This window comes from Sphaeramia orbicularis, chromosome 12 (genome assembly GCF_902148855.1).
Source record: "Sphaeramia orbicularis chromosome 12, fSphaOr1.1, whole genome shotgun sequence".
Lineage (NCBI taxonomy): Eukaryota > Metazoa > Chordata > Actinopteri > Kurtiformes > Apogonidae > Sphaeramia > Sphaeramia orbicularis.
This window is the reverse complement of record NC_043968.1, coordinates 42,275,547-42,516,070: the sequence shown is the minus strand read 5'-3', so window position 1 is coordinate 42,516,070 and position 240,524 is coordinate 42,275,547. Positions and strand designations below refer to the sequence as shown.

Genomic DNA, 240,524 nt, shown 5'->3' with positions numbered 1-240,524 from the left:
GTGTTTCCTGGACTAAATGGATGATGTTTTAATAGTACCACAGAACATCTTTGAAGGCTTTTGTGGCTGCTGTGAGAGAAATTAACAAATTCTGAGGGTAAAGTGGGGTTTGGCAAGAGATGAATAATTGATGCAGGCTTTTTTCTGTGTTTGTTTTGTTGTTTTAGTTGATTGCCAGTGAGTTAACTTAACCCTGTGGCAGTGTTGTGAGAATTACAGCAGGACGTCATGTAGTGTGTGTGTGTGTACAAGAAAAGGACTTACTGTGCAGAGCAGTGTGTGATTGGCCTATCTCTCAGAAGAAAAGAGGATTAGAGGGACCTCTTATGTCTATGCAAGAGGTTGTCTTTGTCTGTGTCACTGCTTGCATTTATACATAGGATATATGTGTGTGTATATGTGTGTATATGTGTGCGCATGTCGGCAGCAGGTGCATCCAAGCATGTCTATTCTTGTGCCTGTGCGCGTGCATGTGGGTATCAGATACTAAGATTGACTAAAGGACGGAAGGGAGCCGCTGTGACTTTAAAAGTATTTTTAGTTCATGGTGTCTCACTGGTCAGAAGAATTTGGTGTTGAGGGTGGAATCAGGCGCGTGCCAGGTTGCTAATAAGGATGAGAAAGGCTCAGTCCTAATATACCAGCAATTAAACGTCACTCGCAAGTGCACGGTCTCTTGGGAGTTGACTCACCTCATCAAACACTGGCTTTGAGGATACTACCTGATGTTCACCACCTGACGTCCACACATACAGTCTACTGAACTCAAGGTATGTAGTTATTGTTTACTTGTTTTACGGAAAGGTAGACCCTTATCTCTGGAGTTGGGGGCAGCAGAGGTTTATTGCGTTAAAACTCTACAGGGAAGCTTTTAGATGAAAAGAAAACCTTATCACAAGGGAAAGAAAGCTGTTGTGGTACATAGCTTTAAAATGTGTAATACCTGCAAGGTTGTATTTGGTAACAGCTCTAACAGTGTCTGTAACTTGTGTTTGGAAAGTTTAGTGTTTTAAACTTGAGGTTTGCGGTTCAGATGATACCAATCCATAGAACAAAAGCAATTCCCTTTGTTAGAGCCACCCCTACTGAGTATTCAAATTTAATGAACACAGTGCAGTGTGTGTTATCTGGTTACCAGACTCAGGTTACAATGCCCTGGCTGCCCAACAAAAGCACATAATGTTCAGGAAATTCATTTTATACATTTGAATAAAAGTGTTTTTTTTTCTGAAGATGTAATACTTTGTTTGCATAATAAAAGTAACATAATGGGTCCTAGCTCAGGTAATTTTATTCATACTGAGTCTGCTAAGGGTATACTGTATACAGGTGTGTGCACAAACTGTGGGGTTGACATATGCCTCAGAGAGCGCTCGTCCTCAGGCTTGTGTTTGATGTGTATTTACACCTGTGTATGTTTGTGCCGATGTCTGTCTGTCTGGTTGGCTGTTTTTATGCTTTGCTTGAGTGAATATCCAGTGTGTTTACGTGAATATGTGGGTGAGATACAGAGAGAGAGAGAGAGAGAGAGAGAGAGAGAGAGAGAGAGAGAGAGAGAGAGAGAGAGAGAGAGAAAGAGAGAGAGAGCAACTGCTTCCATCTCACAGCATAGAGACAATCAGGACATGCTCCAGCAATCAGTGGGGGGAGGTGGGAAGAAGGGGAGGAACGGAGCAAACGCTACACTACCATCGTTTATCACTAAAGACAGAAACCAAACTCACCTCTGCCTACACACACACACGTACTGAGATGAGGAGGAGGAGGAGAGAAAGCAGGGAGGAAAGAAGAGTGAGAGTAGAAAGCAGAAAACCATAAAAGACGAGGCCTGTTTTTGCATAAGAAAACCATGGAGATGTCACAGAATGCATCATTCTAAATACCCATGTATTGAAGAGGGGGGCCATTGGAAAGAAAAAAAAACTGTGAGAGTAAAAGGTGACAGGAAAGAAAGACCGATGGCTGGGATTTGAACCCATCTACTTTAAAAACATTTACCGTATATTACTATTTTCCACTTTAAACACTTACAAAGAATCTTGTTATTTGAGTTATGCTCCTCAGAACATTCTCATATTAATCTCTTGCGTTTATGGTTGTGGAAAAAGAATTGCTCACACCCCCCAACAGCAAAAACATGTAGAAAACAGACTACCGTCAATAGTAACATCCATGGATTGATCTGTGATGTCACTTGACCCTTCATACTTCCATCCAAAACTTCTCCACTTGGCAAAAGAAAGGAAAAGCAGTTATTTCCCTCGGTATATTATAACTAGTCCACTTCTGCCCAGGTACAATGGGGTCTGAGCTTTACACAGTGAGGACACATCTGCCCCAGAGCTTTACAGACACAGCAAACAAGCACTTGCTGTCATATTGCAACACATCTGTTTGATGTACAGCAGAGCCGACGTATTTTAATATCTTGCTTTCTGGATCTGGAGCTTGTTGTGCATATACTCTGTACAGTGCAGTATACTGTAGGTTTGTTTTAGTTATTTTCAGCTTGTGGGCAGACATTAATGCAATTCTGCTGGATTGTTTTTTTCTCTGCGGTTGATATTGGTGTGTGTGTGATGTTGTTATGGTCATCTTATTGCATTATTTAGCTTTTATATTACAACCATTTCATTAGATGGCAATGTACATCTGCAACATGACCATAAGAGATGTATGCAAAATGAGACATCCTCTAACCTCCATCTGGAATAATAAAAATCATGAAATATTATTCATATTATGAGTCATCTTCACATGCAGTCTGTGTTATTGAATATTTCATGGTAACATTTTTTCCTCTTTAAATAGAATCATGCAGCAAAACATGGCAATTTTACTATCATCTGATTCATTTTGCATGTAGCACTATTATGGTACAATCAGCAGTGTCCAGATAAAGCTCAATAGAGAATGACTGATATTTTATGAGACATTTAAAGGTATTAACTAGACTTGTCAAAATTAGTGTTAACGCAGATCAATCCATCATCATGATTAATCTGATTCAAACTTTTAATGCAATTAACCCATCTGCAGTGCAGAATGACTCTGAACACCTCTGCCAACGCATTTGGGTCAGTTTGTCCAAGTAGAGTTAGCGTTGCACATGAACAAATGAGCAGTAGATCCAGTAGTGACAGGCAGCAGAACCAACCCATAAAGATAGAAGACAATAAACAGCACATTGTCCCTCTGGATGGAAATATGAGGACAAAAAAACTCCAAGATGGAACAGTCGACCGATATAAAAGTATTATGCACAGTCTGCAGGAAGGAGTTTTCTTTTCACCGAAACACTTCTAGCCCTAAATACCACGTTAACGTCAAGCATACGTTAGTCAGGGATTCTGCTAACACTTCAGCTAATGCGTTGCCCAGCTTGCAACAAACACATTAAGTGCGTATATATTCGCTTCTTTGTTGAGTCTGTTTGCTCATGCAAAATGAAATGTGATTAATATATATTAAAAATGAATGATATTTAATTGTGATTAATCAAAATTAATCCATAGAAACCCTGTGATTAATCTGATTAAAACTTTTAATTGTTTGACAGCACTAGTTTTAACTCATTATTGTCCACTGGGTCACCGGCGCCACCTCTAAGCACTAGCATAGACCCTCCACAGTGCTTATTATGTCATAAACACATTACTTCAGCCAATGTATAATAAGTCTATTTAACCCATAAAGACCCAGTGCTATTTTTATATCACTTCCCAAATGAAGCTTTCTCTCTATTTAACTTTTCTTAAGTGATTTATCACAATTTATTACAATGTTATCCTCTGTACTTTGCATTTTTCTGTGAAAATCAGGTATTTTCCTATATTTAAATGACTGATCATATAGATGTTCATTAAAGTTGAGGGATATTATATCAGAAACAGAGAAAACTGAAGAAAAAGTGACTTTTTCTATAAAATCTCTCATTAACTGAACATAAACCCAGTGTGTCCATCCACTGTCATTGGTCCAACTCCATGGGTTTTACTGGTGAATCAATATTGTAGAAGATGACAGTGTTTCCACAGTAACTACGGAGCCTCTGAATGTCCAAATGGGTCATATCTGATGACCATGAAAAGACGACAAACTGCATTTTACACCAATTATTTACATGGATTGATAGAATTAGTGAATCAACAGGTATTAAACAGTTTAGATAAGTAGATGCTTTGGGTCGATGGTGGCTGTTTAGGTCTTTATTGGTTAATATATAATATAGATGTGCCGCATGTCATTAGAAATCTTAGATCCTCCGCAATCTCACTATTTGGGTCATTTTATGAAAACCATGATGGCTAAAGTGTAATTCATTTAAATTTATCAGCATAGTGAGGCAAATAGATGATACAAACATCTGCAATCCCTCTTATTTGAAGCATCAGAAAGTCAGATCATGTGTCTGTTTGGGGATCATTCATATTCCTATAGTTCAATATTTTGATTATAACACAATTTCCCATAAAATTGGAATAAGTTTTGTTTTCAGACACATTCCACTTTTCTCTTTTATTTATACACATCGGTAATCACCTTTGACCAAGTGTAATGAATACACACTGAGTCTTACTTACATTTTATCAAGAATGAATCCCATTGTTACAATTATTTAATGAGAAGATGCACAAATATTTTACCCCAACTTTATGAGCAGCAGTGTATGAAAGATATAGAAGATATGAGGTGAGATATGAGGTTGTATAAAACTGGCATAAAGCATATCCTAGGTGCTGTTATTCATATTTGACACATTTTAGGCAAGGACACAATAAAATGCTTTTGAGTCATGCTTTAACTTATATAATGTAGATTCTGTTTTATCCAAATGTCAAATAAACACAGTTGCAGACAGAAGATGTTATACTGCCATTGAGCTGTCATTCTTTTATTTACAGTTGGCCTTACAGTTATAAGCTAATGTACAGTGGCGAAGTGGTCCCTGGAGAAGTGGGTATACTCTCAATTTTTGCCCTCTTTTTTTTTTTTTATTAAGTAGTCCAGAAAACACCATTTTAGAAACAGTGACATGTCAGACTACTCTATTTAGTTTACCCAAAAATCCATCAGTAGTATTTGCTCACTATTATAAAATGATCATGACTTGATCAGTAGCAGTTTGTAGGTATTACTGGTCACACAAGCAGCTGCATGAATGTAAATGTATTCAACATGAGGCAAACATAGGATAACGTTAGTCTTTAATAACATTAGCCTTTCCTACCATTAGCCTGTCGTAACATTAGCCTTTAATAATGTTAGGCTTTCATAACATTAGCCTTTAATAACATTAGCCATTCATAACATTAGCCTTTAATAACATTAGCCTACTCACACAGTTTAACAATTGGTGACAAAATTTCTTCTCCTCTAAATGTGCAGTCATATGACCAGTAGTTTAAAACAGTGACTCATTCTGAAACCACCTTAAAACTTACCTCAGAATTATGTATTCCATGAAAGTAGGTTCTCTCAATACGTGCCACTCACTTGAAAGACATTTATTCTGCCTTTCTCATTCAGATTTCCAATTATCGCGCATCTTTCAACGAGACATGCAGTGACCTGTCAATCAACTGGGGTGGCACTGGCACCTGAGATGTCCAATCAGGTTTCAGAGGTGGTCAGCTCTAAGCAGAGCCCTGGCTCTGGCACTAGTTAGCAATATTTCCTCGGCATCACCCGCCCTACTCTGCCTCTGATTGGCTCATCAGTCCTCATGCCTAAAGGTAACCAATCTAATCAGTCGATCTAATCATCATACCAAGTACTAGCCAATTAGAGGCAGAGTAGGGCGGGTCATGGCTTCACCATACCAGGGGAACATGAATTGAAAAACATGGGCAATTTGGCTCAGCTACTACTGAATGGTGCACATTAGGGGATTTAGAAATGGGTATACGCAATACTAACTGAAAAATAAGTAAGTATACTCCGTATATCGCTGTATACCATGGACTACACCACTGCTTATGTATAGGCAAAAACACAATAATAATAATAATAATAATAATAATAATAATAATAATAATAATAATAATAATAAATTGCATTTATAAAGCACTTTTCATTCGGCAGAATCTCAAAGTGCTACAGAGAAATGGAAGAAGGTAGATGCCAACAGGTTAATGATAGAGTGTGTGTGTGTGTGTGTGTGTGTGTGTGTGTGTGTGTGTGTGTGTGTGTGTGTGTGTGTAGAAATATGTGTGTGTTCACACAGTTCACACCTTTTATTTTTCCAGCCCAGATAGTTGGACATCTGGCACACTGACTCTGTTCTGTCTGTTTAACTTTTATCTACAGGAGGTGTAAGTCAGGCCAAATGACCCAACTTTCATCCTCGTTACACTCATTCATGACTGCTTAAACGATCACACCACATATATTTAGTTGAGTCAGTCCCCTTTAAACCCACTATTTCCTTCCTTGATGTCTTCTGATCACCTGTCAGAGGCGGGACATGCGCGGTGGGCAGGAGACACTGGAGACGGTGGGAGAATCTGCGTCAAGATAACTGGTGTGACACGGATAAAAGCGGAAGTAGTACAAATTGGGCTTCCATATAAAAGCAGAAACACGGTTACATTGGTTGTAAAGTGTTTGGGTGTCGATGTAAACCAGAAATTAGCTCAGAAGGTTTATTTTCATCCTACCATGTAGACCAGGTGAATGATATAGTAGATAATACTCTTTGTAATGTTAAGATGGAGATTATGAATTTTATTTTGGTGCGGGTTGCTCAGAATGCAATTTATTTAGGTTGCCATTTCACCAGTGAAAACTACACGGACGCAAATGTATGTGAATTTTATTTTCTGCACCGGTAGTTGTGTTGTGTGCATGTGAGCAGTACTCAAGCAGAGACCCCCTCAGTGAAAACTGTGGTAACTGGTGTACAGCTGCAGAGATGCACGACACAGAAAAACAAGGAGAAAACGAGGAAATGGAAAGACAGGACAGAAGAGGAAAGTGACAACTGAAATTAATAATCTGAGATGCTTCGACAGACCGAGGAACACCGTGTTTGTTGCGGACTTTGGAGATAAAACGCAGAAAGAGCATCGGGTCCCGGACTGATCCGAATACAGGGGACGGGAGGGGTCGATCATGGGGAACGAAGCGAGCCTGGAAGGAGGCGAAGGGCCGCTGTCTGGGCTACCGGAGGGGCTGGCACCTGACGGGAAAGGCGGCTTCGTCCGGGTCCCCGGTGGGACTCCGGTCGACCTGAGTGAACTCACCGAGGAGCAGAGGAAGCAGCTCACCGCGGCGATGTCAAGGGCGCAAGGCAGGCAGCCCGGAGGCGCAGCAGCTGCACGAAGGCAGGGCTTTATAACAGCATTTTTTTTTTTAAATTCTCTTAAAATATTCACACCGATCAGATCATCACACTAGAGCGAGGAACCAGAGGATGTATTATGTCTGTGAGCATCATCCTTTGGAAAGCGTCTGTAAGGAAGCAGAGAACCCGTTCACGCCCATCTTAAGCCCCCTAACTGCAGGGAAATGATTTCATTATCAGTGCTCATAGTAAGGATTTTAAGTAGCTGACATCTGATGATCTCAATGGTTGATCCAGATTATGTTTCTTCTCTAATGCATAGAACCTTTACATTTGCCTGGCCATGCTCATCTGATAAACTACAGCTTTAAATGTTGTGTTCAAATGAAATCTCTTCCTTTCAACTACTCAGCAAATGCTCCATTTCAAAGACGGAATTCCTGAAATTGCACTAAATTGGTGAATTGTTTGTGTCACTGTGCGCGGCTTGCCTTTATGTGTGAGATCAGAGACACACCTCCAGTATTTGTGCGAAATTTTCGAAATGCCTGCTGGGTAAGAAAATCTGTCGTGCCCAGTGTTTTTTTTTTTTTTTTCCTCATCTGACGACGCCTTAACACCTTACAAAAACAAACAGGCTAACTACTAATATCATCCATGTTCCTGCTTCCTAATTCAGCCCATTAGCCTACTGAATGTCGGTAAATTAGATTGGACGCAGTTGTGTGTGGAAAATGCTGCGTTGTGGAAGAAGAGGTTGAGCGCTGCAAACAAAAACAATACGCTTCCACTTCTAATATACTTATGATTTTACATGCTGTTTCTATAATGATTAGATCTGCTTTAAATCTTTCGATGCCAGATGCCAGGGCATGGTGTGTTTTTCTGTTAATTGGCTTCATTTGGGACATAATTGTTATTTATATCTAAGCCAGAGACAGGGGGGAGGGGTGCATCAATATTAATATGACTATAAATAGAACAGCAGCCGTTAATGTCATCGCTCATGGACTTCCCTTCCACTGCTTTCTGATTTCCCCCCCTTTTTCCATTAAAATTGGATATTGGATAGAATTGGATAGAAGTATCAGCTTTAGAAAGAGTGTGTATGTGATCGCTGTCCATGGTGCTGAAATCATCCGCTGCTGTCCGTGGTGCTGAAATTCACGCTGCAGTGGATTGGCCCACAGCGGGGATTGCAACACCATTACTTGAAATATTCGCTGGCTTCTTACACTATAAAGTCAGAATTTACTTATTGCTAAAAACAAAGATCGAATATCTGTATTCACTATACCATTAAAGTTTATTACATGAGAAGACAAATTATATCAGTGTAAGGACATGGATATGAAACCAACACAGATATTTCATATACCCATCGTCATGGATAAATAAAACAGTATGCAATCAGCCCATTAGTCAATTTATTTGGTTCTGCAAGTATACTCATAGCTTTTATGGTTGTGTCTGGCAGTGTGTGTAGGGTGTGTATGTTGTCTTTCAGTTAGAGCTAATAAAGACGTCTCAGCTTACCCTCATGAAGCTGAGCATTTCCCTCTCTATCTCAGTGATCTGCATGTCATTTGGTGGGATTCACTTTCCTGTCAGCTATACCCTAGGGCTGCTAGCTACACATTATGTGTTCACTGATGTGTTGAAAGAGTGGAAGAGAGACAGTGCTATGGTTTACCTTTTAATTATATACTATATTAGCATTTATGGTGCTGTTGAGGCAGTGGCGTTTACAAACTATAATGAAATGAAAAGTGGCAAAGGGATACCAGAGACTATTGATCGCATTTTATGCATTTTGTCAAATGGAAAAAATAGATTTTCAAAGCATTACCCATGTTTTCTAAATATTTGTTATAATATTGACACAAGTGAAAGAAAAAACAGTTTATTTCACTGTTAGTTGTATATAGTAATAATGACTGTGTGAATGTGTGACATAAACACGATTTTGAAGTTGTGTCAGTCTGTTGATAATCTCAGAAGGGGTGAATGTATTTAACATGAGCCTTGAAAATTCAGGTCATAGTAAAATATTCAGCTGAAAGACCTATTTAAGGCCTGCATGACAGTCACATCTAAAAGTTTGATTCATAGTGGTGGGTCTGTTATTGCTGTTTTGGCATCCATCAGGTCAGCTGGGGATGCTTTGACTCATAAAAGCTTCTCATATTGCCAAAGAAAAGACACATTAACAGTATTGCTTATTCAAACTATGTCTGTTTACCTTCTTCTTCTTCCTCAGACCTTCAGAATCTGATGCCCAGCAGCGACCTCAGCAGGTAGGGGCCTCTAGGGGCCCTACTGGTCTCAGTAAGAGCCGCACTGTTGATGCTTTCAACCAGGGTCCTGTTGGTAAACCCTCTCCAGGCCGCAGTCCTTCATCCCTAAGCCTTTTTGAATCCAGATTTCGACAGGAACCAAAAGATCCTGACACCAAATCCTCCGGCATGTTTGGCTCCAGTTTTCTCAGTGGGGCTAACCCCCTCAGTGCTGTGTCATCTATGACCTCCTCTGTCTCCTCGTCCATATCGTCCATGGGCGATTCTGTCAACATCCCAAAGTTTGGGCTTTTTGGGGATGAGGAGGAGGGAGATGGATCTTCAACACCAGACGCCAAGCAGGGAGGAAAGCCACCAGCCAAGGGGCCTCAACAAGGGCCAGGTCCAAAAGGACCACAACAGGGTGGACCCCAAAAACAGGGACAGGGTCCACCTGGGCAGGGGCCAAAACCAGGTCAAGGTCCCACTGGACAGGGACCAAAACCAGGTCAAGGACCACCTGGGCAGGGACCCAGGCAAGGTCAGGGACCAACAGGTCAGGGACCCAAATCAGGCCAGGGTCCTCCTGGCCAAGGCCCCCCAGGGCAACAGACACCTAGACCAGGGCAAGCACCACCAGGTCAAGGTGCCAAACCGGGTGGCCCTCCCCAGCAAAAGGGTGGACCCCCACCACAAGGACCTGGAAAGCCTGGACCTAAACAGCAGGGACCACAGGGCCCTGGGGCTCAACCTCGTGAACCTGCTAAGGGTGGAGGGCCTGATGCTCAGCAAGGTCCTGGGAAGTCTGGAGGTGCACTTTGTCCACTGTGTAAAACTACCCAGATGAACACAGGGTCGAAGGAACCACCTAATTACAATAACTGCACTGAGTGTAAAAACCAAGTCTGCAGCCTCTGTGGGTTCAGCCCCCCAGACTCAGCGGTAAGAAAAGAATTATGTATTCTGTTGTATTATTATTTAAGAGATCATTGGGCCTTCAGGTGTCAGTGTGGTACAGAGTTATTGTAACAATTCCATCTGGAATATTTTGCTGTCAGCTTAAGCTCAGTCCACTGCAAGGTATACAGCATATAGTTATCATATTTATCTAATAATATACATGGAAGGCTGTGGTACTGATGGCAGAGGGTGGGAAAGGTCACACATTTTATATTCCATGTCAATGAGATATTAAATTATCCTGTCAGGTCCCAAAATCCACATTGCACTGCAAAGATAATATGGTATGTCATTGTATTTGCTCTGGATTTCAGAAACATCTGCCACTTTGATAATAAAATAGAATTCTGATACACATACAGAGGAACTTAAACATTAATCATAAATGCTCAATAAAATACTGACAATTAGTATATTTTATTTTTCCCTATATAATTTTTACTTGCATATTTAGACTAAATGAATACATTTTACATGTGGACAGTAAGTACAGAGTTGTTGTTCTCTTAGCTGGCACAGGGAAGGCCTCTTATAAGAGTGGCACATGATTTGAGGAACAGAGGGACCATATGGACCCAGGGAATGTTGATCAAGGTGACTCATGTCATGGCCACAGGAAGATACTGTGCCAGGCAGTGAGGACACTCAGTCATACATGGATGGTAAATGCTGGTGGCTTATGATTACAGCACAGAGACTGATTGTTTTTGCTCAAGCTTCTTCTGTGTTTTTGTTATAGTGTGTAGTTCAAGGTTTGTGTCACTTTATTAGGAAACTATCAATTTAAGAATTGTTTTTTGCTATGATTGTAAATTGTGTAAGTGTAACAAATGCTCACTCGTTTCTAATATATAAACAGCATTGTGCTGTCCTACTGAACTGGGTTTGGTTTAGATCACATCCAATAGGTTCAATTATAGACACTGTTCTGTCAAAGATAGTGATCAAATTGTCAACACTGGCTCTTTTAAACACAGAGGAAACCAAGGAGACATCCTGTGCACAGAACAAAGAGCACTGTGGTGTAGCCAGGTTGCTTTGGAATAGATGCTGAGATTTACTGTATGGACAGAAAAAAAGACAAAAAAATAAAGCTAATGAAAGCCAATAATTTATTATGACTTAACATACAGTATATAAACCCTATAATAAAGGGAGGAATAAAAGGCATTGTTAACAGTGAAAGATTTTGTGCTAGATTTAGACACTAGTATTTTCATTATAGCTAAGCTAATATGTAGTGGAAGATGTTTTTACTCTAAGATGTGGTTAATCATAAAATGGATAGAAATATCCATTACCATTGTAGTGTAAAAATTATTAGAATTCTTGCAACTGGTGCCCAATATGAAACGCTTCATGCCTGAGCAAAGGAAACAGGATTTTATGTAATCTGAAGCAGACTAATTAACAGACATGTCTGAATTTTTATGTTTTTACTAAACAATAAGAACATGATTATTTTGGGGATTTAATTGGTTATGCTTGCCTGTGCGTATACTGTAATTGCACAGTACATTGATGTTTGTGCTCATAATAGAATGTACATGTGTTGTAGTAAAAACAAACTGACTTTTTGTTCATGTGCAGGGCAAAGAATGGCTGTGTCTGAACTGCCAGATGCAGCGAGCAATGGGAGGTATGGATCCCCCCGGCATGACAAAGCCCAAACAAGGCTCGGCCCCGCCGTCACCACAGAGACAGGCATCTGGTAAACCTGGCAAGCTGCTAATAAAGCAGCAGAGTACCACCGACCAAGGGTTAACACCACCAACCACACCTCGGCAGAAGTCCCCAGGTCCTACATCTCCAGGGCCGCTTTCCCCAAGCTCTTCGATGACAGGATCCCCCAAAATTGACCCTAAGACAGGACGCCCTATTCAGCAGAAGTCTAGTCCCCAGCAGTCTCCTGCTAAACCCAAACAGGAGTCCAGTTTCTTTGGGGGTTTAGGTGGTATCAGTCTCGGAGGCTTGACAGACACTCCCAAATCCCCTGCAGGTGCTTCACAAAATTCCGAGTCTGTTACAGGGAAACTGTTTGGTGGGTTTGGTGGGCTGATGGAATCATCAAAACCTCAAGCACAGAGTACAGCCAAACAGGAGGAGTCTGTGGCTGGGAAGTTGTTTGGAGGTTTTGGAGGTTTGACTGAATCAACAAAATCACCTGCTTCAGCTTCTCAGATGTTCAGTTTTGGATCGTCCCTCTTGAGTTCAGCCACCAACCTCGTCACCGGAGAGGATGACAAAGCAGCAGATACTCCACCCGGCTCGCCGCCAGACTCTGAGGCTGACTCCGGACCAGGTTCCCCTCCTGACTCCCCTTTCTCTGCTCCAGGGTCTCCGCCTGATTCAGAATCTGCTCCTGACACCCCACCAGCCAAAAGCAAGAAGCCCCCCAGGTCTATTTCTGTGGAGCAGGAAGAGAAGGCTGCTGAAGCCAAACCCACTCCTGCTTCAACCTGCACAGTCAAGGAAAGCTGTCCTCTGTGTAAAGTGGAGCTGAACGTGGGATCAGCTGACACACCCAACTACAGCCTCTGCACCGAGTGCAAGAAGACAGTGTGCAATCTGTGTGGATTCAATCCCACTCCCCACTTAGGAGAGGTAAGACACCTGGCAGATTTCTTAAAACCCGCAGCCTCATGTGCTTTCAACACACTGCACCTAATAGTATTTTATACATGCTGTCAAATATAAATAGAACACAGACATCCTCTTCATGTTTCATTGAAGTAGGTCACTGTAAAGATAACATCAGGAGCAGCAGTGTTCAGCTGTGTGTGTTTTCCATCTGCTGAAATGCATTGACAGGAGAACAAGTTATACTAGTACATTATTAAAAACTATAAAAACATCTGCACGCTTGACCGCTGAATGAATGGATGTGGTCAATTAAGATGCAGTTAAAGTGGAAGTCTTGTTACTGTCAAGCTTTCATTGCTGAAGAGGGCAAAGGTAAAGATAGATTAGGTTGTTTAAAGGGATGTGCTATTATCGAAGAGCCCTTCAAACAACTGACACTTGACACTGTCCATATGTGTATATTATGTGCTTACAACAATGTGTGCATGATTATTAAATGAACATCCTTCTTATGGAGTGTATGTTCTATTGTGTGGTCAGATACAAGATTATTAGACGAGCACATGTAAATGTAAGAGTGTGTGTCTTGTGTAAACCAAACACTTTTGACCTGCTTTTCCTCTGGTGTGTGGGGACTGGATTTACTGGTGTAAGTGTGTCGTCGTCTCATATGAAAGTCACAATGCTGTGTATTGAACTCTACAGAACAGATGGTGTGGGAACGGTATATTATGAGAATAGAGGCCAAAAAGGGCTTGTGGTTGAGCGCTTCCTCAGCATGTAACCCAAACATATTCACATATGTTACACCCACATCTTCAAGATTCTATGTAAAATATACCAGTCATAGTAAGTTACTGTACCATGATAAACCACTCAGTCTTGCACATTCATTGAAAACTGTAAGCCATGAATGATTAAATGACCTAAAACCATAGGCCACTCTGGATGCCCCGCAGGTCAAGTCAGACTCACGTGTTTGTAAACTAGGAGATGTATCCTGGTTTCACGTGTTAACGACTTTGTTAGCGAGTGGTTTAAGTGTGCCTTTAGTAATCTGCTGTGTATTTCTGGCTCTGCAAAGAACCTTCTGTAACAGCGGGAGGAATTAAACTGAGAATGAACCTCACCACTCCTGTAAAAATAACAAGTCTAAAATATTTGAATAGTTTTACATTTTAGATCACATTAAACAGTTATTGTTTTTACAGTGGTATGTAATAGGAACTTGTCAAGAGATTGGAGAAAAAAAATCCATTCCCCATGGATAGAATTCCTCCGACAACATGGCCACCTCTTGTTTACAGTAGAGATAACACTACTAAAGACCCAGTTTCTTCTGAAGTTTTCATATTGTACAGCTCTAAATCTCACTCACTTACTGGGATAATGAGGGACTGAACTGCAAATCACTTAACTGAGGCCAAGCATGGGGAAAAATGTAATTATGCAGTACAGATGGACATCCAAGGCACTGATGTTCTAATTGGGTATAGATTTATCCTTTAGACACAGCTACATCTGTAATCCTGAATCAGTTCATTCTTGAGAATCAAGAAGCTAGGTTTAAAATACATATCTGTTATATAGTAGGGGTGAATCACATTTAATATATAACAAATAACATATAGCAACTGGAAATAGTAGGATACTACAGACTGAGAAACAAGACTACATTTTAAAACTGCAGCTGTAGAATAAGATTGTAGAAAACACACACAACACCTTGGTTGAGTCATCTGCCCCCTCCATACTGTGCCTCGCTTCTGTGTCATTTGCTGTCATAATGTCGGCTGTCAGTGAGGGTTCACTTGCTGACGCATGTGAGTGGGTCAGTGAGTGAATGTACGTGTCAGGATGTGTGTTGGAAGACTGAACAGTATGTTTTATTTGCATGCCTGTTTAGATATGTGATTACAGCTACACTGCATATGTAGTGGGTTGTTTTATACATGTATGGGGTGTTCTGGGCTGGGGTCCAGCTAGCTTCAGTTCTACCAATATTGAAACACTTTAAAAATCTGTCAGTCTGAAGGGTGAGTATTTATCTGCTAGCACGTGTAGGTGTGTAGGCCTAATCTGTGTTTCCTAAAAGGATTTAAAGGTCAACAGGATGCTTGTCTTTTCTTTCGAAGCTTGATCTTAGACTCAGGTGCTAATGTTAAATCCCCATCAATATGAGTCATGAAAATAGGCACCCTAGAGTGAAAAGGCGGTTGGTAGTCAAAGGTGGGAATGTTTTTTTTTTTTTTATTTGTAAAGTGCCTCTCTATATCCTTTAGTCTTTTCTTTTCTTTCTAAAGTCTGTTAATGCCTGTGGGTTTTTTTGGTACTTATCCCCTTCTGAAACAGTGTGTCCCAGACTCCTTGGTGGTGCTATCCCTCTGCTTTTCTCACTGTCACAGCCTTTGATGTAGAGAATGTCTGTAAATGTGAGCATGCGTCTGTGTCTAGTGCTACCCTGCAACGTTACTGTAGCTGCAGCTCCATGTCATGTTGCCCTTATCAGTAATGAGTGTGCTTGTCGGAGGAGCCTTACGTAAAATGGGAGAGCCACCACTTTGCTAACAAGCATTAGTCAAAGGATCTAAACAGAAAAGAGGCTGTAGGAGAACCAACCAAGACCCACTTTTGTTGACTGGCTTTGAGAAATACTGAGAGTCACTGCCACTGAATTCTCATATTTTGAAGCATGATAAAAATCAATTGTTGATTTAATTGCCGGTAGCTTAAGTTCCAATCATAGCTCTGTAAGTTCATAAAAAGGCATTGGAGCCTTTAAATCTGACATCAGTATCACCAAAACATCTTAAGTGCACAGTCCATTCTACAACTCTGCAGGAGGGATAGACTTGTGCCCTATGGTTGGGAGAATTGCCATTCTGGAAGAAATAATTCCCATTAGGCCAATGGTTCCCAACCTTTTTTGGCTCATGACACCATTTTAACATCACAAATTTCTAGCAACCCCAGACATTCAAAACGGAGACATTTTTTTGCTAAAATTAATTTGTTTTTGATCATGTAATAGTTTGCTATACTATGTTGCAAATAAACATTAATTTTAAATGACATTTAGTCTATATAATGTATATTATTATGGACGGAGGCAGAAAATCCAGGTGTAGATTACTGCACAAAGTGAGAATTTGATTTTCCTTGGTCAGGATATGTACAGTCAGTCCAGCTTGGATTTACAAGGCTGACAATTTATACTGAACAAACAATAACTCAAACTATGAATTATGAAAGAGCTGCAGCATCTGAAACTGACCACAATGAACATTTGACAGATAAACAGTACCACAGTGCTTCAGTTTCAGCTTCACCATACATTTTTTATTAGTAAGTTCTTACTTTTATCAATTACTAGAAATTTTAGGCGACCCCATTTGAATTCCAGGCGACCCCATGTGGGGTCCTGACCCCAAGGTTGAAAAACACTGCATTAGGCTGTCCCTTTAATTGTCATTATACATTTGTGCTCCAGGTAATATTGCTATTTGATATAAAGTGGAAATTTTACTTCACAGGTTTAACAGCTGTAATTATCAGTCAATCAATTAAATTGTATTTATATAGCACCAAATCATAACAGAAGTTATCTCATCACACTTCACATTTAGAGCTGGTAAAATAAACTATGTCATGTGATAACATCTTAACAGTAAGTAAGTCCTTCATTTCAGTCGTTTTTACTAATCTTTGCTCACCAAATGTCTAATGCAAGCCATAAAAATCATAATAGCACAGAATTGTATTTTCAAGAAAAATTCTTATCTGCAGTAAAATTCCGCAGACAGATAAGAAGATGTCTGCAGATGTCTCATGTCTGCATATTTTTCACATTTGTTGGAGCTAGAGTCACTGTTTTGTCCTTGCTAAGCCAGGCCAAACACCTCTGTGACACCTTCCCAGTTGTAGTTTTGATCTTCTCATCTGACTCTCTGTGAGATCGGAATCAAACGTGTATTTTCAGCTGTTAGATCGCTCCTTTACCTTTTCATCGTTAGAGGGATTAGTGTCTGAATGTGTGTGCTAGTGTGTGCATATCTGTTTGAGCTGGCCCACTTTCTGCACATCCACTCATCTGTGAGCCATCATATGCACTGTCACATACACACTCACTGCCTGGTGTTTCCTGTGTCCTCCTTTCTCATTGTTATTCTTTAGTCGTACCGACGCCTCCGCCCACAGTCTGAACCCTTCTGAGCGTGCGCTGATAGATGTGCTTGAACACATATCCATGGTCATACATGCACACATGAACTGTACATGAAAAGTATCCTAACTTTCGAAGGGCAACTAAAATTTCCATCATATTTTCCATGTATAAACCAGCTGATATATACATACATATATATCACACACATGCTTTCTGTGTATACCTAAGGGCTTTATACAGTCTAGCTGCCTCACAGGTCTCCCATCACTTGCCCGGAAGCTAGGAGAATATAAAAATAGTCACAGCCACAAAAGAGCCACAAAGAGGAGAACACAAACTACTGCAGGGCAGCTCTCTGTCCCCCACACATACACATACACTTGCTTTTCACTCCCCTTTGTGCTCTTTTGTGTACCCGCTTTCATATTTTTCCTTTTAAAAGGGTCTTTCTGCTCGACCAAGCTACCCACAGAGCCCGCTGCATGGCCAATCCTTGAAACAGATGGTATTTTTAGGCATGAAGGTGTGATCTATGTCTCTCTGGGCATATGATAAATTTGGCAACTTGTGTGCTGTGTCACATGTATGAGAATATAGTCATCAGTGCTGTTTTGTCAAGACTTTTTAGATGCTTTTTACTTACCGTCCATCAGTCAGTCTTCTTTTCGGTCTGCCTGTCCATCAATCGCCATTATTTTTCAAATCAGCTATTCTTTGTCAGACCAATCTGGAACTTGTTAGGCAGGTTGTTATAACTGAGATGCTGCTGATACAAATGTAAACACATCATTGGACTTAACGGTTCTTCTTTTATCTGGGTCAGTGTTCAAGCTATGATAAGTGGTTTACCGTTATCTTACAAATTGTAATTATTGAAACAAACAATCCCCTGCAAACAGTCTTTTTTTTCCTTTTTATACAACTCCTCCTCCAGCTCTACTCCAGAATGATTTCCAATTATCCCCTTTCTAATTTACTGGTGCTTGCATGCCTAGCAAGGGCCACGTTTTAGCCACTGAGGCCTTTGGTGCCAAGAAGAGGGGGGAAAAAGCCAAGGCATCATGTTTGCCAGCACTGAGCCATGGTGAGACAGAGAGGCAGGCAACGATAGGCCGGAGAGACACACAGACACTTGAACACACACATTTTCTGGCACTGGCTGCATCTTGTTAGCACAGGCTGTTGTATTTACATCCTGACTGTTCCTGCCCTCTCTCCTCCTCACTTTACTACAGTGACAGGATAGTCTGCTTCACAACAGCACGTCTGTTTGGTGTGTCTAACTGCTATTTCCTCCCTTAAATTAATATTACATGCAAAGAAAAAAGTTGAGCATGAATGAGGAAATAGTTAATCTTCCAAATCATTTTAGTACATAGTTTAAAAAACGAAAACCTTTAGCTGGAAGGAACTCAAAGACTGTGAGAAATATCCTACTTAAATCCACATTAAAATATCTGAAATTAAGCTTGTTTTATCAATTTTATTGATTTTTGTAATTACATTATGTCAAATGTTTCTGTAAACATTAAAATTCTGAGAAATCTTAAGTTGTTTTTTTTTTTTTTTTTTTTTAATATAATGACCTATTTCATAGTTCATTAGTTGCGTCTGTGTGATTTCCTCTTTGCGAATATTAATCTTTAACATGACATGCATCTGTGTCCTTAGAATGAAGTGACATACATTAAATACATGTCACTCTACATTATGTAAATACAACTTTAATACCTCCTTTATTACCTCCTCTGTGAATATGATATCTCCCTGAGATATGTTAACATTTTGACCGGCAGTTGTGGGAAAACCAACAACTCCCACAAGCTCATGCTAGTTTATTGTGTCATTTACTAGTATTGTTATCATTATCCTTTTAATTAAAAGACCCACAGTGGCAGAAATTAAATAATGTGCATCTAAGCAGTTTATAAGTGTAACATAAGCAAAGAAAACAGGCTGGAAGTTGCACATCATCTACACCACAGGTGTCAAACATGCAGCCCGGGGGCCAAATCCGACCCACCAAAGAGTCCAATCTGGCCCGCGGGATGAATCTGTGAAAAACTGCAAAAATGACACTTAAGATATTAACTATCAATGGTGTCAAAATCATTTTAATTCAGGTTCCACATACAGACACATACAGTCCATTAAGATTTCAAGTGGATCAGACTAGTAAAATATTATCATAATAACCCATAAATAATGACAACCCCAAATTTTCTCTTTGTTTTTTGGTGTAAAAAAGTAAAACTACATGAAAATGTTTACGTTACCAAACTATACATTCACAAAAGATGTGAATAACCTGAACAAATATGAACAAATGGAAATCTCTTAAGGAAAGTAAATGCAATTTTACTAATATTCTGCTTGTTACTAAATGCTTTGTGCGATTATAATGCACATGCGTAAATGATAAACTGATAAACCGAGGCATAATATTGTTAAAACTGCACTTGTTTTTCTTAAGACAATTCAAGTTGTTCATGTTATTCAGATTTTTAAGGAAACTCTGTAGACGTAAACCTGATCATAATAGAATTTTACTTTTTTTTTTACTGTAATTATTTTACTGGTCCGGGCCACCTGAGATCAAATCAGGCTGAATGTGGCCCCTGAACTAAAATGAGTTTGACACCCCTGATCTACACCATCATACAGTGTATAGAAATATATGTGAATTTATATGTGAATTGACTGACAGCGCACAGGCGTGTAACATAAGCGTAAAAATGGAGTGTAGGAGGACAGTTTCAAGAGGACATGGCTGAGATGATTGTGATAGGAAGAGAAGTTCAGCAGGGGAGATGAGATGAGAGGAAGAGAAGTGTCACAAACGATACGGGTTCTGACCTTAGGAGCCTTAAGCAGTGCAAAGCATGACAACCTGACCAGTGTGGTTTGTTTTAGCACTTGTGACTCACACTTCTGAGTCACATTAATGACACCTGTAGACAGACTTCACTGTCAAACAAGAGTATTTGATAAAACTAGAAAAAACAACGTTGTAAAAGTTTTTGAAGATCATAAAGGTACAGGAACATCTCAACATAGTAGCAGCTGCAGTTTTTGTGGTTATGTGTTTTATATGTGAAGCTGAATTGGATCTTTTTGCATTATATAATTTGATTTGTTTTAAGTTTAAAATGAATATTGATTTGTGATTTTTGTTTCAAAATTAACAGTAAAGTGACTCCATTTATTTTCCCAGTGTGGCTATAAAGTCTAAATGTGTGTACTTGAAACTGTATGGCTTTTTATTATATATTATGTGTGAGTGTGTGACTTATAAAATATTATATTTAGGATGACTAAAGGACTGGAAGTGGGTTTCAAGAATTTTTAATACCTAAGATGCAGTTCCTCATTGACAGAAGAAAGGAAACCAAATCAAAACAAACCTACTGTTGGGAATGTCACACATGCAGACAGATTATGCAGTTGAATGTGGATACAGATGCAGACAGAAAATGCCCTTAAACAAAATGTCTCTCTCTCCTTAATCCCTGGGCTCAGAGTATATATAGACTCTGTCTCACACTTCTGCTTTTGTGTCAAATCATTTTAAAGGCACACGTGAATGCACATTTTTGCTGATCTCTCTCCTCTGGCAGTTTTCTTTCACCTGACAGGGGAATATCGGTCCACAAAAGACTAATCCTGACACTTTCAACAGAAACACTTAGGTCGCTGTTTGTCATTTGTCAATTTTTTGTTGTGTAAAAGATTTATTTATAGAGCTGAATTATTCATTGTTCCTTTCTCCTTTATTTATCCCCTTAATGTTTGCTCTAGAAGCGTTTCATCTTACATAAAGTGACAGTCTCGTAGCATTGTTTGAGGGTTAAAAGTACTTCTCTCACAACAGCGTCACCCTTATTTAGCCTCGCCTCCCACATTTCCTTGCTTATTTTGGAATTAAAGCCAAAAATCTTCTGGTCTCAAGCCTATTTGTCCAAGCTTAAGGCTATCACCACTCACACAACATTTTGTTTCATGACTCAGATGAGAATTACATCAACACATGTGCATGGACCCCAGGGATGGTGCACACAGCACAGTGAACCTTAGTGGTGAACATCTTTATCGGTGAGACTTTTATTAGGACAAAAATCTTTCTTGGCTTGCAAAGGAGCTGATGCTGTGATGTTCTGCTTACAGTCTAGTGCATTGTAATTAAGTTGGCCACTCAGCAACACTCATCAATGAGAAAGGGCAGGGACGCCAGACTTTAATTTTACCAAAAGCTTTTGCACTGAAAGGTGACTTGAAAAAGGACAGCCTTATTAAAATCTTGTTTTACATGACTTATATGGTATTTGATGCATATAAAATTGTTATTCCATTGCAACCACCTACCATCAGACATATTATCAAGAACCTTTTGACAAGATGCTTAGTCTCATCTGCATACAATAATAGGCAAAAATGCCTATTGTTCTATAGGGTGTCCCAAAAAAAATGTACATCATTTGAGATGTCCATATCGATGGCCAAAAAACAAAACCTCCTATCTGCAAATTTTTAGATTTTGAGTTTTCACATTAAATGGTGAGAACACGGATGACTCCACATTTTCAGTCTATTTGCAAGATAATCCCGCCCTTTCTTATGACATGAAGGTCACCTGACAACAACAACAAAGACCATACTATAATAAAACTAAACCATCAATCAATCAATCAAATTTTATTTATATAGCGCCAAATCATAACAAAAGTTATCTCATGACACTTTACATATAGAGTTGGTCAAAACCAGATTCTAAGCCAATTTACAAAAACCCAACAGAATCCTCCAGGATCCACGTTTTTTTTGTTTCCTGAAAAAAGGGATTTTTTCAGATAAGAGGTTTTGTATAGTGGCCATCGATATTGGAGTGACTACATGGTCAGGAGAAATGATACTTAATAGGATTTAGGGTAAACCTAACCCTAACCCTAACCTAAATCTGCTTTCCTGTTGGTGCTTGTTTACTTCAATACACAGAACACCTTTTCTGTCGGAGTAAACAGCATGTCTATTCCTGAAAGCAGAACACTAAAAATAATTACACTTTGTTGAGAAAATAGAGCAAACTAATTTTAAACAAATTATTAGGTAATGAAATGATGTCAATTTTTTTTTTTTTTTTTTTTTTTTTTGGGACACCCTGTATATATATTTATATGGTGTTCATGTAAAATTCTGTAAAATCAGTTTGTTTTATTAGCAGTGAAACACACAGTAACCCATTAATTGGAGCAGCAGAGGTTTTGACAAAGCTGATAAAGTAACAGATTATTTATTACCTACTTTCCAGTTTAGCTCAATCAATCGTTTGTTAGACTGATCACACCAGTATTATATTTCAACGTCTCTGGATGATGGGGCAGTAAATGATAAAAAAAAATAAATTACACAAAGTAATAAAAGAGGGTGGAACGGACGCTAACCTTGAAGAAGGGCAGGCTTTGCCTCACTATATTTAGTGACACTAGCCAAGTTCTCTATCTGTACTATAACATTTTTAGATCTTTCTTGGCAATCATTGTGAGTGCAGCTTGTCCTAGGTTTCCAGCCATTGATTTGCAGATTTACAGGGTGATAATGTTAAGCTTGTTGGCAGTAGCTGGTGTTGAGTCACCTCCAGTGACCATCAAGCTTCTTCAATTCTGCTTCTTTACCCTTTCTCTCACTACATCCCACATCTTCCTGTCCATTATTCCTCATCTTTTATCCATCTTCTCTCTCCGTTTCCTAACCTCTGTCCCTGTACTGTACATCCTTCCATCCTTTCTCCTTATTCTATATGTCATGCCCTACTATATGTCCTCTGCCTCTCCTCCTTTCTATGCTGGGCTTAGTCTAAATTTAGGTGGTTAAAACCCTCATAGGATCCTTTCTCTTAATCAAAGATCTGCTCTGACCTTTCAAACTCCCTGAGCCCTAGAAAAAAATCAGTTATATGACCAGTCTTATCTCAATATCTATTTGCTATTTGAAGTTTTCAGTGTGTCTTTTTTCAAGGTTTTTTTTTTTTTTTTTTATGTAGTTTGCTGAATTTGCTGAATCTGAGCTTATTCAGTCATGTATCAACTTGTATATGTTAGAGAGTGTCAGATAGGAAGAGAGACCAAGTTGTCATTTTCTGTCTCAGGCATCCCATGACTTTTATCTGAATATATGATTTTCATCACAGTGTTACCTCTGTGGGTGCTGGTGTGTCAGCTCTGCAGTATCTAAACACAGCATGTCCTTGTAAGATGGTTATGTGAGCAAGTGACTTTGCTGCTTTTATGAATCATCTGTACACAGGCATGCCACATTTATTTGAGGGCTGCAGTCGGAAAGATTGTTATGTAAAAATACACTTATCTTATTAGTGTTAATTATGAGGTAGGACTGCAACGATATAATGCACTGTCCTCATTGACTCAGTAGGCGGGTTTTCATTTGAATGAATAATGTGCCTTTTGAAATTTGACACTGAAATGGAAGTGGCAAAACATGAGTAAAATTTCCAGATTTCACAAAGAAGTGTTTTTTGCTCACTTGAGTCAGTTTTTGGCCTTATTTGTGGAAGTGTAAATGTGCATAGAGGGAATGGAAAACCTATTTGGAATACATTTTGACGTAGTGAATATTTAACTCCCATGACTGATCAGATGGCTGCTCAGCTTTTTGCTACGTCTTTTCAGATATTACAATTAAGTGTAAAACATGTCTAGTACAGTAGGTTATGTGGACTGATGAGGACACTGAATTATTCCTTTTGTCTCATCTGTGAAAATGAAATTAGCTTTTTGTCATGATCCAGCTCAGAGGAAAGACAAAACATGGAGACCACACAGCAGTCTTTAAAGTAAAAAATAAACTTAAAAATGGAATCAATATGGAAGGTAGTTCATCCGTAATGTGTGGATGTTTGAAAGTGTGTATGTATGATGGCGATGTAGAGCAAAAGTTAATTAAGTGGTGCCAGGCACAACAAACCCTGCCCCTCGAACAAATTGTAGCTTATTTTAGTATCGATTCAGCTGATGTCATGATGTCTATGCATGTCGTGATGTCAGCATATCAACCGCCTCTTTATATGTGCCAATTTTAAAGTACTTTTTTTTTTAAATTACGTTTTTTATAGATATTTGAAATTTTGCCCATTATAAGTAATGGGAGAAAAAAAAAAGATTTAAAAAATTCGTAAAAAATTTGAACTTTGACCTACTTTTCCCAAAATGTTATGACATCTATTGTGGGTGACTGGCAATCTATAAGGCCAATTTGGTATGAATTCAACCAAAAGTTTTGCTGCTACAAACATTTGAAATGTTGCCCATTATAGGTAAATGGGAAAAAAAAAGATCTAAAAAAAATTCGTAAGAAATTTGAACTTTGACCTACTTTTCCCAAAATGTAATCAGATCTATTCTGGATCACTGGCAATCTATAAACTTATTATGGTATGAAGTCAACCAATAGTTTTGCTGCTGGAGTGTTTCTTTTTTTGTTAACAAACAAACTGAACCAAAGACAGTACCCCTTGCCTCCCCTTCAGGGGGCAGGGTAACCAGCCAAAGTCTAACCAAACCAAACCAAACTAACCAGGGAGGTGGGGAGGGTAGGGGAGGAGAAAGTGACTTACAGCCCAGATACCTCTATATATAGAAAAGAGCTCACAGGATTCCATTTGTCAGCCATTCCTGTCAATAGGCCACTAACCAGATCCCAGGAAACTACAAACCCAAACTGGAGCTGAGGCCTGGTACTATCACACAATTTAGATGGAAAACAACAACAGACTCCTGCACCTCCACCTGCTTGCAAATACAGAGCTGCCCATTTTATTCCCTCTAAACCAGTTTATAGAAATGCACATTATTTGCATATGAATTTTTAGAGTTTTTCAAAAGTGACTTCAAATTCACTTCAGATTTTAAGAAAAAGCTGTGTCCGTTTTTTTGTGAAATCAGGTGCAGCTATTATCTGAATGACTCTTTTTGGTGCTCGGAGCTAGACTTGAGATGTCCATGTATCAACATTAAGTTATATTAAAATCCCTTTAAAATCCCAGGATGGGTTTTTCCAATGCCATGTGAAGAGGTGATTGAGTTGTGCACAGTACTGTAGCCATGGGAAACACACTGCCCCAGTGTGTTTGGGACAAATAAAAGCTTTAAGTGGGCCTTCTGCGATGTGTCGATAATGTCAGTGATGATTGGGTTCTGAAGTGGCTGCGGCTGACCGACTGTCTGACTGAGTGGGTTTTCAGCATTTCCTATCAGCGGCCATCTCTTAAGCTCTCTGTGTCTGCTCTCTCTGGTCTAACTGATAGAGCCATCAAGCTGGAGAAACTCCCATCTCACATCCTCCCCACTGGGGCTATAGGGAGGGGTCATGGTGATAACACCTGTTTGTACACACACATGCACATATAGTCACATCTGTGCCCTGTCCATCATCATGTCGGAGGGTTAACTGGATTTCTGTCAAGCTGAGTAACGTAACTCACTAATGTCAGCACTCTTGGGGTGGAAGGCGCATAGCCCTGTATGTTTTGTTTTTCTTTTGCTTTCATCCTTGTGTTTTCTCTTGTATCTCACCCTGGAACAGTTTGACTTTTCAATTGTCTCTCTCACCATCATTTTTCCACACAGTCTAAAACATTCATCCAATCCAGACATCTTATCTGCATTTTTAGGGTTGTCTTACTTTTATTTTAGTCTAAACTTCCTACTGTTTAAACGCAACATGACACATTGTCTCATGCCTTATTTACTCTGGTGTTGTTGCTGCGACATTCTGTCCTCCTTCTCCCCACTTGCATTCTTCCCTCCCCTCTTATTTTCTCTGTCTCTGCTTGGAGAGCAGTGGCTTGTCTGCTGCATGGCTTAACATGCATGCTGCGATCTTCTCTGAAGCCTGAATTTAGCATAAACCCTGCTGTTAAGCCAGGCGAAGGCATTCATGAGGAGGGCATTTCAGAGGAATGCTAGAGCATGGGATTTCTTGGTCAAATGTGAAATGAGGTGTTTACCTCACAGAGGATGCTCTAAAAAAATGCTGACTCTTACCTCTTCACAGAATGTGTGCATGTGTGTGTCCGACTGTATGTGTGCTCCCATTATTCCATCATGTTCTAGTGCTGCAGTTGCAATTTTTTTCAGCTATATTGTGTGTTTCTTTTTATCACGACATGTTGATTCTTTATCATTGCTTTTATTTCTGAGTTTTGTACGTGTAATATCATGACCCACAGAAATACCAAAATTGTTGCGGATTACCAATTTCGTCTCTAATGTTTTTTGCTTTTTTTCTCTGTTTTTATGAAACAGTATGTATCCAAATGCTATTGATATTACACAGATACATACCCCTCAACCCTGTGTCCTTTCAAGCACAGTTTCTCTGTTATATCTGCTATGTGCATGTAGTGTTTGCACAACTCACCCAGCCCTCTCTGACATGCTTTGGTAAACCCCTGTCCCATTACCATGCATTATGCATAGACCTATCTCGTAAGTCCCATAAATGTAAAAGCACCCCTTGAAATAGAAGAAGTTACACTGTTCCCATGTCATCCTAGCATTTTAACTATATTTTAAAACACACTTTTTCACATTTTTAACTTTGATCTTAATTCTCTTTGTTGTGAAGTCATTTCATGCAATTTAGTCCTGGTTCAGAATTTAATTCTTCAGACAGATGTATAACATGCCTGTCAATTAATATGCAAAGCCAGACATATTATAGTGGTAGAAAACATGTTGCTGGAAAGATGTTTAAATAATTAACATTCATTACTCTGCCAGGGTATTGTTTTCATTCATGTCTGTGTGTGAGATATCTATAACTCATGAATGGATGCATAAATCTTCACTTTGAAGGATTAAGTTAATATCTAGAATATCTAGAAGTAATTATACTTTGGTCCATTTAGCTGAAGAAATGTTGCCACACACAGTCTACAGAGTTTGGATCACTAATTTGTTTCTGTCTTTGTCTTACAGAAAGAATGGCTTTGCCTCAACTGTCAGACCCAAAGAGCCATGTCGGGTCAGCTGGGAGAGACATCACCTCCAGCCATGGCTTCCCCAAAGAAACAGCCACCTGCTCCTGTTCCCCCTACAACCCCTACCCCTGCCTCTGTAGATAGCAAACCTGTAGTAGAAGCACCAGCACCTGACACCAAGGTAGTACCCACAACCCCTCCCACATCTGAGAATGCCAGTGTTAAATCCCCACCTCCTATTATTAGTCCTCAGGAAACACAGCCAAACGAACAAAAACAGACACTGCAGCAAGAATCTCCAGTTTCAGAAAGTGTAGTTGAGAGTACCCCTGAAATATCAGCAGCTCAGCAACAGCAGAGCAGCTCAGAGAAAGTAGAAGACTGTCCAAACCCAGAGACAGAGCCAGCTAATTCTGAGCAGCAAATGCAGAGTGTCAGTGCCAGTGAAATCCCAGCAGTTGAACAAGAGCAGAAGAGCTCAGGGGACGTAGAAGACCACCCTAACCTTGAGACAGAGCCGTCTAACACTGACCAACAAATGAAGATTGCCACTGTCAGTGAAATTCCAGAGGTTCAGGAACAGCAGAACCTCTCAGAAAAAGTAAAGGACAGTCATAATCCAGAGATAGAGGAGTCATCTAATGCTGATCAACAAACACAGAATGTCACCATCAGTGCAGATGTTCAGGGACAGCAGAACAGCTCAGAGAAAGCCACAGAGGACCATCCTATCCCCATGCAAAGTGAGACGCAAAATCTATTGAATACAGCTTTAGACAATACAGCCCTCACAGAGACAGAGCCAAATCCCAAGATTAGTCAGGTTGAAGCAGCAGCTCCCTCCAAAGATAATGAGAAAGTGGGGGCCACTCCAGAAAATCTTTTAGAAGTGACAGCAGTTTCAGATGAGCCAAAGCCTGCCTCAGTTCCTGAAGTTGCCACACAGGAAATTAATATTCAGCCTTGTCCAGTGCTTGACCATATATCTACAAATGTAAAGGAGGACAAAGTAATAGAAGGGGAATTTATTCAGACAAATGACAAACCTCAAGTTAATCCACCAGAGCAAACTCAAGCAGATACAGCTGTTAATGTTGACAATGCAATGTCATCAAAATGTGAAACTGAAACCTTAGCATCTGACATCAAGAATGAAATTAATGCAGAAATGAAGACACTGTTAGAACCAACAACAGAGAAGGGACAAACAGCAGAAAATGCTCCCCATCCTCCAACTCAGGCTGCCGAGAGTTTAACTCCTGTAGTGCCTGTTGACAAAGATGAGGTCCTGAAAAGTGATGAAAAAGTTAGCGATAACGTTATTGTTGAAGGTGAAACAGCTAAACAGGAAATACTTCAAAATAGTACAGTGGAAACAACAGTTGAAGTAAAACCAGTAGGGGACATTACTGAGGGGGAAGCTTGTGGAAAGGAAACTACTGACAAGAGTGCGATTGAGAAGACCGGAGCTGAGGATAAATCATGTGATGGAAAAGGTTTTGAACAGGATGGAGCTCCGATGAATGCAGGTACAGAGAAGGTTACTGAGGTGACAGCTGTAGAGAGAGGAGCTTTTAAGGAAGAGGAAACTAAACAGATAACAGTTGAAGAAAATAACCAGGCACTTCCTGGAGAGGAAGTTAATAAAATACAATCAAGTCCAGCACCCTCATTAACTAAAACAGAAGACATTAGTCCTGTAATAGAGAAAATAGATGCTAAAGTATTGGGAGAGGAAGTTCCGACTATAAAAACTGATGAGCTATCATCAGTTGAGAAAAAACACTTTGAGACAGCCTCACGGCCAGATGAGTCAGAGGCCAATGAAAAACCTGTGCGTGAAGCAGACATTTCAGCACTCAATGTGGAAAAGCAGACACCTACATGTGTAGTGTTAAAAGCAGAAGGTGAACCTGAGAAAGCAGAGGTTGGAGGTGTTCCGAGTTCTCCTGATTCTAATAGGCAAGAAAAGGTGAATGTCAAAGAACCAATTCAAAGTTTACCACCCTCAGCTGTCAGCTCTGAAACACAAGTCACGCATGAAGCCTGCGAGGAGAAACTCATACATGGCGAGGCAGACTCTGGCTCAGGAAATGCAAATAGTACTGCTGAAAGTCAACATGAAGTAAAGAAAGATCTGTCAACTCCAACAGGCTGTGATGCAAAACAGCTCGAGAATGTCACTGAGCAAAAAGTGTCACTCACAGAAAACGATGAAACTTTTGACAAAAAAGCGGTTGAGTCTCAGCCTGTTGCCGGCAACATCGAGGAACCTAATTCAGCATCAGAGCCTAACGTAGTCTGTGATAAAAACAGCAGCGCAGATTTTGATGCAGGAGACAACACAATAACAAAGAATGTGGAAATACCAAAGACAGTTACTGAAAATGGAGGTTTGTCTGTATTAGATGCTTCTGCCCCTGTAGCAAAACCTGATTCCCCTGTCTCTGAGCAGAACAGTGGCTCAAAGGAGGAAAATACTAACATGGAGGAGAAAGTGGAAGATAAGCCTCTGGTAAAGCTTAGATGAAGATGCAGTAACGTGACCATAGCACAGTTTTTGGTTTTTTGGTTTTTTGACATTCTGTTGTATTTGATACATGAGTCAATGCACATAAGAAATCACTGATAGAGGAAAATAGAGGATAAACTGGCTCTATACACCATATAACAGCTGAACCTTTGTAGTAATTTTTAGTGCATTTAGTTTTCATTTTCAAATATTATGGTTTCTGTAGGTACTAAGTGTTAAATTGAACCATTTAAATGTAACTAAATTAAATTAAATGTTACCTTTTCCACATAAATTAAAGTGATGCAGCCCAGTCGAGTAGCTTTTAGCTAGGTGATTTACAGAACCTTAGTATGCAGTATATTCATGGTTTGCATTATTATATGTATTTGTGAAATATCCCATTTTTGGTCACATTTCCACGATGTATGTGCACACACATATGATGCATATTTGTCTCAAACAACCAATATATTTGCAGTGTTTTATTGTAGTCTCAGGAAAGAGTATAATGGTGTTCTTTTTCAATCTACAGGTAAAAACGATGGAGACATTGAAGGAGCCCGGAGAGACAGAGATGGTTGCCAAGGTGGGCAGTCCCACCAGCCCCTCAGATTTGGCAAAACTAGAGAGCACAGTTCTTCCCATTCTTGAAGCACAGGCAAGCACACAGCCTAAGCAGGAAGAGGCAAAGTCCGTTGACACTCCGAAGACAAGGCGTAAATTAGAGGTACTTCCTCTCTCACCGGACTCGCCTAGCTCAGAAGATGACAAGGAACTGTCAGACAAGAATACCAAAGGAACAACAAAGAAAAAGCTCCTTATGCCCACAGATGTCAGGGCTGATTCACTAGATGATAGCAGTGAAAGCTTTGGAAAAGAGAGTCCTATGTCAGGGGAGGATGAGGAATTTATACGAAAACAGATCATTGAAATGAGTGAGAATGAGGACGCTTCTCCCTCTGATGAGGAAAACCTTATGCGGAAAAAGATCAGAGAAGATAAGAAGAAACAAACTGAAGAGAAGGAAACAGAATCTGTTGAGAAGAGTGTGTCAGGAAAAGCCAGGCGTCTTACTAAGAAAACCACTATAAGCCCAGATAATGAAGAAGATGTGAAAATCCATGGCTCATTAGATAAACCTGATATAGATATGGAGGAAGGAAAAGAACCAAAACAAGAAGATAGTCAAAGTGGCACTGCAGTTCGTAAATTCCAAACTATGGAGCTGAATGCAACCAGCAGTCCGATGCGGATACCTACTGCCGATGGAGAACCAGAGATGGAAAGCCTTACAGACTCGCCAGATGATCGGTCTAGAGGTGAGGGATCATCCAGCCTACACGCATCCAGCTTCACTCCAGGTACATCTCCAACATCCCTTTCCTCACTGGATGAAGACAGTGACAGTAGTAGTCCTGGCCATATTCGCTCTGGTGAGGGTAAACAACAGAGGAAAGCCAAACACAGACAACCTGGCCAGGTGCTGCCAACTATTGAAGACTCTTCTGAGGAAGAGGAGTTACGTGAAGAGGAAGAGCTGCTCAGGGAGCAAGAGAAACAGAAGGGCTCAGGGAAAAAATCAAAGAAAGACAAAGACGATATTCGATCCCAGAGGAGAAGGGAGCGTCCAAAGACACCTCCAAGTAACCTTTCTCCAATTGAGGATGCTTCACCCACTGAAGAACTGAGGCAAGAAGCTGAAATGGAGGAAATTAGACGATCATCATGCTCTGATTTCTCCCCAAGTATTGAATCAGATCCTGAGGGTTTTGAAATCCATGCCTCAAAGATTGCAGCAGTCCAAAAGACCTACCAACTGCCTACATCTGTATCTCTTCACTCCCCAACTGATGATCAAAGCATAAATAAAACAGAGAAAAAACCTCTCAGATCTGCCGACGAAGCTTATGAGGAAATACTGCTGAGGGCCAAGTCTCCAACAACTGACAAAGGTGAAATCCAATCAGAAAAGGAGTCCCTTTATGGAGGCATGCTCATCGAAGACTATGCCTATGCATCTCTTATTGACAATTCTGCTTCTGATCAGGGAGTGCAAGGGAAGATTGTTGTTCCAGCTCAACCAAAAAAGCTGAGGTCACCAGATGAAGTCTATGAGGACATGATAAAGAAGAGGAAGGAATTCATGCAGCTGGAGCAAGAATACCAAAATATGCAGCCAAAACAAGTAACCACTAATCCTGAAATTGTTTTACAAGCTGCTGAGAATATCCCCAACAACAGTAGCACAGTAACATTAGGTAAAGATGGGAAGCCATTGTTGGATGCTGAAACTGCCTATGAAGAGCTTATGAAAAGAGTGTTGACTCCTGGAACCAGTCCAACTCAGCAGGAGCCAGATGCGGAAACAGTTGCACCTAGAAGGGCACTCCACCCAATTCCAGACTTAAAAGTTACACAGTGTTCATCAGGAGAGCTGTCCTCTGATGATGAGAGTATGTTAAAAAAAGAAGAGGAGCCTTCTGCAACATCAGACCAGGGACCAGCCATAAGTGATCCTGTTACAGCCAATTATGTGTCTGCTCCATCATCTGACTATGATCAGCAGCCTCAGACCGCCATCACTTCATCTTACACTGATGTTGTGGACTTATCTGGTGTGCTCCCACGAACATCAGCTCCTGTGATGACTAACGTATCACCCTTGCCCACAGTTCCCCAGTACACACCCAGTATTCCCAGTGTGGTGTCCACTGCCCCACCTGTTCCCCCCAAGCCAAGTGTCTTGCGCAGGGCTAATTCTCAGGAAAAAGCAGATGTACCTGTTGCACCTCCACTGCCTCCCCCTACTGCACCAAAACCTACCGTTTTCCCCAGAAAAGCTCCAGTTCCACTTCCATCTCAGGCTACAGCATCTCCAGGAAGGCCGGAGACAGTGGCTATGACTATGGCCCAAGGTTCACCAACAAGACAACCAGTTACACCAACATACAAACCTCATGTTCCACCTCCTGTTCCCCCAAAACCATCTATTCATGTAGGGGTTGGAGAGGGCCACAGACCAGCACATGGGGTGAAACCACCAATTGCACCAAAACCTGGCTCACAGCCACCTTCACCAGCCCATGCTCCACATCCACCAAGACCTACTATGCTTCCTACTGGCCCTGCCGACACAGTCCTAAATCTGAGCCCCTCTTCTGAAAGTAAGCCATTTCAACCATCACCAAAGTCTCCTACTTCTCCAAGATATGCCAGTAATCTTCGTGACACATATGTGGTCATCACACTGCCATCTCAACCAAGCTCTCCAGTAGATAGTATTTCAACCCAAGCTCCATCCAGTCCCGGTCCAGCATCTCCTTCACGCCAACCTCAGCCTGCAAGTTATCACCAACCACCACCTCAGTCATATCCACAGCAGCATCCACAGCAAAACATCCCTCAAACAACCAGGGTTCCTCTGGCTTACACACGAGTGACAGAATCCATAGAAAGCCAAGAGATCTGTGGCCCAGAAAAACACGTGTCTAGTTCTTGTCATATAATTGAGGCTATATCTGCATCAGCACAGCCACCAGTGGTTATGCCTAGCCTTATCTCTCAAGTTGTCACCACTGAAGTCCAAAGAACTACTGTCTCTGTTGTTCATGAAAGGACACCACCCCCAGTGCCAGCCCCAAGGGCAAATGGTGTCCCTGTCTCAATGGAGAAACCGAAGCCCCAGTTACCACCACAAAATGGACAGGCCTTCCAACCTTGTGAAGTGGTAGATCTCAGGACTATGAAGGTGGACCTAGAATCAGACATGAATGGTGTAGATCTGTCTGCTGGCCCAGACTCAAGACGCCAGTCCTTTGCACCTGATGTTAATCGTCACACCAGTGCAGTGCAGTCCCCTGTGGTTAACCTCAGCGCTGAATCTTCCACTGTTTCTGTAGTGACTGACAGCATTACCATTGTAACCTGTGCTGCCACAATTCAGCGATGTGATAATGGAATCACCTCTCAGGTGTCTACAGTGCCCCTGCAGCTGACAAAAAATAAAGCTTTTGAACCTATTTCTCAAATAATATATCGTCCAATTGATTCACAGCCATCTACTCATACTAGCACAGAAATCCCTGTAAATCTTTCAATTGGATCAAGCACAGGTGGAGGACTCTTCCAGACTGCTCCTGTCACTATTGCACCAACATCTGTTGCAACATGTGTGGCTAATGGATTAGCTACAGGTACATCTACAGTAGCAGGAGCCGTTGACCTTACTACAACAAAACCATTCAACACTGTGGTCTCTGTTGATGCTGTCTCTACAGAAGTAGTCACATCTGTAATCACAGATGATGATGGCAAACCAGTGGATCTGACTGCAGGAAAACGAGCAGTCTGCTGTGATGTGGTGTACAAGCTACCATTTGCAGGAAGCTGCACAACTCAGCAACCCACCACACCCCTTCCTGAAGATCGTTTTGGTTATCGTGATGACCATTACCAGTATGATCGGACACCTTATGGCATGAGAGGGTTTGGTGGAATTAAACCATCAATGTCGGACACAAACCTGGCAGAAGCTGGGCTATTCATTTATAAGAGTAAGAACAGCTACAATTTCAATGGTACCACAGAAGGTGCAGTAGATCTTACCTCAACCAAGATTTCTGATGCAGGTCAGTGGAGTGATATTGCAGATCTCTCTCTTAAATGTCACTTTGAGCTGCCTCCACTCATTCATGGCTAATGTGGCAGTTTTGGCTTTTTTTGTTTTGTTTTGCATGGACAATTCTTTTTTTTTCTTTGTTCTGTGATAACATTTTTGCATGTGCCTGCATGCTGTTACCGTCCATATTTTTTTTTTGCTTGTTGCATTTCTCAGCATTGTTTTTCTCACCCTTTCCATTTTTTAAAAATATGGATACAGCATGGTTGTCTTCATCATTAAATCAGCCTGCATTATTTCAACTCAACTGATATTTTTGACTTTTAACAGGTGAAGCTGTTGACTACTCTAAGAAAGGAGCATATGCAGGATTGACAATACCACCTTATTCCCAAGCCAGAGTCACAAGTGCTGTTGGTACTCTTTTTGGTACAAGCAATGTCTTGAGGTCATCAAATGGGGTGGTCTATTCCTCTGTTGCAGCTCCAATCCCATCTACATACGCCATTACCACCCAACCTGGGTCAATCTTCAGCACTACATACAACACCCTCTCAGGTATGCATACCAGTGACACAATGCCTTCACTCTCCAACCTTCAGAACTTGCCACTCACTCGGTCGCATAGTTTCCTTTCCACTATTTCCACTATGGAAACAGAAGAACACGGAGATGCCCCATTAAATCTAGAAATCTCTAGAGGCGGTACTGTGACTACTGCTGATGGTGTCACCACTGGAACAACCTCACTGTCCTTGGACACTTACACTGATGCATCCCTGGAGGCCATAGCTGCCTCACTGGAGGCTCTGTCCTCACCCATGGTTCCTGGGGATGGCCAGTATCAAGCAGAACGTGAAAGACTAGAAATGGAGAAACTCAAACAACAGCGTCTGGCTGAAGAATTAGAATGGGAGCGTCAGGAGATTCAGCGGTTCCGTGAACATGAACAGCTCCTGGTGCAGAAGGAGCTTGAGGAGCTGCAGGCCATGAAACAGCAGATCCTAGCTCAACAAGAAGAGGAAAGACAGGCTCACCTTATGATGCAGAAAGAAACTTATGCCCAACAACAACAGCAACTTGAGCAGATTCAGAGACTCCAAGAGCAGCTTCGTTTGCAACTAGAGGAGCAAAAGTTCCGTCAGATGTATCCAGGTGGAGACGTACCAGGGCATGGTGTGCAGGAGGCACTTGTCTTAGGACCTGATGGGACAGTGCTGGCTAGAAAGATTACAGATAGTGGGTGTCAAACAGATGAAGAGGATGAGACAGTCAGCAAAGCTTACACAGCTGGGAGAAAGAAGAGAAGTGCTAAAAAGAGTGTTGACAGTTGTGTGCAGACTGATGATGAAGACCAAGACGAATGGGAAGCTCAGACCAGAAGCAGACAAAGTCGGCCACGCACTGCCAGGGGTGACAGGGGTGGGCAGTCAGACATGGCTCTTCAAGCCCACACAGAAATCTCAATACAAACTGACACAGAGGGGAATATTATAATGGAATCCAGAATGGAGCTCTCTGACTCTGAAAGGACCTCACCAAAGAAACGACCCACTCCTTTAGAAATAGGCCAGTCTCCTAACCTTAAAGCTGAGTCCTCCACACTTCAAGCTCACCCAAAATCTCCCAAAGTGCTCTATTCTCCTATATCCCCTTGTATATCCCCTAGCAAATCCCTTGAGTTTGTTTCCTATGAAAAATCACTTGGTGATACAAGTCCACAAAAGCTAAGAGGAAGTACAGAACCATCAAAAGCCACTCCTTCAAGTCCAAGGGGAAAAGCCATGCAGAGATCCATGTCTGATCCAAAGCCCATGAGTCCAACAGGAGAAGAGAGGGCAACATCTGGCACGCAGTATGGTGAAGGTTATACAGTGAGTATTACTTGTATCACATAAACTGACATACAGTATACGTACAAAAATAACACTGGCTAACAAAAACACAATTTTTTTTTTTTACCTTTAGAGGAAGCCCTGATAAATGTTTTGAATTACCCTTTAAAAAATGTGTTTCTGAGGTGTTGTGACAAAATAATGCCATTTTAGCTTTATTATTTCAGCTTTCCATAAAACAATCTATGTTTGTCATTGCTGTTACTTCAAAATACGACTGATCTGCTGACATACAACAAAATATACATTCAGAGCAGAAAATACATTATAAATTATACGCAATATTCGTTTAATTCTGAGTGATTATTCTGTTAATCTTATGTTATTTAGGTATTACTATTCCCTATAAAACTAAACCACATTTTACAGCGCAAACAAGGCCTTTACCTGTTACATTTACTCATGAAACATGAGCAGTATGATGGCTCAGTGGTTAACACTTCTACTCTACAGCAAGAGTTTATATTTTTTTTTATGTTTGCGTGAGAATGCGCGCACATCTTATAACATGCATGTCAGGTATTAAGAGTACAGATGTCATCTTCATTCATGGGGCTTGCTTTGGAGCAGATTTCCCATGGTTCAGAGTGTATGGTTCAGATTATACATTTGACAAAATAATTACTTATGAAATTCAGTAACATGGACATGTAATATGAGCCTAAGTTGTGTAGTCAGAATACTTTCCTGAGGGTGGAATATAATCAGATGTAGTTGTGCAGTTCTCAAGTCAGTTCAGTGCTTGAGATAGCAGTTGTATTAAATTTATTTGACAACCCTCTCTTCTTTTTCATCTATGTTCATACGAATAAGCACCAGAAAATCTTGAATTCTGCCCAGTTACTTTAAAAACTATGCACTTCGTATATACTGGGAAGTGTGTTACATACATACATGATGAAGTCTAGATTTAAATTCTAATTAAATGCTGGAAACAACAAACTGAAACAATTACATCAGCAAAAGATAAAAATTATATAGATTATAAATATAGATATTGATGATCTATTTTGGTATGTACTGAGACTTCTGCACATCATGAAGTGGTTCTGTCTGCACAGTTAAGTCTTGGCACCCATGTACATAAAAAAGGAGAAAATAAAGCTTGTAGGAAATATTGACCTCATAGTATGTCAAGAACTTCAGCAGCACTTGTAGTATGTAACTGCAAAGTGTGTGTGTTTGAGTGACACACTTTGACGTGTGACCTTTAACTTGGTCGCTTTTATCACTCTGATGAAGGCTACAAGCCTAACTTCATTGAGTTAGCTTTGATAACGACTTCATATACTACAAGGGCTACCAGACTTCTCTTGACTTCAAGTTTTTTCTCCTCCATGCATCTTGGAAGGAGGTGAAGTGGCAGAATCTTCCACTTTGTGTCTAAATCAGAAAATATTGACCCCTAAGAGAACTGTAGTGAATCTGTTGATGCATAAAAATGTTTTGGATGTGGCCACACATGTATGTCAAGTTTGTCTGTCCATTGATCCCCATCATGTTGAGAAAATTATATCACCAGAATAGCTTGACAGAATGCCTTAAAATTTGGACTCAAGGTTGCACTGAATACATATTGGTCACTAAAAGCCTAGGTTGGTATGACCACACAAATCATGTGTTTAATCATACATCAAGATTATGATGACAACATAGCTGGCATATCTGATTGAATATAGGGTACTTGTTTGGCCACGTTTACAAAGGCAAATGAGAAACATTTGAGGACAGGAATACATGCTGTATCTTACTGGAGACAAAAGATTTTCTATTTGAGGTTTTTGTTCCGAACTGTTTTACACAATGGTTAATACACTCATTTTCATTATTGTCTTCATTTGTAGTCATGACTGTAAATTTGCCATACAAAACTAAAATTAATCTTTTTTTCCCTTTTAACATTATAGAGTTATATAACTGAAAACATTGAAAATGCAGCATTTAAACAATTTATAGATTTTTTTTTTTTTTTTTTTTCTGCGTAATTAAGTCCAGAGAAAGTTATTTTTAAATTTGTATACAACACTACGCACATACTCACCAGACTCATTTACTTTGGAGATTAGGCCAAAACTTTTAAATTATTTTTTTTTTGTTTGATTTCCAGCAGGGCAAAGGCTCAGGTGGCACACCAACAGGCACTCAGAAGAAGGTGAAGAGGACCCTCCCCAATCCACCGTCTGAGGATGAGTCCACTACCAGTGGCCAGACTGCATACAATACTGGTTCTGCTCGCCGAAGAATGTGCCGCAATTCCAACATGGCACGTGCCAAGATACTACAAGACATTGATCGTGAATTAGATCTGGTAGAGCGTGAGTCCTCTAAACTCCGTAAAAGACAAGCAGAGCTAGATGAAGAGGAGAAAGAGATTGATGCAAAACTTAGGTACTTAGAAATGGGCATTAATCGAAGAAAAGATGCTCTGCTAAAGGAGAGGGAGAAAAGAGAAAGGGCTTATCTACAAAGTGTTGCAGAGGACAGAGACTACATGTCAGACAGTGAGGTTAGTAACATACGGGAGACAAGAGGTGTGCATGGAGATGGAGAAGATGAGGAGATTGAAGGTCATGGTCTTGAACGCCCCAGGACAGCACCGCAGTCAGAGCTAGATGACTTTGTCCCACCTCAAACCAAGCACGAGTATGGGAAATATTCACAGTACCAATATTCACAAAGCCAGTACCAGCAATCTCTGTACCAGACTCCCCAATCCTACCAGTCACACTCTATCTACTCTTCTGTCCCCTCACTCACTAGCTCTCAGCAGCAGAGTTACCACCAGATGCTGCTACTGCAGCAGAAGGCTGCTAGACAAGCAGCTCTTCTCTCAGAACTGGATGCAACTAAATATGATGTCATCAGCCGCCAGCCTGATCCCACTTCATCAGCTTACCTAGGTGTCAAGTATGACAAATATGGTAACCACCTTGACCTCAGAGCCTTGGAGGTAGGAAGTATCGCGGGTACACCTATGTCAACTGTCTCTGATTCATATTACACAGATGTAGATCACCACACACCTAGGAGTTACATGCTACTGGAGGATGCTGCAGAGCTGGCTAAGGGCTCCACAGGTCTTTCATCATCGTATAGTTTGGCAGAGAGGGAGCTGGCTAAAGCAGAGAAGTTGCTACGAAGGAGTGCTGCAGATCTGGGGTCTACTGACTACTTAGGATCCACTTCTAGACTACATACCTTCGGAAAGACCCCTGATGAGGAGGATTCAATGGAGGAGCCCTATGAACTAAAACTCCTCAAGCAACAGCTCAAGCAAGAATTTAGGAGAAGCACAGGTGGTACTGAAAACTTGGAACAACTGTCAGGCCTGTCCCAACACTACTATACTCCCACCACTGGCATCTCTAGTTATTCCCAAAGACACTATCCAAAATCAGAAAAGTACAGTATCAGTCGACTTACATTGGAAAAGCAGGCAGCTAAACAACTTCCAGCATCCATGTTGTATCAAAAACATAAGACGCCAATTTTGGATCCTAAGATATCCTCAAAGTATTCTTCTATAACAGACGGCAGGGGCCTAGACACAGACTATACCAGCTATCTGGGGTCTACCAGTGGATCCCCCAGATCCAGTCGTCTCATGCAAGATGAAATTACCTTTGGCCTTCGTAAGAATATTGCAGAACAGCAGAAATACCTGGGGTCCACCTTGGGTGCTAACTTGGCTGGATCCTTAAACTTAGGTCAGAGCTTGGGTTTGGACTCTGCCTATCCAAGTGGTAGTCGCTCAAGACCATCATCCAGGCCTACATCTTGCTATGGTCTAGATTTATCTATCAAAAGAGACCCTTCTAGCTCATCTCTCAGGCTCAAAGGGGATGGTGAAGCATCCGGAGACGTACCAAGTTATCAAACTCCCTCTGGTCGCACCAAACCTACCAGTCTCCCTATTGTACAAAGTGGACGTGGTAGAATACCCATAGTGGCTCAGAACTCTGAGGAAGAGAGTCCACTGAGTCCTGTAGGACAGCCAATGGGCATGGCCCGTGCATCAGCAGGACCTCTTCCACCCATCTCCGCTGATTCAAGAGACCAGTTTGGTTCCTGCCTGTCCTTACAGGACTCTCAACAGCAGCAAAATATCAGGGAGGAGCCAACCAGGGGTAGGGGTTATGTGCTGCTGGATGATCTTCAGGGTACCATGTCAGATAGTGAAGGTAAAAAACAGACTTTTCACATTGCTGCATTTCTTATTGAATGCTTCATTTCTGGGAAGTCTGATTTTGGTTTATCTTGCATGCATTTAGTACTAATATACAAATTAATTAGTATTTGTCAAAAATTTGAAAAGTGCATGTGTTTCTCAGTTTTCATATGTTTAAGTTCCTTATCTTTGATGAATGTATCTTTAATTAATTTTCTTGTGTCACATACATTTGTTCAGTCTGTTGTGCATGCATGCCTATCTACTTCTTGTATGTCTTTTAGGTTTTGGTTGAATATATCTTGCATGCATTGTGTTTCTGTTTTGTTTGTAAAATAGTTGACATTTGTCCGTAATAGTTTATTGCATGACATTGAAGAGTATAACTTTATGTTACGTATCAAGTTCCATGTATAAAGTAAGAATTTATACAGTCTGCAAACCCTGCATGTTAAGAATATAAGGCTGCAATACCAGAATTACCCTTTAAAAGTCTAAAAGGGATTGATTTCTCCACACATACATTAAGAAAGTGCCTCCACCACTGGCAAAATCTATACAATCAGTCAGTTTAAATATTACCTTCGGCTAAATATTATTATTTATTGGGTTTTTTTTTTTTTTTTTGTCTGTGATGTGACTAGACAATGTGTCAACATGTTCCAAAGTCATATTTAAGTCTGATAATGTATTTTCTAAATGTGGTAATAATAGCAGAGTACACATCAAGAATTATTTTATGAAAATCTCTAAATAGCAGCATTTAAAGTAGGTTACTGTCCATTCAGAATTTAGCAGTAGAGGAGTTGTGTTTATTTTTGTATGGGATATTTGGTTGCAACACTAATATGTGCAAAATAAATATAATTTTTCACTTGCATGTTGTGTTTTGAATATTTGCCTGTACTGTTTGCATTATGAGAAGTCAGTGATGTCTTTTGTTGCATGTTATAACCTGTTTGTCCTTCTATCCACTATTTCATAAAGGTATTACTGCCTTAATCAAAAGTACATGTTCCTTCTTTCTCTGTTATAAACAGGTCAAAATCCAATTTTTTGAAAACTCAGTAATTCACCAATAGCACTAAAATTCACGTTAAGTTAAGATAGGGCAAGCCAACATTCTGTTTCACTGTTTATTCTTTTAATTAGTGTGAGGGTGTTATTCTTGTAGCTTACTTGGATTTTCTCTCCTTTTCACTCTACTTTTCTATTTGTTGAAAACACACTGAGCTGTCATCACTAGAGGAGAAAATTACATTTTATACGAATGTGTAAGTTAGCACAAAATCTGGCTCAATATCAGTTTAATTGAATTTAAATGTGGAATTTAGTTCAAATTCTAAAACCTTCAATTTTGGGCAGATAGTTTTTTTCACATACCAATATCAATGGGTTATTTAACTTTAGAAACCTTAACTAATGAGGTATGGTCCTTTTCCATTTACACAATAAGTTTACACAATCGGGATGCAAAATGGGCCAGTTTTAGTGGTGATTCTCAGACTCAGAGGCAAGTTATGTGATGTGTTTCAATATAACTAAAGTTTAATGATCCTAGCCCCGAGCTGTCTTCAATGCACTATAGTTGTTTGTTAGTGGATGAATATGGATCCCATCATTTTGCATTATAAACCCATTTGCCTTGATTCCAGCCCTAAGTGATTCCCTGATGGCTTTGAACAGAGACGATGCGACCAATGGTAGAGTATTAGTTCAGTTTTTTAGTTTTCCAGTTCCTAACATATTAACCTGCACTATAAGTCAAATGCATACCTTACTAAAATAAAAATGTTGGGGTCTTCAATGCCAATTTATTGGAAAATAAACAGCTATCCTTAATTATATTACTTTGTATAAATGTCATCTGAGGCATACATACTATCAATTTTGGAAGAAACATGCACATCTTCCTTCCAATTGGCATATGATGATAAATAATGCACATTCACCCAACATTTATATTCACAAAAATGTGCAACACTATAGATTTAGATCATGCAGCTATAGTCTGTACTAATACTATTTGTTCACTTTCAGTCCATATCTCTGCTTCTAATTTTACAGTGCTTGTGAAAATATTGATTTGCTTTCCATTCTTTTGTCTTTAGGAAGGTCTTTTTACTATTTTACTCCTATCTCTGTCTCAACCTCAAATTAACACATATTGGCACATTTAGAGTTTTGCTTAACGGCATGTAATCACCTTTGAATGAGATGAAAATGCATTCCCTGTCACCGAATGACAATGCAACCATTTTAGACTGGGTCTGAAGTAGTGCCTGTTTCTATTCCTGAAGCCTATCACCTCAGACGAGAAGAGACAGACTGGTTTGATAAACCTAGAGATGGACGGACAGAAAATGGACAGGAGAAGAGACAGGTGAAGCACACACATACTATAGAAACAGACACTGAAACTGTTACATTTACAGTGTAACCTATATACTTGCATGGTTCAACACATGGATATCAGTCAGTTATTGTGAATGTGTCTGAACATTTAATCTATCACAATCATGACCTGTCACTATTGTGTGTGGACCACAGGGAAAAGGCCCTTATTACCCCTTCCCTCACCTCAGGGTCAAACTGCAGAGGGACCCCAAAGACCGCAGTGTCTCAGGTAAAGCATAATAATTCATTCAGTTTCATTCAGTAACATCAACAGCGACACTGGTCCAAAAATAGAAACTGCATTTTAAGTAACATGGACAGTATTGCAAACGAACATGCTTCTGACTGTGATGCATGCATTATGTTTTATTGACCCCATTGCTTACTGATCTAATATGTGCTATTTACACCAACAGCATTTGTTTTATTTTACAGAGTATACTCATTATTGAGTTGAAATATGTGTTTAACCCATGAAGACCCAATGCTACTTTGATGGCAGTTCTCAATTTTTTCTCTCTATTTAACCTTTCTTAAGTGTTGTATCAACATTTATTATAATATCATCATTTGTATTTTGTGTTTTTTCAGTATGAATTAGGTTTTTTCCTGTATTTAATTTGCTGGTCATGTTCATTAAAGCTCAGAGTAAATTCAAAGGTTATTAAACCAGAAACAAAACTGAAAAAAAATTGACATTTTCCACAAACATATCAATAACTGAACATAAACAAAGTGTGTCCATCCACTGTCAGTGATCTAACTCCATGGGTTTTAGTGGTGAATAAATGCTGTAGAAGATAACTGTTTCCACGTTCACTACGGAGCCTCTGAACATCCAAATGGATCATATCTGATGACCATGAAAAGATGACAAACTGCATTTCACACCCATTATTTACATGTATTGGTAGGATTAGTGGATCAACAGGTGTTAAACATTTGACATCAGTAGATGCTTTTGGTCATCAGTGGCTGTTTGGGTCTTTATGGGTTAAAAGTACAGTAGACTGTATGTATACTGTAATGGAACATACCATCGCCTGAGACTTCCAGAGCGTGACTAGTAAGGTTTATGTATTTATTTGTGTCAAATCTCAACATAGTGGCAAGTCAGTTCCCCTGCCATTATGTTCCATCACACCATTCCTCCAGGCTCAAATCAGGCAGACATTTCATTTCCTGGCTTCCCCTTTGATTTGGCTCTTCTCCACGCTCATCAGTCATTGCCATGCTCAAAATGGCGTATCCCTCACACTCAGGATTATCTTGTGCAATTAACAAACAGCCCACAAAGGAAGCATTTTGTTTACAAGTGCTGGGTACGGAACTGACTCATTTTGCCTCAGTTGTTTGTTTTTACTTTTGTAACCACACTGAAGTATTTCATATTTTAACATTTCATATGAGGGAGGTCCTGTATCTGTGCAGGTGAAGGCCTTTCATCTGTGATTTGTAGGTAGGAAGTATATTTTACATCCATGTGAAGTTGTCTATGGACTAGAGAGGTTCTCCTATGTGGATCCTTTTATTTTTATCACAGAATAGTTGACATTGCTAGTTCCAATTACTACTCATTTATTATCTTTTTTTTTTTTTTTTTTATCTTAACCAGGAAATGGTCTGGGTATCCGTGTAGTTGGCGGTAAAGAAGTTCCTGGCAGTAATGGAGACATTGGAGCCTATGTTGCTAAAGTCTTACCTGGTGGAGCTGCAGAGCAAACAGGAAAAATTCTTGAGGGTAAGGTCAAAGTCATCCTTTCTGGGTTTAAACAAAAAAACAACACAAAACTATGAAGATGATGCATTTTTGTGTTTCGTATAATTTTATTCACTTCAAGGCGATGAGAGTCTTTGAGATGTGTAATTCACATGAATCTGTCACAAGTCTGTCACGGATTACACGCTGTCAGAACTGAACGTGCTGTAAGAGTGATAGAAACAGAGCAGTGATAGAAATAGGCCGTTGATAGCATGATGTTTTACCATCTCCCAGTAGAATGTGCCATGACTCATATTTAACCATGAAAAGACTTGCAAAGTGATTCTAAGGCAGTAGCGGTTTATCAGTTATACTATAAGAGCCATGAGGTACTTCCTTGGGGTGAACAGGTTCACCACGAGGGTGGCACTGGAGGGAGGTATGGGCTGGGATCCCTGTGTGGTGAAGCAAAAGACAGGAGTGATTAGACTCTGGAACCGTCTCGTCTGCTTTCCAGAAGACAGACTCACTCAGAAAATCTTTACTTGGGATAAAGCTCACAAATACCCTTGGTCAAATGAGGTTTTTGAAACATTCTCTACAGCAGATGTACAGGACTTATTTATGAATAATTTACAGGGTAAAATAATTCAGCTCAGACAGACACTGTTTGATTTTTATAAAGAGTTGTGGAAATGGCAGGTGTTAGATAAGATAAGATAAGATAAGATAAGATAAGATAAGATAAGATAAGATAAGATAAGATAAGATAAGATAAGATAAGATAAGATAAGATACTTTATTGTAAATATAAGATACTTTATTGTAAATATATATTGTATATTTATATACAGAATGTACAATGAAATTTAGGTGCACTATCAGGATGCGGACTCATAAATAGTAATAGTAATAAATAGTGATAATAACTAAAAAATATATATAATAACCCTCTCATGCATAGTGGTCACTACAGTGGACAGTTATTCTACATCTATTCTCTTGTATATTCATGTGTTTTGTTGTTTTAGTTCCATATCAGCCAACACACTGGAGGCTTATGCACCGTTCCATACACTGACATTCATACTATTACTGTAATTTTGCTGTTCTTGATAAACCTGATCTGCACTAACGTGTTTGAGTGTAAATCATTTGCTAGTTGTCATTAGAATGTAATTAACAGTTTTCTTAAATAAAAATGTTTTTATGGCATATTATCTCCATGAAGTAAGTAATAACTTGTATTAGGTTATGCTAAAATGTGAGAAAACATCAGATTAGGTGCATTAAAAATGTTTTTATTTCATAGTTTATCGCTTTCTGTTATTGCACTTTAACCCTTTCATGCATGAATTATGAGAACCTTAATCATGATTTTTTTTCCTGAGTGTTTTTAATCCCTCTTTAGGCATAAAAATAATAATTCTATTGATTTTTGTTAGCCTATTTTTATGGAGTTACAAAAATGTCCACTCAGCTGGACACCATGCACTTAGTTTTAGAACCAAAGAAACATGTATTTACTGATAAACTGTGTGAAAACTATGAAATAAAAACATTTTTAATGCTGCTAATCTGATGTTTTCTCACATTTTAACATACCTGCATGGAGATAATATGCAAAAAAAAAAAACCTGTTAATTACAGTCTAATAACAATTAGCAGTTTTTTTACTCTCAAACATGTTACTGCAGATCAGGTTTATCTAGACCAGCAAAGTTACAGTAATGTATGAATTGCAGTGTATGGGATGATGCATAAGCGTCCACTGTGTTGGCTGATATGGAACTAAAACAACAAAATCCATGAATATACAAAAGAACACTTTTGAACATCTGTCCACTGTAGTGACCAGTGTGCATGAAAGGGTTAAATGCTGTCCATACATGCTGTCCAGGTAGGTGGACATTTTTGTACCTCCATAAAAAATAGGTTCATTGAAAAAATTTCAATCACATTGTTTTTTTCATGCATAAGAGGAATAAAGACAGTCAGGGAACAAATCTTGACTAAGGCTCTCATAATTCATGCATGAAAGGGATTAAAACAAAATATGCATCACTCACATATCAACATCCATTCATTCATTCCCTCACACATCATCCTCCTTCTTTATCACACAGCAATATGTCACACACACATCACCTAAGCCTAAACTAAGAAGCTATATTCACTATAAATATGATTTCTCCACAGAACCCTATGTTACATGTAATCTATAAAGAGCCCAGAGGTCTGTATGTGTGCCCAGGTCAGAGCAGGGGTACTGCCTCTGCAGGTGGAGCTGGGGTGCTTTGAAGGCATCCTAGAGGAGGACAGGTTATGTGTTTTGTGTGATTTAAGAGGTGTTGAGGATGAACGGCATTTTCTGTTTTATTGTCCTTTATATCATGATATCAGAACTGTTATGTCTGAAAAAATTCAGTGTAAAAAACCTGATGTGTTTTGGATGCCTGATGAGTTGGTTATTTGAAAATGAAATATATAGTTTGGCAAGATTTTTAGAGAAGGCATGGAAACTCAGATGAAGAACTATGTATCCCGAACTAAAATGACCTTGTTTGATGTGACTGTTATTGGGATGAATATATGCTTCATATGTTGGTCATCTTCCTGTTCTGAAGTCAGTAGTGTCTTATAAGCCTATATGGGCAGGGCACGTAAAATATTCATTCATTCAGTCATTCATAAACATTAAATAAAACACCAGATGAAATATACAACACTTATGATTAAACTTATATATACAATGCGTACATTTCAAATAGAAAGAAACTGCAGCAGCTACAAGTAGCTATTCACCAAGTCACCCAGTGATCGTTGTGCAATAACCCATGGATATATGACCTGTGAATTCACCCTTACACACCTCTCACTGACATTACCTCAGGATAAATGGCTGTGTGGTATATTAACAGGACCACATTTCATGAGGTGTTATTGATTTCACATGGTAGTCTGGGATCGGTTAACCCTCTCCCATTCCCAGGCCATCTGTCTTCTCATAGTCTCCTTTAATCTCTGTGTTGATCCACATTGAGGGTGTTTGAAAGTTGGTAAAGCTGTGGCCCGAGCCTTTTTTAAGGCTGCCACGTTGGTGATCTATGGATGTTAAGATGGGGAGATAAAATATCCTGCCTTGCTTGGACCTGTAGTGTGTGTGATTCATCTGCCTTTGCTCTGTGGATGTGTATTTGCTTGAGTGTGGGCAGTTCTTTTCACACTGTGTGTTCCTGTTGTTCTCATTCTACTTCTGTTTTTCATATTTCATCCACTTCGAGCGCTGTATCTCCTTTGTGTTTCTCTCTTTGCTTCTTTTACAAGTCATTGTAAGAGATTACCGCATAACCTGCATTTTGAATAATAAAAATACAAATATTAAATATTAAATTATAGCCTATTGTAGATTTTTCTTGAATAGATTTTTCTCTGTGCAAATGTTCAAAAGTAGGTCATTGCAAGTTATAAATATTTTAAATTCAGATAAGTATGTGCACTTACTTTCTGTTGATCAATTTTAAAACAAAGCCACTGGGGTTTTTGCTGCTGACTTGCATACCTCAGTCTAACGTTAGAACATTATACTTACTTCCTCTGCATATTTAATCTGTGCCTTCCATTGCTGCCCTGCCTTTGCTGGGCTCATGTATTTGATTATACTTTACAATAAATCAATAGTATAGACGAATGCTGTTGGTGATTGTGTCATTCCAATGACCAGGATGCCGCTGTGGTGTTTTGAGCTGTGAGGACAAGTCAACAAGCATAACCCTGTCATCGGCGCTGAGCAGAACGGCTGCAAAATCCTTTGGTTCTGCCAGTGGGAACATAGCGTCTCACTCTCCGTGGTGTGAATATGGAAAAATGTCGACAGATTCAACAGGCATAGAGGCTTAGTGTCACAGAGGGGCAGACACACTCTTTGTATGAGTGCATGCTTGTTTGTTTGATCTCTGAAACCTAAAATTCTCTAAATGTGGGCAAACTGTAACACACATGGCATATAGTTCAAGTGCGACCAATTTCCTCAGTAATATTTGAGTGAAACAACCGACGCTTCCCTGTCACTCACACATGCAGCTCGAGACTATCGTCGCAAACAGAAGACCCTCCTGATGAGCTGTTTCAATCTGTGTAAGTCCTGCCACTGGGCAGGGTGTGCCTTAAAGGATGCAGTGACTTTGCTGTGTTAGTGTGACTTTAATAAGCTTTTACTGCTGAATTGAATGCAAAAAACTGGTCCGTACAGTGAGCAGTGCTGGAATTGAGGAAATGCTATATTCCTTGCCAGCCATAATGCATCATGCTGTCTTGCAAATTATATTTTTATAGCTGAAATAACATGAGGCCATTTTCAAGTTCATTTTCCCCAGTTTTGTGCCTGAGTGCTCTACAAGCAGCTTTGTCACAGAGCTTCTGTTTCGGCTGTCACCAGCATTTATCTCTGCACTTTTGGGCCACAGTTTGATGCACATTTTATTTGAGTGAAAGAATCAAAGCTTGTTTTCTTGCATTGGAAAGCTCTGTGACAGTTTAGAAGTTTTATAATAGAGGCTTTGGTTTTCTATATGCTTTGTGTAAAGTGTTGTTTACTATTTAGACATTTCTAATCATGCTGTTTTTGTGGACTGCTTCTCTGTGAATGCTTATTTAGTGTTGTGTGTAATTGCATACAGGAATGCAAGTCCTGGAGTGGAATGGTGTTCTTCTGACAGGGAAAACCTATGAAGAGGTACAAGGGCTTGTTGGACAGCCATGTAATGAGGCAGAAGTCTGTGTTAGACTGTGAGTATTCATCATTTGCTACTTTTTGATGTTCTCACACTTGTTGCCTTTCTCCTAAATATATTTTTTTCTTTGTATTTCTTTCCTCTCAAACTCAATCTAATTGATGTTAGATTCCACTGCTCTTTAATTGATGTTTATACCTCCAACTGGTCAGGTCCATGAAAATTGTACAATAGCCTATGAAATATACAATGTGAAAGAATAGACTGAGTTATCATTTTAAATGTCTAAAAGAAAGTGGTTATAGCTAGTTTACTCTCTTCTCTATTTTGCATTTTATTGTCACTTTTTCACTTTAGGTTAATCATTAAAAATTGTTGTCTGCCTTTCAGGGATCTCAACATGCTAGCTGAGTCTGAGGGTTCCCAGCACTTGGATTTCCAGGAGCACAGTAAAGGTGAGCTCAAACATCTATGAACTACTGCTGCTTCTTACCTCCTCTTTAAACTCCATCATTGCCCACTCAAGGTTTTCTAATTAGCTTTTGCTTTTTACATTTTGTTTCAGCCTCATCTCATATTACATTAATCTCAGATTTTCTTGATTTTTTCTTTACTTCTGGCTGTTGTCCTCTGTCTGTGTACACCAGGAACATTAAAGGGGTCTCTTATCACATTTAAACAAGATGTGTGTTTCTATCTTAGATGAAAATCTTCATATATGTTATAAAACTGCACTAAAAATTACACTGGTACTTACCATTCTTCGATAATCAAACCCTACATAAAATGTGCTTTGCATATGTTAGTGGTTAGTTGCACCCTTCTGTATGGACAAGTTAGTGTCAGTGCCCTTGCATGATGCTCCCATGGTGTGTCTGGTGGTATTTTTGTAGGTGACAGACCTCCCAGGTCTCCAGGTGTTGACCCCAAGCAGCTGGCAGCTGAGCTGCAGAAGGTGTCCCAGCAGCAGGCCCCAACTGCCTCGTCCACATCCTCTGGCTTTCCCGCCACCACATCTGCGACCTCCAGCCCCGGTCAGCCAGGTTCACCTTCCATCAGCAAGAAACGCCACAGCAGTAAGGTAATGTATATTTGCACTGGTTTGAATAATTTATTTTATTTTTTTATTCCTAAAGTTTCAATATCATCTCAAACAACTCAGAATATTTAGTTGGCATACAAATGCTTTTTGCTGTTTCCTAAATCTTCAGCAGACCAGTGGAGACCATATCTTGAAATGTACGTTTTGCAAAAGCTGTGGTTTTATAATGGTGGTCTTCTACAGTAGCATATTCAAATGTGCCACAGTGGGATTGTTTTCGGTGACAATGTAACAACTATGATGAAAACCAATAAGAGAAAAAACTAACAACTAAAAACTCAACTTCAACATCAATATTGACACATGAACAGATGCATCAGTTTCAAAGATGCATCTCAGTAGTTTATCCTCCAAGTCCACTGAGCACAGTGCTGGAACAGTTAACACCCACCAGTAAACACTGTTTGCTTACACCTTTCATCTTTCATCTCTTACAGACTGCAGAGGGAACGAAGACCCAGTCCCACCCAGTCTCTGGAGAGATTCAGGTCTGCGAAAGGAAAGGATGGATGTATACTGAACATCCATAACCACATTTACATTTCTATATGTGGTTATTTGAACTCTTTGAGTACAGAAGATGAGTACTATAGCATTAGCCTAGCTTTATAAAATAATAAATCATGTTAAATAAGATAATGATAACAAAGTAATTCTTTTCCTTAGACTTTGTGTCCCAGCAAAAGTGAATCCATTGTGATTCAGTGTGTTCTTTTTGCAGCTTCAAATCCACTACGACAAGCAGCTTGGAAACTTGATCGTTCATGTCCTGCAGGCCAGAAACCTTGCCCCACGGGACAACAATGGCTACTCTGACCCATTTGTTAAAGTGTATCTGCTACCAGGGAGAGGGTGAGTCAAGAATGTGGAAACTCTAAGCCCTCCTGATATATTGTATTTTAAAGGAGGAAAAATAGTCTTTAAGGAGACAGCATATTAACTACATAGAATGTTGGTATTTTAACATGAATTTAGTAAATTTGGTGTGATAGACACTGTAGTTTTTACAATTTACTTTCTTTTTCAGCTATTTTTGGAGAAGGAATTTGAGTGCTTCACTTGCCTAAACATTCACATTGACTTGCAGGATTCACCGGCAGCCTCTTTGTTAAGCTTAAATGTGATTTCCATTCATCTTAAATTGATTTACAATTGATTTTGTCTTACCATGACATTTTCTGATGTGATCTCTAGTTTCAGTGCCATAGCACCTGTACATTAGACCTGACACAAGTTATGCTTTACAATCTAGTTCCACTGACTTTCCTATACAAATTCAGCGTTACATCACTCATTAGATACCTATAGTGACGGAACAACATTCACATTATGTACACGGTATGTGGTTGATATTTCTATTTGTGGTGATGTTGTACTGATAGATGTTCTACTGCAGGTGTGAGTGCAGTCAAAATCAATAGTGCTTATATTTGCAAGCAATCTGATCCACACTCACTCATACGTCCAGGTCTCCCCCTCTCACTGTGATTGCTCTGTAATGTAATTGACTCCCGCCTTCTCCGCTGTATGAAGTCCCTTGAGAAAGGGATTTCTTTCTGGGATTATTCTGATTAAAGCAATAATATAGGGCTATGAGTTCGCCACTGCAGAAGACTCGGGACAAGTACAGATGCTTGCAACAGTGTTGGTTGGTTAAGGTTATAAGACAGGTACCTGAAACTTGTAGGTATCTTATAGAAGATGGTTTTGGAAACATGCACTGAAGTGCATGTGGGCACATGGTTCGTGTATATGCTACATGTGTGTATACATGGACAGTTTCACAGCTATCAGTTTACCAACTGCAATCCATTCAGAGGCTTTTCAGCTGCATCACAGATCTTCTGGCAACCACATGGAGCTCCTGCAAAAATACAGGTGCATATGGACATAATTGCAAATACTGGCTATGTATGCTGGGGCAGAAAGGATGAAACATGCTTGTAATGGATACACATAGAGCAGGAGCGTCAAACTCATTTTCTTCCAGGGGCCACATTCAGCCCAATTTAATCTGAAGTGGGCCGGACCAGTAAAATAATAGCATGATAGCCAATAAATAATGACAACTCCAAATTGTTGTAGTGCAAAAAATAACATTCAATTATGCAAATATTTACATTTACAAACTATCCAAACAAAAAGGATGTGAATAACCTGAAAAAAAAGAAATTTGTTGAGAAATATAAGTACAATTTTATCAGTATTATGCCTCAACTTATCATTTATACATATGCATTACAGATCAGATCTACAAAGGCACAAAACATTTAATAACAAGGCAGAATATTGTTAAAATTGTACTTAATTTTCTTTAGACATTTCAGGTTGTTCATATTTGTTCAGATTATTCACATTTTATTGTTAAAGGATAGTTTGTTAATGTAAACATTTTCATAATTTAATGTTTTTTGCACTAAATCAAAGAGAAAAAATTGGTGTTGTCATTATTTATAGGTTATTATGATATTATTTTTGAGTTTGATGCCCTAACTTGCATTTTGCAAATTCATCCCGCAGGCCGGATTGGAACCTTTGGCGGGCTGGTTTTGGCCCCCGGGCTGCATGTTTGACACCTGTGACATAGAGGGTCAAATGTTAATCAGGTTTTGATCAGGTTTTTTGATCCTACTAAATTTGGATGACTGTTCTGCCCAGTGTACACCTAGAAGCCCATTCCCTTTGTACACTAAACTCTATAAATGTGAGTAGCTGTTCACTTTTACCCACATGCCTGTGATCTCCACTACGGTTGCTGAATGATGCGCTATGACCTGAAAGCTCTCTTCACACACATGCACTTCATGACTTACAAGTTCCCAAACACAAATTCAGTCCACCTACTAAAGCACTCCACAGTTCCCACCTCTGACCCCCGTTTCTTACAAAAAAATCACACACCAAATCTAAATTTTACATACTCTCCCCTTCCCAAATATGCAATCACAGTCCACAGGCACTCTTTCGACCCCCCCACTCTCCCTCTGACTATTGTTTCTGTATGTTGTTCTCTATATTTAATGCATGCTGGACCCCCTCAGTCAGGTCATGGTTGTCCAGAACGCAAGGTATGTGATTTGCCCACTTTGATTATAACACTTTGGTCCTTTGGTTCTGTTTTGGTTAAAATTTGATTCTTTAAGGTAACAAAGCAACTCAGTTATTCTGTAACAGATTTAAGGCTTGTTGATATAAGTCAGTGAGTTTAGTTTCACTCTCCTCACCTTGGATTAACTGCCTTTCCCTTGGGCCCCTTGCTGTCATAATATTCCCTTGACCTTCAGTGTGTTTGTATTGCATTTTAGAGAAAGAACTCCCCAGATATGTCATTTACCCATTTTATATAATGCAGTTACCCAGTCCCCCATGCTGACAATTGACATTTTCCCAACTAACTGTGTGTTTCCCCATTAGATGGTGTTTTGTTTATAACCATTGAAATTTTAAACCCTAACATTGCACCGACACCCTTTAATTTCCCCTTGTTGTGATTAAAATCCTTCAGTAATGTCCTACATTATGACCCAACATCATACTGTACCTTCAATGCCCTGCTACATTCAGTACACACTCCCATCAATTTGCTCTGCAGTCCTTATTCATTCCATTGTTTTTTATAATATAATCCTTTCTTGTCTTTATTGGACTAACTTTGACTGTGACACATGCCTACAGTTGTTTATCAGATCCTACATTCTGCAAAAAACATCCATTTTTGTGAGTCATTTGTCCTAAACCTATCAGTATACTGTTTTGGCAAATATTTTCTATTACGCCAAAGAAGCAGAAAAGAGTGTCAGAGGAGCTTTATTTATTTTTTTATTTTTTTATTTTGAATGCCAATAAAGATTTATAGCCATATTAGCACTTACTACAAATGAAAAGGTCTTTGGAATCAGAAAAAAGACACTGTCAAAAATTGCAACAATCTAAGGACGAGATGGACATCAAAATGGACTTTTTTGCAGCACACCCTGACATTGTTCCCTACTGTCCATGCACGTAGGTTCATACATTTTTACCGTCACATTGTGATCTCTCCTGAACAATGTGCGTCACAGTCATTTTCTCCCCTCTACTGTCACATTTAACCCTGCTCTGACTATAGTGTTGTCTCGACATTGTGGTGGTCCGCTGAACTGCAGAGATTTTGCTTGTGTCTGACCTAGTATATGGTGTTATGATGTGTTCCCCCAGTGCTGAAAACAAGAGGAGGTCCAAACATGCAGGCAAGAGTCTCAACCCCGAATGGAACCAGACTGTCATCTATAAGAATATTCATCTGGAGCAGGTATTTTATGTGACCAAACAAACACTTGGGTTTACTACATGTAACATATGAACCGTTTTTAAGCTATTAAAGGTATACACAAACGTAGCAGCATGTGAGCCATCATCTTAATACACTGGTTCCCAACCTTTTTTGGCTCGTGACCCCATTTTAACATCACAAATTTCTGACAACCCTGGACATTATTTTTGCTAAAATTAATTTGCTTTTGACCATGTAATAGTTTACTATACTATGTTGCAAAAAAACATTAATTTTAGTTGACATTTAGTCTATATAATGTATATTATTATGGACGGAGGCAGAAAAGCCAGGTGTAGATTACTGCACAAAGTGAGAATTTTATTTTCCTTGGTCAGGGTATGTACAGTCAGTCCAGCTTGGATTTACAAGGCTGACAATTAAAACTGAACAAACAATAACTCAAACTATAAATTATGAAAGAGCTGCAGCATCTGAAACCAACCACAATGAACATTTGAAAGATAAACAGTACCACAGTGCTTCAGTTTCAGCTTCAGTTTGTCATGTCTTTTATGGATTGGGATTGTCTCTATCAACTCACCATATATTTTTTAATAGTAAGTTTTTATTTTTATCTTTATCAATTACTAGAAATTTCAGGTGACCCCATATGAATTCCAGTGGTGTCCCGACCCCAAGGTTGAAAAACACTGTCTTAATGGTTGTAATACATGTAAAGAAATAGATCTACATTACTTCAGCTTAAGTCTTTAGGAAATAGTGACTGTACTGAAGTACAAAGAGAACCGATTCTCCAGGGAGACCAGAGAAAATACACAGTTACACAACAATACACACATATCTGCTGGCACCGTGGCCAGAAATGTACCCATAAGTTTTAGCTGAGCAGATGGATATGCCACTGGGATTTAATTATATCATTTTAGACCCAATTTTACCTTCACTGGGCCCATATCAGTCAAAACTATTTTGTGGATTTCTGGTCTTTTCATTTGTCTGTGATGTCTTAATGACTGCTTTCAGTGAAACCCAAGTTGAAAGTAGTTTCTCTATATTAAGCCTTGTATTGGAACATGTGTCCTTTATTTACTAAGTTAATATGTGCCAATACCACACTGTGGAAATACTCAACTATTGAACAAGTAAAAGTTCTGCATTCAGAACCCTTTTTATGTAAAAATAGGTACAGTAAAATGCTCCCTGTCAGTGTTGTGTATTTTATTCCGTATTATACAATTAGATTATTATTAATTGTGAATTACTTAAAAGCAGAATGTTATGCAGTTTAGTTTTTTAGTTGTATTTGGTTGGGGTGGATCTCCTTTCAAACAATTGTATGGAACTAAAACTAACAATATAGTGAGAATAGTGAGAATTCCAGTTATCTGGTATTTATTTTATCTAGCTACAAGTCCAAACTATAGAATATTTGCAAAATCCATCAAATGTATTAAAATAATTAGAAATAAAAGCTGCATCCTCAGATTTGATAGGTTGGAACCATAGAATGTTATTATGTGAAAAATGACAATTAAAAGAGATGCAGAATCAATTTGTCAACTAACTTATTTATTAATTGATTCAACTGTATTTTATGATTTATTTTGCAGCTAAACATATTTTATGTACACTTTACATCATTTGTGTAAAATTCTTAATCTGAAATGTAAGAAGTAACCAACTCTCTCTGACAAATGTAGTGGAATAATAGAATATTTGCTTCTCAAATGTGTTGGAGTGGTCTGAAACGGAAATGCACAATTAAAATATGTAAGTACATTCCACCAATAATTAAGCCACTGGAGGATTAACTCTGTATCTGTGTTTCAGTTGAGGAAGAAGACCCTGGAGGTCAGTGTGTGGGACTACGACAAGTGCTCCTCCAATGATTTCTTAGGAGAGGTAAAACCCAGTGACTGCGTCTGTACAACCATGAACCGTACATGTAGGTGCATTAGCACCGTCATTAAATTGTGTTTGCTCCCAGGTCCTTATTGACCTGTCCAACACCGCCCAGCTGGACAATGTGCCACGGTGGCTCCCTCTAAAGGAGCAGAGTGAGGGAGACCACCACAGGCGCTCCCACTCAGGCCAGAGCCGACACAGTTCCTCTAAACCCTCCTCACAGCATTCCTCCCCTAAAACCACCGGCTCCACCCACGATAATCAGGATTCCCCCAAATCATCTGTCATCAAGAGCCGAAGTCACGGGATCTTTCCAGATCCGGCTAAGGGTAGGACGCAATGAAATTCCCTCACCTGCTCGACTTTATCACCATCACCCCCTAACAACCCTCTGTATTCCACTTTTCTGCTGTATCCCCTTTTCTCTGTGCTCTGTGTTCTTACTCTTTCTTTATTTAGACTTTTCTGACTTTTTTCTTCCACTCTCCTCAGTGCTCCTTCTGTCCACTGGTTTCTCTCTTTTCAGTCGTGTCTTACCAGCTCCCTCTCAGCTACCTCTACTCATTTTTGCACACCCATTGTAGCTTCAGCTTCATGCTTTTTGCTTTCCCATGGTCTGTTTCCTTGGTTGTCATGATGTCACACAGCTCACAGGCCTAGCCTTAGCTTCCCTCTATCTTTCCTCTAACACAGAGGGCAACATGGCCGTGGAAGGCTTTGAATGCTCCCCTAATTTAAGGGAAAAAAATAAAAATCTGTCAAATTGTATGCAGGATGTCACAAAAATCATTGACTTACAAATTCAGTTACCATGCTGGCTAAATGGAGTAACTCAAAAGCTGGCTGCTCATTAACCATAGGTGGTGCCTTAAAGTTTACTAAACTAAAAGATAGATTTTTTTTGGTAATTTGGTGAATCTGATTGTTTTAGACACACAGGTGCCCACTATCGAGAAATCTCACAGTAGCCCTGGCACATCGAAGCCTTCCCCGTCCGAGGGCCAGAGCCAAAGCCACGGACACAGCCAACACTCTCGTTCACATGGCGCTTCTCGCTCCAGCAAAAGCGCCGCACGGCAACACCATCAGGACAGCGGCACTGGAAGTGGCGGAGGCGTTGCCATAGCAACGGGCGATGCCCCACAGCAGTCACAGCAGCAGCCACCGCAACGCCTCCAACCAAGTAAACCAAGACGCAAATAAAGCCTACGCAGCATGGCTTCCTCGCATTCATCTGTTCAACCTTCTGTTGAGTTATTTTTTTCTTTTCCTTTAGTTTCCTTTTCTATTCTCAGTTTCCCTCACATTACACCCCCTGGTTCTCCCTTTTGTACTCACAGTGTTTCAACCTCTCACCGCTTCTCTTCTGTATGTAATCACGTGTCTAAAGCACCTCACCTGCTCTGTAGCACAATGTCTTTGACTTTTCTAAGTTTCTCAAAGATCCCAAAGAGGCTTATTGGTTGCATATGAAGGCCATAATTAACTTCTTAAAAACCTTTAACCTTTAAAAAATGTAAACACTCTATAAATCCCCATTCCTAAAACTCTTTTAATGTGAGGTTAAAATGATAATATGTAAATAAATTAGATTAGTTTTGTGTTTTTAGGCTTTAAATAATGAGTTGATTGACTTAAACTAATGTGAGTAGATAAACAACAGTAATAAAAAGAATAAACCACTATTACGTAAATTAGCAGGACATTTTCTTTAAAATCTAATCAAAATACAGAGTAACTTCACAAGCTCCTCTCAAATGAAAGGAAATTTTTTACTCTACTCCTTCATCTGATGGAGTTCTCCAGGAAAACAGTTCTGGTTCCAAAAGACATTTCTGCCACCAAACAGTTAAATATTTTTTAACTGGTGAAAGCAGAGAAACAGAAGAAAGTTGCACTCACACTCCCTCCCCAAGATATCATTGACCCTTTTTGGTATTTATTTATTTATTTGTTTCACTTATTTTTTTGAGTTTGTTTTTACTTTGCATTTTGTCAACAAACAATGACCAGCTTTTCTGAAGCTCCTCCACTGGGATGGCTGTGCATGCAGTCCGTTACCCCTTTTTTTGTTTGACCAACTACCGGACACACTATGCACCTCAGTAGATGCTGCACACCCCACCTCTTAGTGACATGCGGGAGGGGAGAATGTGCACTGCACACTGTGGCTGCATGACATTTGACAGTCAAGCTGGTTGCCATGGTGAAGATAAACCGCTCTCTGAATCTCCATCTTGCTCCTCCCTCCTTCCATCTTGAACTTCGACCCATGACCTTTGTTACCTGGTGTTGACCCCTCACATCTGACCTGCGTCGACAAAAACAAACCAACCCAGGCCAAAGAGGCCGCCTTTCTCTGAGGCACCAAAGACACAGCGTAGTAGGTGTGCTCACCATTCAGAGAACCCAGTCTGATTGGCTGCCTGCCCTGCCATCGGTTGTATCAGCCAAAAGGAACACAGCAGACGGCAGACACCTGACCCTAAGGAAGGCCTTGTCTGAAGAGAGGCCACAGAGCATCGGAGGTGAGAGTTTGCCCAAGAGTCTCCTCTCTGTCGTATGACTGAAGCACAGATGGAGCAAGGAAAGAGAGAGAGATTGAGAGAAAGAGAGGATGCTATTCTACTAACGCACACCTGCAGAAAGAGAGAGGGGAGTCTTACAAGCTAATGAAAGAGACAGGAAGACAGGGAGAAAGTTGTACTTAGCCACATCACCAGAGATTCATGCAGAGAAACACACTTCCTTAACGGCCACCAACACAGTTCACTAATACCAGGAAATGAATGTTTCAAACTGTGATATGATTCATTGAGATTTAACACTGTGCCATTGCCACATCTGCTGCATCATGACTCCATTTGCTTCATTGAGCTGGTATTAGAGAGCTTTTGCGATCTCTGTTACATTGTGTTGAGTGGCCCAAGAGAAAAATGTGTTGGCATGGATCCTGTTCCGCACCACATTCACGCATCTCACCTCATTCATACTCTTCTCACACTGCCTGAGCAGCTGTTTGAGAGCACAGTGTTGAAAGGTTAAAGCATTTTGCCATAAACATGTATTTCTATATGATTCATAACTGAAATATGCCACATATAAACAGCTTTTTAAACACTTATACACATCCTTTAACCTTCTCCAGATAAAACTCTATTGTAATTTCACTAATTAAACAAAACAAATTTTGATATGAGATGTTAGATGTTGATTAATATTTCATATAGATGACTAACAATGCCAGTAGGGTCTAAGTGCCTCTTGTTTGGTTCTATGTATAAACATATATACATATTTGTAATATTTCTCTGGAATTGTTTATGTCTCATTTTAGTGCTTTATATGTGAGTTTTTCTGTCTTGTCTTTGTCTGAGAAAGGACACTGTCCACATGCTTCCTGCTAGTCCTCAGTGTTTGTGTGCTTTTCATTACAATTCAGTCTTGTGTGCTTCAAGTACGCTTCCCTTTATACTTTGACAAGAGCTAATAAATTATTTATTAACGATGATTATGAATGATCTTAGTTCCTGCTTCTTAATGAATAGTTCCTGGCTCTACTTTGCACATTCTTGGAGCCAGTAAAAGGTGCAATTTTTCTTCCTGTCTCTGTCTTGTAATGGGTGTGGTCGTATCTCTGCACAGCTCGGTCAAGCTACAGATCTGGTGACGCCCCAGTCACAGCCGCCTCATTGGACAGCGGTCTGAGCGGCAGTGCTTACAGCCTGTTGGACGAGGAAGGAGAGACAAATGAGGTGGACAGTGCCATCTTCCAAGTGCCCCGATTGTGAGTCATCTTATGCAGTGTTTTCATCTGGCAGGCTTGGTTATATTGGAAATGTCTCCTTGCGCTAAACTGCACCCACACCGTCAGATTAAACACAGAAAAAACTGCACATATTCCAAGTATTTGTTTTGAAGTTTTGTGACTTGCATTCCTTTGTTTCTCCTTTCTTTAGTGGAAAGATCCCAAATGGCACAGATGTGATGAAATCGATGGGACACGGTGACACTGACGGTCAGTACATCTGTGTGTTACCTTAAAAAATAACAACACATTAACTGATTCATTTGGTTTGGTGATTTGTAGGTTGGTTGATTTATCTGCTTTGTTATCTTTGTTATAATCTCACTGTTTCCTTCCTCACTGTGACAATCTGTGAAAGCAAGTCTATAAAACTGTTTGATGAGTCATTCGCATCATAGATTTTCACAGATGAATTGTTCACGAACAATTCTTTTCGGTTAGTATTTGCTGATTTTCATTTTCGCCTGAAGCTGTGAGTCATGTTGCGATGATTAATAAGGTGCAAAGATGACCTTAAAAGATAGATTTGTCAGCTCACTGCCACATTTAAAGCAGAGTGTGAGACTGAAGTTTAATACACACAGATTTCTAGTCTACCACAGTCTTTCTACATCTCATTTGGTCTGCTCTCTGTGTCTTTGTGTCACTCTCCCCTTTTCTATCTCGGTTTGTAAGGGTCTTGTTGACCCAGCTTTCAAATTTGTCATTTCCATTCAGTTACCAAGGCAACTACAGAACAGGCAGAGCTCATCATAACTTCTCCTCGCCCTTGTTAAACAAATAAATGTGATCGCTTTTGGGACATGTTTGATGCTACTCATGATGAGAGTATACATGGTGTCCAATAGAGGGCAGTCACAGCAACAGAGCAGATCCCTCTCTTCAGTATGTGCACTTGCACCTCAGTGTGTCAGTTTGAGTGTGTATTTATGTGTGTTTTTAGGTAAGTCCCAGGTAATGGGGGAGATAAAGATCGCTCTGAAGAAGGAGATGAAGACGGAGGGTGAGCACCTGGTCCTTGAGATTCTTCAATGTCGCAACATCACCTACAAATTCAAGAGCCCAGACCACCTGCCTGGTAATACTTGATCTACAGTCATGGACAGCACACACAGACATGTTTATGTATGTTCACTGCACATTGACAAAACATAAAAACATAAAAATATCACTTTGATAGAGGCCTGACATAAATATATACACACAGTGGTGGCCAATATTATAGAACACTCAGCATATGGGCCTGGCCAAGTGAGTAATGGAGTGAGAAAGCACTGTGCAGCAATACTAATCATTCCATATCTGTTTTTAAAAAATAATTTAGCAGCAACCATAATAGCTCAAATTGTAGGTCTAAGCAAGTACTTTAACATGCTATTAAGGAATAATAACCAAATATTTTATAAAAATATGAATTTATCATCATTGACAAAGTAACGGAATGAGGAAAAATATACAGCAGTTATTCAAGGTTTGGAAAAAATACCAAAAAGTGCAAATATTTAGCATGCAACACTTTTCTTAATATATGAGAGTACATTATATCCAAAAATGAAACTAATGTCATTTTTATTTTAGTTTTAAAAGACATTAATTCATAGTAATGGAGTGAGAATCCAAAAAAGTAACAGAGTGAGGTGTTTGTTCAGTGTGATGCACCAGAATAATAATAATCAACAATTTGATTAAGATACTGATAAAATTATCGGTCTTTGGCCACATATGTTTCATTTATATATTTAATACACATCTTTCTGCTGTTTTTTATAATAAATAACATTCAAAATCATTATAGTAATTGATTATTATGAAATATGAGATTAGACACAGGCATATATTTTGAGCATATTTATTTACACATTGCTGTTTACATTCTGAATTTAAGCTGTATACATTTATTTACAACCTTCACTGTTCTTCATTTACACTATATTCTAATATATTCTCTTGTATATCCAGTTGTACTTCAGCTACAAATTAAATAAACACTGTTTAAGAAAGTAGAGATATATGTCTTTCATGTTGAGTAATCAAAAATATTGTTTTAGAGAAAAAAGAAACTGACCCTGATGTTCACTTTTGCTTGGCCAGGCCCATATTTAAGAAATTTAATTACAAGGGCTATCCTGCTTATTAAACTGATATTAAGTTAAAAGAGGATAAAAACAGTAGGACACACTTCATCTGATATTTACTGTGTTCAGAGCTACTGTCTACATGTTTCATGAAAATTATGAAATGAAATCAGGTTTTGGAGGCAAAAAAAAGGTAAATATATTCAGGTATCAGGTGTTCTAATAATTTTGGCCACCACTGTAAATCATAATCATAAATAAAAGATTACATTCACACAGGCATTATAAGTGAATTCAAAGCTTCAAGTGCTGTTTTTCATAGATGCAGGTTTATAGTTTTCTTCAGCATACATTCCCTAGTACAGCAATGAGAATATTTATACACTCATGCAGATAGTTAAAACGGCATAAAACTGAGAAGCTCTCACCAAAATATGTACAAATACACACAAACACACACATTTATCCCCAGAAGGACTGTGTTTACTTTAACAGTCTACAGTGTTTAAAACTACATCTCCTTGGGCGATCGGACTGAAGTCAGCAGTAATAGTGTCCAGCATACAGTAAAAGGATGCATAGGAACTTGGCATCATAAACCCTGGACAAATCAGACTTGTCTTTTCCTCAGTAAAATGCAGATTGCCACCCACCTCACCTCCTCCTCCAGTATTTGCATTTTAATACCCACATGCCTGCCTGCCACTTGTGTGATATTTGCTTCCAGATGGGATCAGGACTTAAGTTTTTTTTCCATTGACAGTATGTAGGAGCTTTGCAGTACTGAATCTGAGACTCACTGCATCGGCACTTCAACATTTGCAATGTATATTTAAGACAAAGTCAATATTGTCACTTCACACTGAAATCTTGGTAGCAATTGCTCTTTTATTGCCCTCTAGTGGCTGGTTCTAGAAAAAATAAGAAAAACTACTCTGATGTTAATGATCAAATTACAGTTGAGAAAATTTGGAATAAGTCATATTTTTCCCTTTTTAACCACTGTACAGGAACAACTCTAAATAACGCCACTGCTGTGAATTATTTATTGTATGTTGCAAAGTTCTCTTCACATATTTGTAAAGGTTTAGACAAAACGTGCTTGAGATTTTGGGTCGGTTTACACAGTAGTGGGACACATCAGATTCTAGTGTTTCATTACCAAGAGGTTCTGGGCTACAAAACTATAGTGACAAATCTCATGCATAATTTTCCTATTCTGGTAAATATAATTTCAATATGTTTTTATTTCATCTTTAGGGGTTTCTTTTTACATTATCATCCATGTAGACAAAATGCCTTACAGTTTGCTTTTTTTAGTCGCTATAATTGTTATGTGAGTATATATCATGTTCAGACCATTAATGATCATTTTTAGCTACAAGTAAGCTCTCACTCAGGAAGAAAACTCAGCTTTTAAACCTAAAAGAAATATTGATTTGACATTAATTGTGATAATTATTGACAAGTGGCATGAACATTTCTATTATAACAATAATTCACATCAACAGAAATGGGAAGTCCTGTGATTTGTCCCAGTATTTTGGCCATATAGTGTATATTCAAAGTGCCAAACAGAGAGAAAACCATAATATGTTTATAGAACAGGATGTTAAATAATGAAAATCTTAGCTGGGTCAATATATAATTGAGGGACTTTTGAAGTCTGTGGGATATGTCTTGCATACATCTTTATTAAATGTAAAAAAAAAAAAAAAAAAAAAAACTTAATGTTTTTATGTTCATTATGATCATGAATTTAAAAATTCCATAATTATTTAATTACAGAAACAATCACTTATTAATAAATGATTATTGAATGACTAAATATACTAAAATGTCAACTAAATAACAACCACCTTCTTATTAGCTAAACAATAATAAAATGAGCTTATTCAAAACTTGTTTTGATTGTGTTCTTTTTATTAAGTTGATATAATCATGACAGATATGTCTTTTTTTTGTCAATATATCAAATTTTAGATGGAAAATAACAAATTATATCTGTGTCCGAGAAATCACTTTCATCTAAGTTACCTATTACAAAAACAACTCAAGGAAGTGTGTTAATTCCAAATCACATGACCTGCTCCACATGATGTCATTTCCTCCTGACGAAAACACTGGCAAGACTCAAAAATCTGTTCTTTCTCCTCTTTCTTAGTTATTTAATTTAATATAAAGTAGTGTGTGAGCCAAGTGTGTATTTATTGCACTCTCATGTCAACAGTATTACTACAATATCTTCATAAATAACTTTCAATTTCAATTTTACTCAATTGTATATATGATATTTAGAAGAATCTTTCTGTAAAAATGCCATGTGGTATTATGGTTATGTTGATTTTAGGCCTGAAAACAGCAAAAATGTCAACGATACCTGTCAACTATGTTACCCTGTAAAGGGAACCCAAAAAGTCCCTCAATTATATTTTGACCCAGCTTACACTCATAGCTAATGAAATATTAAATTGCACAGCATTTATCAGATTTACCTTCACGCCCACAGACCTTTATGTGAAGCTCTATGTGGTGAACATTGCCACTCAGAAAAGGATTATCAAGAAGAAGACCAGAGTGTGTCGTCATGACCGTGAGCCATCTTTCAACGAAACCTTCCGCTTCTGTATGAACCCTACTGGGCATTCTCTACAGGTGATGACTCCACACAGAGCCATAAACATACAACACTAGTTTATATCAAACCCTAAACTATCATAATCTTTCCTTCTACAACAGCTGTTTCTTGTATCCAATGGGGGCAAGTTTGTAAAGAAGACTCTGATTGGCGAGGCCTACGTGTGGCTGGACAAAGTTGACCTTCGTAAGCGAGTGGTGAGCTGGCACAAGCTGCTCGCCAGCACTGCCCAGATCCACTCATAGAAGGAGAAGAAACCAGCTCGGGGCAAAAAGAAGAGAAAGAACATTTTGGGACGTTTAGGTTCAACATGTGTATCACTGATCTAATCTTCTGGGGTCGGGGAAAAGGAACATTTGGTCAGGGTGGGTGAAATATCTCTTTCTTCAGTCTTTATTTGTACAAGTTGAGTTTTTTTCTGAGATTAGGAGAAACAAACAAAAAAAAAAGATCTGATATGATTTTTATAATACAGAAAGACTGGAGGAAGTAGTTAATGTGTTTACAGGAAATGAACACATGTTTACAGGATGTGCAGTGTAGTGTAGCCAGGATCGAATTCAGAGAGTTCAAACGTGGAATCAACCAGGTATTTCACACTTCAACACTAATACGCAAACACACACACATACACACACACATACACATATATGATCATTTACAACACCTTTGCATGCATTCATTCACTCAACTCAACTCAGACAACTCAATTTTAATAGATACAGGGAATGGACACACTTGTAGATTCTAATTTATTTACTTAGATGTTTTATCCATAAAAAAAAGATTCTTCTAAAGGAATCACCGCATCACTTTATTATGATCTGCAGAGTTTTATTGATTTACAAAACATTTTGGGAATGAAATATTGAAGACTCTATTACGGAGACCTCTTATTTATTTTTCTATTACAATGTTAGCAGGAATATTATTTGTCTTCTCAATTATTTAAGTACTTATATGTATCGTGGGAAGCATAGTATATTTTGTAACACACTACCTAGCATTCCGGTTCAAGAGAAAAGAAAATCTCTGAAGGCATGTTTTTGAATTTATCAACAAAAACATCCCCTTGTTCACATTGGACCCCATCTTTTCTCTCCCTGAGTGTCATTTGCGTTCTATCAAATAATGATTATTATTTGATATAGGATTAACACTGATATATATATATATCTCAAATTGGGTACTATATATTGTGCGCATGAGTCTATCTATTTGGTATGGAGTGCCACATGTTCTGCACAAAAAACACCTCTAAGGTTCACTTTGTATATAGTGAAATAAAATGTTATAGCTGGAGATGAAAACATATATGGATAGATATATATATATAGATATCTTTATCACAGACAATCGAGTGTTCATGATTGTGACATAGAGATTTTATTTATCCATGACCCCCCTTAGAATGTGAGGCATTTATTAGACATATGAGATTTAAACATTTTTCTGTTTTTTATGTTATGAGATCCAAGCACATGACCAGTCTTACTTCAGTCCTGCTTTTTGGAGCAGACAGCAACATGCTTTTGTGGTATTTTGCACTTTTCTGCTCAGAATGTAAAACCTGCGTTGTCATCCTGCTTTTAATGAGATAGCCAGAGATGTCTTTTATCCAAGGTGAGGAATTAGAGTGAAGCAGTGACAATATCAGGAGATACTGCAGCGAACAAATATGCCAGAAACTGTTCTCATGTTGTGATCTGAAAACAAACTTTCCACAGAGAAGCGCTATAATCTTTCTAAGAAAATATAGTGCCGTTAAAGTAACAGGTTTATGTTATATACAAGCTTTCTTTGTTTTCAGCATCATATTTGTGATGTCTTGTGTTTTACCAGTCACATCCTGAATCCTAAATGTTAAGTGTTTTGAAATCAATGATTCCCATTAGATTTTGGAAAAGTTCATTTTCTGTGAATGCATGGAGGTCAAGAGGCAGGACAGTGGGTTCATTATTATCACTAATGTCAAATTTTGCAGTGAAACTATATGTAATATCTAACTGATTTCTATGCAACATCTACAAAGAGAATAACTCCATCTTGACTTGCCAGAAACGTGACACTTTGTGGGAGAGGAACATTTCCATCTGTCAAATTTATATACATATTTCTTGCACTGCTGCATTTTTTTTTCTTTTTGGTATGGTTATTGCTTTAATTATTTATTGTATATTTTATCTATTATTTTGTATTTCTGTATGATCCTTTATTTATTTATTGCCTGTGAGACAATTTCTTATGTTATTTTATATTTGTTTACAGTACATATCAAGTGTACATAAAAAAAATTGAGAAATTTTGTTTTTATACACAAAGTAGTGCTTGTTTACAATGTTTAGAGGGCCTGAAACTCAGAGAACCAACTATATTTCCTTCATGCACGACTACACTCACATAAGAATATTAACAAATATTTAATTCCTCATAGCTTTGACTTAAGATAAAATTACACATAAGATTATCATCTTTTTAATGCACTTACCCTTTGGATAGTTTCATTTTTCCAATATGTCTATAAGAAACATCCAAGAAAAAATATATAAAAAGATTAATGAGAATTCTACATGAAATACTGAAAGTTTAAAGGTCAGTCTTTTTTTTCTGTTTTTGTTATTTTTGTACCCATGTGCTTGTTTGTGTAGCATACTCATATCAAGTCCATGCATGTCATTGGCTTTTATGCATATCTCTTCTTTTAAGTGTTGTCTGTCTAAAAATATCAGTCTGAAATTTCTCATGACACTTAACACAAAAAATAACACATAGTCACACACAAATGCCATCTCTCTATTTCAAACCTTGTAAATACATAGCTTTTTTATACTGGGGTTTGGGAGCAATAGGTCTTACAGCGGACAGAAGAGGTGTGTGATCATAGAACTAACAGGACTTTGTTTTTCTCTTGATCATTGTACAGTGGATAGGCTGAGAAACGACCTATGTCTGTCTTAACGGACCCCGATTTACCCAACCCTTCACCAAACACTAAAGGTTTACCAGAGTCTAACCACAAAGAAGTCTATCTTAACAACTCAAAGTAGTTGCAGGAGAAATTAAATGTGCTCACACTGGATGTTGCATGTTTTGTTGGTGGTTCATACTATTTTTGTGTCCAGATATTATTAAAGAAAAAAAGAATGAGGTAGAGACAGATATAGAACAAAATGTTATAGAGGGGGAAATTTATTGAAATTATTGATGATATTGTATGCTGAGTGTACAAAGATTATGCTTGTAAAACCTGTCTGGTTTTCACTTGTAAGTAAACAGAAAAAATATACTGTCATGGTTTTGTGATTGTATACAGGAGGTATTGATAAATTATGCAAATTGTGCTGTAAAAATGGCTGTTGCCCCATGTCTAACTATTAAATATCAGTACAAATGATGCTTGACTTGACTCCAATTCACACTGCATGAGCAAAAAAAAAAAAAAAAAAAAACTCCTTTATTTTTGAAAACTAGGGGTTTACCATGAGCTCTAGCTGACTTCCTGTTGGCAGTAGCAGAATGTAACCAAAAGATGGTGCTCTTTCTCTTTATTTTGAGCACCCTGACAGCACAGTGGGCCCTCCTGCCACAGTCAGCTACACTTCCACAGGTGTTTCCACTTATTGAAGTTAAAGTGTTCTTCTTGTAACCGTGGGTGTGTGAACTTTTGACTTGTCACCGCAGGAAAAGCACAGGTGTAACCAATAACGTGGCTCTGTTTGTTCGTCAGCTAAGATGAATCAGCAGTTCATTAACATTCAGATGTTTCATTTTATCTACATCAGTTCTTTGACCAAACAAAATACCTCAAACTGTCTTCACTTAAGAGACGTATTTGTCATTTACTCTGTGGATAACTATCATCTGTTAACGCATATGAAGTATGTTGAACAGCATTACCGGGCGGAATAGCAAAATAGCAGATAGCAAAATCATTATGGCAAAAATCTGGCCCAAAACTGACATGCCATTTTGGCAAAGTTCTGGGTGGATGTATGGGCCCTAAATGGCCCAAAATAGGCAAGCCAAAGTCAAACCAGAAGGAAGCCAAAATTCATCCAAAAGTAATTGCGAACTTCCAAAATATAGCCATAACTGTCCCAGAAAAGCCCCAAATCCCCATAATCCAGCCATAAAGTAGCCAAAACTGACTCGAAGAGAGGCCAAAATTCACCCTAAATTTATGCTGATCATGCTTTAAAATGAAGTGGGGTTTTCTTCTGGGTAGAAATTCCCGCTCTTTGCGCAGTGTTTTGGCTTTACAGAAATATGCCAAAACACAACCAAAAAACATCCATACATGGAATAAGATGTTGCCGCTCTTTAGTCAATCTTCTGGCATGCCATAAACATGCCATACCATCCTTATACTTGATCCCGCTCTTTGCCCAGTCTTTTGGTTAACCACACATATGCCGTAACTCAGCCATATATTGCTGGTGCCTCCATATCTATTATGGAAAACCTTAATCATACCACAGTTAAGCCTAAAGGTTTTCATAATGCCAAAAGAAAGCCAAAAATGTCAAATGTATGCCATAATACTGCCAAAATATTTGCTATCTGGGTACTGTGGTCAGACACACCAGGATTAATCAGTGTGTCCAATAATGAAAGACAGGAAATAAAGGAGCGGCCTTAAGTTCAGGAAGTAGTGGAGCTATGCAAAGAGCCCGTTAAAAAAACGGATGTTGACGGACGTTACAACAAGCGAAGAAGAAGAAACATGTCACAGTATGTGTGGACACACCAGGAAACCCAATCATTTTTTAATTTAGTACAAGATAGAGGGGTAAAATATAATTATAATGAATATATCTGTAAATAAACACCACATTTACGTTTGTCGCCATGTTTATGGAATGACTTCTCATGTCATCTCGCGATAATAAACAAATCATCTCATTTGTGATTTAATGGAAAAACCGACATGACGCACTTCTTTTTTTTTTTGACATTTAGTAAATATCAGTAAAGTTTCGCACAGATGTCCAATGGACAAGTAATTACAACATTGTATAGTAACGAAGTACTAATACTAAACTATTGTACTCAAGTATGTTTTGGGAGAATTTGTACTTTACTGAGTACTTTTTTTGTTTACTTTCACTATTAATTCACTACATTTCCTAACTCAATTGCATACTTCTACTCTGATATATTTTTTTAATTCACAGTATCGTTTCTCATTACAAAAATAAGTGAAAAGGTCCTCCACACACACATACACACACCCCTTTATTGAAATGGACTCTATGCACAGCCCCACTACTTCCTGAACTACAGGTGGCTCCTTTATTTCCTGTCTTTCATTATTGGACACACTGATTAATCCAGGTGTGTCTGCTACTTCTTGTTGTAACTACTGATTAATTAGACACACCTGAATTAATCAGTGTGTCCAATAATGAAAGACAGGAAATAAAGGACCCACCTGAAGTTCAGGAAGTAGTGGGGCTGTGCATAGAGTCCATTAAAGGAAATTTGGTGTTTTCAACAAAGTCAGGAAGCTGATTTGTCATTGAGCCTAATCGCGTAATGTGCACGTGCAAACGATGGTCCACACTCAACCTGTCTGTGATCTGTTGATGTGGGGGAGAGCTGAATGAAGCTATGCTAAAAACAGGTTGGTATTATATCAATGGTTTAGACTTTGGATTCCTTGTTTACGAAGTGTAATGTAGGCTCCATGTTTTGAGGTGCCACATAAGCTTTCATAGATGTTGTTTTTTTGTTTGTTTGTTTGTTTTCTTCAAAATTCTGACATTTCTAATTCCCGCAGTACTCCTGTTTAAGTTTTTGAAACCTTCAATATTTTGACCTCTTGTCTTTTACTTTACTATGTTTTAAAATCCTAGGTAAACTTTATAATATTCAAAATTCTGACTGCCTTTGGTTGTTATTAACATTTACTTGTACTTTTGCATTCATTACTTGAGTACATTTAATTGTAGACTATTTGATATACTTAAGTACAGTAAATACTAGATACTTACAGACTTTAACTTGAGTAGCATTTCAGTTGGTCACTTGAACTTCTACCGGAGTAATTTTTTGGTAGGATATCTGTACTTCTACTTAAGTGTGACTTTCCTGTACTTTATACAACAGTGGTTATTCATACACATCATTACCTGCCTGCACATAGAGTGAAAACCATCACTGAACAGTTGACATGTAAGGCTCAATCTGTAACAGCAGGTTAGAATGATCCTGCAGGGGGCGTGGTTCACCCTTTTAAGTTTATCCAGAGCCATAGAGCGAGAGATTGTGACAACTTTGATGTCACCGCTACTGTGATCACATGGTTCATGTAAGCCTCAATAGTTCCAAAACAAACTTCAGCTTTCATGTTCGTCTATGGGACAGACAGCAGTGAGTGCGTTATTGCATGGTAGTATCAAAATAAACCACACACACGTATATTTCCAACCATTGTTGCATTACTGTATGTATGTTTGTGTCAGTTATGCTTTTAAGTATGGGATTGACCACTGAAAGTACTGCATTTAGCAAACATTGGGCTAGTTGCTATGGTACCTCTCTTGTTTGTGAGCAGCTTGACATGCTCTAATCATGATCTTAAATCCAACACTGAAACCCTTGACATGCCCTGATCACGGGCTCACTGCTTCTTGACAGAGTTAGCCATCTAGTTTCAGAACTACAGTAAGTAGGTTTACAAAATGAGCGCAGGACAAATGAAACTATTTACAGGCATCACATGCCATTATGAATCTTTAAAAGATTACAAATAGAATAAATTAACTGGCAAAGTGGACCCATATTTCTACCTGCCGTAAATGACACTAATTAGCACATTATCTCAGCTGACAAATTTAACCAAACACCACCAGGTTCAGCAAAACGACTAAACTAAAACCTGCTGATAACCAAATCTGTACTAATGTTACTTTACCTTAGAAACTCCATAATGTTTAGTTATAGTGGTTAAATCTCAACAGCTAGCGAAGTCAGGCTAGCTAACTATTAGGCTACAGCTGAAAGTCAAACATAACGTTTGTATAAGATAATAGATTTATAGAAACGCTAACACATACCAAAGAAAACAGAATGTACAACATAAATGTCCGCTTATTCAGGAAGTACACTTGATAATTTGAAAGATGACAATATCTTATTAACTTACCACTGGAGTTGGTTGATCAGCTGCAATAGAAATGAATGTGTTCCAACACCGCGACACTCAAAGTTTGGAACTAGTTTGGAACTATTTCGTCGGCTTTGGAGTATATGAGGTAAGAGTTAATATGCGGTTATCGTAGACAGTGGAAAGTTCTTGCACCTTTTGAGACAAAATGTATTTGCGAAGAAAAATAACCCACCTCGGCACTGGCACCAAGACCACTTTATGAAGCTTCCAATTTTTTTTTTTTTTTTTTTTTTGCCTAGGCTAATCTGCAATTATTTCGGCTGAATACCAATTAGCCAAAATATTCTAAATACTTTTGAGTGTTAGCTGCTGATCTTTTCACAAAAAATTATATATATATACATATATATATATATATATATATATATATATATATATATATATATATATATGTGTGTGTGTGTGTGTGTGTGTGTGTGTGTGTACATACAGGGTGGGGAAGCAAAATTTACAATATTTTGAGGCAGGGATTGAAAGACAGTGTGTGACCAATTAGTTTATTGAAAGTCATAAGAATTTATTTGCCACAAGAAAATTTACACAATAGAAAATGTTTTTATTCTATGTGTCCTCCTTCTTTCTCAATAACTGCCTTCACACGCTTCCTGAAACTTGCGCAAGTGTTCCTCAAATATTTGGGTGACAACTTCTCCCATTCTTCTTTAATAGTATCTTCCAGACTTTCTCGTAATAGTTTTGCTCATAGTCATTCTCTTCTTTCCATTATAAACAGTCTTTATGGACACTCCAACTATTTTTGAAATCTCCTTTGGTGTGACGAGTGCATTCAGCAAATCACACACTCTTTGACGTTTGCTTTCCTGATTACTCACATGGGCAAAAGTTTCTGAAAAGGTATGGATAATAGTGTTAGGTATGATTATGACATCAATATATGTTTGGTTTCAAAACAATTGACGTTGTGCCTGCTGAGAAAAAAACAACTAAATGTTCATTGTAAATTTTGCTTCCCCACCCTGTATGCATACATACATACATGTTTGTACATTAGAGATTTGCTCGATCACTTTTGCAAGTGTACATTTTGGTGTTTTTTATACCTTATCTTATATCTGTATTGGTCTGAGCAAGTGTATTGTAATCTATTCTATTCAGAATCATTGTTAGTTAACATGCAAAAAAAAAAAAAAAAAGGAAAGAAGAGTAATATACAGGGGGAATAAAAGAGAAATTCTAAATATATATAAAATCTATACACATAAAGACACAGATATTAACTTATATACAATAACGGGGCTTTTTTTTAAAAAATCAAATGTTATAATAATATTTAAACAAACCTATGCCTATAGATGTGGAGCCTTCTCACCTTCTAAAACAAACATGTCATTAAAGATAATAAACATTCCAAATGAGGTAAAAGCCATTTAACTAATTTCATCTCTTTGACAGAAACGCTGATAGTTTGGACACTGATGTGATAAAAGTGTGTGTGAAGTCCAATAGCTAATGATGGGACTGTTCATCACAGCTGATGATGTGGTTTCATTTATAATCTATGACTGGACACCTGTTGGAGACACCATAAATGGCTGGAGTGGCTGTCCAGGGCTCAACAGTGGGCTGCTTTTAAATAGAGAAAACATTTTAAATATAGACAACCACTGAGGACTTTCCACAAGCTATATTTAAAGTGTTTGAATATGTGGCCATACTGAGATATTTAGTCACAGAGGAGGACATTTATGAAAGTAAGTTAGTTTATAATGTTATTTTTGAACTACTTTAGAATTGTGTGAATTATAGGAAGGTCATTTGCCTTAACTTAGGCCTTTCTTCCATGTTCTTTTGGTTTGCATAGAACAGATAACCTTAGTGTTTGTCTTAAGTGCATATTTGAAAACCAGACAGTGGATGATGTTTATGTCTTCTATTTTGTGATGATGGCATATGTTGTACTGTCTGTCAAAATATCAATGAAAAAAAAAAATTAAAAAAAAAAAAATAAAAAAGAACAGATAACCTTAACGTGTGTTTCTGCAGCTCCCCATATTATTTATTCTGGAGGAATATCTGAGTTAGACCTTTGGAGAATGAGGAGAATTTGAAGTGTTGAAGGACATTTCTTGGTTGACTTCTCATGTGCTTCTCACTGAAAATGCTGACGGTTTGATCAAAGCATGCCAGGCTGTCCCTGCCAGATCAGGCTCTGTTGTCTACATTATATCCTTCAGTCTACCTCTCTCTTTTTATGTTCCCTGTGTTGTCTCATATTCACCCTCTCTCTCTCTTCTCAATAACTCGGCTTCTGCTCTCTCCCTCTCTCTTCCTGATGGATCCCTCAGATCCTTTCACTTCTAAAGATCTGTTTGTTCCTCTGTTTTGCCTTTAAAGATGTGACCTGCATCAGACAGGAGCCTGGAAACGCATGGCTGTTGCTGTGTGTCTGTGATTCACAGAGCAGTGAGGGTGATCAAAATGACAAGCATTTGGCTAGCCCACATCAGACCACAACGGCGGCTGCTTCCACCTCTTTATGGTTAGAGGGGTCACACATCCATTGAATGTTTCTTGATCTCAAAAGACGTGTTGTTAATATTCAACTCAGGGGTCAAATATGTATTTTTAAGGCTTTGTTTCTTATTGTTTAAAATGTACGTGAATACAACCAAAAGTATAGGTAGCCAAGGCCAGAAGAGATTAGCTATTAAACCTAGATTAATAATATTAAACTCAGTGTATTGTAAAACTACAAGAGCGATTACAGAAATTTTGATTTATTTATTAAATACTCGTCTGAAGGGTTTTTGTCCTCTCCGTTGATAAACTACACGTACCGAACCATCTGACATCCTAACACAATTACCACAATTGGAGACCTGCTGGATACAAAGCAGGACAGTAGAAACCATCTGGACGTAATGACCAGAGCCTTTTCCTGAGATTTTAAATTTGTTCTCTTGTTCCAAAATGGACATCTAAAAAAGTCCAGATGTTCACATGAGGGATGTACTGTCACTAAACAGTGACTGTCAGTGGCATTATATTAAATAAAGCCAATTTCTTGGAAGATAAATGTAAGACATCCTGGCAAATGTCAAAAGATAAAACAGGACACGATTAAGTTTGGATTTGACAGGAAGTGGTTACATTTTAGACAGAAAGAACATTTAGTAACATAAACATTCCTATTATTCATTCATCTGTGCTTCCTGGTAATATGCCTAGCACATGCACCAACACGTGTTGAAATGGCAGTGATAAGTAGAAATGCAAAAACTCAATACTGCAAGACGGAAACAAGATTTGTATGTTTAAAATAAATGAACAGGACAGCTATGACCCTTCATGTCTGATCACCTCCGATCCCCCCTGAGGCCAAGTTCTTGTCACTGGATGCCTGTTTCACCCTACGGCACTCCTTCACTGGGCCATAACTTCTCCTCCTGACAGAATAGTTTTCCCTAATAGTAATGTGATCAGTCAGTGCACAGAGGGGACTAAGGCTGCCCCTGTCCTGAGTAAGACATCATATCACACACACTCGCCATCACTTTTCTTTCAGCGAGTCAGCATGGCACCGCTGTGCTGACTGTCGCCAAGGAGAAGACTGTGGTGCAAGAAAACACGTGTTTATTTTCACTTGTTGACCTACAAAAGCCTTACATGTATCAAAGATCAATGTGTTTTTAAATTGTGACTGAACATATGAGGAATCCATATATGAAATCCGCCTAATGACTACAATATCTCCAAAATGCTAGCTAAACTCTGTCAAACTGAATCTGTTTCAAATTGCCTGTCATATGGTTTTTCCATTCTCCATCATGTTCCATCTTTCTTCCATAACAGTTAGATGTGACAATGAAGAATGCATCAGTGTCAGCTTATGTGGAGATAAAACACATGTCCCATCATCTTTGCCAAGAAGAAACTGTGCGGAGGAGATGCCGATTAAACTTTAAACTTGGAAATCATTTGTTGCCAGGGTAACATACTTGCCCAGCAGATTTAATAAATGAATTGTGCATGGCAGCCTGTAGGGGAGGGAGAGAGGGAGAAATATAATGCCATATTCTTTATTTATTTCTTGCTTGAACGCAGTTTCTTGATTTTATTTTTTTTCCTCCCTCAAGCATAGCATTATATGCATACATCAATTTGTTTGTCTTGTGACACTGACAAAAATGACACAAAATGATAGTGACATTTCAACTTTCTGAACTGACAGACGCTTCATCATATTGTATCATGTTATATGACTTACTGCTCTTTAAAAGCCTTCAATCTGCATTTTTAAAGTAAAGTCAGCATTTTAAAAAATGAGCCATTTATAAAAAAAAAAAAAAAAAAGAAAATAAATATGGCAGATAACAGTAAATAGTCAGTGATTCTCTGTTTGACTGTAAAATGTAATTTGATGGGAAAATGACCCCAAGAACAATTTGGATGCACAAGCGTATGCCCTGTAAATGTGCTTTAATTAGATACTACATAGTTAAACAGTCAAACCTTATTAGGCAAGAGACTTTAGGGGAGCTAGTTTAAGCATATAAATAATACACTGGTTATTTGTTTTTGCTGTATCTGCTTATAGATGGAAAGGAAAAGGAATACATTCAGTCATTTTGAATGAAAGTCATAACTCTTCGATATGAAATGTGTCTCCATCGAGTGCCAACTCGATGGAGACACAGAAGAGACAATATTTGTCTCTTCTGTGTTAGCCTCTGTCTGCTGCTCCCAGCGAGAACACACATGTAAGTTGTGCACTCACTGGTTGGGAAAACAACAGCCTTGTGGCTCAGTTGTGAGGAGTTGGTGTTGAGGCAGCGAATGGTTGCTAGGCAACGGCAGCCGGGCGATTCCCTGGACAGGTGGGTGGGGTTGGGAGCTGGTGATAGAGGCCACACCTGCTGCCTGGCAGACACGCACCCGCACATGCACGCGTGAACACAACCACACACATGCCTAATTCTCTTAGAAACACATTAGCCCCCAGCTCCCGTCCTGTTGTGTTCTCTTCTGCTGCCGTTTTCTGGACATGAAGCAAAATGTAATTAATGGTAAACAGACTGAAATAAAAGTGTAGTTCAGTGTTTAAAACAAGAGTCAAACAACCTTTATATTGTTCGTATATCAAACTGAAAAGTACTTTTGCTGTTTTTCTTTTACAGAGGTCTGTTTCAGTCTGTTAGCCTGTTCTGTGATTTATTTGGACTTGTTGGCTATGCCAGCTTGCACAGGCATCATTAGTGGGCATGATAACAAACCAACAAAGCCTAAGTGTACTGTTATATACTGTTGCCTTTTTTATGGATAAACTGCATGAAAATGAAACTGTGTATTAGGCATCTGATCATTTATGAGAAAATGATGTATTTATTAAAATGCATCTGCTGTTTTGACAGGCTTTTGTGAAACACACTAATCCCTACAAAAATCCCATATAATCCTATTCAAGCAACTTTTGTATTTGCATGCCTGCTTCAAAAACAGAAGCAGCATGAAGGATTGGTGTTGGATTTTTGTACTTGTGGCAAGCAATGGAGTTTTTGTCTCCTTGGAACCGATTTTCATCCTGTTCTTGGAATTGACCATTTTAAAGCTTTGGCTGATGATTCCAGACTGATTTGTGTGCATCTGTTTGCTCACATGTACACCTGTACCTGTGATGCTAAAGGTGCTGAGAATATTACTAACAAAACAGCAAACTTACTATATAAGCTTTACTACTCTTTTTTCTGTGTTATGCTGTCTTTTATACAGTCTGTGAGTAGTTTGTATTCTTCAAACTAACTTTCCCCTTTCTGTGCAGCTGACATTATCCCCTCACCTGCCTTGCCTCTTCACTGTTGCTCTGTAAATACACTTTGCAGCTCAAAGCCCTGCCTGGCAAGAGGTCCCATAGGAGCAGCTTTTATATGGGTAATAGTGAAACCTGAGCAGGGGAGCGTGGACAGCTATTTGCGCTGTAAATCTATTTCTATGATTCATATAATAGCAAGTGAGCAACACTTAGTCTTGTTTGTCTTCTGTGGGCCTCTATGGCAAACATAGTTAACTTCCCAACTTTCACACATCCACGTACAAAGAAGTTGACTGAAGTTTAACTAAGAAATAATAACTCCCATAATAAGTGAGAAGCTCTGAGGAAATAAGTAAAAGATTAGTTTTGAATATGACAAGGGGCTTTAGAGAGAAACTCATTAGAAAGAAGTGTATTCTTTGAGTATTTACCTTGCTGATTGTCCTTGCTAAGGGAAATGTCACTTCATATTAACTTTACCCCAACCCTTCCAGCAACTGGAATTTATTAACACATTTCTGCATAAGAAGATGCTGCATGTTGTTTAAAAGTAAATGAAAGCTCATAATCACATATAATAAAACATTTATATTGCATTGAGCATTTTGTTGTACTGTTGTGTTTTTTTCTTCTCCTGAATATGGTATAAGCCGTAATATCCTAGAGCACAGGTGTCAAACACGCGGCCCAGGGGCCAAATCTGGCCCGCCAAAGGGTCCAGTCCAGCCCTTGGGATGAATTTGTGAAATCCAAAAATTCCACTTAAGATATTAACAATCCTTTTAGTTCAGGCTCCACATTCAGACCAATTCAATCTCCAGTGGGTCAGAACCAGTAAAATTCTATCATAATGACATAAAAATAATGACAATTCCAAATCTTTCTCTTTGTAAATGTAAATATTTTCATATATTTACACTAAAACAAAGTATAATTTTGCAAAAAATGCAAATAACCTGAAATGTCTTAAGAGAAGTACATACAATTTTAACAATATTCTGCCTGTTACTAAATGTTTTGTGTATTTGTAGATCCGCTGGGATCTGTAAATTATAATGCACATGTGGAAATGATAAACTGAGGCAGAATATTGTTAAAATTACACTTATTTTCTCATGTTATTCACATCTTTTGAAAGGATAGTTTGTAGATGTAAACATTTTCATAATGTAAATTTACTTTTTCACTCTAAAACATAGAGAAAAGTTTGGAGTTGACATTATTTATATATTATTACGTTATTATTTTACTGGTTCGGCCCACTGCAGATCAAATTTAGCTGAACCTGGCCCCTGAACTAAAATCAGTTTGACACCCCTGTCTTAGAGGGCTTAAAGCAATGCTCATGATCAGATGGAAGTAAACTAGTACCTCTGAGTACTCAAAAACCTTACCATAGATGGTAGTGTTAACAAGAATGGGGGGTAATAGTTATAACAACAAACTGATTCTTTGCGGGTTTTTACAGAGTAGATAACGGATCAACTGGTTTAAAAAGGAAACTTTTGTATCCTGCAAGAAAAAAAGTGAGGACAAAAGTGCATCCTTTAATGACAAACCACAACAGTAACCGTTTTAATTTATTTAGGATGAATTAAAACTGGAATGTAAAGCCACCCAATGTTGTTAGATGCTGAGGCAGTGTTTGTGTCAAGTGTCCACTATTTGATAAGACTCACACGGCGAGAAAGTCGTGCGTAATTCGTGCGGCATGTGGTGGGAAGACAGGGCGCCCGGAAACTCATTTGTGCGTCAGGAAACCACACGCTGTAAAAAATGTCAGTAACTGCCGGTCAAAAAAAAAAAAAAAAAAAAAAAAAAAAGTCACATTCAACAGCTGTCACTTTATTAATCAAACTGTACCAAAACGCTACCTTGCTTGTTTGTTTGTTTTTTTTACACTAAGTATATTAACACAATGACTTTACTGATATTTTTACCAAAGGAAATTACAGTATAATGTTACTTTAACACAAATAAGATAATCTGACAAAAAGAAGAGACAAGAAAACATTGAAAAGGAAGCATGGGGCATGGAAAAAAATCACCCTCTGTATCTCTGTACCAGTTGTTTTACGATGGGAACCCCACAGCTTCAGAAAATGACGCTTCAGATGGACATGTTTTTTACAGTGTGCGGAGTGGCACCGCTCTGCCGGCCGAGCTCCCATCTAAATGCGCCCTCCCCTTTTCTCCTTTTATATTTTGACACACGCTGGACATCTACGCTAATAACATATCGAAGTTTCAGACACATGCGTAACAGTCATACACACACAGAGACGCTGAACCAAAAAAGCCCACTCCTCAGTTCCACCAGTGGGGAGGGACTTCCAGACCAGATGAGATTTGTTTCCAAACGCGCACCGATGGCGGTGTAAGGCGTTTGGCTGAGAAGTACGCACGGCGCTGTGGATTTGTGGATGTTTTGTGTATCTTCTCCCCGAGTGGATCCAGTTTGAGGGGAAATAAACAAAACTATGGATTACTCTGTCGGCCTACTTTTACTTCTGTCGACCATTTCATCTGTGTCGGCCGGACAATTCCCATCAGCGCAAATGTAAGTAGAGCTTCAAACCAGCCTGTTGGATTATGAAAGTCTGGAATAGTATTCTTTGTAGCTGAAAATACATCCCTGATTCCATCCAGACCTTGATATAGTTTAGTCAGTTTTACGCACGATTTATATCTAAGGCTCTAGAGATGTAAAAACACTGAGACTACTACCGACTACTGACACAGGCATGTACAATCTTGTAAACAACCCGCCTTCAGATATTTCTATACTATTCCAACTTTGGAAATTGAGCAACCTTATTGTAAAGTATTCATGCAGAATTGTAAAGCGTGTCTTTCTTTCCAAGTGATGACGCTTGCACATTAGTTTGGCCATAAGTTTGCCTTGTGAAACGTTATATTTAAAGCCACTGTCTATTTGTTGCCAGCAAGCAGCAGAGTGACATGTGACAGGCTGTCAAATGAATCATCCTGGGAACTCAGATTGGTCTCATTTTGGCTCAGGGGTTCCCAAACTTTGCCGAAAGCACCTCCACAATTAAGCTTGTTAGACAGTTTGTCTACATTTTTAAAATAGATTGGCTGATTCTGACTGTTAATGTTTTTACTGTAAAAGGCAGTTGAGTGAGACCTTTTGTTGGTTTTACTGATGGGACACTTGAACTTCTGAAAATATCTTTGAATATTTTAAATTTGCAGACTATGTGGAATCCTTCAGATGTATAGTATCTGAAATAAAGGCTGTGTGTATTAATAATTCTGTTTTCAGCTGCTCACACATTTGTAATATGTGTACTATTGAATATTTACACTTTTTTCATCATGCAGGCAGTTTTTTTTAATTATTCATTGCTGAAGTCCCAATAGTTTTCCCTTGAACTACTCTATAAACTCAGATGTTTCAGTTTGATATGCATGTTTGTAACTTGAGTTAAAGACTTATGTAATAAAGTGTCAGTGTTACTGGCACAGTTGAGGTATCACAAGGTTTGTCTAAATTTGATTCCCGGTGTCTATATTTGCAGTGCAACATTAATAGATTCAGCAAATGATATGTATATGGTCACAGGAATATGTTTTCTAAATTAAATAAATGTGTAGGTGTGCAAGCCTGTGCAGATCCTGTGCTGCACATCACACTTCATCAACAGGTCTAAGATATTCCAGATGGTTCTAATGTGTGCAGGACTATACAGTGTTTGGTTTTAAACGAAGCCCAAGTATGGTCCCCGACACAGATGAGCCATGATGGCACTCAGCCTAATGGCCAAGTACAATGATGTCAGACTAGCAGAGTGGCCTGCCCACTCCCTATATTTCATGGGCACTAAGTGGATTGATCTGTGGGTTGTGTACATAATATTCACACAGGCTTGGTGAGCTGTAGACCCACTTTCACTGACACAGTTGCCTTCCTGTGGGAGTGGGATTGGTTGTCTAGTGAGAAAAAAACAAATATTATTAACCTTTACATCAGAATGGTAGGAACTTTTCATGTGAATTAACAAAACTTAATGTAGCGCTTAAGAAAAATGGCAATAAGCAATTTGTGGTGCAAATCCTTTAAGAAATAACTGTGTGACAAAACGTATCTCATACTTACCATGTACACTGTTTTAGCTATAGCTGGTCTTAGTGGACTCTTGTCTTGATGGTGATTTTGAGTGACAAGCTTCGCATTGACTCCTCAAGGTGAAAGTCACAGAGAGAAGCAGAAAGGAAACTAGAAGGGCAGGGATCGAGAGAGTGAACCACTGTGTTTCCCTACAGGAAATTTAGACATGTGGATAACCAAGGTCTTTAGTAGCTCAGTTAGGACTAAAATCAGACATTTTTAAGAGCATTTTTATGCTACTTCTGCTGCCTTCATTACATTTTTCTTTCTTGCACCTCTCTGTCTAGCACAGTGTATGACTGTTTATCTGGACATGTCAACATCTGTCTGGTCATCCCTCCATGCCCTCTCCTCCTCTTCAACACACTTCCTTTCCATCTTGTTCAGACCATGTCCATCTTCTTTGCATCCAGCTCCCTATATCTAAGTCCTTCCTCTATCTTTTTTGTGCTGCCTGAAGGCAGATGATTAACATCATCGAATCTGAAATGCAAAGCCTGATGTCATAGACTATGCCCTAGAGATCTTGGCGCCAGCCAGCACAATAAGAGATCAGGAGAGATGAATAGGAAAGATAGAGATGGAAAGAAAGGAGACAAAAAAATCCAGACTGCTTAGCCTTTTTGATGCCATAAGTCTGTGTATGTTTGCTGCTATATGGATTCTGAAAGTACCATTTATTGTTGCCGGCTTAAGAGCCAAAAGAGGGGTTTCCTAATCATCATGACCTGTGTTTAATCTGGCAATAAGACTAGATCTTATTTTCCCTCTGGCTTTGTCCTTAGTCATTGACAGACATATTTTACTCCCATCTTTTTTCTCACACTTCCCTTTCCCTCTGTCACCCTCCACTCTGTTTTCTCCCACTCTAATGCTTTTTAAGGCTAACTAGATTTCATGCTCAACCAGCTAAAGAGCTATGTTTCTCATGTTTGCCTCCTTTCTGGTGATCAGTGGGCATAATATGAGGAGGCACTTGAGAGCAGGAAGCCAGTTAAGACACAGTATATAGAGCAGCAGGTTCAGTGGGAATGATGTCTGAGATAACCCAGCCTTTTTAGTAGGACCACGCATCTGGGCCAGACTGAGTCTGAACCCCAAAAGACGGGTTAATTTTACAAAACAGTACAAGGAAAAATTGTAATGTCTTGCAGGGATATTAACTCTACATGGCTTTAGTAAGTGATACAGTGATCACACAACAGCCAGTCTTGCCATTTGGAGAAGTAGTAAGAGTAGTGGTCATGCTTTTATATTGGTTTTAAACAAAAGTATATAATTCAAAGATTTGAGCCAAAAAAATACCCATATCTGTGGAAAATCACCCTGGCTCCTTGCTCTTTTATTTATTTACTTGAAATATGGTTTTTGTCAATGGAAACAGCTTCAGTCCTTTTTTGTCTTGATTGGATCTTAAAGCCTTTTAACTTTTGTTTTATTTTTGAGAGAGAGAGGATGATTATGTCTCATCCAATATAACTGAGGAAGGATGAATGCCAATAATGAATTACAATAATGAATTACATTTTCCATTAACTTTTATTCTAGTTTCACATCTCACTTGTCATTGATATTATGCAGGGTTTGCAGCGGATGAATCAAATGAAATAAGCTGATGGAAATGATTAGCTCAGGGCTTTCTAGGGTTTCCTTGGCTGTGATTTGCACCTCCTAGCCACTAGGGAGTTGATGCCAGCAGGTATATTTCAGGAGGCATGCTCTTGCTCAGAGTCAAACAGCTGGTCGGTTATATCTGTTACACACACCACTTTCAAAGCAGTAAAATCTCTGCCTCTTGCTAACGTTGCCCTCCACTCCACTTATTGTTCTTCTCTTGTGTTTTCCTCCTTTCCCCCTACTGCTCACTCTTTTTTTCTTCGCTATCCCCTTACCACTTTGCCCCTTTCTATATTTAGAAAAGTGTCTGTCTTAAGTCAGACGTGGGAAAAGATACAGGACACAGGGGTGCAAAGTCACAAGGGAACTTCCCATAAATATCAAGATGCTTTTCTAGTGACAGTTTGTGGACAACCTTGGTTATGGGTGGCCTCTTGACTGTTGTTTTAGTCTCTGGTTTAAGTTTCTCATGCTTTGGAAGTTCCCTGGAAGAGACAAAAAAAGGGCCCTCTGTGCATGTTAAGAGAAAATTGGAGGTGCTAAAGAACACTCTTGGTGCTGTAGTTAACAATCCAATGCCACATATAAAATTCTCAAGAATTTTCCATTGCAGAGGTTCCTGGAAAAACCTTGAGAATAGCTAACAGCTGTTTGGATGGGAGCCCTGTCCAGTACAGGAAACACATCTGTATCCTGTAATATATGACTTGGGGAGTGTAGTTTTAGGGGTTTAGTGTAAAATGCAACATGTGTCAGTTCTCTCTTGTATTAAAGTTTATTTATGAACTATCCTTTATTTTATCAAATTTGTGTCACAGGAAGAAAGAAACTAACAATCTAGTAATATTATATTGTATATGTCACAAAAATAGCAAGTAGCAAAAAATAATACTGTTAAATATTGTGGGCAAAGCTGCAAACCTTTTGTTTAAGAAAGCTCTCAGTATGTTTACATGTGCACTAATATTCCACTATTATTCTGAATTTGACAATAATTGGAAGCTGAGTTTTCATGTAAACACTGTACTTATTCTGTTTTGATATTCTGAATTAAACCTTTTTCCAAATCCATCATGTGGACATGTGGAATATATCGATATGAGGATTCTTTGGACGTGTAGACAGTGCATTTGGAAAATAAATCTAATTTGCCTGTTATGCTGCAGGTTGTGACACACAGCCTTTGTTTATGGTCAGCTGGAGCTGGAAGAAGAAGGAGAAACACACTAACTGTTAAGCATTATAACAGATGATTTCAACAGGTTCATAGATATGAGCAAATACCAAAAGCTGCAAGGTTGAAATCACACAGTGGATCGTCTACCACTTTGTGGAAAAATTTGACAGACATTATTTTTAATGGGGTATACATGGCTACATGTGAAGAGGGGTCTTTTTGGAATTAGGGAAAAACAGAAAATTAGTTTGCATTTAAATGCAGTCAATGAAGCTAAGATCAGAATATCTGTGAGATATTAGAACATAGATGTGTAGTACAGCTAACTGATAAATTATGTTCTTTAATACCATCAGAATATGAACATATGTAATAAACTAAATCAAAGACTGAACCATGGTGATTTAGAAGAATTGTTTTATTTTCATGTGCCATACAGGCACCCTCAGCATGCAAATAGTTGGCCAATCAGTTAAAAATTCCAGTTTGCAATATTACACTCTCAAATTAATTGAGGGTGTCAGTTTGGTTGCATGCAAATTTATTGTCAAAAGTAATATTTTTACCACAATATTGAACTATGGTCACCACATGGTTTTCCTCATCGTGCAAACCTTGTGTGTATCTAATGAAGCGTTTTGAAAACAGTCAATGTTGATCAGTGAATGTAAGCATGGCTTCATTTGTGTGCCCGAGAGGAGAAAGCATGATGAAAATTTTTGATCTCCTGGGTGTAATTTTATTCTTAACATGAATTTATGTGTAATGATCATAAACTGTGCATAATTAGTGGAATGAGGAACTGTGACATCACCCACTGGTTTCTGAGCTGCCATTTTACCACGTTGGCTTCATGGAGCCAAACTACAAAGTCATTTTACAAAACTAATCTTACCAAAACTACAGCTGAAAAATCAAATCACATATTAGAGGTTCCAAATAAAAAGGATAAGACCAGAACAGGTCCTGGAAAAAAATTCATTGACTTAGTATTTATTTGTTGCTCCATCCAGGGGTTTTTTAGCAGTATTATAACTTTAAGATTCTTCAGCATTGGCTTCATTTCTGAGCCGAGGTCTTTGCCTCTTGGTGATGATCATCTTTGCATCTCAAAGCCAATGTGATTTCTGCACATGCTAGTCACCTTACATGACATTTGTGTTTGAGCCTCTTTTATGTTGGGGACCAGGTTTTCTAACAGTTATCTGTTACGCCCCGGCCTAGGGGTTTACCAGGGCGAACATAATAGGCTCAACCTTTGTCCCCTCCCAGCTCCCAAGCACACACGTCAGTCAAAACTAAAAATTCACAGTATTTATTATTAGTATTTTTTTTCTCAACAACTAAGGAAGGGTTAGGGGAGGGTGCAGCTAAAACAACAAACAAAATATCTTCTGTAAAGTTTAGACTAAATTACCTACTCCAAAATAAATGCAAGAAATAAAATACAGAAAACTTACCTAACTACCTAACCAAAAAACAGGAGAAAACGTGAAAACAAAGGAGCCGACCTCCCCTACCAGAAAAAGGATCAATTTACAAAAAAAACAACTATTTACAACTAGAAACAATCGAAGTGTCACAGGAACACACGAAGACTGACAGTCACACACACGAACACAGGGTTGGAAGCTGGCAGGAGGCAAGAGAGAGCGAGGACGGAAACTGCAGGGCCATTTTTAAAGGGCCGGGCAATCATGCTCCACCAATCAGCAACCTGCAACAAACAGACACAAAAGGGCACAGCACACCTACAGGACGGGGGAGAACACACACACTAAACAGAAAACACATACATATACATATAAATAGACAAATTATGACCCAGGGTCATAACATATCTAATGAACATCTGTCTATAACACCCACAACATGCTGACTGTATGTCATACTGAGACAGGCCGTAAAGGTCTCAGGTTGACTTTACCATGAAAATCCTTAGGCTCACTCCCAAGTTTGTATTCCATTTCTGCTTCTCTATGTACAAATGGAGTCAGCTGAAGTCAGAATATGATCAGGTACGAGATCAAAACTGATTTCAACTTGAACTTCACACAATCCGTACGTTTACATGACAACTTTTATTCCTGGTTTAATCTGATTAAAAGTTAGATCCTATTTAAGATGCCCATGTAAACACCTTATTCCAGTTGAAAAAGTAAAGTTCGGATTAAATTACTTTAGTCCGGTGGGGTCAATATGATCTCAAATTAAGGCTCAAATCATGGCGATGTGACTTACTGCACTAATAAAATCTGGGCAAATAAAAACTAATGTAAAGCTAAAACGGTAAAGCAAAGCTAATTTAGCGCATGCATCCCTTCCAACAAAAACATTTTCCAACTTTCGTCAACACAACAGTCCCAAGATTGTATGAGTGCAGTAAGTCGCGGATCTAAAGAAATAATTAAGGAGAATCGGATTTCAGAAAATCACTTACAAAAGACAACAAATCACCTTTAAAAAACTGGCTACGTGTGACCATGGAAATGCAGTAACTATGCTAAGCTAAGCTAACAGAAGGGCTGCGACAACAAGGCAACGCGAGCACTACAATGCAAACCCTTTTGTTCACTTATCTACCTCATTAATACCTCATGTAAACCTTTATTCAGGTTTAGCATTCCTATGTAAATAGAAGAGAAAATACTTTAGTTCCGAATTAATTTCTTCTGGAAAAATAAATTGGATTTAAAAAACATCATGTAACCGTACCCACTGAATAAGTACACACAGACATACTTATTACATACTGAACCTGCTGAATTCTTACACTAGTTTTGGCCATTTATCTGTAGTGATTTATTTCTAGAGAGGCCAATGTATAATTTTAAACTGAAATTTTCTTATAGATGTTTGTAAATGTGGCATATGCCTAGTTACCCTGATTGCACAATAGTGGCATTAAATGCTTAAAATATCCCTGGTGAGACACCACAAGCCCATCAGATGTGTAGTATTTCAAAAGAGACACAGAGAAAAGTGGACCCACGATGGTCTGTGATGGCCTCTCTTGAGCCTCTTAATGGAGTCGTATATTGCCACATAAGGGCTGTTAATGCCAGTGTCCAGACTACACTGGCTGGACAGTGTGTGTAGCTATCAGGGAGACTAGTGCTCAGTACAACACTAACAGTAGTCTGCTTGTGTAGGCGTCTAGATTGACGTTAATTGGACATTTTGGCCAGAGGGTTCTCTAATCTCTCTATTTATGCACATTGTCCAAGAGTCTGGGTGTGTGTCTAGTGAGGCAGAAGGTTAAGAGTTGATGTATGGATGGATGGGTGGGTAGGGGCTTTGCTCAAGAAGTGTGAAGGTGACAGGGATGTGGAAGTTTAGTCATTTGAGGAGAGTTCAAAATGACAAATAGCAGAGAAAGACTGCTGGGGGGATGAGGATGAGCAAGACGAAGAAGACGTGAAAGAATACAAGCGAATAATGTATTATCACCGGCTGGACCATATCAAATGGATATACACTTTCTGAATATTATATTTGCATTAATACCATATGAGAAAGACCTACTTTTGTACTGTAAAAAATGTCTTGCTTTCTGTACACACATTCTTTTTTTTGTTTGTTTGTTTTAATTTTAGTAATTGCAGTATATTAGTAATCAGTACTACTTGTGCAGTATGAATCATTATCCTTTTGGACCTAATCGGACCCCTGTTTGTCATATTAGCTATGGTAGAGCAGTATCTTAGGCTGTCTGGTAAGAGGTGAACAGGAGAAGCCTTGTACTGATATAGTTGCAGTCACCATCATTTAACATAGTTGTGATGGAATCTCACCAGCAGGTGCGATTGCTCTACAGCGGGAGCAAACACTTCCAGGTGTCACAACAATTCTGTTTCTTCTGATTTAATACGTCCAGACACCTGCAGGGAGAGGTGATACAATGGGAGCTGTTAGTTCTGTCAGGACGTGTATGCCGTTTGACATGGAGGGTGTGGACAAGGCAGACTAGGTGCTAGGGGGACAAGGAGTCAGTCCTGGCTAGTTGTGGTCCAGTGTGTGAGGTCAAACATGGTCAAGGGTAGAAGGGGAGTCTGGCCCCCAGGGGTGATGTTGCCAATTGACAGACTTCAGGGTGTTTGACTTTGCTCACATTTGAGAATATCACGGAGGAAGGAAGTCCTCATATACAGCTGAATTATATACCTAATGTAATTCTGTTTCATCTGACCACTTTCACTGTGATTTTTTTTGTTTTTGGAGATCTTGTTCACAATTTTTTCTCCTTTGCTCAGTGCAAAAGAAAAAATAAGTAACAAATCAGGGGGACTTTTGTTATATATAATATGTATGTGCCAAAGACGTTCACTTTTAGAATTACATAAAACTTACATGTGAAGCTGAGCCTGGTGGGCATTTGATGTTTTTTAGTTAATAGAGTACATGATCTGGTAAAAAAAGGTATTGAGAATGATATTTTCAACACACTCCATACCGTATATCATCCTGCCATCTAAAGTTAAAAAGCATAGTACAGTGTAAGTAGCAGAATAGAATGGAATAGAATAGAATAGAATAGAATAGCGCTTTGTTGTCTTCTTTACAATATAATGACAAACAATTTAGCAGCATCTTTCTCAGCAGTCACAAATAGTAATGAAATGTGCAAATCCAATAAAATATAGTGCAAATCCGACATGATAAATAGACATGACAGAATCAAATACTGTATACAGTAAGAATACATACAGAATCAAATACTACATACAGTAAGAAAAAAAAGGGACTATATGCTCAAACTATAAACTGCAAGATGCACGAAGAATGAAAATATTATGTTTTGCTATCACCTTAGAGATTCTTCAATTAAAACCAGAGTAGAAAAAGGTGAACTCATTGGTTTATCTGATTAGGACTCATTACAAACTATCAGTATTGGCAGAAGTCAGCACAAATTAACAACCAAACAGAAAAAAAATACTCCCATCCATATTTTCTACATTTTCAGTTCGACTTTTTGTGATTAATTATTTTGAATTAGACGTTCGGTTCAACTGTTATTCAGTTTCTTAAGTGGAAGTTTCAGACGTGCATAAGACATTTTCACTGATAATCAGTTTTGTGCTTTTCCCTGCTCCAAACTAGTGTTAAAATATCAGCCTTTAAACTTCCACTATCAGTCAACCTCTGATGCAGATCTCACGGTATGAAGGTAAACCTAAACAGAGCAAGAGACTTTATCTTTGGCTATAATTTCCCCTTTTAAAATCAGCCTCATTGGAAACCAGCCTCCTGTAACTTACACCTGCTCATGGTGCATATTTCCCCACCAGTGCTACCCCATCATTAGATAATGATCTCAAACCATGTCTAGTCAGCTCTTCTGTAATACACTCCAACATAAGTGCTTAATAGAGCATAGAAGATACTGTTGTTAAGGCTTCACTTAAACACAACTCTTCAGATCTAGGCAGGGGTCTGTGGTGAAATGCTCCAACCGATTTACTAAAAGGAAAATAGCAGAAGGGAGGCAGAAACATCAATAATGTCTTTCCATAGAAGATAATGAGGCTGTGAGACATTTACAAAGCCTGCAATTATGGTGTTATTGACCTCAATAAAGGAGACCACATCATCGCTTGTCTCGTTTGTGCTCTGTGAGACATGTGAGGCGAGGGCAGGATGAAAAGTAAATAATTAAAAGAAAATTTAGCATTATTATTACAAGCTTATGTGACATAAAATGCATGTCACTTCATGCTGATGTAACAACGGCTGCAAATGAGACCGTTAAGGACATGTAATTGTAGATACCAGCAATACGAAAGACAACAGAATGACTCAGATGCACAATAGGGCTGCGTGATTTTGGAAAAAACTGACATTACGATTTTTTTAACCCTGCGATATATATTGCGATCAGTGGCGGCTACTCGTCTTTCAGAGAGGGGAATCTCATTGTTGGGCTTACATCAAAAAAAAAAAAAAAGTCAAGTTATTTAAACATAAATTCGGCCCTCCGTTCCTTTTTAGGAAAATGGTCGTATTGTACCAAGTAAACAAGAAAACGTTGAAATTATGTTAAATTGAAACAAGGAAGTACAATAAGTGTGTTTTATTTACAGTGCAAGAAATAAACAAGTAATTTCGTAGTGGTTTCTCTCTTGATTTCACAGCAGAATGCGCAACTGTATTAAACTGAACTCTGTCAAGTGAAGGAGTAGATCTCAAAATAGCTGTCAATCAAACAGGATTCAGCCTTTCGACTGATCCTCCAATCAGCATATGAAATCCCGGTGTCCAGCCCGGCCGAGCTCCGCCTACAGCTCCATTCACCCCCAGAGATGCCGAGTGTCCGGGGGCGGGACAACATCGTGGCATTTATCCAATTACCGTCCAGTTTTGAGGCAATGAAAAAAACTGTTCCACTCAGTCCCATTGAAGTGCATGGATGCCAGGCGTCTATGGGCAAATGCATTTACCATAGATCGTATGAGAAAACAGCGCAATGGGAATGTATGAGATGTGAACAACATCGAGTCCGCTGATTTGTGATAAAGCTGATTCTAAACGAACTTGTCCTTGAGTTGAATGTGTTCTAACACATTTGTAGTCAATGAAATGTCAACACAACCGCACATATTTAACCATTTAATTTTCGTAATTTTAGGGGAAGCTGAGCTTCCCTTGCAGTCTATGAGAAATCACCACTGATTGCGATATGAAAAACTACCCAGGGGGATATAATAGCTGTGTGGTGCCGACGTAAATGTTCAAACAAATTAGTTGTGTTTCCTCTCGTTGTGGTGACAGGTGTAAGGTACTGTCAACACAGAACACGTTTCAATATCATCCTTCTTGTAGCATGTAAACAATTCCAGATAACTGATGCTACTTTTCTTTTTGGCACCAAGTCTTCATTTTCGGTGATTTTCTCTTGTTCGTTGCTCATTTTTCAATGTTGTTACCAGTGACTCACTCCATGTGCAATGGGCGTGGTCTGCTTCAGCAAACTGATTAAGAACGATTGTGATTGGTGGGTTGCTGCACGCAGTGTGTGTCAGGTACCCGGGGTGAAATTAGATGAGAACACGTCAAGTTAATTTGCCTGCTACATTGCAGGACCTGCGATGTGACTATTGTGCACACATACATTGCGATGACGATGCTGAAATGATATGTTGTGCAGCTCTAATGCACAATCATGAGAATAAATGGTTTGCTGAGGGAGGGAAGATGAAATACAAAAGAAAGGAAGAGCAGTGGCAAAGATGATAGAGGTCAAAGAAATGAAAGATTAAAAAGCTAAAGAGAAAGGGAAAAATTTACACAAAGAGGGAAAAGCAAAGAAAGATGAGAAGAGGGGAAGAAAGTTGCACAGTGCTCTGACAGGCTTGTTGCTTAATAGATGCCTGCTTCATCGTCAGAGTTCTTATTAGTGATCCCCCTGTGGCTCAATTACAACTAAGCTGCCATCTTCAAACATCCCTATCTTTTTGTGCATCTCCTCTACTTCCCGTAATGGTGTCATCCTTGTCTCTCTCTAAGAACAAATTAGAAGCCTAAATTACTACTATTAGAGAAGGAGTTAAGGTTTCAAGCTGCCTCCCAGAGCTGGAATAATGATGAACAAGAAGAAAGAAAAAAAAGAGTAAAGAATCCTTGCTGTCGGTTGCTTCCTCTGTGATGGTTTCAGTGGTATTAAGAGATCAAATGTGGATCTGTCAACTTGGTTCTGAGTATAAAAACATGAGGATGTTTACAAAGTGAGAGGGTGCTGAAGTGGAAACTCCAAGATTGGATATTGAGCTGCAGATTCATGTGGATGCTTGCACACAGACGTGTCAGGTCTGTGAACTGGCACGAAGCAGACTTTTGCAGTTATTTGGCTTGAATGATGGAGCGTCCAACATTGCAGCGAGGGTCAATATTCAGGACTTTAACTTAGGGTGTGTATTTTTATCTGTAGCTACAGAAGGAAACGGAAAATAAACATGCTTCTTTCAAGGCTGTATAAATAACAAGCATAGTTAAAATCTGATACTGAATGGCAATGGAAGGTCATCGTAGTGGAAGAATATATTTGCTTTTTTCTACTCCCTAGCTGATAAAGAGAATATGGTAAATACAGTATGAAATTAGACTATTAATGAGATGAGTATCTGTTGGGATGAAACTGTGGTAGTTGTCAAAAAAAAGAAAAGTTTTATCAGTGACAAACTTCCAATACATTGATGGCCTAAAGCATACCTTGCAAGTCTGCTAGGTATTTATTTTGTGCTCCCTCACTTCTTTCATTTTACAAAGGCCTCAGGAGCACTGGTTTAAAAGAAGAGACAGAAGACAGAAAAAGATAAATCTTCCAACACTTCTTTCCATGAACTCCATCTGGGAAATTCCTTTAAAAGTTGGATAACAAACTCTTGCAAAGTGTGAACTTTTTATTTAAACCTTGAACTAGTTTTAGAATATTAAAACATAAGTCAAGGACAGTTTTAGGCAGGTTTATACTGGTTTATTACGCTGTTTTATTTTCATAGTTTTTTAATTTCTATTTCTTATCAGTGTCATCAAAAATATTTTAAACCTGCCTCTAATTTCTTTAAACCATTCTAATTTTACAGTTAAGACACTTTGTATATTAGCTGTCCTTCATTGTAGAGGTAGACCAATATATTAGGCCGATTTATTGTTTTTTGTTTTTTTTTTCAATACTGGCCATCGGCCTTAAGTGTTTTTTGAAAGCCGATATTTGATCAGTAGTAAAAATGTTCAAAGATATTTGATCAGGCACCTGTGTGGGCAGCACTTGAAGTTCAATATAGGGTGGGGAAGCAAAATCTACAATATTTTGAGGCAGGGATTGAAAGACAGTGTATGACCAATTAGTTTATTGAAAGTAATGAGAATTTATTTGCCACAAGGAAATTTACATAATAGAAAATGTTTTTATTCTATGTGTCCTCCTTCTTTCTCAATAACTGCCTTCACACGCTTCCTGAAACTTGCACAAATGTTCCTCAAATATTCGGGTGACAACTTCTCCCATTCTTCTTTAATAGTATCTTCCAGACTTTCTCGTAATAGTTTTGCTCATAGTCATTCTCTTCTTTACATTATAAACAGTCTTTATGGACACTCCAACTATTTTTGAAATCTCCTTTGGTGTGACGAGTGCATTCAGCAAATCACACACTCTTTGACATTTGCTTCCTGATTACTCATATGGGCAAAAGTTTCTGAAAAGGTATGGATAATAGTGTTAGGTATGATTATGACATCAATATATGTTTGGTTTCAAAACAATTGACGTAGTGCCTGCTGAGAAAAAACAACTAAATGTTCATTGTAAATTTTGCTTCCCCACCCTGTAAATGGTAAAAGAGTACTATGTGTACGTGTTTAATAATTTCATTTGTATTGGTGCATAAAAATCTTAATTATCTGAGTGTTTCAATTGTATTTTATGGTCAATGTGCTTTTAAAAAAAAAAACTGCCTTAAATATGGGCCTCAAAAAAACAGCTGTCCAAATTTTAAAAATCCGCATTGGCATCGGCCTTAGAAAACCCATATCAATCAACCTCTATTTCATTGCACATGAAAAGTGAATGAACAATAATTAAGTTTAATATAGTAGTAGTTTGTGTGTTCATTTAACTGTTTATCCATTGAGTCCTTTTTGATGAGGAGATTAATTCTCATTTTATTTCCTGGAATATGGCAATTAATTTCCCTTAGATGAAGTTGTTAACAGATGACTAGCAGTATGGAAATAAGACAAATGAGACATTCAGAACTGTTTTTGTGGTGAATTTCACTTGAGAGATTATGTTGAGTGTTACCAGAGCTTATAAACGAGGCAGAAAATGTAAAAAAAAAAAACAAAAAAAAGAAAAGCAAAAAAAAAAGCACAACAGCTAATAGCCTGAGGCAGTGGTTTAGGAGAACATAGCAGGCCTCCTCTGTAGTCACACATAGCCCGGCCAGAGGGGTTAATGTGGTCAGAAGTAAGACAGCAGTGCTCTCATGCTGAGTCATGCTCTCTATTCTGGGATTATGTCCACTTTCCTGTGTTCACCCCTCGCATTGGACAGTCTGCTCCCATTTGGCACAGCAAGACTATTTTGTTTGAAGGTTCTAATGGTGAGTCAGGTTGCTCCTTGGAAATTAGAAAATATGTTGGGTTTCTTTTTATTTATCCCTCCAGCATAACAAATAAAGGGTTGAGTCTTTTGTAAACACACAGCTGTTCTCACATTAGTGTCTTGTTCTCTTTGTATTTCAACCTTTTAATTTTTAATTCTGAAATAATAGCAGATCATGTTTTGTTTATGCTGCCTTATCACTACTTCACAAATGATATGACCAAAAGCACAATTTCCTGCAGATCTTCCCTTCACATTTGGGAGAGTCTGTTTGCTGTATGCTGCCAAATATTTAATGAATTTAGCTTTTAGGGTTAGTTTCTTCTAATCTATCACAGTCCAGCAGTGCTTTGTCATGCATTGTCCCATCACTCAAATAGGGGTTAGAGAACACCTCTTACGCACAGAAACAAACGGGTCACACTCATTTCATTACATTAAGTGCCTGTACAGAAGAGGCGCACCTGTCCTCATGACCTTTGACCTCATACAACCCCCTACTGCCCTTTGAAAGACCCAGTGCTCTGGTTACATGCACACACACAAACACATAAACCTGACAGCTGCCTGATGAATGCAGCTTCCAGAGGAGGCTGAACGGAAGCTAAAAAAGGGATTTAGTAGGTGCTTTGTCTCACAATTAGCTACTGTACTCATGACCACATAGGTCAAGTACAAATTTAAGTCTGTGTGAGTGAGTATAAGCGCTACATTAGAAGACGCACGCTCATATGTAGTCTAGATTTCTCTATGGTGTATGTGCTTTTCTGAAGTCCTCTGACTGTAGAGCAGAGATGTTTTGTGGTACTATCTGCTATAATATTTACACTGTGCACCAGCACCTCATCTAATTTCACACCGTTTAACCCAGTGGCACATTTGTGTTTGTCACTGAGGACATGGAAAGAACTTGATGAAATTTTAATGTCATCTTTTCAGCATTGGAGCCCTTGTATCTGACCTGATCAGATCTGTTTGTCTAAACTCCAACCAAGTGTGTCTCCAGCTCTCTAAAGTCAGTGAACCTGTGGTGATCTGTACAACATGCACCTTGAATCACATTTCACTATCATAAACAATATGTCGAGTCAGACAGGTATCTGAGCGTCTCATCTCATCTCTAACAAGCATGAAACCAGTCCAAAGTACATGTGTGTTTAAGACCATGACTCATGGCTAATGTTGGGAGCAACAGTTACAATGAAACGACAAAGGTGAAATAATGAAAAACAATAACAAATGTGTTTCTCACAGTTTGGACATTTTCTTTCAATATACAGTCATGAAAAAATTATTAGACCATCAAAAGTCATCAAAAACAATGGTTATGCAATCAAGTACTAACTCCTGTGTGTATCATGTGACTAAAACATACAGAAAAAAAAAACATGGAATGCCTAAAAGCACTGTTTTTGTCAGTACAATGTAGGGCTGAAAGATATATCGTTATCGTATCTATATCTAGATATGAACATTCAAGATATTAATATCGAAAAAGTAATGATATAAACGATATGGATTTCCCCGCGCTCTGGAAGTCACAACAAATTTCATTTTTATTTATTTATTTATTCATACTTTATGTTAATGTTGATGACTGGCAGTGAGTTCTTATAAATAAAACTGCACTTTCCACATTCTTTGGTATTATGATGTTTGTATTTTTCTGAAAAATGCTTGGTTTTCACTGAACCCGTTGTCATATCGTATCAATATCGAGATATCTGGCATGAATATCGAGATACGAAATTTTGTCCATATCGTTCAGTCCTAGTACAATGCCATAGCTACTGATGTAAGAACTGAAGTGATTTTGGTTATTATCGAGAAAACATGGAAAATGGATAGATATCAGCTCTTAAATTAAACTCTTACGAGCTATTTTTGTTGTTATCATTATATTTGTCCAAACAAATGTATCTTAACTTGTAACAGGCATTAAAATAAAAAAAAAAAAAATGAAGAAAATAAGGGTGGTCTAATAATTTTTTTTCGCAACTGCATAATCCCGCAATTAGAACCACTGCTTTATCTTGATGATGCAAAATTTCAAGACCAGAATTTGCAATATTGCCCTCAACTAATGTGAAGTGAGGTGCATAATAGTTCAGTCAATCTGTTGTAAAATTACAAATAAAGATATTTTAAAAGCCTAAAGAGGTCAGGGCTTTATTGTCATTATACAGAATGTACAATGAAATTCAGGTGCACTATCAGGATACGGACTCATAAAAATAGCAATAGTATTAAATAGTATTAATAACTATAAAATATAAATATATAATAAAAACAAAATATAAAAACAAAATATGCATCACTCACATATGGACATCCCTACATTCATTCCCTCACACATCCACCTCCTTCTTTATCACACAGCAGTACGTCACACACACATTCCGTCAGTGCCAGCTGTGCATACATTGATGGCTGAATCCTTAGTGGAAATAACTGTATAGAAATTAGCTAATCTATCTAAAAACAATTTACCTACATCTAGAATACATTTTATTTAGAAATACTGGTGAGAGTAAGTAAATAGCATTTTTAAGGTTAAAGTTAACTCGTGTTACTGTCTCCATAGGGAAATTTTGTCTGTGTTTTACCCAAACACTAATACACACACAGTGTCTAGCATTAGCATTAGCACATAGCTAATGCTAATGCTAATGCTAGACATCAGCAACATTGGGCTGCTATTGAAGGCACTTGGGGTCCAACACCAGATCTTCAACATTATGGTGAGGCTGGAAAGTGTGGAGTAAGGATGTGAAGAGCAAATCAGGTTTCCAGCACATCTCAGGTAGTTATTATTTTGGCCCATTTTTAACTCCTTTTGTCTTCTGTTACTTTTCATTTGTTTGTTGGTGATAATATTCTTGTGTAACATCCTGTAATTGGTCTAAATGTCTGAACTATCCATAAAGTGTTTTGGAACTGTAGAGCAGACGAAGACACTGTATGGTCATTCCACAGGCTGTTAGGTCTGTATCATGGCTCAGCAGGAGTGTCCCACCTGGCAATGGGCTCTATGCACAGCCCCACTACTTCCTGAACTTAAAGTAGCTCCTTTATTTCCTGTCTTTCATTATTGGACACACTGATTAATCCAGGTGTGCCTGACCACAGTAGTCACAACTAGGGCTGTAAGAAAATATTGGTTCAGCAATATATCGTGATATTTTATTTCACAATACTGTATCGATATTTAAAAGTACTGTATCAATATTTTTAGGTATTTACTCAAATGCAGATATTGTGGAGGTTCATTTTTGTTTTTTTGTCTATATTTTATTTATTAGTTAACACTCTTTTATTAAATAATGTTAGTTCCTTTGTTGGGATTGAACTAAAGTATTGTTATGATATTAGTTATGAACTAATAGAATATGAACATTTGAACAGGATGTTAATCTGTAATGTCTGTAAAACACAATTTAAGTTTTAACATAGGAAAATTTTGTGATATAGCATTAAATCCTGTTGTGATCAAATAAAAATGTGTTTAGTATTTGTGCAGATTTCTGGTGTAATTCAATTCTTCAAGGAAATAATCATTTAAAAAAAGAAACAAACAAAAAAATTACCTGTTTAACAGTATTATGATATATCATATCGTGATTCTAGTATTGTGATTTGTATCATATCGCCAGATTCTTGCCAATATACAGCCCTAGTCACAACAAGAAGTAGCAGACACACCTGGATTAATCAGTGTGTCCAATAATGAAAGACCGGTAATACAGGAGCTACGAGTTCAGGAAGTAGTGGGGCTGTGCATAGAGCCCATTTGGTGTGAGGTAGGTGTGCAGGCACCCTTATTCAAGGTTCTTCATCTAAATTTATATAGGCTAAGTGAGCACATAATGAAGACAGTGATAGTAATCGCGACAGCTGTGAAGAAAAGGGGGGCTTCTTGCATGCCACAAAAATCTGCATTTCCTGCTAAATAACTTTCATTAATGAAGCAGTGTGACAAACAAAGCTTACAATGCCAGCAGGTCAGACTTTCACACAACTCTTCTCATCTCAGAGTGACTGGCTCACCAGCCAGTTTGGAGGTCTGCTTCCTTTCCACATTGCCCCCCTCTCCAGTTTCCTGAAGGAGAGAGGGAGCGTGAGAAGGCAGAATAGGAGCCAAGGGAGTGGATAATGATGCCATCTAATTTTTCCATGTCCTCCTCCAAGTTTCCGTCCTCTCCTTAAATGTTTTCTTTCTGTTTTCATGTGTTTCTTTGTCAAAGCGGTTGGACTATTTCTGCCTCTCTTTTCTTAAATAAACATACCTACTCTGGCTGCATTAAGAGGAAGCTACACTCCCTAGTATTTTGTAAAGAATGTATGCTTTTTACTGATAAGAAGAAGGTGGCTATTTGTTGTTATTCAGCTTTGTCAACCAAGATCAGAGAGATTTCAGAATTATTGTAGATATAGTAGAATAATTTGCATTGAGCTTGATTGCAATCTGACCTCCTGCAGGATGTCCAAGCCATCGTAGACCAGTAAGAGAGCTACAAAACACTTTTAACCACACGTAATTGGGAACTTTTCCTGGGTCATGTTTTATAGTTTCTGTGCTCTGCTCAATTGTCTGCCTTCAGTAGAGTTAGCCAGTTCATGACTTGCTGTCTGCAGTTTGTCTCCATAACACAATGTACTAGCAACCTCAAATTAGATTGATCTGAAAGAGTTTATTTCAAGAATATCGTTGAATAGAGTAGGAAAGAAGAGAAAAGTAGCGACTGGTGTTTGAGCAAAGTATAATGGAGCTTTTTGTGATGGAATATAACTGTACATCCACATAATGAGTGTTTTTCCATTTGACACCTGCTGTAATACCCCACCACAAATAAGTTCTGATGAAAAATTGGCATACAACAACCCCAATACACACCTGTTTGCTACAGGTATGAGCAGTAGACCTTATCCTGACACTGTGTGTAATTATATTAAATTAGCAGACAGAGCAACTGTGAATCTGACACATGAATCCACTTGAAATATGTCTGAGATTATGTCTTCTTATCTTTCCATCTTCTCACATGTAGTTCTTACGTATATGTGTGCATATGATTTACCGAAAAATCAGACATAGCTCCCATAGTATGTCTGCCCTTAGCCACAAGCAACAGTCTCTGGAAAGGCTAAATATACTATGTGACTGTTATGCCACACATTCTCAGTGTGAACTCATCCTGCTCACATAACACTGTATTTTTTTAAATAAGATAACACAGACACGGCTCATATGTCAGAGTTCCTCTCAGCAGTGTGGGAGGTGAAGGGGTTAATTCACACAGTCTGGGTGAAAGGATCTCTTTCTTTATGGATTATGTCATGTATATTTTATTGACCGTTGTAAAGGAGCAGGGTGAAGGGTTGAAGGTGTACTTACAGAGTATTAGTTTGGAGGGTTTAGAGTAAGGCTGCAGCTAATGGTTACTGTCTTGATTAACTGTTTACTGTAAATCTATTTTTTATTTTTTTTTAATAAAACAGTTTATAGTATCCTGTAGCTCAAAACCTAAAAATTTGCATTACATTTTCTCTTATGCAAGATAAAATGAGGCAGAAATTGGTGAAATAATCACATTTAAGAATGAAATGTTTTATGTAGAAAATCTCTCAAATTTATGTTTAAATATCAATCACCAATTATTTTTTTAATCTTCTTATCAATCTATTGATTATTAGTGGTCATTTTTGAAGTGACCTTAGATAACTTGATGCAGCACATACAGCCATGCCACGTCTTACCTATCATGTACAGATTAATTTCATGTTTTGACAGTGAGGAGAAGGGTGGGTATGGTTTCACATAGACTCCATGTACACTTAATGCACTTGCATACATAACCTGAGCTGAACTGTGAGAATTCCATTTAAAGATCCTGTGTCCTTAAAGCCATCTTTGCTAAGTTCAGGATCATAAATTATATTTACAACAGTTCATTCCAGAAATTACTGTTTATATATTTTAGTGGACACACATTTATGCAGACATAATAAAACTTATTTAACTGTAAGTTCTGATCTTAATGATTTCTATATTGTCATCTTAAAAAAATAAATGTAAAGTGCTCTCACACTTTTATAAATGAACACTTATTTCTTGTTCCTTTCTGTCTCTATTTCCTCGTCTGTCCTCTTTTTATTCAGAAGAATACATTAACCAGCATCTCACCCCCAAGGATGTGACACTCTCATGCTGACAACTATGAATAGCTCTCGCCTTAATGCACAGCTCATAAGGAGCAGAGCAATGTGTTCACTTGGCTAAACATTATTATTTCATGCTTCCCCTTAATCTGCACAGCTTTTTTAGCATATTGGGATAGTAAGCAATAATGCTCAGTTCAAGTCAGTAATATGGAGTGAATAAGATTAGAGGAGCTCAATAAATTTGATTAGCCATGCAAGACATTTGGCAGCTCTCCGTTAGCTGGGCAAAGATTGGGTAATTGATTGTTTTTTTTTGTGTTCTCAGGATAAAGGAATGGGTGGACCAGATGCAGAAGGACTTAATCACTTTAACAGACACAGCCAGTGGCAGGCAGAAACTAATAGAGGTAAGTATGACTATCTGTCACTCAGATTGATGCGAAAATACTGCCTGCAACTGTTGCATCAGAGAAAAAATCCAGTTGATAAGTGTGTGTTTTTAAAATATAAAATCAATTAAGCACTTAAGGTTCTGACAATAATAATTTTTTTTTTCTAAAACTCTCATTAACCTTCTTTGCATGACCTCAGCTGTCACAACACATCACCAGGCTATACATAGTAACTTCTCATTAGACAGCACTGCATCATTTCATTCTGCCAATGTACATGCTCAGATAAGATCAGCGTCACCACTGTACTCTGATGACTATAACACACTCACGCACGCACGCACACGCACGCACACACACATACACACACGCACACACGCACACACACGCACAAATCCTCACATCTGACAAGGAGAAGAAGCTTTTTGAATCCACATTGATTGACATAATGCGTCTGGCACTTTGGCTCCCCGCTCCTCTTGTGGATAAAATCAGTCAGCCTTAAAGTACCACCAGAATCATTACAAAACATGTTTTCATTTGATATGATAGTACAGTTTCAGTGATATGTGTACCTTAAGTCTGGTGCTATTTTTATCACTGAATTCAACTGTAACAGAATTTGATGTTTGTTTAACTCTGGGTTAAACCGAGTGTACTGTAAACAACATGCAGAACTGAAAAGGGTATGTTATGTAGCTTGCAAGTAAATAATAAATGTGAAGACATGATCTAGCTGCCTTGTACAGTACACTCTGTAAGCACCTCCGTAGCCCCTCCTTCTAGGTCAGATTTGGACCTAACATCCTAAATCAGTAGTGTTTCACGAACGTATCATAATCTCATCAGACAGTAACCAGAATAACTTTACACTAGCCTTTAAAAAGGTTTCACCACATAAATAACATGTACACTACAAATATGTTCTCATCTGTTGTAAATCTAACAAAAATAATGAACATGAACATCAAACATCACTTGGAACTTTCTGAACCATTAGTCTAGGCTGTAAGAATATCACAATCCAAATCCAAAAATGACTAGCTAGGTTTCCGCCAGCAATACCGCTATTACACTAAAATGATATCCATCAGATGCCAGGAGGATGAAGAGAAATACATCCACGCGCCTCAGTTCTGTGGTTTGAATGTCGGACAATGAAATCCCTCCAGGCTGCTAAATAATTGGCTGTTTGGCATTTGTGTTTCTTATTTCTTTAGCTGAACCATATTCCATTGCACAGTAAATGGTCCTGTTACATAACCTGACAGTGCAATTTAATCAGTGAACGAGTAGCTTTCTTTTTTTTAATCACTGTGGTTTGGGCAGTGGATAAAGAATACAAGATGACCACCGACACAGTGTAACCTTTAGAGTCAGTAAGAGTGTCTTTGAACTAAAAAAAAGGATATTGTAAAATTGTAACTTAAAATGCATCTCAAAACCTATGCTGTTGTACTGAAGGTCAAAATCACCTGTAAATAGTTTGTATGTAAAACATTTAATGACATAATGAACAGTTGGCTGTGAAGTCTGGATTTCAGCATCTCAAATCTGTGATGCATGGATGATCATAATACTTTAACTTTATGTTTGTGTTATGTGGTCAAATGTTGGGGACTTCCATTGTGCTGCTACCTCTGACCTCGTCTCCTCTTTTATAGATATATCACACTCACAAAAGTCACTTCAGTGTGGAGTCCAATAACCCACGGGAGTTGGTAAAGACTGCTGCAGCAGACATAGAGAGACTGCTGGCAAAACGCTCTGAGGCTCTAAGGGTGAGTGATATCATCACACAAAATTATCTTCTGCTATGTCTGCTATTTGTAGAAGTATCGTCTTAACACTTGACAATCAACATGACCATTAGAAGCTGTTGGAGTTTAAGACAGAAACAGAAAAAATTCTGGTGTATTTTTGAGATCATAGTGCAGTGTCTCCGTTAGCACAGAGCCCAGGGAAACACACAGAAACAATCTGCTTCTTCTCATTTCATGTCAGAAACGACACTGGAACACTGCCATCGCTTTAGGCATCATAGTGATCCAATGTAAGCAGACGTCCTCCAGCTAGATGACTTAATTCAAATGTACCAGTCTGGGTTGCTTCATGACAAAATGCAAAAACAAAAGGAAATGTTTTTATTATAGTATTTTTCGCTGTTAAAAAAGTAGCGGATTGTTTATCGACTCATCTTTTAGGAATCCTTTGACTTTCCTTTAACCACTTTAACCAAGTCCATACTGGCTGCTTTCATTGGACATTTGTTTTAACTGAACAAACAAAATAATATGATGGAAATAACAGAAAAATTATCTCAGTTTTGCACTTAATTGTTTCTGGCTTGCATTCAGGAACAATGACATATGTAGCTGAATAGTAATGAAGAATTGTGAAAACACAATTTATGCTCATTAAAAAAAATCTGGGAGTTTGTGGATCCTTCCTTAGTCTTGAACCTCAAAGACTTAAACAGCTGCGGGCAAACAAAATCAACTGATCCATACTGTTTATTAACCTATTAACCACTAAGGCTATCAATACACACGAATAATTCAGGTAAAAGGCAGTTTCTCAGCTTTTCTAGTGGCATCAGAGATGTCTTTTGTCATCATCTGCAACATTAATTCACCAATAAAATCCATGTCGTTTGACAACTGACAGTGATTAAATGCTTGTTTATATGTTCTGTTAGTGAAATACTCTGCTGAAAAAGTCACTTTTTCTTCTTCACGTTCTCTGTTTTGATAAAAACACCTTTGAATTAGCTTTGAGGTTCAATGAACATCTACATAAGTATATTTGCCATGGGAAAATACCTGATCTTCACTAAAAAAAGTAAAATGCTTGAGATGTCACAATAAATGGTGATGAATTGTATGGGAGTGGTTAAATGCAGGGGAAAATTCATTTAGACGTTGCCATAAAAATAGTTCTATGATTAACTACATGCAACACGCATTATTGAACCATGATTATATGATACAATTCTCCAATGAAGTACATACTCCCTGCCAGTTGCACCATGTTTTTTTTCTTCAGCCTGTTATGCAGTATATCATTACATATGGCATGTTGTCAAGCATTTATTGAAACACAGCAGTACCTGTGTAACTAAATTAAGATCTTCAAGCACTGCTGGTCTCAATCAATCTGGCCAGAAGAGACAGAAACCCCCAATTAAAGCCTGACAGTGTGTTGCCATAGTTACATTCTCATTGATTGCTCCATCAACTCACCCAAACTGTTTTATTTATTTATTTATTTTTTTACACATTTGTAATCATCTGTTTTTAGGAATGTTGGTGTTGTTGCTCAGTGAATTAATAGCAGTGCTCTTATATTTTACCAACACCATCTGCTGTGCATTTCACCTGTACAAGTTAAAGGCAGTTGTTGTGAAAACAGTGAAAGGGGAGGGATGTTAACTTTTTTCTTTTTTTTTCCATCTGAACACCATGTTAATTGTTCCCCTCAAAGTACATTTACTTGTCCCTGCTTTAGCATTGAAGCAGCATGGCCGGTGGTGGGTACTGTAAATGGTGTTCAGTATAATAAAGTGGAACCAAGCCAGCTTTATGACCAATTTATTGATCAGTTTATGGAGGGGACCATAAATAGTCATTCGTCCACTTAACAGAACCATGAATCGAAATGAAGGAAGGGCAAGGATGACCGCAGCATATGTAATATTCTTGACCTGCCCTAGACTAATCTAATGTTCCCCTACCTAGATTGAATCTTTGACTTTGCCTGTCTCAGTATCATCATTCCTGTCTCTAGTTCTGTCACATTTCCATCTGTGTATCTTTTGTTTCTTTTGTGATCACGCACAACACGCTCACGTAAGAGAGTGATCATGTGGAGGGTTATAGAGAAAGAAAAAGTGGGGTAGAACAAAACTGCATGATAATATGTATGAGAGAATAATGATGATGAGTGTAAAAGAGAAGAAGAGTGATGAGTGCAGCACACCACCACACCTCCCGTGAGGCTGCATACAAAAGAGGCGAGGCCTGTTCCAGACCCCTCGTCCATTAGCATCCTGGCCTCTTAGTCCACAATTCAACATCAGGACCTTTTTCATGCCTGAACCTCTTAAGTCATTTAGCAGCAGGAGACACACATAGAAATATAAAAAGCTTGCATATGCACATTTATTTCCACCCAAAGATATTTAAGGCGTTTCATGATGAGCTGCAGCTAATTGCACTTTTGGCATATGTGTTATCTTTTCTAATTCTCACTGTAATAAATGGGATGACTCTAAAAGCATACTGTAATTTGTATCCTAATTTAGGGTTATCGTTATTATCAGACTTTGAGGTTTATGTTCAGAAAATCCAGAAGTACAAACTCCAGCTGCATTCAACATTGCAGCATATTTCGGAATCATAAAGAACAATTGTGGACTGTCAAACAGAAATACTGACCGACTACATTTCCTTTTCTGCTGGGTGAATACTTTAAGACACCACTTTAAACACATGGAAGCTGTTTTTATTTCCATTCCTTGCAGCTGTACAGTTCGGCCTGTGTTGTACTTGAAATAAACAGGAAATCGTTGCCTCTCAGACTGGTGGCATTTCTCTTTACACTAGGGTAACTTGTCTCCGCTGGCGATGGTGTGCAAGTGTTTATTCGTTTGTGTGCATGTCTGGGTGTATGTGTGTGCTTGCGTTCGTCAATGAATAGAATCCAATTAGAGTGATGGCTGCTGTCATTAACTTAATCAGGGGCCCTCTTGGATTTGCTGTCTATCAATCTGACATCTGCCCATATTGTCACCTTAATTCAATCGCTATATTTGACAATGGGGCTCCCTTGATGTGCCGTCTCTCAAGTATGTGCATTTTTTTTTTTTTTTTTATCACTGCAGAAGAACACAATTAACATTGCTCCAACCAAATGCTCTATACCACTGGCAACTGTAAAATGTTTCAAGTATTTCTTGTCATTCAGAATCACGTAGTTAACTCAAGGTAGTATAGGTATTAATAATTTTGACCCCTATGAGTAGATCGTAGACTGCAAGTTGTTGTATGAACAACTGTCTGGAATATACGGTATGTCCATGAAGGCCCAATCCCAATTCACCCCTTAGCCCTCCAACTTACCCCTACCCCTTGGCCCTTGCACTTGACACTGCCCCATGAAACAGAGCTGCAAGGGGTAGGGGTTGAAACAGTCCCCTATGAAATGGGGCAACCCTTTGCGACCTGTTACGTCATCAGCAGTCATTGGTGCCACTATTAACAGATGCAATAACTTTGTTTCTGAAAGTATTCACCATGCCATCAGTAGCTGTAACCACCTCTGTTGCATGGGCTTTGATCATCTTTTTGCAGCTATCAACTATAAACCGCAGAAATGTGATCTATAACACATTGAAATGGCATTAAACGGTCGATCAAATGATTAAGTTGTTTATGAAGAAAATACATACATTTGTGTATTTTTTTTTCATCACACTGCTGCACTTTTTGGCTGTGTTTACCTTCATCTTGCTGATGATTTGAACAAAACTATGGGAAATTTCTCCTACCCCTCCGTTCGTCGTGTGGTCCTGGAAAATCTCCAGGATATGAGGCTATACAGCCCTCTGCCTTAGCCCTTCCCTTCTGTCTAATTGAGAATCGGGACTACACTACCCCTTTACGTGTATGCGCAAAACAGAGGGGTGGGGGTAAGGGGGAGGGCCAAGCAGTGAATTGGAATTCAGCCAAAGTCTCTTTACAATTTAACAAATTTTTTCAGAAGCAAATTTATAATTAAATCTGTTGAAATTATTACAAAAACAAAAGGAGATTGAAGTTTTTTGCCTCATATGATACACCTCTATATGGGCACCATTAGTTGCACAAAGCACATCATGATGGTACTTAATTTCTTGCCATGTTTGCTATACCATAGCCTCATCAATGGCATCAGTGATATTTTGGTGGATGTGACGGTACATGTCTTCCATACTTAATCTTGAGTCTGCGTTAGGGATGGGAATCGTTAAGAATTTAACGATTCCGATTCCATTATCGATTTTGCTTATCAATCCGATTCCTTATCGATTCTCATTAGGTGAAGAAATAAAAGAGTACAAACAGGTGTGTTTGCATTAACTGTCTTTTATATTTCATCTCTCTCAAATACAACATATACAGTATGTCCAAATAATAATAACAGATGATGCCGCGCCTGGTTTTGGGGGGGGGGGGCATACAGTGAACATGAAACTAAAGACACTTTACTAATTCCTCTATTGCCCCATTTGCACTACGTGGAACCGGTTCGACTCTGCTCATCTCCCGTTGTTGTGCACCTCATTTCCTTTCCCCTACCCTCAGAAACTTGTATTTGAGGGAGTACGACGTTTGTTGCCTGCACCGGAACCGGAACTGGGCCCAGATGACGGCCTGGTGTTCACTCTGACACTAGAGTCACAAGCGCCGCTAAGTAGTGTATCAAATTAATCACATGCTCTGGACAAATGTTTGAACATATTGGAGGCATTCCACCCTTTTGAAGAAATGGAAGCTTAGCAAGTGGACCTGGTGTCGTCTTTTTAGACCAGTTCTGCCTCAACGCTATGTTGGCTACAGTCTGACCAAAACAATGCAGCGTACATGTGACGTCATCCCGCATGCGCAACGAAGACAGAATTGATAAGCAGAATTGTTAAGCAGGCAGGCAAATGATTCCAAGGAATCAAGCTACTGGGATCTGGTTCTCAAAAAGAACCGGTTCTCGATTCCCATCTCTAGTCTGCGTATTCGATTTTGTTTCAATAAACCACAATACGCATTATGCTTTTTCTTGAGGAGTAGCCATTTTTTAGGAGTTTATTTAAACTGTTGCATCAACAGGGTACCTGAAATACACAAATGGGGGTGGCCATGGCCCAGGTGATAGAGTGGGTCGTCCAATAACCGAAGGGTTGACGGTTCGAATCCTGCTCTGTCCAAGTGCTGATGTGTTCTTGGGCAAGACACTTCACCCTCCTTGCCTCCAGTGCCACTCACACTGGTGTATGAATGCGTATGAATGTTTGGTGGTGGTCAGAGGGGCTGTAGGTGCGAATTGGCAGCCACGCTTCTGTCAGTCTGCCCCAGGGCAGCTGTGGCTACAGATGTAGTTTACCACCACCAGAGGGAGAATGTGAGAGCGAATGAATAATGGATCAATAATGTAAAGCACTTTGGGTGTCTAGAAAAGCGCTATATAAAATCCAATCCATTATTATTATTATTATTATTATTATTATTATTATTATTATTATTATTATCATTATTATTGTTGTTATTATTATTATTATTATTATTATTATTATTAAATGTAATACCTAATTTTCACTGGAAAATCCAGAGGGTTTAATAATAAAAAGGGACCTCTCTTGGTAAAGGTTAGATGTGTAGATTCATTTGGAGGTTGCCACTAATAATAGGTCTGTAAGGGTTAACCAGGTAAAATACTCACTGAGATGAACATTTCTTTTCCAAGGGTGACCTGGTTGACAGAGTGACATTAACATAGTTAGAATAATAACTAAAGACGGAGCAGACAAAGAACTTTCATGCATTACAAATGACTAAAGACAAAACTTGACATTAATTGTTCAATAGCTCAACAATGATTTCAGTGCAAACCTAGAAACAGTCACAATGAAGAAGTGTATTGTTTTCTCGATCCTTTGACAGAGACTTAAATCCCCCCGAAGTAGTATGTTGTGACAGTTTCCGGTCCCTCCTGTAAATCATTCCGTGAGGAGAGAACAGAGCAAACTCTGTTCTGCTAACACGCTTTTGGAGGCACTACCATCCTGTATGCATACTACATAATCAGACGGTGACAGGTATAAGTGTAACAGAACAAGTTTTCAAATATTGCCAGTCCTCTGTCTTTTATTCTGTACTTGAATCATCACTCTTGACATACTGTTTCAACCATTTCAAGTTAATGTTCCTAAAGCGCTGGTGATTTGACTTGGGAAATAATTCTGTTTCCAAACCACTCATGGGCGATCAAAGAGTGTGCTGCTTTCATGTGATGCCACAACATTCTGTATTCAGTCTGCGCTGTCTTTAAAAAGGATGTCAAGTGAAACTGGAATTCCCAAAAGGAAATAATCCACAGTAGTGCTGGAAGAACTGCAAAACTTTTTTTTTTTTTTTTTTTTTTACCTCACACTAGAATCCTTTATCATCTGCAGTCTAGTGGAGCTGATTATTTTAAAATGTGAGAGAAGGCCTTCAGTGTGTGTAGTTGTGTGTCAGACAGAGTTATTGCCTAAATCTAATACTGCAGAGAATGAGTCACTTTTTTTTTTTTTGGTGGCTTCTGTGATGCAGCTCTGATGCTCAAATGCCACAAGCACACACAGTTTACACTTGCATTCAAGACTAAATACACATGCAACCACATCCACAGCCTGTTTTAGCTTTGCTCTACTGGTGCTCATTTCCTTTCATTTCTTCTTGCTTTGATTCTCCATTCTTGCCACCTATATTAATATATTTCACATTTTCTGCTTCTTTTTCCCTTTATTCCTCCCTCAAATTCTGCCCTTTCTTCTTCAATGCTCCCAACTGCCTCTTTCCTTCCTTTCCCATAACTTCACCAAAATTCTCTGTCACTCCTCATTCCTATTCTCCCATTTTTGCTTTGCCCTGTGTTCCTCTTTTCTCCCTTTCTGTCCTTTCCTGTTTCTTCTCTTTTGGATACAGCATGTGTGCCTGTGTAAATATGTGTGTGTGTGTGTGTGTGTGTGTGTCAGAGTTTGAATATGGATGATAAATTCTTCTGAAAGTAGGGACATGTTTTACTTTAAAATTTGATCCCCCTTTTACTGCTCAGCCTGTCTTTTCAATCTCCAGCGATTCTTCTGCAATGTGTGTTAAAAATAAACAGAGTAGCAGGTATTGACCATGTCACGAACTAACCTATTTTATGTCACTCAAGTAGTGACTGACAGTCATCATTTTATTCTATTGCCAGTTGCTTGAAGATGGTATTTGACTGATACTTCCCTGAGCACTTATTTTTCATTAACAGGAATTTGAGCATATGTCACAATCCAGCAGGTGACTAAGTTAATATCAGTCCTTTGCTTTGTTAATAGTTCTACCATCATATATTGTATCCCTTCTACTAAGACTGTAATCTTCCTCTTGCCTTTTTATTTTATACCATGCCTCTTTGTGGTTGTGTTTACACCTCTGCACACTTAATTGAATCCCAGTCATAACTGCAATATCAGCTCATGCAATTATATGATCACCAAAAGCTTGAAATTAAAGGTCTTGATTAAGGAGGATTTATCGAAATTTAACTGCAGAGGCTGAAAAAATAAATGCAATTTTATGATCATACTTTGGATTGAATGACACTGAGAAGAAGAAGTCACTGTGGAAAAAGAATATTACAACATATTTTTGTAACATAAAATTGTAATTGTTACTTTTTTGTGCTTTTAAAGCTCAAGTAATGACAGTGATCATTTCATTCTATTACCAGTGGCTGGATATATCTTTTTCCCCCCTTTCTTTTCCTTCTTTTTGCAAAGTTGTGCTTAGGAGCTCTTGTGTAGATATATTTGTATCTTTGGTTATTGTTTTGTTTTAGATGGTTAGAAGGATAGATGGATTGATAGGTGGATAGATAGATGGATGGATGGATGGATGTAATCAAAATTGCCACAATAATCACTACATGGCTTGATTGCATATATTGTACCAGAGCCTGACCGATATGGGATTTTTGGGGCCAATGCCGATACCGATATTGGGGGCTAAAAAAAAGCCGATATCCAATATATCGGCCGATATATGAAATAAGAACACTGATCTACACAGGATATAATAATCTTATATTAGATAATTGTGGACAGGTGGATAAACAGTTGCATAAATCTTTGTTTATCTCACAAATATAATTTACACAACTTTCAAATACAAACTATGCAATCACAAAAATAATTAGAGCAAAAAACATGACTTACCACACAATTATGTTTTCACTCACAAATTTTTGATGTGTCTGCCTCATGGCACTACAACTTCTTATGTCGACTAAGGACTAAACTGAGCATGTGCAGAGTGAATTAGGTGAGTCCTAATGTTGTTCCTGATTGGAGCAATTGCAAGACTTACAACTGACCCGTGTTACAACTGTCCCCAGTCTCCCCTACACTATTAACACCCAGGCCTGCTGGCAGAATGAAACTGTGAGGTAGACAGGAAGTGCACAGACATGGGTGTGTGTGGGGGGTGAATACTTCATAAGACGGCGCATGGGGGGGGGGGGGGGGGGGGGGGGCGTAATTTTTGGAGTCGGGGGGTTAGCGGTCCATCCTTGTCAGAGCGTGTGGTAGTAGTCCATGATTTTTGCGCGGGGGGGATAAGCAGTCCATCCTTGTCAGAGTGCGGGGGGGGGGGGGGGGGTTTGCTCTGTGATTGTGTGTGTGTGGGGGGGTGATGGTGTCATTGTCCGAGCAGGAGTGAAAGTGAAACTAACTCGCTTTAAAGTTCCTCTTATTCTCCAGGCAGCACACACGCACAGGAGCAGAGAGCGACAGAATCTCCGCGCAGCAAAAAAAGTTGATATATCAGCTACATCAGCTACATATTGGCCGATGTTGATTAATTGGTGATACGCTATAATCAGCCCGATTAATCGGTCGGCTGATCAATCGGTCGGGCTCTATATTGTACTATATTTAAACTAATAAAAAAAGTACAAAAAAAATTTTAAGAAGTGTTTCAATGCATTTAAACATGTATGTTACGATGACTGATATTTCTGGATCTCTTCTGCTCTGCTACATATATGAATCCAGATTTTTGTGATATGTATAAAGTTGATTTCACTTAATTTAACTAGACCTGTCTAGACCTTGCTAATATTTTTTTTTCTTACTAGTGCAAAGTAATGGCAGACTGATGCAAATTTGAGAGCCCTTTTTTACACTGATGTTTTAGGGACAATTTAATTTACATACCTGATTGGTAGGTCTAGCTGACTGATTTAATCAAAGAAAACTGGTTAAACAATAAACAGCTTCAGCACTCTACTGCTGCCCTGCATTCTTTAAGTCCTCTGTCTCAGTGTGTCTGTGAGTCAAATCCTGCTGCTGCTGCGGCTATGGTCTGATTGCCCCCATCATTAGATTGAATGTTCTAGGCCACCTTTGACTCCTCTGACTCTGTTCTCATTAAATATTGAAGCTTTCCTTTTAACGACAGGGCCGTTGGTTAACTTCCCCCAGCGGAACAGGTCATTTCTCATTCCACAAATGTACATTTATCATAGACAGGATGAATATTTTGTGTTGCTACAAAGCATCATGGAATATTCACTGATACTGACACCATCTATGACAGAGGCATAAGTAATCAATTCTACATAAAAGTAATTAAAATAGAGGCTTTTAAGTCATTATAATGCAGATAATTTTGTAATTTAATGAGCATTGAGAAATTTCTCTGAGCTCCATAGTTTGAACTAATTGAAATTTAATTCTCTTTTTAAAGCACATCTGAAATATTCAGTTTGTGTGCAGTCTGAAGTATAAAAATCTTACTTTTGACATTAGCTGAAAGCATGTCTCAAGCCTGGCTAAAACTGGAGAAAGAGAGCACTCAGACTTGCTGGGAGTGGGGGAAGGTTACACTCTGTGCATGCCTTTAAGGGACTTCTGAAGCTTTGCCACCTACCTTGAGGGATTCTTGTTGACAAAGGCACCTGCTTAGGGGGACAGGGCAGCCTGCCAAGATCTCCCCCAGACAGAACAGCCAGCTCAGAGGACACTGGACTGACCTGCAGAGAAGATGATGTCATGAAATTCATATTTAAAAAGAAAGAAAGAAAGAAAGAAAGAAAGAAAGATTAAAGCTGCAAGCAGCATTGGGCGGGACCTCGCATTCTGGCACAGTTCCGCCTCCCGTCACCATGAGGGACTAACTGGTATAGATAACCAAGCAAAATCTCACATACCCACAATGCAATGCAGCAAGCCCCCTTTAGAAAATGTGCAGACAAAAAGTCGACTTCACCCAGGAGTCGAACCTCAGTCTATTGCATGGCAGTCTGATGCACTACCCACTATACTACACACCCACTGTATGTGTAATTTGAAACATGGCTCCTTATGGAGCAGACATGTGTGTCTGTGCTAAATTCAGTGAGAAAAAAACTGCAATTAATCCATAACCATGCATTGTATCTGAAAAATCTTTTGGATCTGAGACTTGTGATAAGTTGTGTGACATATTATGTGGGGAAAAAAGTCCGAAGTGAATTATCAGTTTCAGACTTCACAACTTTCAGGGCTTATAAAAAAAAAAAAAATACTTAGCCAGTTATTACAAAAGTGCATGATCAGTTTTTTGAGAAGGGTTTAGGCTGAGTTTCAATTCACCCCTTGGCCCTTACCTCCACACCTCTGTTTTGCGCATATACGTGAAGGGATAGTTTGTCCTGATTCTCAATTAGACGGAGGGGAAGGGCTAAGGCAGACCCTCAAAACGGAGATTTTTAGGACCACACTACAAACGGAGGGGTAGGAGAACTCTCCCATAATTCTGTTCGAATCATTGGCAAGATGGAGGTAAACACAGCCAAAAAGTGCAGCAGTGTGATGAAAGAAACACACAAATGTATGTATTTTCTTCGTAAACAACTTAATCATTTGATCGACTGTTTAATGCCATTTCAGTGTGTTATAGATTGCGTTTCTGCGGTTTATAGTTGATAGCTGCAAAAAGATGATCAAAGCCCATGCAACAGAGGTGGTTACAGCTGCCGACGACATGGTGAATACTTTCAGAAACAAAGCTTTCACATCTGTTAATAGCAGCATCAATGACTGCTGATGATGTAACAGGCTGTGAAGGGTTGTCCCATTTCATAGGGAAATGTTTCAACCCCTACCCCTTGCAGCTCCGTTTCAAGGGGTAATGCCAAGTGCAAGGGCCAAGGGGTAGGGCTAAGGGATGAATTGGGATTGGGCCTTACTCTATCATCTGCTGCTATTTAGAAGCCAGTACGACAAATTGCCTCAGACAAGATAGTTTTTGACATTTTAGTCTGAAAGGCAAATTGTGAACTTCCTGTTGGCATTAGCTCATAAGTGTCAATGTATGATGTGTAGGGCTGGATTAGACCAAAATTTTGCCATTGGTTTCATGTCTCTACGACATTCCTATTGGAAGTTTGTGTGTGAGCATTTTTTTAATTGAAAGGCAAATTGCTAACTTCCTGTTGGAATTAGCTCATGGGTGTCAGTGGATGATTTGTCAGGTTCGATGAGACAAAAATGTCAGCATTCGTTTCATGTCACTATGACATTCGTACTGGCTGCTAGGGCTGTTTTGTGTATCTAGGTGTCACTACAGAGCGCATTTCGGCACTTCAGGGGTTAGTTTTTATATTTTATAACATTTTTCGCCAGGTACGACATGCGTGCCAAATTTGGTGGGGTTTTTTTATTATGTTGAGGGGGTCAAATTCCAGTTGAAAGTGGAGGCAGAATAATATAAAAATGAACGAAATACAGTAGACCACTTCAGAGTCAACTTCACAGTCTACGTCACCGCAGTTGTGCACGCAGTTTGGTGGCAGAACAACACTGTATATCAACGGATGTAAATGGAGAGAACAGAGGGAAAAGAGGAGGAAAAATGTCTGCTGTGCTGTAGCTTGTCAAAATCAAAATGCTAAAACAAGCAACCTTCACTTTTACCAAATACCATCATTAAATACGCCATTTGAGGTAAACCGTAGTTGCTTACATTTGCAAGCCATTAAACAGACTGGACTGGACTGATGAAACTGACTGAATCAGCAGGGATTTACATTGTTTTAATGTACATTAAACAACACTTGCCCAGCCATGCAAATGCACTTGGTCTGTCAGTATAGAGTTGGTCAACTTGTCCATGATCACCCACATCTTGTAAAACTGTGTTTTATGTCCTTTTCGCTGACTAGGCAGCACATTGGTCCTCAACACACAAAAACCATCAGACAAATCTTGATGGTCTGTGTTCAACCTGTTCTGTGTTCTTCATGCTTTTAAACTGCAGGGTTAAAAAGGATAATAATAATAATAATAATAATAATAATAATAATAATACATTTTATTTGTATAGCGCTTTTCATAGAACTCCAAGACACTTTACATGGAGTAGATAAAAACAGAAACCAGGTATATTAAAAACAGATCAAAAGCAGGTGCAAAGGCAGGTATATGAATATAAAACAGTTAAACATTAAACATTAGGATTAAACGTTAAAAGCAATCTTAAATAAGTGAGTTTTTAAAAGGGATTTAAAGGTGTTGGGGTCAGAGCAGTGTCAGAGAGGAGGTGGGAGGGAGTTCCAGAGGGTTGGAGCTGTGATGGAGAAAGCTCTGTCACCCAAGGTTCGGTGCTTGGCTTTTAATGGTGGGGCCAGGAGGTGAGCAGAGGAAGATCAGAGGGTGCAGGAAGGGGCGTAGGGCTCAAGTAGATCGATGAGGTGGGGGGGATCTGGTGATGGAGGGCTTTGTGGGTGAGGAGGAGGATCTTGAATGTTATTCTGTGTTTGACTGGGAGCCAGTGGAGGTGTTGGAGGATGGGGGTGATGTGTTCACGTGATTAGGTGTGGGTGAGGAGACAAGCGGTGGAGTTCTGAATGAGCTGGAGTTTATTGAGGAGTTTTGAGGGTAAACCATAAAGGAGGCTATTGCAATAGTCGAGTCTGGAGGTGATAAACGTGTGAATTAGTGTTTCAGCTGCAGGGAGGGAGAGAGATGGACAGAGACAGGCTATGTTTTTAAGGTGAAAGAAGGAAGTTTTTGTGACCTGTTTGATGTGCTGTTCAAAAGTGAGGTTGGTGTCGAAGATGATTCTGAGGTTACGTGTTTGGGAAGAGGGAGTCAGGGATGAATTGTCAACGGTGAGATGTAAGTGGTGAACGGACAGGGTAAGGGATCTGGGGCCGATGATTAGGAGGTCAGATTTATCACAGTTGAGTTTGAGGTAGTTGGCATGCATCCAGGTTTTTATTTCAGAGAGGCAGTTTGAGAGGGTGGAGAGGGTGGAGGGAGTGATGGGTTCGGACGAGATGTAGAATTGAACGTCATCAGTATAGCATTGAAATTTAAGACCGTGACGACGGATGATGTTGCCAAGGGGGAGGATGTAGAGGATGAAAAGCAGGGGGCCAAGCACTGAACCTTGGGGGACACCCTGTGACAGGGGAGCAGTGGAGGAGGAGTGGTTATTTATGTGGATGAATTGTTGTCCGTTTGAGAGGTGGGATTTGAGCCAGGTGATTGCTGAACCAGTGATGTGAAGTGTGTTTTCCAGACGTGAGAGCAGGATGGAGTGGTGGATGGTGTCAAAGGCAGCAGTGAGGTCCAGGAGGATAAGAATGGTTATATGGCCAGAGTCTGCGGAGAGGAGAAGGTCGTTTGATATTTTGAGGAGGGCTGTTTCGGTGCTGTGTTTGGAACGAAAACTGGACTGAAATGTTTCAAAGAGATTATTGGAGGTGAGGTGGGTTTGGAGCTGGGAAGAGGCGGCACGCTCGAGTAGTTTGGAGAGAAAGGGGAGGTTGGAGATGGGGCGGAAGTTGGAGGGGTTGTCAGGGTCGAGTCCAGGTTTCTTCAGAATGGGAGTGACAGTGGCTAATTTGAGGGTGCCAAGGACTGATCTGGAGGAGAGGGAGGAGTTAATAATGGAAGTGATGAGTGGGGAAAGAACAGGGAGGCAGGTTTTAACAAGCTTGGATGGGATGGGGTCCAGGGTGCAGGTTAGTGTTTTCATGCCAGTTATAAACTGGGAGACTTGAGCATGAGAGATCGGAGTGAACTGAGATAGTGGCTGAGCAGTGGGGGGGTGGGAGGGTGGGGCAGGGGGCATGGGTGTGGAGGCTGGTGTAGATGGTGTCAATTTTAGATTGAAAAAATGACAGGAAAGTCTTGCATTTGTGGGGTGTAAATGTTGAAGTAATATTGTCATGGGGATTCAGCAGAGAGTTGATGGTGGAGAACAGTACCTTGGGGTTGTTGGAGCCAGAGTGGATGATGTGTGAGTAGTAATTTGACCGGGCAGAATTAAGTGCATTTCTGTAGTTTTGGATGTGGTCTTTGTAGATTTGTAGATGAATTGTGAGTCCGGTTTTCCTGTAGAGTCATTCAAGTTGACGTTTCTGTGTTTTCATCTGGTGAAGTGCAGGGGTGTGCCAAGGGGCAGAGTGGGTGAATATGACTGTTTTGGTTTTGTTGGGGGCAAGTAGGTCTGGACAGGAGGAGAGGGTGTTGTTGTAGTGAGTGACAAGATCAGAGGGATTGTCAGATGGTGGTGGGGGGGATGCGGCTAGTCTATGGCAGAGTGCAGTGGTGAGAGCTGAGGGAGTGATGGATTTTGTGTTATGGAAGGTTATGGTACATTTGAGTTTGGGGGGGGGGGCAGGGCAGTGGGAATGCTTATGTCCATTTTGATTAACAGGTGATCAGAAATGTGAAGGTTATGGCATGATGGTGGTGATATCTGTATACCAGTGGAGCAGACCAAGTCCAGAGTGTGGCCACGGTTGTGAGTAGGGCAGTGAATGTGTTGAGTGAAGTTGAGGCGCTGCAAGATATCGTGAAAGTCGTGGCCTGTGTGCAGCTGGGATTGTTGATATGGATGTTAAAGTCACCAAGAAGGTGGACGGATGTAGAGATGGCACAGAGCTGGGTAAGAACATTAGAGAGGTCAGTGAGGAAATCTGGGTTTGGTTTGGGTGGGCGGTAAATGACAGCAGTAATCAGAGGGGTGGGGCCAGGGAGTTTGAATGTTACATGTTCAAATGAGGAGACTGCTGGGGTGGAGACCATGGTGATTTTAATGTCCTTTCTATGGATTGTGGCAATACCGCCACCACGTGTTTCTGGGCGGGGTTTATCAGTGTATATGTATCCTGTGGGTGTTGCCTGGTTGAGTGAAAAATAGTCCAGTGGTTTGTGCCATGTTTCAGTTAAACAGAGGAAGTCCAGGTTATTATCCAGAATGAAATCATGAGGGATGAGGCTTTTGGTGGTGAGAGAGCGGGTGTTAAACAGGGCCAGGTGCAGATGATGTGTGTCAGAGGGTGTGTGTGTATTCCTGGGAAAAGAGCGCAGATTGGACGGATTCACGTGTTGCTGTTTGATGTGATGACGTAATCCACTCTCAGAAGTGCGATGCAACCAGATGGATGGGATGGAGTGTAGGGTGGATACTGGAGGCGGACAGCAGGGGGCGGTGTTTTCAATGGATGGCTCAGTGGCAGGCAGCGGCGAGACGGTGAAGGAGGTGTGTGAGGTGAACACCGCTAGTCAGTCACATGGCGTTGTGTGTACAGAGTACTGGATGTTGGCCGCTAGTGTGGAGCTGCCGAGCCTGTTGGGATGGATTCCATCATTGCGGAAGAGTGGTGGCCTATTCCAAAAAAGATATTCTCTAATAAGTGTCACGGGTTCAGCATTTCTGATGGCTGTGTATGTGATTTTTCTCCTGTGAATTGTGCGAGTTACCACGGTATTCCTACCCTTAAAATGTCCGATGCAACACTTGGTATTCAATATCCTGGACATGACTGCAAAGCGCACAGTTATAGGCATGGAGGGGTGTGTCTGCCCTGAGCTTTTCTTTAGTGTAAATGCTGGGTTTTTCAACAGGATATAAACAGATGTCCGACCTCTGTAGCTCCGGTCATTTCGTCGGCTCCATGACCCACTGAGTCTACGGTGAGTCTGGATCAGGGAGGCACTTCACCTCGCTGCTAATGCTCAGCTCATCTTTACACACTTGTCTCTCAATGACAGACTACACTGGTCTACAATTTTTTAGAAATGATTTGCTTCAGAGATTAAATGTGCTAAATGTTACGTACTTTAATAAGATTAATTGGAAAATAAATGACAAAAGTGCCGGTTTGCTGATGTTTTCAAGGTATATGATTAAGTGTTATTACACATATATATTGGTTTATGTACATTTATGTAATAGTTTTATAAATGTTCCACTAAATAGAACCTGTAAAGTGAATGTATTCTAATGTGCAGACAGTGTTTTGAAGTAGATCTTGTAGCTCTGAGACAAATATTCCTTTTGAGTCAAACCCATTCTCTCGTTAATTCTTGAATTTCACATTTTGACCCAAGGCTGTATCTTGGAAAGTTCAGCCAACCAGCATTTTTCACTTGATTTTTCTTTATCAGTGACTCTCATGTGGTAAAATTTCATTACTTTTATTCTGGAAGCATTTTCCTTGTAGACCAGTGCTATTAAAGTGATCGGAGAAGGCCTCTGTATCTTCCATTACTCTGTTTCTGTCCTGATTTTCACGTTCTTGACACTGGCTTCCATATACTGTTGATACCACAACTGTCACTTTCTGGCATCAATTAGGCCCCGCCCACAAACTACATCATCACTGTTTACCAACATCAAAATGGTCTACAGGGCCTTTCCTTTCAGGTGGAAGTCCTCTCACTCTGTTAGCGAGAGGACTCACCCTTCGGGCTCGGTCCCTAATAAGCACGCATGTTTCTTGAGAGACATTAAAAGGAAAAAGAAAGAATGTTCCTGCACACAACAGAAAGGAAGCACATTAGGATAAAAGATGAACAACCACTGAATGGTCAGCTGAGGACTGTGCTATTTGAATATTGATTGGTTAGGGTTATTTCAGTATTTGGATTGCATTAGCATTCTGGCAGTAGATCTGAAAGGCTTTGGCCGCCCACCAGAGTTTAAGCCACAAATGGTGGCCATTTTGGAAACAAAAATAACACTTGTTTTCCAAGCCTGGCCTCCTGCATCCCTTTAAATCTCAACGGAGGTTGACTCTCCATTGATAGAACACATTTTTTTAAAAATTGTGAGTGGGTAGTTTTTGTCGGAAGAAACAGTTTGGAGTTGAGTCTTAATTGCTGAGGAGAAAGATGTCCTAAACTACAATGGGAAGATAATGAACAAAATGCTTTGGGTCTCTTGTGTAACTATCGCATGGGAGCTTTTGCTCTTAACAGTGCATAGTCCACAGATGCAGCAGGTTACCATGACATCCTGGTTGCTAAGGAACGTGGGCATCATAAACAGAGTCCTTACTCGCAAAATGAATCACTTCTCATTCTCTCTTTCTACACTATCTCTACATTCAACACAGGACAAACAAAATGGGAAAACTTAGTCTTGTTCACAATAACCTATCACACACATACATTAAAAACAAAGTTACATCATCAGTAGCATTTATATTCATTTAACTGCCTAAGAAGGATGAGAGCAAAAGTGTGAGCACTTAAACAGAGCACTTTTAAGCATTGTGTTATGTAGTGGTGCGTAATTACAGAGGAGTCACTGATCTCTAATGTCTGGAAGTGCGTTATTAAACCGACACTTGATGACATGCTGTGAGTCATTAGACTCTGCTGTTAAAGCCCTAATCACACACTAGACACACACACAAATACACTCACACACTCATTAAGTCCCTGCTCACATGCCTTATTTTATTTAGCTGGACTAAAAAGTTAGGACTACAGTTTCCTTGACAATTGGTACCTATTCACTTTTGCACAAAGATTCTTTCCAGTACTCAGTTATATTCATGTCGAGTTTGTAGTTATGTTAAGTGCACTTAAGATAATTTTCTCATTTTAGTGACATTTTCTCCATATTTGATTTACCTCAGAATTGTTGAAGAAACAGCATATTTTTTTTCTCTTCATATTGAGTGAGTTATAATTGAGTGAGTTATAATAGCAGGTAATTTATACTGATGTCGTATCATGGTACAGTTGGCCTTTGAAAGCAACTGGATAGGATTCGTCTTACGACCATAAAATACTACTGCGTTCACAGATGTACTAAAACCAATAACCTAGTCAGTAGGATTGGGAAATGTTTAGGTGACATAAGTCCAAACTGAGAGAATGTACCAAATGTTAGGTATCTATATGAACATAGAGATGTCAAACATTTCTGTGTCACTCATACTTCAGATTCTTGATCGTGATTTCTATATCTGTGGCTGAGCTCAGTTCACTTTCCCATGAACCAAAATAGCAGCTTTCCGGCACTATGTTTTTGTGCCAAGGGAGTATGAGACATATTTTAAATAGGAAACCTTAGCCAACAATGTATGGGGAGTTAGAATTTAGAAGGAGGCGGTACACACAAGCTTCAAACAGATGGTTTTGCAAATCCCTGTAAAGAATCTAATTTCACCATCAAAACTTTTTTGTAGACAAAATAGAGAGAATGATTTTGTCTAATTTAATGCATATTGAGATGTACAAATATTAATGAAGAATGAAAAAAACATTATGATTGCTGAACATTTCATAGAGAATAACACCTTATGTGTTTGTGCGCCCATGTATGACTAAGTCAACTCTTGATATGTGTATTCATATGTATGTATGTATTTGTTCATGTATGTCTCCACTGCTCTAGACTTGTGTTTGATCATCGCTGTTTTCTAACATGAATGTTATTAGATGTACAGTATGTATACAGAGAGGGAGTATATTTGATGACTCTCTTATTAAGCCATCTTTCTCTGTCTCCTTTTTCTGTCATGTGCATTCTCATTCACACCTAGACAGCAGCAGCTGTGCTACAGAATAAATGTGTCTATGTACACTGTGCAAAATGAGAGCTGACATTGTTTTATTTCTTCTTTTTTTTTTTTTGAAAAGAATCTGGAAATTAATTTTATTCTTGTCGACTTGATATATCAACAACAGCTCGGCGTGATGAGCACTGAAACTGAAACAAATTGAAGTGTGAAATGATTGCTGACAATAAATCCACTCTTGGAGCTTTCAGATATTGTTGCCAAAACATTGTCTCAGCTCTGTCAAAGTGAAAGTGCGAGCAAACGGAAGCATTATTAAGAAAACTGTTCTTCTGGTGAACTGATATAAAAGGTCAGTAAGGTATTTCTTTAAGACATGGTCCATAGACATGTACTTTTATGGGTCTCTAGGTGCATGCATGTGTAGACCCACCATTCCAGCCAGGTACAGCTGTAATTGGGAGTTTGCAGCCAGCTGGCTCATGGATCGCGTGCTTGGCTGCAAGAATTTGCTACAGGAGAGATGAGCTGTCAGACTAGCGCACAGCAGTGGGTAGCAAGACTTGCGCTTGTCTTTAACAAGTCACATTCTGGGAAATACTGTGTGTTGGCGAACATTATTCATGTCTGAAAAATCAGACTCTTAGTAAAACAGGTTAACTTCTCAACTGTACTAACTGTGCAGTTGTTTTCTTTGTTGTGTCAGTGTGTATGTGTGTGTGTGAAATCATATGGATCTCTTTTTCTCTTTCGTCTCTCTTCTTTCTCACCACTCTCCTCGTGGCTCCCTACAGGCTGAGCAGGAGAGATCTGACTAAAGTGCTGCCAGTCACAACAGCAGATGCTCATGTTTCCTCTGCTCTCTTGTGCCTCCCCACACATCAGTGAGATGGCAGGTGTGCGTGTGTTTGTGTATGTGTGTGTGTGTGTCCTGTCCTGGAAGGACTAGATGCTCTAATCAGACTGCCAGGAATGTGTGTCAGAAAAGCAACCATGCAAGTTTGCACAGTACATCTCTTCATGCCGCTTACAATGTTCAGAATCAGAGTAGTCGCAGCAGAAGAGCGTAGTTGCCTCTATATTCATGTTTTCAGTAAATGATCCAGCGTTCTTAGATTACGTAAAGGCTGTTTTGGTGCAGCGGTGGGTGAGTTCTCTATGTAGATGTACGGGAGACTGAATCGATCTTCTTCTTTATCAGTATTTTACCCTCTAGAATCTCTCTCTCCATCTTTCGAACACCAATGCACTAGGACTAAGAGATTAAGATATTTCTTCCTCCATTATGACTTAATGAGAGCTGGGATTGATTGCTAAAAAGCCAGCACTCAAACAATTATCTTCTAACAAGTCACTAAGGGAGAATAAAGCAGAGGGAAATTTAACACTATAAATCTACACCACAAAAAAAAAAATCAAGGTGGAGTAATTCTTTGAGAGTTTACACTGAGTCAATAAGTTTGTACTTTATGACTAATGAATATACATAGGAATCATATATTCTAATATAGTTTGTAATACAAAGGTCAAAACCATTACCATTTAAAAAAAAAAAAAAAAAAAAAAAAAAAAAAACAAGCAAAAAAAACACTTAGATAATTATTTATATCTTTATGGGTTTGGCTTGATTTCATATATAAGTAAATTCTAATATTTTTAGTTTCTCTCTATAAGCACATTTTATGCAAGATCTTCAGAACTTAGCTTGAGTCATTCCATTTGGAGCATGATGTAGTGATAATAGCAGGGAATGCAACCTATTTATGTGGACAGAAGACAATCATACACAGTCATTTTGTGGATGTGTATAAACAGGATTTATGTGGATTATGAAGCTATGAAGTTGTCATTTGCAGCTCATTACTGGTCCTAACTGTCTCACTTCTTATTTATACAACTGCCCTTTCGCTGTAGCTTCTGTCTCTAATAGTGTAGCAGTTGTATTAGGGCTAGTTTTAATGCATGAGCCATTAAACTACACCTAGCAGTTTTTTTTTTTTTTAATCAGAATGTACTTGCTGCTAGAGGTTGACTAATTGAGTTTTTTAATTGACCAAACTCATTATTCAGGTTATTCCTACTTAATACTGAAAATTCTGAAATAAAGGTCCTGTCTCACCAGAAATTAGAAGCAACGGGGATAAAACAAAATTGAAAAGTGCCCCTGTTGAGACATTAGAAACAGGCTGATTCATTGTTCTTGTACTTCAAGCTGTGCAACATGAACTGAGCATAGATCATCTTCATTATCTGTTCTGTAACTCAGCAATATGCTCTCATTAGTCATTCTATAGCAGCTTGCTGATATTATAAAATCTTTTGCCAGCTCGTTAGCAACTCCATATTTTTGCCATGCTTATTCTCATTACTTGCCACACTTTCAAGTGATAGGTTGTGTTTTTTCAAGTTAGTGATTTGTTATGTTTTGGTAAGTTGCTGCTGCATCTTAGTGACCCTGACTTGAGTGTGTAGGTGTGTGTGTGTGTGTTTATGGACAAGTGTGTAAAACCATTAAATCTCACACCACTTAAAAGTAACATGAGAAGACAGAATCAACATAAAAGAAGAAATACAAAGTGAGACAAACTGCAACAGATGCCGACCTTTGACTTTTGGCCTCTTAGTCAGTTGCAAAGATCCCTGTAAATGAGTCCCAGTGTGTGACAGCACAGGCAGGTGTGTGTGTGTGTGTGTGTGTGTGTGCATGTGCAGCTGCTAGATATCAGTCATGACAACTGTTGACTGAGATGAGTCAAAGACGTGGTCAGCTGGACTCCTTTAACAGTCCACCTGCAAAGAATCACATTAACTTTAATACATTTGGGGTCAATGGTACAATCATTGTTTTTTATCTGGTACTTATCTATTGTAACTTTATTTATTGAAATGTTTATTCTACATAAATAGGATGTATTGATCTCTGATGATTGAAACTGCTTGTGTTGACAAACTTTCAAACTCTTTGGTCATGGTCTTATGATCTTCCTGATGCAACAAGGAAAAACTTTAACTCATGACATTATTTCTTGGCAATGTGTAAACTCCCAGCAATAAAAAACACCTTTGTTCATAATAATGCCCTGTTAAGTGTCAACAATTTGTCTACACTGGCATCAGTTCTTTTTATTGTATGGACAGCTATCAGAATCAGAATCAGCTTTATTGGTCAAGTATGTGAACACATACAAGGAGTTTAGCCTTGGTTTTTCTTTGCTCACGACGTACAAATTCAACATATACCCAAATACACTTAAACATACACTATATTGCCAAAAGTATTCGCTCACCCATCCAAATAATCAGAATCAGATGTTCCAATCACTTCCATGGCCACAGGTGTATAAAATCAAGCACCTAGGCATGCAGACTGCTTTTACAAACATTTGTGAAAGAATGGGTCGCTCTCAGGAGCTCAGTGAATTCCAGCATGGAACTGTGATAGGATGCCACCTGTGCAACAAATCCAGTCGTGAAATTTCCTCGCTCCTAAATATTCCACAGTCAACTGTCAGCTGTATTATAAGAAAGTGGAAGTGTTTGGGAACGACAGTAACTCAGCCACGAAGTGGTAGGCCTCGTAAACTGACAGAGCGGGGTCAGCGGATGCTGAGGCGCATAGTGCGAAGAGGTCGCCAACTTTCTGCAGAGTCGATCGCTACAGACCTCCAAACTTCATGTGGCCTTCAGATTAGCTCCAGAACAGTGTGCAGAGAGCTTCATGGAATGGGTTTCCATGGCCGAGCAGCTGCATCCAAGCCATACATCACCAAGTGCAATGCAAAGCGCCGGATGCAGTGGTGTAAAGCACGCCGCCACTGGACTCTAGAGCAGTGGAGGTGCCTTCTTTGGAGTGACCAATCGCGCTTCTCCATCTGGCAATCTGATGGATGGGTCTGGGTTTGGCGGTTGCCAGGAGAACGATACTTGTTGGACCGCATTGTGCCAAGTGTAAAGTTTGGTGGAGGGGGGATTATGGTGTGGGGTTGTTTTTCAGGAGCTGGGTTTGGCCCCTTAGTTCCAGTGAAAGGAACCGTGAATGCTTCAGCTGACCAAGACATTTTGGACAATTCCATGCTCCCAACTTTGTGGGAACAGTTTGGAGCTGGCCCCTTCCTCTTCCAGCATGACTGTGCACCAGTGCACAAAGCAAGGTCCATAAAGACATGGATGACAGAGTCTGGTGTGGATGAACTGGACTGGCCTGCACAGAGTCCTGACCTCAACCCCATAGAACACCTTTGGGATGAATTAGAGCGGAGACTGAGAGCCAGGCCTTCTGTCCAACATCAGTGTGTGACCTCACAAATGCGCTTCTGGAAGAATGGTCAAAAATTCCCATGAACACACTCCTAAACCTTTTGGACAGCCTTCCCAGAAGAGTTGAAGCTGTTATAGTTGCAAAGGGTGGACCCACGTCATATTGAACCCCATAGACTAGGAATGGGATGGCACTGAAATTCATATGCGAGTCAAGGCAGGTGAGCAAATACTTTTGGCAATATAGTGTAGACCTAATTTAAACAAACATTCAACTAGAGACAAGGATAACAATGGGTTGAGAATAGTTAAGATAAATATGAATAACTGGCTGGTTATCACAGCCGCATACAAGTAATGCAATGTGGCTTTAAGTTTATGGTGCATCCAGATAGTCTTCATCAGTTGTCTGGTCTGTGTAGACATACTCACTGAAACTGAATGTGTGTTCTGTGTAAGTGAGATGGCTTAAAAGTCAGTGGACTTCAATCTGATGTAAACTGATTTCAAATTGGTTTTGTTTGTGTAGGAGTGTAGGAAATGACTGTTATTAAATTAGATTTTCTTAGAATTTTACGTGCTTAAATATAATTGCTTCTGTTGTTCACCACTTAAGATTTTGCAACCATAGAATTTGACAGTTTGTTTAAGACTGCAACACACTCACATCTTTTGGACTGGTAAGGAGTCAAGGCATGATAACAGTAACTGGCACGGTCAAACTAAATTTGCATGTTCTTCATCATATATGAGTCCTTATTGTCAGTCTGGTTGTTATAGGATTTACCTTGGTTCTCTGCTGATTGGAATGTAATTTCAATGTGGTGTAATTTTTCCCTTATGTGATGCACCAGCAGTAGCACAGTAATAAACACAAGCAAAGATGTTATTTGTGCAAAATGAACTATTGCTTTTATTTACTGCCATAACCACACAGAGACATTAATAGATCCATATCACCTTTGCTCCTTTGCTAGCCACAGGGCACCACTGCTTCTGACAACCACGGCTAAATTCTGACCTCGAATAAGATACAGCTAAAAGGCTGTCAAACGAATTGTGTTTCAGACCACAAGAGTGTCAGCCCCTGGCATACATTTTAGGATGGCGCAGTATGCAGGCATAACAAGTGATCTTAAGCCAGATCTGCAGCAGGGGTTTCATTTTCAAAATGGTACCTCAGTGCATGTATTGAGTCTGCAGTACAAGAGGCCCTCTTCAGAAGAAAGAATGAGAAACAAATGGCAAAAGATGTTTTCCTTTATGGGCTTTTAGTGAAATTAGCTAAATGGTATGAGTTGTAAAATTGTTAGAGAAATGGATAATGAATGATGGTGAGTGAATCCAAAATGTTTTCATGTTTAAGGTTTGACTTTTCACCCAAATGCTGTGATTAATATTACAGGACTGATTCACAATCAGTTTCTGTTCTGCCTCTTTGATTTCTTGTTTAATTTCATGGCAGAATTAATTCAGTACTTCATTGTGTGAAACCCTTCCTCCTCCCATTTTGTAAATTAATCTACTCTTTTTGCCGCTATCAAATCTCTGTTGTTTTTTTTACATTGTGGCTTGGAACCTTTAGTGTCACACCCGTAAGAAGTAACAGCTGGATTTGATATTTCCCAAGGGAAATTAATAGTACAATGTGTTTTTGGATCAGGTACAGATTAAAAGCTGGGCCCATTATAAACCCATTAACCTAGTCATTAGGACTAGATCTGGGAAAAGATGGAATAGGAGGGTGTCTAATTTTAGTGTAACATTGTGTCACACCAAGTCCTATTTCAAGCGTGCAAGCACTGAAAGGAAATTAGGTATTTTCCCTCGAACTCACTGTGTGTTAGCAGCACCCTTTTTGAGTTGTATGTAATGAAACCACATGTACAGTAACTTTGCAATTTCACTGTCCACTCTTTATGGTGGTCAACATTAATATGTTCAGTGATGTCTAATGTGTATGTATCTCCCCGTTCTCTCTCTTTTCTTGCAGAGACTGGCAGCAGAAGCAGAAACTCTTCAAGTGCAGCATTCGTGGATGTACGACACTAATGTGAGTGAGTGGCTGAAGCCTGAGCTGATACGTTCATTAACACTGGCGACATTACATGCAGATCAAGTGGTGCCAGGAACTTCATAAGCCAAACCAAGGGAGAGACATGTTATTTATGATCCAATATGACTGTAATAATTGGATGGGAAATCTCATTACAATGACAATAGAGCTGTAATGACTTTATACAAGATTGAATTTCATTGTTTCATATAATAGTCAAAAACAACAAGAAATGCTATTACAAATGGAAGCGTACAAAGACCCTTACACACACACACACACACACACACACACACACTTGTTACATACATCACAAGAGAAGATCCAAATACAGTGAGTCCATACTGCTATTTTACTCATTCAGTTACTTTGCTTGATTGCCGGTCCAATGATGCCCCATTCACCAATGCCAGTTTCTATAGAAATGACTGTATAATGTAGCTCTTGGCATCTCACTTCTCATGATGCTGTGTTTTAGTCTCAGCCTTTTCATAATAAATGTAAATTCCCTTCCACCACTTTGCAATAACAACAATCTTAGTCTTGGCAGACATTTAATAAATGACAAATGACATGCACGTTCTGTGGTAGAGCATCTAAGGAGAAATTTAGCTTCTCCATTTAGCTGATTAACTTATATTGAAAAAGAAAAACTTCATTGCTGTTTGCCAAGGCTTAATGATTCTCTTCCATTAAAAGTTTTCCATTATTTAACTTCTTGCAGATTGTCATGTGCTGAGAAATAGGAAAGGGAATGCAGGGGTAAACTCTAGGGATGAATTAATTTATCATATAAATAAATTGTTATTCACTGAGTTTGATTTCATTGGTTTGCTCTGCATGGTTAGCTAATGTAATTGGTTTTGGGTAATTTTATGGGGATATCTGTATTACCTAAATGAATTAAATCTCCATAGCACTGTAAATAGGCATAGTAGGCACAGGAGAGTGATATAAGGATTAAATACTTAACATTAATGTTCCTGTCTGTGTCTTAGATTTCCTCCAGATTTATATTCAGCATCAACAGAAATCCATTTCATTCTTTACAGCATTTGTTAAATTTTTTTTTTTTCTTTTCTTATTGGTCATGAGATGGTATAACCTTTATACAGCTGCAGCCAATACTGAAGTAACTGTGGATGGCAGATTTCATAGATTTTTTTAGATTTGTTTAAGTTTCCTTATGTGCTTAAATCCTGACAAATTGCATAAAATAATACAACCACCTGGCACAATATTCTAAATGCACATTTGTATGATAAACAGGAATAAATACTGTATATAAGCATATTGTGTGCATTATTAATCATTGTTAATTTTGACCATTTAAAATGCCAAGAATAGTGTGTGTACCAGGATCTGCATCTGTACTCTGTCACCTCTGTTAACTGGGTCAGTACTACAGTGCTCCTCTCCCTACAGACTTTAAATACGTAAAAGCTGTGACTGCTGCAATCGAGCCAAGCATGTCTAGGGATCGACCGATACGAATTTTTTAGGGCCGATACCTATTTTTTTCATCAGCCTTAGCTGATGACCAATATTAGCTGCTGAATTCTTGGAGCTGATACTACTTTTGCTCCCGCAATTTACATCATAAAAATGACACAACGATAACAAATGTTACGAGTCTCAATTAAAAAAAAAAAAAAAAAAAGGAACATTTTTTGAACTTAAAACAATGTTTAATAAGAAAAGCACTTGGAGAGCGCAGACTTCTGCCAAGACAGATCTGTGCCCCCCCCGATCACCACCAAAATTTAATCATTTCTTCCTTGTGCTACTATCAACATTTTTTCGAAAAATTTCCTGAAAATCCATCCATAACTTTTTGAGTTATCCTGCTAACACACAAACACTCAAACACACAAAGCAAAGCGATCACAATACCTCCCGGAGGAGGCAACAAATAGTAAAAAGAGGTAGAAAGGTGAGGTAGAACAAGTCATGTTGCATACAGTAGCATTAACATCTTAATCTTTGTTTGAACTTCATCAAACATACATTCAAATAAAAATGAAACAAAAAGAATTCATTGCTCTTAATTCTTCAAGTAATTTCTTTGAAAATAAATATTTAAGCATAAATAACATAATTACAGTATTGCACACAGTAGCAACAAGCAAGTGGCATAATATAGTGCACACTGTACCATATTTAATTTTAAAAGTAACCATTTATTCCCACCTCGTCATTTAATACTAAGGCTTAAGTTTTAATGCACTTAACTTACATAATCTCTTATAGTGCAAATGGCTTTCCCAAGATAAGGAAAGTGTAAACAGCAATACAAAACAAAAAACAACTTAAAAAGAATTGTGCGTAATATGTGCATTGCCCCACTTCCAATACCCTTTACTTTCTTTAATTTATTTGATCTGCTCATTTTTCTTAGTAAGGAATTCCTATTAAACTAGAAGCACTCGGAGAGCGCAGACCTCCGCCAAGGCTGATCAGTGGCCCCCCCCGTGGGCCCCCCCACCCCCGATCACCACCAAAATTTAATCATTTCTTCCTTATCCCATTTCCAACAAACCCTGAAAATTTCATCAAAATCTGTCCATAACTTTTTGAGTTATGTTGCACACTAACGGACAGACAAACAAACAAACAAACAAACAAACAGACAAACAAACCCTGGCAAAAACATAACCTCCTTGGCGGAGGTAATCACATGAATAACAAGAATGAGGTGAAAAGTAGCCACTGTAGTTTGTGCGTTTTGAACACCACCGATGAGTGAACAGCCACTGTTCCACAGCAACAACGTTAAATAGTGGTAATGAGAAAGTGACACACAAAGAGAAGCTATTTATTTCACTAATAACACACTTTTCCACTGATAAACAACCCCCCTCAAATTAAAGTTTCTGAAAGTAGGGAAAAGGAAAATGAGCTGCACAACAGCAGGAGGCTTAGAGGAATTAATAAAGTGTCTTAAGTTTCACTTTCACTCTGTACGGTCATATGGTCTGCACATACTCATTGTGAGGTACGTACGGCACAGAACACACACACACGGTCAGCGGCATGTGCCTCCTCACATTCCTGCCAGTGGACACCTGTCTGTAAATCAAAATATATCGGCGAACGCGCCCATGCATCGGCCGTAAAAACCACAAAGATCAGCCCAATATATTGGCCGGCTGATGTATCGGTCTATCATTAAACATGTCTGATCGTAGTAAAATGATGACTTTGCCAATGTTTACACTCCAAATAGAACCAGTACACATCAATTGGATGACATCTACCAAATCAGATGTATGCATTCCGATTTGATGTATTTTTATGTACCAACAGATCTGACAGGCGCTAACAAAAGCAAACACTGAGGATTATGTAAATTGAAATTTTACAGCATTTTTCAGATTTTGTTAGGAAAAGTATGTGTATTTTACTCATATAGAATGGAATGATATATATAGATATATATATATATATATATATATATATATATAATGATCATTTTCCCCACATTTTTAGCAGCTAAAATGTGGGGAAAATGATCATAATTTATCAAGCAGTTGGATCATGTTGTAAATGCCACACTGAGTGAGTCATTAGATTTGTACAGATGTAGATATGGATTGGAACCTGACAGTGATCACTTTGGACATCACACGTTTGTCTGAACTATTTATCAATATGAGATCAATATGTATTGATCTATTATAAATCTATGTGGAAATGAATGCACACACATACAATCTTAGTTTCCATCACTTGTAGCCATGTAAGCCGTCAATGCATTTTTAACCATATCTGTTACATTAGAAACGGTTGGATGGGTGGAAATTGGATAAAATCTTATTCCCAACAATAAAACTGAAGGGGTTGAAATTTTTAAAGGAGCATAAAATGCATTAATATTAGTTTTAACTGTAGTAAACATTTAACTCACATGACGGATCTGCTGACCACTGGAGACTATGCACTGTAACAGCTTATGTGTAAGGATGTGCTTCATGCTGTATAACTTTTAAACTATTTTAAAAATCAGTATCATAAGTTTATCTTGCTTTGTCACATTTTTTCGGTTTGTTTTCTGAAGAAGTATATGAATAAATTTACTATTAATTATTATTTTTACTTCAGCTATGTGTAATGTAGCTCATACCACCACCTTCTGATGACACTACAAAATCTAGTGTATTTGCTCTAAGCCAGCTAACTGGAAATGGCTTAATTCATATTTTCTTCTTTTTGTTTAACTCAAAAGTCCATATAAGATTTGCTTGACAGTTATTTGGAAGTATAGCTTTAGACATTAATTATCTTTAGACTTATACCTACTACTTGTATTCAGTGGTGTAGTGTTCCCTGGAGAAGTGGATATGCTTTCAAATTTTGCCTTTTTTTTAAGTAGTCCAGAAAAAATGCCCTGTTTTAGAAACAGTGACAGACTACTCTATTTAATTTACCCCAAAATCTGTCAGTAGTGTTTGCTCACAATATAAAATTATCATGACTTGATCAGGAGCAATTTGTAGGTATTACTGGTCACACAAGCAGCTGCATGAATGTAAATGTATTCAACATGAGGCAAACACAGGATAATGTTAGCTTTTCATAACGTTAGCCTTTCATAACGTTAGCCTACTCACACAGTTTAACTATTGTTGACAAAATCTCTTCTCCTCTAAATGCGCAGTCATATAGCCAGTAGTTAAACAGGGACTCATTCTGAAACCACCTTAAAACTTACCTCAGAATTATGTATTTCATGAAAATAGATTCTCTCGACGTGTCACTCACTTGAAAGACGTTTATTCTGCCTTTCTCATTTGCATTTCCAATAATCACGCCTCTTTCAACAAGATGTACAGTGACCTGTCAATCAGCTGGGGTGGAACTGGCACCTGAGATGTCCAATCAGGTTCCAGAGGTGGTCAGCGCTAGTTAGCAATATTTTCTTTGGCATGACCCGCCCTACTCTGCCTCTGATTGGCTCATCAGTCCTCATGCCTTAAGTTAACCAATCTGATCAGTGAAGGCAGCGAGTACCAGCTAATAGAGGCAGAGTAGGGCGGGTTATGGCTTCACCATCCTAGGGGAAAAAAATCAGCAATTTGGCTCAGATACTACTGAATGGTGCACATCAGGGGGATTTACAAGTGGGTATATGCAATGCTGATTGAAAAATAAGTAGGTATTTGCCGTATACCCTGGACTACACCACTGCTTGTATCACCATAATGATAACAACAACCCTAACCCTTTTCTAAACCCGTTGAAAAAAATTTCAAAATAAAGTTTTCACCCTACCGTCTAAGAATTGACATCATGGTGTCGTCGAATGGTCCCACACATTTTTGGACTCTACTCTGGGTGTGGGCCCCAGGTTTTGTGATCCCCAAATTATAGAAAACATAACCACACCTACAGATGTTATGGTACAAACTACAGCTATCATGATACATTGACATGATTTATGTCTTTTCACTATCACTTTTTCTGTCTCGTAGACATAGCACATAAAGCAGTGTTACAGTAGGATTGTGTTGGTGTGACCTTAGTGTGGTCATCTCCTTCAAAGGTGTATATTGCATGCTGGATCAGGACCTGACAGAGAGCATCATGGGGCGTTTTCCTCATATAAATTCTTGAATGCATTTGTCATATATTCTATTCACCTACTTTTTGCTCATACACTTGAGCTTCTACTGATACATAGTAATGCACAATCAGTTATAACAGCAAAGGAGACAGCAGATGGTACAGTTTGGCACAGTTTACTCAGCTTAATCACTTGTTGTGAATTAACTGCAGTCTGTTTAAGCTAAGTGTAACAGTAGCAGTGGCAGCAAGGTCTCTTTGAGTTGCTGTCCTGTTGGTTTGCTGCTCCAGAGGTAGTAGGCAGGTGGTGGAGTCAGTGAACCATCGCTGTAGCTCCAGGGCTTCCTTATGTCATCAGCTAGGCTAGCTCGTTAGCGCCCTGCTAGCCTGTGTAGTGACAGGAAGCTCAGCAGTGTGAGAGCAAAACAACACTATTTACCTCACTGATCCTCTGACAAATATAAACATGTCGCTGCAGGGGAAACACTGTACAGCATGACTGAACATACACAAGCATTTCCATTACTGATATATGGAAGCTTTATGTTATTCATGTCTCTGGATTAAGTTTGTAATCATCACTGATTGTCATCATTAGTCTTTCACTGGGGAATTATTTCACGTTTTAATCTTTTCTATGACCAAGATCTATTTAAAATGTTAATCATTTTACATTTTGAATTTTTTTTTCAGGTCAGTGAAATTGCTTACTACAACGCCAAAGATGATGTAAGTAAAACTGAAATTTCAATGTTTGATATTTTCTAATTCAATATTTTTATTTAATTAAAATTGTACATTCACAATTGACCAGTAGGCATCCTGTTCTAGATAGGGTTCCTATATTTTTTGTGATAGTCTGTTAGAAACCATCATATATTTTAGTTGGGCTTCCAATTTTATTTCTGCATTTTATATTAAAAGACACTACTACGTGTGTACGATTGTTGATGTATTCATATGTTTGCATTCTTTTGTTTTTTTTTTTATTACTATTATTATTTACATTTTTTTTTTTTACAAAATCTGTGCAAAGCATATGTAAAGGTCTGTCTGTTTTGGGACCCAAAGCACCCAAACATATACCTGAGATATTGAATGCATCCCCTGGCCTCAGACGTCATCTGTCTAGTCTGATAAACAGGGATCAGCATCGAATTCCTCTTCACTGTCCCAGTGGGAAAGAACTACATACCCACAGCACACTAATGTCACTCTGCATTTAACTGACAGCCCTCTCCTCTATTTTCCGTTTCACTCTAGATGTCAAGGTTTATGTTTCACTGCTTGAAATTTCTGCTCTCAAAATGTATTTGTTCTCTGCCTGTCTGTTAGTAGTGACAGTTGTGTAAATAATCTGACGTCTTGTCATTTGTTGTAATGTAGAAGCGTATGTATATCAGTCTGATATTGTATACATGTACAGATCGTGATTAAAACCTGCCTCACACAATGTTGTTTTTTTTTCTTTGTACAGCTGAATCAAACCAACCAGAATGGGCGCTATATTCCAGATGACTTCCACATAGACCCTGACTTCAAACGACTAGTTTCTTACAATACCACAGCTGTCCACATCCCCACAGACATATATGAAGGCTGTAAGTTAAAAGGCACACATGCACTTCAACACAGTCATACACACGGGTCAGCAACCCCTATCTTGCCTGTCTTTATGTAACCCTGTCATCACTATGTCCAGTATCTACAGTACATTCACATGATGTGGAGCTCAGCCTCCCAGCTCTGTCTGCATGGAAGACAGATCCACCAAGGCCATTCTCGACTATATTTAGCCCAAATGCCAACAAGCCAATGGCCAGCACACTCTAGCCCCCCTCTTTACCCTAGTCACCAGCTGCTACTTTCCCTCCCATTCATCTCTGGCCCCACTGACCTCGCTGGACAGAACTGCATAGAATGTCACTGCCAAAGACAGTAATAGTCTGCTGTCTACTGTGGATGTGCTGTACTCAAGTTAATTCTTCACATAAACATAAATACATTTTCTTACTACTTTGATAGTGACTCCCACAAGAACATATAGTGAAAAACATTTTGTAATGTTGCCTCTGGACACCACCACAGTGGATTTGAAATGAAGTAATAAAGATGTAATTGAAATTCAGTTCAAGTTCAAGGGGTTTAGCAAAAAAACTGCATTGACCATTTAGAAATCACAACTTACAAAGATATAATTACAGAATGTGTGTGATTGTCCAAATATTGATGGAATTGCTGCTATGGAAACGATAGAGGATGCTGCTATGTTGTTTCTGTGATGAGCTACAAAGCTGTTCTCATTTCTGAATTTGTCACCTCATTGACTCCTTGATGTTCGATCTTGAAAGATGTCTCATTTACTGTAAAAAAAAAAAAAAAAAAAAATCTGTCCACACCACTTTCATTTTACAAAATATCTCTGTCCTCATGGCAACAACCTGTTGTTCTTTTCAAAGTTAATAATATGAACACTATGAATTATACTGGACGCAACTATACAGAGGCTTTAATCTGCCATGAAAGTGAGTTCATTTAAGTTAAGTCAAGTTAAAAAGTTAAATTACCTAAGGTGTTGGTTAGGGTTATAAAAAAATATTCTTTAGATTTTGTGGATTTGGCCATAACGCCTGTGTGGTTCATCTAAAAATATCCATGCTGACATTGATCTGCTGCAGGACATACACTAATTTATACATCTAGTTCTAATGGACATGTGCAAAGCGGGGGTCCAACAGCATCGTTTTCCAAACTCTCCATTCGTCCACACAGATACACACAAACCAAACTGTTTAAAAATCTTGACATTGGAAAATATTTTTGAAAATCTCAGTTTTTGCAACCTTAAATGCTGTTTAGAGGTGCAAATGTAAAAAAAGATATCCATTGTAATGTGGGCGGAGAATCAACTCATGAAAATACCACCAAAGACCCAGTATTAAGGACTGAGGAGGCTGGCTGGAGTAGCTATGACCACAAGATTGCAGATGTCTTCTCGTGATCTGTAAAAGAGGCATGGCCTGGATTATGCAAATCCCAACAGGAACAGGACTTTAATAATGAAAATTTCCCTCAATCTTAAGTTGTGTAGTTTTTTAGAATTATCAAATGCACAAATTTATGTTAAATAAAACATTCCCTTCATCAACCACTGACATGTTTACACCACACTGTGAACTGAATTGAAAGTTAATCATAAGTTTATGTCTGTCAGAGATCATAAAATACAGTGGTATAGATGTAGCTCATTCTCACGTCATATTTAACTAACTTCCATTTAAAGTGATGGCTCTGAGGAGAGGAAGTCATAATTTATTAAATTCCAGTTTCCTCTGCTCCTCTCTCGTCAGGTCCTCAACTTGACTTAGGTCTTCACAGTAGTGATGGGTCAATGCAGCTGTCAATCATCTGTATTTTTGTCTGTGTAGGTTCTCATTTGCCCAGGTCATTATTCTTCTTGGTTGTTACTAATAGAAGAACTACCAGGAAGAAAAAAACAATTTGTATTTTTTCTCCCTCCCTCTGAAAAGACCTGTGATAGGTCAACGTCTGCCATGACTGGTTGTTTTTTCTACATCCTCTAAACAGAGCCAAGCAGAGGTGCAGAAATATAGTTTTCTGTTAGACCACTTGAAATATAACATGAATATGATGAAAGGTTATTTTGGAATTTGAAACAAAAATATTGCCCACCATAGCTTTAAATGTGATGTTTTAATACCACAACTTATTATCATTGGTTGTATGTGAAAGGCTGCCACATAGCGTATGAAACAATTCCTGAAAGAGATAGTTGCTAAACCAGAGAGAAGTTTTGTACATCTGCACATATTAGGCCCACTTAAAGCCTTGAATTGTGCCTTAAGTACACTTTGGCTAAATTTAAAGAGTTCTCATAAAGAAACCTGAATAACTATTTACAGCAAGCTGTTTTGTTTTAGGGGATTGTTTAATTTTTTCTTTGCATGCTGTCCTTCCTTCCCCTTATTCACCTGCCAACCATTTATATGAATAAACTTCTTCTGCATCACACTGATCCAAAGTTAATCTCATACAGGGCTCTAATTTCACAGGGATAAATGTCCCTCCCTATGTCCTGGACATAAAGCAGAAAAGTACACTGGAAAGGCCAGCAGTCAGACTACACTGGGTAACAGTAATTAGATCTGGTACAATAAAGGATGCTGTGTACAAAAAAGGACTAGGCTTAAAATCCTTTTAGACAGTATGAGTTTTATGCATTTTATCCATGACCTTCCAGTGTAAAATGTTAAGTGGCATTACCATAAACTGAATTTTATCATCACAGTGATGAATTTGTTGTGTATCTATCTATCTCTGGAGTCGGCAGATTCTTGAATTGAATTAATACCAACACAAATTTAAATGCAATATCATTGTTTATTTTGACTCTGATGCCTGTTAAACAAGTTTTTCTTGGCACAGTCTAATACAATGGCGTAAGGATGGAAGCTCAAATACAGGAAGAGCACTGCATACATTTGCATTGACGCACTTGACATACCTTCTGGATTATCACTCTGTTATTCAAGCACAAAGGAGAGAGAAGACTATGGAGCAGACATTTCCCAGGACAAACATGTTACATACACTATATACCATGTCCTTGTAGACAAACATTCATTCACATGGACAAAAACTGTATGACAATAGGACACTGTGAAATGAACAGAAAAACATTTGAGAACACTTGTGATGAAAGAAAAACTTAAATATTTAGTTACAGTTGATGTAAATTCACTGGAGTGATTTTAATGAAGTATAATTATATTCAAAGGGATACAATGACAGGAATTTTAGAAACATTTAGAAAAGTGAGTATAGCAGCAATGCATGGTTTACATTAGCCTCTTAAAACTACACCTTCAACAAAAAACACTTGAAATATTTCATATAACTGTCAGGAGGCATTAAAATAACTGAATTAATTCTCTGTAGTGCACACTATGAACTCATGCCGTCCTTGGCATTGATTGAGCGTTCAATTTCAATTTCTCTAACACTCATCACAGTGGGTCTGCTAAATGCACTGGTCACATGGTTTCTGTGCACTTATAGAGCAAGTCACTCCACATAAGTTGGACTATGAATGTGCAGAATGACAGACATGGCTCTGAGGGGTTTGACTGTGCAGACTTTTTTGTCATTGCCAAATGCACTCAGTTATTTTTACAAGCAGCAGTTATAATGATGAAAGAGTGGAAGAGGGGCTGAGGTGTTGGAGTAGGGGTTGTTCCCAGTATGATTCATTAATCTGTTATTTGTTCGGTTTCTGTAACTATATATGGCTTTGGTCTGGTTCTTTCTTGTGGAATTCTTTGTGTCACTCTGACACAGTTTGTTACATTTGTTGTGGCTGTGGTCAGCAAAAACACATGCTGTACCCACAAGTATGTAGCCATCCAGTTCTCACTGAAATGAGTTGGAATGGTCAAGAAAAACAGTTACAATATATAATGTCACAATGTTTGTTCTAGAAGGCTGTGCTCTTGCAAGTGTAACTCAATAATGTACAGCATTTCAGGTGTAATTAGGGGATGGTCAGTAACGGACACATGGTCTGCTTTCCCCATGGAGTAAATGGCTGCATGGGGTATTCCATGCTAGATTCAAAGATCATCAGTCTTTATTACCTCCGCTAAGGAGGTTATGTTTTTGCCAGCGTTGGTTTGTCTGTCTGTCTGTCTGTCCGTGTGCAAGATAACTCAAAAAGTTATGGATGGATTTGGATGAAAACTTCAGGAAATGTTGATACTGGCACAAGGAACAAATGATTAAATTTTGGTGGTGATCTGGGGGGGGGGACGACACACACACTGATCTGCCTTGGTGGAGGTCCGCGCTCTCCGAGTGCTTTTCGAGTTACCTCCGCCAAGGAGGTTATGTTTTTGTCGGCGCTGGTTTGTCTGTCTGTTTGTGTGCAAGATAACTCAAAAAGTTAAGGACAGATTTGGATGAAAATCTCAGGAAATGTTGATACTGGCACAAGTAACAAATGATTAAATTTTGGGGGTGATCGGGGGTGGGGGGGCACGGGGGCCCACTGATCTGCCTTGGCGGAGGTTTGCGTTGTCTTTTCTAGAAAAGCACTCGTAGAGCGCAGACCTCCACCAAGGCAGATCAGTGCCCCAGATTTGGATGAAAATTTCAGGAAATGTTGATACTGGCGCAAGGAACAAATGATTAAATTTTGGTGGTGATTAAGGGTGGGAGGGCCACGGGGGCCCACTGATTTGCCTTGGTGGAGGTTTGCGTTGTCTTTTCTAGAAAAGCACTCGTAGAGCGCAGACCTCCGCCAAGGCAGATCAGTGGGCCCCCGTGGCCCTCCCACCCTTAATCACCACCAAAATGTAATCATTTGTTCCTTTCGCCAGTATCAACATTTCCTGAAATTTTCATCCAAATCTGGGGCACTGATCTGCCTTGGTGGAGGTCTGCGCTCTACGAGTGCTTTTCTAGTTATTTCAGTGCTGTGAGGTAAATTTCACTCATGTTCTGTAGAAAATTGCACTTCAAACCTTGGACGCACTTTCAAATGAGTTGTCATTACATATTGATATTATTCTTATTTCTGTAAATTTAATGCCATCATTCCTGACCTCAAACTATGCATTATACTAGTACAAAGGCCTGAAGATAGTCCTCTCAGAAAACTGGCATTTTCATGTCATTTTTACACCTTCACTGTTTTGAAGAGGAGGCAGAAATGTTGATGTGAAAGATTCTTAAGCCTGGGTAAATCTGATGTTCAGTAAGGTAAAAACAGTTTTGTTTTGTGACTGAAATAAACTTTTAAATCTGTTCTCTTCTATGAGAGTCACGTTTATGAGGTATCTGCTTTATTTCTTGGGTAAGGGGCAGTGGGTGTGGTCTGGGTGGGGTCTGGGTGGAGCCCTACGTATTGCAGCAGCCTTGCCTTGCTGGTGATGGTGATGGTGTTTACCCTGTTTCCTACTCCATCTCCTTCTCTCTCTCCAAGGACTGGCTGCTACATTGATGGCACTCCGGCTGGCCTGTCAGAGTTGCCATAGCAATGTGTATCTGAGTGTGTATGTGTGTGTGCAGAAGGAGACACACAATTAGACACCACGCCCTGGTGTTCTATCTTCTTGTGTGGAGGGAGGACTGGTAACTTGATTAGGGGACTTTGTCTAGACAAGGCTGGCGTCCTTGTGGCTTTTACTGATGTTCAAGGAGAGCTGTGTCATCCACCTCTTCTTTAATTGCAGCAGACTTTATCACAACACGATGCCATTGTCCCCTTCACTTGCATTTTTCCTTCCCTTTGTATCTGTCTTTTCTTTTTTTTGCAGTTCCACTTTTTCATCTCACCTTCAATCCCTCCATCATCCCTTTCCTTTACTTTATTAAGCGTATTAATAGTAGGGTGTGTGGAGACAAATGTGGTACTGTCTTTCTCCCCCGCATTAGTCCTGCTGATTGTCCTGCTATCCTCCCTGCTCATCCAGTGTGGGTGGTCAGACTGGGATTTATTATGTGTGTGCGTGCATGCTCATAAGAGATGATTCAGAGTTTGTCTGTGTGTGTGAATGTGTTTTAGACAGAAAGGAAGAAACACTTTGGGTGTGAGAGTTGGCGTGTGTGTGTGTGTGTGTGTGTGTGTGTGTCACATCACATGCACCTACTGTATTGAATATGGATTTCATGGCAGTGTATGCGTGTCTTCTCGCTCATTAGGCAGATTGGCGTGGATGCAATGAGAGGAGATGAGAGGAGAGCGTGGCGGCCTTGGCAGAAGATCCGAGGCTTGTCTGATGCCCGTTTGCATCAACGCTGTGTGGCACCTGTCAGCATGATGCATGCACACTCCATGATGTGCTGAGATACTGTGACACCTTGTGTGAGTGTGTTTGTGTTGAAGTCACGGTCCCTGTGGCAAAGCTTTCAGCGTATAAATTGATTTTTTTTTTCCTTTTTGGACTCTTGTGCCACTTGATACGTGTCCTCATTCATTTGCAGCGCTGGCTGCCAAAGTCTGAGGTATCTTCATCTCCTTTTCTCTCCTTCCAAATCCCTACTTCTTCGTGCTATCCTCCTCTCCCCCCTCTTAGTGTCTGTGTGTCTGCGACCTGTGTCCTTGCGACAAGTTGGATGCCTTCCCAGGATGTTCTAATCAGCTGATTGGGATTCACATTAGGATTCCCATCCATGCCAGCAGCTTCCCCGTCTGAGAGCCTTCAATAAAAATGAAGTTTCTTTCTTTCCATAAAACTTAGCATCTGAAAGAACAATAAAACTTTTAATCTCCATCATCTAGATGAGGTCATCTCTTACGTGTGTTTTGTAAGTAATTAATTTATTTTAAGAAAAACAACAACACACAAGCCCCTGTAAGGCCTCACTTTCACAATCTTTGTCACTTTTCTCAGGCTTGACAATTATGGTCAGCATGGTGTGTGGGGAGGGTCTAAACCCTTATCAGATGAACCAGGTTATAGCTGCATTTAGTATTTTTAGTATTATGCTTTCATGCTTTTGTGAAGGTTCAGCCAGTATCACAGTTGTTAGGCTTGTTACAAAAACTAAATGTTATATTCCTGATGTTGGGTCCTGTTGGACACATTCTCCTACAGGGTTTGGAGTTAATTGTACTGGTGTTACTTCAAATCACTCTCTTAAAATATTAAAATATATTTGAAGACCCTGGTGCTAAAAGTACTGAAGTCAGAAAAAAAAGTCATATTTATAGGGTGGGCTTAGCTAAACAAATACAACATGTTTATATGCTCAACTTGAATTGTCCAAAAATGTGACTTAAGTACTTTTAGCACCAAGGTCTTCATTTGTTTTTAGGACCTGGTCATATTAAGGCTAATTGTTGTACTTTTCTTAAATGATTTAGTTTAATATGACCATGTCATGACAAAAGATGTTTTAGTAGGAGTTTCAAATTTTTTTTAATGTCTGCAAAGGGAGAGCAAACTGTAAAACATTACGGCTTGCTTTAAGTGGTTTTGTTTTACAAACCAGACACAACACATTAGTTTTCCTTCATAAGTATTTAAAGGGTACCTGTAGTGAATTTTCATTGCTGGCTGTCTCACAAGATCATGTATCATGCTAGTGGTTCCGTAAGGTAACTTGCGTCATAGCCCCTTGACAAGTATGTGTTAGTACTAAGCCGCTCTGTCAGTCAGGTATGGTCAGTGACATGTTGCCTCCTTCACAGGCTGTTTCAGCACTGATAGTGACCTTGAAGTATTGTCCGATTACTTGGGCTGAGATGAACTGGTCACTGGCTGGTGTGCAGCAGAAACCGGGCGAAGATGACACATTGTTGGCCAGTGCTGGGCTGCGGAAACAACAATCGCGAATGCCTACTTTCCACTCATTGACTACTACTTGTTTACTAGTACTCAGTCACCTGGAAACAATGATGGCTGCTCCCCATGGGATTTCCCCAATCGCATAATTTACGAATTAAAAAGGTCCTGTGTGGTGCATTTTTGGTGATTTTTTTTTTTTTTTTTTTTACTGAATTTGTGTCTCCCTTGCTTATCATAAGTGATGCACAAAGCACAGTTAAAGCTCTAAACATGACCAGCATTTAAAGAAAACCACTTTTTTCATGGGAGTTTGTGTAAGATGTTTCAGTTTTAGTGGAAGTCGTTCCTGTGTAGAACATGTAAAAAGGTCACGCTCAGGTTACAAGTATGATCAGCTATTGGGCCTTGTATGATTTCTGGTTCTTGCAAACATGTCCAAACACATCCAAAAAAAAAACTTCCATTAAAAAAAAACAACAACTTCCAAATGCACAGTTAGTTTCAGCCACCAGTTCAGAGATGACAGGGAACTCCACAGGGCACTGCTTGGCATGGCACAGTCCAATTTTTTTCCCCTCTTCTCCACCTCCTTCACCCACCATCTTGCTTACCAGTCTCTGTCAGAGTCCTGTGTGATGTGTTTTTGTAAGCATCTACAAGCTTCACAGGGAATATTAAGCATCATGTCTTTTTTTCTGTTTGTATTTTACTCTCATGCATTTACTTTTAAGTTGTCAGTCTTGTTGTCTTATGTGTTTGAAAGTATATTTGACACAGAAACCTTAGGGTTTTGACCTGCCTTTTACTCACCACTGTCTATCGATCAGTTCTGGGCCTAAATTGGTCATATAGAACCCCCATCTCACTCCAAACTGGTAATTCACTAGTTTTGGGGGACTTTACTGTTTACGTGACTCATTCACCAACTAAAGTATCCCTTCAGGCCAAATGGTTGTTAACCCTTAGGAGTCCACGGTCATGGCCCTGTGACTGAATCACATGACAATTTTAACACATCGTAGCGTCAGAAGTCAGTCATGTACACCAGTGTGGACAATTGCATTTGAAAGTGCAGACTTCCAACAATCTCCCACTTTTTATTTGATGTTGATAGAGCAAATACAACCAGAGATATGATGGATTGAACCCAGAGCAAACAAATGTGAGTTAAAGTATGAAAATTAGGTGGGCGGGCTTTGTATTTCTGACCATATCTTCGTCATTTTTTGTGCTTTTTCAAAATGGAAAAAACTGGCCGAATCTTCAGATTCTAACCCACAGACTGCATTAGCATTACAGGTAATGGTGAGAATGACCTCCACCTAAACCGGATGTGGAAACTAGGAGGACTAGGGGGTGAGAAACCTGGAGAAAACACCTATGTGCTTTTATGTCAAATATTTGACTATAGTTTTAATTTTTTACAATTTTGATTTCATATACCTAATATTTAGAATCAATATTCACTTTTAAAGTCTTTGAAAAGGTTCGTTAAGCATCTTTGTGTTATTTATGCAATAAATTATATACATTTTTTAAATCAGATTTTATATTTTTTGTGTTTTTTGGCCTTTTGTGTTGATATAGTAGGTTAAAGTGAAAAAATAATAGGCTGATGAGATAGACAAAGTTGTGCTGGAAAAAAAAAGATACCAAACATAGGTATAGTAAACATTTCTTTATATAGTATATAAAGGCAAAATCTAAAATACTCAAAAACGGCCAAAATAGGCTCAGACCCCTAAGGGTTAATGGCACAATTGCAATGGATCAAGCACAAAAAAATAAAACATACAAAATTACAGTTCATAAATCCTGATACTAATTGTTAAGTGGCTGCTAAACATTTAATTATGTGTTAGAAGAAAGATAAACTCTTCTGTGGCATGACTGTAGAGCTTGCATCACTACCTCTCATTTCTTGCTCTCTTCATGGTGACCTCCAGCCAGCAACAGACAGATGGATTTGTTTACACTGAGACTGTAATTTGTTCCAGTATTTGAGATTAGAGGACACTACCTTGCCAAGCCTGTCATATTATTGAAAAGCACTCATCAGTGGTGTCTAAACCGTCCATTTGGAGGGGGGTGTTCAATTGTGTGACGTGAGTCTGCAGTGAGGATACACATCTGAGAGGATGTAATGGGTTTGTCAATTTTACACAAAGGATTGACATAAAAACACACACATCAGCTCAGTAACTAAGCACACACTATCAGCCGCAGTCATTTATTTTGTCTCTCCTCTTCATGTTGTCTGAAATGTCTTCATACGCACATAAATCACCTAATGGGCTGGTCGCTTTATTGACTTCCTGCATTGGCAAGTGTGGGGTAAATGAAATCCTGAAAGCACTCCTTCTTCTCTATTCATTGGAGACGCAAGCAAGGCTAAAATATCAACAATTCCTGTATGAGGGCTTGTTACCCTGTGACTTCTTGTTACTGATGTCACTGAAACCAGCAGGACTAATCCATTAAGGACCATCCTCAGGGAGCAAAGAGATCAGGCCTGAGCAAATTGTCACCACTTATCATTGAGACACGCTGTGCTCGACAATACCGGAGGGATCCATTTAAAACCTGGCCTAAACTCTCCTTTTATCCTACAAAGCATGGAAATATATTCTGGAAAATGAGGGGGGTCATGAAAGCCACAGAAGAAATGAAGTGAGATGTGAAAGGATCAGGCAGAAAAAAGGGTATTTTCATGAAGAGTTTATGGCTGAGTTTTGCTTATTTAATTCGTTCAAGGTACATTGAATTTTTCTTCGGTAAAAGTTGGATTCTGTAAGAAAGGTTAGAAAATATTTACACTGTAGACTGTTTTTACTGGCATTGTCCAAGCCAGTTTCCAAAAAGTTGCTGCATCAAAGGTGCAATATTTCATTCTTAAAATTATACATTTTCTGAGATTTAACATGTGATGTGTATGTAAGATTTGCATATATTTCATTCTGGTTTTAATTGTATTTTACACAGTACCTCTTTTTTTTTAATTAGGTGGTACATGACACAAAACATAAAGTGTATTACCTTTACCTTTACATTCCTATAAAACTTCACCTCTTACCACGGATGTAGAGTTGAAGTTTTATGCAGTTGCCGTTTATTTAAAGGAGTGATATTTTGCTATTTTAAATGGAATTTTGCATTTTTCAACATTTCCCTGTGGTCTACATAAACTGTAAATGCTATGCTTGGGTCTGAATTCTTCATTAATTCAACTCCAAAGGTTCATCTTCAACCCTATTTCTGAGTAATGACACCAGAAAGGTAGTTTTGAGCGCTGGCCCTTTAAATGCAAATGAGCCACTTCATGCCCCACCCCCTCAAGGTTGTTGGCTGTGCTGCTCTGTCCAGTTCAATCACCAACTGAACATTTTAGGTAATCAGCTCAAAGTTTGGATATATTTTCAGTTTTTACTACAACCGCTGCTGCTGACAAACAGTTATGTCGTACTCGGAGAAATGTTCGTCGGAAGTCTTGACCTTATTTGTGCAAATGGTGTGACGTAACAGGTTATAGACTTAACAAATTAAGAAGGAATTTAAATGGGTTGTAGAAATTGACTCGATTTTTGCCGGAATGAATATAGAGATAGCTTTACAGCACCTGGAGGGTTCAAATTCAAACTTCATGAACTATTAGGGTCATTCAACTCCACAGGTCCATCTTCAACCCTATTTCTAAGGTCATTTTGAGCGCTGGCCCTTTAAATACAAATGAACCACTTCACTCCCCGCCCCTTCCAGGTTGTTGGCTGTGCTTTCTGTCCTGTTCAGCCACTTGCACTTCAAAAATCAAAGTCTTACCGTGTATGTTTCTCATTTCTAGTCAAAATATCTCATCACACTTAAAATAAGACAAAATCACCTAAAAACTAACTTTTCAGTGAGATATAAGAACTTGTATTTAGACAATAGATCTTAAAAATCTTATTTCAAGAAATCTTACCAAGATAATTTTCACTTATTCCGTTGGCAGATTTTTTTGCTTAACTCAGTATTTTTTTTGCTTAATTCAAGCAAAAAAAAAAAAACAAAATTGCCAGTGGAACAAGTGAAGATACACTTGGGAAGATTTAGATTTTTGCAGTGTGGGTTTGTTAATACAAACAACTGAACATTTTAGGTAATCGGCTCAAAGTTTGGACAGATTTTCAGTATGGACTACAACCAATGCTGCTGACAAACAATTACGGTGTATTCGGAGAAATGTTCGTCGGAAGTCTTGACCTTATTTGTGCAAATGTTGTGACGTTTGCCGGAAATAATATAAAGATAGTTTTGCAGCACTTGGAGGGTTCAGATTCAAACTTTATGAACTATTAGGGTCCAAATACACAAATAAATGTACTAAAGACTAATATAAGTTGGTTTAGCAAAATATGACCCCTTTAAAGTTCAGATAAGTGATAAGTTTGTAATTTAAAAAGCTTATATTTTAAATAATTTAAAAAAAAATTGTAATTTATATTTTGTTTCCAGGCAAATGTCTCTGAGGATTTAAACTCATCTATGTTTTATTGACTCTAACTACCATAACTACACACAAAAAAACCTCACATAACTAAAAATGGAATACAATATTTTTACATCCTCATGAAATGATTGTGACAATGTGATTTATTTTTGACAGATAAAGAGTAAATGGGACTGAGTGTATAATCATTACATCAGGTCAAAGGTGATTACTGATGTGTATAAACAGGAATAAAAAGAAGAATGTGTCTGAAACAAAAAATCCAACTTTCAAAGGTGTACATGACAACAAGGAACAGGTGCAACATGTGCTTTTGACATAGTACAGCTTCATGCTATCAGTCACGTATCATCCTGCTTCAGTCCTGCATCATCCTACTGTCTCTCCCAATGCCCTGATGTTTCATTCTTTTATTTTTGTTTCTTTAATCAAGTTGCTCTCACAAAAGCACACACACACACTGATGGGGGGAATGTAAAAGCACACACACATTCAAATATGAGTCATGCACAACATCAGTCTGACATGCAGCCTACTCTCTCAGGCAGAGTGCTGCCTTTTTGGATCGAACTAGATTGGTGGGGCATTAAGCCAGTAAGAGCTCCAGCAGACAAACAGGTAAACAAAATGTTTACTGTATGTCTGCCCCCTGAGTACCCAGACAATGATTTTGTCTTATTCCAGAAATATCAAATTGAATCATTTTGTTTTTACCATCCTCTATCTTTTCTGCTTTGCTCACTTTCTGCTGCTGTAAACTTTAGTGTGCCCTGTAAAGGAGAAAGTTCTCATCATACCAAATCGACATCAGTTTCAATATCTGTGATAGGGGTTGCTCACCGTCAGTGTTTGCAGCCTGATATAACCAGTTCTTTTTGTGTGTATGTTCAAGAGTGTCTATGTAATGTTCACAGTTTTTTATTTACCGTTGCTGTGATTTTTTTATGATTTTGTATTTCTTTACAAATGTATGTATTTGTTACAGCCACCATCATTTTGAATGAGTTAAACTGGACAACAGGGTTGGACGCAGTTTTCCGGAAAAACAAAGAGGAAGATCCCACTCTCCTTTGGCAGGTGTTTGGCTCTGCAACTGGACTGACTCGGTACTTTCCAGGTGAGCATCACAACTGCCAGTGGGATTTCCTCCGACAACCTGCTGACCTTCCTGCAGTCGTTGATAGTGACAAAATAAAGGAGCATTTCATCACGTAGATACATACATGCTGGGTGCAATCTGTCAAAAATACAGAGGGGGGGATGTTTTGTTTTTTTAACCCTTTCATGCATAAATTGTGAGAACCTTAGTCAAGATTTTTTTCTTCAGTGTTTTTATTCCTCCTTAGGCATGAAAAAAACAATGCGATCAAGTTTTTTTTTTTTCTATGGAGTTACAAAACTATCCATACATTTAATTTTTGAAGTAAAGAAATGTGTTTAAAACCCAATATCAGAAAGTAATATGAAAACAATGAAATAAAAACATTTTTAATGCTGCTAATCTGATGTCTTCTCACATTTTAACATATTCTAATGCTAGTAATTACTCACTTCATGGAGATAATATGCAAAAAAACCTTCTTGTCTAACAAATAACAATTGATTTACACTTAAACATGTTAGTGCAGATCAGGTTTATCAAGAACAGCAAAGTTACAGTAATGGTATGAATGTCAGTGTATGGGATGGTGCATAAGTGTCCACTGTGTTGGCTGATATGGAACTAAAACATCAAAACCCATGAATATACAAGAGAACAGCTGGAGAATAACTGTCCACTGTTGTGACCTATGCATGAAAGGGTTAATCATGAAAAAACAAGTAATCAACAGGCCTAATTCTTTTTTAAGATAACGGTAAGCGCTATTACATGTCGAACAGTGGACCATTCATCCATTCAGAGACAGAGGTGGACGTTGCGGTACTTACGGAACCCCCCACACACACACACACACACACTTTTATATATTATTCCCCCCAACCATTTCAGTCATCTCCCCCCAGCCCCCCTGTCTTACAATTTATTGATCCCCTTGCCTTACAAGCGGCCTATGGTCTGCGTGTACTTGTTGTGAGGTTACGGCATGGACTGCACCCCCCCCACACTCCCGTCTGTGAATCCTCTGAATTCAGGTCTGCAGGCGCGCCTGACTGATATATACAGAAAGAGATAGATAAGGTGTACAAAGTATTTATGTGCATGGGGACGTTCGTGAATCCAAGACTGATGACGGTTCGGTTCAGGTGAAAGTTAGTGCCAGTAATGTAGGCTATAGGTGACGGGGTTTTCCCCTGCCGAGGATGAAATTCATTCAGCAGAAGTAGGGATGTAAAACCAGAGGGAGGGGTTGATCCCCCCTATCCCCCCCAACTAGTTGCACCCTGCATACATGTATGTTGTTGCTGGCTCATATTATTATGGTTTTTTGTGATTTTCATAAAAGAGTAAAAATGTTTTTTTCTTTGTTTTTTTGTTTTGTTTTACAAGACACAGACTACATTTTGGCATGAGCATTCAGACAATCATAATATTGATCATATGATCTGTGGTAAATCTACTCCAGTTTAAAAATGTACACTGTTTTCATCATCACAAAAGACTGCATTACGAATACAGATATATAGTACTAAAAATGTGGATACTGAAATTCTTTACCTTTTCCAAACCTTCTTTCCATATTAACCTCTGAAACCCAGCATCTCCTTGGATCGACTTAAGCAATTCAGCCCATAAGATTGACCTTTACGATGTGCGCAGACGACCGTGGTGAGTACAGCTCTGCATTATTGGGTTATTTTATTCAAGTACGTCTGTTTTGCTTTTTCTATCATTCAGTCTAACTCTGATATCAAATATTAATTTGAAAAAACTGTATTTGCATATTGCATTAATAGGATATACTTAAGGACATAAACATTGTGTAAAACAATTAAATCTAAATCTTAGACCAAAGCAAAACACTCAAACCAACATCAGAGCATGACTATGATTAAACCAGTGCAGATCAAAGGGCACCAATACAAAAGCTTCATTAGTTTCCTAAAATTGATTAAAATCTGGCTGGAAGCCAGGGTTACTCTTTTAACTATGTTATTAAATTTCATTAGCCTCAAAACCCCTGCTGGCTACAAAGCACTTGAACCCTGAACAAAGATACACAGCTGTTTGTTTATTAAAGAAACTGGGAAAAAGCGGTAATTAAAAATACAAAAGCTTTATTGCCTCAAATTCAAATAATAGAAAAAGACAGAGAAGAGTGATGAGGCTGCAAAGTAATAAGTTTTATGTGTGCTTCAGTTTGTGAGGGTTGGGCTTTGTTGATTCTTCAAATAATTGTTAAAAAAAACATCCTGAATGTCTTTGTGTCTCTATGTTACTGTGTTTTTGTGTGTGTTTATTGTATAGGATTTAATTAAAGTCAAGAAGTTTTTGAGCATGTAAAGCGATGATTAGGAATAAAGGAATACATACATTTTGTAGTTGAAAATCAAATTTTCCAGGCCATTGCATCATAGATTAAAGTTTGTGTATATGTCCCTCCTATACGCTCAATGTCCACATCCTGTGTGTGTCTGCTGTTACTCATCAGGTACATTCAAGGGGCAGCCTCACCGAAGGACATGCTGATCCTGGTGGATGCGTGAGTGATGACCTTATGATTCATCTATTACAGTCAGATTTTGTTTTCCTTTATACGCCAGGAGCTCCTGATGTTAACTGTCTGACTGCATCCTCCAAACTGTGCTCATTTTTGCCTCAGCATTTGTTTGACACTGATAAACAAAAAATGCCAGTGTTTTGCACTGTTTCATAATTTACAGTTCTCTGTTCTAATGACTTTAAAAATGCAGGGTTTAAAGGTGTACAGCTATTTAGAAGAGCAGCGTCTATTAAAAAAACAAAAAAGATTATGAACTAACAACCTATCTGTTTTATGATTTCTCTCTGTCTATTGTTCGTAACTAAAAGTATTTAGTCTGAAGGTTTAGTATATTCTGAGTATAGGTGTGATTGTTGTTTCTATACTGCAGAAGTGGCAGTGTATCAGGACTCACTCTCAAACTCATCCGAACGTCAGTCAGCACAATGCTGGAGACCCTCTCTGATGACGACTACGTCAACGTGGTCTATGTGAGTGTTCAGAGCTGTCTATTTTTATGTACAAAAACAATTTAACTTGTATAAAAACTAACAGGAGTGGGACAAAGTATGTTTCCTTTTTCTGCTCATAATACCATATTTATAAAGTTGTGATTCTGTGTATAGGGTGACTTTCTAGTGCAATGTTTTCTAAACGTTAATGTGGATAGAAATGTGGCTCCGCTGCTCAGTTCTTGTGGTTTGAGTGTTTGTTTTAAATATGGAAGTGACCTTTTGAGTAAGTTAATGTACCACACACTGATGGATCTTTATTGTTACTGCATATGTGTATGGACTCATGCATGCTTCTGTGCTCATTTCACCTCACTATCTGCATGTAAATACACATGTGCATGTATGCAGGCATGTCATGTATTAGATAAATGTCTCCAGTCTGTCAAGTTGTATCTAATAGAATGATCACATGACACAGCATGCGCAAACCATGAAATGCCACAAGATAAGTTTGACAAGTTAATAGATGCTGAATTTATAACCCACACTTTAAATCAGTGGCATGTAATGGAATAACTCCTGCTTGGCCAGTTAAAATTGTGTATGGTAGTCTCAGGCATGGAAGGATTTACTGACATTGGGATTGAGGAAATATTCATCCATCATCATTTAAAGCTCCATGGCCTGGGCAGCTGAGGCAGAATCATGCATCTTTGTAATATTGGTTGTGGAAGAAAATGTCTTAAATAGTCGTAAGATTTGTTTCCCTCTATTGGATGAATTTGTGAACAGTCTCAAGAGCATATTGGAGGAATTACACAGGAATTGCAGACTTGTATACAGAGCGGACCACTCAAATGTGGTTTTGAGCCAACATAGATGGGGCTGAAAAACATGTCTTCATGATGTCACTAGACCAGGCAACCAACCAAACGCAGCTGCTGTCACTCACTTATACAGCATAGCTAATGTAAGTAAACTAATCTTATTAGCTTTATACATATATATATGTATCACAAATAAAAGTCTTGTTCACATTTTCCTTCATATAAAAGGTGTATAATCACTGCCAAAATGTCCTCGTTTGTAACATAACAAAAACATAACGTTCCTGCACTTGAAAACCCTCAGCCTTCAGTCCATGCCAAAGTTTTTGCACATACAGACAGATGGACAGACAGACAGATTGATGAAGAACTGATGACAATGCCCTGTGGCGATGCCCAAGGGTAAAAAGTGCTTGGAATGTAGACTGCTGTGAAGAGACCCATCACCGTCCTAGGATGCATAAATAACCCTTAAAATAATTCAGAGACATTAGAAGTAATGACGAAGAGGTGACTTGAAAAACATTTTCAAAATAGTTTCTCTCCTTTACTCAGTCACTTGTCCTTGCTCCACAAAATTAGCAGCTGAAAGGAAGTGTCGAAAGTTTGCTCATTAGAACTTTTGGATGTAGATCTTTGAAATGACGTCCAGTTTAACAAAGGTGTGATGGTTTCTCCCACCTCACAGAGCTGAGCCAGTCTTGTTGTTCTGTCTTATTTTTTCCATTCTTTTGTACTCTGTGTAATTTATTGCATAATGAATCCTGCACATAAAAGCCCTCTTCTTTTAACTAAATGTCACTTTACAAAGTCACTTTTCAGGTGCAAAGTAGGCATGAATCACTGTTGCTTTTTGTTCTTTTCAATAATTTTGGCAGATGCTATTTGCACGCATATGTCAGTAGCGATCAGTGCTATTTCCACCCACAGAGGAATGGCCCATGTGGCTACTTACACCCACCTGGGTGTCAGCAGATCCACTTTCTACCATTGTGTCCATATCTGACCATACTATTAACACCTAGGTGTTTAATAAGCTACCAATGTATCGTATAGTACTAAAAACAGAAGTCCCCACCTGGTTTTAACTCAGCAAATAGGTAAGAGCCTTCCACTGGATAATCACTGCAGTGAATAAGATGTTTCAGCTGCAACAAGTTCTTTAACCTTAACTAATTGCAGTGAGTAGCTTCTCATCAGAAATCTAAGGATTGGACTATGTTTGAATGGAAATAGGTCATGTGGTCTGATGAGTCCAAACTGATCCTGTTCCAGAGTGATGTGTGCAGCAGGGTGAGAAGAAAGGTGGATTAAGTGATTACCCATCATGCCTAGGGCTTACAGTACAAGCTGTGGGGGCAGTGTTATTATCTGGGGTTGCTTCAGTTGGTCAGCTCAATGTTCAGCAATGCTATATGTCCAAAAAAAAAAAAAAAATCTCATTGAAATAATGCCATAGTGAATAATTACCATAATCAGATCTAAAGGCTAAATAAGCCCAAGGCTAAATATTAGCATGTGGAAGTTTTTTGCCTAGGTTATGCATTTGCAACAAGGATTTCTAACGTGTTGTTAACATTGTGAAGGACTTTTTATTTTCTATACCAAACCTAACTGATGTAGTTTTGGAGCCATTAAACCCAACACTGAAAACTGAAAGTAATTATTTTAAAAATAAATCGTCACAGTCTTGTGCAACAATTCAGCCCCAGAATCCTGAGTGAAAATTCTACAACTGACTGTCACACTCCATGTTACTGTCCACAAACAGACACATTAAATGTCATATTAAAGTTTTTTGTCTGCAGTATAATTATTTTCCCTTATATGCAACATAACTTTCTTTTCTTTTCTTTTCTTTTCTTTTCTTTTCTTGCATTTTTGGCACAATACCTTTGGTGTTCAGGTGGCTCCTGTGCTCTGTCTGAAATATCCTGTTATTCTTTGTTTCCTTCTCATTTTTCAGCTCTTTCTCCTCCGTTCTAATGGACTTGAACATAAATTACTTTTTCAGTTTGCTTTCCAAATGAACCATTTATTACATTTTCTTCTACTTCCCTTAATAAAGACGTGGTTTATGTTTTTGTTCGGAGCTTTCAAATCAGCTAAGTGAAAGGGCTTTTGAAGTTAATGAAATATGGCACTGGTGTAATAAGTATATTGATGGCACGTAGCTTGGTTTGTAGACCTTTCAGAAGTATTTTGAAGGCTGTGTTCACCTTTCAAAACAAATGCTAAAGCCTGTTCCCAGCCCTGTGGTGTGCGTATAGCAGTTATTGGATTATTTATGGTCAATCGAAATAACAAATTTGATACTTTTGTGTTATTTTTGTGATTGATGCACTGCAACTACAACAGAATATGAGCTGTTTAGAGGTCTTTTACTCTCTGTCTCTTACACTAACTACAGATTGGATAACTAACTTAAACATGGCGAGTATTAGAAAATCAGAAAATCACTTCAGCCGGATACCTTCTATGGTGCAGCCCTTGTCATTGTACTGTAGAAACCAACACCTTGCCAAGTTTAGTTTCCACCTTGAAGATTCCACATGGACTTTTAGATGGATAAGGATGACCCCAAACAGAAGATGAAATTAACTCATATTACCAACCGTACAAATCTGACCAAATGTTAATGAAGTGTTTTAGATTATTAGTGTGTCTATGTAGGGAAAATTTGTAGGTAGTGAAATGCATGTTTGAGAGTGTTTGAGTTTTTGGAAGTGTGTTTGAAGGCTGGAGGGATGCAGTCTAAGCCAAAACAGATGTTGAGTATTAATGAGCCATGTCCCAGCCCTTCATAGATTGTGTGTGTGTGTATATATGTTTATACTGTATTTGTGTGTGTGCTTGAAGTGATTGGGCTCCATCTGTCATCCACATTAGTTATTCACCAATATTTGTCTGAAGACACTTAAACATAGAACCGTGTCAATGTAATTTAATTAGCTACACTGTCTCAATGGCATAATGTATAATCAAGGTTTTTTTTTTTGTTTTGTTTTTTTCCTTTTTTGCCTCTGTACGCCACTTTTTACACCCTACCTCTTCTCCTACCAATCGTTCCTTCTGTTTTTAAAGCTCCCTTCGGTCTGTGCAGATTTGGTGTTATTATGTGTTATTGAAGTAACTTTGTTATTTTAACTTTTAAAATGACATTTATTTACATGTCGTTCAACTGGTGTCAGTATATCTTTTGTCATATTTAAATGACATTGCATGATGCTGCAACGAAGGGAAATTACCCACATATTTAATACAAAATATGTGCAAGTGCCTCCCCTGCGCTTCCCGTTATCCCTCCTTCCCTCTTCCCTCCAGTTCAATGAAGATGCCACGAATGCAGCATGCTTCCAAAACCTGGTACAGGCCAATGTCCGCAACAAGAGGATTCTGAAAGAGGCAGTGCAGGGCATCACCGCTAAGGGTACCACCAACTACAAAGGGGGATTTAACCTGGCTTTCAAGCAGCTTGCACAGGTAAAGTAATGCATAAATGAACATTAGTGCAGTATTTGTGTTTACGTAATTTAACAGTGTAGGAGTTTTTGTGTATTTTGATGGACGGGAGGGTTGGTAACAGAGAATGTCACTGTCAATCTGTTGGATCTGCTTTTATTAAATACCAATGTTTTTGATATATACCACCCCTAGAAGCTTGATGAGATGTTTGTGAGCAGTTTTGAGTAATTTATCTTCAATATTCATTCATTGAAAGCAATTTTAGAGCATAAGGCACAGTGATAACTCAAACCCCTTGGAGTTAATAAAACTGGGCATATATTGACCTCTTCTGGCCGACTTGGATATTACACCGAAGTATTGTGTTGCAACTGTTAACGTTTGTGTGATGCAGAATTATTTACTTTGCTATACAAATGATTAAAATATCATGTTATTTATATCCTCTAGGTGAATGTGTCAAGAGCCAATTGTAACAAGATAATCATGCTTTTTACTGATGGAGGAGAGGAAAGGGCAGAAGAGATCTTTGAAACATATAATCCCAAACAAGCGGTAGGAATGGAAACACACTGTTTGTGGTAGAATATAGAAGTCTGTTTTCTGATGGATTAAGTGATTAAACTTTGTTCACTTCACAGGTACGCATCTTTACATTTTCAGTAGGTCAACACAATTATGACAAAGGACCAATACAGTGGATGGCCTGTGCTAATAAAGGTATTAGTGCATATCATTTTAATAAGATGAAAGATTGTCAAAATGTATTTTGAAATGTTTATTATTATTATTATTATTATTATTATTATTATTATTATTATTATTATTATTATTACTTTTATCACAATTACCAAACCCTTTATATCAAAACACCTTGGGGTCAGGACCCCACGTGGGGTTACCTGGAATTCAAATGGGGTCACCTGAATTTTCTAGTAATTGATAAAAAAAAAAGTACTAATAGAATTTATATGGTGAGTTGACAGACGATCACAATACATAAAAGACATGACAAACTGTGAAGCTGAAACTGAAGCACTGTGGTACTGTTTATCTTTCAATTGTTCATTGTGGTTGGTTTAAGATGCTGCAGCTCTTTCATAATTTATAGTTTGAGTTATTTTTTTATTAATTATTATTATTATTATTAATTGTCAACCTTGTGAATACATGCTGGACTGACTGTACATATCCTGACCAAGGAAATAAAAATTCTGACTTTGTGCAGTAATCTACACCTGGCTTTTCTACCTCCGTCTGTAATAATATATATTATATAGACTAAATGTTGTCTAAAATTAACGTTGATTTGCAACATAGTATAGCAAACTATGACATGATCAAAAACAAATTAATTTTAGCAAAAATAAATGTCTCTGTTTTGAATGTCTGAGGTCACCAGAAATTGATGTTAAAATGGGGTCATGAGCCAAAAAAGGTTGGGAACCACTGCTTTATATACTTATTCCATTACTTGTTATATTACTGTTACAATGAATACATACCATTGTACAGTATCACATGCATTAAAGGTCCTATTTAAGGAGGTTATCATTACCAGATAAAGATTTTCAAAGTTTTAATATTATTAATCAACTTATAAAAGGATAATACATCCACTTGAAACGGTTTTCTATGCTACTTTACTTTTATCTGGCAGTGCCAATATGTGTAACTGTTCACAAGGATCACTGGGTACTGTGACATCACTTTTTTTCTCTGTCTAAGGGTACTACTATGAGATCCCATCTATAGGTGCCATTAGACTCAACACTCAGGTATACACACATTTGTATTTTCTGCACAAATGTCAGTACCTGGCTTTCATTTTTACCCTCCCCTCAAATCGCGGGACTATTTATGAATTGTGCCCTCTTGTGGTTGGGTTGTCAACATGCATGCTGCAAAAATGAATGTGAATTCTTTTTCTTCCAGGAATATCTGGATGTTTTAGGCAGGCCTATGGTCAAGGCGGACAAAAAGGCCAAGCAGGTTCAGTGGACCAACGTCTACCTGGATGCACTGGTATGTTACTGCCACATCTGAAACAAAACAAAATTCATTATGTACTTGCATGCGTATTTTTTAAAGAAAGAAGACACTTATAAATAGGCGCTTCTCAGCAATAGTACTGTGTAGATCTATACATGTGCAAGCCATATTTAGAGATTGCTCTGTTTGCTGTCAAATCAACAATCTCAGACTTGTGAAACTGTGCTTCACATTTGCTGTTTATCATCTTCATAATGTCACCTTTAACTTCTGTCATGTTTGCAATTTTACTGATAAACATAATTTTAGAAATGATTTATGAAGTTAATATGTGTCATGTTTTGGCTTGTGTCAACATTTAGGCGACTGTGTAGATAAGGAAGCTGTCTGGTATACTGAGCCAAGTTGTTGCTGATAAGACACTGTCATCATTTGTGGCTGTTTTGACTTGATCAGCACCAGAAATGCTTCTGCCTTTTGTTAGTGGAAACTTCTATGAAGCTGTGGGTGTATAGCATCCAGTGACACAAGACTTTTATGTTATCAGGATGTTCCAGTATTTAAAATTTTAGTTGTTGAAGAGCTGAATCATTGTGTGAACTTATTTTATTGAATATCACATGAACTGTGAATGTTTTGTGCTTGATCTTCCAGGAGCTTGGCCTGGTGATCACTGGAACTCTGCCTGTCTTTAACAAGACCAAAGTCACAGGCTCCAAGGTATGATTGGTTTGGATTTTTACATCACGTCATTGAACTTCAGTTACTAGTTTTGCAATGTTAAAATCCTGTTTTTCATCATTGTTTCTTGCTACTCATTCATGTGTGCATCTTTCGTGTATATCTTCTTTTCTAGTTGCTGGTTGACTAAATTTACTGTATGTCTGACACTTTGACCACATGGGAGATTTTAAGTCAGCACTTTTGTGACACGCCATAATCTTTACCAGACCGAAAAATAAACATACAACATGAATACTCCCAATTATCATCCCATCCTTTACTTTAAACCCCTGCTTTGTTGTGGCGATTTGTTATATCCTTTGTTGACGCTGAGGTCCCTTGCAAACCTCCCATGTGCTTCCACAGGAAGAGAATCTAGGATGTCAAAGCAAAAATCAAAAAAGAGATCAAACCTACAAATCAGAAAGACAAATGATCCAGTAGCTAAGTGGTTCAAGATGAGTTTTCATGTCTACCTCGGAGGACTTGGGGTTACCTCCACTATGACTGAAACTAGACTGGAAATGCCTTGTCAGTGAGTCATGGCGGCACGTAAAGCTTTGGGGAATGAGACTGTCCAGATTTCAAACGTACCCCATTTCCTTGAAATCATTCAGAATGCACAGTGGGACTTGACTCATCCAGAAAGAACAACAAGACTCATAAGTGGGTATAGACGAGAAGAGGGTGATCTTACAGTAACCCTGACCTGGCTTCTGCTTTCCTGTGTTTTTTTTTTTTTTTTTAGAAATCTCAAAACCAGCTCATCTTGGGTGTTATGGCTGTTGATGTCTCCCTGGAAGATATCAAGAGACTGACCCCACGGTTTACTGTAAGTACACTCATTTACATGACACATATACACAACAGATCATGCATATTTATATATGTCTCATGCTTGTCTGTTTGTCTTTGCCTGTAGTTTGGACCAAATGGCTACTACTTTGCCATTGATCCCAATGGATATGTGCTGCTCCACCCAAACCTCCAGCCACTGGTATGCAAACTCCACTTCTTTTTCACTGACAATGGTGTCATCTGGTGTCATCTTTTAAAAGTGATACCACTTCAAAGATCCACTGAATTTGTTAGAAAACAGTAGTTTCCCCATGAATATTCCTGAATTAAATTTGACCTAATAATACATGTATAAACCATATCCTAATGTGTGTATTGACCGCCTATTGATGTCTTAAAGGAGCTACATGTAGTATGTCTCCTTTAAAACATTAAATATATCCTAAATGTATCATTAGACTTGACAATCAAGAGCTCTGAAGTTATATCAAAGATGCAGATGTATTGGATGGTAGACATCTGTCTAATGCCATGAAGCCTTTGACTAAAGCATCAGGTGGTGAGATTGGAGGAGAATCACTAAGAAACAACTTTTAAAGGGGTCATATTTTGCTAAACCTACTTTTATTAGTCTTTGGTACATTTATTTGTGTATTTGGGGACACTAATAGTTCAAAAAGTTTGAATTTGAACCCTCCAGGTGCTGCAAAGCTATCTTTATATTCATTCCGGGAAAAATGGAGTGGATTTCTACAACCTGTTTTAATTCCTGCTTAATTTGTTATGTTTTATAACTAGTTACATCACAGCATTTGCACATATAAGGTCAAGACTTCTGATGAACATTTCTCCAGATACGCTGTAGTTGTTTGTCAGCAGCAGCGGTTGTAGTCCATACTGAAAATATGTCCAAACTTCGATTACCTAAAATGTTCAGTTGTTGGTTGTATTAATGAACACACACTGCAAAAATCTAAATTTTGCCAAGTGTATTTTCTCTTGTTCCATTGGCAGATTTTGTTTTTTTTTTTTTTGCTTGAATTAAGCAAAAAAAATATTGAGTTAAGCAAAAAAAAAATCTGCCAATGGAACAAGTGAAAATTATCTTGGTAAGATTTCTTGAAATAAGATTTTCAAGATCTGTTGTCTAAAAATAAGTTCTTATATCTCACTGAAAAGTTGCTTTTTAGGTGATTTTGTCTTATTTTAAGTGTGATGAGATATTTTGTCTAGAAATGAGAAAAATACACAGTAAGATTTAGATTTTGGCAGCACAAGTGGCTGAACAGGACAGAAAGCACAGTCAACAACCTGGAAGGGGCGGGGAGTGAAGTGGCTCATTTGCATTTAAAGGGCCAGCGCTCAAAATGACCTTTCTGGAGTCATTACTCAGAAACAGGGTTGAAGATGGACCTGTGGAGTTGAATTAATGAAGAATTCAGACCCAAGCATAGCATTTACAGTTTATGTGAACCACAGGGAAATGTTTTAAAATGCATAATTCCATTAAAAAAAAAAAAGCTAAATAACACTCCTTTAAAGTCAAAGAAAGTGACAAAGAGATAAAGGCTAGAAGTACTGTTGTTTTCACCACTGGCTTTAAATTAAGAATGGAGTAGATGCTGAAATTTTTCTTCATTGATGAGTTTGATTATGACGCTTACAAAGAGATAAAGTTTCTAGCAGTTATGTTACTATGTTGGCTAAATTTGCCATCTTTTGATCCACAGTTCAGATTAAACTGCGACAGTTTAACTCAAAATGGGTCTTTAGTGCAGCTATTGATGACTTAAACCATATGGAAAACTGATGTGATTTGTGGTTTTACTGTGACTGCTTCCTGTCTAAAAATGGAGCTAAGTTAAAAGAGGTAGAATGTAAACTATCAGCAAACACAGTCACCATGAAGATTTTAAGAAAGTGTTATTTTGATGGACTGTCAAAATAAATGGCTGTGAGTTTCTGAAGGAGAAAACTTGATAATACCATTGTGCAGATGTGTGCTGCGTTAAACAATGAGCTTTATACTTTATTCTGTTAAATTCAAAAAGCTTTATTTTTGCCCGGGGGCAATTTAAAATGAGTGATACCGTCTGTGGAGACATAACATTAATGCACTGGCGGTTGTAGTAGCTATGAGTGTGTTCTGACACGTGACTTACCCCTGCTGCATAATATAAATACTACATACAACTCCTTTAAAGTGTCTCTTTTTTCTTATCAAATTTACATACATTGATTAGTCATGGATGACAATAATAAAATGATAAATTAATCTACAGGGTGTCCCATAAGTCTCCGTACATAGGAAAAATAAACATTTCTTGACATAAACCATTTTTATTTATATAATATGCTCTGTATGACTGCCATTTTGTCGGGAACACATTTCAATGCGTGTCCTCCACTGCTGAAGAGCTATAAAGAAGAAATATAAAGAAATATATGTTAGAACCATATGTATTATGTCTCCTATGTATGGAGACTTATGGGACACCCTGTATAATCATTGCCTTGTGTAAAGCTTTAAAATTATGAAAGTATGAAGTTTTGGAAACAGAAAATTAATTACTTCTGTTTCTGTTTACTGCTCAGTTATTCCTTCATTCTGATCAAAGACTTAGAATTAGAAATAATTGTATGGATTACAGACTAATTGATTGCATTTCCATGCAGACTGCCAAGTTTCATGAACCTGTAACATTGGATTTCCTTGATGCCGAGATAGATAATGACATCAAAGTCGAGGTTTGGAAAATAAATTACTCCATCTCCTATGATTTTATGAGTCAAAACAGACTTGATAACCCTGTAATTTGTAACAATATATAATAATAATAATAAGATTGATCTCTCTATTTATGATTACTTGGTTAACAGATGAGAAGAAAAATGATTGATGGTCTAACGGGGAATTACACAATACCTACACTGGTGAAATCTCAAGATGAGGTAACTTCATATTTTAAAGGAATGTGATGTTGATAAGAGGTAACATGTTTTTTGACTAATTACTTGTCTTTAAAGCGCTACATTGATGTAAGTGAGAGGTCCTATACATATGCACCAGTGAAGTCGACAGATTACAGGTAAATATCTTCTGTATTCTGTATATTGTTTTTTTTTTTTTTGGTGGTTTGACAAGACTGAACTGGAAACGGACCAGACATAATCCAGATACATTTAGAGTTAAGTCAATAAGGACCAATGACCACGGAAATATGTCCTGAAGAATATAATTAATCAAATGCATGTTTTTTAAGTATTGGGTTGAGCAAGATCTTGTGCAAAAAAAGTTACAATAATTAACTAGAAAAGCACACAGAGAACGCAGATCTCCACCAAGGCAGATCAGCACCCCCCCCAATCACTACTAAAATGTAATCATATGTTCCTTGTGCCAGTATCAACATTTCCTGAAAATTTCATTGAAATCCATGCATAACTTTTTGAGTTATCTTGTTAACAGACAAACAGACAGACACACAAACCCAGATGAAAACATAACCTCTTGTGTAGATTTCTACTATTTTTGTGATTTTTTTCAGTGCTATAAATGCAGAATTTGATGTGATATTCTACATGTGTGTTCTGTCAGCCTAGCTCTGGTCCTACCTGAGTACAGCATGCATTACATCCGGGCCACAATCGGCGACACAATCACCCAGGCGAAATGTAAGTGCTCTCCTAAATCACCTCATTCTCCTGTGCCATTCTAAGTTTTCCCACTCAATAACATCTACCTTCCATTTACACAGACAGTAGACAAATAATGCCGGGTGGAAAATGACTGTTAATGCTCTCCATGTACGGTTCAGAAAAGCTCGTGCCTCAGCTTATGGTTCATATCCATCATTTACAGCACCCCCACTTATATACATACACACTCTACACAATCTACACCACCCTTGCGTACCCTCACCGCTTCTGTCGCTAGGGCAACATCCACCCTCAGTTGTGGTGTTGTTCAAAGCGTGTCTGGCCAGACAGCGGGACGAGTGGCTCCAGTGTCCCCTTTCACACATACAATACTCATCAATTCATATACAGTTTAGTACTTTACTTTGCAAGTGTGTGCATGTGTGTTTCTGTACGTGGCTCTATGAGATATTATACACTGGATCAGAGGTTCCATATGTGTGGCATTGTCGTCTCATGTCTCTTTTGAGCCCTGTCTGTTCCCACTAGTAAAAGATGTCATTGACTCATAGTGTTACTCAAAGGGCAGTTTTATAGTGTGTTCACTGCAGTTAAGATGGAGCCGTCCTTGATTAGAGTCTGTCCCTGTGTCTGTCTATAGCTGCCTGCCTGGCTGCACTCGGTAGTCGACACCAGGCTTTTAAAGACATTTGTGGATTTTGTGAATGCAGAACAAATCAGCTTAAATGATGCATGTAATTACTGAATGTATTAAATAAACGGAAAATTATTACCAGGCATTTTTCCAAGTATATCATACATTTAAGAGTAGATTTCTACCTTTGAGGCACCGATTAGCTATTCTTTCTTGTTTTTTTTTTTTTTTCCAATATGCTTTTAGAATCTACTGGCAGAGACTTGAGGCATGCTTGACTTTGGTAATCCATCACACTGAGCATTTCATCACCTTTATTACATACAGTTCAGTTGTGAGCAGAGAACATTTTGAAACTCTCCTTAGTGGTGTTTTTGAGTGTGTTCCAGCATCCAAGACGGTGAAAGGCGCTGCAACGTTGTGAGGGATTAAAAAAAAAAAAAAAAGAAAAGAACGAATTTGAAATTTTCAATCCACCTTGAGTTTATCAAAAAGAAAAGAAAATAACTTTGACGGTAAATAAATGCAACCGAATTCAGTTTTCTCAATACTATGGTTACTTTGACATCAGACATCATATCATTATTTCATTGTCTTTTTTCTTTTAATGAAAACCTTAACTGTATCAACATCAACATTAGATTAAACCTTAACTGAAATCAACTCGTGATGGTTATTTCACACACGCTGATACATAAAACTCACCCTGAATTACATGAAAACCCCTTGTATCTCCTTTAAGTGTTTCATATTTTTCTGTACAATATTCTTATTCAGTGTTTGAATAAAATATTGTGTAACCCTGTTGGCTTTTTTTTCCTTTCCCTCCTCTTTTGTTCTATTCCTGTTTCCCTCCTCTTATCTTTTTATCCTCCTACCTCCTCCTGTTCTCTTGCCCTCCTCAACTCTTGCTCATTCCTGGTGTGTTGGACCCCTGCAGCGTATTTGGGCAAGTATTCACCTCTTGTGGTTTACCTTCTAACCCTTTGTCTCCAACACCAAACTTTAGATGTAGCTCCACTAACCCATAGTTCATTAAGTGTATTCAAGAAAACTCAAGCATTTTTTTTTTATTATCTGTTTTATTTTTCTTCAGTGGCTTCTGATTATTAATGACACTTCTTTTATGGTGAATGCAGCCAACATCTGCACTCACAAGCAGCACTCTGCATGCTACATGCGCCCACACAACATGCTGTCGATGTGTGTATGTCTGCGTGTGCATGTATGTATTTAACCCCCACCTGTTCCAGTGGCCCTCAGATGTGGTTTTGGCACTATTGCCGTGTAGCAGGAAGAACACAGGACAGGATGTTTGGATTATTTTAAGGTGAAACCATAAAGGAGAAAGATGTGACTCTGCACCTAAAACATGAGTTGGTGCTTTTCTTTGTTTTCTTTAGTTTTTGACTCAGTTTGAGTTTTACAACCTTGTTAAATAACGCATAATGAAAGACAGTATCCCTTCTTACACACTCAGCTTCATCTCTATTTGTCCTTCTGTGTGGTTTTGTTATTTTCCATCTGCAATATTTTAAGAACTGCGGTTTAATTGAAACTCAATGCAGGCTGTTTTTTAAAGGCAAGTATAACTAACAACTTTAACACTATTTGTCACATATACAGGGTGGGGAAGCAAAATTTACAATATTTTGAGGCAGGGATTGAAAGACAGTGTATGACCAATTAGTTTATTGAAAGTCATGAGAATTTATTTGCCACAAGAAAATTTACATTATAGAAAATGTTTTTATTCTATGTGTCCTCCTTCTTTCTCAATAACTGCCTTCACACGCTTCCTGAAACTTGCGCAAGTGTTCCTCAAATATTCGGGTGACAACTTCTCCCATTCTTCTTTAATAGTATCTTCCAGACTTTCTCATAATAGTTTTGCTCATAGTCATTCTCTTCTTTACATTATAAACAGTCTTTATGGACACTCCAACTATTTTTGAAATCTCCTTTGGGGTGACGAGTGCATTCAGCAAATCACACACTCTTTGACGTTTGCTTTCCTGATTACTCATATGGGCAAAAGTTTCTGAAAAGGTATGGATAATAGTGTTAGGTATGATTATGACATCAATATATGTTTGGTTTCAAAACAATTGACGTAGTGCCTGCTGAGAAAAAACAACTAAATGTTCATTGTAAATTTTTCTTCCCCACCCTGTATGTTACATTAATGCAGGTTTTTCACCCTGTCTTTTGCTTCATGATCCATGTTGAAGTACATTCATGTTTTTGTTGAACTCTGCAGCTGCATATCATAGATATTGTAACGAATCTCAATGTAATTGCAAGAATTTCATCGGTGCAAAAAGGCGAGTGAAAGTGCAGAAATATATATGCAGCTCTCCCTGTTATCCATCATTATCAGATACTTTGTTGGATTAGTAAGCAGTGACCCCGTATCAAAGGAAAAGCACATGGGTGTAATTATTTTCCAATCATGGCCACCAAAGAGGACAAGGAGTAGCCCATGTCGTCATGAGAATTTTGGCTGTACAGAATAATCAACTGTCAACATGACGTGTCTTGTTGAATCTCAGAGCAGTGCTAAGTTTATTCAAAACTGGGCTGTGGTTAATATTTCAGAGCTCATTCAGATGTATAGTACTGTAATGCAAATCCATCATTGAAGCACAGTAACTCCACGGATTTAGAGTATCACCAAAAGAATTTTAATACCAAAGCTAAAAACACACATCTAAATTATTACTGTAAAATCTCCTGACCACATTTTAAGCCTCTCTTTGTGTTCTCCATCAACACTGTCCCCATTTACATCCAAAGGCCTAAAACCTTTTGATTGGAATACAATATTTCTATTCAGGACTCGCTCTGTGAATAAAATATTGTGTCACCTTAGACCCCTGTGGTTTTACCCTGTCTTTTTTCCCTTTCTTTTCCCTGTCGTCTTTTCCTCCCCGGGGATGATTCTCTCGTTCACTCATTCTCTCTCTGCTGGGATTTTTTTTCCACTCCAGGGAAAGATGGCAAGTATTTTTTTCTTTACTTTCATCTCTTTCCTCTTGTTCTTGAGCCTTGTCAGACCTTTACCCAGCTTGTTTGGCCAACTCTTTACCACAATATTTGTTATTCTCTTTTATACTTAATTGATTTTCAGTTGTTTGTGCAAAACTGTGCTGTTACAGATGTAGTGTACAACAGTTTACATGTTTTTGAAATGGTCTGTCAGTTAATCTACTTTCATGTTTCATGTGTTAAATGTGGTAAAAGCTTTTGCTTTGTATTTTTCCAATGTTCTCTCGCCTTTATTTGTCATTTCAGTCACAGTTTAACTAAATAGCTTAACCTGAGGATGTTATTCAAAATGGAAAAAATCATTTGCTGAAAGGAAGGATGTGGCAATGTTCAATATGTGGATCTTTGCCACTAATGTTTTTTCAGCTAAGAGAATAAGCCTCATGTTAGTTTTGGTCTGTGTTGGAGTTCTGTCTTACTATTACTCCATGAAATATTCAGCAGGTGTTTTACTCCGACCAGTGGAGCACCATCTCATCTACATATAATGATTATTTCAGCCTGCACTGTGACTCTTTAATTTAACCTTAGTGAATGGAAAACTCATGACAATTTTATTTCTTCAACCAGTTTCGGAAAGCCTAATGGCCGACAAGTTTGATGAATATGGTTATACATTCATTGCACCAAGGTAAGGTATCATTAGATGACCTACATTTTCCCAGTAATAATTGTTAAACGACTTTAGTGTCTTCGTTGTGGATCACTAAATTATTTTTTGTTTCTACACTCATTCACTGTAGACTTTGTTTGTGTCCAACAGGATGTACTGCAAGGACTTGAAACCACCTGACAAGAACAAAAACAACACTGAATTCCTCATGGAGTTTAACTATTACATCGATACAAAGACTCCAAACAACCCCATGTGTGAGTGTTAAACACAAATAGTCTGAATTCCTCTTTTCTCCTTCCACTTCTGTTTCTCTGACCCACTTAATATAACACTGTCCCTGGGACAATCAAAACTGGATCTTGTAGATGCAGAACACTTGGACCAGCCTCCAATTTACATCTCAAAGAGCTGCAAAGCTTTGCAGTATTAACAATAGCATGTACATGTGAATGAATCTCAACCATATGGCTTAACATTTAGGTGTGCATTGAACATTTAATGGATGACGGCCAACCGAAAACCTATTCCCAGAGGTGTCTCTCTCCAGTGAAATACAGGTCTGGCTGGATGGTTTGGTGTGCATGACCAGGCAAAGCTTTGTAATATGGAACCCCTGTGTTCGTGTTACCCATTTGATGCTAACTCTAAAAGTCTGACCATCACACGCCCGACTGCACATGTGTGAGCTTAGATGTGACACACACACTTGCACACACACACAATATTCACCAGTAATATGCCTTCCACACCCCACCTATAGCTGCTCGACCTCATCCAATTACTGTGTGTTTGTGAGAAAGAGCAGGACACGTCAAGCCAAGAGCGCGAGCGGAGCAATAAAACACAAATCAGGGACCAGTGGACCTTCTCCCCAACATCTAACCAAAGCATTAATATCCTTTCCATGTCTTGCATACGCTCATTTATGTGCATCATTCACTTTTTTGCCATTAAACATAATGTCCCTGAATACTTATAAAAGAGATCCATTATTATATGTTGTCCTAAGGTGCAGTGTGGTGGTTTCAGTTGAAGAACTCACTTTATTTCAATATGATCAATCCAATAAAAGTTGTCACCCAATTGAACTATTATTTTCACCATTATTAGCTGCTAGTTTAATGGACTCCATAGGGAGTTTTAGAGGGAAGAGAAGTATGGCCCATGTGGACTATTGGCGGCTTGAGTATTGTTACACGCTTTACTTGGTTAAGCCACTGCAGTGGCGAAGAAGTTGAAGTACATTAGGAATTCGTGGGCTGCCTTCAATAAAGAGATCCCCTAATGAAAACCACGGCAAGAAGAGGGAAGGTGGAGTGGGGGGGATAAAGTGTTACACCAGCTGTTTCTCTGATGTGTGTGGTGTGTCATAAAGGTTGGAGGAGGTGGTGGGGCTATATCGACGGGCCTCGATGTTAATGGACTGAAACAAGTTTTCGGAGAGTTCAAAGTGACTGGCATAGCTAAAAAATGGCAGAGTGGCTTTTATCACTTGTTATGTTTGTCATGTGGTCTTGTCGGATGTCTCGGAAAATAATTTTTTACACCTATAGCAACCTACCGCCTACACCTTGATCTATTTATTCATGGTTTTTAGGAAGTCAACTGTATTTCATTGCTTCAGTTTCACTATTAATGTTCTATCTATGTATAAATACTTATCGTTGGATGAGTTTTGACTCATTTTTAATTTTTTTATTATATCAAGGTCATTGCAAATTCAGTTCTTTGTGCATCCTTCTTTCATCTTTCTCACAGTATTAAATCCATGATGTTTTTTCCCCAGGTATGCTACATATTCAAGAACTTTCATTTCATTCAGACCCATAACTTTCAAACTAAAGTCTACAATAACAAAAATGAAGTCAATATCTTAAAGCGGTGGCTTGTTCTAACACCTACTGCCTATCAAATGATACACTGGATATTCCAGTCCCTTTATCTGATGCCACAGCAGATTTACAGTATTTAAAGATAACATAGTCATTTAAGGGGTACTGTTTTCCTGTTTAGGTAATGTTGAGCTGGTGAATCGGCTGCTCTTAGACGCTGGCATCACTGCAGATCTCATAAAGACTTGGAAAACAACGGAGATGCCGTAAGTAAATCACCAAACCTTTGCATGCATTACCATCAATCCTGACCCAGTAATTGCAAATGGAATATAGAGTGAATTATTTGACACTTAGTATATGGCAATAAGTAATGAAGTTGAAAAATTGAACACAGATGCTTGAAAACTCACCAGAAACTGTTATACAGACATAAAGCATTGTGCAAATGTTTGTACTACTGTGTTTAATAGTTGTATCTCTCTGTCAGGCATGGAGTCTCAGCCAGATTTGTTGCCACTGATGGAGGGATCACTCGAGTCTACCCCAAAAGGTACCATCTTCATGGGGGGAGGGGGCTTAACTTAGAGGCACACAGAGGAGTAGATGATATGTTCAGCTTTATCTGATACTTCATGATGTTGTTTGGTGAGACCTGTCTGGTATTTTATACATATTGGGCTGAATCTACTAAGATCCCAATTTGCGTGTACTAATTTGCGTGCGCAATCTACAATTTTGCATGTGGGGTTGAACCACGGTTTGCGGGTGGTTAACTAAGATTGCTTGCACAAAGTACAACAGGTGCAAAGTCTTGGAGACCGTCCTATTTAAATGAGGATTTTGCGTGCACTAGTATCGTCATGGAGACAATACGCTGGAAAAACTGCTCTGGGATATGGGAGCAGGTCTTTTCAGACCCTGGCCTGGGTGCAAATATCTGGCAATCTGGGATACACCAGCACTAATGGCAACAGTACGCTGGAATGATCCAGAGGCAAGGGCAGCAGTGCCGGATTCATTTTAAAGGTGGTGGTGGTGGTGGGGGGTGGGTAGATGGATTGAATGACTGTCAAGCGCACATAATTTTGTAGCACTGTAGCCGAATGTAAGTGTGTATTTTTAATTACAGTCATCAGATCAAGTGGAAAAGTTGCATTTGGCATAAGACTCCCATAAAGTGTGTGTGTGTGTGTGTGGGGGGGGGGGGGGGGGGGGGGTGCATACGTCTCAATTATTTTTTCTTTCATCATTCTAAAAATGTTCACACAAAGGTGAAAAATGTGTTTTCTGCATCTTGTTTCATCATTTTGATGTCTCCTTCTTGCGACAATAACCACTTCCATGTGTGCACAATTACACATCCAAACCGTTTGCACCTCCCTTTGAGATGTGTTAAATATAAAAAAATTGGCCAGTTTCTATCAGCAAAATTGCTTTCGGGTTTGATAAACCACTTTGCGTGTGCTAAATTAAAATATTTACATTTTCTCCGCCCAGCACACGCACAATTGTGTGTAAACGGTCCATATTGCAAATTCATTGCAGCAAACGTACTAACTGGATGCAGACGCACTATTTTGCACCTTTGAAAGGCGCAACCCTTAGTGCACATTGTTAGTAAATCAATTTGTAAATTTTTTTGTGTGTGCAATAAGTTTACACACTTTTTTATACACGCAAACCTTTAGTAGATCCGGCCCATTATATCTACAAATTTTCTCATTCTGTCCAGCAGTGGTAGTGACCTGAGACCTTATCTTTTTTGTAATCATTCATAAATAGATGCTCAAACCACCTGAAGACATAAACAAAACTCATAAAAGTATCACCTTGAGAGACTTCCCTGTTAATGGGTATTGTTCGCATAAATACTTAGGATAAAATTCATAATTCATAAAGATGAAAAAAAAAGGATAAAATTCACATATTGTTATCTTCATAGCATAATTTCCTAAGTCATATTTTTGGCCAAATTGTGATATCTGCGTAACTTTACTCTCCTAGCACTGCTGATTGATGGGTATAGTGATGTGGTCAGTGTTTGTGAAGAGAGGATTACTTTTTGTTTTATTTGTGTCTGTGTATGTGACAGTGCTGGTCTTAACTGGAAAGAAGAAGCTGAGACGTACGAGTCAAGTTTCTATAAACGCAGTTTGGACAATGATTTATACATCTTTACTCCAACACCCTACCTCGCCAAAGAGAACGGTAAAATGAAGTCAGTTATAAAAAAGTTCTTCATCTCTCTGTACATGTACATAGGTTTTGACATATTATTTATGCTATATTCTTGCAGTAAGTGATGACTCAATACTTGTGAGCAGAGCAGTAGACTTCATCAATGATGACATTACACTCAAACCAGCTGGTAAGGAAGAAAAGAGAGTTGTATTTCCACATTAGTCTCCTGACTTGTCTCTCTCATTCTGCCACCTGTACATAAACATACTTACACTTGCAGTTATTTGTCTTATGTACACACTAAAAATTTGCAACCCCAGGGTTGTAACCCTATTCATTCTTCTGAGACACACACAGGCTCTTATGTACAGACCACTACTCGTCATTTGTCAGTTTCTCGCTCTCCCTCTGACATATGCACACAAACACACACATACAAACCACATATCAAGTTGTCTAGTCTCCTGTGATCCTTGGCCAAGTTTGCATTTTGAGTTCAGAGTGTAAAGTTGACACAGAGGTCCAACATGATCTAGGATGTCTGGCTTTTGTGTTTGATCCCAGTGGTCGGCATAAAGTTGGACATCAGTGCCTGGATGGCGAGTTTCATTAACACCACGCAGAGAATGAATGTGAGTACATTTGCATGACTCATACATACAATGACATGTTTGATCCAGACTGTGACCTCTCGTTACATTTTATATTCTACTGTATTTTCAGTGTAATGATGAGATCTGTGGCTGTCAGCGGAACAATGAGGTAAGACCTTTAATCATTCTTTAAAGTGTTCATTATTGATAAGAGTTGTTTGTGAGCACCGTTTTACTCATGTCTGTGTGATTCCAGTTTGTAGACTGCGTCATTCTTGATGATGGGGGCTTCCTGGTGATGGCGAATAGAGATGAATATATCGATCAGGTGAATATACTGAATTCACTGTCATTCAGATATAATACCTGTAAAAACCTAAACTGTAATTTTGCAATTTTATGTCATCATTGGTGATTTCTGGAAAGATCAAAATAATTTGGAAGCTTAATTTGTGTTCTTTCTGTATTTTGAAATCCATTACCTCATAATCTGGATAATTTTTCTGCAATTACATTCAAAATATATTTATGTCATGCAATTAAATCTAAGATAATGATTTATTCATGCTGTATCCTTAGGTTTACATATCAGATATGTTTTATTGGTCTCTAATCACCAATCTTCTGTAAGAACTCTTTTTTCTGACATACAGTAAGTGTGCATAGTTCTCCCTGTTGCCCTATGTTAAACGCTGCGAGAGGGCCCCTGCTGCTGTCTGAGTAAATGTTTTTTCATGCAGCCGCGGCTCCTTCCTAATCAGGGCTGGGTGTGCGCTGGATAAATCAGTCCCCCTCTGAAGTTTGGCAGCAGCACTAAAATCCAGGGACCTGAGGCCTTGTTTGGAGAAGGCTGTTTGCCCTCAATCATATTTCCTACAGGAGCAAAGTTTCTCCCTTTCTATAAGCTTCTCGTTTTCTCTACTTCTTTATGTCTTTCTCTCTCCAGTTCATTCTTTTCTCTCTCTGAAACCCTTGGGGAGTCTGCAGCCAACAGGGCTGTGACTGTTAATTCATTATTTTTGTTATTGCACAGGGAAAGGAGAGAAGGCTTGCTTTACCTTATAGATTGGAAGATTTATATATCCTTTGGCTGTTGGACTAAAGCGGAATGGATATGTGGAGGACCGGTTGTTAACAGTGACCTTACAAAGTGGAAGGAAAGGGATAGTTTGCATTTCCTCATGCACACACAGACGTTCATTCCAGCACATGCACATCTTTCAGCACACACACATAGATGAATGCTACTTACTGTACACACTCCCTCCTGGATACACAAGTACTTAAACACTCCCATGCACGCGGTCATGTCACACCTTCAAGATGCTGAGACAAACTACTTCCTCTTTGTCAGGATTTATGACTGCCTGGTGGACTGTGTTAATCACATTATACCAAAGTCCATCATCCTGGACTGGAGTGTGATTTACCAAGTGTGTGTCTGTATGTGCAGTGTTCTCAGTTTTAAACTTTCTCTACACATGCATACTCATATTTGATGTGTGAGCTTTTGCACATGTGTTTTACATAGATTTTACTTTCATATAAGATAAAGAGAAGTGAATGATAACTTTTTTTTTCTTTGCTCTTCAACATTTCTCAGTAGAGACAGAAATTCTTTTCTCTATGAACCTGGACAGTCAAACCTATGTTGGTAGATGGGAATATCAATAGATATAAAGGTGTGTCTGTAAGGTTTTTAAGTTTGATTTGTTCGACAATCATAGCTGATAATACTTGACTGTGCGGTGTATGTATTATACTACAGTTGTTTGTGTTTGAGTTTAGAGTACCAGAGTCAGCCACCTATTAGAGTTCTTCAAACAAGGAACTTAAGGGAATTTTGATGCTTATTTGTTGCTTACAGATTTCTTTGTACTTGTAAAAAAAAAAAAAATTACTATAAGGGCAGAACGGGCAACTTTGCTCAGGGCTCCAGAATACCAGAGCCCCATTTGCACCACAGTGACACATAACAACAGCACAAGTCCTTTGATGTTAAAATGCCTGATTCTGATTCTCTTATTCCTACTTGAGTTTTTCCTCTCTTTCTTTAATGTTGCTTCTATATCATAAATGTTCTCCTAATCCTGTGGTAAAGAAAAGCATCTTCTTTTCCGTCATCCTGTTTCTTAGATTGGGCGTTTCTTCGGTGTTATTGACCCCATCCTGATGATAAACCTTGTGAACTCCTCCCTGTTCACCTTTAAGAAGACCTTCGACTACCAGTCACTTTGTGACCCCAAGAAAGAAAGCAAGGCAGCTGCAGGCCTGCGATCTGTCTATGTGGTGAGTTACATAAGCCAGAGACCCATACATGCATAACCTACCACACTTACACATTTAAACACACACACATACAACCACCCACATGCACACTCACACATACATGTTCACACATTTTGATGTCCATGCATATCCATTCGCTAATTCCCCTGAATGAACACACACATGCTAATCCACTTGGACAAACGCATGAGTGCATGCAGCCATTTGTGCATGTACCTGTTTGCTCACACACTTCCAAAGGGTCATACATGCACACACAAGCGGTCACTCACTGGGGAGCCATAAATCTGGATACAACAGATGAGAAGGGAAGCAGAGGGTATGGTGAAAGCGTTAGAGTGGGAGTTGCAGTAACAGTAACAGGATTAGGTGGTCTAGTGTGCTTGGCTAACACACCAAGTGATGTAGAAACATGCACTGTTTTTCATCACTTACAAAACTTACAACTTACTGTGAAATGATAAAAATTGACTGCAGACATACAGACATAATGATGCTGGAGAGTGTGCGTAACTACCAGTGGGCAGAGGTAATAAGCTGATACCCTGGAAAGAAAGAAAAAGCATTTGCTGTAATTTACAGATGCAGAAATTCCTGTTACTAATTGACAGCTGAAACCACGTAATTTACAGCTTGTACCGCAAATGTGTACAACACGCTCGAGTGACCAAGGTGAGATGAAAGATGAAGATATTTGTGATCAAAGACATTGTCAACAGGCAGTGATGCCTCTAACACGGTTAGTTAGGACTCCTTGATGACTCAAAACGGCACCAGCTAAAGAGAGGATACAGCACTGATTCACCAAAACAAGGCCCTCGCATGCTAACCATAATCAAAGCAACATGTTGGGACTTATTCAAACCGTGTGCTACTTTGTTTTTTCACTGACTCTTTGTTTACATATTTATGCTTGCATCTGTTGAGAAGGATTGTTTTCTAATTTCCTCTGACAGGGACAAAATAAAACCTTTGGCTAGACCTGTGGTCTGGCCGGTGCTGGGCAAGACTGGACAGTTGTCTGCAGTAAACACTTGTGTAAACACAAGCAGAATGCTCAGAGTGGTTCCACCAGTTTTAAATGATTTGTTAGAGGATTTATTCTAAGTTTGACTTTGACTTTTGCTGTTATTAACTCTCGTTTTCTTTTTCCCCTCTCAGCCCACAATAGCAGATATCCTGAATGTAGGATGGTGGGCGACAGCTGCAGCATGGTGAGTTACTTTTTTAAGAACACTTTCGACACGCTCTAGCATCTATGCCTTTTTTTTTTTTTTTTTTTTTTTTTTTTGCAGATGATTAATAACGAAATATATAGTATCAAAGATCACATTGTAAATCCTTTAACTCAGATCCTTAATGGAAAGCAGGCTAGAATTTGTTCTTTCAAAATTGACATACCGCATCTGTTTAATAGCTGAATTGTTCCCAGGACAGTCAACATTCCACAAAATCCTCCTTTGATTTATGCTCTATCTTTCTGTCTTGATGTCATTAACAGCTTGTTTTACAGTATGTCAAATAAAGAATCGATTTGGATGTTGATACAGTCTGTGTATGTTTTGGTCATTGGAATTTCTTGTCTGAAATTGATATTATAAATAAAAATGAGTGCTCAAGTGACCTGCATTTAAAAAAAAAAAAAGAAAAAAAAATCTATCTATCTATCTATCTATCTATCTATCTATCTATCTATCTATCTATCTATCTATCTATCTATCTATCTATCTATCTATCTATCTATCTATCTATCTATATTAAAAATTAATTTATTTTTTAAAGGATCAACAAAAGTTAAAAAAAAAAGTTTGATTTTTATTTTCTACTCTATAGAACAAATAATACTAAGAAAAAGATGTATTTTTTCATATTTTGAGTCTGAATGTGGTCTCTTATAAGACAAGAATGCCAATATGGATCGAGAAGTGCAGAAAAAAGAAGGAAAAAACTATAGCATTGTATAATCAACCATGACATATGGACGTGGAGTAATACGTCATTTTCCAAAATAATAATAGTGTGTGTCTCAGTGAAGAAGCCTCGACTGCAGAAAGACAGCCACATATATTTACTGTGGTTAAACCAGCTGCCTTTGGGATTCAAGTGTACAATTAATCTAATATTTATGGTAGTCACAATGAATGAGGATCTGTTAGACCTGGGACTCTGCTGCTCGTGTCCTGTAAATACCCATATCAAGTCTCAGATTATGAAAACAGGATTTGTTATTTTTGTTTCTGATTTGTAGGGATTTCCTTGTTGCCTATGAAAAGAAATAACTAATTTTTAATGCTGTTTCTGATTAAAAAAAAAAAGAAAAAAAAGAAAAAAATAAGTTGAGCATACACAGACCTGTTGCAACAGCATTTACACAGATGGCATATTGTACATCATATTCCAGAAATGTATCATCTGTGGCATTTATTTTTCCTCTTAGGTCAATCCTGCAACAATTACTGGTCAGCATCACATTCCCTAACTACCTGAATGCAGGTGAGTTTACACCATCGTCACTTTTTCCTGGGTTAAACTATACATAAAAAAACAGACTTTAATTACATTAAATACTTTAACTTGTGCGTGTTTTCAAGACTGATTTGGCTGATGGCAAATCTGTTGATGATCTTTAATTGTGGAAATAGAAATGCAATAAATGAATCCATAAAGACCCAAACAGCCACTGCTGACCAAAACCATCTACTGTTATAAAATATTTAACTCCTGTTGATCCACTAATCCTATCAATACATGTAAATAATTGGTGTAAAATGCAGTTTGTCATCTTCTCATGGTTATCAGATTTGACCTATGTTGACATTCAGAGGCTCCATAGTGAACATGGAAACATCGTCATCTTCTACAACAGTGATTCACCAGTAAAACCCATGGAGTTTGATCAGTGACAGTGGATGGAAACACTTATTTTATATTTAGTTAATGGTAGATTTGGCTGAAAAAGTCACCTTTCTTCAGTTTTTTTCTGTTTTTGATATAATAACCCTCAACTTTAATCTGAGTTCTAGTGAACATCTACATGATTAGTAAATTAAATATAGGAAAATACATGATTTTTACTGACAAACCACCAAATAAAGAAGATAATATTACAATAAATGGTGATTAATCACTTAAGAAATGTTAAATATGGAGAAAAGTCCATTTGGGAACTGACACAAATGTAGCACTGGGTTAAGCATAATGTCATTTCATTCAGATCACTGAAGTTTTCCACAGCTGCTGTGGTCTTACTTTTGTATATTTTAAAATTTCTTATTTGATGTCGTTGATAATAACTACTGAAATTCACACACAGTATTTGTTTTGTTATAGGGTACAGATAGATCTCTGAGCAGAATCCTCTTTGCTTTTTAGATTCTCAGAGTATACCTTTAAACAGCAGAGCCTTTAATTACTTCAATAAGGCTTTAAACATCATTAAGCACGCTATTACCAAACAGTTTTCCTTAATTTTGACATTCTGGCGTAATGATCATCAGTAGAATATGCACTGAATAACAACATTCTTCATTGAACAGTCATTTGTCTTCGGAAGATTTCATGTTCGCAAGATGTTGACCACATGAGCCTGACCGCGCGAACGTGCAGTTCTGTTTGTATGTGGTATTTACAATACAATTTAATACAATACAAGTAATCAACAACAATTCTGTGAGGTCTGTTGATTGTTCAGAATAATCAGACCATTGTTTTTACAAAAATGTTGCTGTTTTATTATTGTAACTTGTTCAAGTAATGCTGGGACAACTACACGGTTCCAATCTCTATTGCAATATCAGACTAGTCTGCCTACATAATACTAGGTAGGTCAAGCTATTCTACTGCTTTTTTGCATGGTCAGTGATCAGTTTATTTTCATCAGGGTGTTTTACACATCAGAGTCCAGAGGGCTTACAAAAGGGTAATGTGGACCATTAAACCAGTAGAATCAGTAGGGCCGGAGTCCTAGGATCATTAAAATATCAAACATAAAAAAAAAAGAAATCCATTAGCTGCCACATATATCATCCCCTTGTGCAAAAGTAATGAATTATCTGTTATCAACAAAGGCTCTGGCTAATTTTACTGTGTACGTACCTGTACTTCTCTGTTTATGTTGAATGGGCCTAGAAAGTTTGACATACATTCCATGGTTCATGATCCAGAGCTCTGTGACCCACATGTACAGTCAGAGTCATAAACCCAGGTCTAGTTTAGAGTGTTCTCTACTTTGTTGATGACATGTTCACTGTTCACCAGCATCAAAAGTGACTGGATGAGTTTAATATCTGAAGCAGATAGATTGTAAATAGTATTTCACATGTATACACATGAATGTGCTTGTTTGTGTTTCTGCAGCTGAAATGGATGATGAAGTGTCAGATGCTATGCGCAAAGAGGTCTGCATCACACAGCAAACCCAGTACTACTTTGAGTCGAGTGACCTGTCCTTCAGAGGCACAGTCGACTGTGAAAACTGCTCCAGGTACAAATTATACACAAATTAGTGCAAACCAGGTGCATATATTTGTTGTAGAACAGGTCTGATGTCCAGTGCCCTCTGAGCTGGTGTGATGCAAATGTGAGACATTCATGAGACACAAATGAAGTCCCCAGAGGTGGCACTCAGAGAGAGTTGTAAAAATTCACATGCCATGAAGGTGAAGTCAATTCACTTGTATGGACCACCGTCCTGGTATGTTTGTGTGTGAAATTACGCACATGTGTGCTTACGTACGCTGTTTTAAGGTCCCCTCGTGCCGGCTAATGGAGTGCCTGCCTGCATGCCGTACGGCATTCCTGCACATTAGCTGCACATATGTTTCTTTTTAATGACCACCATAAAAAACAGAGAAAATCATTTGTGCACCAGCGACATGTGGGTTTCAGTAAAGGTCTTGGAGGACAGTGGGGTGGCACAGCAGGTTTGTGTCCCCTGAAGAAGAAAAGTAGTTAGGAGCTAAAATTAAGTGATCCACAGTGTGCTTTTCATTGTGTTTGGGGTTAGGAAGTGTGTTAAAGATTAAAAGGTTTCTGGAGTCATGCATGAGGGGTAATTAGTACCCACTGAAATGGACATTATAAACAACAAACTAAAATCAGTATCCTCCTTTCCTTGCTTTCTGGTAAAATATTCAACTTTCTGCATCTCTTGTAGGCAAGTTTCAATGAAATTTTATCTCTGTCTTTCCTGGATTCCATCCTGTGTGTCAACAACTGTTCTTGTCTGTGCTTCCCTCTAGGCTTTACCATGCTGAAAAACTGCCTAATACAAACCTGGTCTTCATCATCGCTGATGCAAAACTCACCTGCACGTCCTGTGATACCAAGCCATTAATACAGGATGAACAGCAGTGTATCCTTTGACCTAATGCAACTATCAACTGGCAGACTACAATTTGATTAAATAAGCAGATGTTAAAAAGTTCTTTTTTTTCTTTTTTTTTTTACAAGACGGCCATAAATGCACGCTCATCATGACATGAAGCTATTAGCAGAGTTGTTACCACTGACTCTTAAACAGCAAACTAGCAGTAAAGAACAGAATGAGCGTAAACAAAGCTTCTGTGAAAATAATGTTTTCCTTCATTCTGCTATTCACTGTTTCCCTTATTTGTATCTCCTAAATCCCACAGAGGGAATGATTGAGCATCTCTGCAGAAATTTACATTCAACATTTGGCCCAGAATTGAGCTGCCTGCGCTGTGTGTCTGTATGGCAGATGCTAGTGTGGGGTAACTCTGCTGAATAGTTTACAAACAAAGCTATGATGTTCTCTCAAACACTCAGGGCTGAGGTCAATTATGGAGTAAGTTCTCTTTGAAAAGACAATGCTGGAAAATGGATGCCACGTCATCGTAGGTATTGAGAAATATGTGTTCAGAGAAGACAGTTTCCTATTGTGTGGGCTTGTTTAAAGGATATGTATTACGATATTGATACAAATTGAATTCTAGTACCATGTACCTGCTGAAATAGGACTATATGTTGCTGAAAATCACTCAGACTATGTCATGTTCCTGACCGTTCATCCAGCTAATGGTCCAAATCCCTGTAAACTGGCACAAGATCCCAGATACAGGAAAGGCCCTTCAGTCTGTTTTGATAACAATGAAAGTGTAAGTAGCTTGCATCCATACTATTCTACCTGTGGTTAGGAGCAATTTCAATTTCAATTGCACACTTTGTTAGGGTGCTCTGCGTAGGATTTGATGCATAACATCACCAGGTTGTTGAACTGTGAGACTCTTTATTAGTCTCATTAGAATAAAAGAAGTTGGAAGCAAATCGAATTTCCTATATCAGGAAAAAAAACAAAAAACTGTGTGCCTCGAGGCTACTGTTACATTCTTATATTTCCATGGAAAGTTTACAGATGAACAGATGTTTTTAGTGAGTTATTACTTTGATTTTAACACAAAGGAACCTGAGAATGATTAGAGTGGACAATAAAATCAAAATAATCAGTTTGCCAATGTTATAAATCTAAATTTAGATGTTTTGATTTACAATAAAGAAAACAATATGTATATTTAAACTAATATACTCAACGGTCACATCGTATTTCATCAGTTTCACAGTCAGATCGTCCAGCAGTTTCATCTATCTGGTCAGACTGTATATAATCAGGACCAACAAATCAGAAGTACACCAACACAAGTAGGGATACTCAGGAATGCACTGATTTACAGTAAAAAAAAAAAAAAAGAAAAAAAAGCACCATTTCTTGGGAGAATTTCTCACAATCTTCTCTCACTTCTTCCATGCATTTAAACTTTAGATAAAACATTTTCTCTTTTGACTTTTCATGTGGAAAATTGGAAGTAGCATCAGTAGCATATTAGGGACCAATAAAAAAAATTGCAGAAGTTCAGTCAGGAAGTCGGTCGGGCGATGAATGAAGCTTTTATCTTCACTTCCAGGGTTTCTTCATACGGAAACTTCATATCAGTGTTGTAATTCTGCCCATTGCACCCTTACGTCACTAAAATCTTTACATGGTGCATGTCATTTCTTTTCTGTTTTTTTTTTGCAGTCCCTCAAAAGCTGGATGTGCAGAGTTTTCCCACGCAAAGACAAACATTCAGCTGTTAGGAATAACTAAACTAAACAAACATTTTCATAAGCAGCACAAAGTCTCTGCGTGTGAAACCTCTGTGCTTGAATGCTCTGTTTGTTTTTACTCTTTAGACTTTTTCCAGAGTCAGTTTGATGGTCTTATGAATTAACTCTTATGCTTGCACTGTCTTGCTTACTCACACACTCTCTCATGTACACACAAACACTTCCCACCCACCTCACACTAACTCTTCTTACAATCTTGTCTTGCAAGTGAATGCATCTGTCCTGAAGTGCTGCTCGTCATTCTACTGAATCAAATGTTCTCATGTTTTTTGCTCATACTTACTTTCTTACTTCTTGCTAACCATGTGGACCTTTTGCTGCATGACTCTCTTTCTCTCTGTTTTCTCCGTTTCCTGCTCTGTGATTGGCTGTTGATGGTTAGGATGAGGCCATGTGCCGAAGGAGCGCAGGCTCCCCATTGGCTTCTTCTCTGCTCATGTTACTGCTGCCACTGTTCATGTGCTGTCTCGGGTTAGTCCCATAACACTAGCCCCCTCTCTGTCATTATCATAACCTCAATCTCACACCTTTTGGCTCTTTCCTTTGCTGTTCTGAATTTATGTTTTGTGTTTGTCCCCTGACTTCACCTCCATTCCTCTTACTGAATCTGACGTTTTCAGTTTTCTTCCAGCACCTCGTGTCTTTTTCCATTCTTCTTCTAGCTAATCTGTCTCACTTGTCATCCTCTCTCATGTTTTACCACCATCTGTCCTCACCTCCCTCTGACTTCCCTCCATGTCTGTTTCAGTCTCTCGCCAACATTTTCTCCATCCCACCTGACTTTGAACTTCAGGCCATGTTTTATGTATCTTTGCCCATCTATCATGATCTGTCTCAGGCAATAGATTCCTGTGTCTATCTCTACTGACATCTGATTAGAAGTGTAGCCAGACACCAGCTAAAACAGACCACTCACTTCTCATTTGCATCCAAACCTTTCTACATCTCTGTAATGATTCTCAACATTTTGTTCCTATCCAAAAAGATCAAGGCAACACATTCTTTCCCTTGTACCTCCCCAGATGTTAGGCATTCAGGGTATTAGTTTTGTTCTGACATAATTTTTCAATAAAGTTTTAAAAAGACAGTTGTTTGAGCGCTGCATAGCTGCAGTTCAGAAGTGTTTATTGTTTTGCTTTAAACAATCAGTAACTTCCCTTCCCTTGCTTTCCTCGTTGCTTGGCTCCCAGGAGGAGGACCCTGACTGTGGCGGGGTGTCCAGCCTGAGTCCATCGTTGTGGCTTATGGTAGCCCTCCAGCTGGTACTTCTGTGGGCTCTGACTGGCTCCAGACACTACACTGTCCCATCATGACCCTCCTGAGCATCCTTATTACGACTTCACTCTCCTTCTTCTACATGGCAACCAGCATGCAACGCTGCCACACAGAAATGATGAACACCAGATGAGAAGTGCTTTTAACAAACACTCACCCTGCCACTACCTTCTTTTGATACCCTTATTTTTCAGGGGGGTGGGGTCAGGTTTTATTTATTTATTTATTTATTTTCTCGGCCAGAAGTGAGGGTACAAATGAGAAATGCATATCGGAAGATTTGACGAGCAAGAACTTGACCTACAGCTATCCTTCATCCTTGGTACCTGCCAGCTGAGATTAGAAGAATCGAGCGATTAATTTTTGTTCGGCCACCTCAGAACTTCCTCAGACTTGATGGGACTGCCTTACAGTATAAATAGGATGTTTCAATCACACTTGTGGGACATGCTGTTTATTGAAGATGTTGAGCTATTTCATTCAACACTGCCAGAAACAGCGTTGCCCTTTGCAAGCGTACACTTTATATTGAGTCGATTTGCAGTGGCTAGTCATTAGGTATTTATTGTTTTGTGGTTAAGACTTCAGCTTAGATTACAGTAAGGGATGCCAAATTGTTACATCACAAGCTCTTACCCTTCATTTGCCTCTGTTGGGTAGCTGGAAATATTGTCTCTGATTTTTAGATAGTAGCGCTTCCTTGAACGTTTTATCTAGTGTCTTGGAAAGTTTGCCAGATTCGTCCTCTATATTTTAATCCCAGTGTTTATGTACATACTCTATTTGCAGTGTGGAAATCAAGTTCAACTGCCACAGGGCGCTTGTTTTTAATGTCTGGATTTTAAAGTCAAGCTGATCCTCTGCCCTGGTCTGGATTGGTACATGTGTCTGGATTTTCTGTCTTGGTATTGGATCACTCCGATTTCAACTTTGTTGCCATAGCAAGCGTTAACCAAACGGGATGATCCTGGCTCTGGTCTGATGCGTTGTTCAGTGGACAAAATCTCTAGTGCCATGTAGACTGTGCGACTGAGTGGAAATTTTTAACTTTCTAGACTGTAGCTACTGACTGGAAAGGGGTGTAGTATGTAGTAGTATTTAAATGAAGCATTAGAGCATCATGATACTGTTTGTCTTACTGCCATTATTAATGAAAAGGTATGTGGGGATATTTAATTTCTATCCAACATATTTGGCAACAAAAAAGAAAAACAGTACATGTGTATTCCCTGCTGTCGCTATTGAATTAAATTACTACTGTCTGAACTACAACTGTAGTTCAAAGTACAAACATTTGACATTAGTTCTGCTGTTTTGTTATGTTTAAAGCTTGATAATCAAACTCAGCCTCAATTGTTCTGTTTAAAGAGGTTTTTTTTTTTTCTTGCAGGTCATTAAATTTTTACCAATGAGGATAAATCACTTTATGATATTATCAAAATGATTTCTTCTTTGTTACTGGTTTTCATTTTCTTTTAATGTGTTCAGCTTGTTTCATTTCATGTGCCTTCTTTTGCATTAGTTAGTTTTATTCATATAGAAAAACTTAAAAACCTACTGAAGCATACTAAAATGGTTTCATGTTGTTTCCCAGACTGCGGTAAAGATTTTTAAAAATGCACTAGTCAGCCAAACTACTGCTGCAGAAAAGAAAAAATCTGCCAAAATAACATATTTCACAGGACCAAACCTGGACTCTTGAAGCAGCTAAATGTCAATGTAGTACTTGACTCAGCAAGGATTAAATTTCAGGAAAAAAAGAAAAGAATCTGTGTAGGAGATGCAATATGGACAATGTGGACATGGTGTACTTCTTGTTTATTTATGTATTTACATAATATTAAGGATTAGAAGAGGATAATTAAATTACACAGATAATCCTATAAACCTAGCTTTATAAAACACTATGTTTAAAAAAAAAAAACAGGGTTGGATTTCTAAAATGTCATTTTACTGAAAAACAGCTGCACATGTTTTGTTTGGCACTGCCACCTATGAGAATCAGTGTCATACAGTTTGATCAGTACGGAGGTATATTTTGGTTGCAGATAAAATGACAATCATCATTCATATGGAAGTCATGTGTGATACCTCATTAGTTCCTGGAAAAGTAGAATATACTGATATTCAGAGTTTATTCTTATTGATTTATTGTTAACCGCTCTACAAATTTCAAGCCCATTGTTGAATTAAATTGCTATGCAGTATATCAAGTCTTACATAACACATATTTGAAAGGGAATACGTAGTTAAAAACCACATGATTAAGTGGTGTAATATTTATTTATTACTATGACATTCACAACATTACAATGACATTCACACTCAATAAATCAGTTTGTAACTTTCTTCAAAGTCAGATAATTGAATACCTCTTCATCCAAATGGTTTTGTCACATTTTGTAGCGAAACTTACTAAGTTGTCTGAGGTGCACTTTTTCCTCTGTCTTTAACTATAATCGTCTAACAGAAACAATGTGGTGAAACTAACAATGGTATTTACTGTATGCTCTTCACTCACTAATACACAAAAATATCAAGTGCCATATAGGACTCTCTTATACTCTTGTGGAGAAACCTATTATTATAATATAACATTTATGCAATGTTAAGGCAACATGTAAGTCATATAAATTGTTTTCCCTGTGCTGCATGGTAGTGGCTGACAGTTTGAAAAAAACAAACAAAAAAAAAAAAAAAACATGTATCTGATATGCTCCTGCTTTAGTGTGTAATGCTGGGAGGCATAATATTCTGGGTGTCTGGCATTTGTTCATGATATAAGGTATGATCAGCTATTACTGCCTTTCTCTTGGGGAGACAGCATTTGGCTCCACCCTGGTCTGAGTCTGCTGGAAAATGAACCTGACTGAGCATCGTGATGTTGCACTAGTGTTACATCTGTCTGATTGGTTCAAACCATATACGATACTGTTTCGCAAAAAAAAAAAAAATTTTTATCAAAAGATCATACCAGTGATTTGCATGCGTTAACCCATTTACTTAAAAATAACTATTATTTTTGTGCAAACAATGTGATGTAAACACTTAAACATCATACAGTGTAAGATGGAATGGGACTGAAACTGTCACAAACTGTATTTACACACCCAGCCGATTTCAAGAAACACAAGAATTATTTACAAGTTGTGTTTTTGTGTTTAGTACTTATCACCACGATATCTTATATCCTGCGTTTAACTCAGTTTTTCTATGTTGTTGTGTACATCAGATTGGTCACTTTTTTTCTAAAAATAGCTGCCAAACAATGAATGATAACAGGACGCATGAAAACTTTACCCGAAAAACAGTCAACTAAACAATTGTAAAAGCCGTAAGTCAGGTGGTGTTTATTCTAGCTGTGTACTGTTCTAAAATGACTCATAATCAAAACCTCAAAATTCATTGAGAAATCAGAAACGTGTCTTTTGAAGAGGTTAAACTTGCAACAAAACTGGTATGGTCCTTTACTCCACATGGACATAGATGCACAGTGGTTGAACAGATGTTAGGTGTATGTCCTCACTACCTAAATGGTTACTCTTGAACCTTTTGGAAATGCAGACAAAACCACAGAAGATGAACCCGTGCTCCATAGTCGTCCAGATGTTTCATTCTGATCTTAAGTGCTGCAATCAGATGCTGTCACCTCAGGAATAATATACTTTAGATGTGATATGAAGTGTTTTTGATTCTGTTGGTGCTCTTTGTATGAATCGTGTGGGTTTGCCTTTTTATTTCTGAAATCTTGAAGACTGCTTAATGTGTGTTTATTTTGTGTCTGTTACCTTGTTGCCACTGTCGGCAGACGATTGGCAGACGTGTCAGTCAATCTGTCTCTGCCTTTGGGTTGGAGGACGGCTCCTGATGAAAGTGTCCATCGAGACAACTGGACTTCTCTGTGGGCCTCTTTGTCAGTCTCCCTTGATTGTGCTTTAATATGTTCAAACTTTATTGGAATTTGATTCTCCAGAATCAGTCATGTAAAAATTTGTACAAAAACTGATGTGGTTCTTCACGAAAAGAGGAAAAGAACAATATTTATGATCCTGGGGAGGAATAATGTGTTGTGAAAATAAGGTATATTCAGAATAAAAGTTTATGATTACTATCTGTTGCATTGCGTGTAGAGTTCTGGCTAACGTGCTTCTCTCAAAAAATATTTCTATTTTTTTCTACACTGGATCAGATTGCGGTTACTAACTTCTGTCACATTGCCAACACGAATTTCCCATCCAAACGTGTGTGAGAATGAGAAGGAAGCACCCTGAGTCTGCTCTCCCAGTGTCTAGCCAACATCAGAAACTGACATGTGGCCAAAATCAACAATGTCCTGGAAAAGAAATGAGGGAGGCGTAGGTCCAGCCACATCGCTCTACAACATTGAATTTGGCTCAAGGACACATCCATTAACAATGACCCAAACAGTGCCTCTGGTCATAAATTTACAATAATTTCTGTTTTCCCTATTGCATGTTGATCAAATGGTAAGTGACTTTCTCATTAGTGCAGACCACTTTACACTTGAACCTGAAACCAGCTGCGCTCAAGTCCAGATTCTTAGAGCCACTATTCGTCACTGCCCCCCAAAGACAAACTACAGGCTCATTTTACTCTTTATTATGGACATTAAAAACTAACCCTAGTTCTGTACGGTACCTTACTAGCCCACGAAGAAAAAACTACAATCCCTCAGGTGCTTAGGGACATTTTAAATGAGGCCAATTACAATGTCTTAAGTATTTATTTTAAATAAAAGTGGCTTTTATTGTTAGTAGCACATCTGGAGAATGACTATATAGAGACCAATAATGTGAAATTAGAGCCAGTGACAGAAATTGATTACATCAACCAAAATTTTATGAAACTGCTCTTACGGGTGAATGACTTCTGATCAACATTGTAACCAATGAAGAACTTTAATAGTTAGTGAGGAAACATTTTTTAATCTTGGTTTTAATCTTATTTTGCAGACACAGTTGTTATGTAATGCATCCTTTTCATATTTTTTCACAATGTGCTTTTTAATTTATAAGCTGTCCTTGAATGAATATTGTATGAAAGATTAATCATGCTAAAAACTATGTTTTCCAGTGACAACTCCCTGTCTTTCAGTTTCTTGGATTCCTGTTTCTCCAAACTTTTCCTCTCCAAAAGTGTTATTCCTTGTCTGTCACGGATGAGTTGCGATGTCAACAGCTCACTGTGGACTTCCTGCCAGGGCCTCTGGATTTCATGTCTGGCAACAAGATGACCAGACAGTTTACACTGACAGGTCACTCCTGTTGTGTTTTTGATTATTGTCCTAAATCTCTAGGCTTGTGTCTCTCTGTTACTGAATGATATCTGGCTAGAAGTCCTGTAAGTAAACAGTATATAGTGTAAATATGAAAAGGTTGTTACGTAAGTAATTACATTTCTAAGTATTAACAGTCCTCTCATTACACCAGCGGATTTGTTTTTCCAAAATGTGCTTTCCAACTTCTGGGGAGATGGAGTCACATGTAGTTTGTGAAGTGAAGTTTGAAGAGCCTTGGAAAATGTGATTCCATTCACAGGAAGAGGAATGGCCACATACTGTAGCTTACCACTTTATTTACATGCATGTCCTGCATGTGCTGCTCCTAGAACCCCCCCCCCCCCCCCCCCCCCCCCTCCCCCTCTCTTCGAAGTCAATGCTTACTCAGGCATTCTTCACTGTATGAGTTGAAGAAGATACTGTGTCGAAATTCTCTCCTCTTATTCTGTGGAAATGTTACATTTTGGCTCATTGTGGATTTCCGTCGAGTGTACTGTCCCCACACAAAACCTGGTGTTACCCAAAGATAAAATTCAGTTCACTACCACTAAAAAAGTTTGTGTTTGTACAGACTCCAAATTATGCTATAGGCATATGCCTTTTGGGAAGAAAGTCAACTTTGTGGGCTGTGGCTGGACAAAAACAGTATTTAGAATCTGCAACCAACAACAAAGAGCAAGAATAAGACCACCAAGGCATTGTTGCGGTTTGGTTTATTTCCACATCTCCTGTCTTTCAGATCTTCTGTGTAATTTTCAAGGTTGTCACTATGACTTTGTGTTCAGGAGGGACATCTGTAACCACCCCAAACCCAAATGAGGTCCGTGCCCCTTCATTTAAACATTTCAAACACCTCATAAAAACAATTGTTTGGCCCAGATTCAAAACCCAGTCACAAGTGCTGTAATAAATATCTTGTGATACTTATTAGACACAAAGGGATCTCATTTCAGGGAACCTGAGATTGATATGTTTAGCATATCTTTAGCTCCCACACAGAATTTCTTCTTTTACTGTGCCTCTCTTATTCATAAAGTCTGTACCCTGAGGGTCAACAGTCCATTGCATGCAACTTCTTTTTTTTTTTTTTTTTTTTAGATATTAGATTACGATGAAGGAGATTACAGTAAAAGTATGGCATTCTTTCATCATGCATATAAGCTAAGCAGCTCCAGGTAGCCTGCAGGATTCAGAAAACACACAAGTGAGCAGGAAAATTGCAGATTCAGCATCCAAAAACTAAATATCTTCCCTGTTCTGAGTTGAGTTGCTGATATGAAATAAAGTTTGCTTTTATCAATGCAAATCTGATAACATAATGAAATTCATTTTGTCAGCTGTAAGGCTGAGATGTGAGCTGAAAAGAGTGCTTGAAATCTGTAGTGAATAAAGTGAATTTACAACCCCAAATCAGAAAAAAGTTCATTGTAAGTTAATGATTAAATACGCATTAATTCCTTCCATTCAGGTCTGCAGCTTATTCCAAAAATGTTGGACCAGGGTCAAGAAATGCATGAAAAATTATTGTTATGTATGAAATGTTTAAAAACTATGTTCCTCAAATGAAGTTGGAAAGGATTTTGATAATTCACCTTCTACAGTGCATGAAGCCTTAGCTGAACATTTGTGATCTCTGGTCCCTCAGATGACACTGCATAGTGGTTAGAACCATATCTGATCAGATTCACTATGACAAACCTTTTTTAAGATAGATGATAAGTTACATCAGCACAAATGTTACTGTCATCTTGAAGCCATTTGGGATGGGATACACCAGGGTCCATCATAGTCTTAGGTTGTGTCATTGTCCTTTATAACAGGTCTTTTGTACATCTGTAATGACACCTTTAATGCTGTAAAGGCCTGTGAGATTTTGGAGCAAGACATACTGCCTTTACAAAGCAACATTTGGAGGAATGTCTATGCATATTTTAACCAGATAATTCAAAACCACAATCTGCACACATAATAAATGCATGGCTGAGGAAGAAGAGACTATGGATGCTGGACAGGCTCAGTGCAGTCCCTACTTGCCCCCAATAGAAAATGTGTGGAGCATCTTGAAATGCAAAATGCAACATCAAAAACTTAATCTTGAGTAACATCAATCAACTTTTCAGAAATGTGTTTCAAGAATCAAAGTTGAAATAAAGGTCAAATGATGTTCTGAGCTATCTTCTGTGAGATACAAGTCAAAGACAGTTTACTAATCACTGTTTTAAGTCCGGTGACACAGTGGTGGTGGTGGTGCAGTGGTTAGTTTTATCCCCTCACAGTAAGAAGGTCCTGGGTTTGTTTCCAGTGCCCACCGGGGTGGAGTTTGCATGTTCTCCTCATGTCTGTGTGGGTTCTCCCATGGTACTCCTCCCTCTCACCTGTCCAAACACATGCCCTTAACTGGTTGAAATCACCCATAGGTGGAAATGTGAGAGTGCAATGAACTGGTAACACACCCAGGGTGGACCCTACCTTTACCTGTAGGTAGGTGGGAATAGCTCTGGCAAGGAGTAAGCAGTTCAGAAAAGAGATGGATGTTTTAAGTTTTCATTACAATTTAACATGTCGTTCCCACTTTTCCTGATTTTGGCTGGCAATGTATCAAATATTTATAACATAAGAACTAATATAGTCCTAACTCTTCTACATTTTAACCCTTTCATGCATGAATTATGAGACCCTTAATCAAGATCTTTTTTCCTGTGTTGTTATTCCTCTTTAGGCATGAAAAAAACATCCCTAAAGAAAATTTTCTTATGAACCTATTTTTCATGGAGTTGCAAAAATGTCTGCTCAGCTGGACACCACGCGTTTAATTTTTAAAGCAAGGAAACATGTATTTACTGATATTTTGTGTGAAAACTATGAAATAAAAACATTTTTAATGCTTATTTTAGGTCATTCATTTATCAGACAGAGGTAGTTGTTTACTCTCTTTACTAGTTTGTCTGATAAATGAATTACCGACAATAATTATATGTGGAAGACAGTATGAACCTTTACCTGACATTTATTTTTAATGCTGCTACTCTGATGTTTTCTCAAATTTTAACACTCTAATACCAGTCATTCACTCACTTCATGGAGATAATATGCAAAAAAAAAAAAAAAGAACACAAATTTTTACAAAAAGTGTTAATTATAGACTAATAACAACAATTGATTTACACTTAAACATGTTACTCTAGATCAGGTTTATCAAGAACAGCAAAGTTACAGTAGTGGTATAAATTGCAGTGTATGGGATGGTGCATAAGTGTCCACTGTGTTGGCTGATACGGAACTAAAACAACAAAACCCATGAATATGCAAGAGAACAGCTGGAGAATAGCTGTCCACTGGAGTGACCAGTATGCATGAAAGGGTTAATTGATAAACTTACTCTGTATCATGAGCAAAGGCTAAAGCTGTGTTCTGAGGGACTCCTGTAGCTGTAAGTGCTTTTGAAAATGTGATTCAACATGTAAAAGACAAAAGTCACTGTAGTTTACTCCTGTATTTATTTCTTTATTTGTAGCTTACTACCTACATGCATGCTCTTATAACATTTTCTCTCTCTCTTTTCAGTCGGTGCTTACTCTGGTGTTTCTCTGTAGCAGATGAAGACAAGAGGATTTCTGCATTCTCTCCTCCCATTTCATGGAAATGCTCTTACAGTATGGCTGGTATGGGGTTTCTGAAAAGTGCACTGTAACCACACAAAACCTGTGGTCGCCCACAGACAACAGGCTTTATATGAGGACAAAACCTGTTGTCCTCCTGATGTATGGAGCCATATATGGAGTTCCTTAGACAATTACATGGTCTCAGAGAAAAAAAACATAAAAACCGGAGGTTTACACAATTGCTTTGGCAAGTCAAAGCTATTCCTTAGTCTTTCCGAAAGAGCTTGACTTCCAAATATCCTCCACCTGCTCTGATGTCTGCACACCACTTGGGATCACTGTTACTTTGTGACTCATCTGCAGGTCATTTATATGCTTTCTTTGTTGTAATTGCTGCAGTCTGGTAGCATTGACTTTTCATGTACCTTTCATGTTTTTTTGGCCGCAGAGAAAGTGAGACTAAAGTGCCAGCCCCAGCTGTATCGGGAAAACAGAAAAACGCCCTGGGCAGATGTAAGACGGCCTCTTTCACTGGGCCATGCAGTGACCAGCACTGGAGGTTTGATGTGGTTTTCGAATCACCAGCATCACCCACGGTTTTGTATCAGCTGTCCTTGACTGGAAATATGAGTGGTCCTTATCTCAGGGGAGAGGAGAGCAGAGCAGAGGAGAAGAGAAACACACACGCACTTTCCCAAGTTTGCAGACAGACTTCAGCTGAAAAAGACACAGAGTGTTGAAACTTTAGCTAACGGTGCCTGGACAAAGCATGGAAAAATGCAAACACTCTTGAAGACTTACTACTACTGTGTTCATTCAGTCTTGCAGAGGAGTACTATAAAAGGGATCCCTCATCAAAGTTAAAAAGAATGGTTTTAATTAATGGATGTTTAATGTTCAAACAAAACCTCATTCACTTCACGGTTAAATATTATTATTATTACTAAAAGGATCTACATGGTGGTATTCAGAACAGCTAAATCAAAAAAATATGACTTTCCTTGTAATTTAAGTAAGATGGCTATTAAAAGTGATTGCTGTTTTGTTGATAGGAGTCATTTGTGACAAAGCAAAGAAGGAGCATGAATCAGTCACGCAAACTGAGTAAATAAAGGGTCTGTTTAATTGTCATGGGTTTGTCAGCATCGGGCCCATGCTGAGTATTGTTTCTTCTCCAATGGCTGACAAACTAACTGACCAACAGACCAAATGCCTGACTTCCATACTGTCTGCAGACAAAACAGACAGATTCACACTCAGACTCCCAAGTAATGACTAACACTGTCTGACAAACAGTTGCAATGAGTCGTTAAGAGATGCAGACACACACACACATACACACAGATAAATCAGATAGAAATCAGTTACATAACAAAGACATGATGTCAGGCAGACATCTTTTATACTGGTAGAGTGTGAGTTATTTCCTCTGCTGCGCCGCCCCAGGTGTCTGATCAGGAGACCAAGTCAGCATTTTGTCGGCATGTAATAACACCATGTGTGATTATACGCCAAGCTCTGGCACAAGCAGAAAATTACTCTTTTAAAGATCCTCTGACACGTTAAGCCCTGTTTACTGTGGCCAAACCTTTAGCTGCATCTCACAGTTGGAGCAATAAGTAGATGCACACATTCCTACAAGGCCACACACACACACACACACACACACACACACACACACAGACATATGGTATATAAGCATACAAACAAAAACTATGGACTTCTACTCCACTTCCCCAAGCAACAGTGCCTCTTCTGACTCATTTACTTACCCTTGTCTCATGTAAACATGTACTACCCACCCACAAACACACTCACACACACATAAGGAGTGGGAGAAATTACAAGCATCCAACAGGCCACTGCAGCACCTCTCCCATAACTATCAAAGGGTTGCGTGCACTGAGCCAATGTGTGTGGTACAAGGACTGTGAGGTGCTGAGTAAGTGCAAATGTGTGTTAATGCATAATTAGTGCAGTGTAAGTCTATGAGGAACAGTTTATCGTTTCAGGACTTGTGGTTGTTTATACTGTCTGGTGAGATACTTTTGCGTCTTTAAGATAAAAAGGCAATAAGCATTTTAAAGAAGTTTTTAGGCCAATAGTCCATGAGCTGTTATGAAAGTTGTGTCTGTGTTGTCGTCGCCATCTTTGTTTCTTCGCAGTTTCATCAGACATCTTCTCCAGTGACTCTTATTGATTGGATTCATTTTAAATTTTATATGTAGCTTCCTTGGGAGAATGTCTAATAAGTTTGTTCCAAGTTTTGAGAAGTTTAGAGTTTTTTTTTTTTAATTATTATTTTTAATGAATTTTTGCAATATTAGAAATTTGCCTTTACTCATAATGGGCCATATTTGAGTGGCTAATAAAGAGATAATATTAGAGATATCATTATAGTTACTATTGAGCACTGATAGGAAGTCAAATATGGACTTTCATTTAATTAGTTGAGTTATCCCCACATGAAAGTACCACCCACTGCTATTGGGAGATTGACCTCCAGCATTAAGACCACAGGACTCAAACATAGTGGCAGAACCTGACAATCTTGCAACAGCTAAAGGGCCATTAGTCCTACTTTTAACTTAACTTGGCTGTCCGTTGTCTCCATATATTACAGATATAACTCAGTCTATTATGCATAAAAGATACTTCACAGAAATTAAATACATCAAATTGTTGTGATGTTTTCCTTAAAATATCTGTTGGTGCTTTTTTTCTTACATTTAATTGAGGGTAGCCTGGGTGGGCAGTTATGTTGGACGAGCACAAGTTTGAGATGGTTTGATGTTGAAGAGTTGTTTAAAACCACTAAACATCCAAGTCAAATGAAAAAAGTTAAGCAAAAATGCATGTTTGGTTGGTTTTAAATGTATTTGCTGCATTGCAGCTGTGACCATGTTGATACATGATTGACTCTCCACCTTGGTTTTGATTTAAATGTGTCTACAGCTATTAAAGTGATTGCCATATGACTTTGTACACAATGCGGGCATGCTTATAGCTTAAAGCATTGCGGTGCCTTAGAACATCCTCATTGAGCTGCCAGAGCGGCTACAGAGCCACTCCATGTGTTTTTCTGCCTCCAGTGTTTATGCAAAGCTAGGATAAACATCCTTCAGTTACTTTTTCGTATCAATCTCCTCATCCCAAATGTCGAACCTAAGAGGAGTTCGGGTACATAAATGTGAGTTTGTTAAGGTTTTTCACCTGTGATGATGTAAGTTAGCTCCTTGCAGGCACAACTCTGGGTGGGTGCGCACAAATGTCTGTCCCACTTGTTAAGTGTGTCGCAGGCGTGTGTCTGGGGTTTGTGTTGAAGGGAGGTCAAACCTCGGTCCGGGTAATTTGCCACAGATGAAACCTAACTCCATTCCAGGGGACCAGCACAAGCACACGTTTCAAAGCTGCAGGAAATCTATTAGCACCTGGTGGGACTCCCTCCGCCTACCCCCACCCATTCTGTCCTCTCTGTCCCCCTCCCTCCATCGGTCTATCCTTGGCTTTACCATCTCACCTCTGTTCTCCCCACCCCGGTTAATAAAGCCACACAAGACCACTGTGCTCCTGCTGTGCCACTAAAGCCAGGAGATTAGTGAATGTGTGTGTGAGCACGTGTGTCTGTCTGTGGCGTGTGGCGAAGTGTACTTTCATTCCTGTAAGTGGACCTCAGTGTGTGTTACAATTCATATCCAAGTGTGTGTGTGTGTGTGTGTGTGTGTGTGTGTGTGTGTGTGTGTGTGTGTGTGTGTGTGTGTGTGTGTGTGTGTGTGTGTCTGTGTGTGTGTGTGTGTGTGTGAAGTGTGTAGAAAGTACAAGTAATGTATCTGGAGCTGTCTTTTTACACACGTGGAGCCAGTTAGCAGCGAATGAGGTGCCAGACAAGCATGCAGCAGCTGCCACACTAGAAACAATAGCTCATGATCCAGACACAGTAGGCTCCTCACCGCTGACTCTGGGTCAGATTGTGTGTACTGTTGTAATGGCAGAAATTTTGTAAGTGCCTGTGTCATATAAGCCATGACCATTATCTTTTTCTATTTCCTAGATGGTTGTCTGAATGTGACCTTAGGCATCCTGAGGAGAATGTATGATGAAGTAAGAGGCAAATTTAGCCAACAGACAAATCAAGGGGTTTCCAGTTACAGTTGCCCTGTGTAGATGGATAGGTACCCTGTGAAAATGAGAAGACTGTTTTCTAAGATTCTGTGTCCAAAGCTCACAAATGCTTCACAAGTTTCAGTATTTTATTCGACACACAACAAAATCTAGTCCCTTCTGCTAAGGATGTTATGCATGTTCTGTTTTGTTCATCCTTCTCTCTTTCTCTGTTTGCACTTATTGTGATGAAACTTGCTGAACAGATAGGGTATCAGCCAATCACAAATTCCATGCCTTTTATAGCTAATACACCAAAAAAAAAGGTGGAGAATGGAAGAGCCTCCAGCTAACTTTGAACTTCCAGTTTTCAATATTAGATTCTGTTTTGGAAAAATTAATTGATTAATATTTGAACCTTGTGGGCCAGAGGAAACCTCAGAGCTTCACAGGAGATTTTAAAAAATAGACTATTTAAAACATGATTTTGCAGCTGCATAATGTTTCCCCATCTGACTGATTAAGAAAATGGAAACAGGTGCATCATTTAAAGGATGTTTCATGCATTAGATGAGCCTTTGTGTATCCTGCGTAAATTATTACAATATATTTGTATAATCATGTCATATTTATAACTTGCATGATTTCAGCACAGAGCTGAACACTAAAGCTTTGATGAAATACACCTCATTCAATAAAATGAAATCCTTATTGAACTCACAGAAAGAAGCCAAAGGTCATTTGGCTACCAGTGTCTTGTCCAAACAAGACTTTGTTCTCTCAGAAACACAAAGCTGATATTGGGAGGGTGAAGTTTTCTGGCTTATTGGTCTCTGGTTTAATGGCTCCCTCAGGAAAGATGTTCAAGAGCTTCAAGCAATATTAGCTTTGCACAGAGTTACTCTGCATTATCTGATCCCACTGCAGGTGATCTGGACAGATGGAGTAAGTCCAACTGATGATACATCTTTGGCCTGACATAAACTCCACTTCTCTCCAGTTCTGCCTCCAAAACACTTGTTATTAAGGAACAGTCTGTGACATGTTCCCATGGATTTTTTTCCCTGTACAGTACTGTCTAGCAGTGATTTTTAGACCACCTAAATAAGGACAACCCTGACCTGTCACAGCTCCTGACCTACCACAATGTCAAAACCAGACAAACCCAAATAGCCAAAATCCCAAATTAGAACATATGTTTACATAAGCTTATCAAGTCTTTAACCATTACTTAGTATACACCTTCCACTACCTGCTGTGAGAAATTTAATTATTTAAGTCAGCTGTGTCTACGGAGCATTTGGGCGGTCATGAACGCGCTAGCCAACTCACTAGCTAACTCGTGTGCAGGGTTCAACCTAATTGGATTTATGTGCGGGAATGTTTTCCAAAGCCACACTTGTGAAATACCTCCACATCTGCTGGCCATTAGCAGTGGACATAACATACAACAGAGAGAGGAAAGCCCCCAACGCCTTGATTCATTGGACTGCAGCTCTGCTTTTATTGCAGCAGAGGAAAAGGGCTCGCTGCAGAGTTTTAGCTCAGCGAGCACTGCCTTATCTCTCCCTGTCTTTTTCCATCCCATGTTCTCTATTTCATTTGTTTTTCCACATGTCATTCAATCTCTCAATTCACTCACTATCTCTTTGTCAAACCTCTTACTTTTCACTTCACAATTTTGGAGTCCTCCAGTGGAGATCTTTTCTTCTCAGATGCTGCCTTATCTTCTTCACATATTTTTACTTTTGCCAACTAATTTAATTTTTCAATGCATGATTTACCAACATTTCTCCCTTAGTATTTTTTTTCTCCATCCTCCATCTTATAAGTTTTACTTTCCATCCCCTCCCAATCCAGATTTTTCTACTGTTTGTGTTTCTTGACTTTCTTAAAAATGCCTAGTCATTTATCTATGTCAATATGACTTCCAGCGCTCAACCTTTTCCTTGTCACTCCCGAAGGCAAGGACGTCCTCCTGTTTCATCCCTCAGTGGGCACGAGAAGAAACTAGCAAGGGGGTCTGACAACCCCCTGACCCCTCATCTGTCATCTGCAAGGGAAAAAGCACCTTCCTAATTGGAGGGAAAGCGTCGAGGGGTTGGGGGGCTGGTAAGGAGGTTGTTATTCTAGTGTCGTTGGGGTCAGAGGTGAAAAAGGGGAGATCACACTGGTGATTAGCCTCCTTCATGTGCTGGAATGGAGAGAAGCGGGAAGGAGGGTGTGTTTGTTGGGTAACTAGGGTGTAAATTAATTAGAGGGAACGCGGAAATTGTGCATCGTGGATGGTTGGAACCGGTAATGATAATGCCCCAAGTCAATGCAGGGGCAGATGCACTTTTTTAAATGTCTGCATGACATACAAACCACATGCTGCCAACTATAGTACAGCCAGTGTAGATAAGCAAAGACTTGAAACTGTTACCACATGTGATGTGTGTAAAACGTTTATATTCGACTCAGCCTTGTGTTGCTACTGGCATGGTGCTGCAAAGAGGAAGTCTGAAGAAGAGTCAATGAGGCTGGATTTTGTGAGTGCTGACAGGTTCTAGCCCTGGGAGTTGACAGTCTTAAAAACCCACCTCTCCTTCCTCTAATGATGAATATTACCCATCTCACTACTACCTCCTCCTCACTTTGACTTCCCCTGTCCACACTTCTTTACATGGCTCAGCAGGCTATGAATTAGGTGTGTATTTATGTAGGCATGAAGAGAGCATGAGTGAAGAAGGAACGGAAGGAGGTTTAGACAGAAGTGTGCACAGATGAATAACCAAATCAATCAAAATAGAGCATCTTAACATTTTTATAAAATCCAAGCATCTGCAGATATTCTGATATTGTAATGTTCAGTTGTAGAAACAATAACCAGTCCCTGTGAAAACAGTCAGTCTATGCGTTGATTTAAGGACTTGATCCCACTTCAGTTTTTGTCTGCATGAAGTTTCGTTAATGACTATTGATAGTGTCCACTGAAACCAGTCAAATTAGAATTTTACTTCGTTTTATTCTTCCCTGTCTTGACAACACAACTCTAGTGCTGCCAGTTAGTCTCACCTCTGACTACACTCAAAAATGTAGAAATGGTGGGAGTAATCAGCAGAAACAAAGAAAGGTTATAATCATGAATGTTTCTTGATGACAGTTGACTGCTGGAATTTATTAAGATTGATCACAAATTAGCAGGATACCACATGGGAATTAGTTTGCTATCTGATTAGAGGTAGTTTTTGATTATACCTTTCAGAAACTGGACAATATTGTGGCAGGTCTAGGTGAAATACATGTCAGTTACACTGATTGCATCTTATTTAAATAAAGTTGCCCATTAGTCTTGTACATCATTCCACTACCAAACTTCCCATACTCTAATTAACAGTTCTATGGAATGAGTGACACTTTGGAATCCCCAACTTCTTTAGGCTTGGGGGTTTGAGAGAAAAAAATAAATCATGGAAGTTAATACTCCCATTGCTTTGGTCTGTTATGAAAGAGCACTCCCATTTCCAACATCTTCTCCCTCGATGCATAATCAGCTGTCAAACCTAACTTATTTACCTGAGGCTTGTGAAGCACATGGGACTGGGCTAGCTGTAGTTCAAAAGGCACCAATCTACAAAAATTTCTCCAAGACAGATTTTCTGAGCGTCTGGATTTCTTCTTTGCGCTGACACTGATTGACATTGTGGGTGTGATGCGTGTATGGTGCACAGTGCACCTCCTTGCCTTCTGCCTGGGCCTAAAAACGGCCGTTTGCAGCCCTCTGAGCATGCACACACCTCTACACCTGCTGGACCTTTTCTGTGCACACACACACACACACATGGAGACCAAAGGGAGGAAAAGGGACCAAAGCAAATTGAAATGACCTGCACGCGTCTTAATGAGCACGGCTGAAAGTCTGGCATTTACCTCAAACCACTTTTTTCCTCTGCTGCTCTCTCTGGAGGGTTTTAAGTCCGCCGCCCGTTAACGGCTGAAGTGTGGATTTCCTGTCAAATGAGGGTTAGGGCCCAACAAAAGTCCTGTACACTGGTACCTAAATAGGATCACTTCCAGCTGCTCCACATACACACAAATACACAGGCACCCTTTTAATATCTTATAATGCCCCAACAGGGAATTATACTTTGTCTGTGGTGCTCGATGTTGGCTTTAGTGACCTTATTGTATCTTTATGGCACTTTTAAACTCTTATAATCACTGTAATATTCCTGTGACAAAGATATTGGCTCTTATACAGTCACATGCTTTAGTTTAGTGTTTACTCTTGGTATCTTTGAGGTACAAACAGTGCGGTTCTTTATAGGGGCTTTACTGGGTCAGTCTCAGATGTGCAAATGGGATCTGCCATTAATAGATTCTTGGCACTGCATTTCCCCCCATACTTCTTTCTCCATTGGGGATTATTTTAACAGCAGGACAAATATTCCCTCAGTCCCCAATAGACATTTTTCATCTTTGTCATGAGTTGACTTTTATGAGAACAGCTGACATGTGTCAAATAATGTAGTATATTGGTGTATCATTGCATTCATTGGTCTTAGTCCACCTTGTGCATTGCAGTTTCAGCTCTGGGACTATACAGAGCACATTAATCAATGCTTTACCCTAATATTGTACTTCACAAAATCAATATGACTAATTGGATATAATGGGTGCACAGTCAGGGACTTCTCAGTCTGGTTGGCCAGAGTTTATTCTCAGCAAGACTTACAATGTCTAAAGTATCTGCCTCTTTAATGTCATGGTCACAGACATGTCAGTAGTCTTGTTTCTGTGTTTTTTATATATGCATGAGGCCCGTGCTCTCTGTCTCATACTGTATGAGGTGTTTTGCAACTGGCTAATCCTCTGAGGATGCAATCATTACTTTGCGCCAAGCGCTCTTTGGCACACTGTATAAAGAATCCCATCTGCCTTTGCAGCTCAGCCAAAGTAAGGCGGGTGAGGAGAGACTGAAAAAAGATCTTATAGAAAACATCCTGCCTGGAAACCCTAGCATGATCCATCAATTATTTTACCCATCAGTTATTTCTGAGGGCTGTGTTTGGTTTAGTCTGCTGTGCACCTGCCATAAAAGGGTAATCATGTGACCATCAAGAAATCATGGTAGGTTTAGAATTTTTCTACATCCCCATCTATATTAAAGTTAAGTTTATACTTCTTCCTACTCCTTTTCAATCATGCAAATTCAGACAGGTACTTAAAGATAGATTCTGTTCTTTTAAATGTTATTTTGTTTTTGTCTTATTTTGCTTTGTTTTGTTTTATTTTGTTTTGTTTCTTTGCATGTACAAAATAAATAAATAGATAAATAATTTTACTGTTAGTTAATAGTTAATAGTTTTACTGTCCTTGAGTGCCAAGAAAGGCGCCTATAAATAAAATGTATTATTATTATTATTATTATTATTATTATTATTATTATTATTAATAATAATAATAATAATAATAATAATAATAATAATAATAATAATAATTGTGAAAGATTTAAAGGGATATAGGGAGATCTCTGTGCAGAACTGATTGGACTTTTTGTATTCATCATATTTTAAACTGTTTTTAATGGTATTTTATTGTGTTCTATGGGTATTCTAACTGTATTTTATTTGTACTGTTTTATTCCTTTTTCACAATGTAAAGTTGCTACTTTACAGTGTTACATATACTCCATGTGTCTCCCCCTACCTCCCCCCTCTCCCCCTCTCCCCCTCTCTCCCAGTCTCTCTCTATCTCTATCGCGCTCTCTTTTCTCCTCCTTTACTCTCTCTCTTTAACCCCAACTGGTCAAGGCAGACGGCCATCCTTCAGGAGTCTGGGTCTGCTCCAGGTTTCTGTTGTTAAAGGGAAGTTTTTCCTCGCCACTGTCACCAGTCACAAGTGTTTGCTCCTGGAGGATTCTGTTGAGTTTCTGTAAATTTGATTTGATTTGATAAAGCACTTTGTGACTCTGTCTGTGAAAAGTGCTCTATAAATAAAATTTACTTACTTACTTACTTATAGAAATTAAATATACCAATAATATTAAGAAATAACATAAATACATAACTGTTTTCATTGGTCTAGAATCTTTTTTTTTATGTTTAATTTAATTTCTTTCATTCATGGTTGTGCATTTCATCAGCAGACATTCAGTAATCATCAAGTGAACAAACATACACACACCCATGTTCGAAAAGGAGCAAAAAATGTTATATTTCCTGCCCCCTTCTAAATAATAATAGCCTTAATCGTGAGCCATACACAATAAAATCATACTGTATAAAGTCAGACAAACCAAACAAAATACATCCAAAGATAATACAAAATGAATACAAAACCAAGTGTAAAACTACCTGTCCAGGAAGTACAAAACATAGGTAAATATATACCTGACGAAATGATGCAAAACTATATGATACCAGACCAAAATAAGGAAATAAATATGTGACAAGATGCAAAACAAATACGAAGCAAAATGTAAAAACTTATAACTGTTCATATAATCTGATCGTTCCGTCTTTATACACTTTTTCCAGTTGGAATTGGACTGTTTTTACAGTCCTTCAGCTGATTATAAAGAGAATTCCAGAGTCTGACACCCACCACTGATATACACATCTGCTCAGATCTCATACATATCATCTTCCCTGTCTTCCCCTTGAAGGATTTCTTTGTATCTTCAGAGGGAGAAAGTCCAGTTTATGGAAGAACAGAGCTTTTATGGCTAACATGGTCAAATGTTAGTTAGGATTTTTTTTTCCAATTTTTTTTTTTCCCTGAAGCCTAAAAATACAGACTATTTAGTACACAATGCTTTCGATGAAAGTGTTTTATTTTGGAAATAATATCCGGAAGTTGCACTAGTTACACCACAGGACTTGACATAAATGAGGAGAGACGCTGTTAGGAAAGAGAACAAACTCAAGTAAAAGGGGGTTGAACCGAGGACGTGTGGTTTCTTGGAAAAGTAGCATCTGTATGAGGAAGGCAAGACTTCTTCTGATCATCAGCCACTCTTCAAAAAACCACCGAGACTATCGCACAGTCAATTTTAAGTCACACGCTCCGGATTGTAACCTGCTCCTAAATTCCCAACCATGAGGATAAACGTATGGATTTACCCAGCCCTGGTGTGTGTGGTGGTCAGTGTTTTGGACACAGGTAAGACATGAAGAACTGTGCTTCTGCAAAATACTGCATCTCTCAATCAACAATATCTGCTGCGATTTAAATACCAGTAAATCTCTAAACTTATTTTAATTTTTTTATATATATATATATATTAAATGTAATCAGGGTGTGGGGTTTTGGCGTTTTTTTTTGTTTGTTTTTTGTTTGTTTTTGTTTTTGTTTTTTTTTTTTAATTTATCCTCCAAATGTGAGAAACAGAACACACAGGTGTCAAAATGATTACACTCCAAATTCAAGGAAATAAAATGACAGACTATGCCTAAACATATTAGTGTCTGAATTGACAAGAACAGATATTTATATGCTATTATCAGTCAGGACACAGACAAAGAGAGTATGACTGTGTTATTTGTATTTTACTACCTTCACTTGCATAATTGAATGAACTTGATCAAGCCTCGTCTTGCACTGTTGGCTTAATGTTTGACAGTTACTTGAGGCTCATCAGAAGGAAGCAGTAAATATTCTACACAGAGTGATTTCCAAATATTTAACAGGTCTTTTGCATTTAGAATTACATTTTATATTCAAATTAGAATTCAGTAATTGCAGTTTTTACTTGAGGATCCATTTTATTGAACTTAACGCGTTTTGTTTTGTTTTGTTTTTCAGTTTACTATTTTATTGTGAATGCCACTGCCAAATAGTCCAGTCTAATCTATGTACCTGAACTGTATTGAGCAATAATATGTGATGATCAACTCTCCAACTTGAGAATGACACGCGCTGTTTCTGTGCCATTCAATCGCCTTAAGGCAGTAACCCGTGCCAAAGTGCTTAAGTTTGAGCACATCTGCTGGTGTTACTGCCCTGTCATTTAACTTTTTATATAGGCCATCATCATTTAACTGATAGATACTGATAGATACTCCTGCACCGGTTCATCTGATGCCAGTTAACACCGCGCATCTGTGTGCGTAATGGTGCGGTCCAACCCGTGGCGCACAAACCACCATTCATTTGGATGCATCCCAGTGAGATCCGTGTGTGTGTGTGTGTGTGTGTGAGTGTCTGTGTGTAGGGAGATCGTCTGATGGTCACGGTGACATGACACTAAATAAATCCCTGAATCCAAAGTTACCACCTCCACGGGTGGAAACTCTGACCTTTGACCGCTTTGTAGTTGGGGAAAGTAAAACGCGCGCCCGGGACTGTGGTATTCGTGCGTATGTCCCGGTAGAGAGGTAGAAAAGGGGTGTGTGTGTATGGGGAGGGGGGGTAACATCTGGCTGTTGAGCCCAGTTCCACATTTTGCGCTCTCTGAAGCAGATGTAATGTCTGCTTAATTCCCAGACAGATAGGCACACCTCTAACCTGCTACTTTCCTATTTTTCCTCATTTCAATAGTTTCTTCCCTGGACTGTGTTAATTACATCCATTTTATTTACTTGTTTTACCCAGAGGGCTGAAATACAAATCCACCTGACATTTAAGTGTTTTTGCTCAAGGATACCCAACTGAATGTTTCTGAGGAAGCATGTGGGTCACTCACTTATGACATCTATACTTTTTTTTTTTTTTAGCCAGACTGGGGCCTTAAACCTGTTCCCTTAAGCTATGGCTGCCTCTTCTCATTAAATCTCATTGGTCTTATGCTTACCCATTGAGCACCTTTTATTATAATCTTCAGCTTCAGCAAACGTTTGGGATTTGGAGATAGCAAAAGTCTGACTGCAAGGAGAGGAAGAGACTAAGTGAAATCTAATTGAGCAGCCTGGCCAGACATCAGGGCTGGAACAACACTGTGATGAGTGCCAGATGTGGTCCAGTGGAGCCTAAACATTAATAACACGTCCTCCCCAAAAACCATTTTCAACCACGAGGAGCCTCTAAATGCTCCACAGTTTATAATATCCTAAGTACACACACAACGTCTTGTGTCGGATCTTGGCACAAGAGCGTGTAGTTGTAACTCGGTAGCATGAGATTTTCCTGTGAGATTTATATCACACTTGCCTTTAATTATAAACGGAAAACTATCGGAACTAAACACATAATGCATTTAAGTTGGTACTGTGGCCCTCATGAGCCTTTAAAGCAGCACTGCAAAAAGTTGAAGGACATGCTCTTAACTGTGTCCAGTAGGTAAAAATGAAGGATTTGTATCACAGAGGATTTGAGCTTAAAATATAGTTGTGTCCTGCTTGTGAACCCAGTCGGAGCTCCTATACTGCAAATACATTATGCTATGTCTTTTCAATGCAAGAATTTTCTTTTGAAGTACTTCTTACAAAGAAATGGTTTTCAACAAAAGGCCCATAAATAAAACAAGAATGAATTATAACACTCCTTCTGCACCTTTGACAGTTTTCCGTTTTCCGTACTCTGTATTTTCTCAAATGGGTCGGATACCCATAGGAGCAAGACTGGAGATAAAACTTTAGTAGAAATGATGAGTGACATTAAAGCTTGTCCAGGAGTGAACAAGCATCCCCCCAAAAAGATTAATAATAATAATAATAATAATAATAATAATAATAATAATAATAATTCATTTCACTGTAGTTAAAAAGCAGGAATTTAATAAGACTTTCATGGCTGTTTAAAACGTCCTGACTTTAAGGCTTATAAATGTAACTTATGGAAAAAGGTTGTTGAAAGAATCCCAGATATCTATTAAAAGTATCTATAATAACATAAAACATAACAAAAACCACAATGCAGTAAAAAACTACAAGTGAAAAACTTGTTTTGGCCAGTGGTTCAGGTAGTAAAACATGAGATACACTTTCATGACCACAGGATGTCCAACTGAGGCACTGCAGCACGTCAGTGTTTGGATGGACATCATTCTATTTTCTTGGCTATCTTCACAGTTCAGCACCTACTCTGCATTGCTCAGGCAGCTATCATCATCCGAAGCACTAGTACTGGGGGGCATTTGGATCTGGGCTTTGATCCTGGACACACTCTGTACTAGCTTTTCTGACACATAAAGTAGTCTTTTTCATCAGTATGGCCACAGCTGAAGCAGGATCTAAAGAGCTGCAGACCTACAAAGCTGTGAGGCCTTCAGTGTGTGTTGCACACTGATAATTAGAATCTTTCCAACAGGGTGGATGATAACATACTGGCAAACACTAGACTTGATGCAATGTGGAACTGGATAAATTCAACTTTATTTAACAGGTGGCCACTCATTTCAGATAGTAAAATCAATTCATCTTCCCTCAATTTCCTCCGTGCCAAACTCCCTGAGACACTACTCCACATCAATAATAAAACCAGCAGTTAGCATTTACTTCATCATTTCCTCCTTCTCCACCGAAGCAGTGAAACCTTTTGCACATCTCCTGAAATGTTTTATGATTTGTCACTTGGATGATACAAAAAAACAAACAAACTCAGAAGACATTTTTACATACACTAATTTGACTAAATAATGCAAATTAGAACTGAGTGCGATATTAATCAATTCCTACTCCTAGTTTTGTTGTTGGCTTTTTCTTAATATTGGGTGACAAACAATATATGAAATCCAGTGGAGATAAGTATGTACTGTAAAGCTGTTTAATGCTGTGTTTCTGAATCAGTGTTGCAGGAGCGAAACATCAGAATTTGACAATACACACCTAATTTGGCAGCTGTCTCCTCTCAACCCAAATCAAAAGCCTAAATAAAAATATATATGACCCAGTGTGGTTTCATACTGTTGTGGAAAAGTGAAATTATGTTTCAAAGCGTCTGTGTCAAGACCCAAAGCTGAGCAGTCACATTATGTCAGACTGAATCTTAACACTGATCAGTAATTGCAGTTGTTATTCATGTATTTAACCCATAGATTGTTTGCCGTTTGTGGACACATGAACAATGATGTCGCCCATTGGTCTGTTCTTTGTGATTTGGCCATTGCCATTTAAAATCAGACATGACTATATTGGGACAAACAGGGCAGAAAATGGAATCAGTGGTGATTAAATTCTAAGTACTAGCTTACTGACATGGGGAAATGCTAAAACATCATCATGCATTGCGAAAAAAAAAAAAAAAAGGTAATTTCACACTGGAACATATCAACCTCAAGTACAGTCAAGCAGTCTGAAAAGGTTCATTTTATTAAATAAACAGGGACATAAAGTCCGACTGAGCAGGCAACCCAGCTGTCATACAGACCTGTCAATCAAAGCCCGACGTGGCAAACATCATAGCCTTGTACTTCCCATGAGATCTACTTAATGGAACAAACAGTTTGTGATGGACCACCAGTTCACTTACAGGTTCCAAATAAAATCACTGAGACTGAAATGAATCTTGGGAAACAATGACTGATTGAATGTTTTAAGAGTGAAGTTCAGTGTAAGTCTATGGGAGTCTGAGAGTTTTGGAGCCAATCCCAGGGGCTGTCAGTGGTATTACAACTTTACAGTACTTCCACATTGGTTTCATTGTCCATGGTCCTTGAACCTTGATTTTATCATCTAACCTCTATGACAACACTTAAGATTATTGGGCAAAACATCTTGCCACTGGATAGATTCCACAGAAGGAGATAGAATTCTTGTTTTTATCTCAGACCACTTGAATTACAATATGCTGAAAGATAATCATGCTTTTTTTTGCCAAGTGACGCTACAAAATATTTTTTTAATGCAGTTTTAATTTTTAATTAGTAAATTAAATGTATTAAAACTGAATCATTGCAAAATTGACAGCCCATGGAATTAATTGTAAATACCATTAATAGTCCTGTATTCAGTAAATGAGAGGAATAACAGCATATGTTGGCTAACTTAAGCATCCATATTTCTTTAGTTTTTCCATTGTTGGGACATTAGTGTTTAGAAGTAAAAAAAAAACTGACAAACTGTCAAATGAACAGAGCTTAAGCAGGCCTGCATCATACTGTGCTAACTGGACTGTTTGACCGTCATCCTTGACTTTTTGGTCGTACATATCGTTCCAACAGGTGTTCTCACTTTGTGTTCCTATGTTCTTGCAGGTTGCTGTAGAAGAACTCATCAGTCATTACAGAAGTATGAGAAGACAGAGAACCACATGCTGGTTTGCACGGACTGTCCTCAGCCCCCCATGGTACGAAACAGTAAATCACAGGAAAACTGTGCCCGGAAGTGCAAAAAAGTCAAGAAAAACTTCAGCTGCAGGTGAGTTATAAGTTTTGTTTTCTTTCTTGTCCTAGTTCATGGTTGCTACATGATCATATTCCCATCACAACTCCCCTCCTGAAGTGCAGACGCACAGTATTTACATATTTTTGTTGTTTATCATTAGTTCATCTCTGAACTACTTCCCTTGTGTTTTCATAGGGCTTTCAACTTTCAAAAGCACAACAGGAAATGCCACTTGCTTCCCTTCGACCGTTTCACCCACGGTGTGCAGAAGCAGGCCAACGTTAACTTTACTTTGTATGAGAAAAAAGGTAAATGTTAAATTGGTCAGATGTCTTTCAGATGTTTCACTTGACTTTATGTGATTTTTTTTTTTTTTCTCATGAGAACATTCAGGTGCAGAGGGATTAACTCAGGCAAATTGTTTGTGATAGTAGGTTGTGCTCTGTAGTATCCTCAGCCACTTTTTAAGGTCTTTGGTTTTACTGTTGACAAAACAACTCACACCGCTTACCCCCTTGCTGTGTAATGGCTCATTTGTGGAGAGTCACACACATAAACATGTAGCAGACGGAGTGAAGTGTAAACACAAAAAGTCATTGTTTACAGTCAAAGTGCAGGGTTTTCACCAGTGCAAGCTATGGAATCTAGCACTTTATAATTTACTGCAAAATTTAGAGAAACTCCCCCAAGTGACATTTAATGAACTTCAGGGAGTTGTCTGTTTTCAGGATAACACACAAGCTGGGACATACTGAAACACTTGCAGTTAAAAAACATTTCATTGACCATACATGGCAAAAGCCAAAATATATTCCAGGTGGTCAAGCCTGTATACGCAAATAACCTTTTAATTAACTACACACTGTATAAACTGGAACAGAAACAGTTTATAGGGACAGTTTGGATCAAAATGAAAACATGAATGGATGTTATCAAATGCTTTTAATTTTTGTGCTTTTCTCAGATTATATAAGGGAGTGTATGGTGGGCACCAAGGACAACTACAGAGGGAGGAGGTCTTGGACAAAGTCAAACATCACTTGTCAAGCATGGTCTGATAATAACATCAATGAGCACACGTAAGTCTCCTTTTCAACCATAAAAGTACCAAAAAGATTCTGCTTAAAAGGCACAGCAGTATGGGCTGTTCATAAGAGGAGGAAAGATTACAAAAATACATGTAACATCGAGGCACTCCTGCAGTTGTTTTTAAGTGTGTTTGCATGTGTGGGGGTGTTAATAATTCGTTTTCTCATCCAGATTCATGCAGATTTGAAGCAGCTGCCTTTGAAACTTATCTCTGTAATATTTAGACTTCCACCACCTTCCTGGATGCCCCTTTCTTATTTCTCTGTGTCTGATATTGAACAGGCCCTAGCAGCTGATTTATTGATGTTCAGATCATCCCCTTGCACCTCTGGGGGTTAAGGGAAGATGGAGGCCTCCGAGATGTTTAAACGTTTATCCAGAGTTAAGTCAGATTTCTTTCAACACATGCAGGGATATCCTCCCAAATGAGGTTGTTTTTTGTGCTGCACTGCAGGCCATCAGGTGTATCCCCAAAATGTTTTCTCCTGGTAACAAGAAAGTCAGGATCAGTGAATTTGTAAAGATGGATTTGTGCCAATATCTCATTAGCTGTGCTCATTAGTTATAAGTTTATATAACTGCAACAGGGAGGGGTGTCGAGGGGCAGAGCAATAACAGTTTGAGGAAGTGCAGATTGAAAAAGAGACAAAGGGGAGGTAAAATAAAAGAAAGAAAGTGCACAGATTTATAGACTGAAGTCATGTTTTGTCTGGTCTCCAGCTGATCTCACAAAAAGACACAGACCTACTTAGAGAAAGTACAAATTCACTGACTCCCCAATCAAAACTCATTGTAGAGCGGATCCTCTGCTAGGCACCTGAACATCCCATCCTCTTTACTGGTCTCTTTTCCTCCCCTCTTTTGTCATTATTTATTTGACACGCTGCTAGAGTCTCCCTCCCAGACGGCAAATGTAAGGTCCGGCAACATCACCCTGGCTTGTCAGCAACTTTTAACTTTCAAAGGGTCAGAGGGAGCTTTACATAAGGGAGATTTAGTGTCACTGTGGGGTTGCCTAACATGGGACTGTCCCGCTGTGTGAGAGTTACCACCATAATGAACCACGCACCATTTGAGTCTCAGGTAACTATTATTTTCATGCTTGACCGATCACTGAGGGGCCAGGGTGATTTCTCAGGAGGTTCCCTTCCAAGAATGGGACTTCCACCTGTTGTCTGTGTTTAGTGTTTGAACCGGGTCCCTAGAAAAAAAAAAAATGTGTGTTGATAACCAGCAGGTCACAGAGAAAGGAATGAATGGAAAAATGTCAGTTTGTATTAAAAATAATAAAAACAGTGCAGTAAGTTATTTATTCCCACATGATTCTTTTTTTCTTGCCCATTTCCCCTGGGAGGTCGGAAATCAAATTCAGCTACAGAAACACACCCGTACATTATGGATTGAATGTCTTCACTTCACAAATGTTCTGACAGCAGATGTGAGCTTGCCTGCTTCTAAAATCGTTATTTATTTTTATGTGTGCCTACTTAAATCTGTGAATACCTTTTGATGCTATAGAACTGATACATGACCATTATCTCCAGGTGCATGATGCAAGACATTTTGCAGCAGTTACTCTAAAGTCTAGATTTCATCTTTAGTGATATTCAAAATCTAACCGGTATGTTATCCTAAAATCGAAGCATGTGTGCGTTGTGTCTGCCTCCTTTCCATGGGGAACGGACTTTGGCAAGGAGATGAATAACTGGCCAACATCTGTTAGCACAACATCATTATGGCAAACTTGCTTCCATGCCTTGGCCTTTTACGGACTCTTGCCAGATGCAGCCTTTTTGTAAAGTGTGGACCCCTTGTAAATGCATTTATTAATTAAAGATACCATAATGTGATTAATATATTGGGGTTGTGACTCACACTCAACAGATGTGAGTTTTCGTGGGTGGCAGGCAGCTCATCAGGAAAAACAAGTGTATTGTCTGTAGCACATCCACCTGTAAGTGAGATTCTGCAGTTCATCCAAACTTACGATATTGCAGGTAAAAGTATCTTTTCAGTCCGATTCTTTTTCCTTTACAGCGTCTTTGTTCTTGGTTAAGTTGCGTGGAGGAGATTTCCTCTACTTCTGGCTTGAATGATGTTGTGCATTAGTGTAGAAGCCTTGCGTAAGCCCCTGGGCGCAGAGGAGAGAGTAGAGTAGACTCCCCCAAGAAAAGAGTCATTGCCTGGGGTAGAGTGTTCAGACAAGCTGCTGAAGGGAGGGTGAACTTTTTTCCTTGTTTTTTCTTCTCCTGCGTGTTGTTTCTTTTTACATCATCGATTTCACACTGGGATCAGTCTGTTTTGCTCACTCCATTATGTTCAGATTTCTTTTGAGACTTAAGTCACTTTACTTTTGGTTCAGACTTCTGTGCTGTACCTTATTCTCCTGCCTGCCTTCCTTTTTTTCACTCCCTGGGTGGGAGGGAGAACGCAGTCGGCATGGATCGGGGGGGGGGTGCTGACACTCCAGTTTTTCATCATTCTGCACTGACAGAAGATGAATTTCACGCACTGTCCATTTAGTGTAGTGATCCCATGTCTCTCACCATTGTTACATTCCATATGTTTGGACTACCCAGGTTCTTTTTCTCTGTAAGCTGCGCCCTACAGTCCCTTGTTCAAGTTGACATGATGTAGCTGATGACAGAGAGGGATTAGGTTTAAACGTGTTTAAAGGCTGCCAGCAAAAGACCTGCATGGGTTATTCCAAGTGGCTCGTAGCACTGTTCTGTGCTGTTGGTGGTTACTGTGCTGTGACAGAGTCTGGCTGCTTCACACATGAGGGATCTAGGGTATGGTAGGAATCAGTAAGGCGATCATGCAAAAGGTGCAAACCTGGAGAGGAGAAATGTATTGATGTCTTACTTTGCATAGTGTGGCTATGACTGATCGTTCTAGGTTTTTAAAGTCAGACTCATTTCTCAGAAGGAGGTGAAATGCTTACATCTCAATGTAAATGCCTGTTAGATTTATTTAGCTTGTTACTGAGAGCACTAGCAGGCAGGTACAGGATTCTATACACTACTGGAGCAGCCGACTGTACAAGTACTCCCTAAAATATATTTATACAGCTTAAAGTATCAGTTAACACTTTCAATAATGTCTGTCTACTCCCTTGTAGGTTTTATCCTGATAGGTACCCAGTGCAAGACCTGAGGGAAAACTTCTGTCGAAATCCCAACAACGATCCTGGTGGTCCATGGTGCTACACCACAGACCCTAATGTACGTGCCGAGGAGTGTGGCATACCACAGTGTTCAGAAGGTAAGACCCTCCCAAATGCCACCACTAGACAGATTTGGCAAAAATAACCCAGATTCACAGTAGAAAAGACACACTGGCATGCACTTTATCCTTATGGAGGTGATGGCACATTTAATCGGTGTTTGTGTCAGTATTTTCAAGCTGTTTGCAACTATAGCGGTGATTTCTGAATAAAGTGCGAAAGCCTTCATTAAGGGTCTTTTTCCTTTGACAGAAGTCTGCATGACGTGTAATGGGGAGGATTATCGAGGCAAAATGGACCAAACAGAGAGTGGCAAGGAGTGTCAGAGATGGGACTCAGCAAGGCCTCACAAACACCGCTTCCATCCCAAAAAGTAAGCTACAAAGCTGATAATCACATATTAACCTTTCTCACGGGCAACTCAGGTGCACACACCCATTGATGATGCATCAATAAATTACACTAATTCTTAGGAAGACAGACCAGCTGCTCTGACGTCTTTCTCTGATATGTTTATCTTTCCTCCCTCTTCTGTTGTCAGGTACCGGGACAAAGATTTAAGGGATAACTATTGCCGTAACCCAGATAACCGTCTCCGTCCCTGGTGCTACACCATGGATCCCAAAACTCTATGGGAGTACTGCAACATCACTGTGTGTGGTAAGGATATATTTCAGACTGTACATAGTGTAGATCCACATAAATCCAACAGATGAAACAGACTTTGTCAACAAAGCACCTCTTAGACAAGCTGAGTAAAGAAATAGAGTCATATGCTGATTTATGACTCTATTGCTAGTTTTCCTCAGCATCCACTGCTCTTACAAACCTATAATGGTAAATGCGGTGGCATTCTAGTTGGAATCTATCAACAAATAAGAAAGCGGACAATATAATCCATCATTAAGTGGTTCTGATTTGTTTTTTGGACAGACTGAGGTTAGAAACTACCAGCTAGTGGTTTGAGGGCGCCAGGAGGTTTGTTACAAACAGGACTTTGGTGGTTTAAGGGTAGTTGCGGTGAGCTAAGTAAAAAGCCCAGCCACCCCTGCAGAGTCTCATAAGACATTGTTTTGCCAGCTAAGTGTTTCATGTGGTGCTTGGCTTCACATCCCTCTACCTCAACAAGAAAGGATAAATAGGTTGTTTGTAATGAGGGCTGTCTAACTTCAGAAGATCAGCTGTTTTTTACTGAAACCACTCACAGATGACAAGGGACAGTACAGTGGAGTGTTATAAAATAGGCTACTATGCGGAGATGCCTCACACAGTGGCCAGAGGTTCTAATAGCTGTTAGTGGTATTACGGTACAGACAATTAGTGATATGTTTAAAGTAAAGGTTCAGTGTAAGAAAGGATAACAAACTTAAAAATTGCACATTTTCACAAAGATTTGGAGCCACATCTGCTGAAGTCTCTGGGGTGTTTTCTTTTCTGAGGAGCTCAAATATTCCATCAAATCAATGTCCCTTTGACACTATGCAAAGGCATTGTCCCTGCATCCTTGGCTTAGATAACTGTGATAAGCATTAACACAGCACTAAAACCAAAGTTTGGAGATGAAAAATTTAAGCTTCATAAGAACTTTTCTGTTGTTTTTTCTGTTGTACATATTCTACCTGTAAGCTCATAATTGATTGATTAATCACATTTGTACAAACTTAAAGTTATTTCTAAGTTATGCCTGACATACTGAAGGTGTATGTTAAGTAGATGATATGATCTTTCATCCAATGTAAAAAAAAAAAAAAACACAACAAAAAAACAAAAAGATAAATAAAGTAGAGAATGGCTTCCAAAAGAAGGTAATGCCATTGATCATGTCTTCTTTGAAAGCACATTGGCATATTCCCACATGTGACCCACAAACACACCGAGCATCTCTCTTTGTTTCTGTAAGACTCATACACACATGTACTTTACAGTACATGTAATGATTTACAGCAAGGGTGGGGGATCTGCATTTGTCCAGATGTGTGTATCCCTCAATGCCTGCCCTCAGAAAGATAAAAACCACTGACCTGTACATCGTAGTGCACAGACACTGGCATGCATTACATCAAGCCAAAGAATCCCTCTATTCCGCCCGCCTTCTCTTTTCTGCCTCAAAAACATTCCCTTTCCTCCTCCATCTTCTCTCATCCCATTTGTCAAAGGCTAAAGAAACAGAGACAGAAATCCAGAGGGGAGAAGTTGCTATGGACCGCTGTCCCTGCTCTGCTGAAAAGCAGAATTCCATCTGAAGATGTTTGGAATAGTTTTCCGGTGGATAAAGTTGCCCCAGCCCATCAGGGTTGGAAGTAATATTTTTTGGTCTGACTGCAATAAACAAATTTACAAAAAGCAGTTTTGTAATGTTTAAAGTGAGCCCAAAGTTTATTCACAAACATAAATTGACTTTTTTTTTTGTTACAACAAGCTGTCAGCAAATTATTAATTTCTTTTTACTGTCGATGTTGCTATAGTACGTGCAAGAATGTGGGGCACCACTGTTATGAATACACAGAAAGTTTGCTATCTCAGTCGAGAGGAGGGGGTTATGCTACTGTTTTTGATCATTTGTCTCTAGGTTAAACATGACACATTCTTTTGGGGATTAATTTCTCCCTCCTTCTCTGCCCCTCTTGTGGAGAAGCAGAGAAAGAAGGAGAACAAGTTTTTCCTTCTCTTTCATTTTTATGGTTACACTAATACAAATTACTTTTATTTCCCTTTTTCTTTTTGCTAGACTCAGACTTCAGTGAGGACACACATGGCAATGTAACAACATCCTGTTTCCAGGGAAAGGGTACAGATTACAGAGGCACAATGAATGTCACTCCAGAGGGCGTGTCTTGTCAGCGCTGGGACTCCCAGTTCCCTCATAACCACTCCTTTCTTCCTCAGAACTTCAAATGCAAGTGAGTAATGTTTGTTTCAGGGCCTCTGACAGATTGGATTCAGTTCTCTCTGGTGTGTCAAGAAGGTGATTTGTTCATTTTGTGTGCTTGACTGTTGAAATGCCAAAAAGAAAAGTGATGGAAGACAGACTGAAAAGTGATACTGTAGCTACGCTGTAAAAATACAGTCATCAGCACCATCATTTAAATTGTAGTCTGTGTGTGTGTTATAGAGACCTCAGAGAGAACTACTGCCGTAACCCTGATGGGGCAGATTACCCATGGTGCTTCACTACAGACCCTAACCAGAGGATAGCCAACTGCACTCATATCCCCAGGTGTGATGCTGAAGAGACACAAAAAATAGGTAAATTACTTGTAACTTCAGTTTAAGATCTATCAAAGCATTTTCTCTTTTCTAAATTGCTGAAAAGTACCGGCGGTCTCGTAAATTCCTCTCTAATTTCCATGTTTTTTCTTCAATAATGTGATTGAAACCCTGAAGACAGATGCTTCAAAAGACATGTCATGTTTTTACAAAGTGGAATTACACAGGCGCTTTCCATATTGCCCCCGAAGGACTGGGCCACTTGGCAGCATATTGCCCAATGAATTCCATTTCATGGAAGAACAAAAACACCACACTCTGGCAAGAGTGTGCATCGTTTCCCATGTTTCTCTGCTTTACATTTCAGAAGACCAAACATGTCAAATTTCAGCCAGCCAGTAAGTTATTGCAGGCCATCTTCTGATTCTGTTTAAGAACAGACGTAGTAAGGTTTAAATTTTCTGATACATTTGAGAACCACCACTTACAGAGAGGCCCATGACATTGCCTTGATCCCAATCACAAAGTGAAAATTTCGAATGTGCTTTTTTTAGACGATTGTATCAATGAAAAAGGAAGCAACTTATTAAATCAGTACTTGGTTTGTGGAGAAACATAAATGCATGAGTGGGCATACTCACACAAGTACATTTATGAAAATCTGCTGGACTGGAACTGCTCAGTACTCCTGATAATTCTGAACACTGACGTGGTCTGAAATAACTTTACCTTTCTCTTCCACAGAGTGTTACGAAGACAACGGAGAGACATATAGGGGCACTTTATCCATAACTCGATCAGGGATTCCCTGTGCAGACTGGTCACATCATATAAACAGGTACCAAACTACTATATTCTGGACTTGTATTTGTTTTATTTCCCTGTCAGCTAACTTCTAGTGAAGCTTAAGCTGTGGTGGAAAACCCTGGAAATTTTTTCCTAGAAAGGATGAGATTCTTTTGAGCTGAAGTGAGTGTTTGTTGACAACCTAACTTCTACTGCGTTGTGAAAACCCGTAGCGAAAACAAACAGTGAGAGGCAATCAGGCGTTCCTCAGGGGTCAATACCAGGCCCAATTATTATTCATCAAACTGACGAGAAGAAACTCTCTTGTGCTCTCCAAGTGACCTATCTTGACAGAGAGGTTGGCCACTCCAGGGCTGTTTCTTCATGCTTAAGTCAGACCGTTGGAATTACTTAATTTACAGGAATTTTAAAAGCCAAAATGGCACAGACAGACGGACATGTTCCAGAGCCGACCCCTGACCCCAGGAAGTGCTTTCTGAGGAAAGCAGATCAAAGCCAATCAGCTCCCTCGCATAGACCGCAGCCAGCAAGTCTACCCCGCTCAAGGTCGAGGGTCACCCCAGGAAAAACTGCTGAGAGCTACAGCTTGTTTAACGTTCTCTTGGGAAGTGAAATTATCTTCACCCACTGACAAATTGTTGTCCATCGCTTAGCATTACTTTTGTGTGTGTGTGTGTCTGTGTCTGGACTCCCACCTTGTAATTGCTTTTCAGGGATATTTTGGATATCTGAGAAGATTACAATTTAATTCTGGTAGAGCCAAGTGGAACGCTGTAAGACACATGATTAGATGTGAATTCCTAAAAATCGGGAGCACAACCAAATCGTTCCACAGAGGATGTGGCTCCTGCTGGTCTGAGCCCTGTTGAATGCTTAGAGTGCATACTTTTGAACTCCCATGAGCACTCTTCGCAAAACTCTGCGTTTTCCTTCTACGGATTCTGTGCAGCAAATGCAGAGGATTCATTGCACTATAGGAAAGCCAGAGTCAGACTTTCCAGGCAGACCGTAGTTACTTAAGGTGTGTATGTATCCTATGTGCGTGACAGCATATGCACGCCACCATGTATGCATATGTTTGAGTGTTTTTACAGTGCAAGGGTGTGTATGACTCTTTATGAGACGTGGGCCAGTGTTAGTTCTGATACACTGTGTTCAAAATAACAAATGGAAAATGAGAATCTGCATTTGTGTGTTTTACAGTGGGGATTCTCACTCTACAGTATCCCATGTAGGGCTGGAGAGGAACTACTGTCGGAATCCAGACAGGGACAAGCACGGCCCCTGGTGTTACACAAACCCAAATAACCGCCTGGCTTGGGACTACTGCAAACTGAAGCGCTGTGAGTTAATGAAATAATTTTACCTCTGTGACAGTGAATGTGCTTGTGTTTGGTTTTAAATGTTTTTTGGTTGTAAATATGGGATGTAAATATTGCTCATGTTTTGAGCATTTTCTTCCTTAAAATACAAAGTGGAATTAGCAAAAGAAAGAATTTCCAAGGAGTGGATAAAGCGATAAATTTGCAAATAAGACACATATTTGAAGTTTGATTTTGGTTTTGATTGCTCCTCTGATGCTGCTGACATAGATTCAGTTGGAGCATTGTACAAGCAGTTGTGAAAATAAGAATGTGAGGAATGTGGAGGATAGAATTTGCAGACTGCTCGGAGCTCTGCATATTTTCACACCTGTGGACACCTGGCCAATAGCTGCACAAAGCAGGTGTTAATGCTGGAGCTGGATTTGTTTTGATGAATGATGGCTACTCCACATTTATCGGAACCTTCATTACATAATTATGCATATATTTGTCAAGGAAGATGCTCCAGTTTCAGTCAGGGATAATTTGGTCTGGATCTCTCTCCCGGAACCCCTTTTATCCTCCAGGCACTAAGTACACAGGCAGGATTGGCCTGGAACTCCAACTTTTGTACTTTACCGTAAAATGGAAGCAATACATGAGCACTTCTGATGTTTAACCAGCACTTTGAATCTTAAAAGAAGACAAAAGATTGCTGTATAGTGGCAGATCACAGGAAAGTACATTACAGAACAGTACAGAGCAGTGAAATAACACATGTGATTCTGTTTTACAGCCTTTGCAAACTGCACCTAAAATGTCCTAACTATTTCCAATGCAGCTTGACTGGTGGCTTATGTAGTGTGTTAGCTGTGGTTTTGTCCAATTGGAACAGAATACATGATGACCAAACACCAAACAGATGCAGGTCTCTGCTGCCATCCTTTTATTTGAGAAAATACAGTCAAGCAGCTGGACACAACATTTCCTTTAGCTGGTTTCAATTGGGTTGCACCGAAAAGCTTCTTTTGAATGGCTCTATAATAATTTTCATAATGTAAAACATGTCTTCCATGAAGTTTTTGTGGTCTTGAGCAAATTTACTTGCTGCGGTTGCAAAATAGTATAGCCTCTAACTATGATTCAGAATCAGAGATAAGGTTTGTATAAAATACAGAATTGTGTCTCTGTCATTGAGGTTTCATGCTCTGTGTGTCTTTCTATGTTCAGTGGTCTGAACTATTTTCTGCTGCAGTGAGGTCTGTTCTTACTGTTGTTCTTTGTTTTACATGTATCAGGTGACCCTCCTCCAGTAACTCCTCAACCAACCAGTAAGTACATATATTTTTTTCTTATCTGTCTTCTCTTCCTCCTTTTATCTCTTATCTTGGCCTTTCCTTTTTACTCTTTTTATCCACTTCTGTTGTCATTTACCTGACAAACAAATCATATTTTATGGTTGACTTTTGAAGTTTGAATGAACATTTCCGCAATAAAAAAAAAATCCTGTAAATAATACATCTGTCTAACATACAGGATCCAAAATATCTCCCTGTTTAGCTCTAACTAGGCCCAAGATATCATGCTTCGTGCATATAAACACCAGAATAGTTGGCGGACATCAAGTGCAAGGTACAGATGGCAGCTGGGTCGTAAGCATCCAAAGAGAGTAAGTTATTTCACATCTGTGATACTTCTACAAATTGTCTTTTATCCTTTTTATGGTACCTATGGTAATAGTATAAAAAATGTCTTCTTAAATTCTCTTAGGAGGGTTCATTTGTGTGGTGGCTCTTTGATCAGGGAAGACTGGGTTTTGACAGACCAACAGTGTTTCACCTCCTGGTAATGCTCCACACTCTGATACGTCTACTCTCACTTTTTTTTTTTTTTTACTTGCCTTTCTCTTTTTACTTGTGCCAATTATGATATTCTTTGTTTATTCTGATTTTTTGTTTTGTTTTTAATATTGGTTAAAGTAAAGATACAGGTTGCATATTGTTTACTGAGAGTTACCCACTTACAGACAGACTCCTGTGGAATGTGGCATAAAACTGTAGGTTTGTTTAACTTCCAAAATTTCTATGCCAGAGCTACTTCCATGCATACAGTACAGTTCAGTATGGTATCTCTATATCTAAAGTAGTGGCTTAATGAGAGTGCCCCTATCTCTGTGGTGATATCATACAGTGCTGTATGTATTACATATGGTGCACATCAGTAGTTGTTGTTTTTTTGAAGCCAGAGTGCCATAGAGTGAGCCACAGTTCACTTTGGAATATTTCTTGCTCCCATGGCATGAAATCTTGTGTGATTTTGAAGTCATACATCTACAGTCACTCTATCACCAGTTCAAATAATAGTATTATTTCACCAGAAGTATTAAATAATATTATTTACTAATGTAGTTCAAATCAGTTTAATCAATGAGCCTATTTACGTGATCATAAATGTCCGATATCTGGGAGTAATTGGATGATTATAGTAATCAGAGCTAATGCTCGAAAAACCCTGGTTTAGAAGCTCCAGTCAATTATTGGATTTCTTTCAGAGTTCGTACGTACATAGTGATGGTAAACTTAAACTTCCCGTTGTCTTCTGCTCACATTTGACTGAAAAACTTCTGTTCTCTATAATTTTTCATTGTGTTTACACATGCACAGACGTAAAAGAACAAAAGAAATCAAATTAACCTGTATACGTGTGTGAAGACATCAGAGTATTGGGGAGAACTCTAGATGTGTTAATCCGATTTCTCATAATCAGTCAACTGCCCTTATCGGATAAATCCTATCAGATTATCCTGTTTACATGATCACTTGAATAATTTGATAACTCCAGAAAAAGGGTAATAATCGGAGTATTGGTGTGCATGTAAACGGGCTCATTGGTACACTGTGCTTGTCCAGTAGTCGACTCTGCACAGAAATACTGCTGGTTTATTTTTCATTTCATTTATTTTGTTCATGGTCATGCATTTCATCAGCAAACATTCAATAATCATCAGGTGAGCAAACATTTACACACCCATGCTTGCAAAGGAAGAGGATGAAGAAAATCTAATATTTCCTGCCCCCTTCTGAAGAATTATAGCCTTAATGGTTAGCCATACGCAACTAGCTATAAAGTCATACTGTATAAAGTCAGGCAAACCAAGCAAAATACATCCAAAGATAAAACAAAATGAATACAATATAAATACAAAACCAAATGCAAAAATACATATCCAGGTAGTACAAAACAAACAAAACATAGATAAATATATACCTGACGAAATTATACAAAACAAATTACAACATCAGACCAAAATAAGTAAATAAGTCACAAGATGCAAAAACAAATTTGAAGCAAAATGTAAAAACATAATTGTTCATATAATCTCATTGTACTCATACACTTTTGTCAGTTGGAATGTGTTTTTACAGTCCTTCAGCTCATTATAAAGAGTTTACAGAGACTTTATGTCTCACAGTGGTCTTTGTGGTCATCAGTATTCCAGATCTCCGGGAGTACAGTGTGCAGGTTGGCCTACGCCACCTCAATGAGTCCTCAAACCATCCTAGACTACGCATCTCTCGTCTGATTTGTGGCCCAGAAGGATCTAACCTGGTTATGCTGAAACTAGCAGAGTAAGAACGCATCTCCACATATAAGTTGTCTCATTTTATACATGCAGGTATTATGGTATGGTACAGTGATACAACCACTAATTGTGTTATTACTTTGTTAACTGCTTCCGTTCATTCATTGTGTAAAGTATTGACACAAAAAATTACTGTACCGATTTTAATTGCTGTTTGTTACTACGTAGCCTCTACATGTTCCAGAAATAATTGCTATGCTTTATTAGGAGTACTAACACATGTGTGTGTTTGTTTTAGTCCTGCTCCTGTATCTGAGGGTGCCTCTACCATTCATCTCCCAGTAAAAGAGTGTCACATCGCTGAAGGCACCAACTGTACCATGTATGGATGGGGGGAAACCAAAAGTACTGCCATCTTTAACCCATATTCAAAGACACTTTCCATCTTAAGTTTTGCTTAAATAAAACAGCTCTTTTTTTCAACACATGATCTTTGACATTTTGCATTTTTTGTCCAGGCACAGGGTATGATGACATGCTGAACACTGTTACCATGCCCATGGTCAACAGTGATATGTGCACACAAATCAAAGGGGATGCTGGAGAAAGCCGAATATGTGCTGGTGGCAAAAGAGGAGAAGGAGTATGTGATGTAAGGAGCATGAATCTATGTATATTTCACACACTGGGAGGTTTTTCTATAAGTATGATGGTTTTAATTTTTGATTTGGGTGGCAGTAGATGTTTGAATGCTATATGTCAATAAAAAAAAAACTGGAGCCATTGTTAAGTGGAAAAATATGTTCTTTGTAATTTGGATTCTGACTGATCTTAAAGCACAATATGCTTTTGATATTTGGGGTTTGAGTCTATACAATGCAGTATTATGTCCTTGCCTATGCGCTGTCCCTTTGACGTGTCATTGTCTACATTGTCCCCTCAGAAAGACTATGGTGGTCCACTGGTCTGTCAGGAACATGAGCGTAAAGTGATCATTGGTGTCAGCATCCAAAGGACCAAATGTGCCTCATCGCAGCCTGCACTTTTTGTTAATGTTGCTTTCTACTCTGAGTGGATATACAAAGTGTTTAAACTTTACCCAAATCTGGAGAGGAACTAAGGGCACGCTGTGAAAATCACTGTGATAAAGGACTATGTCACAGCCAGCAAGAGGAAGGCCCGATAAATCCGAGACCTCTTCAACATGGCCCCTAGGAAGAACTGATTATGATCAAAGGGAAGTGGCCATTTCAGGATTTTGTGCCTGAATATTTCATTTCACAGAGGGGATCTACACTAGTGATTGGAGCGATTCAGACTGGATATACCAGATGTGATGTTACCCATTGCATCAATTTGCAAAGGAAGGTTGTTGGCCTTAACACCAGTTTTTACAACCAAAGTCATGGGCACATGAACAGTGAAAAAAACTCAATTTTGACATGTTCAGAAGTTCTGAAGCCATGCAATCAAAGACAGTGACTATGAAACTTGTGACTCAGTATTGTCTCCTGGGATATACTTGAATATGGACAGAACCTTGTTCCCTGAGCCCTGGCCTTGTGGGGCTATGAGTTCACCTTTTATGTGTTGAGCTGGATTACAAAAAAATCTCTTTTTACCTCTAACACAGCTGGTACAGATGGACAGTCAAATTTATCTCCCTTGATGTCAACAAAAATACTAATCTGGTCATGCATTTTTCAGTAGCTTGCAAATGTCACCTTAAAAATTCTGTTATTGGAAAAATAAACATGGGATGTTATTCAGTACCTAAAAGAATGCCACAAAACTATGGTAACAGCAATAAAGATAAAATATCACAAGCATAGAATTCAGAGTAAACATAGAATATAACTGTGTCGCCACTAAAAGCCCCTATATAGTATATTAGGTAATATAGTAATTAGGCAAATCAAAATTTGTTGTGTCATACGAAACCCAAAGAAAGCTCAAATCTGGCTTTAAATATAGCAGCTGTTAAGTATATACGATACACTGTTGCTGCTTAAAAACCTAACGCCAACAGTCTTGGCATACTTTGAAGTGCTAATTGTGAGCAGTAGCTGGACTGCTTTTTCCCCAGTTAGCTGTAACTGTCAGTTTCCCTGTGAGAGGGTCCAAACAGGGCTGAGCAAACTGCTTCAAATCTTATGCTAATATTTGTAGCATGAGAGAAAGAGAGAAGAGCCATGCCAAATATAACATGGCTATTTGGTCTCCTATTTGGAGGGAACTATGGCCCCTGGTGGGCTGTGTGTGGTCAGTAGGATATTTTATACTTTTTTTGTTTCGGGGAAAGTGACTCGTTATGTACTTAACAGCAGATTTATGAAGTATGAGTCTGCTGTGCTGTAAGATTTTATAGGTCTTATAGATCTGGAATATTTTTGATTCTCTTAGTAACATCAGATTAGCTTCTGATTATGTTTATTATTTAAAGAAAATGCTTGTGAGGACTAGTTAGTTGTATTTATTTTTAATTAGCAAAGGACACTGTTAAAAACATAAGTCCTGACTTTGATGTGATATTAAGACTTTTTTTTTCCTGAGACTATGCATACTTAGCTTCCAGGTAATAGCCACATAAATATGGTATAAAAAGTAAGGCACAGTATCCCAGGAACAATATCAATTCTTACTTTTTTCGTACTATATTATAAGTCAGTATGAAAAAATCTGATTATAGGAGAAGTTGAACATAGATTAGAAAGATACATTTGCATATGCATAAACCCAAAAAGTAGTTAAAATGTTTTTACATGATTTTAGTCTTGAGCTGTGCCCCATTAAACACATCAACATATTTCCAAATCATCACATTACACATGATAACAAGTGATTATGCCAAAGTGGACTACTTTCATCACTGACTTTTCCATTTGCCCTGAACATGATAGCATTTTACATATTTGTGTGGCTGTTAGCTTGAAGACAACTGTTGTAAATATCACATGAAAATGGTACATAACAGTAATATACATGCACGTGTCTCTGTGGCCTTCACTGAATGAAATCCTCCAGTAGCCTTGTGGTTATGTAGGTAATGAATGAAGCAGCAGTGGAAGGGAAAACCTGATATGATAGGTAAAACCAAATGTCTTACCAAGTATTCTTAGTTATATGGTGGTTATAAAAATGTTGTTGTAAATTGATCCGTTTACGTTCTTATGGCATTTGAATTGTTATTTAATTTCCTCCTGTGTAAATAGCCCAGTGCATTCTGTAAATTACAATTTGTAATTATTGTAAATATAACAATTAAGTATTTTTTACTTCATGATCATTCTGTTTATATTTGTATACTGTCGACTTTAACAGCTGCTATTTTGTGTTAGTGAGTTTCATATCTAAGACTTTTTTTCCAGTTTTGTAGCCTTTATATTATTCTGATTTTAATAAACAACATGAAAGTATATTTATCTTTACCTCTTTTCCTGCCTCTGGACATTTTATCATGTGTAGTACTTTTAAAGAATGTACACTTACAATCTGTTTACTCTGGTTTACTAAATATTACAAGAATACTGTTAAGTGGTTGAAAGCTTCAAGGACCATTAGTGCAACTTCTGGACATAAAAACAACACTTCCTTGCAAATATTTAGAGACTAAATTTGTCCATCCCATGAATAAGTCAAATATACTTGGATCATCTTTTAAAACCTTAAAAATGTTGCTCAAGTTAATACTTGTGATAGCAATGTTTGTGTCAAATTGTTAAAAACAGCTGTGCCTTCTCCCTTTGGATCAGATATTGTTTAAAACTCAATCAGAACCAGAGTAATGAAGTATTGTGTTTGGATCTACATTAGACTCCGTAGCGTACTATGAACATTCGTAGGTAATTTATTTGAGATGTGTACGTGATTATTATGTCACGAGAGATTCAATTGATATGACGTATTAAATATCAAGTAAAACAGTGGTAGAGCTGTTGAGAGGCTGAATTTTAGATAGTTGAATGATATTGCGATTGCCTATATGAAATATTAAATGTCTTACTGGGACTTAACAATAGAGTGTTTGACAATAGTAAAGTAATAAGTAAGTACACTCAAAATCATGTGACTTCAAACTAGAATGTGATCACTTACACTGTGTCCAACTAACTTAAATGTCTTATCCCCTGCTGCAGTGTACATAGTTCATATCCACACTGAAACTGGTGAAATCTGGAAATATGTATCTGTTAGTTAATTCCAATACATGTACTTCTCCATAAAAACAAAGTTAGCACCCATTCATTTTTAAGGGCAAATACTGGTGTCTTTCAAAATATTCCCAAAACTCCGGTGACCATATTTGTGTGAGTAATCCAAAAATAAGATTAGTTTAATATGAACAAAGCATGAATTTACAATAATTGTTAGTACACCACACAATGATTTGCTGCATGTACTAATACTTTTCTCACTATTTCATTATGGACTAACCCTAACCCTTACAAACTGAACAGATTTTTAAAAAAAAATCTAAGGGAATATTTTTTTGCTCATGGTCATCGCTTTGTGTATGTTGAAATTAAATGGCAGATATACACAGCCTGGACAAAAATGTCACCACCAGCATTAATTTGTGCAAATAGCTCAGATCCTTCCATTGGATAATTATTCCAGTGATTAATAAGTTTTATCAGTAAATTCTTGCATCTTAACTAATCTTAAATAGCTTCTCATTCCTTCAAGAACCATCAGAGTGATAGAGAAAATAAAGGCTGGACTGTGTTTCAGTGGAAAAAGGTCATGTGGTCTGATGAGTCCATGCTGATCCTGTTCCAACGTGATGGGTGCGTCAGGGTGAGAAGAGATGCAGATAAAATGATTACCCATAATGCCTAGTGCAGTGGTTCCCAACCTTTTTTGGCTTGTGACCCCATTTTAACATCACAAATTTCTGGCGACTCCAGACATTGAAAATGGAGACAGTTTGTTTTGTTTTGTTTTTTTTCTAAAATTAATTTGTTATTGATCATGTAATAGTTTGCTATACTATGTTGCAAATAAACATTTATTTTAGACAACATTTAGTCTATATAATGTATATTATTATGGACGGAGGCAGAAAATCCAGGTGTAGATTACTGCACAAAGTGAGAATTTTATTTTCCTTGGTCAGGATATGTACAGTCAGTCCAGCTTGGATTTACAAGGCTGACAATTAATACTGAACAAACAATAACTCAAACTCCGAATTATGAAAGAGCTGCAGCATCTGAAACCGACCACAATGAACATTTGAAAGATAAACAGTACCACAGTGCTTCAGGTTCAGCTTCAGAGTTTGTCATGTCTTTTATGTATTGGGATTGTCTCTCTCAACTCACCGTATATTTTTTATCAGCAAGTTTTTTTTTTGTTTTGTTTTTTTTTATCAATTACTAGAAATTTCAGGCGACCCCATTTGAATTCCAGGCGACCCCACATGGGGTCCCGACCCCAAGGTTGAAAAACACTGGCCTAGTGTCTACATTGCAAGCCTATGGGGTCAGTGTTATCACCTGGACAGGGCTGGGTTCAGTAACATTATGTGTCAAAACAAATGAGTGAAATAAATGGCATGGCATTGCATAAGCTTATTGAAACAATGCCACTGTGAATATGGGTTATAATCACAGCTAGAGGAAGTACAATGAAATATTAGTGCATGGGGCTATTTTGGCTAGACTGTGTATATCTTCCCGTTTTAGATGGTTGGAGGAATATTGAAGGTGACTGAAAATAAATTTTCAGAATGAAAAGCCTTTAGTTCTTTCGTATTTTACTGTAGGGGACAAATGCACATGTTTCCCTCCTGAAATCTATGCCTGTGTGTGGAGATGTAATTTACCTATCTGGCTTCATGGTGCCTGATTCCAACAGGCCATTTTGCCATAGACTAGGCTACCTCATGGGTGCTGACCAAGCTATTTGTCTTCTGATTCCAGCCGTCCCCCTGTTGACCAATTATCTACAAACTCAGAGTTTTGATGTCTCCTCAGTGTAGTAAAGGGATATGAAAGAACTTAATGCCTCTGCCCTGTCGCAGTCATAAAAACTGATACCGAGCAGACCAGATAGCAAGCCATGTTTTGACTTTCTGAAGCTATACTTTTATAGATTTTCCCAGTGGCCTTTCCTGGAAAGAAATCTTGGAAAAGTGTCTTAACCTCCTTTGGCACTTAAACAAACAGCAAGCCCAACCCCATAAAAATATAGCATCCACATTAATGCTAAAATCAAATGATCCATGGAGCTACGATTTATGTTGCAACTGAAATATATTATTGACCTGATATACTGTAAAGAACTGAATTAAAGTTAGGGTTAAGCCACTAAATATGACTCCTCTTTCTGTGTAAAGTAAAAAACAAACAAACACAAAAAGTATCTGATAATTCAATTTTTACACTATTTTTTGCAGGTTATTTCTTGCAAAATCAAATCAGTAAAACAGATCTTGAGTCCTGGAACAAATTCATCATTTTATCTGCACAGTTTTATTCAGTGCTCCACTCATTACAAAGGTGTCATGACTCTGCATTACATTAATTTAATTGATTTAAGATCTAATGGTATTGCATTATCTGATAAAATGAACTGTTACAAAAAGACAATTGAAGTTTTAATAATCAGATCTTAGGATAGGAGTGATATGGAGCTACAGTCTTCTGTCTCCCTCTGCTGGCCACGAAGTGTCTCTATATGTCCAAAAAACTGAGATGCACAAAACATAAACATGCTTCACAGAGACACAATAACAAATACATATTCACATGTGTATGTCAAACAGACACTCTAATTTTAATTCAGATAGCAGTGTGCACTAACATCCCAGGGTTGGCTGAAAAGAAACCTCTCATCACTTTGATACTGGCTCCAAGTTAAAGAAATCCCTTGTTGGCTCCAGCACTGAGTCATTGGGTTTTCACTTCTCATTGTATTAGCTGCCCTTGTGTCAGGATGGCTGTGAACCAGGAGAGCTAGTGGAGTCATCTCTATGTTCTGAACCATCATATTATTGGAATGATGAAGGTATGATGGTGCCATTGAAAAGGATGTTAGCTGCTCAGAGTTTCCCACACCTGTATAAAAATAAATAAGATAAGATAAGATAAGATAAGATAACATAACATAACATAACATAACATAACATAACATAACATAAGAATAGAAGCTTTATTGCCATTGCATAATAAATACAACCAAATTGCACATGCCCACCACATTAAAAAACCACAAATAACATTCAAACTACACTCTTCCCACTCATAAATACATTCAACAAGCACAACAAACACACCAAACACATCAGTATTAAAATACTTCTATATAAAAGTGCAACTATATAAAAAAGTGCACCTGTATAAAAGTCCCCTGGCTTGGATTTTAATGTGCTGGTGACTATGGTGTATGTTGGTGGTTTAGAGAGTAGATGGGTTTTTTTTAAGATAAGATAAGATAAGATAAGATAAGATAAGATAAGATAAGATAAGATAAGATAAGATAAGATAAGATAAGATAAGATAAGATAAGATAAGATAAGATAAGATAAGATAAGATAAGATAAGATATAGTTTATTGTCCCCAGAGGGAAATTCATTGTGGGCAATAGTGCAACACCATACAAAAAACACAATACAAAACAAAAAGACATCACAGTACAGACACATGACAACAATAAATAACACTAGCTATACAATGACATGGTATCATGTAGTATGGGACAGTATACAGCATCAATAAGTAAATAAGACTATTGCACAACCCTAAATCCCTACCAAAATATGCAAGAACATCACAAGAATTAAGAGCCAATGTGATTAAAAAATACTATAAATAAAAGATGAGACACCATCATCAATAAATGAGGATAAAATGTAGTTTAAAAAAAAAAGTAACCAGCAATTTTCCACTGAGTGGTTGAGATGTATTATTTATTTTTGCAAAGGATGGCTCTATGGCATTTACCTGAAGGTAGCAGTTCATATTTGGAAGACAACACATGAGATGGGTCTCTTATATGATCTTATATGTTTGCCTCAAAGACAGATTGGAGGACAGAAGTGAATGTTTATCTGATCTCAGTTAACTGCATCCTCTTCCTCAGTCACTATGATATTAATACTAGGAACCTACAATACAGTCTTCACAGTGTAATTAAACTGACATATAAACTAAATTTATCTGCCATCACTGACTAGAATGAGCTGTCATTGAAGAAACTAGATTGGGTCAAGGAAGGTTTCGTCAAAACAGTTTTTGCATGGTCTTACATGTCGCTGTAGGATAAATGTAGCCCTTCTGCAACTTCCTGGTAACTGTGTTGTAGGTATTTGGAGCTTCTAGGGTTTCACAGTGGATTCCTGACACTTCTCTTCCCTTCAAATGAACACAAACACATGTTTTTTACAGGAAGCATGAAAAATCTATTTTTATTTTATATTTAAAACATTCCTGCATTTACAAAGCAGAACACACTGTGTACCTGTTGAGATGTCAAACTGTTTGGAATTATTGGATTCTGAGAAACCAAATCCCTTTGATTCTGAACATCTGCAGGTGGAAACAACAAATATATTCTGTCAAATATTTCTGAAGCAGAAAGAACTAGCGCCAAAATGTTCTTTATTTTAAATGTGGACACTTACTTTTTGTACTACTTGTCAGTTTTGTTTCCCTTCTCCACTTGGCCCGCCTGTTTGAAAACCACACCTTCAAAATATATATATAAAAAAAAACATTTTAGGAAATAAACACTAAGATTAGGATATTATATAGTTTATTAAAAAAAAAAAAAAATCCCAGGTCTACCTTAATGGTTTCCTCAGGGAGTTTGATCTCAGCTGACAGTTTCTCTCTTGTGTACAAATCTGCATACTGACTTATAGAAAATTCTGAATAAGGAGATAAAAATAGAATGCATTAGACCACAGGTGTCAAACATGTGGCCCGGGGGCCAAAACCGGCAGCCAAAGGTTCCAATCCGGTCCGTGGGATGAATTTACAAAGTGCAAGTTAGGGCATCAAACTCAAAAATAATATCATAATAACCTATAAATAATGACAACACCATTTTTTTCTCTTTGATTTAGTGCAAAAAAACTCTAAATTATGAAAATATTCACATTAAGAAACTATCCTTTAACAATAAAATGTGAATAACCTGAACAAATATGAACAACCTGAAATATCTAAAGAAAATTAAGTGGAATTTGAACAATATTCTGCCTGTTACTAAATGTTTTGTGCCTTCGTAGATCTGATCTGTAATACACATGTATAAATGATAAGTCGAAGCATAATATTGATAAAATTGTACTTACATTTCTTCACAAATTTCACTTTTCAGGTTATTGACATCCTTTTTGTTTGGATAGTTTGTAAATGTAAATATTGGCATAACTGAATGTTATTTTTTGCGCTAAAACCATTTAGAGTTGTCATTATTTATTGGTTATCATGCTATCATTTTACTAGTCCGGCCCACTTGAGATCAAATTTAGCAGAATGTGGCCCCTGAACTAAAATGACTTTGACACCCCTGCATTAGACTATTCTTAGTGAAAACCATACACCATAAACAGATGGAAAGGAAGTAACAGATATATGCATTGAGTTTTTATATGATGTACACTTACCTTTCTCCAAAACTTTGCTCTGTTCTGGGGTAAAGGTGGTGCGATTCCTGTACTGTAGGTCCTTATGTGGTTGGTGTTGACTGCAGACTGACTCTGCTACACCCTTATCTCTCACCTCTTCTTGGATCATGGTATTAAAACCTGCAATCAGATGTGAGCATGAAGCATAACGGTCTAGGTTTTAATGACATAATACATAGAGGTCAACTGTTTATCTAAATACACCTTTAACTTTGAGATAGTCTATACACAAGCCCGGAGTAACCATATGGGCAACTGGGCAATTGCCCAGGGGCCCACGACCTCTGAAGGGCCCTGGGTAGCTCGGGCATAACGAAAATATCTTGTTATCTTTTGCTTATAAATAAAACTGTCCGCTGCCCGGAGCCATTGCACTGCACAGAAACCCTGCTCCTGCTGTCTGTGACTGTGAGCTGAGACCCTCTCCTCATTGGTCAGTCCAAAAAGCGAATCAGCGGTGACGCAAATCAACGTGCGTGCACTGAGCGGGATGTGAGACGTCAAGAACTACGCGACATACGTGACGTACGCGAATCAAAACATTGCAAACATGGAGAAGCAGCTAAGTGGGAGCGCCAAATGAAAATTACAAAAGGAGAGGGACATTAAAAAAGCTGAAAATTTAAAGAACATACCTAAAATAGGTCATTTCTTTACTGTGGCTAACATGAGAGAAAGCAGATTTCAAGATGTTTACATTGCACTTACTTTAACTCTCTTGTTGAATTCTGAGGTGACAAAGGGATTTCTGTTTAAAATTCATATCTGATTCTATCAGATTATGTTTGTGTTTTGTCTGTGGGCTTTTTCTGACGATTCAATACATTTGTGTTGGCAAAAAGTGTTCTTAAATAAATACTGGATACTTCGGAAATGGTTTCTTATTTTTTGTGAAAATGGAGGGCACTTCCATCTCTTTCTAATGTAGTGGATCAATTTTAGAGTATACTGATGCTAATGTGTTTTGTTTTCATATCATCATATGCAAGTGAGTGGCCTTGACAAGAGGCTATAGTGGTGCACTTGTAGTTCTACGAGCATTTACACATTTGTACACCAAGATGCATTTGATGATAGTTAGATATTGAAGTATGGGGTATATTTACATATATTCCTGGAATTTATTCTGTATTTTGCCAGATTATAGGGATCCTGGGGTTGTGATGATGGGGCCCTTGAATATTGTTGCCCGGGGTACAATGAAGTGTTAATCTGGCCCTGCCTATACATGGTATAAAACTGAAGAAGGGGTTTGAGTATGAACACATGGGTACTGTTTTTTTGTTTGCTTTGTGTGTGTGTGGATTTGATTGTGTTTTATTTGATTGCTGTTGTTCGCTTTGTCTTATTGTTTACTTTATTGTGTATTCATTTTGTGTTGTCTTCAAGGATGTACATATGTATTTATTTATTTATTTACTTTTCTGGTATGTCAATAAAGGTGTGCATACATTTGTATGCGTATGTGAAGATGACAAGTGAGATTAACTGATCCAAGGGTAATGATTTTTCATCTATTATATTGATAGGAAGCTAAACGATAGACTGTTGTGTGGAGAAAAGGTGGGATTAAATAAATTATACTTCCTCCCCCTCCTTCTCAAATATGCAAATGAAGTCATACTTTGTTTTCATGTATATGTGTAGGTTTTTGTGTGTTTGTTTTGTTTTCTTCTAATTTGTTTCATTTATAAAGACTAAATTGGATTATTTTGGTTTGTTTCATATTCGAAATAAACTAAACTAAAAACTAAACATCTACAACACAGGTGTCAAACATAAGGCCCGGGGGCCAAATCTGGCCCACCAAAGGGTCCAATCCGGCCCGTAGGATGAATTTGTGAAATGCAAAACTTACACTGAAGATATTAACAATCAATGGTGTAAGAATAATTTTAATTCAGGTTCCACATACAGAACAATTACATCTCAGTTGGGTCAGACCAGTAAAATATTATCATAATTCCCTATAAATAATGAAAATTGCAGATTTTTATCTTTGTTTTAGTGTAAAAAAAAAAATGCAATTACATGAAAATGTTTGTATCAACAAACTATCCTTATACAAAAAATGTGAATAACCTGAACTAATATGAACAACCCGAAATGTCTTAAGAGAAGTAAATGCAATTCTACTAATATTCTGCCTGTTACAAAATGTTTTGTGTATTTGTAATTGTAATGTAAGTTGTAATGCACATGTGTAAATGATAAACTGATAAACTGAGGCAGAATATTGTTAAAATTGCAGTTAAGACATTTAAAGTTGTTCATGTTATTCAGATTTTTAAGGAAACGTTGTAGATGTAAACATTATCATAATGTAATTTTACTTTTTTCACTGCTATTATTTTACTGAACTGACCCGCTTGAGATCATATTGGGCTGAAAATGGCCCCTGAACCAAAATGAGTTTGACACCCCTGATCTACAAACTCACCCCACTCAGTCATGATTTGCGCATCAAGCTCCATGCACATGGGCCCATAGTCAACCTGGATCTTCCTTAAAATCCGATTTATTGAAGATACCTGTTTAGAAGACAGTATGTAGAAAGTTACTCTCAAGTTTTCATAAATACAAATCCTTATATAACAAATAAAACCTGGAATCCCTGTCTTACTTACACTGGGAACTTTGGAGGCCTTACATGTTCGCGCTGCTGCAAGCTGCCTTCGAATTTCCCAAGCAAAAATACTGGGATTTTCCCTTTTGCAGTGGATGATGGTGGATATGACACCAGGAGTGAGAAGTCGAGGTCGGCTTCCTCCGATAGTCTTCGGCTGTAGGAGTCCTGTGCGTCGGTAACGGCTCAGGATCTTACTGACGCACCCGTTTGACACCTTCAATAAACAATGTCACGTTCCATTAAATTTCGCTCTTATCCAGCGAGGTTTTTTTTTTTTTTTTTTTTTTTTCAAGATTTTTTTTCCTGAATGTTTTTATTCCTCTTTAGGTATGAAAAAAGTAATGTGATTGAATTTTTTTTTTTTTTTAATTTCTTTTTTTTATTCTCTAGTGGTGATAATATAGCTTTAGCCCTTTCATGCATGAATTATGAGAACCTAAATCAAGATTTCTTTCCTGAGTGTTTTTATTCCTCTTTAGGTATGAAAAAAGCAATGTGATTTTTTTTTTTTTTTTTTTTTCACTCCCTAGTGGTGATAATATAGCTTCACCCCTTTCATGCATGAATTATGAGAACCTAAATCAAGACTTTTTTCCTGAGTGTTTTTATTCCTCTTTAGGTATGAAAAAAGCAATGTGATTGAATTTTTTTTTTTTTTTTTAAGAACCTGTTTTTCATGGGGTTACAAAAATGTCCACTCAGCTGGACACCATGCATTTACTGACATACTGTGTGAAAACTATGAAATACTTTTTTTTTTTTTTTTTTAAATGCTGTTAATCTGTTCTCACATTTGAACATACTAGAACCTCCTGAGACCCAGCAATGCATTTTTGTCCTCTGTAGAGGACAAGAGTTTTACAGCTTTATTATTTAAAAAAAATGCTGTCCACTGCAAAGGACATTCCATAAATTAAAAAAAAAAAAAATCTATCTAAATGAGTGTTGCATCATGCTGTTTCTAATCAAGACAATTACTAAATGTAAAAAAGCCAAAACTTTTCCTTTCCGGGAGGATAATACTAGTTATTACTCACTCAGATATGGCAAAAAAAAACTTTTAAAAAATCCCTGTTAATTACAGTCTAATAACAATTAGCAATTGATTTACTCAAATATCTTACTACAGATCAGGTTTATCAAGAACAGAAAAGTTACAGTAATAGTCTGAATGTCAGTGTTTGAGATGATGCATAAGTGTCCACTGTGGTGGCTCATACGGAACTAAAACAACAAAATCCATGAATATACAAGAGAACAGCTGGAGAATAACTGTCCACTGGAGTGACCACTATGCATGAAAGGGTTAAAGAAAAATTAGACGTCTTTTCCCCTCCAAAGAGCCACTTGACCTTTTCTGCAGTGGTTCTGGCCAAAATCTTAACCCCAAAATGGTTTTGCGTACCCTTAGGATCCTGGAGATTTGGCTCGGACGGACTCCCTCTGAGGCCAGTTCTATCATTTTTCTCCTTTTGGGTTCTGGGAGAGGTCTGCCGTTGAGAAACATCCCTCCTAACTGGTTGACACTTCCAATACCTTATCACAAGACACCCTGCACTGTTTTAATCTGTCTTTAAACAAGTATTTAACGTAAAATATTGACATTATGCAGATCTCACTTCACTGTAAGCCCGGAAGTTGTATTTACTAAAATGCTTTAATTACAATGTACTTAAATGATTTAAGTTTTATGACATTGCCATAAAATCTTGAGTATATTCTACTAATTTGTAGACATAGTTGAAAGTACGAAAAAGTTTAAGTTGAATGGATTTAAATCACTAAGTTTTAGTCATGACCACACCTTTCTATCTCCGCGTTGCATTGTGGGTGTGGGGCATGTTGTTGAAAATGTGTTATTTTTCTGTGCAGGGGTTCAGCGGGGTTGTGCTGTTGGTATTAATTTTGATTGAATGTGTGAATGGCAATGTTTATTGGCCTTTTTGTGTTTGTTTTTGTATTTTTGTAGAGCTGCACCATGAGTGAGAGCCACAGGCCAAACAATGGCTTTACTGTTCATCCAAAATTATTCCTGATCAACAGAAATCTTTATGGCTTATCAAATTAAATGCTCCTCCTGTACTAGTGAACGACACTTAACAAACTTCCATCCATGCTAAAATATATTAAGTTGAAGAATTATATAAAGCACTCTATATTGCAAAAAATTTCAATGTAAATGAACTTGTGATTGAGTAAAATGACCTGATGGTATTAACCCAGAAAGACCCAGTGCTACTTTTGTGTCAGTTCCCAAATGAAATCTCTTCTATATTTAACCTTTCTTAGGTGATTTATCACCATTTATTACAATATTATCTTTTGATATTTGCATTTTAGCAGTATAAATCAGGTGTTTTCCTGTGTTTAATGTACTGACCATGTAGATGTTCATAAAAGGTCAGATTAAATTTGAGGGTTATTATATCAGAAACAGAGAAAACTGCAGAAAAAGGGACTTTTTCTGTAAAATATATCATTAATTGAACATAAACCAAGCGTCTCCATCCACTGTCATTGATCCAACTCCATGGGTTTTACTGGTGAATCAATGTTGTAGAAGATGACGGAGCTTCTACATTCACTAGGGAGCCTCTGAACGTCCAAATGGGTCATATCTGATGACCATGAAAAGATGACAAACTGCATTTTATACCAATTATTTACATGTATTGATAAGATTAGTAGTTCAGAAGTTATTAAACATTTTAGATCAGTGGATGGTTTTGGTCGTCGGTGGCTGTTTGGTTCTTTATGTGTTAAGTCTAATGATTATACAAAGCAATTGACATTGCAACAAATTTGAAGTTAAATTAACTTGCCATTTAGTGCGTTGTACTTAAAATAGTAATTCCCTTCAAATCAAGCATTTAAGTTTAATACACTCAAGTTTTCATTATTCATTACTTACATTTTTTAAGGCAACGAGTTACCTGAAATTTTTAAGTAAACTCAACTATCCGGTCTTACAGTGTTGCTCCATCACTCTCAACAGATAGCAGAAGTATTCAAGTCAAGTTATCTATGTACAGTAGAGTAGAAATTGTAAAAAAAAAAAAAAAAAAAAAAAAAATCACCTTTACTTGGTAGATCAGAGTTGGTTCCGCACATCTCCGGCGTGTTCCGTCCTCAAAGATGAAATACTGATTAAAAAACTAAGTGCGTAATGAACTGGTTTTCCCACTAGAAACGCCGTCTGTTCGGTTTCAGAGGTGAAATTGTGCAGGTTAGTCCGCCTATCTCTGGAAAATGACAGTCAAGTGAATCACGCCCTACAGAAGAAATTTATAGGCCTGCGGACTTCAATGTGACGTAGTGGGCTCTTACCTGAAATGTCAATAATTCCTAGAGGTGAAAACAGGCATCATAGACTCAGAGGTTTTGGATGTTTTTGCCAAAATAGTCTAAGCACTTTTCTGTGTGATAAAGATCAAACATTTAGAAATACAATACAAAAATTAAAGATAAAAATATTGATATCCTATTGTATTCAATAAAATAAAGCAAACTATTTTGTCTTTTTTACATTTCCAGTCATGAATATATCACCTTTAGATTATCTTTATGTTGGAACATGAGCAACCTACATTTGAGCGGAGTTTACAAGAGGAATAAAATGTCATCCATATGGATAGAATTTACTATGTTCCATTCCAGACTTTTTTCCACACACACTCATATATGTAAATCACCCTCTGGTTTGTAAACGGCTGTGTTTTTAATAGTAAATTCACGAAACTGCTTCTATACTGTGAATCATCAGTTGTGGAATGGGGATTGACACTCCTGCCTTTCCCACTCCTTTTTGCGCATTGCTTGCCTGAAGCCTCAATCAAAGATACACATCTCCAGCGCACAACAAACTCAATGGTTAACTTTCTACCTTAGTACAGCTTATCTTGCAAAAACTTAAGGAATAAATTCCATCTTTGAAAGAAGCCAGACGGTCAACATTGGTATGTTTCAGATCCTTTAGGGTACCCGTGGTCACGTGACTTGAGCATCCTTTCCTGGGTTAAGTGGTTCAGATTAAAAGGATCTCTGGTCTCTTTCATAAAACAAACATTTGGAAATCTGCTCCATTGACGACTGCCATATGGTAAAGTGCTTTTGATAAATCATAAATCCATCACGCAGTCTTTCTTTATTACATTTTCTTTCAAAACAAGAACAAATAGACTCGTATATGGGACCAAGGAAAGGACCAATTGGGACCTCGTTTATTCAGAAGAGGGAGGCTAAAATAACCCTCACAGATGTTCCTTGGGCAGCCAGCAGATAAAAATGTGTTGTAAACGTTTCAAAGGGAAATATTTGACGAGCAAATATTAGCCTATGTGAAACACCACACAAGGCTCGTCTTTTGGCCTGTTTAATGACTAATTGAATATCATTAGTTGGGTCCACACAGATCGAAGTGGCTGCAGAAATAAAGGCTCAGATTTTAAAATGCCATATGGCCCAAATTATACATTAACCACGGGTTACACGATAATAATAGTGTCTGTGTATAATCAGCCAGGTTAGATAGAGGACAGTCATTTTTGGACACCATCATCTCCTTGCCAACCGAGACAAAGGACAAGTAAGGCAAGCAATTTTATATATTACAGGGCTGATGTGGTCATTGATTTATTGTATTTTATTGCACGTACAGTGTATGCCCAACACGGTTGATTAAAGTCCTTGGGTTGCATTTTTAAAACAGCGCCATGCGTGCGTAGTGCGTAAATTTTAATAGGTTCGCCAAAAGAGGGTCGGAGACTTACATTGTTAAATTGTTATACAAAATACACAAATATATTTTAGTTATATGTCTCACGCGTTTGTCCTGTGCATAAAACACACGCATAGATGCTTTATTGTGTTCTGAGGGGTAGAAAAATGTCAGTAATAAACCCGCGTAAAAAGGTTACCAAAACCTCTCCAAAGCGCACCGACCTGCCGTGTGCGCAAAAGAGCAGGCCTCATGGTGGCTTTTCTAATTATTTTTTCGCACCGCTTTGACACATTGTAACATGGAAATGTATTGATCGTTAACTATAATGTTTTAGTTTAGCATTAAAGTGATTTTTATTGCGCTGATAATTATATTATCAATGTCCCCCATACACCTAAATCACCATCGCCATGTGGACTGACTTGGGAAATAAACAGGTTATTGTTACAGCTACAAAAAACACCCACCTATACATGCCATTCGACATTTTATTAGTCTATAGCTTGTTTTTAACTTGATGAAAAGAAACGTTTCGCTTTGCTGAACTCACATTTAATGACTCAAAACTTGAAAAGCGATATCAGATCATGTCTCTCTTAACCTTTGATATAATTCATTCCATTTTTTTTTTTTTTAGGTTTCAATTCTTTTCAGGTTATTCAAGACACTTTGCAGCGCAATTAACCCAAAACGAAAAAAGGCTCACTTGAGGCAAATATAAATTGAAAACAGGACTGTAATATGCCTGTTTTCAATTAAATAAATCAAAATACCAGTAAGCTCTCACAATTACAATGACTGTTCCCTTAATAAATATGTGAATTAGTTAAAAAAATAAATAAATAAATAAATAAATTATATATATAAAAAAAAACACGAGGAACATCCATTAGTTTTTCCATTAGTCAGGATAAAAGTGGGTAATTTTACAACTTTACCTTTATCACATCTTTTGTATGATTGTCATGCCCACACCTGTACATGGTGTATATGATAACACCAAAATATAGTTTTGGTTTGTTATTAGCCTTCACATTCTTGGAAAGATTTCTGTTATTTCCTACAAACTTAAGTACATCACAGCATAGCTGATTGTGACTTGCACCCAAAAGTAATACAATGTGCAATATGTAGCACACTGAATACAGATGATAATAGGAGTGCCATATAGTTATTTAGTATGTCATGGAAAGTTTGATAAGGATGTAAATGATGAAAATGAAATATGCTGTTATGGATTTCACAGTCAACTAAGCGCTAATGATTGTGAACAGATGTTTAGAACCTATGCCATGGAACACTGCTTATGATGACCAAACACCCACAAACTTGGCTTTTCCTTTAATTTCTCACCCCATGTATTTTCTTGATTATATCCCAGACACATTGTCAACTCATGACACTGTAATAATTTTTCTCCCCAAGACTATATGAGTGTGTATTAATGCATGCACAAACTTAAGAACATCTGAAGTCATTATCGCTGTAATAAATTCTTTCATTTCATAGTAAATGTAGCCTAAAATACTTTGAGTGGGTCCCCTGAGGATTAATGTTCTATAGCAAGGCCTTGCTCCCACTCATGTATTACTCAAACACGCATTTGGCAGCCAGCAAGTAAAACTGAGCAGTAGTGAAACAGGACATGCATAGCAGTTGTTTCATTTGATGCATAATTATCGTGCCTGGGGAATAGGAGATAACTGTGACTACACATGTTATTACCACAATCGGCTTTGTCTCATATTCACCTTAATCAAATATTATGCATGCAAAGAGAGAAAAAAAAAATTATTTGGCTCAGTAGACAGAGATAAAATATTGATTTTTTTTTTAACACTGAAAACCTATTTAAATCATGCTGCAACATGTGTTGGTCTCTGTGTACCCTATGTTTGATATGATGGTTGACACAATGAAGCCATCCATGTAATAATATAATAATGGATCATCCTGCTGTATAAAACTAAATAGCCTATGTTATTATTTATATCACTGTAGTTTTAAAATCAATACTATAACTGCATCCAAAATATGCAGT

The 240,524-nt window shown here is 38.4% G+C and overlaps 4 protein-coding genes across 20 annotated transcripts; 3 read left to right on the top strand and 1 right to left on the bottom strand.

Annotated features, from left to right (window-relative positions):
* The first annotated feature begins 341 nt into the window (after window positions 1-341).
* On the top strand, window positions 342-68,489 carry pcloa (piccolo presynaptic cytomatrix protein a). Of its 12 annotated transcripts, none has more exons than XM_030149047.1 (27): window positions 342-770; window positions 9,546-10,503; window positions 12,112-13,125; window positions 27,262-29,778; window positions 30,311-34,406; window positions 34,727-36,270; window positions 38,399-40,472; window positions 42,115-42,162; window positions 42,760-42,842; window positions 43,010-43,085; window positions 44,472-44,597; window positions 49,238-49,346; window positions 49,682-49,746; window positions 50,185-50,372; window positions 50,831-50,881; window positions 51,115-51,245; window positions 53,435-53,461; window positions 54,591-54,684; window positions 56,500-56,571; window positions 56,657-56,903; window positions 57,506-57,757; window positions 58,914-59,102; window positions 60,220-60,361; window positions 60,534-60,592; window positions 61,326-61,460; window positions 64,967-65,112; window positions 65,197-68,489. In XM_030149047.1, exons 2-27 carry the CDS (start codon window positions 9,751-9,753, stop codon window positions 65,338-65,340), a joined length of 14,382 nt encoding a protein of 4,793 aa, XP_030004907.1. In that variant the 5' UTR covers window positions 342-770; window positions 9,546-9,750; the 3' UTR covers window positions 65,341-68,489. The 12 variants fall into 12 exon arrangements, with proteins under 12 accessions (XP_030004907.1, XP_030004902.1, XP_030004901.1 ...); XM_030149042.1 differs by lacking the exon at window positions 342-770 and adding an exon at window positions 6,875-7,325 and having other exon boundaries at window positions 38,402-40,472; XM_030149041.1 differs by lacking the exon at window positions 342-770 and adding an exon at window positions 6,875-7,325.
* Window positions 68,490-80,250: 11,761 nt separating this feature from the next.
* On the top strand, window positions 80,251-186,011 carry LOC115429850 (voltage-dependent calcium channel subunit alpha-2/delta-1-like). 5 transcript variants are annotated; one of them, XM_030149628.1, is made up of 42 exons: window positions 80,251-80,596; window positions 101,555-101,636; window positions 103,286-103,402; window positions 128,461-128,520; window positions 134,779-134,814; window positions 135,563-135,686; window positions 148,865-148,996; window positions 150,577-150,646; window positions 151,470-151,520; window positions 151,912-152,011; window positions 155,887-155,895; window positions 156,127-156,285; window positions 156,718-156,822; window positions 156,909-156,987; window positions 157,996-158,045; window positions 158,203-158,292; window positions 158,914-158,979; window positions 159,731-159,814; window positions 159,905-159,979; window positions 162,457-162,528; window positions 162,661-162,732; window positions 162,808-162,869; window positions 163,379-163,455; window positions 165,015-165,023; window positions 167,065-167,073; window positions 167,693-167,753; window positions 167,886-167,992; window positions 169,752-169,836; window positions 170,061-170,123; window positions 171,666-171,781; window positions 171,870-171,941; window positions 172,319-172,386; window positions 172,478-172,516; window positions 172,604-172,675; window positions 174,484-174,636; window positions 175,798-175,850; window positions 177,074-177,129; window positions 178,993-179,119; window positions 179,877-179,989; window positions 180,670-180,752; window positions 182,141-182,229; window positions 182,949-186,011. In XM_030149628.1, the coding sequence occupies exons 1-42, from the start codon at window positions 80,517-80,519 to the stop codon at window positions 182,983-182,985; spliced, it is 3,264 nt and encodes a 1,087-aa protein (XP_030005488.1). In that variant the 5' UTR covers window positions 80,251-80,516; the 3' UTR covers window positions 182,986-186,011. The 5 variants fall into 5 exon arrangements, with proteins under 5 accessions (XP_030005488.1, XP_030005489.1, XP_030005490.1 ...); XM_030149629.1 differs by lacking the exon at window positions 155,887-155,895; XM_030149630.1 differs by lacking the exons at window positions 165,015-165,023; window positions 167,065-167,073.
* Window positions 186,012-202,951: 16,940 nt separating this feature from the next.
* Window positions 202,952-224,912, top strand: LOC115429047 (hepatocyte growth factor-like). 2 transcript variants are annotated; one of them, XM_030148281.1, is made up of 18 exons: window positions 202,952-203,181; window positions 208,151-208,313; window positions 208,476-208,588; window positions 209,245-209,359; window positions 212,491-212,633; window positions 212,848-212,968; window positions 213,137-213,255; window positions 215,324-215,495; window positions 215,690-215,841; window positions 216,547-216,640; window positions 217,813-217,952; window positions 219,212-219,244; window positions 219,474-219,582; window positions 219,684-219,758; window positions 221,405-221,542; window positions 221,795-221,901; window positions 222,015-222,148; window positions 222,440-224,912. In XM_030148281.1, the coding sequence occupies exons 1-18, from the start codon at window positions 203,118-203,120 to the stop codon at window positions 222,614-222,616; spliced, it is 2,169 nt and encodes a 722-aa protein (XP_030004141.1). In that variant the 5' UTR covers window positions 202,952-203,117; the 3' UTR covers window positions 222,617-224,912. The 2 variants fall into 2 exon arrangements, with proteins under 2 accessions (XP_030004141.1, XP_030004142.1); XM_030148282.1 differs by having other exon boundaries at window positions 202,953-203,181; window positions 215,708-215,841.
* A 4,810-nt stretch (window positions 224,913-229,722) lies between these two features.
* On the bottom strand, window positions 229,723-238,734 carry pax4 (paired box 4). The gene is given in 9 exon segments (XM_030148338.1): window positions 229,723-229,854; window positions 229,961-230,028; window positions 230,124-230,187; window positions 230,287-230,369; window positions 231,114-231,254; window positions 233,575-233,665; window positions 233,762-233,977; window positions 235,169-235,330; window positions 238,705-238,734. Coding segments are annotated over 9 exon segments (987 nt in total).
* Window positions 238,735-240,524: the final 1,790 nt, after the last annotated feature.

Excerpts from the sequence above, each read along its gene's own strand:
- LOC115429850 (XM_030149628.1), top strand. The coding sequence starts at position 80,517 with ATGGATTACTCTGTCGGCCTACTTTTACTTCTGTCGACCATTTCATCT. Across the intron at positions 128,521-134,778 it reads CGTGGATGTACGACACTAAT|GTCAGTGAAATTGCTTACTA; the intron begins GTGAGTGAGTGG and ends TTTTTTTTTCAG. Across the intron at positions 177,130-178,992 it reads CCCTAACTACCTGAATGCAG|CTGAAATGGATGATGAAGTG; the intron begins GTGAGTTTACAC and ends GTGTTTCTGCAG.
- LOC115429047 (XM_030148281.1), top strand. The coding sequence starts at position 203,118 with ATGAGGATAAACGTATGGATTTACCCAGCCCTGGTGTGTGTGGTGGTC. Across the intron at positions 215,842-216,546 it reads TGAAGAGACACAAAAAATAG|AGTGTTACGAAGACAACGGA; the intron begins GTAAATTACTTG and ends TCTCTTCCACAG. Across the intron at positions 216,641-217,812 it reads TGGTCACATCATATAAACAG|TGGGGATTCTCACTCTACAG; the intron begins GTACCAAACTAC and ends TGTGTTTTACAG.
- pcloa (XM_030149041.1), top strand. The coding sequence starts at position 7,114 with ATGGGGAACGAAGCGAGCCTGGAAGGAGGCGAAGGGCCGCTGTCTGGG. Across the intron at positions 13,126-27,261 it reads CCACTCCCCACTTAGGAGAG|AAAGAATGGCTTTGCCTCAA; the intron begins GTAAGACACCTG and ends TTTGTCTTACAG. Across the intron at positions 53,462-54,590 it reads ATGGTTGTCCAGAACGCAAG|TGCTGAAAACAAGAGGAGGT; the intron begins GTATGTGATTTG and ends GTGTTCCCCCAG.